This window comes from Mesoplodon densirostris, chromosome 15 (genome assembly GCF_025265405.1).
Source record: "Mesoplodon densirostris isolate mMesDen1 chromosome 15, mMesDen1 primary haplotype, whole genome shotgun sequence".
NCBI classification, from domain to species: Eukaryota; Metazoa; Chordata; class Mammalia; order Artiodactyla; family Ziphiidae; genus Mesoplodon; species Mesoplodon densirostris.
Window position 1 is genome coordinate 43,481,246 of NC_082675.1, and position 288,358 is coordinate 43,769,603.

General features: G+C 39.5%; 1 protein-coding gene across 1 annotated transcript; it reads right to left on the bottom strand.

The window, feature by feature from the left end:
- Positions 1 to 30,436: 30,436 nt before the first annotated feature.
- CHST9 (carbohydrate sulfotransferase 9) lies at positions 30,437 to 231,057 on the bottom strand. The gene is given in 5 exon segments (XM_060119363.1): positions 30,437 to 31,525; positions 53,930 to 53,967; positions 125,546 to 125,602; positions 154,727 to 154,765; positions 230,937 to 231,057. Coding segments are annotated over 5 exon segments (1,344 nt in total).
- Between the last annotated feature and the right edge of the window lie 57,301 nt (positions 231,058 to 288,358).

Genomic DNA, 288,358 nt, shown 5'->3' on the forward strand with positions numbered 1-288,358 from the left:
AGTTGCTAATAAAATAAGACTCTTGGTGCCTAGAGCACCAGAGACCAAATGATTTACACCAGATTATGCATGAAGTGATCTTCTACTTGTAAAATAAGTGATCTTCACATCTGTGTAATTGGCATGTGTTGTATTGAATAATGCTCTTAGAACACTCATAGGTGTTTCAAATATACTTGTGGTTTTCTAATTTATAGTAGTAATAGTCTTGTGTATCATTTATACTTTTTATTAATTTCTTTTGTCATTATGGTCCTGTTTTTTAATTTTGCATTAAATGTTCTAATAAATATAATCACTGAATATCATAAAAAATTACATAGTTGAGGACATGATCCAGTCCTATAATTTGGGTCCTGAAGATTTCACTTTAACCCTTGGAATTTGTTCACTTCTCCAAGAAAGCTAAGCTTTGATTTTTTTAGCTGCATCAGAGCCTCACTATGTAACACACTGAGTCAACAGGCCATATAATACCTTTTAAAAGAGAAAGTGAAAAATGAACCCATTTAACAATTTTTCCCCAGTAAAATTGCTGTTGTCTGTATAAAGCTAAAATAAGACAGCAAGATTGTCAACTGTCCAATCTTCTAGAGTTACATTTCAAAATCAACATTGGAAGCAGAATTTAAAAACTGTGTGTTTATAAAATCAGAATGTCAAGAGTGAACTAAGTAACTAATCAAATATTTTAGGACATTTTGAGGTATCTAGAAATAAGTTAGCTTAAACAGTCAGTCTACATTTCCTATGGCAAAACATTATAACTGTTAAAATGGTGGTGGTGGGCTTACAACGTTTTGAGATTCTGTTCTATTTCTGTATGGTTGTAATATTCAATTGATAAGAAATTAACTAACTACCATAAATCCAGCTGGCTGGTAGTATGTGACTGCCCTTGTGGAGTGGCTTTGGCAGGGTATTGAGCACAGAGTTTTCCCTGGTTCCGCAGTGCAAACCCACCCTGGGGCCCTGTGCTGCTCAGTCTTCCCTCCTCATGCTCTGGCCAGTGTTCTCTGGTGCCCCAGGGCTCTTCCATGGGTCCCTCGAACTCCTCCCCTTCCTGCTCTTTCCCCTCTCTTTCCAGGTATGACCTCAACCCTTGCATCACAGTGAAAACAAGCCTTCAGATGGGAAGTTCTTTGAATTCCCTTGACCAAACCTAAAAATGCCTTGCATCTGCTAATCCTCTCCTCCTTACCTGTTTCCTGTGGGAGAAGTATCCCTCCAGGGTCTTGGAGGGATTCCTTCAGTCCTGTTCTGCATCCCACCCATTTCTGCCTCCTAGTACCATTCTCTAATCCCATCTTGTCGATCAGACTTTACAGTTGAAAAATTACTGAACCCCCCAGTGAACATTTTGTTTATGTGAACTGTGGGTATTGACCCTTACTGTATGAGGAACTGAAACAGAATATTTAAAAATTGTTTTAATTTACTTAAAGATAACAATAATAAACCCAGCGTATGTCAACTAAATCAAATTTTCAAAGAAAAAGAAATATATTTATATTCTTCAAAGCAAAAAGATTAGTGAGAAGAGTAGCATTGTTTTATGTTTTTGCAATTCTCTTTGATGTCTGGTTTAATAGAAGACAGCTGATTTCCCTTTCTGCTTCTCTGTATGATCTGTTGTGAAATGATTGTCTGGTTGAAGTATGGGAAGAGAATCCTGCCACACACATATATGGAGCTGGAAAAGAGAGGTCTATTTTAATAACTTTTTCAGATAATTGTGGATATTTTTCTTTGATAGTACACCAAAACTCAATAAGCGGTTGTTTTTTTAAAGGTTAGTGTCAATGTAGATGCTGAAGGCATATTAATGAATTTTCATACCTTGTTACTTTAAAATCTATTCATCTATTTTTTACTTTGAACTAGTCTTCTAATAAGGCATCATTTTGAACATTATGTGTGGTCATTTGCAATCTGTTCATTCATTGACTTATGTGGATCTTCCAAATGTTGGCATATTTTATTTTATAATATCAAATATATCATATTCATCAGTGTCACCACCAATCACATCAGAAAAGTATTAAAGTTTTGAGAGCTGTCAACCTCACTGTGGCAGACACAAATTTTCCAAAATGATAATTTTTTTGAAAGCTCAAATATTATTATTGGCAACAAATATTGTCAGTTTTTCTGGAAATGATGGGCTCATTTGCTCATTTCCAAGAAAATGTCAGCCAATCATTCAATTTGAATAGTCGTAGTTTGTCAGCCATTCTTTAAAGGAAGAATGGTATTCCATGAACAAAGGGGCTGGTTCAGCTCACGAATCCATCAGTCCTGAAGATAGCCATCACACTCCATCTGTAGCAGAAGTACTTTATGTATACTGCTCATTTTGTCACAGAGAACATTACAAAGACCTCCACTCAGTGTCAAGATTTAATAAAATTAGTAATTTTTTGCTACATCAAAGACATTCTTAAGTGGAACTGACACTGACTGTACTGCATGTGATGGTGAGGACACCCCTGCTAAGACGGTCTTGATGCCTTGATTCCTGCCAAGGTGTCAGCAATTTTACCCACCATGGCTTTTGTGCTGACAATACAAATGTCATACAGTAAAAAAGGCAAGTAACAACAACAAGAAAAAACAACTAGGGGCTTCCCTGGTGGCGCAGTGGTTGAGAGTCCGCCTGCCAATGCAGGGGACACGGGTTCGTGCCCTGGTCCAGGAAGATCCCACATGCCGCGGAGCGGCTGGGCCCGTGAGCCATGGCCGCTGAGCCTGCGCGTCCGGAGTCTGTACTCCGCAACGGGAGAGGCCACAACAGTGAGAGACCCGCGTACCGCAAAAAAAAAAAAAAAAAAAAAAAAATCTCCATTTATTGTCTCTTTTCTCATGTTTTATCCTTTGGTACCGGTTATAGCCTAGTTTCTGTCCCTATCACTTCCTGTAAATGCTCTCTTCACGTACTCGGGCCTTCTCTGTTGTGTGATTCTAGAGGAAATGCCCCAGCCCTTACCTTCCTCTGTAGCACCTGACCCTGCTGACCACTCGTCCATCATCATATGTGCCAGGTTTTGTGCTAAGTGCTTGGCATGAAACAGCTCATTTAATCTGTGTGGCATCCCGATGATGAAGCTCTGATTATTATTCCATCTCACAATTTAAAAAAAAATAAGAAAAATGCCCAAGGTCATACAGCTCACAAGTAGAAGTGCAGAGTCTCAAACTCAGGTCTCCATGACCCCAAAGCCACAGGTCATGAGCACCACAATATACCCCCTTCTAGAAACACCCCTTCCCTTTCCCATGACATCATTCTCCAGGTTTGTTGTTATCAGTTTTTTGAACTTCTATCATTTCTGTTCCACCATCACCATTTTTTCCATATCTAAGCCAACTCTACAATTTTATAAATATAAATATATAAATATATATGTATATAGTTGACCCTTGAACAATGTGGGCTTGAACTGCACAGCTCCCCATACACGAACTTTTTTCAATAGTAAATACTATAACACTACATGATCCGAGGTTGCTTGAATCCACAGATGCAGAACCGTGGATCCTGAGGGTCAACTATAAGTTATATGTCCATTGATTTTCGACTACTCGGAGGGTGGTCACCCCTAATCCCCGAGTTGTTCAAGGGTCAACTGTATGTAAAGTCAACTCAGATTTTTACTCAGCGTCAATCTATGCAATAGTACCATCGGTCTGATACGCTGGTTAGATTTTTATAATGCATATTAAATTCAATGTATAATTTTCAGAAAAATCTATTCCATATACCACCTCAAGCCATCTTGCACACCATCAGTGTGTATATGCTGTTTCCATCATGAGGAATGACCCCCTTTTTGAGAAAGGAGGCAAGGAAGAGAGGACTTAAGGAGGAAATGCCTTCTGTCAAGATGAAATGAAAAGAGGAGGAAAATGAAGATTTGTGTGCATCTCAATTGATGGTGGTAAAAAATCGTTGGCCCTTCAGGCCACAGAGATTAAGGAATGCTTGATAGAGCAGCACAGAAATCATTACAGAATTAATTACTTCGCGATAAAGGATGGTGTTTTTCAAGTGAAAAGCTCGGGCTCTACTGTCCTTCGGAAACTGTTATGCAGATCAGAGAACGACTGAAGTGGCAGCAGTGCCGTCCTCAGACCCTGGCAGTGGGGCCCTGCCCTGGACCCCTGCTTTAGAAGGCTCTGCCTCAACTCTGAGTGCATCGTCCTCCTCCGGTACTTAGAGCCCCTGTAGACCATACGCCCCATGACTGGGACTCTGCACTTCTCTGTTCTCGGGGCCTGGACAGGCCTTTTCTTTGGCATCCCTCCCCCGCCCCCCTGATCCCACAGCTGATGTGCACAGCCTTGGTCCCAGCTGTGGCCAACGAACAGCTGTTACAGGTGCGTGAGTATGGAGCTTGGACTGGGGTGTCCACACTTGTGCATGTGACACTCCCCATGGGGTAGTGTGGCACTGTGACTGGGAAGAATAAGGGGGACCCAGTCATGCCACTATCAGGAGTGGACTTGATTACCCCCGAGTCAGAGAACTGAGCCAAGGAGAGAGAAGCGATCCCCAGGAAACAGGAGCATCAGTTCAAAGGGAATGTGTACTGCAAATTCCACCATCAAGTTGGGAACTTGTCAACTTAAGACCAAGACATGGAGCGTTATGTGCAATTAGCACCAAGACAAGAGTCATAGAAGTCACCACTGTGACCATTTTGATACAGATCCAGTTGGAACAGGGTAATGTAGGACACAGAACAACAGCAACAGTCATGGAAACAGGATGACAGAAAGGGGCCTGAATGGGATGAACACAGAAAATTGTCCCTTACCTGCATTTGGCTAAGATTTTCCCTAATTCTTTAGAAAAAAGGAAGTAGAAGTTTGTGAAGAAACTACACTAAATACTGTTTTTGGTTTCAATCAGATACATATATATTGAATAACCTCTATCTTTCAGGTGTTTTGCAAGGCGCTGGTGTACATAAAATAGCAGGAAAATCAATTCCTGAAGATCAATAGTAGGAAAATCAATCAATAGTAGGAAAATCAATCATGTGGGAGAAGAGACTTTAGGTGGAAAAGATTGAAGATAGCAAAGATTTGGATGTTTGTTTAGGAAGTGTGCTAGGGAAGGCCCATGAGATAAACAATAAGGTTTTGGTTAGCTAGGAGTGCAGTAGAAGTTAGCACGAATTTGTAGAAAGGTCAGTAAAGTTCTATAAATTTCTTTAGCAATGATCACAGTCCAGGGAAGGAACAGGAAAAGGGAATGGAGGGGGTTATATCAAGCTTTGCACAGTGACTGCTTAAAAACAAAATCCAGTGTTTGGTGAGAGCAGCACCACAGTGGCTGCCATGCCACCTGGGCTAACTGTCATCATCATAATCACTAACTTTTTTTTTTTTAGTTCTTACTATATAACATTTTCTGTTCTTAAGTCTAAATGCATCATTTCTGAACTTGGCAGGAGTCCTGTGACCACAAGAAGGTTAGCAAGCTGGGGAGAGTGGAAGGGCAAGGTGATTCCAGGGCTTGATGAAGATTCCAGAAATTTGTGTCCAATTGCTTCAACTTACACTGAAGATGAATGGAATTTCAGTATGAGGGATTTGATGATTTGACAATTCCAGAATGAACACCTGAAATAGAGTACAGTGATCTTCTCTGAAGGTCATTAAAAAATTGAATGTATCATTTTAGCTGTTTTGGAATATTTTAGATGTGGTCTTGTTTGGAAGTGGGTTATAATCAAGATGATCACCCCAAACCCTTCCTACCTTTAGGGAAGTGAAATTAAGCTTGGTATGTTTTTGTTTCGTTTGGATTTAGGCTCTGACTGATAGAAGAATAATGAGGATTTAATCTCATTATTTAGAATTGAGAAGATAGATTTTCAAACAAATAATTTGGCTACCTGTGCTGTGGTTGAGAGCTGTGGTTGTCTGTGATAAGGTGAAAAAAAAATCCAATCTGGATCGGGTTCATCTTTCATTTGGTTAAGATCTGGTAACGTGGCCGCATCAGGGAAGAAATTTGCTATCGTGTGTGGAAGATCTTAACTGACATTTGTCATAACTAACTTTTAGACTTATGTTTAGAGGCATGTAGGAAAAAAGACACAGATTTGAGCCCACCTGGCTTGTTTGCTTGTTTGTGGATATGGAACAATCTTAATTCAGATATCATGAAAGTCAGCAGGCTGTGTAGGCAGAATTGTCTGTGAAGCTGATTGTTCATGCACCGCAAAACTTGCTTTCAATTACTGAAATCAATTTTTTCCAACGCCTCAAAGCAGGGTCCATTCTGAGGCCTTTGAAAGCAATTTTTCATTTTATTTCTTTGCAAACTGACATATCATTCCATTTGCTTTGTAACAGAAGAGCCAGTTGAAAGCAGTTTGCTGCTATGGCTAGCTCTCGCTGCCTCTTCTACCCAGGATCCCCTGACCCTCTAGACTGTTCTGTGCCATATGGTAGAAACAACCCCAAGATGGCTTTCTAAATAGGAGATGTGTGGCAGATTAGAAATTGAGTGAATTTATGAGTTAACCAAGGAGATTCTTTCCCCAGTATTGGTACGTATGTGATTGCACTGATTCTTTGGTCAATTTTATTGCTTGGAAGATTGTAAGAATTCAGCAAATGGCTTTTAAAGAATTTTCATTGTTTACATATGTAGGTCACTGACTCAAAATCTTATTTCCCAGTTTAAATTGTTTTCTAACTAATGTGTTATATGTCCATGGATAATCTCACAACTGTAAGAAAAATGTTTTTCTCTCCTAGTGATAAATACTAAGTTCACTGCATTTCACAGAACACAACACTGATCATTGGTAGCCTCTGCTCATCTCTCTAGTCCTCCTGTCTGGTAAGATTAGCTTAATATGGAAAGCTGTATGTGTGTGTGTGTGTGTGTGTGTGTGTGTGTGTATGTGTGAGTGTGAGTGAAATAAAAGGGAAATCCACTGTGCTGTATGGTTAGTTTCCAGATAATAAGTTTTGTCTTGCAAGTGATAGTTTTAAAATACTTTGAACTCTTAAATTTACTACAATTTAAAATCTGTATACAGGAACATTGCTGTTAATACTGGAACTTTAGTTACAGCCTCAAGTTTGAACCCCTAGTAAAGCCATATCCTGGAGCCTATAAATGTATATGAAAGATGCTCTGAAAAATATTTCTTGGCCAGCATGGCATGGAATGGAGAGTTGGGGAGGATGGGATGGTAAGGAGGAAGGGTCCGGAAGGAGAGCTTTCCCTGAACACAGGCAAGGTCAACCAGGCTCATGTAGGTGATGCCACTTTCTCCTTGTTCACATAATATCCAGAAGATGTGCTAATTGGTCAGTAGTTTTCCAGAACTGCTACCTTGGCTTTCAGAGAGTGCTCTGGGGTATATTTACACAGTCATAGAGAAAAAATTTCTTGAACACATAGTTTGTGCCCAGTACTGTGACTGAGCCCTCAGTGTCTGAGTGTGAACTGTAGCCATAGTCTAAGGGCTAAAAGTTGTCTTGTATTTTGATCTTTTCTGCCATTTGGTTTTTAAAAAATGTTTGCATTTTCAAGAAAATCATTATTACCCATATACACCAATTTTGTTGTTAAGAATTAGTACAGTGCTGGTCTTTTCACTTTATTTTGGGTCACAGGCTTGCAAAGCTTTCTTTAGGACTGCAGTAATTAAAGGTCCATGGCTCAGATTTATAGAACCACTGGAATCTGGATATCTAGTCTAATTCCCTCACTTTTCAGAAGGTGAAATAGAGTCCCAGAGAGACTTGTTGATAAATGGAGAGAGTTGTGTTTTTAACTATATTTTATAACAGAATTGTTCTTCAACATTTTAATTAGGGTTTTGTTACGATGTTTAAGTATCTGATATTTGGTGAATATAGAGATTGAAGATGATTTACTAAATCAAAAGGTTGCAGGGCATCTAATAGAAGAGAGCTTATCCCTTCTTAGTTTTTTCTTGCTTTTCTTCCATATGCATTAGCCACTTTTAGCTCCACCCCAGGTGAGATCTTCTTATTTTCTACCTGAGCATGAATTGACCCTGTTTGTTTCCCCAACATGCTAGGAGCTGTTAGGTTAACTGTTTCTTAAGCGACAATCATTAAATAAGTATCCACTGGACTTAAACTATGATCCATGAGAGGAAAACCAGACATGATTCCTGCTCTTGAGTTAAGATAAATACATGCAGAACAGTGAATAACATCACCTTTCAAATTATTATTATATGATGGCATAAACAGAAGCAAGGTTGTATATTATAGACAGTAAATAAGGAGGACATATCTGCATTGATTCTATATCAGATCAGAGTCTGGTGATATGTTAATCGAATGCTTGGCAATCACTTTCTTGGTTTACCTATTCAGACTACTGCTATTGAGGAAATGAAGACAGAAAAGATGGGTGGCTTCATTTTACACTGATACTTTGGAATAGAGAGCATGGGCTGGTGGCATGCTGAAAATTATGGATGAAGAATTTTTAGGCAAGTTAGGATGGCTGCATTAGAGAATCCAAGAAATCCAAGGCAATATCTGTCATTATCTTTATAACATATGAGTGACTTGTTGGGGTGTGTGCCTAGTCATTGCAAACGCTGCCTACAAGGCAGTTCATGGACAGGATTAAGTAGAAGGTGCATGTGAGAAGCTAAGTTGCATTTGGAGAGAAGTGCCAAGGTAAGGTTGCGAGGTTTACTGGTCACAATCCCAAATTTGGAATGAAAAAGTTACCTTTTTGTTCAGTGTTCAAGTTGGGAGTTTGCCCTGCAAGAGACAATCTCAACTGCTGACTTTGCTTGAATGTACTTGGAAAGAGAAGGACTTAAACCAGCCATGAACAGGAGAAGAATGCCAGGTTTTCTGGAAACATGGCCAAAACCCAACAATTTCTCAGAACTTTCAGAGGCACCAGAGGAGTGTTTGCATTTCAATGGAAAAAGTTCTGAAAGCTCTGAAAACTATTCCCAGTTTTACTTTTTCATTGAAAGGCAAAAGCTATTGCTGTGAATAAGACACAGAAACATTTGCTAGGGCTTTGTTGAGAGTTAAAAAGGGGCCCTCTGGGAAATATTAATTGTTCAACCCTTCACCACAAAGCCAAGACAAAGAGGATTGAGTCATAATGACAAATAGAAAACAAAACTACTGTTAGCTTTATACAAAAGTACCCAATGTCTGGAGCCATTTTCCACTAGCCTGGCTTGGAAAGAAAGGCAGCACTTTCTAGGTTTAAAGAAATGTCCTAGCAACAACATTGCAATAACGTAATCATACTCCTCATAAGTACATACTCATCTTAAGTATTAATCTTTCACACACTACAGGTACCTGGTTAAGTAGCTTGGAGATTATAGCATTTAAAAGAGGCAACTTTTGAGAAAAAGAATAATATTTCCAGTTGAGATCCAGAAGGATTTTTAAATAGACCTATAGTAACAGTCAAAAGTAAACAAAATTATTTTATGTCTAATTATACCTCAACAAGCTTGAAGTTGGCACTGTCCAGTAGAAATATAATGTCAGCCATGTATAATTAAACATTTCTAGTAACTACAATAAAAAAAGTAAAAACCAACAGGTAAACTTAATTATAATACTGTATTTTATTTAATCCAATATATGTAACATACTATCACTGAAATAAGAAATCAATATAAAAAATTAGTAATGAAACACTTCACATTTTTTCTTACTAAGTGTTTAAATTTTGTAAGTATTGTACACTTACAGTCTCTTTCCATTTGGAAGCTAAATTTTCATTGGAAATACAGTTGACCCTTGAACAGCACAGGTTTGAACTGCCCAAGTCCACTTATGCATGAATGTTTTTCAATAAAAACATACAGTACTACACGATCCTGGGTTGATGAATTCCCAGATGTGAAACCATGGATATGGAGGTCTAGCTAGGGGACTTGGGCATCCATGGATTTTGGTGTCCACAGAGGGTCCTTGAACCAATCCCCAGCAGATACTGAGGGAAGACTGTACTTGACTGGTGTTCAGATATCATAATACTTACATTCGAAAGAGTAGATTCACGAACATACTTTAAAAATTTCCAATAACTAAATTAACAGTTTTTATTTTAAACTAATTAAAATGAAATAAAATTGAAAAATCAGTTTCTCAGTTTTACCAGCCCCATTTCAGGTACCCAGTAACCAACATGTGGCTAAGTGGCTGCTTATTAAATGATGCAGCTCTAAGAAGTTGCTAAATTTTTAAAAATTATTATGCTGTAATTTTATTGTTTTGATTAGCTAACCTCATGAATTTTGGAAAGTGACTACTGATATTCTTTTATGTAAAGATATTTGGGGCGGTAATACAAATGTTGTATGAGCTTTGACCTACCCTTTGCTATAGAGCTCTGTTTCTCCATTTAAGATTAAGTATGCATATATTGCTAGAAATTTTCAGAACCCTGAGCAAACTTGGCCAGTGGGGCCCAGGGGGTTGTTTGGCAATGAGGTGCAGTGGGTGGAGAGGAAGATGAGGAGGTAAAGCAGGGTAGAAGAAGGGTGTTTTTCCACCAGGTTCAGAAATGTGAACAATATCTTTCAGGTAATATGACATCACCTCCTATTTTCTGATTATTAAAAAATGATTCTTTATTATAAAAAACTAACAGCATTCAGATAAGCCTGAAAAGACAATAAAGCCATCCATAATACCACCACCCAGAGTTAACCCCTGGTAACAATGAACATACATTTTTTTTTTTTTTTTTTTTTTTTGCGGTACGCGGGCCTCTCACTGCTGTGGCCTCTCCCGTTGTGGAGCACAGACTCCGGACGCACAGGCTCAGCGGCCATGGCTCATGGGCCCAGCCACTCCGCAGCATGTGGGATCTTCCAAGACTGAGGCACGAACCCGTGTCCCCTGCATCGGCAGGCGGACTCTCAACCACTGCGCCACCAGGGAAGCTCTAGTTTTTTGATTTATTCAGACAATGACTGCTTTCTATAGGGGATTCTATGGTCCCTTTGGAGGTCCTATCCTGATGGCTAGTAGGGGGACTTTGCTCAATCATGAGTTATATCTCAGTCTTAGAAATACTTACTTTCTCTTTCAATATTCAATCTTTTCTGAGTTTCAGCCTCTTTCAAGGCTAGTTTAAATAGTTTTGTTTGGATGAGCTAGACTCTAGTTAAATGCTCAGTCTTCCAGATTTCTGCTCCTTTCCCCTCCCCTTTCCAAGGTCACAACTGAATGTATGAAGCAAGTCCTTGTACCCTTCTGGCAGTGACCCTGACCCCAGGGGCAGAAGGGCTGTTCTGATTTACTCCTTACCAGTGACTGCAAGATGCCCCTGATTCATCTGGTTTCTTTTCTTTCTTTCTTTCTTTCTTTCTTTCTTTTTTTTTTAATCTTACCTTAATTTACTCCTTTTTTTCTAAAAAAAATTTATTGAAGTATAGTTGATTTACAATGTTAATTTCTGCTGTACAGCGAAGTGACTCTTATTCATATATATATTCTTTTTCGTATTCTTTTCTATTGTGGTTTATCATAGGATATTGAATATAGTTCCTTGTGCTATACAGTATCCATCACACACACACACACACACACACACACACACACACAACCTCAAGAGACAAAGAAGAAATTAAAACAAAAGTAACCTGCTAACTTCACTCAGGCAAGTCCTTGGTAAAGCAATATATATATAAAATCTCAACTTTTGATTACACATCTTTTGAATTTTCTGTGTGGCTAACTAGGAAGTACAAATAAAGTTCTTCTAATTTATGTTGAAACACAATGGTATTTTGAGGAAATGCACTTATGTAATTATTTGAGTTGTGAGCTGAATTAGCAATTTTTTTTCATGGAACATCATTTTTACTTGAAAGAACAACTGATAGACAAACTCTGAGGAGTCAGACTTGCATTTTTGGTGGACATTTTCTCAAAAATGAATGAAGTGAGCCTGTCATTTCAAGGAAAACTGGAAGTATTTGTTGCCAAGAACATAATTTGAGCTTTCAAACCAAAAGTAGAAGTTTAGAAAATGTGTATCCACCACCATATGAAGTTAACAGCTTCCCAATACTTCAACATTTTTCTGATGAGATTTGTGATGATGGTGATTTTTGATATTGTATAATGAAGTATATAAAGATTAAGAAAATCTACATAACTCAGTGAACTAATATTCTCCAAATGATCAATGCATAATGTTTAAAATCATGCGTGGGTTAAAGATTCACTTGGAATTCAAGATAAATGAATGAACTCTAATGTAGCAGTATGAATGTTCACTGATATGGTTTCAGATTCCAAGTTGTAACTAACATTTAAGAAAGTATTAATTGTTGAGTTTTGGCATAGTATCAAAAAATATCCACAATTATCTGAAAAGGCTATTAAAATACTTCTTCTGCCAGATACATATCTGTGTGAGGCTGGATTTGTTTTCCTATATTTTAACCCAAACAATAATACCACAACAGATTGGAAACAGGAGAATCCAGCTGTCTTCCATTAAGACAAACATTAAATAGATTTGCCAAAATATAAATAATGCCACTCTTGTTACTCATTCTTTTGAAGTTGGAAAAGGTTTCTTTCATAAAACTATGTAGTTGACTTAATGTGGTGGAGTTATTTTTATCTTAGGTGTATTAATAAATATTTTAAAATTTTCTCAGTTTTAATTTCTAATACGGTACCTAAGCTTGGGTTACGATAACACATTATCAGAGGCTTAAACAATAGACATATATTTCCCACAGTTCTAGAGTCTGGAAGTCCAAGATCAAGGTGGCAGTGTCTGATGAGAACTCTCTTCCTGCTTTTCAGATGGCCATCTTCTTGCTGTATACTTACATGACAGAGAGAAAGTTCTCATGTCTTATTCCCTTTTTATAAGGACGTTAATCTCATCATGAGAGCTCTACCCTCATGACCTAACCTAACCCTAATTACACTCAATGACTTTATTCCAAATGCCATCACACTGGAAATTAGGTCTTAGCATATGCATTTGGGGGGAACACAAGCATTCAGTCTATGGCATATGGTAACTCTCAATAGATATAACCCACATAAACAAATATCTATCAGTAGTTAAAACAGAAATGATTAGGGTCCTCAATAATTTTAAAGAATTGTGAAAGGGTTCGAGTTCACAAAGTAGTTCGAGAACCACTGCTCTCTCTTTGACCCTGAGTTTTTGTTCATAGCGATGCAATTCTGTGATCTGGTCATCAGTATGGTTTCTTATATTTAGAGCTTGGTTGGGAGCTAAAAGAACTTCTAAAAGTCAATTCTTGTCTTGGTAAAGAGTAGATTTCAAGACTATTTCAAAAATTCTGCTTCAATAACCAAAAGCTGAATATTGCCTTTGTATTTCTCCTCCTCTTTGCATTTCTTCTTTCTACAAGAACAGGTCTTATCCTAGATGCCCAGCCCCAGCCCTTGAATGCGGAAGGGTCCCAGACACAGAAATGCAAGGAAAAAGGATCGGACTGTATTTCAAAAACATTACCCCAGAAATACACATTTGAAAACATACATACAGTATTTAACAAGTGAAACCCTACTGTACAGACTCATTTATGATTTGCTCCTCCCCTTTGTCATGAGCATATTTTCATTTCATGAATATTCCTCAAAAGTGTGACTTGTGGAGCTTGCATAGTATTTTACTATAAGCCCAGTTCATTTGTTGTGTCTCCTGCCATCAGCAAGGTTTAGACAAGAGAATGGTGTTTATGTTCTATGAAGGTAACTCTAATGACCATACTGAGAGACCCAGGGGAACCTGTCAGAAATCTATTGTCCTCACTTTCTCCCCAAGAGATGAGTTATAAATTTAATCACACAGAAGGTCTCCTACAAAACCAAAATTTCTAAGAGAATAAAAAAGAAGGCTCCCTTCTGGTACAGCTTTTCTCCAAAATCACAATAGATATTCATCACCTCCCTCCTCAATTCCCCATTCTAAATCCCCTGATCCTCAGCCAGCACTTTTCCTTGTTTGGGTTACTTGTCTGGTGTCATCACCCAGATTGGCATCCTTCAGGGATGTGAGACACTTAGTTGCTTTTTGCTCGGAGGACTGTGATTGCTGCCATTGCTTATTTTCTGTTCTCCCTGGGTGTGAAAGCACTAAGAGACCTTCCAAGTGTCCACTGGGTTCTAGACTTCCTTCTTCCTGTCCCTATTGGGCAGTAGCATCTCTAGTTTCTTATGGAATCAGAGTCAAATCCCCTTGACAGTAGAGTGACTCCTTTCTTTGCCTTCCCCCCGCGCCCCCCTCCTCCACCCCCAGTGGCAGAGGAGTCCAAGGTGTTCAGAAACTTAACGGGACTTTATAATTTCTCTTTGCTGAAAATTTCCTCTCTGGGAACCAGTAAATCAAACCCAGTGGTCTAAGTTTCCAGGAGTGGGAAGCACACATTCTGCAAGTCATTTGCTGCGAGTAATGAAGAGAGAAACAGCCTTGTATTCCAGTTATTGGGACACAGCTCTATCTTTCAGTATATATACTGTATTCTGAAGGACGAGGACCCAACGTAGATAGGTGTATTTCTCAAGCTGGTGCCTTAGCTGAGTCTCTAACAGGCCATTCCATCTTTTGTTGGCTATTTCTGGGGAAAGCAATACATGGTCAGTCTAGTGGATTCCATGGTTGTGTACCCACCGTCATACCTCATTTGCCAAAACCTGAATCTCTTGATTGGAGGCAGTGTTGGCTGGGACACCTGTTGGTAGATCAGTGTTTCTGAGTGTCCTGACATGAAGGGCAAACCTACATTTGGAACAGATATAAATTCCAGTAGGACAAACTACTGCTTCCTCCAGAGTGGAACAGGTCCAGTGGAATCAGTGGATGCCACGTAGCTGCCTAGTCTTTGCTGCAAGCAGAGAGGGCCTTCAGTAGTGGAAGGAGCTTGATCTGTGTTGGTGACAGGGAGTCACGCTGTGGGACCCATGCAATGCCTCCATCCCTGCTCTCACGGTCACTCTGCTCATGCACCCGCTGTACCAACACCGAGGAGGCAAAGCTGAGAGGCAAACTGATAGCCCTTCTGTGTACGTGACTGTTGAGAGATTCCCTTGGGATGGATGCTCCTGAGACACAAAGATCTTCATGCACTGTTTGTGCCATTCTCATATGTCCGCATATCTTCTCTGTAGATCTCATTTTCCTTATTCTTTCAACCTCATTTTTTTTCAGGCCTTTTCTTGAACAGAGCTGAGCTATTGATACTACTGGTCTCTACCTAGAGACCCTTGCATGTCTACTTCTCAGGCTCCTCCTTCCATGCAAAGCGGTTGATCAAATATATTTTCTTAGAGCTTTCTCATCTGCAGGAAATTACTTTTGCCACTGTCTTTAAGAACCACCCTGAGGGGCTATAATGGGACTGCTGTCTATTTTTGTGAAAACAACATATCACATTAAGCCAGCTGTGAACCAGGCCCAGGTTATTTCTTCCATCAGTTGGTCACCTTCAGACCATAGGTGTGAGTTGATGGAGGAACATCCATGCAATAGAGGCAGGTGGCATGGGAATATAAGCCGCTTATTTACCACCTATTTATGTGATTTGCTCACACCTTCTAGAACTGCCAGGCCTGATTATAAATAGACTATTTCTGCTGTATATTGGATTGCTGCTGCGCATATCTGACCTTATAACTTTGTGGATCTGATAACACTCCATTCTTTTTTTTTTTTTTTTTTTTGTGGTACGCGAGCCTCTCACTGTTGTGGCCTCTCCCGTTGCGAAGCACAGGCTCCGGACGCACAGGCTCAGCGGCCATGGCCCACGGGCCCAGCCGCTCCGCAGCACGTGGGATCCTCCTGGACCGGGGCACGAACCCGTGTCCCCTGCATTGGCAGGAGGACTCTCAACCACTGCGCCACCGGGCAAGCCCAACACTCCATTCTTAATAGGAAGCTCCAGTTACCGGAGTTCCATAGGTATCTCATGGTCAGGTATTTACTCTTAGGTGCCAACAACTATTTTCCAAAAGGAGAGTAGTCTTAAACTGCTGAAGGCATGGATTTGCTCCAGAACCCAAGAGGCATGTGTTGCAGCTCTTCTGTTGAGACTTGCCAGAAATTCTCTATAGCATCTTTATCCATCGTAGGCACATCTGGTACTATCAGACATGCTGGGTCATGTTGCCAAGTGACAGAGCAGCTTTCACCCTAGCCTGGGCTTGCTTCCGGGTCCTCTCTTGGTCTGAGCCGGCCCTGAACTGGCAGTCCTCTGAGTGTCTCCCAACATGGATCAGACCAGTATCCCCAAGTACAGTATTTGTTGCCTCTAAAATCCAAGGAGGTACACCATGAACTCAGCCTCCTTCTTAGTGGTGGGAGATGCAAGGTACGACAACTTGTCATTTCTATAGAGGCAATGCCCCACATCTCCCAGAGTGTTATACCTCCAAAACCTTTAATGATGTGGGAGACTCTTAAAATTTCAAGGGGTTTACCTCCCACTCTGTTGAACACGTGTATCTTTCTAGGACATCTGGGGAACTTGCCATTTCCTGTTCTGCAGGGCAAATTAACCTGACATTATCAGTAGAGTGAGCCAATGTGATTATTTGCAGAATGTCAAGGTAAAAAGGTCTCCGTGGAGCATACTCCAACAAAAGGCAACAGAATTAACATAGTCTTGGAGCAAGAAGGTGAATATTCTCTCTTCTGTGTGAAGGTGATCTGTGTTTGATCTTTTCAATTGAAAGAGAAGAATGCTTTCCCTAGATCAAAATCCACAAAGCAGATGTCAGAGGCGGTGTTGATCTGATGCAGCAAAGACACCATGTCTGGCCAGCTATCCTTTGGTTTAGATTACAGTAGCCCTTGAATAGGGAGGTGATGGAGAGTATCGTCCTTGCATCTTTTAAGTCTTCGAGGACTTAAAATCTGAAAGTACTCCTGGGATGTGGTGTTTCTGATTTAGCATCTTGGCCAGGGGTGGAAGCAGTTTTAGGGGATTCCACTCATCTTTTCCTATCATAATGGCCAGGACCACACAGCTAAGGGAACCAATGTGATAATTATGCCACTTCTAGAGTATATCTATCCCAATTACAAACTCAGAGACAGAGAAAACAAACACAGCGTAGGTCTGTGAACCCATTGGACTCACTGAAAAATAGTTACAGGTTGAAATTCCATTTATCACTAGGTCTCCATAAGCCTCAACACTAACTGGAGGATCGTGATGGTGTTTTGCATCCTTAGGTATCAATGTTATTTCAGACCCTATATCTTACAGACCTGGAAAAGTCTGGGTATCTTCCCAAAGCATAGTTATCATAACAAATGGTGGCAAGTCCCTTTTTAAAAAGACTGGGGGAATTTTTACCATGTCCTCTTGTCATAGTTTTTCAAGGTCCTTTCTCAGGGGATAAGATCTTCGTTTCAACCAAGGAGCTCTGTCTGTTGACCAGCATAGGTCTGGAAACTGCACGAACATCCATGCTTTTTCACTGAAGCAGAGGATTTCACCATCTGTTCTCTCAAGTGTTTTGATTACATAAATTGAGCAACATCGTGATCAGCTGGCATCTGTCTTGCCTCCAGATTCAAATGATCTAGTAACCATTGCCACAGATCGCTGCAGATCCAGCCCCCTGATTACCACCCCAGTCTTCTCACCCATTATGGGAACCACATCTACCTTGTCTCAGAAAGCCCAGTGTACACCTGGCTTCTACCATCCCAACACCATCATCCCCAGTCATGTTATAGTGTCCAGTTCTCTTACAGCATCTTCAACTGTCAATCCTGCCCTACAGAAAAATTTGTTGAGCTTCTCAAAAATGAGCTCGTACTCACTAGTGCATTCCGTATTGCCTTAGAGCAAGGAGTGTTTTGTGATCTGTCCTGGTTATCATGGTCCAGTGGTGAGTTCCACGGTTTTACACATTAAGTCCATTTTGACAATTTCCCATCCAGAGGCGTCTGATCCCTTCCTTGGTACTGTGCCCAAAGTTCTGGCATCTCCATTTATTTTCTGTAGGCCATAATCATACCCAACATTCAAGGAACCATACCAACCAACTATTAGGATTAGCTCCAGGAATCTTTGCAAGAACAACATGGGTAGTTCCACCATGCCCATAAATTGTGCCCTTTCCAACTTTGTATTTCATCTTGTCCCCACCTAACCAACACCCTCAAATTTCACTCTCACATGTGTTCCTCTGATTCCTGCTGATTGGTATTGGTGATGCTTTCGGCATGCAAACTATTTTATACCAGAATGTCCCCTGTTGGGCTGTGCCGATCTTAGTATCAGCCTGGAAGTAATGAGGGGGGTAATGGAAGATCTTGAGGAAGATAAGCATCGTCTTATTCCTGCCCTCGGTGTGTTTTTGTGTGACCTTCATGGAAGGTGAGGTTGTTTTCAGGCAAGGGGAAGGGGGTTGCTCCTGCTCGGCTGGATGTTCAAGACTCTTCTATCTAAAGAACTCCCATCCCAGATCTTAGTGTTCAACTCAGCCACCATCACAGTTTGGTCCTGGGCCTGATTTTGCAGCAGAATCTGCCCTAATGCTTCAGGAGTTGAAAGTCTTCTTCAAAGCTGTCATAGGCTCTCTGGCTTTGAAAGAATACCCTGAGTTGGCAGTAGTCCACCCTGAGCCTATATCATCCTTCTTCAAGGTTTCAAATGCTGTTAGAAGAAACCAGCCTACTCCAGAGCCCTTATAATTATCATGGTCCAGACACTGCATATTTCAATGACTCACCTTCCACCTTCCACTTGAACCTCATCTAACCACTCACTAACCACAGGTAAAAGCCTTAGTAACTGTGATGCCCCTGCTTGTTAGGGATAACCATCACGTCACTCTTGGCTCCCACTGTTGTAGCCCAGTACACTGGGCGAGCGTTCTGAATATTCATGTCCACTTGGAACCTTGGAATGTAACCATATTTGGAAATAGGGTCTTTGCAGATGAAATCATTTGTTAAGATGAAGTCATAGTGGATTGGGGTGAGCCCTAAATTCAGTGAATGGTGTCCTTACAAGAAGCCCACCTGAAGAGACCCACAAGCACCCTGGGAAGAATGCCATTTGATGATGGAGGCCAAGATTGGAGGGATGAAGCTGAGAAAAGCCAAGGTTTTCTGGCAAATCACCAGAAGCTAGGAGAAAGGCATGGGGCAAATTCTCCCTCCAAGTCTCCATAAGGAGCCAACCAAGCAGAAAGCTTGATTTCAGACCTCTGTCCTCCTGAACTGTGAGAAGCTAAATCTCTGTTGTTTTAAGGCACCCAGTTTTAGGTACTTTGTTATAGCAGCTGTAGGAAACTATGACACCCCAGTTCCCAAGAAGGCAGCATCTGAGGCAGAGGTCTTACATGCTCGTCCTGAATCAGTACAATTAGTACAACCCCAGGGAGCTGAAGTGAGGGTCAGTGGAGTGAATCAGGGATGGGAGGATGGCCACTGTGAGGATGCGATGTCTAGCTGGCTGCCAGTAGAACCACTGGGGGAAAAAAAAGTCTCTGTACTGTCTGTTGAGGAAATAAAGGGAGAGTAATATGTCCACTTGGTCCCACTTCCCATTGATCAAAAGCTCTCCCCATCAGGTATTAACTCTCCTCTACCTACAGGTTGCATGTGCATTGGCACCAGATGCTCAGAAAGGCCCTAAGATGGGGAGCAGTGTGCTTATCTGAGGAGATCGAGGCTCAGCCCAGTCAGGATGTAGAGGTAACGGAAAGAAAGGGGCTGAAGATGGCAGGTGTGACAGATTTTTCTTATTTGTTTCTACGTTGTGGTTAGAAAGCCCACTATTTTAAACGATTATCTTATTAAAAAGAATCAACACTTGAAAGTCTGAAATTCAATTACATGTACATTTATTGAGCGAGACATGGTTTCTGCCCTCAGGTAACTTAGAATCTAACAGAAAAGTTAAGACACATTTTCATATTGTCATAATACAAGTCATAATGCCATAAGGGAAGGACACAGTGCAATGCCAACATAGGGGTTGGTGTGCAAGATTCGTTCCTGCATTCATTTCTTCAACAAATATTTAGCGAGTGCCTTCTCTGGGGTTATAGGAACTCAGTGTACTGGGGGAGCCAGACATATACAGAAATAATTAGAATTCTATAAGTGCAAAGATAGAGATATGCAAGGGTCTAATGGGATAATAACAGTAGTTATAATTCATTGAGCACTTATTAAACACTACACAAGTTTCCCACTTATTTCTCACAATAACCTTACAAGGTAGGCATTGCTATCCTCATTTTTGATATGAGAAAACTAGCACTCAGAGAAGTTAAATAAATTGGAGAAGTCCCAAAGTTTGAAAGTTGAAGACATGGGATTCAAACCCAGTTCTTATGTATGACAAACCCCAGCTCTTAACCACCATAGGATTTTGCTTCCCAGTAACACAGGAGCAGGGCATCTCATGCGAGCCAAGGCAGCAGCAAGGGATGCCTGTCCGAGTTGAGGTTAGGGATTAGGAGGCCTCAGGAGGTGAATGGAGGGTAGATGATGCTCCAGCAGAGGGGATGGGATAAGCAAAGGCAGGGGGCAGGAAACCACCCACTGTCCAGGGATCACGGCCATTCTAGGTCATTGGAGAGGAAGCAGGGAGGTAGGAACTGGCAGAAAATGTGGCTGGAGAAGAATTATGATCATGGAGGACACTGCACATATGTTAGGAGACAAAATTGGATGACTGGCACTACTAAGGAGCTTTAAGTGGAGAAATGCCAGGCTTGGGTTTACATCTGAGAGTGAATATGGCAGTATGGAGGATGGCGTTGAGCACAAGGGTGGGAGGACGGTTAGAAAGTATTGCAGTGTTGCAGGGCAGACAGGGTGAGGGTTTGAACTAGGAAAGTAGCAGAATGGATGGGAGGAGAGGAGAAGCTTGAGGAAGATGTAGGTGGTGAAGTTAGGGGGCTTGCCTCTGGCTATGGGGGGTCAGCACAGGGAGAGGTCTGGCTTGACTCCTTGGCTCCTGTCATGGGAGACAGAGGAGATGAATGGTGATGGCATCAAATAAGGAAAAAACAGGTTTGGGGGTTAGGTGATGAGTTCAGCTTCCGTCATGTGGAGCTGGGAGTGCCCATGGGCCATCTAGGTGAAGAGGTCACGCAGGAAGTTAGAAATCTGAGTCAAGGTCCACTACAGACATGTGGGCTAGAGACAGGGGTTTGGGAGCCATCAGTCTATGGGTGGAGTTACAGCAAGGGGAACGGAAGAGATTCCCCAGGCAGAGTGGGTGAAGCAGCTGAGTGAGGGATGGTGAGGGCGGGGAGGGAGGGATGGGGTTCGAATGGGGGGATGGGAGGCAGCATCGTGCTGGAGGGGGCCTGTGAAGAAGCCATTTAAGAGAGAAGCATGGACACTACAGGCAGTGCAAATAGTAGGAACAAAATAGGGAGAAGAGCAAGGATATTTTCAGGGAATGTGATAGTTCAATTTGGCTGGATAATAATGGGTGTGATGCCATTATCAGGTAATACTGGATAAAAGTTATATTGCTGAGGGTCTTAAAGCCAGGCAATGAGAAGCTGGGAGCAGAATGATGCTGTAAGAAGTTTATTTTCGAAGTGTGCAGAGTGGATTAAAGAGAGAAGTTACATGTACAAGGGAACATTATTCAGTTTTAAAAGGAGGGCAATTCTGACATGTCTCCAGCATGGGTGAACCTTGAGGACATTTTGCTGAGTGAAAAAAACCAGTCACAAAAGGTCAGAAACTGTATGATTCCACTTATATGGTGTGCCTAGAGTAGTCACATTCATAGAGGTGCAAAGTAGAATGTGGTTACTGGGGCTGGAGGAAGGGGAGAGGGAGTTATTTAAATAATAATGGGTATGACACTTCAGTTTTGAGGATGAAAAGAATTCTGGAGACGGCTGGTGGTGATGGTTGCATAATGAATTAAAAATGGTTAAGATGGTAAATTTTAGGTTATGTGTATTTAACCGCAATCAAAAATGTAAAAAGGAAAAAAGAGAAAAAAGAGAAAAGAAAATGGAAGAGTGGTGAGGGGTAGGGCGTTTGCCAGAGGCGATTTCTAATAGTCCAGGTGAATGCTAGTGTAGCTAGAATTTGGTAGGGAGCAGCAGAACTCATAGTGGAAACATTAAAAATGCTGTGATTGTATGTCAGAAGTGCTCAGATGTTGACAATGTTATGTGATTCAACCTCACAGAAAGGAAAGGAGAGACAAATTCTTTAATGAAGCCCAAGAAATGTACATTCTTATGATTTAAGTTAATTGCAAAATATTTCCTGGGGCACTTGCTTTCAAACTAATAACCCAAATAGCAAATATTTTCCATTTTCAATCGTCTTAGCTCAATTTGAAAAAGGTTTTTTCTTTTTTATTGGAGAAACTCATCCTGTCTTCACTTGGTTTAGTGTGAAGTTGAGTTGCCAGAATTGCCCTCAGTACACATTTGTCTTTTGTATTTCAAAAGGGGAAAGTTTCCATCTCCCCACTTCATCCTGAAAGCTTTCAAAAAGCCTGGGCAGTGCCCAGCGCTGTCCCCATAACTCACTTCATTTCAGCTCTAGTTCTTGCAGTTGGCAGCCTCAGATGCCAAGTTTCTGCTCCAACACTGGTCAAAATCCCATGCCGGGCTTTGGTACCAACACCTGCTGACCCGTCTCTCAGTTGAGAGTTTTTAACTTTTCAACAGAGCAATGGAATGAAAGAAGCAGGCTTTATTATCGCTTACAATCAACCAGGATTTTTAAAAAATCACACACATATAAGTGGTGCTCAAACTTTGCTGTATGTAAGACTCAACCCAGCAGATTGTTAAAAAAAATTCCCAAGTGGGTTTCAAGAGATTCTGATTCAGTGCATCCTGGGTGGGCTACAGAAATCTGTTTCTAACAAAAATTTGGTCCAGGTGGCCCATACATTATTTTTTTGAAGAACTGATAAACTAAATCAGGATTTATGTTTTCCTAAGGATAATTACAGTCACCCTAGTAATATTGTCATTTTAATTCGGTAATTACTCTAGCGTGCCAAGTACATTTCAATTCAAAATATTTCCAAAGAACATTTTTCTAAGCCTTGGATATATTTTGAGGAAATGAATGGATAAAATGAAGTACTATATCGGTTACCACAGTTTTGGTTTGCTCTCTGGGGACAAAAGTTGTGGCTATTGATTTTCATGGCTGTGTTTCTGTTTTCTCCAGCTGTCCAAGAGTTGAAGTGGGAGAGAGGTTAGAGCACTGAGAAACAAAGCTGGTGGAAAGTCATCGGGAATGCTAATGTCACCCAGGATAATTGCAGGAAGGGGGTGGAGAAGAGTGTTATGAGCCAGATAGGGAAATCCTCAGAGAAATCTGGGAAACAGGCAATTTTCAGAGTTAAGGAAGAGTAGGTACACCTTCAAAACAGGAGGAGTTTTTGCAGGAAGGTTATCGAATAAGAGTCTGGATACATCAGTGTGAACCAGTTTTCGTCCCTAGATGCCAAGGTTCTGAGGACATGGGAGAATGACTCATCTCTGCTGAAGGGGACGGGAAGGACGGTTATTTCCAGGGGTACCCAGTGGCTAAGACAGAAGGATGCCAAAGAAAGGTACTGGATTTCTCCCAACATCTCTTTTGTTGGTCAAAAGAGATTTCTTTAAATGATGAAATATTGTTTGGCCATCACATTGGGTAGAAGACCAAAGGACAAGCAGCATTTCGAGTGAGGATAAGGAAACCCAAAACGTGATGACCTCATGGATTGCACAACACACATATAAGCAAAGAAAATATTCAGAAATCGCTTTTCCTTTGGAAGCTTGGTGGATGGAAGAACATACTCTTCGAGCAGGGGTTGAAAAGTGGGACACTTAGGAGTCAGCCAGGTAAGGTAAATGAGTGATGATGGCTAGGTGGAGAGCATGAACAAGAGAGATCTCTGGCCTCATCTGAAGGGGCTGACCTTGATTCTGCATGTTTTCAGGCAGACAGGTAGGATGCAGGGTAACAGAAATTCCCTATCACTGACCAAAGAGTCCCAATTTAAAATGTTGCCAACTAATCCAAATATTAAATAAAATGCATTGTAGGTCAAACCAAACATACCTGTGGCCAGATCTGGCCCATAGGCGGCTAGTGTGGTCTTAGCTTTGGAGCCAGAGAGACCTTGGTCGGAAGCTGGCTCTGGAGCTAGTCATTAAACCTCTCTGACCCTCAGTTTTCTCATTTATAGAATGATGGGTGGAATAATATGTAACTTTCATATTTTGGGGAATGTATGAAACATACTCTTCATGTCAAGTGAATGTATGTATTTTTCCAGTGTCTGCTACCCAGTAGGCGCTCAGTAAATGGCTCTTATATTGACCAGAATTATGCATTTTTTCACATTTCCTCTGAAAACTTCATAAACAAATATGTCACCTTAGAAATGTAGCAATACAAGATTGCTGTGTCCACAGCTATATTTTAGGTTAAAGTGTGACTGTTAGTATAGAAAAGGCATGTGGCTTGGTTCACTTCCCCCAGTTGCCCTGCTCTGGAGCCTCCTCTTTAGATCCACTGGGCCTATAGATGCCTGAAAGTCATAGGCAGAAATATACACATTATACACTAAGAGAAACAGTAGGGGAACCTTTACACAAAACATCACAAAAACATTTATTAAAGGAACTCTTTCCATGCAATGCTTTGCTAGAAACTGTGCAAAGTGAAATAAACAACACTTTTGGAAGACCTAAGACACATTCCAATGACAACAGAGATTTTGTATGCATATAAAGAGGGATATAGCAAATGAACAGATAAATTAATGAAGAAAAAAAAGTAAGGGAAGGAATGCCTACATTCATTGGCAGGAGAAGAAGAATCGGATGCATGTCGTATCAGGAGGAGATCATTCTGCCTTTTTCCATTGATGAGAGAGCTCATGAAGACATAAGATTTGAAAATTGACTAGTCTAAAAAGATTCCTTGGTGAGTTAACATGAAATGAATGTCCAGAGAGAAAGTATTTCAATAGAAGAGGCTTAGAGCAGAGGCTTAGAAATGAGAAAAAATGATCGCTTAAGTGGATTTGAAGAAATTCACCTGGAAGAATAAGATCCTGGTGAAAAACCAAGACGGGAGGGACTAGGCAATCCTGAGAATTAAATGATGCAGAGCAATATTCTTTTGTTGGACTCAGAGTTGGCCTTCCTCAGGTAGAGCGTCCACAGGCCTAGGAAAAGTCTGCCTTCTTCTAGCTGAGCACTTATTTAATCTGACTTTTTTCATGGTGGTTTTCAGTTGGTTTAAGTCAAGCTGCTCCTCTATTCTCTTCTACAGTCTTCCTGAGTTTAGGGTTATCTAACTACTAAACTAGTACTGGGGATGGGAACTCAGGAAAAAGATATGAGTACAATTGCTTAGTTTCTAACAGTAGTCATGGAGCTTTCCCTTTGGCTGACTTGCTGAGTCACGAGCATCTTCAATGTCCATCAAGTGCTGATGTGCAGAAAACTGGCCGAACTCCCTTCCTCTTGAACTATATCCCCCGTGACCTTGCCCACTGCTGTATCTGTCTGGACTTTTTGTCAAAATGACATTTTGTTTCTGTTAGACTAAATTTGTTCCAAGGACTTTTTTTCTCTTTTTGAAAACTTTGTGTCTCATGATCAACTAGGAAAACAAAAAAAGGAGGAGGGAGAGGAAGCCTAATTTTTTATAAAATCTTTGAATTTGTCAGTTTAACTCAACAGGAATAAAGAAATAAGCTGATTTGAAATGTCAAAAAAGTTTTCAGGTGCCAATATATATTTCTTGCCTTTGGCTGTTCTGAATATAGGTAAGAGAAACCAAAAGTAAGTAGTTAAGTTTATACTATTCTAAGAAGAGTGTTTGAGGCTTTCCTGGTGGTTCAGTGGTTAAGAAACAACCTGCCAGTGCAGGGGACACGGGTTCGAGCCCTGATCCGGGAAGATCCCACATGCCGCGGAGCAACTAAGCCCGTGCACCACAACTACTGAGCCCACATGCCACAACTACTGAAGCCTGCGTGCCTAGAGCCCGTGCTCCACAACAAGAGAAGCCATGACAATGAGAAGCCTGCGTTCTGCAATGAAGACTAACCCCCGCTCGCCACAACTAGAGAAAGCCCACGCACAGCAACGAAGACCCAACACAGCCAAAAATAAAAACAAATAAACAAATTAATTAAAAAAAAAAAAAAGAAGGGCTTCTCTGGTGGCGCAGTGGTTGAGAGTCCACCTGCCGATGCGGAGGACGCGGGTTTGTGCCCCGGTCCGGGAGGATCCCACGTGCCGCGGAGCGGCTGGGCCCGTGAGCCATGGCCGCTGGGCCTGCGCGTCCGGAGCCTGTGCTCCGCAACGGGAGAGGCCACGACAGTGAGAGGCCCGCGTACCACAAAAAAAAAAAAAAAGAAGAAGAAGAGTGTTTGGTAGTGGTATTTGCTGCTTGGGTTCATTCTGCCTCCCCACCTAATTACCAGCTATGCCTCTTTAGCTGGTAATTTAACTAAAGCACACCCTGCTTTAGTTTCCTTTATTACACATGGGAAATGGGGGTGCATATAATAACACCTAACTTAGATTGACTATGGAGATTAAATAAATTAATGCATGAAAAGCGCTTAAGTACTGAATAGCTGTTAGCTATGATTATGAATATTACTATAATGATTATGATTAAGATTGAGACGGTATGACCCTAATGGTAGAACTAAATTATGTTAGCCCTGGTCTAAGGTCCTCAGGTGGTTGAGCTACTATTAAACACCTTGGTCAACCATTCTTCAAATATCAGGACACACGGGGGATGTTAGCCAGGGGCAAGGTTTCTGCTTCACCATATTCTACAAAGGTCTAGAGTTTTAAAGATGCCCCAAGGGGCCAAATGAGAATTCAGAGTAGGGAGATGTTTATTGCAGCCCCAGCTTACTAATTCCAACTTATACGAATTCAGCAAGTGATGTTTTCAAAGAGAGCTTTAATATTCAAAAATTCTCTGTATCTGCTTATATATTCCCTTCAGCTAAGCACTAATATACAGTGCTTAGGAGATAACACCTTTTTGAAGAGTAATTATTCATGAAAAAAGTGTAATTAACAGTCTTTTTTCCTCTTTGTCATTATAAATGGTGCCCAAGTAGTTCTTGAATTGCTAGATAATATTTATAGACCTTGAAGTCAGAGAATTTAGCAAGTGGCCCCATGTTCCCATTGACAATGGATATTTCCAAATACATGTGAAAATCAGAAAGTTGGGTGTCCTGTGCAAAAACGTCTCCGTTGAAGTTTACAGCAGTTTCTGGATGCAATCACATCAATAATGCATATCCATGGGTAGTTTACCAGGTTAAATAACTGTGGTTTTGGGCTTAATTGCCAACTTGCTACCCTAATAGCAATTCCAGACAGGAGAATAACAGAGTGAAGGGGCCTGTGTTACTGCTGTCTATAAAAATAAATAAGATCCTTAGGGTTTAATTAGAGGACTAACATTTACACCTAAAGCATGCTAATGTTAAAATGGGAACACTGGACATCTGGAAGATGAGTCCAGATTTGGTCACTTGCCTTTAGGAAATTAAATCCAAGAAATAGTGAGTGTCCAATGGAACAGTGATGCTCACACTTGGCATTTATACTCAGGCAGAAATGACAAAGGTGAACGTGAGCTGGTCTAAGAAATAGAGTAATTCAGGGGAGATAAATGGGAAATGTATTTAAAATCCCAAGGAATCCAGGATGATGATGGCTTCTTTGGTCCTAATGTGAAAAGACATCATTTAAAAGGGAGAGCAGGTACATTAAAAATGTTCTTCCTACCTAAAGACACACATGGCCCCTGGAAATCAACCACACAGGATGCCAGCTGGCATCAGAGAGTCCACTGAGGAAAAGAATGATGGAAGGGCTAGCTATGGTTACATAGGGTCTGCGGAAAGGGTCAGGAAAGGAGCTTTTACAATGTAAGATACAGAACGGCTTTGATAGAGAGCACTGTGTATCGTTTACTTCCTCTCACCCTTCTTCTCTACCACCAATGCCAAACAATCATATACATACATATATATGATTGTTTATATATATATATATATATAAACTCCATCCTCTTAAGTGCATTAGAAATGTTAATAAGAGAGGATGCTCGTTTCCATTTTTTCCCCCAAAGTTATGAAAAGAAAGGTTTTTTGTTTGTTCTTTATAGGGTTTTAGGAATAACTTTGATAAAACTTCCCCTATCCTTTATAGCAGATCCCATCTAAAACTAGTTTTGTGTAGTTTAGGAATAAAATGTCAGGCTGCTTGGCATATTTTCTATTCTTTCTCTCTTTTTCTCCATGAAAAGATAAGTTTAATGTCTCTAACTGACTAGGAATCCACTCTACAGGGTATAGCAAAATTTAAATTATACAATTTAGATTACTCTAGAGTGAAACTACTTAAAAACGGAGAGCACAGCTTAAGTGTGTGGTTTAGAGGCAAGAGTGGATGGAGTGGAAAAGTAGTAAAAGTTTGGTTTAGAAGGTTTAATACTTATGATCTGGCGGCCTGCTGCAATTCCCCTCTCCTCGGGAGACAGATGGGATGCGGCAGACGGGTGTAAAGAATGAAGCAATTCATGAAAACTCAGCCATGAAATGGGAAGTCAAAATGAAATAAGCACAATTGTAACTATCTTGGTCTATTAATATTCATATATTAATACCTACTTTTCTTTGAGAGGCATTACTGAATATTTACTGAGAAGAAAAAATGATAGGACTTCCCTGGTGGCACAGTGGTTGAGAATCCAACTGCCAATGCAGGGGACATGGGTTTGATCCCTGGTCCAGGAAGATCCCACATGCCGTGGAGCAACTAAGACCGTGTGCCGCAGCTACTGAGCCCACGCACTCTAGTGCCTGCATGCCACAACTACTGAGCCCACGTGCTGCAACTGCTGAAGCCCGTGCGTCTAGAGCCCGTGCTCTGCAACAAGAGAAGCCACCGCAATGAGAAGCCCGCGCACCGCAACAGGAGAAAGCTCGTGCAGCAATGAAGACCCAACACAGCCAACAAAACAAAACAAAACACAAAAAACCATTTGAGAAGAGGAACATATTCAAGAAATGTGTTTAAACAGGGTTTGAATGTGTGGTTTGCTTAACTCAGAGTAACCGTCAACCAATTAAAATAAATTTCCCATCCAAACGCGTCTACAGATTTAGGGCTCCTTGGAAAAATTTTCCAAAATGCATTACAACTTTCCATAGGGGTGACACATGGTCCTATTTTCCAAAGGCTTTGATTGACTGCTTGAATACAATAGTATTTGATTCTGTTAGTATAGAATATTTAAACTTGAAAAGAAAATACCTTATTTTGTTTATGCATAAGCCTATTAAAAAAACGTTTCTAGGGGCTCTATGTTTATTCTCTAGAATGTAACCTATCTTTGAAGTGGTATATTAGTTTTTAAAAAGTCATTCCCAAGCTGAATAATTAGACAAAAGCTATTCTTAGAGTACATTCCACATATAAAGCTATGCATATGGTGCTTTGATTCAAATAATATTCTTATAAAACTTTGTTATTGTTTGAGGTCTATATTCAGAGTGGCAACTTTTGTTTTTGATGATTATTCCATCCTGAAACAATTTCCCCCCTGCCCAATTAAACCAGAATAAGGAGCACATTTATATCTGATGAGGCTTAAATTTCTCAGTCGCCTGCTTCAAAAGTGAAGACCTTTAGTGGTTACGTTCATATTTTGTCTCTGCAAAAAGGGCTCAAAAGGAAACAGAATCAATTCCCTTAAGTTTTTCTGGAAGAGGAAGGTTACTTTTGTTGCTTTGATCTTAGCATGTTGTGCATTTTTTATTGGCTGTTGAATATAAAAAGCCATAGCTTCATCTGGTTTTTCTGCTATCTTCTCATATTGTAAATCACCTAATGCCTTCCAATCTAAAGTAAAGTGTTCAGGTCCAAAACACCATTTCAAAATTGATTTATCATTACAGTTGATGGAAAGATTTCCAGGGATGTAAGAAGACTATGCAACATTTGATTCATATGCCACAGACTGCTAAAAATATCTCCATGCACTTTAGACAACAGATTCCAGGATGGAGACATACACTCATGCCATTTTAGATCGCTTTTCCTACCCTTGCAAGAGGCAGTTGTACCTAATGTAGCAGCTGGCTAGGTTATTGCTTCTATAATATAATCCATAATGCAAAAGCAGCTCTTTTCCAAACATTTTAGAGCAACTGAAGTTGTTTACATGTCTCTGTGGTAATTTTCCTATAACTTTGTGCCAATTGGTTTCATACTCTTTGGTAGAAATCTTCATTAAATCAAGACAACTGCATTTAGTTAAATTTTTCTCATAGACAGAATTATAGGAAAATTACAGCTAGCTGATTTGAGGCCATCATCATGAAGTACATCCAGGGTTTTAGAAAATGAATGCACACTACAAAAATGGAGTTGTATAATTAAACATCAAATAATCCAAGTAATAAAAGTCATAGATTAATTGTCTCTCAGTTCTAGTCAGATCCTTTAAATACTGTCTCACCACCTGAGCATTGGTTCTTTTATCAGAAGAGTGCCTATCCTTAAAGTTGGGAAATTTCAGCTTTTTTGGAGCTCCAATCAGCTGTAAAAAATAATTGGCATCTTCTTCCAAAGTTTCAAATTTTCCTACAAAATCATAGTGGATCAAACATGGATAGCAGAGTTTGCTGATCTTTTCCCAGTGAATGTCCATTCCTACTGGACGGTGGGAATCCAGCAAATAGTGGATGAACTCTTTGAATTTGACGCCAGATCCATTATTTAATTCTTCTTCACAGGCATTCGGCCGATATTTCTTTATAATTGCCTTTCCAAATACTGGATGGTAATAACTATTGGGGTGTTCAAATTTGTCCCTAAATGCAGACACTAATCTTTCCATGGGATCACGAACAAACACAGCTTTGGTGTAGGTATTTAAACGAGTATAAATCCCTTTTAAGTCAAAGCTGTCGAGCTTTTTCAAATGCTTCCCGTAGTGAACAGCATCATGGGAGATGTTGTACGCGGAGGGGGCCAATCCGTTGAGTACCATCAGAATTCTCTTCCAGTTGGAACAGCCAGCCTTTGGTACTTCGCAGTATAAAATTTTGTGTTTATCTTCTACATAGATCCTGGAGACCATGTGAAAAAGATGGGATTGAGGACGACTCAGCCCACCATACTTCTTGCAAAATTCCTGAAGCAAAGACCTGCGTTTTTCTTGAGTTGCATCAATTCTCTTCCATTTGCTATCTGTGACTAAGCTTTTGTTTAAAGGGCGAATGTCCACCGGCCAATTCATTTCGCTGAACTTCCTGAAAAGGGTCTTAGTCCCTTGATGTTTTTCAATCAACTGAATTGTTGGTGACCCTGTGATCCTACTCAAAACTTGAGCCTCTCCTTGGGAGTGGTTGTTATCTGTGAAGACCCTGGTAGGCCTCTCAGAGTTGAGTAGATTTTCCTCTTTATTCTTGGGATCCTTGGACATGTGGTACTTGGGGTTCTGTTAAAATAGAGAAGGGGAAATGTTGAAAGCACATTCACAAATGTGGGTATTTGATAAGGAACTTAAAATATTTATTTTAAAGTGCTATCAAGGGGCACACATTTCATGTAAGCTGCCAGAACAATTTAGCAAAGCATGTGGAATATACATTTTGTAATAAGCTTCTTCATAGAAAACGTAACGACGAAAATGGTATCCATGCATCACTTTGAACCAAAGCTTCACATTTTATAGTATATATATTTGGGCTACTATGATATTCATTTAATGTTCATGTGTTGCATTACATTAATACTCTCATACTAAATTATCTGAATATTATTGGGATAAAACTACTAGTTATTGATATGAATCTATGATCATAGTAAGTTTGTTATTGTTTTTGTACTGTCTTTGCATCTGTGGGTATCAATTATATAATCTTACAAAACGCAAAAAAAAAAAAAGAAAAAAGGTATACACAAGATAGAGAGGAAAAAGGCCCTGAATTTTCTATCTAAGCTTTGCCTGTAATGCAATAAAATATAACTCCATCATTTTGTAGGTCAACGATTCTTAAGCTATTAAGGAGTGTGTTACCTTCAAACATTGATTTAATGCATCTGAATGTAGATACAAAATGTAGCTGTATTTGGGTTGAAATTTTTGTTGTTTCGGGGGACATTCTGTAATGCGCAGAACAGTTCAAAGCAATAAATTACAACTTAAAATTGTAGCAAGGCCAATTATAAAATTCTGGTGACCACTTCAGTTTTCCAAGCACTTGCAAAAAGTGATATATATTATTTTCCCTTGGAAAATGTTTTATTTTTCTAAATTCATTTATCACAATAATCTCATAACTATTATCATGTTATCATACAATTTCATTCATGTATGAGCCCTTCCCTCTTTCCCAAGTGAAGAAAGATTAGGGAAACCGAAAAAGTCTACTTGATGTCCTGCTACATAAAATTGTATCAAAAGTGGAATGAGAATTTACTTCTCTTGTCAGTGGGATGAATCAACCCATTTACCGTCTGCTCTTCATCTGACTACATCCTTCTTACAACTCTCGGAAGTGACTGGATAAAGGAAGACATGGGAGATGGGGTTTATGAGGTGGCATCCTCTGATAGTGACAAAATTTGTAAGAACCTTGACTTTTACTCTGGATAAACTACAGAGGCTTTGGAGTGTTCTGAGCAGTGAAGTAATATGATCTCACTTAGACTAGAAAGAGATGGTTGAGAAGACTGGACTGAGGCTATACATGTAGGGTTGTCAGCATGGTATTGGAAAAATGAATGAATAAATGACATTCTGAGGGAGTAAAGCATAGGGCCACCAGCCTAGATGTGGAGGAAGTGCTGGGGAACGTTTCCTAGAGGAGATGTGTGTATATACATAGACAGAGGTAGATAGCTATAGATATAGATCTATTTACTATTATGTTCTCAGGGTCAAGAACAGTCTGTAATCTCTAGTTATTGCTCTCAAATATTTGTTACATGAAGGAATGAATGTATGAGTCAAATTAGGTCTTCAAGGATGATTAGGAATTTTCTAGCAAATTGAGCAAAAGAGCAGAGGAATGAAGCACTGTGTATGGAGCCACCTCCAGGCATCACAGTCCTTCCACTAGCTGAGCTTTAAGGAGAGATGCCTCTTTCTAGTGGAAGAATATTGACTAAGTAACCCCTGATCACCATACACCAACTTGCGTAGCCCCATAGAACAGCCACCAAGCTCCTCCACACCACTGAGCCAACTACTTGGGGTTTCAACTCTAAAAGCATTTGTCTGCGGTCTTCTCAGAGACTGCCAGGGTGACTTGAAAGCCTTGAATCCCTCTTTACCCTGATCAACAACTTGTAGTCCATAAAATTTCACATATAATGTAAAATTTGACTTGAGGTTTGAAAGATCATGGGGTTATTGGTAGACAGCATGGGAAGTGCTTAGCACAGCCCTGAAATCAAACTGCCACTACACTTCTGCTGCTACTTCTTCAACAACTCCAACTATAAATAATAATTGCTATTATGGTTTTAATAGCAGTCTTCATCATAATAGTATTTTATCCCAGTGACCTAGTGAATTTCAAGGTTCGCTGGTTGTCCATTATTATCCAGAATGTTATTTGTGTGTCTCTACATACGCCCCAGTTAATTCTCTCCCTGCCCCATTAACAAAAAGAAAAACGAAATCAGCCTTCCACTGTGCCTTCTGGATCTTCGGCTTGTGGTCATCAAATTCCTCTTTAATCTCCAGAGACTTCTGGAATGTTTGTTTTCCATGACTTTTTCTAACGAAACCTGGATGGCCCCCAAACCTCTGCTTCCCTTGCACTTTTTCAAGTAGATGAAACTTCAATTCTTTGGGCAGCTTGTCCCTCAGGCCAGAAGATAGGGAGCTATTTCCTTGTCCTTCCCTGTGGCTTCCAGGACACCCCCCAGCAAAACCCTCCTGCTTCTGTGAAGCACGTGTGTCCTGCTCAACCTCCCTTTTCCTCTCCCCATGCTGTCATCTGCTTTTCTCACTGACCTTTCATCTTCATGCACTGAAGAGCTTAGGTCCCGGCTCAGACTCTGCTTCTTCATCTCCACTATTGTCATCACGTGTAGTGACTCTGACACCCAATAAACTCTCTGCTTTCTTGACCACCTTGCCTTTCGTAGAAGTCTCTCCATTTCACATGGACCTTGCCACTGACAGAGGCTGCACCACCTCCATCACCTCTCTGACCCTCACTGTCTAACCTTCCAGTACATAATTGCTTCCAGTTTTGCAATTCTATGACCACTTGTCACTATGTTATTCAAGCTCTTAGCAGCCAGCATGCCTGGTGGTACTCAGAAGTCACCTCTGTAGGGATTTGTTCCCTGTCTACCTTGTCTAAATTATGTTCCCCTATGAGATTTTCTCCCACTGAACCCTGCTTATTTTGCTCATAGCATTTATCACAATATGAAATGATTGTTTTACTTCTAAGTTGTCTATTTTCACCCCATCCTCATCTCTTGCACTAGAATATGACTGCAGAAGTCTAACCTTTCTTGTTCTTTGTTGGATCTCTGGTACCTAGCACGTTGCCTGACACATAGAAGATGACCAATAAATAATTGTTGAATGAGTGAATGTGATTACAATTTAATGATGGGCCTCTAAGCAGTTGTTTTATGACCTTGTCGAAGAAAAACAGTGCTAATCAGAAGATCAAGGTTAACTTAGATAAATAATTGACCGATTCTTTTAAGGTGCCGAAAATCTGTATTCAAACAAATCTTTGGCAGAAGAGAAGACAAATACAACAGGCACAGGTAGAACTGCTCATGCTAAAGTAGGCATGTAGGTGGGAGCCTTACCTGCCTGCGAAGTCAGATTGGTTCAAAGTCACTCAGTGCGGCCTGGTAACTCCTGGAGGCTTGCCAGCCATCTGGACTCCTAGGCATCACTGTGGACACCCCAAAAAGAATCTGGGGATGGGGTCCTGACTCTAATTTAGACAAGCTCCCCAGGTACTCCACAGTCAATAACGGCATTTGGGGTCCACTGAACCGGAGCATAGCAAAGGAAAGTAAAAAGTAAGAGTCCATCTCATACCATCCAGGAGACAAAGACTCCAAATATGGTGGACATGAATATTTCAGTAAGCAGAGACAAATGCTCTATTGTAGGCAGGGTGTCATATCAGGCCTCACACGGACCAGATGAAATACCCTTCACCTTCATCCACTTCCCTTTGCTGGAGGTCCCTGTTCCCCAAGCTACTTTCCAATCACTGGTTTGACTGGGGAGATTACTACACAAGGGAAAAATTCATTGCTCATAAATTTGACTTCAGTCTCCTACTAGTTTATTAAGTACCAGTCTGTTTCCTCAGCTCTGACCAAATCAAGGTATGGACAAAGGCTTAATTCTAGGTAATGATACCCCATGAGCCTTCTTGTTGGATGGCCATGAGACCCTCTCCAAGCAACGCCTCACTTCACCATCACTCACCTTACAAAAACAATTACTAGAGAACATGGCTGTTACCTTGATGCATTCAGCCATATGGACTTCATGGTATATATTTTTTCCAATGCAGCTGAACCAAGTTAATCTCATTTCTGACTCATCTTAGACAAACCTCCCCTTTCCCCTAGCTTAATTGAGGTATAATTGACAAATAAAAATTGTATATATTTAAGGTGAAAAAAACCAGTTACTAGGATGTGGTAACATCCCTCCCCCTACCCAGCCCCCCATTGCACTTCCTTTTAATCACAGCAAAGACTGAGGGGTTTGGACTACTAATATCAAGGTTAATGGTATTTTAAATTGGAGGCTTATACCAATGAATTTCCATCATGATTGTTATAATAACAATAATGACAACAATAATAATAAGAGTAAACTCTTACATTCCCATTTTCCTTCAGGGTACTTCGTTCAGACTGTCCCTAAAGCAAATGCATATAAAGCCAAACTTATCCTGTTCCTTCCAAAACTGACTCTTCCTGCACTCTCTTCTGTTTCTGAAATGGTTCTATTACATTCTGGTCCCCACTGACAAAATCTGTGGGATGCTTTAACAATCAGAAAGTAAACTGGTTAGTTTACATCTCATAATGACTTTCAAAAAAACTTATTTTTTATTTATTATTTCTTAATTGGATATTCTTTAGTAGCTTCCTAATTAGGCTTCCTGAAAAGTACTGCCAAATTAGTCTTCCTAAAATACTTTATTTTTCAACCCTTAAAATTGGAACTGGCTCAACTACATATAAACTAAAGTCCTGACTCCTTAGCTTGGTATGGGCAGCCTGTCACCACCAGGCCTCTTGTCACTTTGTGTTCTGCTCCTTTCCTGATGTGTTCTCTGTCCTCTACTTGCTTCTATCAGTCTCTCAGGATCCCCCATCCATGTTCTCCCCCTTTCTTGGGACATCCCAAATCTACGAAGCTGATATAAAATCCCACTGTCCCCATGAAAACCACCCAGGTCTCCAGTGAGGGGTTCCACCTTCTTTGAAACAACTTCAGCACTTAGTCTCTACCACCTGTAAGGAAAATAACTTTACTCCAGCTTACGCTGCTATTTGATTTTCTCTCTGGAGAAACCCTTTTAGCCACAGCTAAACTGTAAACTCTGGCAGAAAGCTATAGTCTTCCATATATGCCTTTAAAGAGTGGATATTATTGCAAAATTAGCTGAAGACATGTAACCACAGATGAAAAAAATGAGTATTCAAAGAAGCCTAAAGAAGAAAAATTGTGGAATATTTATGAACTCTGCAGTAAATTTGAAAGCCTCACTCTTCTTAGTTTTTAAGGCCTAATGTACCTCCCCTGTGAAGTCTTCTCTGATCTTCAACAGTTAAATTAATTGCTCTTCCTCTCTCCCCCTCAAAGTCATGGAGCCATTACTACACATCAGGCACTGCGCTAGATGCCAGGGGTGGCTTTGTGGATAAGACAAATGTGGTCCTTGCCCCCTTGGAGCTCATATACATAGAGGAAAAAAATCAAATAATTACACAATTAATTAATCTATTACCATAGTGGCAAAGGCTCCAGCGGGAAGCTATTGGAGGCTGGGAGTGCAGAAATGAGACTGCAGGGTACAAAGACAAGTCTACTCAGTTTGGGTGTTAAGTCCACTGTTTAGCACTTTTCGTTTTACTCTAGTTAGTTGTTATAGTTGGCTGTTTAGGTGACTAGCTCTCCAATTAATTTTAAGTTTATTAAAGGTCAGTGTAAAGGCTTATAAATCTATATTGTCTCCACTAGCATCTAGAATAGTATTTTGCATAAATATATGTTTTGAATTTAATGGAAGCAAAAGCAATATCATTCCTGTACAGCCCCCTTTTCAGGCAACTAACGCACACAGGCTTTATGCTGTCGACAAGGGTTGTAATTCTGCAAAACTTGATCTGCTATTGTGGGGCTGATGGAAACTATGTAACTCAAGGTTGTTGATCATTCATTCATTCAACATACATGTATTGAACTACCACTAAATACTGTTTTTGGCCTTGTAGAAATGGATGAAGTAGATCAAATTTATGGCCCCTTGAGGAAGCCAAAGTTTAACTGGGTTGATTTAAAAAAAAGCAGTTTATGAAAAAGATGTGATAATTGTTATAATGGAAGAATGCATAGGGTATTTGGGGAATATAGAAAAGAGTACTTAATTTTTCTCAAGAGATTTTTTTTGGGGGCAAATTTCAGAGAGGAGGTAGATGCCTGAGAGGAGTCTGGGAGGATGACTGGGAAGCTGACAGGTGGACCAACCAGGATGGGAAGGTACCATCAAGGGGACACTTGAGGGACCAGATTCAGATGAGAGGGAGAGGCAAGCAGATTGGGATTCACTCCGGAGGGCCTTGTGCCCATATGAAAAGTCTAGACTTTGCCACATAGGTGACAGGGATTTTCAGTAAGGCAGGGACTTAGAATGAACATTCTAGTAGCATCAGGGAGGTGTGACTGGGGGTAGGGGGATCATGTAAAAGACAACTGTGACTGTCCATCAGGAATTCTTAGGAGAAGAACTAAGACAATGGGGTCAAAAGGGAATTATCTGAGGCAAATTTAGGAAATTGATCAGACTGGGAGAGTGGGAGTGAAGGGAGTAGAAAGAATGGATTCCCATCTCCCAGAGAGATGAAACAGGAGCAGTAGGTGTTATGAGAGGTTAGGGAGTGGGTGTGGGTACTCACTATCTTCAAGTTCAGAGCTCTGGAGTTTGAGGTACCTTGGGAAATCTGGAAGTCAATATCGAGACTTCAGAGCTGGGTATACAGATTTGGGAGGTGTTGGCTTGTGGAGGTGCTAGCTGAATTTATGGGCCTTGAAGGCATTTCCTAGACAGAGAGGCAGAGATCATCACAATGTCTGCTGTTTACTGAGTGCCTGCTATGTGCCGACCCGTAGCAGGCTCTCTTGCTGCCGTGATAATCTTTCACTTCCACTTTCCAGATGAAGAACTGGAGGCTCTTCATTTAACTTGTTTAAGGCACACAGGGCTTCAGCACAGGTGAGGACCCAGTCCCAGGAAGCAGCGTATACTCAGGGACCTGTTTCTTTGCCATCCATTACTTGAGCTACTTGAGCCCTGAGATAGCCATGCCAACTGGGAGAGCAGCAGTGACACTGGCAGGATACACTCCATTTGCCTTATTTGGTTAAGCATCTGCCAGTCCCAGATCAGATTCATCTGCGTCAGCACCTTTGAGTGACACACACACACCCCTCTGGCTTACGTCGCCTGCAATATTTGACAACTCAGCTTTACTCAGGGCTGCCTCTTCAGTGTCGGCCCAACCCTCTCAGTGTAGAGCAGGTGACTCACTCTTTGGTGCTACCATGGGCCTGCGTTAGGATAGGAAGGTGGCCTGGGGCACCAGATTGTGCCCTGGGGAACCTGGGGCCGTGCTGAGAGGGATTTCTTTTCAGGATTTCAGGCTGAGAAATAATGCAAAGGAAGAATGTATGACATAAACTCCCAGCAAAGCAAGACAGAGAGGCAAGGAGGAGTAGAGTGGGGGGTCGGGTCAGAGGGGGCCAGAGGGAATAGATGACTGACAAAACAAAGTGATGATCCAGCATATATTTGCAAAGTCTTATCTCTTCATGCATTAAGATAAATTTCATCACTTTCAGTTTAAGAATATTATTTTATTAATAATAAATTTTGAAGTTTTTTGAGGGTTTCCAAGATAGATACTTTCTCCTGAAGATGACAGTTTGTTTCAAGATGTCGTTGAAATGGCTACTGAGAAGTATCAATGGCCATAGCCAACTCCTTTTGGTCTCCCTTTCTTCTCAAGGCCAGGTATGAGTGCCACTGGTCCTTCTCCCTTAGCCTGAGGCTGGGAGCCTTCAGCGTCTGTACAACCTCATTCCCCAGAGCTGGTATAGAATGAGCCCATGCTGGACATGGGAAGATCACAGAGGGCCGCCTGCCCCCTGCAGCCCGGGCTCAGTAAGTGCAACTGTGCGAATGGAGAAGCGGGGGAAGAAGGGGGGAGGGAGGAGCCAGGGACAGTCCAATCCTTCCTGTTCTTTTCTTTAGGCAGAGCTCCAGTCCCAGGAAGCAGCATTTACCTGGGGAACTGTTTCTTCCCCACCCATTACTTATTTGTCCAGGGTTACTTGAGCCCTGGGAACACAACGCCAACTGGGAGAGTGGTAGTGACAGTGTCAGGGCTCATGTTGACCATCCACAATTCTCTTATATCGAGACACTGATGGACAGGATCCTGCCTAATCTATTTATAGAGACAGCTCTATTTATAGAGCTATCATCAGCAAGCAGGCAAGCATAATTCTCTAAAGGTCCTGCAGACACTGCGTGATCACCCCCCTTTCCTCACTATGAGTCTATAATCTGTTTCTTGTAAGGAGCAAACATATCTTGACATACCTTGCTCAGAAATACAATCACAGTCTATTAACTCCATCTACTTCCCACACAAGAGAAAACTGCCCACAGTAGGGGGAAGGAAGTCTCAGACTTCACACAGGGGATGTTCTTAGGTTCGCCAATAACTGCAGCCACTAGCAACTAGACTACAGCCTATACTGTAACAAGATGAAAGTGCATGGATTTGAGCACCATGCACTTGTGAAAACCAAAGAAAAGGTGTGCACTTCTGGATCAGTTCTCAGACCAGTGGGAAGACTCTTGCCTCACCTGCAACTCATGGCCCATATACTGAGATTCCCAGGTCCAGAGCACACTCTTCCTGGGCAAGGAAGGATGTATTTATACCATTTGGCAGGGAGGGTTGGTTTTCATGTCTTGGCCCCTGTCAGGGCTCCAGCCTCCTTTAGTTAAAGCACAGCTGCTGGACCAAGGCCGTAGGGAGAGGATGAGTGGTGAGGGTGGGTTTGGGATGAATATTGACAGAGCGCTTCACGTGTGCCAGGCACTGCTTCAACGAGTTCATCCTCACCCCACCTCTGTCAGGTGGTTACGATCACGTTTCCATTGAACTTACTTGGTGTCTTACGACTGGCAACTCCTAGAGCTGGGATTAAAATTCAGGTTTGTCTGGCTCCAAACCTTGTGTTTCTTACCATATGGCACATGTTTACTCCACAGGGCTCTCAGTGCCATCACATCTGTAATTAGAAGAGTGTTTCCTTGCCCTTTGGTCCACATGAATACTATCCTTTGTACCGAGCTACCTTGAGATGGCCACGTGTGCTGAAGTCAACACTAGAGTGTGCAGTGGACATTACCAAACCTTTGGTTGCTTCTCTTCTGCAATTTAAACTACATATGTTGGGTACCAAGAACAGATGCTCTATTGGACAGTCCTAAATAATCAGCATGGCCGAGGGGGTACTGGGCTCTTGTTTCTAGAAAACCATGATTTGAGCTAGGGCTGCCTGGACTTTGGGTTTCCCGTTATGCTGCATAAACCACACAGAAATTGTGATCATCAGCTCAGCTTTTATGCCTCAGAACAAAGCTCCTTATTGTCACGGTATCTTTATTTCCTCTCCTGATTCTACACTCCTGTTAGAAACATCTATCCAGACTTAGTGGTTATGGAGTGATGATGTCTTCACTCCATCCCCGGTGGCCTTTTCAAGAGAACTTATTTTATATCTTGGTATTTCGGTGGCTGCAAATCTGGGAAAACACATAATATGTGGGTACTTCTGAGCTGTGTGTCTGGATCAGGGATGAAAGGAGGGAAGTTGATGGTATCTTTTGATCCCTGATAAACTCCCAGTGACCAGTGAATCTGGTCCCCATGGCTTTTTATCAACAAGACACTAGTTCTATGACTCCGTCTCCATGAGGATTTATACGCTGAGGAAAAAATGTCCACTTCTTGCTGTGAGTAATAGGACCCCTGAGTGCTGAGTCACAGCATCTTCTACCACCCCAGATTCATCAGCAGGACCGTGTCTCCTCCAGACCCTAGTATAGAACTCATTTTCAGCAAAGTCTAGTTTCCATGTTTTAGGTTAGTAACTTATCAGATGGTTGGCCCAAAAGACAGAAACCAAAAAGTTTTGTGTATTGCATCCTGGTTAATTTCTCTGGGGTCCTATCACCCTCCAGGTGGTTGTCTCCAAGGTAACTGGTATCATTCTGTTCTACTGATCTCATCTCTTACCTCCATCCAGTCACTTTTCTGTTGGGTGTCTTCTTCAAGTTATATCCAGCCCCCAGCCCCGCATGGTTACAGAACGAGGAAGACAATCGTGGTGGTCTACAGGTGCTCAGACCAATTTGCAAAAGAACCCCTGAGTGCCAAGGTAGGTTGTGAGACACACATTTCACACCTATTTCAGCCCAACAACTTGTGAAATGGGAAGGAGACCAGACTTAGTAAGTTTTTACTCTTATTCATGCTTTACTTGCAACTTTCAACTGACCTTAAATTAGTACTTTCTACCAAATCAACCTCACTCACTGGAATAAGATATCTAACCAATCAGCTTGGGGTAGTTGACTCAGCCTCCCATGTATAAAAGAGAGATAATGATGCCGAATTCATGGAGTTGTGAAAAATAAATGGAACAAATACACAATGCCTGCCATGTAGCATATACTCATTAAGTGTGGCTTTTAACCACAATTTTCACATTTCTGCCAAGAGTATCACCTTCCTGCAGTAACCCTGGGGACCTTGCATTAATCTTTGTCTCAGATTGTTAATTCTCTTCTCATACTCAAACACCAAACTCTATTCATTTTTTCTCTAAACTGTTCATTCCCACTATCAATATATCACTTAGACACATTTTTTTTTCACACCCAGACTATTGTCATAGCCTGCTAGCAGGATCAAGTGATGCATTCATTTGATGGGTATTTACTATGAGCATCTAATATGTGCCCTGTTTAATGGCATTGGGGCCAGAGGGGCAAACGACTCTGACAAGGGTCCTGGTCTCATGGTACTTACATTCCTGTGGGTGAAGATAGATAACGAACAGATACATGAACAAAAATTTTGATGATGATACGTGTGATGCAAACACTAAAACACAGCGATGTGGCAGAGCGTGAGTGGCAGGTGGAGAGTGGGAAGACCACACGAACTCGGTGTCTAGGGAAGATCTATTTGGGAGAAGCTAGTTGAGCAGAGATCTAAATGACAAGAAGAAGCCCCTGTTCTGGGAGCAGAGTGTTGCAGGCTGGGACAACGAGGGCAAAGGGCCCTCAAAGGGGAATGAGCCGGGTCAAGTGGAGGGACAGAGGGCAGATGGTTGTCGTGTAAGTGCAAAGGGCCCAGGGACTCAAGATGAAATCAAAGAGGAGGGCAGGACCACGTGCTGTAGGAATACCAGGTCATGGAGAATTTAAGATTTAGGATTTAGGTCATGGGAAAATGTAGGGTTTTATCAGAGGTGTAATATGAGCCACTGGAAGTTTTATACGGCGGATAACATGATGTGAAGCACATTTTATAAAGCTCACTCTGCTGGCCAAGTGGAGAACGGACTGGGGGCTGTTAAGAGTGGAAACAGGGCCTCCCTGGTGGCGCAAGTGGTTGAGAGTCCGCCTGCCGATGCAGGGGATGCGGGTTCGTGCCCCGGTCTGGGAGGATCCCATATGCCGCAGAGCGGCTGGGCCCGTGAGCCATGGCCGCTGAGCCTGCGCGTCCGGAGCCTGCGCGTCCGGAGCCTGTGCTCCGCAACGGGGGAGGCCACAACAGTGAGAGGCCCGCATACTGCAAAAAAAAAAAAAAAAAGAGTGGAAACAGAGTAGCCTGGAGAGAGGCTGGTGGTTGGTATCAGTGGAGAAGCAGTAAAAAGGAAAAACACAGGGTATGTGTGGAAATTGCTTACTGATTGATGACAAACATGCATCCCGAGCATTCGTTTTTTCAGGATTTCTCTTGTATGAAGAAGGGTGATTATCTGTCAATATTCACTGCACCATTGAGCCAATATGCGATGCATGAATCATCTCCGAGATAAGCAGATGAGGCTTTCTTGTAATCTTTCTATTTTGCTGAGATAATTTCACTTGCTTTGGAGTTTATGAGGCCATAAGTGGCTCCCATCTGTTGATGAACATATTTCTAAGAGTCATTTAGTCTCAAGTATGAAATACTTGAGGGGAAGTTAAATTGTAACTTTTATATTCTGTGTCATCTCAGTAACAGAACCAAAATTGGAAGCATGTGTTCAATTTTGGTCTTTCATTTTCAAAGCTTTAGGTCAGGCAAAGAATTAATTTCATTTGTTTACAAAGCAGATTATGCCTAATAAAATCTATTTTGTTTATGGTCACATTTTAGTCAATCCATTGCCTTAGAAAATGAGAGAAATCTGATTGGCTAATTAGTCAACATAGTAAATTACATTATTCCGCATCCACAGAACATTGGCCTAATTGAATTATCCAGTAATAGTATGACAGAAATATTTCCTTTTAATACATTTTGAGCAAGGCACATACCAGTGATGAAACAGTGAATAATCTTGTTTATTCCACCCTTGTTTGATGATCGACCACAGAATATAACATAAGACTTCCATGGATAATAACTTTTTCCACATTAAGGAAAATAAAGCAAGGTAGCTTTCAGTGGGATCCTTATTGGTACTCTGAATTTTCACTACTTGTCTGTGCATCTTTTCCTTCCCAGAAATTTGTTCTCTGATAAGTGCTAAAAAACTTTTCAAAAGAAAGTTTCAATAAAATTGGTTTTAATTTATGCACAAAGAGATAGGTTTGATCACTTTCTTTCTCTAGTGAGAGGTAGAAAAACTCTCCAGGACACTTTCTTTCACTCTTGAAATTCTGATGAGGACTGTTTCCTTAGCCAAATTCAGATACACACCAAAGTCTACACACAATATCAGGGATGCCCATGGGATCTGCCCTGAGGGGTCAAAACCATTTATATAGCATGGATTCTACAGAATTGGCCTTGTATTAATGACCACTACTTGTTATTTTTTTTCTTTTGGGGCTTTTAGAAATATTTATTGTGGCCTAATGTTGGAAATAGTGAAATTCAAACTGATGAAAATGAAAAAGGATTACAATTTATAAATACAAAGGAAATAGCCATTTTAGCATCATTATAGGGAATAGAGCTCAACTTAAGCAATGATCTATATACACTATAAAAATATTTCTGATCCCTTGATCACTATTTCTTTTTTTCTTTTTAAAATCAACTTTATTAAGGTATAATTTATATACAATAAATTGAATTTAGAGTATACATTTTGATGAATTATGACAAATGTGCACACCTGTGAAACTACTGTCAAAATAAAGATACAGAAAATTTCCATCACAACAAACATTTTCCTTGTGGACCTTTGCAATCCATCCTTTCTTTTGCCCCCAGCCAGATAAGGCAACCACTTATGTTTTTTGTCACTATAGGTTGTTTACATTTTTTGGAATTTTATATAAACAAAACCATGTAGTATGTTCCATTTTGCTTGATCACTACTTCTCAAAACACATTTTTTTATGTCCACAAACAACTTTTATTCAAAATGATGACTACCCTTGTGCCTCTTTCACACAATTCCAGAAGAGATCAAGTTTTCACTTGAGTCCTTCATTCAGTTCTTTATCATGAGAAGAAAGAATAACACGGGTAAAATAGTTTAAAGGTAGATTTTAAAAAATACTGTATTTTAGAATGTATATTCAATCGTGATGACAAATGGGCTCTTTGTACCAGTTTGATCATAGCTTTAACCCAAGAAGTGAAAGAAATATTTTCTATAGGGAAGAGGTGTTTGAGTTACCGAATGTTGACAGGTCTCTACTAACTGGGTTCCTGGCTTGTAGAAAGTGGATACTGAGTTGCTATGTATTGAGGAGAAATCCCAAATGATGGTGCTGACCATTTTGCTCATAACATCTGTTGAGCTGAAAAACTGCAGTTATGCAGTTATACTCATCTTCAGGTACAGATGCTAGCAAGTAGGAAGGGGTGTGATTAGAAATCTCAAAAGAGAGGAGGAAAAAGAAGAGAAACAGACTGACTAGAAATCATCTGTGGAATAGATTTCCCTGGCCTGTTGGTGATAACATCTTAGGTGGTGCGATTCATTTACTTTAGATGGTAAATTCTTTATTTTTATTCTTTCTAATAGATGCTACATTTTCAATCGTTTTAGAATCCTATATTTTCTCACATGAGTACATATACAGTGACACCTTATTACTAATAGTGAAGAACTTATGAAAGAGTTTTTAGAAGTAAGTGCTTTTCTGGAAAACAAAAGAACAAGAGAAGATTTTATAGTGGGTGAGAATAAAGGTTTCTACTTCAATTTGTGTTTTATGTCCATAATAATTTGGTCTGGGCTCTGCTGAATTAACTTGCCAGTGGGCAAAAGAGATTATCCTAATGTTTACTTTTTTTTTTAGTTTTTAATCTCTTTTCAGGTGACAAATAGTTTTCCTCTTAGACCAGATTCATTTGATTTTTCACTTAATTAAAAAAGTAATTTAATGCTCATCAGGAACCCCAGAGTAAGTACATGCTATCATTTTTTTTGCAGTACGCGGGCCTCTCACTGTTGTGGCCTCTCCCATTGCGGAGCACAGGCTCCGGACGCACAGGCTCAGTGGCCATGGCTCACGGGCCCAGCCGCTCCGCGCCATGTGGGATCTTCCCGGACCGGGGCACGAACCCGTGTCCCCTGCATCGGCAGGTGAACTCTCAACCACTGCGCCACCAGGGAAGCCCAGTGCATGCTATCTTGATAGTTAAAATGTTTTTTAAAAAAGACCTACCACATCATAAATATCTGTTTTCTAGACTCTCACAACCAATTGCTTCAGTGCTGGTGTTAAGATTGGAGTGCTGGTTAGGGTGGTCATAAGTGGGATCATTTAATTAATAGAAACACTTCCAGAACAAGTAGTAGGACAGCATAATAGTGAAGAGAAAGGATTTCAGAATGAGATCCATCCACCTAGATTCAGATTCCACCTCTGCCACTCATCATCTGTGTGCCTTTAAATGAAGGTATTTAAAGCAGCAGGGAACAGTGGCTGGTGCTTACACGGTAGGGTTGGATTGCCTGCTTCCATCCTGGTGTGTGATCTGGGGCAAGGCATTTAACCTCATTAACATTGACTCCCTTGATTTGTAGTTGCCTCCCAAGGTTACTGCTGTGAGGTTTAAATGAGATAATTTTATGTAAAACTTATCATAATGCCTACACACAGAAAGTTTATTAAACAACAATAATGCTAACTATTATTATTATTAATTTAGTGCTAAGCATGGCAGGACCTGAAAAATTACTAAATCTTTCAAGCTTGAGTTTCCACCTGTATAGAAAGGAGGTTAAAATACGCATCCTCTTGGGGTTGCTGTGACCAATAAATGAGATGGCGCATTACATGACTAGCAAAACTCTTGGCCACAGTTATTCCGAAGCATTCTGAGTGGGAATGATCTTGAGTGGGAATGCTTAAGTGAGAATTATCTGCATATTTGATTGCTAACAGCTCTTGCAGTGAGGCTAATAAACCATTATTTTCCTCTTGGTGTTCACGCTTTTAAAACACCTGAGGGCTGTCTTCTCCTCCCTCCCTTTGTCATGACAATATATTTCCAGAGACTACTGTCGATTGTCTTTTTCCATAGAGATCCTTACACAACGTTTTAACTTTCTTGGCTTCCGAATAAAGAGGCGAGTGCCAGCCCTCTGACACTTAGACCTGAGTATCTTCTAGTTATGAAGCCTTCGGACCTTTAATAAAGCCCATCTTTTACAAATCCTTCTTTGTTAACCACCATTAGTGCCACCACTTCTGGATCATTTCAGTCTTGCTTTCAAGTATTTTAAAAAGACTCATAAATGGGGTAGCTTTTTTTTTTTTTTTTTTCGGTATGCGGGCCTCTCACTGTTGTGGCCTCCCCCGTTGCGGAGCACAGGCTCCGGACGCGCAGGCTCCGGACGCGCAGGCTCAGCGGCCATGGCCCACGGGCCCAGCCGCTCCGCGGCATATGGGATCCTCCCAGACCGGGGCACGAACCCGTATCCCCTGCATCGGCAGGCGGACTCTCAACCACTTGCGCCACCAGGGAGGCCCCTGGGGTAGCTTTTTAAAAGCACAACTCCCAATTCTAGAAGGTAATCTTAAAAGAGAATGAGGGGGATGGGATCTTTACTAGCTCTATTTATGCTGAACCTGCCAAGAGAAACTCTCTTTAGGTCAAAGTTGTCTTCCTGAGTGCATTGTCATTTTGATAAGAATAGTGCAAGGTAATGCAATCCCACTTTAAATTTAGAAGTTGTGAAGTTCACGCTACACTGAAAAGGCAGCAGTGAATGACATTTCCATGTTTACATTCAAGAAAAAAAAAATCAGGTGCCAAGTCTTGACCCAAGCAAATGGTTCAGCGCTCTACAGGCAGTTATGGTATGTGGACATAAGGGTGAAATAAAGGTGTGGGTCCCCCTGCCCTTTGATTCTTTCATTCCCCAGCTGTGTGACCATTATTCGTAGAGACCACGTGCAGCCTTAGCTGGGTCTTCTGTTTCTGGTTTAGACTCCTCACTTGGGAGGGCAAAGGACAACACCTAGTTCCTGCCTTATAAGAGTCAATGGCACACCAGGTGTGAGTGGTCCGGGGTACAGGGAGCAGCCTGCCTGCAACCAGCAGTTCATCTGCTTTCTAGGATAATAATTTAGTGAGTGGAAGAATTTACAAGGGACCAGGAATTGGTTGGATGCCTATGATGTGCAAGGTCTAACAGTGAAATCAGAAATGAGCCAAACGTGGTATCTTCCCTTTGGGACAATACTATCTAGTTACAAAATCACATAGGAATGTCAATAATTAGAATATAGAGTAGAAAATGCAAGGGTCTATAGCAAAGGGGCAGGAAAAATAATATAGGTGCACAGAAGAAGGAGAGATTACTCTTAGCTCTGTGATGAGGAAAGCTTCATGGAAGAGGTGATATTGGAGTGAGGTCTTAGAATATGAGTAAATTTTGTACCTGCAGAGAAAGGGGTGAGTATGTTGATAGAAGAGTTTTAAATAGGACACAATAGTTTTACATAAAGGAGCAGAATGGGAAATAAGTCTAGGGAGGCGGGGTGCATGCTCTCCAAAGGAGATCATAGGGCTTTGGATTTTGTACTCACAGGTTTGAATTTTATCCTATAGACAAGAGGTGAGTGGGTTCCATCTTGGCTTCTTATTGGAATCACATGTTAAGTTTTTAAGTTGTAGATGTCTGATCAGGATCATCCTCAACATTTACAGGGCCTAGAGCAGGAGGATGAATGGAAGCCCACACACTGTATGTCTAAATATTCAGAAGTTTTAAAGTAAGTGATACAAAGACCCAGTCCGTGTTTCCACCTCTGGTCTGCAGCCTGTCTCAAAGGACTGCTCTGGGCCTAGAAGCTAAAGAAGCCCTGCCTCCTGAGGGCCACCCTGCCACAGAGGCCTGAGTGGCCCAATGGACCTTCAGGAGGAGGACAGGCTAGAAACTAGACACAGCTGGGGACTCCTGGGCAGTGGCTGGACCTGCCCCTGTTAAGGATGGGATGATTCAGTAAAGCTCACAGGATTCCTGGGAAGGGCAGGTTCCCTCACCTCATGTCTCACTTTTCTGACCTGGGATTGCCAGGCAGCTCTAAGTACTGCCCAGAATTACACCTGCCCACTGCACCCATTTCCCAAGCACCCCAAAGGACCAGAGTGTCCAATTCAGCTGCTCTATCCCTCTCCAACATTTTGTGTGTGCTCAGTTGGTCATCAAACTTTATAACATGAGGCTGGAGAGGAAAAAAAAAGTGTTTGTCGGGCTTCCCTGGTGGCGCAGCGGTTGAGAATCTGTCTGCCAATGCAAGGGACACTGGTTCGAGCCCTGGCCTGGGAGGATCCCACATGCCGCCCGAGCAGCTAGGCCTCTGAGCCACAACTGCTGAGCCTGCGCGTCTGGAGCCCGTGCTTCGCAACAAGAGAGGCCGCGACAGTGAGAGGCCTACGTGCCGCGATGAAGAGTGGCCCCCGCTCGCCGGAACTAGAGAAAGCCCTCGCACAGAAACGAAGACCCAACACAGCCAAAAATAAATGAATTAAAAAAAAAAAAAAAGTGTTTGTCTCTCTGTGCCTGTGATGCTTGAGGCCTTCGAAAGCACATGAGCCCGCTTGGCTTGGTCTAATAGTGAGGCCCTGTCTGAACCCAACCCCTGGCCCAGAATTTCTTGGGGGTGCATGTGACATTGGGGGGGGCGGGTCTCAGGATCTGTGCTAACAAAGCTCCAGGGTGATTATAATGCACATGCAGCGTTAATAATCACTGTTAAAAATGCGGGAGGCATTTCTGTTTAGTTATTGTTTTTCAGCAGAGGAGAGATGCCAGGTGATTGGTATTTCAGAAAGTAAAGTGGAACAGAATGCAAGATGAATGGGATGGCGGTGAAGCAGTGGAAGAGCCGTGTGGAGCCACCATATAGAGCAAAGGAGATGAGGGACTGGGGGAACAGAGGCCAAGGGCTGGGTGGTGGCGGAGGAGCTGGATTGGACAGGGCTATGGGAGAGCACGTCAAGTGCTGGCTGGTCAGAGGGAGATATGGAGCGGAGGATGACTCTAAAGTTTCCAGTCTGGTATGAGATGAATTGTGTCTCCCACACAGATACGTTGAAGTCCTCATTCCTGGTCCCTGTGAGTGTGACCTTGTTTGGAAACAGGGTCTTTGCAGATGTAATCAAGACGAGGTCACGGGGGTGGGCCCTAAGCCAATATGGCTGGTGTCCTTATTAGAAGAGAAGAGGCACACAGGGAGGACAGCCACGCGATGAGAGAGGCAGAGACTGAAGAGACGCAGCTACAAGCCAAGGGACCCCAAGGATTGCCGGCGCCACCAGAAGCCAGCAAAGAGGCAAGGAAGGATCCGCCTCCATAGGTTTCAGGGAGAGCTTGGCACTGTCGACACCTTGGTTTTGAACTTCTAGCCTCCGGAACCAAGAGACAATACATTAGTGTGTTTGAGAGCATCCAGTTGGTGAGAGTTTGTTGCAGCAGTCTCAGGAAACAGATCCATAAGCCGTAACAGCCGCCAATGGCGTTGGCCCTCTCTGAACCGGCCAATCAGCGAAGGCGAGCCTTTCTCACGACCAGCACCAGAACTGGGGATGTCCCCCCGCAACATGCACATCCCTCCCACGAGGAACCGAGCCCCAGGTTCGGTATCCCTCTTCATCAACTAGCTGTTTAAAAACAAACTATTAATTCACTATGTTTTTTGTTTGTTTTTTTTTTTTGCAGTACGCGGGCCTCTCACTGTTGTGGCCTCTCCTGTTGCGAAGCACAGGCTCCGGATGCGCAGGCTCAGCGACCATGGCTCACGGGCCCAGCCGCTCCGTGGCACGTGGGGATCTTCCCGGACTGGGGCACGAACCCGTGTTCCCTGCACCGGCAGGCGGACTCTCAACCACTGCGCCACCAGGGAAGCCCCTATTAATTCGCTATGGGTTCCAGTGATCTACTATCCCAAAAGGCATAAACAGAGGTATTCATTTACTACAGGTTTCAGTTGCCTACTATGTAAGAAGGCAGTTTCCAGAACTGAAGTCAAAAGTTTTTATATTCAGTATTCCCATTCTCGTACTGACAATATGCTAATTTGATTTTGAAGGTATTTTTGGTAGTATTTTAAGGTATTATCTTTAATCTATCGTAGTCAAAATTATTCAGAAAAACCTACAGGAGACTTCATGTCTACAAGGCACATTTTTCGTAGAGGAAATCGTTGCAGCAATGAACTGCCAAAGGGACAGCTGAAAAAAATGGGTCATGCATTCATCTCATTCTGGGACATGAGCTGCCTAGCGGTTCACTGCTCATTTTCGTCCTCTTCCCGTAAACAAACTGCGTTAACAGGTTACTTTAAAATAGCATACTAATCTCCCCAGTGAATTACACAGGAAAGAATTCGGCGTTCCCTCCAGAGAACTCAAATAGTTGTTTGTTCTCAGAGCTCAGGTGTGGTAAAATAGCTGTGGGCTAAAAATGCACGCTGGATATTGGCCAGTAGGCTAGAACCCTCCCTCTGCTCCAGCTCTGATTTCTCACATTGGCGTGCAACTCCTAGCTTGCTTAATGGAAGAAAAAAAAAAAGGACTTGATTTTCAATTTCAATTTAATTACACAATCTATAGTGCCTAGTGGGAAGGATTTCGGGGCAAGATTAACGCTCACCAGTGCTCTATTTTACATGCCTTTCTGATAAAGAACACTATTGATTATCCAAAGTGAGTATACAGAAATGTTTTTCAAGAGCCAGATTCTTTGGGTGGCAGAAGGGGAGTGCAGATCAAGAGGTACAAACTTCCAGTGATAAAGCAAATAAGTCCTGGGGCTGTAATGGACACCGTGGTGACTATAGTCAATCTTAGCATATTGCATATTTGAAAGTTACTAAGAGAGTAAATCTTAAAAGTCCTCATCACGAGGAAAACAAATGTTTTGTAACTTTGGATGGTGACAGACGGTAACTAGACTTACTATGGAGATCATTTCACAGTGTACAGAAATATGGAATCATTATGTTGATTCTAATATAAGGTTATATGTCAATTACACCTTAATTTAAAAAAAATTAAAAAGGAAGGGACTTCATTTTGTGGCTCTTTGTCAGATTTCAGATAAATTAGAAGTGTAAGATGCCTTGTAGAGTTGTATTCCCGGCACATTTTTGAGAGTGGGGAATGCCTCCCTACATAGAAGAAGAAAAAATAGAAATTCTACTGTAGAATTAGAAATACAGCTGGCAGACACTGATTGAACAATACAACTATCTATTCTGAGAATGACTATATAACTAATATACTTAAGACCCCTACCTCTTAAGCTAAAGTCCAAAGGATTTCGCTGTCTTACTGGGACTGGAAACCATTATGATTTTATCTGGCACCAAATCAAGGTTTAAGATTATAAGTAAATATTTGGTGTTCTATTTTGGTGTCTACCTACTTTATTAGTTTAGCCAAGGATAAAAAGAAGGAAAATACAGGAAATGAAAATCTGCCCCAGAGAAGTGGTCTTTATTTCTTGACCAACTGCTTTACCTTGTTAAGTTAATAAAGAAAACAGTTGTCTTTATAAGGAAAGGTATTCCCTCTGTGACTTAAATAAATAAAAATTGTAGCAATAAACATTACTGGTTAACTGTTGCTCAGCCTTACCAAGCTACTTGAGTATATACAAATAGTTGAAATACAATGTTAAAGAGACTAAGTTCAAAAGGCAAATAAACTATTTGAAACGACTAATTGACTTCAACGTTGCACGGGGGTGGCATTTTCAAGTATTAAGATGGCTGCTACAAAGAGTCAATACAGTATTTACAATTTATTCAAAAGAAAAATGGTACCCGATAAGCCTTAAATTTTGCCTACTGAATTTGCAATATATTGTATTAGCCAAATGAAAGAACCATTTTTTAAGCTCGATGAATTACAGGGCATCTGGCACAGATTAGGTAGAGCTAGAACTTACTTCGGTTGGAATGACAATGAGGACCAGAATTGGAATTTATTTTGAAGCCCATTAGGAGAAGATGTTGAAAAATGTACCCTTGACTGGTATAAATGTAGATGCACCATTCTTCACCTTGGCAAGGGTGAGTTATAATTTATGCCAGAGGAGAACAACAACAACAACAAAAGACTTGGAGATTCTGGTCTGTGAATGAAAGCTGTGCATATTTTGCCATAGGCCAGTGTCTGAATTCCCTGGGTCTAGTGACACAGGCAGCACTGGGAGAAACTGCAGCTCAGCTGGCCCATGGGAAGAGGGTGGGATGGTGCAAGACAGGCCGAACTTGGTTTGGATGTGTGGCTACATGTCTCAAACCCCTTAAACCGTTGTACAGAATGACTCCATCTACTGGTAAATATGAAAAATTAATCAAAAAGGAATGGATAAGAAATAGTGAGGCAGGCAGGAAGACACTGGCTAAATGTGGGTAGAAATCAGAGACCAGAATGGAAAATCAACTTGTACGTTTCCACTGCTAAGGGTTTAGCTCTTAACTTGTCTGGGAGGGAGTGACTGGGCGAATTAGAACTTGGGAAAATCACAGAGGAGAGTCACCTTAGTTAAGGGAGAAGCAGATAAAAGTATCTATTTGCAGCCATGATAGAATCAAAGAGAGATCATGATACGCTCCGAGGGATGCTTATGTCAGAACTGGCAGAGCCCACTTCTCACTGTTTCCCACCCTTGGGGAGGATGTTGAGGAGGGAAGGAATGAGGTGAGGGAGACAAGGAAAGTGTATGATTGTTTACAGAGGATCAGTTTATTTGTTCTCAGAACCAATAACACGTGTATTGCTCATACCCAAGAACTAGCAATGCCCCCCTTCTAAATATTTACAAATAATTATTAATATTTAAAGCAAAATTCTACATTACAGTTTATGGGAAGTGAGGAAATACCTGGTTGGTGATATGGTCCTGGATTTTTTCTCTGGTCACTGAAAGAGAGAGCAAAAAAGAAATTCAACATTAAAGTATGAAAAGGAATAAAATACTGTACTGGTCTTGCTCTGTTCTCACTCAAAACTCCAAAAGAACTCTCCGAGCAAGAATGTGTATCACAATAGGGACATTTATAATCACTCCAATAATTGGGATAAAAAAAAAGTCAAAACCGAAATAAACCACATTAGGCAAAGATAACAGAAAATGGAGTGGAAATCCAGGAAGGGTGATACCAGAGAATGTATTAAACTTTGGCAGAGAAATGGTAAAGAGATGAAAGGACCAAAGAAAAATTTGAACCACAGCCAGTCAAGTCGAAGGTTTACAAACAATGACAACCTGTTCAAGCATAATATTAACACTGAACTCAAGGAACCTTGAGGACCAGGCCAGGAGATTTAAAGTGGTGGATGGCAGAGGTGCTACTTTTCTCTGACCTATGAAGATGATAAAGACGTCCTTATGTTTTGGTACTGGCAGAGACTAAAGTACAAACCAACAGTTCTATTAATGGTATCTTGGTCAGGACAGAAACAAATCAGAGTAACATAACATATGAAAAGCAACACAGGGGTATAAATAATAAAGACTCTAAAATAATAAACCTCAGTCATTGCGAAAATAGCCTAAAAGTGATCAATATCATGTGTCTTACATACAAGGAAAAAAATCCTTAGGAATAATCAATAACCAGCAAACCATCAGGAAGGAGAGGAAAGAAGACATTTTGTGGCCCTGCAGTTATTTCGTGCTTGGGAACATCTTGGTGTGATACGTACACTTTATTAAATGTGTCCTTTTAAAATTTTAATTAGGATGATTGTGTAGTGACATGCATTTATAAGAAATAACACAGACAGATCCACTGTACCCTTTACACAGGCAACATCTGGAAGATCTATAGTACAGTAATATCATAACCAGGATATTGACATTGACATAGTTGAGATACAGAACATTTCCATCACCACAAGGGTCCCTCACGTTGCTCTTTTATAGTCACAACAATTGCCCTCCCGCCTCCACCCTCTTCTTAACTCCTGGCAACCACTAATCTGTTCTCCATTGCTATCATTTTGTCATTTCAAGAATGTTGTGTAAATAGAATCATACATTTTATAACCTTTTGGGATAGGATTTTCTCACTCACCATAATTCTCTGGAGAGTCATCCAGGTTGCTATGTGCATTCCTGTGCATTTCTACCTTTTTATTGCTGAGTAGTATTCCATGGTAAGGATATACCAAAGTTTGTTCAGTCATTCACCTGCTGAAGGACATCTGGCTAGTTTCTAGCTATTGTGAATAAAGCTGTTATCAATATGTATGTACAGGTTTTTATGTGAACATAAGTCTTCATTTCACTGGGATAAATACCCAGGAGTGCAATTGCTGGGTTGTATGGTAGTTGCATGTTTAGTTGTTTAAGAAATTGTCAAAACTGTTTTCAAAAAAAGATTTGTAATGAATAAGTGATATTTACCAGTCAGTTGAGCAACTAATAATAAGTATATCTGGAAATTTTACTGAGTGTTCAGTACCAGGTTAAGTGTTACATGGGATGCAGTAGAAGAATAAGGAGTCCAGAGAATGGAATGGCTCTGTTGAGTGGGATCTTAAATCTAGTCACTGTCCCGAAATACCAGGGGCCAATCTTGGAGTTTCTAGATAATAAGAACCAATTTTCTTCATTTTTTTAAACGGTACTGCCCAATCGGACCTCTTGATACATTTTAATATTTAGATTTCCCTTGTCGGATAATATGCAGAGTGTTTAAAGAAGCCTGTTTAATCGTTTGTGGGGAAAAAAACTTGCCTTTTGAATTAAATCACCAGTATGGCCAAGAAGAGGGGGAAGAACATTCAGCAAGGAGAGAGCCAACGGGTCCAAAGCACAGAAAGGAAGCCAGCGTCGCCGGAGGAAAGTAAGGGGAGGCCAGTGTGGTGTGAAATGAGTCAAGAAACATACAGCCATGGTCATGTAGACCGTTTGGGGGAGATTTATGATCTTCCCCAAAGTAGAGGGAAGTCAATTATTACGGGGGTGTAGCCCAGGATGTGAGTAGGGGCACTGGAATGCCTTGGTCAGACGTGCATTTTCAGAGGACCACTCGGGGCTGGTTGCTACCTGGGGAATAGGCTGGAGGTGACGTCAGGGGCAGCAGCAGCACAAAATCTTAGTTCTGTTTCCTTAGGAACCAAGGGAAATCTGAAGGAATTCAACTGAAAAATAAGAGCCCAAACAATCAAATAATCATAACCTAATCATGCAGCAGCCCACTGGAGTCTAGAAAACGGAGTAGGTGACAACCTGGCATCTAATTTACAGCTCTGTCATTTACTAGATGCTTGATTCAGGGCCAGCTACTCAACGTTCTGGTCCTGTTTGGCCATCTATGACAAAGAGTTAACAGTATTTACCCCTCTCCAGGTTTGTGAAGATTAAATAAGTATGAATTTTGCAGGCAAAGGGTGAGAGAAGGGCGCTCCAGGGAGTTGGGACAGGAAGAGTAAAGTCTCAGAGGCAAGGAGAGGGTGTGTTTGGGTAAATTGTGAGACATTCTGAGTGGCTTATATAGTATAAGCATACGTAGCACAGCAGGTGGGAAGGAAGGGGTGTGGGAAGAAGGTGAGACACAAGCTTTGGGAAAGATGACTTGAGAGGTGGGGTGGAGGATGGATTGATGGGGAGGAAGAGGACCCAAGAGCAGCTATAAATCTGCTCCTCAGAAAAATGCCAACACACAGCAAAATGGGACAATGCAGGAAGCTAGGAGACCTCTGCAGCCATGCACAGATTTGCAAGAATCTGCAGTTTCAAGTCTATTTTATTTCAACACATGAAATAAAAATTTCTCAGATTCCAGCTCCTCTGGACCGTTTTTCGTCCCTCACAACTAGACTCATCAGCTGTTCAGGCATTTCCCTAACTTAATGAACTGAAAGTATGAGTTCAATGTCTAATATATTTATTCTAAAAAAATATGATCCCTTCAAGATGGCAGATACCTCCTGAATGCTGGGTGTGCAAAGACGCACACAGCAGGGCACCCACCCTCAAGGTCAAGGTCAAGTGGGAGAGAGAGGTAAGTAGAGATAAGTGGCAACACTGCATTTTAAGTGTTTTAACAGAGTTTTAGGAATGACACCGTGTGAGAACACAAATGAAGAGCAACCAGTGTGGCTGATCTTGGGGAACAAATAGGTTTCCGGGAGAAATATTGCCAACAACCACTCTTATCCCCCCTTTTGGCTTATGCAGAAATATCTCACGAACAACCAAGGACCACCCATTTTAAAACAATATTTATTGATTGATTGATTTGGCTGCTTTGGGTCTTAGTTGCAGTACGCAGGATCTTCTTTGTGGCATGTGGGATCTTTCATTGTGGCAGGCGGGCTCTTTGTTGTGGCACACGGGCTTCTCTAGTTGCAGCACGTGGGCTTCACTCTAGTTGTGGTGTGTGGGCTCTAGAGCATGTGGGCTCAGTAGTTGCGGCATGCGGGATCTTAGTTCCCCGACCAGGGATGGAACCTGCGTCCCCTGCATTGGAAGGTGGATGCTTAACCACTGGACCACCAGAGAAGTCCCAAGGACCACACTTCTTATTGATTTTTTATTGGCCTTTTACTTAATGGAGTTTAAGAATATCTTCTGGATATAGGCATGTTTGAACAAATTCTTAGAGAGAGGATGAATACAAGAGCTTAAAAAAAAAAAAGATGAGATAGGACCTATCCTTGGGATGCAGGAATCGGAATAATGAGCAGGTGGAACTTGAATCAGATCTTCAGAAATGGCTGGAATTTGGAAGGCATCATGAGAATGACAGCTCTGACTAGAGGAGAGGGTCTTGGGAGAAATACTGTTGCCCAGGGTGACCTGGAAACAAGTCAATTGCCTTATGTTTGCAACAGTAGACAATCTGTGGGCAATGATGGTTTCTTCAGCAGAGGTGGAATATGAAGGAAAATTAAACTGGTGAATACAGTGGACAGAGTAGGGAGAGCAATTGGAGAATACATGGGCGGCTTTGGTGGGTGGATAAACTAGGTGATGGATTGGGGCCTAGACCAGGGAGGTCAAAACGGGAAGGAAGAGAGAGAGAGAGAGAGAGAGAGAGAGAGAGAGAGAGAGAGAGAGAGAGGAAAATCAAAGGAGCGCATGGAAGAAATGTTTGAGAGAAATTGGTAACAAATGGATAAGGGGAATAAAGATTGGAAAGAGTCATATCTGGCTTATTTAGTCACTTAATCAACAAATATCTGATCAGCTACCATATGTCACATATGGATACAAAGCTCTGGGGATTCAACTGTGACCAACACAGGCCTGGTCCCTGGCTGCTCCCAAAGAGCTTGCTGGCTTGGTTCCCTGCTTTTCTGACATTGTATACTCCTGGACTATAGTCTGCTTTTAGCCTTATCCATTCTGTAGCGATGCTCAAGCTGTTTTGAAGGTACCAGATGTGAAATCTTAAGACAAGGAAAAGAAGGAGTGCAAATACACCCATTGTATTTCTGTGTATTTCATACAGTAATTTGATATTCTACAGCTGCCAGATTCTGGAATATCACATCCCCCCTCCTCTCCATTAAAGGGTATTTTAGGAAGGAGCACGACAATTTGGGAAAGAGGACCAATATGGTGATCTGTAACAGGGCAGATCTGGCAATTTGGTGAACTAGGGCCCTGTCTTTATCTTGCAAAAGAGCACAGAACTGTAAACACTGCTTATGCAAAGGCTCAGGGACCAGGAATAGTTCAAGGGAGCCAAAGATGGGAGCAGGGGAGAGGTTTCAGAGCAGTCCATGGGCAGGAGGGACTCAGTGTCTTCAGAATCTATCTACAAGACATGCCGTCTCTTTATAGCCCCTGCCTTGTTGCAGCCCATCAACAGCTCTCCCCTGGATGGTGACATCAGCCTTTTGCTGGTCCCTGCTTCCACACTTGCTCTCCCTAAACTCCTTACTACATCCTATTTGCCTTGCCCCATCTGCTTCTTGCCCATCTTTCCAACCTCGCCTTGATTTCCATTCCCTCTCCCTTTCCACCCTCCAATCACTTTGGTCTTATGTGAATTTCTGGTCCTTTTGACCTCTGGTTCTTTGTGCATGCTGCTGTCTTTCCAATTTGACAGGGCTAACTCTTTCAAATTTTCAGGTTTCAGTTTAATATTAAGACTGTAGGGGCTCTTCTCTGGTCACCCCATCTCCTCTTGTGATTCTTGATCTCAGCCCTTCGTTTATTTCTTTCCCAGCACTTACCACAACTTGCGATTGTTTTCTCGTTTGTATGTTCGCTTGCTTATTTGCTCATTTCTTCTTCTATAGTGTGAGCTCCCTGAGGTCAGGGACCCTGCCTATCTTGTTTTTGTTTTTTTTTTAATTTTGTCTTTTTAAAATTTTGCTATTTTCTGATTTGAGACTACAGTACATAATCCTTAAAGTTTTCAAGTAAAAATTCTGGCAATAACATTTTATTAACAAGACAAGATCTCTTATGAGGAAACTACGTTTAAAATTAGAACAAGAAAAAGTAATAACCATTTTTATGAGGCGGCTGATTTTATTGTAAGTGTAAGAGCACTAAAGAAAAGGTTTACTTTTCTAGATCTTATAGCAGTGGTTACTAACACTTAAAGAATGTGGTCCCTTTAAAATATCAATAAAAATTAAAATATCATGACAATTGCTTATACTTTTGTTATTTATTAAAGATGTTTTATAAAGTGTCTATAAATTCAACACTGCACAAAAAGGAATCTGTACCTTTTTTAAAAATCTATTTTCTTCTTCTATGTTTTATTTATTTTTTTAAATTGATTTTTTTAAACATCTTTATTGGAGTATAATTGCTTTACAATGTTGTGTTAGTTTCTGCTGTATAACAAAGTGAATCAGCTATATGTATATACGTATATCCCCATATCCCCTCCCTCTTGCGTCTCCCTCCCACCCTCCCTATCCCACCCCTCTAGGTGGTCACAAAGCACGGAACTGATCTCCCCGTGCAATGCAGCTGCTTCCCACTAGCTATCTATTTTACATTTGGTGGTGTATATATGTCCATGCCACTCTCTCACTTCGTCCCAGCTTACTCTTAGCCCTCCCTGTGTCCTCAAGTCCATTCTTTATGTCTGCGTCTTTATTCCTGTCCTGCCCCTAGAGTCTTCAGAATCTTTTTTTTTTCTTTAGATTCCATATATATGTGTTAGCATACGGTATTTGTTTTTCTCTTTCTGACTTACTTCACTCTGTATGACAGACTCTAGGTCCATCCACCTCACTACAAATAACTCAATTTTGTTTCTTTTTATGGCTGAGTAATATTCCATTGTATATATATGCCACATCTTCTTCATCCATTCATCTCTGTCAATGGACACTTAGGTTGCTTCCATGTCCTGGCTATTGTAAATAGAGCTGCAATGAACACTGTGGTACATGACGCTTTTTGAATTATGGTTTTCTCAGGGTATATGCCCAGTAGTGGGATTGCTGGGTCATATGGTAGTTCTATTAAATTGATTTTTGTTGGAGTATAGTTGATCCATCTTTTTTATTGTTGTATCCAGGGCCCAGTGCTGGCATACTCTAAGTGTTCAGCACAAATTTACAGAATGACTGACAGTATCGGTTGGGGGCAGCTTGTACCAGTTCCCATATTTGAAGGGTGGCTGCTTCTGGCTCTTGCTCCCTAGTGAAAGGAAAGGTTAAAACTCACTAGATGGATCACATGAAGGCCTGAAGTTGACTACTGATAAATTCTGGCCCATACCAAATACTTTGTTTTGTGATGGCAGCCATTTTTGTATTAGTTCCCAAAGGATTTTCAAGGATTTTAAAGTATCCAAGTAATAGTGATTATGTCTAATGTCCTCTTTCCCTCCTATTTTATACAACATCTGTAGTAGCCTAGTTCCATATTACAAACATAATAAGTGTTCAAAATTGTGGAAATTGAAGTGAAAGGCTGAGAATTAATTCTAGATAACTTACAAAACACCATTTTTATACTTTTCCTGAAGGTTAACAATATTTTAATTGTCCTTTTAGTTTGAATTTACTCAAATTTCCACCATTTTCTTTCATTAAACTGCTATTTACTAAAATAGGGCTTCTTAGCATAGTTACAGTGAAGATTCAAGCTTCTGTTTAATTGAATTGTGGAGTTTGCAGAATTAGGGGCCTTGGGTGGTGCAGCAGTACTGGGGTAGACTTGACCTGAGTGCCCCAGTTACAGGTAGGAACCCAACACACAAACTTGGGCTGTGTCTTGGAATGATAAGACAGACAGGTCGGATACAGTTTCCCTGGCCAAAGGTCACAGTGAGTCCAGGATTTGTGGTTTCTGTCCAAATAAGGAAGAGGTAGGTGATTTTAGGTGATGTAAGTGGCAGGGAACATATCCATGTTTTGAAGGGACTTAGGGACCAGTTCATGAACAACTCAGGTAACAAGGTAGAAGCCATGCTGGGGACTGAAGGGTAAGTCAAGGGCTGATTTAGAAGGTAACAGGGTTGGATTCCAGTTCCTAAGGTCAGAAAGTCTGTTGAGGATCATGGGCACTCGAGCCAGATGGACCACTTCTGTGAGATACAGCAATTTAAATATGAGAAAAATGATCTCTTCCCTTGAGCTATTAAAACCCTAATAAATTAAAATATATAATTATTTTGTGGCTCTAGTGGTTATGATTGCAGCTAATGATAATTTTTTCTCTTGCTCACGGATAGTCTTAGCCTGATGGAGATGTAAATGTTCCCTGGCTGAGACAAGAAAAAAGGAGGGAATCCCACTTAAGGAAAACCTAAGTCATTCCTCAATTTATTCAAATCATATTTGAGAAAGAGGAATGGAATTTAGGGGATAAATGGTAACTGCATAAGCCATTGCTAATAAAAGATTAAGAAGTATGTGGTTTAGCATCTTTTAATTATTTTTTCTAGCATCTTGAATATACAATGCTTGAAATCTCTGGTTGGATCAACATTATTTTGCTCAGAGGTTTGTGGACTTTGCATACTGATTCTTTCCTGTTTCCAAGTACATTTGCTTTTAGGCTATTTTTATTCACTTTAAAGGAATTTTAATAACTTTCTGTTGACAGCATGGACAGCTGGTCTTGAGAATTAAAGAAAATTCACTTGCTGACTGAGGAAGGAAGTGACATCAATGAGCTTCTAAAGTCAGCCCAGAGGGGGAAATTGGCTTGTGAGAGAGTAGCCTTTCATGGCACTGTCTTTATCAAGTGATGCCTTGAGATGCAAATTGATGTATCAATCAAACCTATGGTGCCTACCTTCAACCAACTGAGTGCAAAGTGAAGGAACAATGCCCTGCAACACTGAGGAGGAAAAGGATGAGGGGTGTAGGAACCTAGGGACCAAATGAATTATGGGAGCTCATGATCCCCTCTCTGGGCTGATGCTTCACTCTCTGTCAAGCCTCAGTTTCTTTGTCTAGAAAATGAGTTTGATGTAAACTGTTGGTTGAAGTCAGTCCATTTCTGTGACAGATGGCTAATAAGACCATGTACTAATAAATATAGTGGAGACATGTTATCTCACGACTTTGTCTCAAAGAGTGCTCTCAATAGTTTTTTATCTCCCGCTGAGAGTGAGTTAGAAAGAGGGACCTTTAAGTGTCATTTGTAGCTACTACCTTGATTCCTTGATATTTCTAAAATTGGCATTCATTGTTTATAACTCTACTGCAGAAAAAGTCAGGCACCAAACGTGGACTTTAAGTAATAATGACCATACTAATAGCAACTATCATTGTCATAATAACGAATGACTTAATTCTTCACCACTGTCAGAGACTTTGCCTCTGGAGCTGCAGTATCCATTTTTGAAAGGTAACTGCGGTGCAGGTGGAGCGTGTGCATATGTATGGGTTGCATCATGTGAGTGTACATGTATGTGTGTATACACACACACCTGGGCAAAAATAAGGCAGGAAAGTACCTGGATACATTTTATGGTTATGAGCTGAAAAATTAAAATTGCTGGTTTTTTATTTCTTAGCTCATTTTACAAAGTGTTTGAGGGGTGGCTCAATAACAGTTAAATAATCTGAGTTTGAGTTAATCTAGAGTCAAAAGGGGTTTTATTCAGCTCATTGATAGATGCATTAATGTTGACTTCTTTTCCTTGTCAATAAACATATTTGGGGATTCAATTAAATTTTCAAAGTTTATGAGCTTACATATGTAACTTGAACCACTCAAAAAATATTGGTTAAGTAAAGAAAAGAGCGATGAGCTCTCAACAGCCATAGTCTTCATGTTAAAGAATTTTCAGATTATCCCCAAGCAAAACTCACTCATCTAATCCTACAGCAATATTTTAATGAGCATCTATTCTGGACATTATGCTTGGTGTTCTAGAAGTACAGAAGTAAAGGAAGCAAGATGAGCACCCCCCAAAAATAACAACATGAAGTCATGGAGCTGTAAGAGATTTACTAGTAAACTGCATAGGTAGTCAGATCAAAAGGTGTTTAAATCTTGATATAGTAGAAATGGTGATGGGTTCACTTTCAGACTTTTCTCATCTTGGCTTTGCCACTATGAAGCTGTATGACATTTAGCAAATAACTTCACTCCTGTAGTCCTTGCTTTATGCTCACTACATAATGACAATGCTGCAAGTACAGATGGTCTCTAAGTTTGTTTATAGTTCTTTGGCCATGAAAAGATCAGGGAGATTGAAAATTTCCATAGAAGTGGCACAAATAAAAAAGAGGTCGTGTTTGGTGGGGGATCCCGAGGATGCTTCATGGAAGAGACAGCATTTGATCTGGGTAGTTATATTAATAAAAATAGATTGGAGAAAAGGTATTTCACCTGAAAGGAAAAGCATGAGCAAAAGCGCAGAACCAGGAAATGCATGGGGTGTGTACGAGGAGTAGTAAATAGTTTTGCTTGACTTCAGTGAAGTCTGTATATTAGCGAGTAATCAAAGGCAAGGCAAAATGTGTGTCATGGACCAGTATTGTGGAGAGTCCTAAATACTTTAGGAGAGATTTTGACATTTATTTGGTAAGGGAGCTCTAAAACATTTTTGAGCCAGAGAGTGATCGAAACTGTTTGAAGAAGATGAATCTAACAGCGCTTTGGCTTGAGCATGAGAGGTGCTGGTACGGAGATGGCATAAAGTGGGTGAATGAGAGATACACTGTGTGAGTAGAATGGGACTTCATTCAGATGGGGGCTGGGGTGGCAGGGCAGGTGGTGGAAAGAAGGGAACTAAAGATGATCAAGATCTTGAGCTTGGTTGCTTGGGAGAAGACGCTCTTAATGCAAAGATGGAAACAAGGAAATAGGGCCAGTTTAAAGAAGTAAATTTGGCGAGTAACGGTGGAGGTGGAATGATTAGCTCCTTTCAACATTTGTTAGGTTTAAAATACCAGAAAGACATCCTGGAGGAGGGCAGTAAGTGAGATCAGGAAAGAGGTCAGTATAAGGCAACCTTCTGCAGAGAGATGCCCGGGGAAGCTACAGAATGCAAGACTCTTTTTAAAGTCTATACAGAGAAATAATGACCAAATTAGAACTTTGGGAAATAGTTTTTTTAAATTTATATTCAATGATGCCTCTTTAGGTAATGGAATGCAGATTTTACATCATCTGTGGTGAACAGGAGATGCTGTCTCTAAGCTATTAACAGGATTTCCTATCAGGAACTAGCAAGTTAGAAGTTTGGTTTCAGAGCTCAAGTTCTCTCTGGTCCTGGATTTGAGTCAAAGGCTTTGATTCTGACACCAATTCCGTTGGTGTGTTTTTCCTTTAACACACTAAATAATTAACTGAATTCTTCACAGATACTGACTGGCTGTCCACAAATTTAACTCACTTCGGACACCTACCTCCCTTGAGATACAGTCAGATCCTACAGGCTAAGGCCTCAGTCCTAGATGCCTGCACACAAAGCCCTGCCCCTCGACACACACATGCATGTGCACACACACACACACCACACTTCAGATGCCAGCTGCAAGTCCAGCTTGTCCCCTGGGCTTCTGACCTACTGGCTATAGATCAGAGGTCCTCATGACCCTTTCCTTGCATTTGATTAATTTGCTAGAGTGGGGCTCACAACTCCAAGAAACATTTTACTTACTAGATCACCAGTTTGTTACAGAAGGATATAACTCAGGAACAGCCAATGGAAGAGATGCATAGGGCGAGGTATGGGGGAGGCACGTAGAGCTTCCATGCCCTCTCTGGGGGTGCCATTCTCCCTAAACCTCCACTCCTTCACCAAGCAGGAAGCTTTCTGAGCCCCAACCATTTGGGTTTTTCTGGAGGTTTCAGTACATAGGCATGGTTGATTAAATCATTGGTCATTGGTGACTGACATCAATCTCCAGCCCCTCTCCCCTCCCTGGAGGTCAGGGGTGGGATTGAAAGTTCCAATCCTCTAATCACAGGGTTGGTTCTCTTGGCAACCAGCCTCCACCCTTAGGTGGGGTCCAAAAGTCACCTTATTAAGATAACAAAGGACACCTTTATCACGCTCATCATTTAGGAAATTCCAAGGGTTTTGGTAGCTCTGTGCCAGAAACTGGGGACAAAGACCAAATATTATAGATCTATTTCTTATTGTAAATCACAATATCATCAAGGCAAATCGCAAGTTCTAGTAAAAGAAACTTAGGCCGATGTCCTTATTTATAAACTGAAGCTTATGAAAGTGTGGGACTTTCCTAAGGACACCAACCACACAGATTTTAGCAATGGTCAAGAGTGGAGGCTAAGCATTCAGAATGTCTGGGCTTGATTCTCAGTTTCTCTACTTTCTGTCTGGGTGGCCTTGGGCAAATAACAACCTCTGTGAGTTTTCTCATCTGTAAAATAAGGATAACAAGTATATTACAGCATCATTTTTGGTAATTCAACGAGTTAACATAAAGGGCTTACTAGCACAATATCTGGCATCTGTAATGACTCATATCACAGGAGGCTCCAGCTAAGGATAATAAAACCAGATTGTTTACAACCCAGATGGAAGTTGTTCTTCAACGTGGTTAAGAAGAGTAACAACAACTTTCAAGACAGCCAAGTATCCTATTCTGGAATAACCAGGGAGTGTGGGAGAAAACTAGGGATAATATGTATTTTCAGTGTCAAAAGAATGAAAAAAAATTTAGTCCAATTTAAATGATTATCAAGTAGTCAAACATTTAAGAACTTTAGCTTAGCCAATTAATAAAAATGAAAATGCTTGGAATCCTATTTTCACATTAAGGCATAAATGCACAGGCATATATCCAAGTCCTGCTCTTGGCTTCCAGTCCCCAGCCTGCCACATGGAGGCACAGGACAACGAAGCCTGCAGCTTTCCCTCCAGTGCAATAGGGGTAGAGGGACCAGCTGACACAAAGGACTTCCACGGAGAACTGGGGGAGTCAGTGCCTCTAGTGAACTGGCACCTGACAAAGACTCTCTCCTTGATCAGACTTTAGTCAGGTTCCTTTGACCTTGACTTTGACCCCTGTCCAGTCTTCTGCCAGCCTTGCCCAGTCTTAGCAAGAATCCTGCTAAGAGTAAGAGTCCCCTCCACACTTGATCTGTGATCAAGTTCCTCATCCCCCACCTTTGATGTGTCTTTGGTCAGCCTTTAGCAAGAATTCTGTTAGGTCAGTTTTGCAAGAATCCTCCTACCCTTTAAGGTCCCCTCTTAGTCATTTTCCATCCACTGACTCCACACTGCTCATTGGCTGTAAGTCCCCACTTGTCCTTGTATTTGAGCCCATCTCTCTCCTCTGTTACATACCCCTATTGCGACAGTCCTGAATAAAGTCTTCTTTACCATTTTAACAAGTGTTGGAATTTTTTTCTTCAACACACCTAACATCTTATTATTAAATTCATTTCTTTCTTTTATATCCATTATGCTGTGAAAAATGACTGAGTTTTATTAACTCTTTATTAAGGTTGCAGATCCCATGTACCCTCAACTTCTAATTATTCCTGGTGATGTCTTAAAGCCTTAGTATGCAATCAGGGAAACTGTAAATGACACAATCGCTCAATTCCAGACCCTGGACTTCACAATGTCATTTACAGTAGGGTCCACAGTCTTATTAAAAGTAAGGTCCTCTGCCCTGCCCACCTTTGGAAGTAGCAGGAAATACTAGCTTATTTTTGAAAAATCAAATTATTTTTGAAATGGATTCCCCTTTTCCTTTCAAATTCAAGCAAGATATTTTTAAAAAACACTGAATTGGGATAGCTCATTTTTTAAAGGTAATTTTTAGAGTATTAGAGACTACAGACAGTATATATGGATGCTTTTCAATTGCCTCATTTCCATACATCAAAGCTTACCCACTCAAGGCTAGAACTAGCTAAAAGGATTGCTAATGGGCTGTAATTGTTAGTCAGTCTCCCAGCTCTTTGTACATGATGTAAACATACCTCCAGAGAGGTTGTTTGGATTGAGTAGGTTACAGTTCTGTGGAGAGAAGTGAAGGCTGTGCCTTTGTCATTGGTCCCTCTGTATGACCAGTGGGTCACGCCATGGCATGGGGACAGCCTGTGGTTCAGGCGGCAGAGACCAAATGTAAACAGACAGCTCCTGGTAGCTCCATGTAACATCATTTTTCCCAGTATCAATGCACCAGACATTTTCCTGGACAATACCCACAGGAGAGGACAGACTCGTGATTTTTATCCTTTTATTTCATCTCCCTTACATTTTGGTATATTTTTCGGCATTTGGGGGAATTTTGCCATGTTTGCTTATACATTTCAGAGGTTCTAAGTATATTCTAATCACCCCTCCCTGCCCAAGGTAGGGGGCGAGGGGTGAAGGGGTGTGGGTAGGGTGGTAGAGTAGCATAGGGAGGTCTCATAAAATCAATTCTGTGGTGGGAAAAGGTAGAGATAAAGATGAACACGATCTATGGTTGTATCATATCAAATTCTTCTTTACTCACATACTTATTTATTTTACATCATTAAAATTAATTAGGAGGAAATCATCGAAGAGTCATTTGAATTATAATTGATTCCTAGCTTCTTACTTTTTGTGAAAAAAGATTTTGGGGTTTGTAAAGCTCACCATTTTTTCACTTAGCAGGCAAATGTGTTGCTTATTCTGTTTCACAGTGGTGACAGAATCATTTTCTTTTGTTTGTTTTGGTTTATTTTTTCCCTTCCATTTGGAAAATGTATATCTCTGATTAAATCTGGTAGTTCCCATAAAAGTAATAATTTAAGTAAGTAACTTAAACTCGTGAATCCCTAAACCATTTTATACACTAATTGTTATACAATTTTTTTTTATTTTAAAATCTCCCACTCTTCTTTTTTTCCTTGAAAGAATAGAGAGCATAAACCTTTAGAGTTTTATGGTAAAGGCAAATAATACTAATTCTACTAGAGTGCTATACTGAGTGCTAACATTACTATAATTCTTCTTACATTTAAGCACACCCAAGTGGCATAAATAAGAATTTAAGATGCTGATTTATCTCTCTTACTGTTTTGCGCATTCCATGCTTCTCAGCACATCCAAGTGGCATAAATAAGAATTTAAGATGCTGATTTATCTCTCTTACTGTTTTGCGCATTCCATGCTTCTCTGTTAATGAAGTTAAGGTCAATAATATTTTGGTAGTTTGAATCACCAATCACAATCTTATACAACTAGAAAATCCTTTCTCCTTGACTTTGATTAAATTCACTACTTATAGTAAATTTTTTTTCTTCCATTAGAAAATATTTGCATAATAACATGATGCTGGTTCTTGGCTCCAATAGCTGGATTAGGTTATGTTTCTTCTGTAACAACCCTGACTCTGGGAAGGGTCCATTTCATTATTTATCTTTATGGTTTACATTCCAAGAACAAAAAGCATCACAGAGTAATTATAAGCCTAACATCCAGCAGATTTATCATTAATAGTAATATTGGCATTATATTTTGAAACTTTTTAAAGTATATTGTAAGAAAAAGAAAATAAGTAAGTATATTAATAGTATTAGGAACTCAAGTTTTCAGTGTAAGAAAAAAGAGAAGGGACAAAGGCAGAGGAATTCTAAATTTCAATTGAAAACATATAAAGGCATCATTTAAGACCAATACCCAGGTCTTACTTTCTATGTACTATTCCTCATTAAAAGGAACCAGTGCTCCTTAGAGAAGCTGATTCCAGGGCTAGAGCAGAAAAAAATATATCTTTTTGCTAGCAGTCCAAAGAAGTACTCAAAACTAATGAGGTCATACCAAAGAGACTCAGGAACTGGCTTAAACAGTTTTTCGCTTCCACATTAGGAAAAATGCACACCAAAAAGAAGAATGATTAGAATTGATTGTAATAGATTTCATAGATAAAAATCAGTGAGTTCCTAGGAAAAGGGAGAGCCCAAGGAAAAGGGAGAGAAAGCGAAAAAAGGGAAAATTTCTTTACTAAATAATGTCATCTAATAAATGTAGAGGAAGTGACAGAATTAAGAAAAAATATTTAAAATCTCCAATAACTGATTCAGGCAGGAATTGTTAACAGATTCTCAAGCAGAATATTAATACCACGCAAAATATTATTCCATGGATCTCTCAGTAATTGAGAAGGAAAAATATACTTTTAATATAGAGAAATCTGTTGTCCACACTTTGAACAAAGTGATCAAACTTGGCATCACTACTAGTGGAAAAGTGACAACACAATATGAGGTATCAGTGCCAAAAATGTTCAACCTGGTTTCTGGACTAACTGTCAGTTTACTGAGGAAAGGAACAATTTAAACTAAGCTATGAGGAATGCTCAGAATGCAGGCCATCCTAGAGACAACTGACCTGGACTCCTAAACAATTTAATGTCATGGGGGAAAAAGGGCTAGGATACTATTCTAGAATACAAAAGAATAAAGAAACATAGAAACCAATGTTTGAACATCGATCAGATCCTTGTTCAGGAAGGAAGTAGTTGTAGAAGATATTCTTGGGATAATTGGAGACATTTGAATATGGACTTGATATCAGAAGACATTACAGAATTATTGTTAATTCTCTTAGGTATGAAGATGGTATTGTTATGTAGGAGGACGCCCTCATTCTTAGGCAATATGTGCTGAAGTATTTAGGGTGAGGTGTTATGATGTCTGTAACTTCCTCTTAAATGTGTATGTACATATACACAGAGTGGGGGACAGTAAATGAGGCAAAATGGCAAAACGTAGACAACGGGTGAATTTTGATGATGGCTATTTACGTGCTATTGTACTATACTTTCAGCTTTTCTGAAAGGTTTGAAAATTTTCATAATACATAGTTGAGGTAAAAAAGAAGAAGGCAGCAACTGAATTCAGTGCTAAGGATGGCAGAGATAAGATCTGAAAAGTTCATTTTTGACCAGCAGTGAGTAAGAATAGTTTCTAAAGAATGGTGGGAGCTGAGGCCAAATGTCAGTTACTTTGGAGGTGAGAAGATGGAAACAGGAAGCAAGGACTCCTCATATGAGAAATCTGAATGAAACTGAAAGGCAAAAGATTGAGTTAATGTAGAAATATTAATGGAACCAAAGGACTTAAAAATAGCTCTGGCCGAGACCAAGGAGCCAGATGACAAGAGGTTGAACATATTGGAGACAGACCTGGAAACTTTGAGCAACAGGTCCTGGTTGGGCAACTGGGCAATATATCCAAAGCAAAGGATTGGGTTTGACCTGGAGGAGGAATGCACATCCTCTGATACTGAAGGAAAGGGGTATGGAGGGTGTAGAGTGAGTTTGTAGGGAAAGTAAGAAGTTGAGGGAGTGCATGGCTGTGGCTTCCATTGCCTCAAAAAACCTGAAGCAAGGCAGCCTGCAAAAAGTGAGAAGAGTGTGGATTTAAAGATGATAGTGAAGGGTTAGAATCATCATCAATGGGAGTCAGAACATTAGAATACTGGGTGATGTAAGCACCTTCCTCATGTTGGAGAACATGATTTCTAAGTGGCATTCATCAGCATCGCTGTGGAATGTTCTCCATCTTTCTAGCAGGTGATGTGAAAATAGAGGGTACAAGGACTCCACGGTCCTGAAGAAGGGGAGATCTGAAGTTGGACATGAAGGCTTGGGATAGATTAAGAAAGAAGGGGGCTCAAAGAAGTGCAGAGAATGGCAGCTTAAATGGCAGAGATATCTATGAGGTCAAAGAACAGTTAGATGGGCAAGAAGTGCCCTGAGATAATAATAGCAAGATGCAGTCCAAGATCTTTAAGTTTCTAGTTTTTGAAGTAGAGCAGTCATAGGTCAAGGTCAAGTTGTGGCCATGGGAGCTTGTGGCTGAAGTTGAGCAGAGATTCAGCTCATGGTTGCAATGAAGTGTCCCCAGAACCACAGAGTGTGACAGTTAGATGAGCACAGCCTTTATTCCAACTTCCATCAGAAGAAGTTTGAAGGCACTTTTGTCAGTGAGGGGTCCAATTTTGGTTTCCTGCCATTTAAAAAAGTGTGCTTTACTCAAATTTTAATTGTTTTCCTTAATTTATTTTATCACACCTGTACAGGTGTCTGATAAAACGAGGAGAAAACTGGCAAGTGATAGATGGTACTGTGTTTGCGTCAGGTAGGACAAACTCTGAAAACTTTTAGAAATCATTATTGAGATGGGATGGAGCTGGAGAAACATAATTGGTCTTACGATGATAAGGCTTTTTGTTTGTCTGTTTGTTTTAAACTCAAGGGCTGATGTTTTTAGGGAAACACCCATCACTTAGATGAGGAAATCAAGGCTTCAATAAGTTGATTTACTCATTCATTCATTCAGCAAATACTGAGGGCATATTAAGTACCAGACACTTTGTTGAGGATAAAGAGTGAGCACAGTGAACCCAAACCCCTTCCGTGACGGAGCCAGGTGTGCTGGCTTGAACCCAGGCTGGCCTATTTTTTTTTTTTTTTTTTGCGGTACGCGGGCAGGCCTCTCACCGCTGTGGCCTCTCCCGTTGCGGAGCACAGGCTCCGGACGCGCAGGCTCAGCAGCCATGGCCCACGGACCTAGCCGCTCCGTGGCATGTGAGATCTTCCCGGACCGGGGCACGAACCCGTGTCCCCTGCATCGGCAGGCAGACTCTCAACCACTGCGCCACCAGGGAAGCCCGAGGCTGGGCTATCTTTATACACAGTGTGCCTGCCGTGGCCTGGGCTGCCTCCTTTTAAAGTATTTGACAAAGTCTCACTTCGCCAAAACATTACTTCAAAGACCCCCTCCTCTGCCACTTCCAGGGACACCACAGACCGAGGAGCTGCTTCTGCATCTTGTCTTCCTCTAGACGCGCACACTTTTAGTTAAGCCTCAAAGCTTCTAGAACCCTGCAGCCTGGTAAGTCGTTACTGGGACTAGACGTAAAAGCGGATGCTCCTGCCTATTACTGAGCCATTGGGTCTGTTTATAAGAACAGAGAGAATGAAAAGATTACCTGCCTACAAGCTCCCCCAGCTGTTCAAATGGAAAAACTTCACAGAGCCCTAGGGTGCCGGGCGGCACAGATTCAAGCTTGTAGCTTTAAAGAGGTTTAAAAAATAATCATAATAAGTGAAACAACTCTTTATGCGTCTCCTCATATGTAAGCACCTATTACAACTGAAGGAATATCCTGTAGCCCCAGAATGTAATGATTAGGGGCACAGACAGGGTGTCAGACAGACCTGGGGTTCAGTACCCATGCTTCTATTTACCAGCTGTGTGACCTAAGACAATTTACCTAGCATCTCTAAACCTTGATTTCTTCCTCTAAAATGGGGTTATCAGAATAATACCTCCGGGCCTCCCTGGTGGCGCAAGTGGTTGAGAGTCCGCCTGCCGATGCAGGGGATACGGGTTCGTGCCCCGGTCTGGGAGGATCCCATATGCCGCGGAGCGGCTGGGCCCGTGAGCCATGGCCGCTAAGCCTGCGCGTCCGGAGCCTGCGCGTCCGGAGCCTGTGCTCCGCAACGAGGGAGGCCACAACAGTGAGAGGCCCGCATACCGCAAAAAAAAAAAAAAAAAAAAAAAAAAAAAAAAAAAAAGAATAATACCTCCTTCGTGAGGTTTTCCTGAGGACTGAATGATATAACGCATGGTTCATAATTAGCACAGTGCCTGGCACAGAGTAATTCCTCAATAACTGTACTCACTATTACTATGTGCATTATCTCTTTGACTTACTGCAACATGAGGGAGGGAGGGGGAAATGCTTACAAGATCCAAGTACTTGTAGCCAGTGCAGCAAAGTCCTGGTTTTATAAGAAGAAAATTTTAGGTAAATTGAGAGAGAAACCACAAATTACATTAATATCAGAGAAGCAGAACTGAGATCTTGATGCAGCTAACACAAGTCTGACATTTACTAAAGTTGCAAAGCTCTATAAAAACTGGAGACCAAATCTAAATCCATATCATGTACTTTACTCCATCACTCACATTTAATTTAGCCACTCAGAAACTAGTGCAATAATTTATGGATATACTCAGAGGCAGCTCTTTTCTTATATGTTTCAGTTAACCCCCTAACAAGATATTGTTACATAAAGTGTCCATTCTTTCTCAACCGCCCATCTGGTTACTGGACTGGTACTTCAGGGACAGGCTATCTCTGCTTTGGTGTGTTTTGGTCTGTTTGCGCCAGTCCCAGGCAGGGGGTGGGGAGAAGGCACTTATTTTTTCCTCCAGAAACAAATATGATTATTTTAGATTTCAAATTTCTTTTTCCCACTTAGTGCACATTAATTATAGGTGTTTTATTTTTCTTGATGCATTTGCAGTAAGCAAGAAAATCAAAGCCAGGCCCAGAGTATAGTAATGGAAAATCTAGTGTGTCTGATGGCAGAGCTTCTCAGGCAGGGTGCCATGAAGAGGAAACATCTGTGCCAGGATGCTGACCCACTCCCACTCCCAGGTCTCAGGGCCCTTTGCCCACCCCCTCCAGTATCCCCATCTATCTGCTCACCACCCAAGTGCATGTGCATTCCACACCAGTACCACTGATAGCAGGTGTGTGGCGATAGGAAAAGGATGGAAAGCCCTGTCTTGGAGAAGGGGAAACTTTGAGCAGTGCCCTTTTAGGGCAAAGGAATTGTGCAGGGTTGATCCTGTATTTCACAGTGGTGCACAAGGTACCATCATGGGAAAGAAATGATGCAGCAAACAAATGTGCAAGAAGAGGCGTAATATAGGAAGTCTTTTTCCTTCATGGTCAGAGGTAAGGCCAGGTCAAGATGGCAGGCTCTTTGGTCTAGAAAATAAGAGACACATCTCCTTTTGTCTGTTCAGAAGAGTGATCTGTTGTCTCCCTTCATTACCTGTAATTGGCCAAAGTCAGCACCTTCTTGGGAAACTTTTTAAACAATGTAAAACTTAATACAAGGACTCACTCCCGGTTAACAGCACCGTCTAGGCATTACTTGGGTTTAGAATTTTCACTGTGGCTGGACTATGACCCTCAGGTAATGTCACGTGGTTGGTGGTTCACAGCCTGAAGCGGCACTGTGCAACTTGCCTTGGGTTTCACAAAAATCCTCATCTTAGGTAACATGTCCTTGTTCCCAGGGAGTGTTATTTCCACTTGCAAGAGCAGTCTGTTTTGGTGGGAGGGCCACCAACTTATAATTACATGAAGATTTGTGTTTGGAAACATGAGTGAACTGATGACACATTATCCGTTTACTTCAGTGACGTTCTGTGCATTTTATAAACCAGCATCGCCAGGCAGCGGGCCATCTGGCTTGGCCTTGGCCTGTGGCATGAGCTTTGGCATCCACAGACCTGAGTTCAAGTTCCAGCACTGCCATTGATTAGCTGTGCAACCTTGGGCAAGTTATTTAACATCTCTAAGCGAAGGACTGCAAATCAGAGAGATGTGGATAATAATAGAACTGATTTCAAGACATTGTTGTGAAGATTAAATGAATAAAGTGTATCAAGGGCCTGGGGGAGCTTAAAATAGGTTCACTCTTTAGTCCTGGTAACAAACTCTTCTATGAGTATCAGCAGATGATGAATAAATTCACAGGGATCCGAGGGTCTTGTGACCAAGTGGCTGGCCTATTGAGGGACCCAGGAAAGAAACACCTCTTAGTAGGAAACAAATGGCATTGAAGAAGTGGGCAAAGAACAAAAGCCCTCTGGAATCCTGATTCTACCACCCAGTGTAATGACGCTGGCAATGAAAACACAACAGACCTGTGGATGGTCTATCTTCGTCTGTATGCCTAATGCTACATGCTTAGCAAAAATATATTCTAGTATATTCAGAATGATGCTTTCATTCTTCTCAACGAATTGTCTTGTTTCTTTCTAAAGTCTCCAGCATTCCTAATTGATAATCCCAACTGATCATTTAGGGTGGGAAATGTAAGTTAAAAAAATTCAATGTTGTTAATCATTTTGAATAAGAATTTTGTTCTTGAGTTGAAAAGGTGAAATGCTTTATAAAAACTATTGCTACGGGCCTCCCTGGTGGCGCAGTGGTTGAGAGTCCGCCTGCCGATGCAGGGGATACGGGTTCGTGCCCCGGTCTGGGAGGATCCCATATGCCGCGGAGCGGCTGGGCCCGTGAGCCATGGCCGCTGGGCCTGCGCATCCGGAGCCTGCGCATCCGGAGCCTGTGCTCCGCAACGGGGGAGGCCACAACAGTGAGAGGCCCGCATACCACAAAAAAAAAAAAAAAAAAAAAAAAAAAAACTATTGCTACGACAGCTATTGCAAAAAAAATCAAAGAATAACTATAATTGATAGGATACTTTCATTTTTTCTAAAGAAATCTCTTTAAGTCCTTGGAAAAGATCAGGCACAGCAAAAGTGAGTCAAACCTTGAAAAAAGTATGTTCTTCTTGTGGTGCACTCTAAACCAGAAATATACATTCGTTTTAAATTGCAAGAACAGTGATCTAGTACTTTGAGGATTTAAAACAATTCATTTCCCCATGTCAAATTCTTTGAAACAACAAGGCAGGAATATAAATATTGCATACAGTACTTTTTTTTTTTTTTTTTTTTTTTCGGTACGCGGGCCTCTCACTGTTGTGGCCTCTCCCGTTGTGGAGCACAGGCTCCGGACGTGCAGGTTCAGCGGCCATGGCTCACGGGCCCAGCCACTCCGCAGCATGTGGGATTTTCCCGGACCGGGGCACGAACCCGCGACCCCTGAATTGGCAGGCGGACTCTCAACCACTGCGCCACCAGGGAAGCCCCACAAACAGTACTTTTTGATTGAAACCAAATCCTTGATAAAATGCTAATACTGGTTTAGAATCTCACTCTCTTGCACACAAATATGTTCACTTGCACACACATATACATGCATAGACACATACATTTATATAGTTGTTTATAACTGTTTGGCTTTCCAATGAATTAATCACAAATCTTCCTGTTGTTATGTCTTCTCAGCTGTCCCATCAGTTTCCTAGTTCCCTCGGCAATGCTGGAAATGATCCTGCCTAGGTATCAACTGGACAAGTGAAGGCCAGTTAGCTATTCTGAGCCATATTAATTATTTTAGTATTTTAGGTTTTCCCTGGCTGATTTTTGGTGATCGCCGGTGATATAAAAACAAGACTTTAATTTTTGCTCTCTAAAAAAGATTCACAGAAGTTATTGCGGAAGTTTAAAAGATTCTGGAAATCTACACAATCTTCTAATGTTCTAGTTGGCAGATGTCTTGGACTAGCCCAAGGATTCACATAATCTCAGGAATAATCAAGCAAACTCTACAGGTACACTTTTTCGAGGGATGGGTCATAAGAATAGTGTGACCTAAGTATTGAAGGTTTTACCCTTTCTCTTATGACATTCTAAAGGTAGGCTTATTCATCGTGAAAAAATTTCCAATATTGAGAAAAAAATAAAGTGAAAATTCAAAGCGTCACCTCACCCCCAGTATTACTCTCTCCCCAAAGCTATTAACTGGGCAGCCACAGTTAATAGCTTTTTGTATAGTATTCTGAAAGTTTCTGTTGTACATACAAGGATTTTTACATTTGTCTTTTTGCTTTTAACAAATGGGGCCATGCTATATGTGCGGTTAAGCGACTTCTTTTTTTTTCTTTTATTTAATAGTATATTGTAAAATCTCTCTGTCAATCCACACAGACATACCCCATTGTTTTTAGTAATTGTTTTGTATTCTACTGAATAGAAGTCCTGTCATTTTTTAGCAGGTAGCTATGGTATGTGTTTAGAAATTTCTTAATTACAAGCAATTTGTCAATGAACTTTCTTTTATCTTCATGTACTCATACAAGTATATTCTATAGGTTAAATTCTTAGAATGAGAATTGCTTGGACAAAGGGTATGTAAATTTAAAATTTTGGTTGCTATTGCCAAATGACCATAAAAAAGATTAACAAATTTACACTCCCACCAGCAATGTATGAGAGTGTGTCTTTCCCATATCCTTTAGTCTTGAGTGTTATCAAGCTTTGAAATCCTTGCCATTGCTATTTCATGGCTTTAATTGGCATTAAAAAAATTAGGAGTGAGGTTGATTTTTTAATGTATACTAATCATTTATGATTACTTTTCTGTGAATTTTCCACACATCTACTTTTCATTTATAATAGTTCATTGTGGGACTTCCCTGGCAGTCCAGTAGTTAAGCCTCCGTGCTTCCATTACAAGGGGCAAGGGTTTGACACCTGGTCGTAAGATCCCACATGTTCCACAGCACGGCCAAAAAAAAAAAAAAATCATATCCTATGATAGTTCATTGCACATTAAAGAAATCAGATATTTGTGTGCCAAATTCTGAAGGACTTGTAACTTTTTGCTGTCTTTTAACTTGGATCATGGGAAATACTTTTTTGTGTACACATTTTTACTATTTTTGAAGTCAATTTATTAAACGTTCTACTATGCTGCAGGCATTTCCTGCCATTCTTAGAAAGGCTTTTCCTAATTCATGGCTGTTTTGAAAAATCAGCTATTTTCTTCCAGTACTTTTATGATTTATTATTTTTTGATGATTCCTTATCTTATATTTACAATTTTGATATGCTTAACATTTATTTTGGTGCAATGCTTTAGGAAAAGACCCAAATGCATTTTTCCCTCTAGATGGCTAACCAGTTTTGCCCAAACTATTGTTAGAAGAATACATCTTTCCTCCACTGATTTGAAATGCCAGCTTTACGTACACAAAATATCCACATGAGTTCAGATCTCCTCTCAAATATGCTCTGTTGATTTCTTTGTCTATTCTTGTTTGAATTCCCACATCTTTACTTTTTAATGCTTTACTATTTAGCCTTCCTTCTTTATTTCCCTTTTTTTCTCCTGTTAATTCCTAAATAATATAAGGATGAAAGCCTCTACACAGGCTGAAGGTGACCTCTGGTTGTTAGTATATAATTGGCAGCTGGGCTCACAGATAAAAATGATTTTATTCCCCAAGATAGTTTCTGAAAGACTACAGGGCCAGGCACTGTCCTAGGCTCTGAGGATTGAGCAATGGAGAAGAATGAAAAGGTCCCTGTTCTTAGTGAGCTTACGTTATAGAAAGTGGAAGGAAACAAACAATAAGCAAATCAACAAATATGTAATGTAATATTGTGCCGTGAAGTGGAATGAAGAAAATAAATTAGGTGATAAGATAGACAGTGAGGGGAGGAGAGAGATATTTGAGATAGGCTATTTGGGGAAGGTTTTCGGAGTGACATTTGAGCATAGCCCCAAGTTAGCTAAGCTTCAGCTTATTGTATCCAATTCCTTCTAAATAGCTTGACCTTGATACTGCAGTGTTGAAAATAGAATTTGTCATCTTTCCCTTAAAATCTGCTCCCCTTTGCTCTTCATCATTTTGGCCAGTGTTATCATTATATCTTTAAGTCACCAGACCCTGAAACCTTTGGATCCTTTTTGCTTTTCTTCTCTTTCCTAGCCTGTCTGTTGGTGGAACAAGAGCATCTTCTCCAGAATGTCTTCAGCATTGGTCTCTTCTTTGCCACGGCCATGACTGGGGCATGTACTTCCAGTTTCCTGCAACGAGATGGTCGCATCTGCCTTCAACCCAGGCTCTCGGCCTCCGCTTTTCAGCTCCTATTCACTGGGCTATAATATTCACTGTCTATTGCTTTCTGATAAAAACCCTTGATCTGCTAGTGGAAAGTATTTCTGCCTACAGAATGAAACAAGAGACATCTTCACCTCAGACTCAAGATCCTGCAAAATCTGAGGTCTGCACAATTCTCAACTCTTCTTTCCAAACCAACACTCCCTCTCTGCAAGGGACTGTCCTAAACACTGCATGTATTGACTCATTTAATCCTCACAACAACCCTCTGAGGTAGGGACTAGTATGATTGTCATTTTACAAATGAGGAAGTCGAGGCACAGAGAAGTTAACAGACTTATCAGAGTCACAGAGCCACAGAGTCACAGAGTCACATTGACAGCCAGGATTTCAATTGAGGAAGTCTAGCCCTACAGTCTGGCCTCTAACCACGGTAGTATATGCTACCGTCTAATATTTCAAAACTGGTTCCTGCTTGTGTGTGATGGATACTGTTCCTCCAGGCAGGAGTACTCACTCCCTGCTTCTCTTTCTGCTTGTCCAAGTCCTCAAGGCCCAGCTCAGGTAGCCTCCCATCCCTTCGCTAACCAGTCTCCCTCTCAGTGGTTGCCCCCATCTCTGAATTCTCAGGATAATTTTAATCAAGATAATTCTAGGATGTATCACCTACTACTGCACATGACTTTGTATATGCGGATAAGGGTGCTGTTTCTGCCACTAGATTGCAGACTCATCAACTACATCAGATACAGTGGCTTACTCCTCTGGAGCCCTGAGAAAATCCTAGCTCACACAGTAGGTGCTTCATGTTGATTGTTGCCCAGGTCTGGAATAAAGCCTGTTTCCAGATATTATTGATACCTTTAGTATATTTAAATTGAAAACATGCCACATGAAAACTTATGAGTAGGGGCTTCCCTGGTGGCGCAGTGGTTGAGAGTCTGCCTGCCGATGCAGGGGACATGGGTTCGTGCCCCGGTCTGGGAGGATCCCACATGCCATGGAGCGGCTGGGCCCGTGAGCCATGGCCGCTGGGCCTGTGCGTCCGGAGCCTGTGCTCCACAACGGGAGAGGCCACAACAGTGAGAGGCCCGTGTACCACAAAAAAAACAAACAAACAAAAACTTACGAGTAAAGACAGAAATTCACTCTACAAACACGTACTGGGCACATGCCGTACACTAGGCTTTGTTCTAAGTCCCTGTGATGCATCACTGAACAAATTAGTAGGTCAGATTAGGCCAGGTGATGCTGCAATAACAAAGATCGTCAAGTCACAGTGGTTTCTAAAGAAAGGTTGATTTCTTGATCTCGCTGTATGTTCTTTAATGGCTGCCAAGGGGATTTTGCTCGACTTACTCACCCAGGGACTGAGCCTGATGGAGCAACCTCCACCTTGAAAGGTGTGGGATGCCGGGTCAGAGGGAGGAGGGGACGTGAAAGAGTGGTCTGCCATGAAGGGCTCTGCCAGACGTGGCACTCATCCTTTCTGCTCACCTTCTACTGGCCAAAGAAGTCACAGAGTCTCATCTAAATCCAAGGAGTCAGGAAAATAGTGACGCATACACTAGATCTGGAAGGAGACAGACCTGCACGGCAGCGGGTACCTCTCATGGCTCTGGGGCTTCTTCTAGACTCTAGAGGGGGAGGCGGACAATGAGTTACGGGGACAATAGGTAAGTAAACTGTAGAACATATTAGACAATGATAAGCATTACAGAAAAGGAGAAAGTAGAGTGGGGCCAGGGGGATGGAGTGTCGGGCTGTGGTGGAGATGGTGGCAGGGCTGCAGTGTAAACAGGGGTGTCCAGGAGTCCATGACACTGAACTAGGACTTGAAGGGGGTAAAGGAGTTAGTTGGGGCTACGCAAAAAAGAGGGTTCTAGGCAGAGGGACCAGCAGGAGCCCGAAACTGAGAGCATCTCTGGGTGTTTGAGGAGCAGCAAGGAAGCTAGTGTGGCCAGGGCAGGTGAGGACAGGCAGGAACCTTGGAACTGAGGCCAGGCCATGTAGCACCCTGGAGACCACTGTAAGCATTCTGGCTTTTACTCTGAATGACTCAGGGAGCCGTGGTGGGGTTTTGAGCAGAAAAATGACATGATTTCACTTAACCTTAAGAAGGATCTGTGTTAAGAACGAACTCTTGAGGGATGAGAGGGCTGCCATTGTCATCCAGGTGAGAGCCGATGGCAGCTCACATGGGCTGATGGCACTTTTTCTTTCCCTGGGCTCTGTTTTCAGATTTCCTTTCCAGTGTATGTGCTTTCAAATGCAGTTTTAGTTTCAAAGGTTGCACAGGTACTGAGAGTGAAATGTGGTCTCTTCCCACAGCCCCCGTGATGGCGTCTGCCTTGCTCCAGCTGCATCCTTTGCCACCTGCTCCTTGTTCATGAACTCCAGCTACACTGGCTTCCTTCTGCTCGCTTGATGACCCCAAGTTCTTCCCAGCCTCGCTGGACACCCCCTCCACCCAGAACAGTCTCTCCTTTTTCATGTCTCAGCTCAAATGTCTCATGTTAGAGAGGCCTTCCCTGACCAGGTAGCTTAAGGAGGCCTCTCCTAGTTTTTCCTGGTACCCCATCCCTCCATTTCCTTCATGGGCCTCATTACAATCCACAATTCTATTGCTTATTGAATTCCTTGTTCACTGTCTGTTGCTGACCACTGGAATGTAAGCTCCAAGACCAGACAGCTGGGAGGGGGTCTGTCCTGCTCTAAGCAGTGTCTACAATAGTATCTGGCAGAGTTAGCTACCGGATGAATGTGTGTATGAAGAGACGAATGAATGAAGAGTCCCAAAGAGTAAGCTGAAGTCAGTGAGGCAAGGATGCAGGTCAAAGGATAAATGGTCCCAGGGGAATTTAAAGAGATCTTTCAAGTAACTCGTAAAAACTTGAGGAGGTGATGCTTTAGATGGTGAATTGTTTTTGGAACCCCAGACTGGCTCTGAGCTTACTGGGCACTTAACATATTCTATTTAAATGATCTGTTTTTACATCTGTTTCCTCTACCAGGGGTTATGTACTATTCTTTCTTTTATCCCCGGTGCCTAAGTGCTCGACAAATACTTCTTGTACCAAACTGTACTGACTACTCATGTCTTCTAACTCTCTCATGCTGAGCTCTCTAATTAGATCCTTATTAAAATAAAATCTTATCATGAATCTCGTTGGGCCTTTGTGGAAAAAAATAACTTTGCACACATGCCATGATCTTTGGAATACATTGAGATCTTTCTAATCAAGCCACCATCTGGGCCATATGTTTTATTAACCCTGTTTTGTTGTGTTCCATCAATTCATGCCAACACCACCAAATCTGAAGTAGAGGATTGGAACTACGGTCTATGACCTGGATCTCCCTGAGATGTCTATTTCCTTTTTGAAGTTGTAAAGCCAATATATTTTGAAATGAAAGAAATAAGGAACTAATAAAATGAAAATCGGGGTTTAGGAATAGGTAGTGGACACTGGTAAGCATTAGTAGGCAGGGGAAATTCCTCCAACCAGTGGAGGCTGGTTAATAACTGAGACACAGTTAATTTCCACTTTCTCCAGTGACTTTCTGGACTGCTTAAACGAAGAGCGAACATTTAGATGAGAGAGGCAGGAAGAAGGTAGGGAGGACACCAAGGTGGGAAGCATGTTTTCTGATTCTTCAAACTGCTGTTGAGTTGCTTTCTTCTGAACACGTGTTAATGGTTTTAGTACTGGGTTGAATTTTTGTTTTAGCTTAAAAATTAATGTCCTTATGCTTGTACGGTGTCTGGCGGCTCTCCAACACTTCCACAATCCTCCATCTCATCGGATCCTCCCTATCAGTAGGCAGAGTGGGGATTATTATTTTCCTTTTACAAACGAGGAGAGAGGCTCTGAGCTTCAGACAACTTGCTCCAGGCCACAGAACTGTAAAGTGGCAGAGGTGCCAACATGGGTCTCCTGATAGCACACCTACTGTGTCCCGTCAGCCTGACTTTTCTGTTTAAATCCGCTGCTTTATTAGATCAGGTTCTCCTGAGCCACGGTTTCAGGTGCAAGTGAGGTAGTAAGGGTGGGCTTCCAGGAGAAGCCAGTAAGGGGTGGGGAAGCAAGATGGGGAAGGGTGATTCCAGAAGGGCCAGACTCAGGCTGATTTTTGAGGGAGGGGTGCCAAAGAGCATAAATTACATCTCCGAATTTATTTCACCTGGAGGCAAAGGAGCTGGCCTTTTGTATTCCCACACACTTCCATGTTGGCTGTAAGAAGTGGTTGCACCCACCGCCTTAGGTAAGCACCTGGTGCTTGGGAACAGCCCTCTGAAGGGGGCTGTTAGCAGTCAAGCATGCTAAAGGGACTCCAACATTGTACCCCAAACCTATGCTAATCAGGAGGGTTAAATGAGCTACTGTAAGTAGGATCAATGAAAGCAACTTAGAATTTAAAAAATGCTATACGGATATAAGAAATCATTTTATTCCGGTGCATTCCTAGGGCGGACTGAATAATCTGGGCACTTTCTTTGAAATCAGAATTAGAGCTGCAGTAATCCTACTTCTCCCTGAGGAGTCTGATACAAAGACACTCATTTAGAAAAGAGGGGTGTCAAGCCTGGATGTTGTTTCACCGAACGTACAGAAATTAATTTTATTAACTCATCCTGTTCAGACAGAAGATCAAGCATAGAGAACAAGTGATTTAGCCCCAAGTCATAAAACTGGTGAATGGCAGATCCTGAATGGGAACCCAGGTCTCCTGACACCGAGTCCAGAGTCCTTTCTGGGTCCCTACATGGCAAGCGATAAGAAGCAACTTTGCTTTCCAGCTGGGCAGTGCTGAGGCGAGGACCCAGGGGTTGGGGGGCAAGGGGTAGGGGGGTGTTCCCTCCCTGGACTCTGGCCACCAGCAGTCCTAGAGCCTGTCCAGACACAGGGAGGAGATTGACTCTCTTGCATGTTCTTTGAGGCCTCCACCACAGATGGAATCTCATAGGACAAGAAGAGAAGCACCTCTGTGACTCATCGGCAGAGGCTGCATGGCGTGACAGTCACAGGTACAGAATCCACATAGAGCTCAAATGGGAAACCACCAGAGCTGGTGAGAAAGGGAAGCTGTAGGCAGGAGGAGTGGGCATTGCTCCTGAGTTTAGAAGAGGAAAAAAATATCCATCTCCTTGCATTCTCCACCATACAGCCCTACAAAGGGTTACTGCACAGATGCCTGGGTTAGAGGCTTTATTGCATGCACCCCCTGCCCTCCTTATAAGGGAATAGTCTTATTTGAAGAGGCGAATGAGAGGGAGAGGAGAGATCTGGCGAGCCCTGTGCCTCGGAGTGTGTTCTCCGTGCCCTTCCAATCAATGTGTGCAGGGCTGGCCTAGACCACGAGTATCCCGTGTGAAGTCACAGAATCGTTTTAGGAGAAGTCCAACAAGAATACCCCGTTCTATTTTTGTAAATTTCTAAGGAAAATGTGCATCTCTAAAGAAAATATGTTACGTGCTAATATATAAAGCCACTTAATTTGTACTGAAGTTAAAAAAAGAAGTTTAAAAAAACCCAGCTGGAAACTGTCTAAATGCTTGGGTTAGAGAGAAGATTGGGTCAAATACGATAGCAGGTCCTAAAGCAATAGCCTATTGTAGGGAGTACAAATCTACCCACACTTAGTCTAAATGGAGAGTGACCTTTCACTACCAAGACATGAGTTTCAAGTCGGCTGCAGTTATTGGAAATCATTTCCAAAGGTCATTTGTAAAAAAAAAGTAATATAGATTTAAAGATGCGTCCCATATACATAGAAAACCAGGCCTGCTGGTCAAAAGTAATATAAGGGAAAGCATTGTTGCAGTGATGAATTTTGAAAACAATCTAAAAGGTCTAGGGCCACACAGACCGCAATTTAATTTTCTTATCCATCGGTAGAATTGTCCCTATGTGTATTGCTAAGCTATTTACCACTACTTTATGGATGGCAGAAAAAGAATATGCAGTATTATCTGGGAGGGAGTTACTGAGAACTATTTGCTTTCATCAGATCAGGGATAATCTTACACTGAAGCCAAGCAGAGAACATTCCAATGAGTAAAACTCTCACTCTCATTCCAAAGGGTGACATTTATATGCAAGGTGTCCAACACGTCATTAGAAATTTTTCAAAGGGCATACATAACTGAAGTCACTAGGGCATGATTACATGTGCTACCTTAATAAGTGTAAAGAAATTCTTCACTAGCTCAGCAGGAGCTCAGAAATACTCTCCTGTTCATCGGTGATGCTAAATGAGCCCCCTTTTCAAACGCAGCAGAAGGAGAGCAGGTATGTGCGTGCGTTAGAAATAAGACATACTTTGATGATTCTTAAAGACACTCTCTTCTCCCATGCTTTTTTTTCAAGAAAAAGTGATGCTTAGGGCTTCCCTGGTGACACAGTGGTTGAGAGTCCACGTGCCGATGCAGGGACCCGGACCGGGAGGATCCCACATGCCACGGAGCAGCTGGGCCCGTGAGCCATGGCTGCTGAGCCTGCGTGTCTGGAGCCTGTGCTCCACAACGGGAGAGGCCGCAACAGTGAGAGGCCCGCGTACCGAAAAAAAAAAAAAATTTTGATGTTTAATGAGGAATATCAATTTATTTTTCTCAGATTTAAAGCAGAAATTAATAATAAATTATTCTGCTTTATTTAATTAGGAATCTGTCTCAAATATTTCCTTTTCACTCTTTCTAACCAACCCCTCTTCCATTCCCCTTTTTCTGATTTTTTTGTGTTAATATAATTTTTTTTTCTTTTTTTTGCTTTCTTGCACTTCAGAGTAGATTCGTTAAGGACAATGACAATATCTATTCAGATGATTTATTTAGGACCTATATGTTTATTAAGTATTAAATCAGAGTATTAATAATCATTTTGTTCTTCGCCCCAACAAAAATGTATGGAACATCTATCGTGTGCTAGAACCCTTCTAGACACTAGCACACACATAAGTTAAAAATAAACCACCTTGTCTGCCCTCACAAATGTTGGTTTGCTTTTGTTAGTTGAAGAGAGAGTTGCCTACCATTTGGTATTTGTGACCCAGGAACAAACACAATGTTCAGAAAGAAATCTGGGTTCCAGTGTTGCTTCCAACAGTTACCAGCCTTGTAACCAGAGGCAAGAAACTTCATCTAAGTCTTACTTTCTTCAACTGTAAAATGAGAAAGATAATACCGGTCCTATATACCTCACAGGGCTGTGGAGAAATAAAAAGAAAAAACTATGAAAATGCCTCATAAATTTTACAGTGTTATGCAAATTTAAGGTACTAATGCATTTAGTAAATGGCAGATTCAGTTCCTGGCTCAGTGCTAAGCAATGTGGGCTCTCTATAAAAAGAAGGGAATTCAAGAGAGGGTAAGAATTTTCTTGGTGGCTTATGTAACACACCCTATGCTTATGTATTACTTTTGTATTTTGATTTTTTTAAGAATGGACTGGTACGTGAGGGAACAGAAGGGTCTTTTATCCTTGAGAATGTCATCCTGTGAAATTGTGTCCTGGACATGTGGCCATCCTGTTTTGTTATGAGAGTTTGACCATGAATACTTCTCCTGTAAAATATGAACACTTTGTGCCCTTTATCCTTCTGCTGACAACCTCTTGCATATTTTTCTTTCATTATAAAAGCAATATGTTCGTAATAGGATACTTGAGAAAAACAAAAAGGGGGAAGTGAGAAAAATATCACCCATAGTACCACTGTCCTTAGACAACCACGACTAACACTCTATTTCTTTGCTGTCTCTCTTGTTCTCTTTTCCTATGCATATAATCTTTTTGGTTGGTTGGTTTTATATAGTTGTGGTCAAACTGCACATCCAATTTTATAGTCTGCTTTTATTTCCCACCTAACATTATCAAAGAAGAAATTTTCTATGTTTCCATTTCCTTTCTCCCCTCTTGTCATTCAAAACTCAAGCCCTGCACCATCCCCTTTAGGCAGCTTAGCATGTCTGGCAAGTTTTTTTTTTTTTAATTTATTTTATTGAAGTATAGTTGATTTACAATGTTGTGTTAATTTCTGCTGTACAGCAAAGTGATTCAGTTATACATATATATACATTCTTTTTCATAATCTTTTCATTATGGTTTATCACTGGATATTGAATATAGTTCCCTGTGCTGTACTGTAGGACACTGTTGTTAACATGTCCAGCTAGTTTGATTTACGTGGGTCTCAGTTACATTCTAATAACATGTTTAAAGCCACCAATGGAGACCAGACCATTTCCTTCCCATAAGTTAATTCAGTCATCTGTATTCCCCAGTTTACCATGAGCTTCTTCAAGTAGAAAACATGTCTATTTGACTTTGTATACACAGAGCCTAGATCAGTGCCTGGCATAGGCTGTTCCATAAATATTTGTAGAATAAAGGGCCGAGTGTCGAGATAAATTCTTGGCAAAAATCATGAATGTCTGCTCTATAGTCCTTTAGTGGATAAACCATAATTTCCTTTAAAGTTCTTCTATTGCGGGTTTCAATACTGTTACTAAAAATAACTAAGTAATTGACATTCTTAAATATAATTGTTTTTCTATTTCAGATATTTTTAAAACTAAAGACTCACAGAATGTAAATTTTAGGTATAAACATTTTTTTGACTCGACATGTATCATCCAATTACTTTTGAAGAGGTTGCATCTATTTTCACATTTCCAGTCTCTATCCTAGCATCCTAAGGCTCCATTAAGACAGCACAGATGTTTCTTCCTCCAGGAAACCTCTGTTTCCCTACCGCTTTGACCTGTCAAGCTTAGGTATGCCTCCTCTGTACTTCTATATAACCCTCCACCATAGATTTATGATGCTTTATTGCAGTTATGTACGTACTCCTCTTTCTTCCAGACAAGACTATAAGCTTTTTGAGGGAAAAAGGCAAGTTTTACTAATTTTTATAATCCTCAGTTCTCAATACATTCTTGTTGACTGCAAGTAGCTAGTGTTTAATCCAACTATATAATAAAATCAATCCATGAATAAAGTTAATAATGGCAATGATTATTATGTACCAAGCATAAGGTGGAGGCCAGAGAGATATAGAATTAATGGAATTCTTCACTCGGGAAATCTTGACAGAACTAATGTTCAATACAGACTATAATGTCTGGTTATTCAACAGTTCACAAAGTGGAGTCAGGAAGTTTCACAATAGTGAATTTTCCCTTCTCCATCAACCTGCCTTTACTCCGTTTCATACATCAGACTTCCTTCCCTAAACATTCCGAGGGTTTACTACTTTAGCATGCAGATTCAGTTACTGGTACAACTGCTTAAGGCAGGCAAGCAGCCTTATCAGTTCCAAATCTGTTAAAAAAAAAGAAAGTCCACACTTTTCTTGAGAAGAAAAAAAGATCTTATAATTTATAACAGTTAATATTTTATTTTTTACCAAGGATATTTTACCAAGGGCAGAAAATGAGCAAAGTGGTATGAAAGAAGCTATAGCATTATCTCGTAGCGACCCATTGGCCCAAACAGAAGCCTGAATATTCTATGTCCTAAATCCCAGCGCCAGAATACATAAAATGAAGGGATCTTAAAGAATATAGAGAGTGCCTTTCACTTTTTTTGTCTTTCTTCAAAATGTTGATCAATCGTCATCTATATAAAAATCATCCTTAAATATGTAAGGAGAATTCTGTGCTGTTGATGGAAACAGATTAAGGCCAGGAGGCCCCTTTTTCCTTCATTTTTACACGTACTCTCAGAGCTGAGTTGGAATACTGCATTTTTTTCTAGTTTCCCAAATTAAGAAGTGGATTGGGAAATGAAAATTGGTTGCAGATTGAATTTTCTATGTTAAATAAAAGCTTTTGGTTTAGGGGGAGGGAAGGATTGGAGTGTGGGATTAGCAGATGCAAACTATGATATATAGGATGGATAAACAACAAGGTCCTACTGTATAGCACAGGGAACTATAGTCAATATCCTGTGATAAACCATATGAAAAAGAATATAAAAAAGAATTTATATATGTATAACAGTCACTTTGCTATACAGAAGAAATATATGATATTGTAAATCAACTATACTTCAATCAAATTAGAAAAAGAAAGAATAGTTTTCCTCAAGACCAAGCTGCAAAAATAAATAAATAAAAGGTTTTGGTTTTGAAAAAATAAGTATTGGTGAGAAGAAGCTAAATGCTCCTTTTGACAGGGCTAAAAACATAAATATGCAAAACCAGGCCAAGTCCTTCACATCTAAACGCTGACTTTTAAACAAAATCTTGCTCGTGACTCATGCAGATATGATGTATATTCTTCACGGTGAGGTACCCATCTTCACTCCATTCACAAAAAAATAGCCACTCATGTCTGGCATTAATCAGCATGTGAATTGCTGACTTACTGGGCTGTAGCCAAGTATTTGCTAAGTGGCATGTTTAGAGTAGAGCGACATCAATCTTTCAAGTGTTACTAATTTCCATTGTAATGAGCACTTGAGAATGAACAGTAAGCTCATTGTTCAGGAATACATGTACAATCCTGCTGGTGAGCCCCAGTAAACATGAACTCATGTTCAGACTCTCAGTGTTTGCCTGTGGCACATGGATTTGAAGGTATGATTTCTGTGGGTAATTATCCCACATTGTATGTGTTCAGTGCTTTGTAATTAACAAAGGCTTCCATGACATAACCTCGAAGATCCAGTAGAAGCGGAGGTCTGACAATTTAATTATTACTATTACACTGAAAGATAACTCTAGTAATTTTTGACAAGCCCCTTATCTTTGTCAGCAAATTCAGTGGGCTGAGCCAATGTTCTCAATATCTGTTGAAGCCAGTCCCTTTCCCCTCCATCCTGTCACAGCCCTAATGCAAGTTCTCATCAACTCTCTCTTGATTGGTTTCAACATTTCTTTTAACTGGTCTTCTGTACTGCAGTCTCCATCCTCCCCTTCCTGCTTCCCAATCAATCCTCCACACAGCAGTCAGAGTGACCTTTAGAAAAACAAATCTATTATGTTATTTTCCCTCCTTAACATCATTCAATGGCTTACAGCTGCCTTCAAGATAAAGTACACACTCCTACACAGAGTAAACAAGACCCACAAGACTTTTCATGGTCTGGCCTCTGCCCAGGGGCTAGATTCAGAGCCTCTAAGCATTGAAAAGATTATGGTGCCTCATTTCCTGGTTTCTTCATCCATATATAATTAAGGAAAAGAGAGGAAGAAGCCAAAAAACACCAAACACATATGGATGCTGTAGTTAAAATGCTTTCCTAAAACATTTCTGATTACAGAAAGTTGGATAAATTTATCAAAGCTAAATATCTGTCACTTTTTTCCCCCTGTGCTTTACTGGTGCTCCTAAAATTTTGCATACTTAGCCAACTGGATGATCTAGAACTATAGATGTCTCTCCAGCAAAAAACATTCAAGCATACAAAACAGTAGCGACAAGAAAACCCCACACATGCCATTAAGTAACTTGTTTGTTCATTCATTAATTCATTCATCCATTCATTCATTCATTCACTTATGGTGAATTCATTGTGTGCCAGGCACTGTACCAGCTCCTGCTGGGGACTGGGGATGGATAGGGGATGGGATGTTGTCATTGGCTTTAAGGAGCTCACAGTTTAGAAGGGCAAAGGGGAGAGGGGTTACAGAGTCCTTGAGATTTTCCAGTCTTTTCTTGAACACCTCTGTGACAGGTCCCTCAGTGCTCCTTGTCTCCTTGAAGTCTCTATTCCCTGTACCTTGTTTTATGATTCCTTTTCCACAAGAGAGTCCTTCAAATTTACCTTGATTTACTCAAAAATTACAGAATTCCCTTCCACATAATAGTCCTTCAAGAGTAAAATTAAATGCTATTAATTTACTCAAAAAATTATATTGAACTCCTACTATATGCCACACTCTGGAAATTCAAAGTTTCTGGCCTTAAGCTCTTCCCAGCCGAGTGGCAGATACAGGCAAGCAAACAGACAATGACAAAGCAGTGTGACAAGAAGAGTGACTGATAGACTGAATCTGGGCCCCTGCGTGTGTGTGTATGTGTAAGGAGAGAGGAGCTGAGTCTGGAGGAGGTATCAGCCAGGCTACCAATCATGATGGGCATCCAGGCAGAGGCACCCACCTGGAGGTACGGCCAAGCATGGCAGGTTAGAGGAAACTTCTGTAGTGGAGTGTGACTGGAGAAAGTATAGGCCCTAGGCTAGTGGTGTGCTTCAAATTTTGTGACCCGAAGAACCTGTTAACACACTGTTGTTTTCTGGGTTCCACCCTCAGAATTTCTGATTTAGTAGGTCTCACATGGGGCCCAAGAATTTGTATTTCTAACTAGTTCCCAGGTGATGCTGATGTTATTGAATTGGGGAAATCATACTTTGAAAACCACTGCCACAGAAAATTAAGGAACAAATCACAAAAAGTTTTGTATATAAAAACCATATGTGCCCTATATATAAAAAACTATATATATACATATGTATATATATAATACATATATAGACATGCATACCTATATACATACATGTATGCATACACATGCATCTACACACTTGTATACATGTATATACATACACACATGTATATATACATACATATATGCATAGAATTACAAAGCTTCATAGTTATGCCAAAGTGGATGTTTTTTGCAATGCAGTGAATAGTTACTAAGTCCTGCTATGTGCGAGGTGTTATTCAAGGGCCTGTTGTTTTCTAGGGTCAATGCTTCTTCTTTCACAGTGGTTCCCAATCCATTCACCGTTTTGGTTTTCACTAACAAAATATAATTATTCCTTCTGATGACAATGACTTAAGCAAGGCTTTGAAGTCAAAAGACCTGAGATCAAAACCCAGATTCATACCTTACTAGCCATGAACATTTGGGAAATTTATTTAATTCATCTAATTGCACATTTACTCATCTATAAAGTAAGGCAACATCTATCTTATAGGGATTTTGTGAGGATAAAATGAAGTATCAACTTGCATAGTGCCCACAGCATAATCAATGCTCAAAAGTGCCAGCCCAGAAAAAATGGTCCTTTCAATTAATTATGCTGCAGCAATTGGTTACTCCTATCTTGACCCCTGCTTCACATCAATAAAAAATTAATTCCAGACAGATCATGGAACTGACTAAGAATGGGAAACAATAAAGCTTTTAGAACAAAACATTGGGTAATATCTTCATGAACTTGGAGCAAGCAACAGTTTCTGAAACGGGGCACAAAAGAACCAACCATAAAAGAAAAATATGATAAACTCAGCTATATTAAAATTAAGAACTTCTGCTTATCCAATGACATCATTAATAAAGTAAAAAGAAAATCCACTAATAAGGAGACATTTGCAATACATGTATCTGACAAACAAATTTATATAGAACTCCTACAAATCAATACGATAAAAGTCAACCACTCAGAAAAATGGGAAAGGACTCGAAAAGGCACTTCATAAAAAAGGATTATCAAATGACCCAAAACACGAAAAGCTACTCAACTTCATCAGTCATCAGGAAATAAAAATTCTATATACATGCTCACTAGTATGGCTAAAATAAAAAAGCAGAAAATGTCTAGTGTTGATGAGGATATTGGACAAAAGGAATCTCATACACTAAGGGAGGAGTGTAATTTGTATAACCACCTTGGAAAACTCTATGGTAGTTAGTATTGAACAAAGCTGAGCATATGCCTTTCCCACTAAATAGAAAAATCATAGACATTAAAGAGAATGTAAACTTTAAATTTTATTCTCTTGGGAAAAGTCATAACTTTGAAGTCTAGAAATAAAGGTGGATAACGAATAGTGTTAGTATTCTTGTGCCAATGGCTGTCCAATAAAAAATAGCAAAAGGATCCAAAAAATGTTCATCATCTCTGAATTTTTATGCCATCACTACAGTGTCAAGATTCCTATCAAGCCATAAGTATTACTACCAAGCCACGATAGAGGCAGTTTAATATTGTCTTAGTAAAGATGAGGCAAAGACAAATGAGGAAACAATACGATAAATGAGTAAAAGGAGAAAAACTAAAGAAAGAGAAATAGAAAGATAAAGTTAATTTAACTGTGTTCTTTGGAAAATTTCCAACACTCCTAAAAATATAAGGGTTAGAACTATGTCTAGGGGAAACTGAAAGAAAATAAAATAGAATATTCACTTTGTTCACCTTGTTCATACAAGGCCAATAAGAAACTGTGAAATCCAGAGTACATGCAGGGATTCTGGTTGTAAAACAACTAGATGTTTTAATTTGTTAGGGCTGCCATGACAAAATGCCACAGACTGGGTGGCTTAAACAACAGAAATTTATTTCCTCATGGTTCTGGGGGCTACAAGTCTGAGATCAAGGTGTCACAGGGTTGATTTCATTTGAGGTATCTCTTATTGTCTTGTGGATGGTCGTCTTCTCTCTTTGTCTTCACGGAGTCTTTCTTCTATGTCCGGATCTATCTGGTGTCTCTCTGTGTCCAGATTTCCTCTTCTTATAAGGACACCAGTCACAGTGGGTTAAGGCCCGCCCTATGACTTCATTTCAACCCAATCACCTAACTTTAAAGACCCTATCTCCAAAGACAGTCACATTCTGAAGGACTGGATGTTAGGACTTCAGCATATGAATTTTGGGAGGCCACAATTCAGTCCACAGCCACTAGTCTTCAGAAAAAAAATTTATGTATTAATGCATAATTTAAAAAATAATGCTAGAAAAATTTTTTTCTCTTACAATTCTTCTGAGCATTAAAATATCCTAATTTATAACAGCTGTGATCAGTCAAATGCTTACTCTGTGTGTATGCCTGCGTGTGTGTGTGTGTGTGTGTGTGTGTGTGTGTGAGTGAGAGAGAGAGAGAGAGAGAGAGAGACAGTTGAGAGATATTTTCTCAATCCCTTTTCTTAATCTCCTTTTCTCAATCCCTTTTCTCTTCTAGTTTCTGATAAACAACTATACCAGGCAGTCTCCAAAATGGCTCTCCATGGTCCCTTCCTCTTGGTACTCATGCCCTTGTGTAATCTCACTCCCCTCAAATGTGGACTGGATTTATGGATTCCCTTCTTACGAATAGTATATGGCAGAAGTGTTGGGATACCACTTTAAATTTTAGGTTATAAAAAGGCTGTGGCTTGCATCCTGGGCACTCTCTCTTGGATTGCTCACTTCTGGGGGGAGTCAGTTGCCATGTCCTGAGGCAGTCCTGTGGAGAGGCCCTTGTGGCAGAGCTTGGAGGCAGATCTTGTATCTTGTGAGGCCTGTTCACATGAATGAATTTGGAAGTAGCAAGCCTTCGGATGACGTAGCCTTATGGGAAACCCCAAGCTAAAACTCTCTAGCTAAGCTCTGACTTGATTCCTGACCCACAGAAACTGTGAAACAATAAATGTCTGTTGTTATCAGCTGCTAAATGTTAGGGTAATTTGTTCATAATTATTAACAGCTAATTAATAATTTGGTAATTAGGAATAGATAACTAATACAAGTTCAGCCTACAAACATCAGACAAAAATTCCCTTCTGAAGCTGTAGCTCATAGATACATGAAAAATGAGCAAGTGTTTAAAAAAAATCTACTTCAGACCATTTTTATTAAAAACTTTAAATTGAGATTAAAAATCCAAGCTGGGTCTATGCTACAGTTTTTAACATAAGGAAGACCCTGCTTTGCTCTGTCTTCCTATTATTAAATGAAAACAGTCTAGTGTGTATCTTAACTGCATTTAATTTTAGTTCTATAATTATTTAGTTGAGGTTGTGTTTCCTTTATTTCAGTTGAAATTTCAGTTTCCTTTTAAAGAAAGAACTTAAAAACATCCAAGAATTATCAAAGACCTAGTTTTTAATAGTTTTAATAATAAGAAATTATATAGTTAATATGCAATGCCCATCTGGGGATAAAGCCAGATTCTCTGGGCTCTGCTTATGCATTTTGTCAGCAAGGACTTGGTCTGACCCAACTTGAGTCTCAGCATGCTTGGTGAAGCACCGCATCCTGTGATGCTCACAAGCCCTGTCCATGCAGGATGCTGTAGGCAGGCCTGGGTGGCAGCCCTAAGAGACAGTTCATGGTGCACAGTCCATACATCCTCGTGCTTTGTACTTATGCTCTCATCACTTATACGCTGTAAACGTGACTCTTAGCCAGCAACATCCTTTTATCGGAGGGCTCTGGACACAGGAAGTGAAAGAGAGGAAAGGTCTGTTCTTCATCAATGCTTTTATAATTATTGGTTAGAGTTATGGAAGCAATATTGGAAAAAGGACAGGACCTAAACTCCATGGGCTAGAGAAGCTGAAAGGGAGGAGGTTTAATTACTGCCCCCAAAGATGTTAGAGACTGGGCAGTCCAATAATGTCCTAGACAGACTCAAGGATATCAACTCAAGTCAAAGGACAGCCTTGAATTTCTGTCTAAGTGTCTCTTGTTCCTTTACAGTGTGCGTGTGTGTGCAGTGTGTGAGTACATACCTGTGTGCATACGTGTGTACAATCTAATGTCAGATGTTATATCTGTGTGTATATATAGGTGTATAAACTATATCTAATCTCTTAATTTGACTTTATGCTGCTTATTAGAGAAAAACAATAGAAAATCAGTTGATTCGGGCCATATTTTTCTGTTGTCAACAATAATCCTTTGTATCATTAAACAAATGTCCCCCAACTGTCAGAGAAGTATACAGTATTTTTTATAAGTATTTTAAACATCTTAGCAAAACGATGTCATTGCATGGATCTTGAACTCTGACCACCTGAGTTCCAATTTTGCTTTATCACTTGTTTGCTAAGTGGGCAAGTTGTTTAATTCTGTGAGCGTCATATTTTTTGTCTCTAAAAGGGAATAATAGCAGACTTTACTGGCAGCGTTGTAGGGTACTCAGGACCCAACCACACAGCCATTGCTCAATAAATGTTAGCAGTCCACAGAGGGGTCGAAGAAATTTTCCTAAAGTAAGTAGTTCTCCACAATATAACTACAAACAAAATTCTAAGTTGAGAAAGTCTAGTCTTCAGCTATAAAACCAAAATGTTCCAATGTCATCTATTACAAAGCACAGTAGTTATAATGCATTCCATCTTTCTAAACCATCTGTGAGGGTTTAGTTACTTATTATGACAATAATCTCATTTAAATTGATCCCATTGAACCACTATATAATAGAGATACATCTCTACACAAGGGAAGGTTTCCAGCTAAGCTACATGTAAGGGATTGTCCCATTGACTTGTACCATTAGAGTGTAGCTGTGATTCTATGGGAAACGGTTCCTGCAAACTGAGTTGGAAACTTTTGATGAGGAAAAGATTATGATGGCTGTCATCCTGTAGCCCGCAGGCCATTCCAGCAGTCAGCCATACAACAGCACTGAAAATTAATCTCCAACTGCTAATTATTTTTTTCCCCTTTATATTAGCACATTACCACTTTACTATGTTACTATCTATAAGACAAGGCCCAACATCATTCTTCTGACCTGATATGAATTTGTGCCACAGGCCTCTGGTCAAGGCCTGGAAAGGTCCAGTACACACACTTTCTGCCATTAATTTTCCCACAAAGCACGTGGGTACATACTATCGAATACAGTCTTGAATTATGGAATTAAAAAGGCATTATTTTTATTTTAAATTTCCATCCTAGGTGGTTGGTTATTTCATAACTATATGTTTAATTCTGTCATCATCAGAAGCAGCTGTATCACCAGCACTAGTAACCACGGCCAGAGCAGTTGTTGCTTCAGGGCCGAACCTGAGTCTTACATGAAGAGCAGCTTCTTATCTTTCAAGGTGCAGCATGAGGGTGACCTGCAGGAAGCTGGCCCAGATCTCCAAAGTGTGCCTTGCCTCTCCCTCCATCCTGCCCTCATGGCACCCTGCTCAGACCTTTATTGTGTCACCTGTACCACTGGGTCCCACTTACTGGTCTCCATATCTGTCTTCCTTCTGAGAGCATAGATTCTCTGTCTCTGCAACCTCAGGCTCTAACACTGAGCTAGTACAAAACAGATATTAAAAAAAAATGTTTGGATAACTAACCAACGGACAAGGGGAAAAAAGAAAATAAAAGATGAAAGTAAGGAACTGAGAGTACAAGCATACCTTGGAGATATTGTGGGTTCAGTTCCAGACCATGGTAATAAAGCAAATATCACAGTAAAATCAGTCACCCAAATTTTTTTGGTTTCCCAGTGCATATAAAAGTTCTATTGATACTATACTGTAGTCTACTAAGTGTAATATCATCATGTCTAACAAAACAATGTACAAACCTTAATTAAAAAAATTGTGTATTGCTAAAAAAAATGCCCACCATCATCTGAGCCTTCAGTGAGTTGTAATGTATTTGCTGGTGGAGGGTCTTGCCTGGATGCTGACTGGTCAGGTGGTGGTTGCTAAAGGCTGGGGTGGATGCTGTGATTTCTTAAGATAACAGTGAAGTTTGATGAATTGATTGGCTCTCCCTTTCACAAATGATTTCTCTGTAGCAGGCAGTGCTACTTGAAAGCGTTTTACCCACGTCAGAACTTCTATCAAAATTGGAGTCAACCCTCTCAAACTCTGCCACTGCTTTATCGGCTACATTTGTGTAATATTCTAAAGCTTTTGTTATCATTTCAACAGTATCTTCATCAGGACTAGACTCCATCTCAAGAAGCCACTTTCTTTGCTCATACCTAAGAAGTAACTCCTCATCCATTAAAGCTTTAGCCTGAGATTGCAGCAATTCAGTCACATCTTCAGGCTCCACTTCTAATTCTAGTTCTCTTGCTATTTCTACCATATCTGCAGTTACTTCCTCTGCTGAAGTCCTGAACCCCTCAAAGTCACCCATGAGAGGGAATCAACTTTTTCCAAATTCCCGTTAATGCTGCTATTTTGTCCTTTTCCCATGAATCACAAATGTTCTTCATGGCATCTAGAATGGTGAATCCTTTCCAGGACGTTTTCAATTGACTTTGCCCAGATCCATCAGAGGAATCACTATCTATGGCAGCTATACCCTTACAAAATGTATCTCTCTTTTTTTTTTTTTTTGCGGTACGTGGGCCTCTCACTGTTGTGGCCTCTCCCGTTGCGGAGCACAGGCTCCGGACGCACAGGCTCAGTGGCCATGGCTCACAGGCCCAGCCGCTCCACGGCATGTGGGATCTTCCTGGACCGGGGCACGAACCCGTGTCCCCTGCATCGGCAGGAGGACTCTCAACCACTGCGCCACCAGGGAAGCCCCAAAATGTATTTCTTAAATAATAAGACTTGAAAGTCAAAATGATTCCTTGAACTACTGGCTGCAGAATGGATATTGTGTTAGCAGGCATGAAAAGAACATTAATCTCATTCGTCTCTACCAGAGCTCTTGGGTGACCAAGTGCATTGTCAATGAGCAGTAAGGAATCTTTTTTTCTGAGTTATTAGGTCTCAACAGTGGCCTTAAAATATTCAGTAAACCATGTTGTAAACTAGGTAACTTGCTGCAGCTTCTACATCAGCATTTGCTGCTTTACCTTGCACTTTGATGTGATGGAGATGGCTATTTTCTTCTTAAATCTTATAAACTAACCTCTGCTAGCTTCAAACTTCTCTTTCAAACTTTTTCTGCAGCTTCCTCACCTCCCTCAGCCTTCACAGAATTGAAGAGAGTGGAGCCTTGCTCTGGATTAGGCTTTGGCTAAAGGGAATGTTGTGGCTGGTTTGATCTTCTAGCCAGACCACTCAAACTTTCTCCATATCAGCAATATGACTATTTTGATTTCTTATCATTTGTGAGTTCATGGGAGTAGTACTTTTAATTTCCTTCAAGAACTTCTCCTTTGCGTTAGCAACTTGGCTAACTGGTGCAAGAGGCCTAGTTTTCAGCCTGTCTCGGCATTTGAAATGCCTTCCTCGCTAAGCTTAATCATTTCTAGCTTTTGATTTAAAGGGAGAGATTTGATTTAAAGTGTGACTCTTCTGTTCACTTGAACACTTAGAGACCACTGTAGGTTTATTAATGGGCCTAATTTCAATATTGTTGTGTTTCAGAGAACAGAGAGGCCCAAGGGGAGGAAGAGAGACAGGGGAACGCCGGTCAGTGGAGCAATCATAACACACACATTTACCCATTAAGTTCACTGTCTTATATGGGTGCAGTTCACGGCGCCCCATAACAATTAAAATAGTAACATCAAAGATCACTGACCACGATCACCATAAGAAATTTAATAATAATGAAAAAGTTTGAAATATTGCTGGAATTCCAAAAACGTGAATCAGACACACGAAGTGAGCAACGTTGTTTGGAAAAATGATGCCCCACAGACTTGCTCGACCACAGGGTTGCCGCAAACCTTCAATGTGTAAGAAACAAAATATCTGTGAAGTGAAGCAAAGTGAAGCACAATAAAACAAGATAAGTCTGAATAAAGAAATCCAGAGAGACGATTAGGTATTAGTCTTCTTCTTCATTCATATCAAATGGGAAAGCATTTCCTGTAACTGCTGGAAATTCCTGATTATCATGTGGGAATGTACAGGGAGGACTTTTTAGGCCATGCTTTTTCCCTGAGGGGACGGGGTGCACTGCCCACAGCACCAGTGGGGTTTTCTCTGGGTAGCTGCAGGTTCTGGCTACTCCCCAGCTCCAGCCCCTCCATAAGTCAATCTGGCTGTCATTCCATTTGAAAAATTGGAACGACTTTTCACCTGGGAGAACATAATAAAAATCAGTTCTTCACTACTAAATTAGGATGGGCAACCCTTTTCTTGGGAAGAAAAGCAATAACTGAGATTGTGCAACAAGCTTTAAAAATGCTTAGATTTTGCAGAACAGGATTTGCTTACACTTCAGATATAGCCATCGGATTTATGGTTCAGAGACACAGAGTAGGTATTAAATATGAGTATCACACTTTATTGAAACCATGTTATTTGTTTTTTAAAAAGATAAAAATACTATTTGCTTGTTCACTTCATATGAAACTGTAGTATCCAAAATATTCCACTTTGGATTTTCAAAATCAATCCTGGCAGGATTTAGCCCATAATACAATAATTCATTTTCCAAAGGAAATACCACCAGTGATGCATTGCACTCTCAAAAATTGTGTTCCAAGCATGATATTAGATTTTTATTCCATATCATTGAAACTGAGTTTTCTGGGTCTCATAAAGTACATTTCCAAAAGTAATTAAATATTTTATAAGATCAAACTCAATATTTAATTTTAAATTTAAACAACAAAAATGTTAAGGGTTTATGTAAAGAAAACATTGGAAGTTAGAGAAAATGAAAGGATTTCATTATAGTATATCATTTTCTTTATCTTGAGAAAGCTGTATTTTTCTCTTTAACATCCTACATTTTAACCAAAGGGATAAAAATTACCTGCCTTTCAGGGTTTTTATAAGTATTATAATTTATAAAATATCACAGAGTTAGTAGTAGTAGAGTTATCATTATCTAAATATTTAGGGAAGTCTATTGATAAAATTAAAATAGAAATTCAAAATACATATAATTAATTGTATACTCAGATGTTAAGTAAGAACAGTGTGTAATGACGTAAAGCTAATTATTTAGTGGCAGGTTAAAAAATACATCAGTTAAAATAGGGGAGAAAAGAACCCCATGTATAAGAGAATAGCATAATGAAATGAGGGTGGACTCATGTAACTTGGTAATAATATGTTTGCAAATCACAGAGATCCAGGCTGTCTTTGTTGATTTTGGGAAGCAAATTCAGAATGACACCTTCCACCTCCCTCCTACCCTCCATGCTTGATGGATCACACTACCGACACCCCCTTTCCCATCTTCACCTCCCACCCCATTTCCAAAGTCATGTATCGATCTAACCGTACTCTCTAGATTCATCCAGACTTCTAAATTGTCTAACCACATCTGCTATGCTCTCAGTTTCTGCACATGGAAGTGTGGATTTGTCGGGCACTTTGGGGCTTTGGCAACTTCAGAAGAAAAAACTGTAGTCATGGGGGAGTCTTTTGAGAAAAACATGATGTGTTTGTGGCAGAGATGTTCATTTATGAAAGGACTTTTCAAAATTTTAGTCCAGGCATGTATTGCTTTCAGAGAACTCAAATGTAGAATATCCAAAATAATTCATCTATTCTTTCAAAGTTAATTTATTGAGCAATCGATATTTAACCTGAAGACACCAGGATGAAGAAACTCTATCATAGGAGTCCAAAGCCTAGAGAAGTGGTCTTAAAACCTTTTTCATTGTGTAGCACTAAACTTTCCCCATCATTTATTCATTTATTTGCTCTATCTATCTATCTCTATCATCATCATCTATCACCTATCTATCATCTACCACTGTGGTAGAATATTTTCATTTCATAAAATTTACTCCACCCCAAAACAGAGAATTTAAAAGATTTTAAAAAAAGTATAAATGGAAGTTCTAATATTTTCTTCCCTAATATATTATGGTGCATACCCCTTGAGGTACTAGCAACCTACTTTGGATATCACTGCCTGGAAAGGATACGAAGTCATGTGAAGAGATAATATAAGAAGACATTGAGACTGAAGTAACTAGCCCGCTGGGGGAACTGGCAAGACTTTACAGAGGAAGTAGATTTATCAATTGGCTTTTTCAAGAATGAGTAGGATACAGAACAGATAATACAGGAGGTGATGATGTGTGTGTGCACGTGACTAGTGGATTATTTTTGACACCTATGTTTTTCATATTTGTTTGATTATTTATTTAATGTCATTGAAGTTTTTATTCCATTAAGAGTCTATGCGGAAGCCCAGAACATAATATAAATAAAAGCAGAATTGCTCTGGTTGAAACAAGAGGTGGAGTCCAGAGAGAATGCCCGCTCAATGCTGAGAAGGCTCCGTGGAACTCAAGACTCCAAAGTACTGTGAAGAGCCACTATTTTAGACAAGAGAGTTCGTTAAATAATGAGTTTCTCTACTATATTTTTTAAAGTGTTGGCGAGTATAATTTTGATGTAAATTTTGGGGAAGTTAAATTTAATCAATTTATTTCCTTTGGCTGTATTTGCTTTTTTGTTTACTTACTTATGGCACACAAGATACCAGTCTAAATGCCAAGTTTCCAGTTTGTCTGTCACCTTCCATTAGAAGTTTCTAAATAGAGAAAAATATACTGAAAGTAGAGATTTATAATTTAGACATGCATCTGATTTGGTAAAATATTTTCCCTCTCTAGTTCAAAGGGATAAGAGTAAACAGAGTAGTAATTATATTTCATAAGAATCTATTCATTTAACAAACATTTATTGAATGCCTGCTTTCTTCCAGGTGCCTGTGTTGGTTCCTGTGAATACATTTGAAACTCACTTATGATCCAGTGAAAGGAAGTAGGCAGTTAAATATAGTAGAGTGACATACAAACATACACATATAAAAATTAATGTGTGATTGTCAAATAATAATACTACAAATCACTATGAAATTATACTTTACATATGTACTCCCTTGTATACTGTATATTGTTATATATTATACCTTTATACATACATTATTATTGAACATGTTTGCTGTGTTTTATATAAAACTGGGTATCAACATTTAATGTTACCCATCCCATAAACCAGTTCATTTTCAACTCTCATTGATTTAAAAAGCTCTTTATATTAAGATTATTAACCCCTTTCTGTTGAATGTTGTGTAAATCCTATTTTTACACAGACTATGTGTTAGTATTCCTGATGTCCAAATCAGCAGTTGGTGACAATTTTTCAGAGGAATAATTTTTAGTCAAGTTCTGAACAAAATAAAAGAGTTTTCCCTTGATTTATGAGGTACTGACTTCCCTGGAAAATTTAGTGTCTCTTAAGATAGCAATAATTTCTGGGCTTCCCTGGTGGCGCAGTGGTTGAGAGTCTGCCTGCCGATGCAGGGGACACGGGTTCGTGCCCCGGTCTGGGAGGATCCCGCGTGCCGCAGAGCGGCTGGGCCAGTGAGCCATGGCCGCTGGGCCTGTGCGTCCGGAGCCTGTGCTCCACAATGGGAGAGGCCACAACAGTGAGAGGCCCGCGTACTGCAAAAAAAAAAAAAAAAAGATAGCAATAATTTCTTTGTGTTTATATCTCAGAGACAGGAAGGGTCTAGGACCACCTAATGATAAACATGTTTTTTTGCTTTGATTTATTTTTGCGGTATGCGGGCCTCTCACTCTTGTGGCCTCTCCCGTTGCGGAGCACAGGCTCCGGACGCGCAGGCTCAGCGGCCATGGCTCACGGGCCCAGCCGCTCCGCGGCATGTGGGATCTTCCCGAACCGGGGCACGAACCCGTGTCCCCTGCATCGGCAGGCAGACTCTCAACCACGGCGCCACCAGGGAAGCCCGATAAACATGTTTTTTAACTGCAAGGATGTCCACTGGGATTTCAGAAAGCCATGCATAACTGGGGTCAGTTTCTTGCTGGGCAGAACTTACTTGGGCATAGAATGGGTGTCTAGCAGTACCGGTTCCTAGCGACTAAATGCCAGTGACCTCCAATTTCTGTGACAACAAAAAACTGTCCTCACAGACTTTCAAAAAATCTTCCATGGAGGTCATCTATCCCCTGAGGAAATCACCACTCCACTGAATACAGTGTTGGCTCCTGCTGTTGTATATATTATAGCACATTACAGTGTCCTGCACTAGGATAATCTGTTTATAGGCCCCTGCTACAAACACTGAGCTCTTTGAACTCATGGAACATCTTGGTCTTTTTAGAAGCCAGGAAGTGTATGCAATATAGAAATGCAACAGATTACAGTGATTAAGAAAAGCAAATGTTCTATCTTCCTAAGAAGAAGTGTTAAGGAATCGTACAACATTAACGACTGTGTAAATAAATATATAAAATGTGAAGTGAAGTCAGTGGAGTAGGGCTGTGTAGGAGAAGACAAATGGCAAAAATGTAGAAAAATAAAAATCTTTTCCTAAGTCAAAAACTGAAATTAAAATTAATTTATCTATTTATTATAACTCAACCATGGGAGTTGACTTAACTGGATGGATGTCTTATGATTTGATTTGGCTAGAAATATGTGAAAACATGAACGTATCTTAAAAGAATTTTGAAATAATAATCTTATGAATACTGGCATCTGAAGCAACAGTTTTTGTTGATCTGAATAAAAAGTTTATTTATAGGTTGAGGGCAGGGCTGGGTGCCACAAGTGGCTGATTGAAGTCAAAGCTCTAGAGTAATCTGCATAACAATTACACTAATCATTTTCCTACCAGAAAAATTGATGATGTGTAGACGTTCCTGTGACCACATGGTGAGTCAGGGGAGCAAGGAACCAAATTCATGATTCCCAGTCCCAGACCACCATTTCATTATTCAAGAAGAACCAGATCTACTGCTCATGGGAGGTTAGCCCAAAGCTCACAAACTAGGTCGGTGGGTGAAGTGTTTCAATTTACAGGATGAAATGATGGGCATGGACCTGGTAAACTGTACTTGCAATTATTTTCTTAATTATAACTGCAGGGTAATTTCCACAGATAGGGTGCATAAAATAGAAAGATTTTTCTTCCCTTCACATTAAGGGCAATTGAAGGTCTCCCATCTTTGCTCTAAGATGTTGCTGAGATATCCAAATCCTCTAAATACAGACTCCATGATTTAGTATAGTTTACAACTTCCTCACATGCCAAGCAAAAGAAATGGTGAGTTTGGAAAAGAAAATCAATTAAACTGGTTGTTCGGTGACATGTGGACCAAACCAAGCTTTTTTTTGGCCACCCTTTCATTCTTCCATCTGTGGTTTTAGCCTTGTACACACACCATGAAAAGGTTTTTCTGCTTGTTTTTGTCCTGTGAGAGACTAGCATGTAAGAATGTGTTTTTTCACTCTTAGGTTTCTCCCCATTTACTTGATCAGTTTGAGAAATGATTCTCCTTTGGCACCAGATAACATGTTCTCTATTACCATCACATTGAGGTAAAACAGATCCTGGAAACACATTTTATGGATTTCTTAAGAAAATAGGGATGTGAGTGTTTAAAAGGGAGAGAAAATAAAATAAGCCACATAACAGGAGCAAAACTAAAACTGGAACTCAGTCTAACAGCTAATGAAAACAAAGAGGAGCAATAAAGTGGAAGAACAAAGCCAGGTGTAATGGGAGGAAAAGTGAAATGAAAGAGGGCGGCCTGTAAAAATGAAGACCAAGTAACTCTGAGCCACAGAGGGAGGGGGACAAATGCCCTCAGGGGCAGGTTAAAGAAAGGGATGCAGACAGTGGGAAAGAGACCAAGAGGAAGCCATGAAAGGAGCTGAGGAAGACAAAGATTTTGTCCCCATTGGTTTTTCTTTCTTTCTTTCTTCTTCTTCTTATTTTTCCCTTTCACATCACATTCATACTTCCAGTGGTGAAACACAGAGGGAGAGAGAAGATTGGACTCCTGACTTCAAAACGGTGCCCACTTTAAAGGCTCCTTCTCTAACCAATGGGGTACCTGAAAATAGTCCATCAGAAGATGTCCTGAATTCTTACGTCTCTAATCAGGTATTTTTTTCCTCCCTTGAAAAGGCATATGTCAGTAATTGTTCTATTTCAGAAAGTACTTTTGGTGATGCTGATTTTATATCCCTAAGTGCCCCCTAGTGACAAGGTCCAATTTCAAAATTGCTTTCACTGTAATTCTGTTTTAAACAGTTCCTTTTCCCAGTACAAATGTGGCCGTCTCAGGGACAAAGCATGTGACTTATTATCAATTTATTTTAATTAGGCAGAGGGGAAAGTTTCTTGTGTAGCTGTAGGACACCATAAAAGTGAGTTACTGTTTTTATTTATAACTTAACTTATAATTGGAAAAAGTGATCGTCCCCTATTAGAAGAGCAGGTTTCCCTCAGTTATATTATTACAAAACAAACGATTTGGGAATGTGATCTGTCACATCCCGCTCCTCCTCTGTTAAGTTTTATTAAGACTCAGATTCCTGACATAGTTTCTTTCCATTCATCTTGTGAAACAATTAAAAAGCAGCACAGCTAAGAAGAATGACGTGCTTCTCTACAACTCTCTTCCAGTTGTGATTTCTCCTGATCACTTCTGATAGTCCCATAAACTTAGTGTCGTAGCTAAGAGGAAAAACGTTGCAATCATAAAAATTTAGGCTTAAATACTAATTTACTAACTTTTTGTGGAATATGGAGCATGCTATGTAATTTCTTTAAATGTCAGTCTTATCTCTGCAAAATGGGAATAATAATAAAAGACTGTTATGGGGGATTAAATAAGTTAAGCTCTTAGCAGCATACCTGCATATACTTAGGGCTTAATAAATGACACATTACGATGTGCAGCCCATTAATTGATATAGACCATTCCTGTGTCTTTGCTTCTCTCTTTAAAGATATTTGGCAGAGGGGCTTCCCTGGTGGCACAGTGGTTGAGAGTCTGCCTGCCGATGCAGGGGACATCCCGGTCCAGGAAGATCCCACATGCCGCCGAGTGGCTGGGCCTGTGAGCCATGCCCGCTGAGCCTGCGCGTCCGGAGCCTGTGCTCCGCAACGGGAGAGGCCACAGCAGTGAGAGGCCCACGTAATGAAAAAAAAAAAAAAAAAGAGTGGATATATGTTTATGTATAACTGATTCACTTTGCTGTACAGCAGAACCTAACACAACATTGTAAATCAACTATACTCCAATAAAAATTTTTAAAAATTCATCATGGATTATAATAAAAATAATGTAAAAAAAAGGAAAAAAGCAGAGAGCATACAGCCTCAAAGAGGATGGGTTAAGACTAGAATCAAAATAGAATCAAAAGTTTTTCTACATTTTATTCAGATTTTTCCTAACAAGACGGGAAACCTACCTAAGGTAAACTCTGAGTGGCTGGGAAGTAGATTTTAGAAGAGAGCAAGAAAAAGAGAAGGTACATCACTCATTCATTCAGCAAACATTTTTGAGACCTTCTATGTATTAGAATATATGCTAGCTGATGGAGGTTCAGGGATAAATACAGTCTGGTGGGGAAGATACGACACAAAATTGTCCAGATAATTACATAATTACAATTGTGGTAGCCGACATAATGGCGTAGAGGAAATAGGAAAGAGCAGGGAGAGCAAATCTAGTCAAGAGGACTTGGGGAGATGAGAGAACTTCCTGGAGGAAGTGGGATTTCATCTGAAGCCCAAGGCAAAGCGTGGAGGTGGGGAGGGATGGTTGGGTGGAGGTGGGGAGAGAATTTCAGGGATAAAGAACAGCACATGGCCAGGAAGGAGCTTTTGCGATGAAGCTGCTGAGAGAAGCTCAGTACAACAGAGGGATGGGTCAGAGGAGGGTAACAGGAAGTAGGGAGAAAGCGGTAGGAAGGGAAAGGGAGGATTGCATAAGATCTCGTAAAGGACTTTGCATTTTCTTCTAAGGACAGTGGGAAGCCTCTGAAGCATTTAACGCTATGGAGCAACACACTCAGATCTGCATTTGGTAAAATTCATTCCAGCTGTGATATGGACAATGGGATAGAGAGGAGCCCGAGTGGATGTGGTGGGGGGCAGTTAGGGGGCTGTTTCCATAGCCAGCAAGGTGGCCAGTGGAGAAGCACAGAAAGAGACAGTACAATATATATTCTGGAGGTAAAATTGATACAAATGATAATTGAATATGAGAGCTAAAGAAGAGGCAAAGTGTCAAGTCCCACGGTTCCAGCAGGAGCAGTTAGGTGACATTTACTGAGACTACTGAGATGGGGGATGCTGGAGGAGGGGCAGGCTTGAGATGGATACAACAATGGCACCTTGCTAGGCAGACGGTTAGATGGCTCTGAGATTCTGAAGACAAGTGGAGAAGAGAGCCTGGTTTACAGGAGTGGATGAAATCACGAGGGAAAGACTGTAGATTAAAAGGCCAAGTGGACCCAGGGCCAAGCTAAGAAGAATCTAGTGTGTGAAATTCATATGGAAGAAAATAGCCTCTCAAAGGGATGGAAGAGGAACAGAGAGGGAGGAGGAAAAGACATTTCTCAAGGAGGAAGTAATAAGATGAAGACAGGTCAAGTCTGATGGACTCCAGTGTCCTTTGAATTTCACAACTCGGAGATCATTAGCCAGAGCAAGCCAGTAGAGTGGCTAGGGCAAAAGCCAGACTGGTGTGGACAGCAGTGTGGGGAAAGATGCAGATCACTGTTTTGAGATGCAGAAAGAGCTGTAGCTGGAAGAGGATACAGGCTTCAGGAAAACCTTTCTTTTATTTTTCTTTTTTAAAGGAGAAACTAGAGCATCGTGAATACTGATACTGAGCAGCCACAGAGAGGAAGAGGCTGAAGACCCAGGAGAAAAAGGGAGTCACCCGTTCAGGGAGGTTTACAGGAGGAGAGAATAGAGGGAACCCACAGTACAGGTGGAGCTCACCTTGATGGCAGGTGGGTCCACTTCCTCCACTGTAACAGGAGAAGCGGATGGGAACTAAAGCAAACTGGCTGATGGATTTGGCGTAGGTATTTGAGACAGTTCTCAGTGGGTAGCTTCTGTGAACTTCTCTGAAACATAAAGCCAGGTCCTGCACTGACAAGGAGTGATGTGGAAGATGGGGCTTGGGGGATGAAATTTCAAAGCAGAGGAGGTTATTTCAGAGACTGACCTAACTAGAGAAAGAATTCGGAATGGTCACGCGGTCCTTTTAAGTAGTTGCAACAACAACCAATCAGTCGGAAATTGGAGGATAACAGGTAGAAATTCCAAAAGTATCATTCTCCCCACTTATACTTATCTCTCTTAAACATGCTATATTAAGACCAATCATTAGTTCTTTGCGCATTTGTGATTCACCACAACTTAATAAACACTTCGGCTTTGAAAAGGTGTGTTTTGATCAGAAGTTTCTTTAGATGGAAAACACTGAATTGCAAAAAGTGAAAATTAATTGCAAAAAAAGAATCTGTGAAACAAGCTCCTTGCTTGGTCAGGGGCCACGCCTTCATTCCACCGCCCCCCCTTCCCCACTCCGCCAGACCTGTTCTCCTATATCTATTTCTTTCCCTCCCTTCCTTCCTTGCTCTCTTACTTCTTTAGCACCCAGCATGGTGCTGAACTTGCAGCAAGGAATCCATAACATCAGTACTTCTAACCGTATCTCTTATGCCACCATGAAGAGTCAATCTTCAATGGCTCTTCAATCTCGAGACACAGGGTTATGGCAGGCTCTGGGCTTTTTTGTTTTGTTTTCTTTTTCCCTTTGTCAAAAATACTGAAACTCCAGATTGGAAACCCAGGGAATCACTTGCAAGCATTCTCCCCCTCTTTTTCTGTGCTTCTCTCTCACACGTAGAGAAACATACTCCTAAATTTGAGATAGGTTTTTGCTCTAAACATCAGGAGAAGAAAGAATGCTCTGTTGGGTTCTACATAACATTCTGCTGCAACTTGTGTGGGTGTGTAACTCTGATCCAGTCATGAAATCTTAAGACTTTAATGCTGAAAAGGATCTTAGAAACCATTTTATCTCCCCGCTGGCCTGGACCGCACTCCATGTTACGGATGAGAAACTTACAGTGGTTTAGCTTGTGGCCCCAGGAGGCCATTCCTTGAATTGATGGCCTCAGTCATCTGTGAACAGGGTATAGAACTTACTCCTAGGATGTTAGTTCATTTAAACCCTTCTGAGATGGGTTCATCTTTTTCTTTGCCCACAGACTCTAGCATGGCGCTTCTCATGCATTATTGCTTAATGAACGCTGGGTAATTTGAATTTGTTGTTCAGGATCCTTGAGTAACAAAAGGAGCACAGATCTTTGGATTAATGGAGGTTGCCAAGTCATCATCAGACTAAGATCTAGGTTTTAATGTAAGTTCCCTTCCTTCAGTTTAGAATGAAAATATTACAGAAAAATAGGTGAAATAACGTCACTGAGCATGGTAATAAATTTCTGACATGTGGCATGCAATCTGTGAGGGCATTCCTTCATTTGGTCCCGTACTTTGGGGAGTAATGAAGTAGAAAATTAAATTAAATAAGCTTTTATTATTCTGTGGCTCTGTTGAAAAGGGTACCATCAAATACTTTTAGAAACATTTCTTCCGAAAGCAACTTCTGAAGTTCTTTCACATTATTGAACTGTGAAAAAGTATTTTCTCATCTCTCTTATGTTTTCCTTTTCCTTTCTTTTTGCCTTTGGTAGAATCAAATCCATGGTAACTTACTTTGGGTTGTCTGAGAAATACACACGTAGCACCAGAGGGCTTCAAGGTGAAACCTGAAAGCTTAGGTCCTAAATTAAACCAGAAAAAGTAACAAGGTAATACTTTTATTGTTTTCATTTATATCACACTTTAACCTTAGATTTCTGTGCAGGCTTATATGTCTTAGATGTTGCAGATATTTCTATGGCTGCTAGATTCTTTACCTACACCTAATTATATCATACTCGGTAATTAATTTCATCTATAACATGTCTGAACATACATAACTTACTTTCTTTTCATATGACTCAGTAATTAATTTCATCTATAACATGTCTGAACATACCTTACTTACTTTCTTTTCATATGAAGTAAATTTATCTATGATCACAAAATGATACTTGACAGCTGAAAGCAGGACCTTGTATCCTTGGCTTTTAGCCCAGGGTTTTAAGTGATGTCATCTCTCATGGTCTATAATGTTTTTTCTCATTTCATCTGTCCTCTTTTAGACTACTATTGTTTTAGCAGCATATGGAGAAAGAAGTCCCTCTCTCCTTGTGCAGTTGACTAATGTCAGTTATTGAACATGTATGAATGGGACACGACTTGCAGTAATTTTAAGTGTCATTCAAGACAGATATTCTCTTATGTTCCGCAGGCACAGAGACAGGGCACGTGGAATGGGAGGAGTGTGGGGTTTGGGATCCCACAGCCTCAGATTTGTACCCCAAACCCACACTTATTACCTGAAAACAGGAAATGTAATTCCTCATCTAGAGCACATCATTCACTGAAATAGCTGTTCTCAATGTGGTGCCCAAGTAACACTCTTAGAAACATGTTTTACATATATATCTTTAAACACTTCCTTACAAGAATTTAGAATGGTCAAAACATCCATGAAACAAAACAAAACACTTCCCCTGCTCCAAAATAAACCACCTACAACTCTTAACACATCATTATTTTATAGAGAAACTGAGGCTTGGAGAGGTGAAACAACCTGCCCAAGGTCCTACAACAGGCTGGGGCTTGAATCCCATTCTATCAGACTCCAGAGGCCAAAGGCTTGTAACACCTGAGGGAGGGAACAGGAGCCAGAATCGATCTCAAAGCCAAAGGAGGAAGGTTGATGGTGGGAAAAATGAAATAGATCTAAACATTGTCCATCTTTCACCTACATGTATTCATCCATGGTCACCGATTAATCCAGAAACAGGTGGTTTTCAAGCATGATGTGGGAGGGGCAGGGAATGACACAACAGAAGTTCATGGTACATTCTTTTGACTCATCTAGGAAGACAGGAAGCTGAACAATTGTCGGGCAATTAAATTCCAAACCGTACATCATTTAATAACTAATGTGGGGGCTTCCCTGGTGGCACAGTGGTTGAGAGTCTGCCTGCTGATGCAGGGGACACGGGTTCGTGCCCTGGTCCAGAAAGATCCCACATGCCGCGGAGCGGCTGGGCCCGTGTGCTATGGCCGCTGAGCCTGCACGTCCGGAGCCTGTGCTCCACAAGGGGAGAGGCCACAACAGTGAGAGACCCGCGTACCTCAAAAAAAAAAAACAAATACAAACAAACAAAAAACTAATATGGCATGTGCATGGATAAATGAGAGACCAGTGTATACTGCAATTATCAGGAAAGCTGCATGGAAACCCACCACCAAAGTGGTAGAACTTGTGTCTTATCTCAGAGAACACACTGGGCAGAGAGTGCTTTACTGGTGTAGCACAGGCATGCTTAAAAGGTACAGAAGGTCAACAATGCGGGGTCATGAGAAGTCTGGTATGAGCAGAAGGGAGAGGATGGAACCCAGGTAGAATTGGAAAGCCAGCGCCGGATTGCAAAAACTCTCAGTGCCATTCTCAGGCAGAGAACTAATATGGCAAGGCAGCTCTGTGTGACACTCCATCTAGGAGGGAAGAGCCAGGGGTTAGCGGAGTGGAGGTGGCCAGAATTAGGAAATACAACCAGGGGAGAAGAGGAGAGACAGCACAGTGGAGGGTGCAAACCAACAAGGGAGAGCCTTTAAGCGGAAAGACAAAGAAGCAAGCTTGGGGTGCATTTGCACTTGAGTGACTGAAATCACTGTCTATTGATTCTATTTCTCTTATTTAAATGCTTCCAAACTTTCAGTCTTAGGGAGACAAACAGACTTGTCCAGTAAGGATCCAGAAGGTCTCTCTGTGTTGCCAGGTGACCAGCCAGACTCAAGATTTCTGCTCCCAACTCCCCCTCATCAGAAGAGGTAGCTCATGGATCCAAATTCCCACAAGGCTGGCGGGTATTAGCAGCTGGCATTTCCTGACAATTGACTGCACACTGACTTTTAGGTTTAGATTGCTTGCATTCTACTGGCAAGGCCACTCTTGCCTCTGCTCTTTAGAAGAAGAAAATTGTAAAAAGAAGAGGTGTTCCTCTCTCTTGGTGCACAGACCCACGTGTTTCTGGCTGTGTCTTGGCTCGTGCCTTTCTACAGGTTTCTGGTGGAAGCAGGCACACCTGCCCAGACTCTGATGCCTCTAGTAGGCACCCAAGCCCTCAAACCAACAAATATATTTATAAATTCATATTTGTAACTTACATAGTTTTTTACCCTTTTCAGAGCTCTTTCGCATGGAAATGGAAACAACAAGCAAACAAACAAAAAACAAAAGCTGGAAACTCAGAAAGGTAAAGCAAGTTTCCTCAGATCACACAGACAGGATGTAATAACAGACTTAGAACCCTAGTCCAGGGCATATATTTGCCAAGTTGAGAACCCAAAATAAAACAAAAAGGTGCAATGATATAGGTAAATTTTACCCTCAATAGTTTTGGATATGGGGCTGAAAACTGTAGCTCGTGACTATCTGTCAAAGAACTGCAACTTATGAACTGGATATTAAACTAGATCATGTGCCCATGGAAACTGCAGCATGCAAGATGTAGGTCACCCTTGTAATATGTAAGATGTTACCCCTGTAATACACCTCCATCAAGCTAGGACAGGGGAGTCCTGGCTTCTAGATCGAATTCTTTCATTTAGTGTACCAGCTTGGGCACGGACATTTAATCGCTGTTGTTAGTGAAATACAGCACTGTATGATTCAACTAGTAAGGACTTGTATGACACATATGAAGTATCTAATAACAACAAGTAAAATGGTGTTCATAATTTCTCATTTCATGAATCTGTGCAGCATATAATACTTGCCAAGTCTGTGCAATAGTTAATTTTCAGAGCATGTTACACATGTTGAATCCACTGTTCATCTCAAAGCATTTTAACACCCAACATTAGTACATTCATAAATTATTAAGTTGTTTACCCTTTTAATATTGAATGAACAGTTGTTGATTTAAATATATTTTTATAATTTGATTTCTTGTTTGGCATGAATAAATTAGCAAAGTATTCAAACAAGAAAACCATAGCTCGAGCTTGAAGCCCTGGATATATGACATGAAATTAAAATGCACTTATAAGTATCTGAGCATATTTTACTCTTCTAACAGCCACTAAAGATTTAACTCAAGTAAGGATTCCTAGGTTTAAAAAAAATTAGCAAAGACCCTTATTCAAGGAACTATGCAATTAACTTCATTATTCAAAATTTTCCTAGTTGTTCCTCTCTTTTGTATATATTAGCAGCAAGTGTTGTCTGATATTTAACTTATTATGTACATTTTGTTGATCACTAAAGACTAAAAATTTCATTTTTTAAATTTATTTTATTTTTAATTTATTTTATTAATTAATTTTTTTGGCCACGAGGCATGCAGGATCTTAGTTCCCAACAAGGGATCGAACCCGTGCCCCCTGTAGTAGAAGCGCAGAGTCCTAACCACTGGACCAATGGGGAAGTCCCTCATTTTAAAGTTTCAATTATTTAGGTGACTTGTTTATTCCTTGAAAATTAATCTCTTAGTACAGGGCCTTCAATAATCATGTAGTAAATGTTAGCTAATTTAAATTTAATAAATTGTTTGTCAATTATTAGCACACCCTTGGTAATTAAAAAAAAAAAAGGACACCCTTGGTAATATGAATCCCTTGGAAAAGTTGATGAAACAAAAATTTTAAGTTCAGTTGCGTTCATGAAAGTAAAAAGCTGTGATTGTGGTAAGTAGTATCATAAATAAAATATGTAAGTGCAGCAAATATTAAACACTAGGATTCGAGAACTGTGTTACCATGCCGTCATTCACAAGTCTGCAAGAACATGTACACTTCATTAAAGTCAATGGAGTGTACCCATTCATCTTAGCATTATTCATAATCGAAACATTTCAATTTTAGTTAACACACACACAAAACTAATTTAAAAGTCAAATGAGGAGATTAGTTCTACACTCCCATGTTCCTATTCCATAGTGATATCAACCAGCCAAATTTAGCCTTAGGAGGTATGAAAAAATATCTAATACAATGAATGGAAAACCTTTTAAAGAATCACAGATCTGTTGAAACGAATGTTTTTGCAACCAACTCGACAAAAATATATTTAGTGTTGTAAAAGAGCCCTCAGACAATTCTATTACAAAATGACTGAGATTATCTATAGATTTACTTCTAGATTTCAAAAGCAGTGAAACAAGAACTAGAGGATTTATGTAAGAAATACAGTTCATTTCCTAAAAAAACCCCCAAAACTAAACTGAACAGTGACTGATTGAAAACTATTTTCTGCATACACATTATAAAGACCATAGGGAATCTTCTCCTGTTTCAAATCTTTATTTCTGCCATACTCTTCTTATTTGCTTTTCCAGTTATTTTAAATAGTTTTTAAATTTTTTATTTATTTAATTTATTCATTTTTGGCTGCACTGAGTCTTTGTTGCTGTGCACGGGCTTTTTCTAGCTGCGGCAAGCAGAGCTATTCTCCACTGTGGCACATGGGCTTCTCATTGCGGTGGCTTCTCTTGTTGCGGAGCACGGGCTCTAGGTGCACGGGCTCAGTAGTTGTGGCACATGGGCTCAGTAGTTGTGGCTCGCAGGCCCTAGAGCGCAGGCTCACCAGTTGTGGCTCATGGGCTTAGCTGCTCCGCGGCACGTGGGATCTTCCCGGACCAGGGCTCGAACACGTCCGTGTCCCCTGCATTGGCAGGCAGATTCCCAACAACTGCGCCACCAGGGAAGCCCTGTTTTTCCAGTTGTCATCATTCTTTTGCTGTCTCTCTTTTTTCCATTTTTTGGTTTATTTCTTTATCAATCCCCACTATGCGTGTCACCAAGGACTGTTTCCTTCATCCCTTACTTGTTTATCTCTACATCAAGTCTTCACATCAAGTCTTTTGTCTCCAATCTATGAAGCTAATTGTTCCTGAATATCTATTTCCATCTGAGCTTCTCCCCCAAGCCTAGGTTTTATTTATTGTCGTTTGCAGATATCCAATTTGACCCTCAAGCTCAATAACAACAAAAGAGGTATTAAAATTCCTTACTTTCCTGCTAAAACACTTTTGTAACTGTTACATTCTGGCTCTTTTGTAAGCTCACCATCCTGGTACGGTCATCCCTCGGTACCCGAGGGGGGATTGGTTCCAAGGTCCCCAGGGATACCAAAATCCGAGGATGCTCAAGTCTTTTATATAAAAAGGCATAGTACAGTCGACCTTACACATCTGTCCCAAGTTTGGTCAATCTGACACCTTTCTTTCTAAGGGTTCCAGTCTCCTCAGTGTGAGGGAACATTACCTTTAATTTTTCCAAGTTTCAACCATCACCAGAGAAGGAGTTGTGTGTTTGCCTGTGCAGGCACTGTGCACCCTTGGGACAGGGTAAGGGGAATGCTTATCCGAGGAGAGGGTAATGCTGCCCAACTGGTGTTGGGGCACAGAGGCAGGGAGAGGATGCTGGCTTTGACCCTACACCCAGCTCATTCATCTGCCTGCCCAGAGCCGTGCTGGTAGCTTCCAGCCTCAGTCCTGTCTCTCTAGAAGACTCTGTGGGGAAGGATACATGTTGGCATATTTTGTCTATACTTCCTAGAGGCTGGAAATAACTTCAAGTCACAGAGAGAGTCCCACAGGGGCTCCGATACCCCATAGCAAACCTGACAATTGATAGAGGTCTCTGCACAAGAATTCTTGGTTTCATCTTCCTTCCCTTTACCACTCTGCGCAATTTACATGAATTCTTTGAAGCTCTTTTTAGTGGAATTTCCTGCTTCCAGTTTCTCTCTGTTCAATCCACATTTCCTGCTCGAGAATGATCTATAAATAGTTGGTGCATGTGAGATGTGCTGTCCCTCATATGGTCTCATCCTAACTTCTGGACATTATTTCAAGACTTTGCCTCAACCTAGTACTGGGACTGCTGGCCTTCTCCCTACTTGTTCACTGTGTCTGTGCACAGCACCCAGTGGCCCCGACGTGGGTTCTAAATCCAAATCCCCTAGGTCAGCATCCCCCTCTCTGCTCCACGTGTCCATGGATCTCTTGTCTTGAGAATTCTATTCAATGAACACCAGTGAGTGACTTGCTCATCCAGGCCGCACGTCATCTGCTTATATATATAAGCTACTCTTCAGGGACTCTAAACAAAAGTAGCATTAATTAATATCCCTTATTCTATCTATGAACACCCCGTGCTCATTTCGTGATGAATGTGGGCTCTGCATATAAGGTAGGATGGTCTTCATCAACTTAACACCTAATGATGGTCAGTGAGGCCCTTCGATGACCTCGCTGCCACCTTACCCTGTCTCTCTCCTCTGCTCACTGCCCCCTACTCTCACCTGGATCACACGGCTCTTACCTGCCTAAGCCTGTCACCTGTGCTGCTTCTCTTGCAAGACTGCTGTTCCCCCACTTGGCTGGGTCCCTGTCAACCCAAGTCTCTGGTTATTTGTCACCTGCTCAGGCAGGCCTTCCTACATGATGTCCTCCCTGTTACTGTCGTTCTTGATGTCCTGTAATATCCTGAAGAGCATCTAACAAAAACTGAAGAGTACCTTTGTTTACTTGGCTAACTCTCCTCATTTAGATAGGAAGCCCCTAGAGGTGGGAACCTGGTCTGTTTCTTCACCATAGCACATAGTATGGATCAATATATATTAATCACCACCACAGCACATAGTATGGGTCAATATATATTAATCAAAGGGATAAATATTATCAGAGCTTTCCTTAGCTCTAGATAATGTTAGAGCATCACCTTAGTAAAGGTGATGAGAATAATATATTTATATATTGCACATATATTTAAGATGTTACAAATTTGGTATATTTTAATCAATGTATGCAACAAATGATATTTTTAGGAAAGTCTGATAATTTGCAATCATACCCTTACTGCAGAGATGAGGATAAAGAAGAGAAATAGCCTGGTTGGGCTCCCTACAGCTGAAGTCATTGCTCAAGGACAGTGAATAATGCTATAAAATCACTTGTACTATAAAGATCATTATCTAAAGTCATTATCATACACAGGACATTCAAACCTCACACTGAGCTTTCTTTCCTCGTACTTCAATCCTGACAATTCTCAAAAAACCCAGACTTACTTTCTATTTCTCAGAGAAAAGGAGGCTAAATCAAGGAGACACTTGAAAATTAACAAATAATCACAAATTTATAAAAGTGCAGAGATAGCCCTGTGTTTCAGTCATTAGAAACACGCCTCCTTCTCTGCCTGCAAACTGTCCTTATTATTATTCTCAATTTTAAAAGTTGCTATCACTACTTTTTTGAGTAATAGCAGAATATTTTCACAACCTCAGGGTAAGCACAGATTTCTTAGGACACTAAAAAGCATTAACCATGAAGGAGAAAAGTAATTTATTGTTCTTTATTGAATTAAAAAATTTCAACTCATCAAAAGGCACTGTAAATAAAGTGAACGGACAAATCACAAACTGGGAAAATATTTACCATACGTGTACCAGACAAAGGGCTTCCCAGAATATAGGAAGAACTCCTACCATCAGCAATAGACAAGTGATCTGGTCAAACTGAGAAAAAACTTGAATATGCATCTCACCAAGGAAGATATACAAATGGGCAATAGTGCATAAAAAGATGGTGCAGATTAATAGCCATCAGAGATCTGCAAATGCAAGCCACGAGAGATACCATTTCCTACCCACTGTTGGTGAGGGTAAGGAGCAGCTGGAACTCTGAACATTGCTGGCGAAGTGTGGGGCAGTTTCTTACAAAGCTAAACATTTACCTTATGATCTAGCAATCCCATTTCTTGGTCTGTATCCAATGGGAATGAAAGAAGTTATTCACAGACTTGTACAGGAATTTTCAGAGCAGTCTTTTTCATAAGAGTCCCAAACTAGAAACAACTCAAATGTCAAAAATAGGATAAATAACTTGTAGTTTAGTCATACAAGGGAATATTACTCAACAATAAAAAAGGAATGAACTACGGATACATGCAACAATCTCAAAAATACCATGGTAAGTGAATGGAGCATTTACAATGTTTATTCTGTATAATTCCATTCATTTGAAGACCAAGAATAGACTGAACTAACCTATGGTGATAGAAATAACAAAGTTGTTGCTTGGGCAGTAGAGAGGAGATGGGTGGGAGGGAAATGGTGGGCTCTTGAACTGGAATTGACTGGAAAGGGCCATGAGGGAAATATTTAGGGTATGAGATTCAGTGTCGTATTTTGCGTGGCCATTATACAGGGCATATACAATTGTCAAAACTCATTGGATCGGGCCTCCCTGGTGGCGCAGTGGTTGAGAGTCCGCCTGCCGATGCAGGGGATACGGGTTCATGCCCCGGTCTGGGAGGATCCCATATGCCGCGGAGCGGCTGGGCCCGTGAGCCATGGCCGCTGGGCCTGCGCATCCGGAGCCTGTGCTCCGCAACGGGAGAGGCCACAACAGTGAGAGGCCCACATACCGCAAAAAGAAAAAAAAAAACTCATTGGATCAAACAATGTTTGGATTGAGTCAAAACTCATTGGATCAAACAAACAAATTATCTGTGTGCTTTATTGCATATAAATTGCACATTAATTTAAAAAATTAAAATATTATACTATTTAAGAAAACTTTAACACTAAACATCATTCAGAATATTTCTCTACTTTCTAGGGGAGCATTTAAAAAAATTCTTCTTCTATTGAATTCTACATGCCTGGTTTACAATATATGATGACTACAGTAATTTATCCGGTTTCACTAGGTTAAGCCTCAATTTACTGTGAAGTTCAAAACCATAAAGATAAAGAAGTACCAAAAAAGAAAAAAACAAAAAAACAAAAAAAACTCACCCTCCAAAACAAACAAAAAACCCCTGCTCTGAATCAGAATTAAGTTTTCAAAGATGAATGTCATTGCTACAGTACACCAGCAAGGGGAGCACTTACACTTTGAGAAGAATTTCATCCTCAACACGACTGAATTATTCTATAGGCACTTTAACGAGACCAAAAATTGACTTTTGGGTGTAGCCACATTGGAAATGACAGATCATTTTAATGCAAGAGAAAAAGATTGGAAACCTTGACCCTCTAGATTACTTTGCACCTCAGTGAGAAGGGAAAAAACAGATCAGTTTATTAAAAGAATATGTTCACGTAATTCAGATACCTGGAAAACAAAAGAACAACTAAATTAACTGTGGGATGCCACTTCTTCTTGATTAATTATTCCCATACAAGAATAATAATGTACGTACATCCCCTTCTCCCACAAAAAGAAGACCTCAACAACTCCACTATTTTGATGGATGCGGGAGTAACAGCATCCGTTTGTACAGAATTTGCAAGCTGTTTGAATATTGGAGTCTGTCTGAGCGTAGGTAAGACTGGCAAATGGTAATTTTTTAAAATCTTGAAGCATAAGGGCTTTTCAGTTGAGATGGCTAGGCTGCGAATCTGAAGGTTTATGTTGCATTTTTTATATATATCATCATGTTCATCAATTCTTGTAAGATTTGTAAGGCTTAATTCTCACATAAGCTCAGGAAGGCTGTAGAAAAATCTCTAACTATCCCTTCCTGCCAGGTTCAGTAATCCTGGATTTACAGAAAAGAATGTTCTGGCTGACAGTGGCAAGCATGTCCCCAGGCACATGCAAATGCAGGGCTCCCAGTAGGGACACTTAGAGTATGGGTAACTGCCCCCTTTACACGCTAACCTCGTAATAACACTAACCTTGATTCTAACACCATAGCACAGTCTCAATTCTCCTCATTCCCCAGAGAAGCTGAGCACAGAGGAACCAGCATTGTGTGCCCTGGAAAATGCCCTGAGCCATGCCCAGTGGGGGTGCTGGAATCCCCACTTGTAGGAAAGCCACATCTCTACATTCTGTAGTGCTCATGAATCTGAGATGTGCCTTCCTCCCTTGGAGCCAGCTGAGCCCGAGGACACTTGGTACACAGAAGCAAGAGTCCCTTCTGGAACCGTGTAGAACACACCTACAGAATGCAAAGCTTTAGAACATGAGCAAGTGTGTAGGCTAACTCAGCATGGGCACTTGCAGGGGCAGCCAGGAGCAACTCTTCCTTTAAAATCACACACCACTGCAGCCCTTCCACAAAGGCATCCCTCTACTCTGGGAGAGTGGATGCTAGTAACATGCAAAAAGGCATCACCCATGAATGTGGGTCCCTTTGCTGGGACATAAACCCTGCCAGAATATTCTCCTCGTGGAAATCCACAGAACACTTCTCAGTTTAAAGTCCCTAAGAAACGATTTGGAATTACTTCCACTCATGAAATAAAAGGAAATCAGGTTTTTTTTCAGTTTCTATACATGGATGTCCAAGGAAATATAGGATCCAGAGTAAGAAGATTCAAGTTTAGACTCTGCCTTGAACATTTTCTCCAGACCCCCAAGTCTGTGCTGTTACAATCTGGACTGTGTTTTTGCTGGCAAGGATTCACTGGGTTGTCCCACACTGAGCATCATTTCACTATGCAGCAAAGGATTTCTAAAGAAGAATGAGAAAAATATAGAAATGAAGTGCTGCAGCACACATGGTCCAAATTTTGAGTTTGCCACCTAATGGACATGAGTCTTGTGTTCTTCCAACTAAGCAGAAAATAAACCAAAATTAACTCCCAAAAGTTAACTAAAACCTGTGAGAGGTACAAAGGGTAGAGATGAAGTAGAAAGGAGAAAATATACATGGAACCCAGAAATGGGAAAAATACTGATTAGAGGAGGAAATAGAAGGAAGGTGTAGTTAGAGCTAAAGAAAGGAAAAAGATAGAGATGTTTGTGTATTTTTAAAAATTTAATTTTTAATTGATGTATAGTTGACTTAACAATATTAGTTTCAGGTGCACAACAGGGTGATACAATACTTTTATAGATTGTGCACCATATAAAATTATTATAATATTATTGACTGTATTCTCTGTGACTTACTTATCTTATAATTGGTAGCTGTTGTGTTTTTTTTTTCTTTCAATTGAGAAACATTTCTCCCTTTGAGGAGATCTGTTTAATGTGTAAGGCAGATGCACATTGCACATTAGGGAGGGAAGGAGGAAGCCCAGACAGACAGAGAGAAGAATCTTATGTTTAAATGTTCTTGTCCTGCCTTAAAATATACATTTTATTTCATTACCAGATATACGATTTGCAACTGTAAAACACCTAGAAGGAAACATAGGCAGTAAGCCATGTGACATTGGTCTTGGTGATAGTTTCTTGAAACTGACCCCAAAGGCAAAAGTAAAATAAACAAGTGAGATTACATCAAACTAAAAAGCCTCTGAACAGCAAAGGAAACCATCAACAAAATGGAAAGGCAACCTACCAACTGGGAAAAAAATATTTGCAAATCGTTGTGTTTGTTTTTAATGAGGGGTGAGTTGCTCACCATATTGGATCGACCGGCATACAAACCAGGTAGGAATGAATGGCAGTTGAAGAGGGAGTGCTCATCTGGCTGGCATGGCACCAGGTGATTAAAGCACATTCCAGAAAGGGCTGATGTACATTTATGGCATGTGGGAGAATCCCCAGCCTGAGACCCAATCGGGAGACATGGTGTTTCCTACCCTGGGGGAGGCAAAGATGGGCTGCACATCAGCATGGCTCCTGCCATGCAGGGAAGGACCACATGTGGGGAGTGAAGATGTTGTATGATCTGGAACAATCTATACATCCTCAGGTGACTGCAAATGACTGAACAGAATGTACAGGAAGCAAGGTGCTTAGAGGTGAATTCTGTGGGACCCCCTGTTGGCATTCACAGAAGAGTGGGTTTTGGGAACCAAGTCTGAGGAGAGAGAAGAAAGAGCTCTGGGGTTTCCCAACCCCTAATGAGTCTCTGCAGTTGTATTTTCACAGAAACCTAGAGTTTTGTCTGAATTTGACAACGTTTTCCTAAGGTGCTTATATTCATTATCTTCAAAGATCTTGGATAGTAGCTAGCACCTTGAATTAGTATATCCTTCATGAATAATTACTCACTGAATGAATCAACCCAGTTCCCAAAAGAGGAGTGTGTCTCCCATTAATTAAAATAGGAGTCAATAATGGGTAAAATATAGCCTATATTTTCTTTATTACTGCCAGTTGGCATATGAAGGATGCTCTCCAGCCTTTCAAATCTCCCTCTGAGGGAAGTTAAGCTGACTATCAAGATAGATCTTGGCAGCTCTCTTTTGGGGTCCCTAAGGCTCACTAAGCATTTAAGAGAACACTGGACATCATCCTAGTGGCTGGTGAGATAACCCATGTCCAGGTGTGGGAGCGGAAGCGTGGTCCTGCCTGCTGCACGCAGTGAAGTCTGTACTGAGGTCTAGAAAGGGTGCTGGTGACATGAGGGACCAGCAGCATGCCCTTGGGCTCCTTTTTATTTGGTTCATGTGCCAATTTTTTATCCCAGAGGAGGCAGAAACCTCTTTCACTGCCTTGTGTGCTAGGGAAGAACTAAAACTCGAGTGGAGGAAAGGCTGGGGTAGGTATTGTGAGCCAAGGGTGGTCAGTGAGAGGGGAGGAGGGGGCAAAGGGTCTGGCGGATCTCTAAGTAGCAGCCTGTGTCTGGAGCTCAGCTGGTAGGAGAGCAAACAACCTTGGGAACTTTGGCAACTCAACTCTCTTACTTGATAATGACAAGAGCCTTAGGATCACAGGCAGCTGACCCTGAAGAGAAAACACTGCCTTCTGCCAACCCAGTGTAGAGGCTGGAGTACAGGTCTTGGAGTACCAGCCACCAAGGTCCTGGGATCTGCACTGATCAACATTCTCAATTGTTCCCTTAATGACACAGTGCCTGCTTTGACCTTCCCCAACCCCAGGCCATCAGATCATCTCTACTGGCTGCTCTGGAGCTCTTAAGTGTGACTGTACATGCAAAGTCATGTTTTCACAAGGATTCTTAATGCTGCCTAAAAACATTTTCACATGTCCCCTTCCAATTTTCATTCCTCATTCCAATTTTTCTTTCTCTCTCCCTGGGGATAAGCTCCTATTCACAGATGATAATCATCTCACAGCTCTCATCTGTAGAGCACTTTCATGTGAATACAGTGTACATAGCTTGTCTTTAATAATATCAACAACCCATATAAGCTATGTATTGTTATCCTCATTTTATAGACAAGAGCACAGTGAGGTTAAGACAACACTGAAATGTACATGGGTTACATGACCTGCCCATGTTATATCACTCATGGGCACCTGAGCTGGGATTCAAACTTGTATCCTCCTAGTCTATATCCCATGCTCATCCAACAGTATAACGGAAAGAAAATTGAAGCTCTTAGATATAAACTCCCTCAAATTTCTTTATATGCAACTACAAATTTTAATTAATTAATTTCCCCTTCTCTCCTCCAGCAGGGAGAAGCTGATTCTGTCCTGTGTTCCTAAAAGTTCTCTCAATTATTCACAAATAGTCTTATCTATTCCCATTTCTTCACATTTCAGGTCTCTGCACATGACTCTCAAATCTTTCTGTGAGCTCCAACTGTTGTTTCCAATCACTAAGGAAGGGCATATTTTTTAGTAATATACCTTTTTATAGACCATATACTGTTCCTCCACCTCCTCAGCTCTCCACATCTAACACGTCTGCTCTGTGTTTCTTAAGCAATCCATGTATTCCCTATCTCCATATGTTTGCTCATACTGATTTGAAACGTTATCCTTCTCTCTACTTGTAGAAATTCTTTTTATTTTTTTTAAGAATGAGCTCCAATGTTATACCTGCTACGAATAGTTCCCCAACTTTTTAGTCAGATTTAATGGTATACTTTCTGTGTTGCCAAAGCACTTTGCTTACAAGGATGAATAACACATCACTTACCACATGAGAAAACTGTCTTCATCTCTGTTTCAACTTATGGGCTGCCGGCACAGTGTAGACAAGAAGACAGTTTTATTTATCTCTACACACCTTGAAGCAATAAGCACAGCCCTTGGCTAAGTGTTTGTTGAATGAATGAATGGTGATTTAGTTACTGCTCTGATTTTTCAACATGCCCCAAGGAGGGCATGATCTGATTTTGGGGTTATTTTTTTCTCACCTTAAATCTTCACTATCAACCTGGGAAGTTTTCTAGCCTGTTTTGTGAAAATATTGAGTTTTAAATTTAAAAAAATTACCTGCTGTATAAAAATCACAGAAAAGGAAAGGAAATGATACATCATTTTTCTTGTAAAAATAAACACACGACTGCCATCCAGGTGATCAATGTACCAGATAAGCATCCAAAGAATTAAAATTTATATTTGTAAATTAAAAAAATAAGATAATAAGAATTGATCCTCTTCTATTAACAAATGTTTATGTTCACATATAATACAATAGTACTTTTCATTAGATTGGAATAATGAGTTTGGGGAGATGGGAGGAACAGGGGGATGCTAGCCTGAATTATGGAAGTCAGAATTAGTGAAAGCAATACAGTTTTATTACTTTCAATACTATGATCTGCCAATAAAGTCTGTCTAATGACATGGATCCTTATTTTATAGCCAAATCTTTTTGCCTAAGGACCACCGTATATGCTAAAGCCATGAAAATAATTATTCTTCTAAAGTAAGTTACAGGTGTTCCCTCTATTTCTCTTAACAAATCCATTCCTTGCAGAGAATTCAAAGGTAAATTTTATCTTGGTCTTGGTCAAATTGTCAAAAATTGCATAACAGTAATATCTGAACTAATAAGGTTTTACTGAATTCTTAGAGGAAGACATTTCTGGAAAATAATGAATAGAGTCCAATGTCCCAGGGAAGTGTTAAATACTTTTAAAATAAAAATAGGTAAAATGTGAATTTTTTCAAATAAGATGAACGTTAATTATTCATTAAGCTAGATATAAGTGAAATCCATCTTCAGAGTCTTTGGCTTCCTTTGTAAATTTCTTGAGGGCAAGGATCATGGTTTGTTCGCTTCTCTCCCCCACCCTCCAAGACTTTATACACCCCAACAATGTCACCTAGGCTGTGCTTTCTGATGATGGTTATCAACATAAGAACAGGTGTATAAAAGCAACATTACGGGGTTTTCAGATACTGTGGGTTTTTGCTCTGCTTATCTAAAACTACCTGAGACCCAAACATCACGGAGAGTTTACTCTCTGTTTCTGGCTATAGGCTGCAAGTAATTTACAGGCCCCCATCCTGGAAAAGAAGAGAGAGGAAATTCATATATTACCATCACATGCAAAGATATTTAAGAAACAATCTACATTGATATACCTCAAGTCTCTGATATTTATTGCTAGCCAAGAAAATCATGGGAAGGGAGAGGATCGTGAAACAGAATACGTCATTCCTGTGTTTCTGGGCTACTCAAGTGGTGACAGGCTTCATGTCACTTATTAGGAAACCTGGCATTACCTTCAAATTTTGCCACAGAAAAGACAGCTTTGTGCCTATACCGTCTACATCAGAGAAAGAGATCTGGGGACTACTGGGGTAGGTGGAGCTGGAAAACATCCATCACAAGGAAGAAAATTTCCTTGGATTCTTTGCATTCTACTCCATAACCTTTCAAGGTGTTGATACACAATTATAGTTTCTGCTTAAAATTTTTGAGTACTTAGGATAGATCTCTTTAGGTAAAATTGATACTTGGGATAGATACATCTCCTAATGTGGTACATCCAGTGACCCACTGTTGGATAACTTGGTTTGTGAAGCTTGGAAGCTTGAAATCTAGGATAAAAGGACAAAAGCTCTTTGAGGGAAGCGATCCCATGGATATTTAAATCATCCAGAACTGCTGGTGGTTTACTTTACAGTGAAGAGCTCTAATGTTGGGGGGTTCCCTTGAGCCAACGATTTTCCATCCTGATAATCAAGAAAGACGACCTCTTTCTGCCAGATGAAATTACCAAATGTAACATAGAATATTTCTTCTGGTTTAGTCATCTCTTGGGAGAGGTGAGTCTCAGCTCATTCTGAGAACAATTCTAGGGAACCACAAGATGGCTATTCAGACTTTTGCTTTCTAGATTACACTGGTCCAATTCTTCTTTCAAAAAAACATATTATAACTATATAACTATATAATATATAATACATATTATATACAGTACACTATACAATATATTTTATATATTGTATAATTTTAATATATATTATATACTACATGTGAAACTATATATTAATATATATCTTATACATATGTATATGTAATGTTTTCCTCTTTGCGTATTGTCTTGTTTTTCAAAATATCCCTTTCAAAGTATGTTGATAAAAATTTGAACAATTACTTAAGAATGATGAGGCTTAAACAATGGTAGGATTAATTCTCTGTCCTGCTATTGTGTTCCATTTAAAAAACCCACTATCAGTGTGCTTCATATATAATATTGTTTTCCTAACCTTAATTGAAACAAAGATCCTATTGGCACTTGCCTTCTTAATTAATCTATCACTAAGTTTCATTTGTGCTAGAATATACCAGTTTATACTTATGTCAATTAAATGCTATTCTAGTAATAACTTATAAGGCAAAAGAATCTGAAAAAGAATATGTATATATATATATATAAACTGAATCACTTTGCTGTACACCTGAAACTAACACAACATTGTAAATCAGCTATACTTCAATAAAAAAATATAAAAAATAAATAAAACTAAAAAAAGCGTTTTTTAAAAAATGCTATTCTATCTTTAGAATGATTTAAAAAATATATCCAAGGGCATTTTGCATTGTATTGTCATGAGTTTCCTGGGATAAGGTATCAACAGCTCCACTTGATTTAGTAATTTCTGCATTTTGGATGAAGGTACTTGTAAGTCATTTGTACAGCTCATCAATAAGTTATAGGTCCTACAGTACAACTGACTCTCACGGGTTAGAACTTGATATTTAATCCACTGCTTCAACTCATTTTGATGTAATTGCAACTTTATATTTACTGGTCACCCATGTAACAATAGCATGATTAAGGTCACACCTTTGTGGCTTGGTGATAACAATATTGTTTAGGTTAGGACCCAGAATCTTTCTCTACACAAAACTGATTTTATCTGGCACATCTCATTGTTTATGTAATCTGTCACGTAACCATGGAAGGAAATTAAATCGATGTAGAAAAAGATGGCTATTCAAAGAGTCAAATGCAGCTGCTTCCTTATCTCTTATGATATTCTGCTAAATTGCTTGCAGATTGCATGAGAAATTGTTCTCATCAGGTGTTGCCTCTAAGCTCTCAGGTTTATAATGACCAAGTCATTTCCTTTAAAAACGTGGATATGACAGGCTTTTTCCCCATCTCCACGAAGGCTCAACTATAAAGGCTGTGCAAGGACTTCTGCCAATTTCTTCTTTTTTAAATTTATTGTAGTAAAAAAACATATTAGATGTATCTTCAACAAATTTTAAAATGTACAGGACGGTATGTGAACTGTAAGCACAATGTCGTACAGCAGATCTCTAGAATTTTTCATCCTGCATAACTGAAACTCTACCTATGGAACAGCAATTCTCCATGCTGCTCTCCCCATCCCCAGGAAACTACCATCTGTCAATTTCTCAAGGGTCTCAGGAAACCTGACACTGGGGCATAATAATAAGATTATACTCCCAGATTGGATACACTTTGATGGTCTAGTTTGGCTTTCCACTTGTCACAGACTGAAGTATGTAGTTAGATGAATGCGTGTCCTACACTATATGGTAAACTTGTTGAAAACAAGTTAGATGAAAACAAGTTAGTTAGATGATTCAGTCTTACTTCTCTTTATAATTTCCCCAAATCTAGTTTAGTGTTGTATATAAATAAGTAATGAATTAAACTGTAATATTTCTTTACAAAGGTTAATATTAATTAATGTTAATTTTAAGGATCTGATAAAAAGACAGGAAAGTAAATGCCATTTATTTTTGAATTTATGAACTGTCTCCTAAAAAAAAAGCCTCCTCTCTCACCTCCCAATAATAGTAATAGCATGCATAGCCCTTTAGAGGGTTTGACTATATCTTTTAAATCATTGCTGTTCCTATATTTTTTTTTAATGTAATGACTCACTAGGATGTTGAGCTCAGTCTCTATAATCAATATAGGCTGACTTTCTTGTTACATGATCATGTATTAAATAACGATAAATGTTTTCCCAAGGTCAGCTGTGGAAATGGTTTTAAATGTCAGCATACGGGCTTGCTTCACACAGCGGAAATTAACTGGGTTTGGCCAGAGCCACTAAAGTTAATAAGAATTCAAACCTCACATCCAGTGAACCTGTTCTTATATTGCACTTACAAGATTGATTACAATATTAAAGACTTAATTGAGTGGCATAGACAATCTAATGAAACAAGATCTTTCCCCATCATCATATTACTTTATTCTGAGTCATTTTTGTTTTCGGTGGGAAAGCACGTTTCACCTGTTGAAACTTGGTGTAAGCACCATACTAAGTAATAGGTCTAGAACTTTGATGGGAAATCAATTTTTTAAACATCTTTATTGTAGTATAATTGCTTTACAATGCTGTGTTAGTTGTTCTGTATAACAAAGTGAATCAGCTATATGTATACATATATCTCCATATCCCCTGCCTCTTGCATCTCCCTCCCACCCTCCCTATCCCATCTCTCTAGGTGGACACAAAGCACCCAGCTTATCTCCCTGTGCTGTGCAGCTCCTTCCGACTAGCTATCTATTTTACATTTGGTAGTGTATATATATGTCCATGGCACTCTCTCACTTCGTCCCAGCTTACCCTTCCCCCTCCCCATATCCTCAAGTCCATTCTCTGTGTCTGCATCTTTATCCCTGACCTGCCCCTAGGTTCTTCAGAACGATTTTTTAGATTCCATATATATGTGTTAGCATATGGTATTTGTTTTTCTCTTTCTGATTTACTTCACTCTGTATGACAGACTCTAGGTCCATCCACCTAACTACAAATAACTCAATTTCATTTCTTTTTATGGCTGAGTAATATTCCATTGTATATATGTACCACATCTTCTTTATCCATTCATCTGATGATGGACACTTAGGTTGCTTCCATGTCCTGGCTATTGTAAATAGAGCTGCAATGAACATTGTGGTACATGACTCTTTTTGAATTATGGTTTTCTCAGGGTATATGCCTAGTAGTGGGATTGCTGGGTCATATGATAGTTCTATTTTTAGTTTTTTAAGGAACCTCCATACTGTTCTGCATAGTGGCTGTATCAATTTACATTCCCACCAAGAGTGCAAGAGTGTTCCCTTTTCTCCACACCCTCTCCAGCATTTACTGTTTGTAGATTTTTTGATGATGGCCATTCTGACTGATGTGAGGTGATACCTCATTGTAGTTTTGATTTGCATTTCTCTAATGATTAGTGATGTTGAGCATCCTTTCATGTGTTTGTTGGCAATCTGTGTATCTTCTTTGGAGAAATGTCTATTTAGGTCTTCTGCCCATTTTTGGATTGGGTTGCTTGTGTTTTTGATATTGAGCTGCATGAGCTGCTTATATATTTTGGAGATTAATCCTTTGTCACTTGTTTCGTTGGTGAATATTTTCTCTCATTCTGAGGGTTGTCTTTTCATCTTGTTTATGGTTTCCTTTTCTGTGCAAAAGCTTTTAAGTTTCATTAGGTACCATTTGTTTATTTTTGTTTTTATTTCCATTTGTCTAGGAGGTGGGTCAAAAAGGATCTTGCTGTGATTTATGTCATAGGGTGTTCTGCCTATGTTTTCCTCTAAGAGTTTGATGGTGTCTGGCCTTATATTTAAGTCTTTAATCCATTTTGAGTTTATTTTTGTGTGTGGTGTTAGGGAGTGTTCTAATTTCATTCTTTTACATGTAGCTGTCGAATATTCCCAGCACCACTTATTGAAGAGGCAGTCTTTTCTCCACTGTATATTCTTGCCTCCTTTATCAAAGATAAGGTGCCAATACATGCATGGGTTTATCTCTGGGCTTTCTATCCTGTTCCATTGATCTATCTTTCTGTTTTTGTGCCAGTACCATACTGTCTTGATTACTGTAGCTTTGTAGTATAGACTGAAGTCTGGGAGCCTGATTCCTCCAGCTCCGTTTATCTTTCTCAAGATTGCTTTAGCTATTTGGGGTCTTTTGTGTTTCCATACAAATTGTGAAATTTTTTGTTCTAGTTCTAGAAAAATGCATTGGTAGTTTGATAGGGATTACACTGAATCTGTAGATTGCTTTCGGTATTATAGTAATTTTCACAATGTTGAAACGGTATATCTCTGCATTTGTTTGTATTATCTTTAATTTCTTCATCAGTGTCTAATAGTTTTCTGCATACAGGTCTTTTGTCTCCTTGGGTAGGCTTATTCCTAGGTATTTTGTTCATTTTGTTGTAGTGGTAAATGGGAGTGCTTCCTTAATTTCTCTTTCAGATTTTTCATCATTAGTGCATAGGAATGCAAGAGATTTCTGTGCATTAATTTTGTATCCTGCTACTCTACCAAATTCATTGATTAGCTCTAGTAGTTTTCTGGTAGCATCTTTAGGATTCTCTATGTATAGTATCACGTCATCTGCAAACAGTGACAGCTTTACTTCTTTTCTGATTTGGATTCCTTTTACTTATTTCCCATCTCTGATTGCTGTGGCTAAAACTTCCAAAACTATGTTGAATAATAGTGGTGAGAGTGGGCAACCTTGTCTTGTTCCTGATCTTAGTGGAAATGGCCTCAGTTTTTCACCATCGTGAACGATTTTGGCTGTGGGTTTGTCATTTATGGCCTTTATTATATTGAGGTAAGTTCCTTCTATGCCTACTTTCTGGAGGGCTTTTATCATAAATGGGTGTTGTATTTTGTCAAAAGCTTCTTCAGCATCTATTGAGACGATCATGTTTTTTTCCTTCAATTTGTTAATATGGTGTATCATATTGAATGATTTGCATATATTGAAGAATCCTTGCATTCCTGGGATAAACCCCACTTTATCATGGTGTATCATCCTTTTAATGTGCTGTTGGATTCTGTTTGCTAGTATTTTGTTGAGGATTTTTGCATCTATGTTCAGCAGTGATATTGGCCTGCAGTTTTCTTTCTTTGTGACATCTTTGTCTGGTTTTGGTATCAGGGTGATGGTGGCCTCGTAGAATGAGTTTGGGAGTGTTCCTCCCTCTGCTATAGGTTGGATGTCGGAAGAGTTTGAGAAGGATAGGTCTTAGCTCTTCTCTAAATGTTTGATGGAATTCTCCTGTGAAGCCATCTGGTCCTGGCCTTTTGTTTGTTGGAAGATTTTTAATCACAGTTTCAATTTCAGTGCTTGTGTTTAGTCTGTTTATATTTTCTATTTCTTCCTGGTTCAGACTTAGAAGGTTGTGCTTTTCTAAGAATTTGTCCGTTTCTTCCAGGTTGTCCATTTTATTGGCAGAGAGTTGCTTGTAGTAATCTCTCATGATCCTTTGTATTTCTGCAGTGTCAGTTTTACTTCTCCTTTTTCATTTCTAATTCTATTGATCTGAGTCTTCTCCCTTTTTTTCTTGATGAGTCTGGTTAATGGTTTATCAATTTTGTTTATCTTCTCAAAGAACCAGCTTTTAGTTTTATTGATCTTTGCTATCATTTCCTTCATTTCTTTTTCATTTATTTCTGATCTGATCTTTATGATTTCTTTACTTCTGTTAACTTTGGAAGTTTTTTTGTTCTTTCTCTAATTGCTTTAGGTGTAAGGTTAGGTTGTTTATTTGAGATGTTTCTTGTTTCTTAAGGTAGGATTGTATTGCTATAAATTTCCCTCTTAGAACTACTTTTGCTCCATCCCATAGGTTTTGGGTCATTGTGTTTTCATTGTCATTTGTTTCTTGGTATTTTTTGATTTCCTCTTTGATTTCTTCAGTGATGTCTTCGTTATTTAGTAGTGTATTATTTAGCTTCCATGTGTTTGTATTTTTTACAGATTTTTCCCCATAATTGGTATCTGGTCTCATAGCATTGTGGTCAGAAATGATACTTGATATGATCTCAATTTTCTTAAATTTACCAAGGCTTGATTTGTGATCCAAGATATTATCTATCCTGGAGAATGTTCCATGAGCACCTGAGAAGGAAGTGTATTCTGTTGTTTTTGGATGGAATATCCTATAAATATCAATTAAGTCCATCTTGTTTAATGTATCATTTAAAGCTTGTGTTTCCTTATATATTTTCATTTTGCATGATCTGTCCATTGGTGAAGGTGGGGTGTGAAAGTGCCCTACTATGATTTTGTTACTGTCAATTTCCCCTTTTATGACTGTTTGTATTTGCCTTATGTATTGAGGTGTTCCTATGTTGGGTGCATAAATATTTACAATTGTTATATCTTCTTCTTGGATTGATCCCTTGATCATTATGTAGTGTCCTTCTATGTCTCTTGTAATAGTCTTTGTTTCTAAGTCTATTTTGTCTGATATGAGAATTGCTACTCCAGCTTTCTTTCGATTTCCATTTGCATGGAATATCTTTTTCTATCCCCTCACCTTCAATCTGTATGTGTCCCTAGGTCTGAAGTGAGTCTCTTGTAGACAGCATATATATGGGTCTTGCTTTTGTATCCATTCAGCCAGTCTATGTCTTTTGGTGGGAGCATTTAATCCATTTACCTTTAAGGTAATTATCGATATGTATGTTCCTATTCCCATTTTAAAAATTGTTTTCAGTTTGTTATTTCAGGTCTTTTCCTTCTCCTGTGTTTCCTGCCTAGAGAAGTTCCTTTAGCATTTGTTGTCAAGCTGGTTTGGTGGTGCTGAATTCTCTTAGCTTTTGCTTCTCTGTAAAGGTTTTAATTTCTCCATCAAATCTGAATGAGATCCTTGCTGGGTAGAGTAATCTTGGTTGTAGGTTTTTCCCTTTCATCACTTTAAATATGTCCTGCCACTCCCTTCTGGCTTGCAGAGTTTCTACTGAAAGATCAGCTGTTAATCTTATAGGGATTCCTGTGTATGTTTTTTGTTGTTTTTCCCTTACTGCTTTTAATATTTTTTCTTTGTATTAATTTTTGATAGTTTGATTAATATGTGTCTTGGCATGTTTCCCCTTCGATTTATCCTGTATGGGACTCTCTGGGCTTCCTGGACTTGATTGACTATTTCCTTTCCCATATTAGGGAAGTTTTCAACTATAATCTCTTCAAATATTTTCTCAGTCCCTTTCTGTTTCTCTTTTTATTCTGGGACCCCTATAATTCAAATATTGGTGCATTTAATGTTTTCGCAGAGGTCTCCTAGACTGTCCTCAATTCTTTTCATTCTTCTTTTTTCTTTATTCTGCTCTGCAGTAGTTATTTCTACTCTTTTATCTTCCAGGTTACTTATCTGTTCTTCTGCCTCAGGTATTCTGCTATTTATCCCTTCTAGAGAGTTTTTAGTTTCATTTATTGTGTTGTTCATCACTGTTTGTTTGCTCTTTAGTTCTTCTACGTTCTTGTTAAACATTTCTTATATTTTCTCCATTCTATTTCCAAGATTTTGAGTCATCTTTAATATCATTATTTTGAATTCTTTTTCAGGTAGACTGCCTATTTCCTCTTCATTTGTTTGGCCTGGTGGGTTTTTACCTTGCTCCATCATCTGCTGTGTGTTTCTCTGTCTTCTTATTTTGCTTAACTTACTGTGTTTGGGGTCTCCTTTTTGCAGCCTGCAGGTTCATACTTCCCTTTATTTTTGGTGTCTTTCCCCAGTGGGTAAGGTTGGTTCAGTGGGTTGTGTAGGCTTCCTTGTGGAGGGGACTAGTGCCTGTGTTCTGGTGGATGAGGCTGGATCTTGTCTTTCTGGTGGGCAGGTCCAAGTCTGGTGGTGTGTTTTGGGGTGTCTGTGACCTTATTATAATTTTAGGCAGCCTCTCTGCTAATGGGTGGGGCTGTGTTCCTGTCTTGCTAGTTATTTGGCATAGGGTGTCCAGCACTGTAGCTTGCTGGTCGAGTGGAGCTGGGTCTTGGCATTGATGGAGATCTCTGGGAGATTTTTGCCATCTGATATTATGTGGAGCTGGGAGGTCTCTTGTGGACCAGTGTCCTGAACTTGGCTCTCCCACCTCAGAGACACAGCCCTGGCGCCTGGCTGGAGCACCAAGGCCCTGTCTGCCACACGGTGGCAAGTCAAGACTTTCCATTGTGATTTCAATGGAAAATCAGAACTTCCAGGTTCTGTGATGCAACAGGATTCCAAGAAAGCAAATGGAATGTACACAGGGAGGAAGATGAACTGCAGCAAAGCCTTTGTCCTATGATAGTGACCTTGCGGGCTTGCTGAGCATGAGGGAATGTGTGTGGCTCGCCCTCAGCAGGCAGTCAAGGGTTCTCTATGGGAAAGTGGAGAGGAGTTCATGGAGCCGCTCTCTCTCCGCTTCACCGTATACTGCTCCACATACAGTACATGCTGCCGGAAATCAATTTTTTAAAAAAGGCACTTCACTGATCCTTCTTCTGAGGGTTCGAGAGCTCTATGCAGCATGAGTAGCACAGGCAAGCAGAGCTCACATTCAAGTGACGAAACACAAATATGCCCATAATGTGCTTTTCTGAAAGTAATTCTTCTGGCAGCATGATAAATTTGTTCAGTTGGTTATCAACATCCTTGCCTAACAGAGAATAAAAGACAGGAAAATGTTGGGCAGTTTCCTAAGGCCATGCGGCAATTTGTTGTTAAAATTGAAACAGGGTTACATTTCATGAATGAATGTTTTTTTTCTCCAGCTATACCTATCATAAATGTGATTATCAATACACTCTTAGTTTAACATAAAGATATTTTGATACAAAAAAAGTTTTTCACAGTGAAGTTTAGGTCCTTTGTTGTATAACATTTGGTTGCTGAGTTTAGGTTTATCCTGATATTTCATTTGGTAATATTGGTTTGGTCTCACCTTACCTTCTTTCCTGTTTCCTTTTAATGTCACCTGGATATACAGTTATTAAATCAATAGTAACCACAATAACAGCTAACATGTACTGAATCCTTATTAAATATCAGACATGATGCTGAGCACTTTATGTGAACCTCATCTAATCTAATACCAGAAGAATCCCATGGGAATATGACCTGGATTTCTGCTTATGGAATATAGCTATGTGTTTCACTTTTTTACATAAATCACACCCATCACCATCATCTATATTTCCTAGTTTCTATTCCATTAAAGTGGATTGAGAACTTAAAGACACAAAGCGGAATCCTTTTAGATTTGAGTTTTTTCCTAATATTTTACCATTTTATTTTCACACCTAATTCTGTAGCTTTTACTTTTAGTAACTCAACTTTGAGTCTTTCCAAAACATTTTTATAGAAATTCTTTTATGCATTCATACGTCATTGGTTGTATATAATTTATAATTGAACAATTATATTAACAAGTACAATGGGAACAAACACAACTAATTCTTGGTCCATATTCATCCCCACAGGTGGGGTCAGAAGTTATAGGAGGGCTCAAGAGACAGCAGGTGAGGCCCTGGGTGTGAGCTGGCTGGGAGCATCAGTCAGCAGGTTATATCTAGGGAAGGGAGAGAGTTGCTTAGTCAGGGAAATCATTTAAGAGAAGGCTAGTTAAAAGAACTTTTGTTGTATTTGATACTTTAACTGCATAGGCATTACTTTGATAAAATTACTGTAAAAGATAATTTTTTTAAAAATGGAAGCAGAAGAAGAAGGAGAGTGAGTTTAGGTAGCTTGCCCAGGATCACAAAACTAGAGATCGAACTGGATTTGGCTCCAGAATTCAGCATCCAAGTCTAGCATTTCAGTGCTCTTTCCCTCCATCCCATGAGCCTCAGCACAGAGAGAACTCTGGAGGGTTGGGTGGGCTGCTGCCACCAAGGAAGGGGGCTTGAGACAGCTCAACAGTGGTCAGCAAGAGAACACAGTAACAGAAGAGAGAAGAAGCCAGAAAGTAATGAAATAGTCTTGGAAGTTTGCAAAAGAAGAACCCTGTTATTGTGTTAACCTTAAGTTAACCCAAGTATTTCTTGACCTTGGGCCTCACTGGTTCAAAACAAAAGGGTTTTCAGCAAATAAGTTTGGCCAACGGATACTGCCAACTATTTTCAGGACCAGTTTTTGCAACTCTGAAATTAAAGAAACCCTGAAAGGGCATCCCTCCCCTCCAGCAAACAAAAAACAACACAGAAGAACCTCTGACCCAAGGGTCCCATGGGAAGCCAGGTGTGGGAGCAAGCTTAGTAGAAATCTGTGATGACAAATAGCATTTTAAATGAGGTCATTTGAATCTCACCCCCACTTCCTTCTAATCCTTGGGTTTTATGGCTGTTATTTCCATCAAGTCTTTCTTTGAATAAGACTATTGAAGCACCAGTTTTGAAGAAACACCTAGCCTCTGTTAAAAAAGAAACAACAGGTCCAAAATGGAGTCACTTGTGCTAAGCCCATGTCACCAAACAGAAACTTAATACTTAACCTAACTGCAGTTTGAATCTCCCCCAGGAACGTAGTCTTAACTGGTCAGTTTGGAATTTTTTGGTCAGCATCGATGAGGTAATCTGCCACAGAGACCCTTTTTATCCACCAAAGGAAGATGCTGTAATCCGATCTTTCCTTATCCCTTCCTCTTTCTGCCTATAAAAGCCTTCCATCTTGTACAGCCTCCTCAGAGCTCCTCTCAACTTGCTAGATGGGATGCTGACCGATTCATGAAGCATTTATTCAGGCCAATTAGATCTTCAAATTTACTTGGATGAATTTTGTTTTTTAACACCTCCTAGAAGCAATGATTTTACGGAAGATGTTTTAAAATGCCTCGGAATGGATTATGCTTTTCCATTCAGTATTAATGATTTCAGTTTATGTTAAATGCTTCCTATGTTTTTGTCCTTGGCATTTTCCAAATTGTTTCCTTCAAGAAGAAAATTAGAAAGGCATTAAGATTTCTATGACTTCATAATAAATTCATAAAAAGGTTAAGATCTCAAATGGTTATTCCTTCAATAAAATTACGTTAAGTTGTACAAACGGTTTGGACATGGGACATCACTTTTATGCATTTTCAAAAGCAGCTATTTCGATTTCTAACTGATGTGGTTTAAAAAATAATTATTGCGATCATTGAGCTATAAACGCGGTTGAGATTTAGAGCCTCCTTCATATAAGAAACAGTTCAATATCTTTTGGGAAGCAATATTATAAGCAGTGGAATAATTATTTAATTAACATGCATGCAAAGGTAAGGAGTGTATGGGTAAACTGCTTATTTCATTTTCTAAAGATTGCAAAATTAGTTAATTAACTAAAGGAAGTACACATGAAAAAGAGAAATAGGGCGAGATCCAACATCAGTGTGTATACTGAACACGCCCTTTCATGGAATCCTGCTAAGCTGACGCAGCTTCTGTGGTCTGCCCTTGGCCAAGTGCACGCTGCCCACTCAGGGGGACCCAGGACTCTACAGTATGCTTTATGTAAAACAGAGTACAGATTGAACCATATGCAGCTGGGCACTGAGAGACAGGACGAGCCAGGCGGGAGCCTGTAAAGTGAGAACAGCACTGAAAAGGGACAGGTCCGATTCTGCAGCTATCTCAGGGGAAATCAATGAACTCAGCCTCCTTGAGCCCTAATTCCCTCATCTACAAAATGTCTTAATGTCCATTTTGGCTTTGAGATGCTAGGAAATGGGGTGGTCACCAAGTTTTTCCTATTTATGTTGTATTTCATCACCCCCACTCCCATACGTGCTGTCATATATGTCACCTCTTCTGATCCTCACTGCTATTACTTGCTGGCATGTTATCCTGCCTCACTCTCGCCCTACCATCTCCGCAGAAATTTCACCCTCTCTCCTGTCTCTCACTTTCACCTATACTTGATTCAGTCCCAAGTATATATAGACGTTTAGCTCTGACCTCTCCTGAACTTCAGTTCTGCTTCTCCAAATTCCAGCTTCCACATGGGTGTCCTATTGTTGGATCAAATGTGACTAGACTTGAAAGAAACTTGTAATCCTTTTCCACAAACCACCCATCCCTCTGAACTTGCACATGTGTGTCTATTACACAGACTTCTCTGCCAGTCAGGCTTGCGACTCTAACATTCCCCTCATCTCCTCCTCACACCTGTTTCCAGTCACCTTCTGATCTTTTCTTTCTATGTCTCATACTCATTCTTCTTTTTTATATTAACCTCCCATCAATCCCTCCAAGATCCTGAGCACATCAAAGTCTATACTACTGCAATGTTCTCCCAACTGATGTCCTGATTTCAATCTCCATCCTAATGTTAATATACCAAATTAATCATTAAAAAAACCACTTTGCCTGTGCTAATCTCCTCCTCAAGATCTCTATTTGCTTCTCACTGTTACCAGATCCTGTCTAACTCTGCATTCAGTGCTCATTAAAACATGATCATTGCTTACCTGAGCAACTCAGAACTTGCCTATACAAGGCCAAGTCCATTTCTATTCCCAAGCCTGAAATAGCCAACTCTCTTCCTTCTGTTTGACAAAGTCCATTCCTTCTTCAAGATCTAACCTTGATGACTTCATCTCTCCATGTTCAGGGTGGTCGCCTTCTGAACTTTAGTAGTTATCACTCATTTGAGAGGCAGGCAAAGCCCAGGAATAAACAGCATGCCAGGCTAGGCACTTACGTATAAAAACTCACTTGTTCCTTGACCTTATCTGGTAAGTACAGTGCCTATTCCTACTTTACAGGTCAGAGCATGGCTCAGAGAAGTTACTTAACTTGTCTAGGTCACAAAGTTGCCAAGTGCTGGATCCAAACCTGGGCAGTCCAGCCATATAGTGCAGGCTCCTAGCCCTCACACCACCATCTACAGAAGCATCTTTTGTTATAGAAATCATTATGTCAGGACTCTCCTGGTAGTCCAGTGGTTAAGAATCCGCCTTCCAATGCAGGGGACGCGGGTTCGATCCCTGGTGGGGGAACCAAGATCCCACATGCTGTGGGGCAACTAAGCCCGTGTGCTACAACTACTGAGCCCCATGCCACAACTAGAGAGAGCCTGCATGCCACAACGAAGAGCCCATGCACCACAATGAGAGATCCTGCATGCTGCAAGGAAGATCCTGTGTGCTGCAACTAAGACCTGATACAGCCAAATAAATAAATAAATATTTAAAAAAAGAAATCATCGTGTCAAGTGTCTGTCCCACATGGAAGCTCGTTAAGGGAAAGCACTTTGTCTCTGTTCTCTCTGAACTTCTGACCAGCGAACAGAGATGCTAAGAGATGCAGGAAGCTCGCTAAAACACATGGAGACACACACCTTCCTTCTTGAGCTTTCCTACGTTGTCTTAAAAGCATGGCTACATGTTGTGCTGATCAGAAAAGGGGTAATATTCATAATAAAAATACCTTGTACATTTCCACGTTTCAGAATGTGGGTCAGACAATGAAGAAAGGTCTTCTAATGTCATAGCCTCCCTCCCTCATTTTCTTTTTTCTTTTCTTCCTTCCTTTGTCACTCTCTCAACAAATATTTGTTTTATGCACACTACATGCCAGAAAAACAAATCTCTGTGGGTGTTATTAACATTTCCACCCCAGATGCTGAAAGATGGAGGTGAGTAATATAAAGTAATATCAAAAGCAATAAAATGACTGCTAAAATTTATTGTGAACATACCATGAGCTAGACATCAGGGCCTTGACAGGTATTTTCCCCCTTAATCCTCATAACAACTCTATAAGATAATACTATTATTATCTCCATTTTGCATATAAGGGGAATAAGTCAAGAGAGGTTAAGATCATATGACTCCCAAGGGACAGAGGTGGGATCCCAGCCCTGGTCATTTGAGACTAGAGCTTATACTCTTTTTTTTTAAATTAATTAATTAATTTTTGTCTGTGTTGGGTCTTTGTTGCTGTGCACAGGCTTTCTCTAGTTGCGGTGAGCGGGGGCTACTCTTCATTGCGGTGCACAGGCTACTCATTGCAGTGGCTTCTCTTGTTACGGAGCATGGGCTCTAGGTGCATGGGCTTCATAGTTGTTGTGGCTTGCTGGCTCAGTAGTTGTGGCTCACAGGCTCCAGAGCGCAGGCTCAGTAGTTGTGGCGCACGGGCTTAGTTGCTCTGCGGCATATGGGATCTTCCCCAACCAGGGCTCAAACTCATGTACCCTGCATTGGCAGGTGGATTCTTAACCACTGAGCCACCAGGGAAGCCGTAGAGCTTATACTGTTAACCTTAATCCTGGACTTCTTCCAGGAGTAGATTTAGCCACATGGCATGCAGAGGGCATATGCAAAATTGGTTTCATTTCCTTTGAAAAGAGTCCCACGAATAGTATCAGAGTCCAGTAGGGATGCTCCCAATGTCAGCACAGACTTCACCCAAAAGCAGGTGTGTGACTTTGAACAAGTTACTCTCTCAGGGTTTTATTTAATCCATTTGTAAAATAAAAAATTAGCACCAGATCATCTCCAGACTTCCTCCCAGACACAGATCGTCCATTATTCTAAAGAGGCAGCTGTGGGGCAGAGAGACTTCTCCGGTTTTGGAGCCAGAAGAAGCAGGTTTGTTTTATTAACTGGCACCCTCATCGCAGCCCCCGTCACAGGGCCCTGCATCCATCACTTCTGGCTTGTCTCCTGTTGACCTTAGCTGCCTGGAAGATAATCGGCCAGCCCAGATGTTCTCTGAAAATCTGCCCTCTTAGCAGATTTTTAAGTGCACAGTACGTTATTGTTGATTATAGGTACAATGTACTGCAGGACTGGAGAGCATCTTGCTTGACTGAAATTTTATGCCCGTAGATTAGTAACTTCCTATCTCCCCCTCTCCTCAGACCCTGGTGACCACCATTTCACTCTTTGATTCTATGACTTTGACTATCTCAGGTACCTCATATAAGTGGATATTTATAATATTTGTCTAGCTTATTTCACTTAGCATAATGTCCTCAAGCTTCATCCGTGTTGTTGTGTGTTGCAAAATATCCTTCTTTTCAAAGGCTGAATAGCATTCCATTGTATGTATATGTCACATTTTCTTTATCCATTCATCTGTCAATGGCTATTTAGGTTGTTTCCACATCTTGGCTATTGTGAATAATGCTGCCATGAACATGGGAGTGCAAATATCTTTTGAGATCCTGATTTCAATTCTTTTGGGTAAATACCCAGAAGAGGGATTGCTGGAGTACATAGTGGTTCCGTTTTTTGAGGAATCTCCATACTGCTTTTCCATAGTGATTGCACCATTTTGCATTCTCACCAACACCGTGTATGTAACTACCTAAGATTTCAAGATCAAAGTCTCCATTTCTGAATTCTTTATTGCCCTGTTCTATGGCTGTAGGTTTTGCTCTTTGACTGTGAGACTTGCACGCAGGTCCAATATTCCCTTGTTGTAAGTTCTAGCTGAAGAGGAGCTATGCCCATAAAATAACGCACCTGATTTGGAAGGGTGTTCACATCCTTCCTTCCCTTCTCTGCATTTTCGGGATTGTTTTGCTGAGCAGCATGATCCATGCCAAGCTTTTTCTTTTCATCTGAAATACAGTCTCTTTATGTTTTCACCCTACAGGCTTTTTTGGAGTACTCTCATCTACTTTGTTGGCATTGATGATGACTATGTTTACATCACTGACTCCCAAATTTCTAAACTGTGTCTCTCACCTGAGCTCCAGACTGAAACACGAACGTGTTCAGAGCACATGGCTGTAGATCTTCCCAAAGCACTAAAACCGCGCCTACTTCAGTATGAAGTCCTCCTCTTCTAACCATGCACCTGCCCCAGTGCTCGCTCTCAGGGACTGGCAGCCTCAGTCATCCAAATCAGGGGCCTTGGAATTCCTCTCAAATTCCCTCACGCTCACTTGCCATTAATAACCAAGTGCTGTTTATTCTTTCTTCAAACTTTTCTCAAATCCACCCACTTCCTCCAGCCCCACTGTCACTGCAATAGATGGTCAAGAAGTGTCTTAGCTGAGTAGGTAATAGTGATCTCGAACTTAAGGTATCCAAAATAGGGATCTTCTTTTAGCCTCAGTTCCTCACTTTATCATGACAGTCACTTTCCTGTGGTGGTCTGGAACCAAACACTTGATATCTCTGAGGTCTGCCTGTGTTGCGCTACTTATACAAGTTCTGAAGTCAAATGGTTAAAAAAAAATCGAAATGAGTCACATCTTAGCCTTGGTGTTTACATTTCTATCGGCAAATATGAACTAAAAGTTTAATCGTATCTGCCATCTTATATGCAAATCTTTTATTTTTCACCAACAAAGATATTCCTCTGACACTATCTCATGAGTGACAATGCTAAATCTGATAACTTACTAGTGGAAAAAAGAGTATGATCCCTAAATTACGCTGCACTAGATCCTACTGTGATGATCCTGGACACAACAGGGTGGTCTTTGGAGTGAAAAGATTAAAAATGCAAGCTGATCAGAGACATCTGTTTGCTTTATCTATTTCTGCCAACAATCACTGCATGTTACTTAAAAAGAGGAGATAACGAAATCCATCTTTCAGGCCTTTTGTTTGATCGATTTTTACAAGCTCAATGACTTTGACTACTGCCAAGTTTAAATGCTTCCTGAAAAATTCAGTGAAATTCAGACATTGTGACTATAATTAGAATACTAAGAATAGGACATTATTGGTTCCTCAGTGTGAAACCAGGATCTAATCCAGATGTGTTAGGAAGTTGTTATTTAAAGACTTCTGCTATGGAGTTAAAAAGTATTCATTTGATTATCTCTCTTGATTTTCTTCCTCATGTGGAGGAGGAAAATGATTTTTTCTTGTTTTCTTGATAAACACAATAAAGGTAAATTAAATTCTAGGAATGAATTTACATTTTACCTTAAAAAATTCTGTACATTTGTATCAGGTTAAATAAAGAAAGAGGATGCTAACTTTCTAATATATTCAACAATCAAAAACATCATCCTAAATGATATAGTCATAACACTTTATGTGTTGGGTATTTTAGGCCCAAAATTATTTTAGCTAAACCACTGTAATGATTTTTTAACATTGTTACTTAATATAAAAAAAAACATAGTTACATATGAATTAAGTATGAGTTACATATTTTGAATATGAGGCAGTTTTTTTTTTTAGTTCATAGTGATGATTCTATAAACACGTTGATTAAGGATATTTCGAATGCTATTGCTTGACTTTCCACAAATGCCCTTATAATTGCTAGGAAGTCAATGCACAGCTGTCCCCCTAGCACACAATGAGCACTACTGTTTGTCGCTGCTGAGAAGGCCTGGGTACAGCAGACACTGGGAAGGCAAGCACACACTTGTTCAACAAATGAATGAATAAATGAATGACTTCGCTTCCAAATGGAATTAGGTTGCAGAAATTTATATGCAGAATTAATAAATTTTGCCTTTTAATTTATGGATAAGGAAGTGCTCACGGCTCTGAGCTGGTTACAGATAATTCTCCTTACTTCAAATATACCATCTAGGATGCTCATACCCTTCTCCTGTGTGTTCCCATTTCTCTGGTTTTCTCTTGTCTTCCCCTTACAATTCCTTCCCAGCATTCTCAGGGACTTCTTTCCTCAGGAAACTCACAGGGCCATTTTCTGTGTGGGATGATTTCACAAGGCCACTTGTTCCTTCATTTGTTGAACCAATATTTAATTCTTTCAGGCCCTGCAGGAGGCCCCAGGAACAAAACAGAACCATACAAGCAACTTCTGTATTTGTTTTCAATACATTTTCCCATTTCATTCAAAATCTAGCTCAGAAACCAAGCAAACAGAACGTAGAACCTGCAAAGACCTCAATCTCTAGACAGACATTCCGGGATGGGACAGGTTGCTGATATAAACTCACTCAGTAAGGCCTCAGTGCCATGACAGTGCCTGGTAGATGGAGAGCATTCGATAATGCAGAGCTTGCTAAATACATTTAGTAGATCATCCAACAAATACATATTCAACACTTACTAGGCACCAGGTGATAAAGCTTTGCTGATAAAAAAGAGATCCAAGTTCCTGGCCCTCAGGGATATCAGAGAATAGAGCATCTCTGTCCAATAGAACTTCCAGTGATGATGAAAATGCTCAGGGGCTCCCCTGGTGGCACAGTGGTTGAGAGTCCGCCTGCCAATGCAGGGGACACAGGTTCGTGCCCTGGTCCGGGAAGATCCCACATGCCACGGAGCGGCTGGGCCCATGAGCCATGGCCGCTGAGCCTGCACGTCCAGAGCCTGTGCTCCGCAATGGGAGAGGCCACAGCAGTGAGAGGCCTGTGTACCGCAAAAAAAGAAAAAAAAAGAAAAAAAAGAAAATGCTCATCTCTGCACTGTCCACTGCAGTAGCCCCTGGCCACATGTGGCTATGTGGCTGCTGAACACCTGCTATGCAGCTAGGACAACTTAGGAACTGAATTTTAAATTTTAATTAATTTAAATTTTAATTTAAAACCAAACCAGTATAAAACATTTTTCTATTAAACACACCTTGTTGTTTTGGTGGGACTACAATTTTTCTTTAACTGTTGTACCACGTACTCTATTAATCTTCATTGCATGTCTGGCAAATGCATAATTTGTAGTATCTCATTTATCATCTTTTATACTGATTACAGGTTGAAATGATAATATTTTTAGTATACTGGGTTAAATAGCATATCATTAAATTAATCTCATCTATTTCTTTTTACTTTTTAAACTGTGGCTACTCAAAATTTTAAATATACATCTGGGGTTTGAATTGTATTTCTATGGGATATGGCTAATCTAGAAGAAAGCAAGAGAGAGGGAACAAAACAAAAGCAAGCAAACAACTATAAGCAAGCAAATAACTATAAAATCTAGAGAATCTTACAAATATAATCATTCTTTCTGCCTAAGTTTAAACCTTATAGGATACCATATGATCCAGCAATTTAACTTTTGGGTATATACTCAAAAGATTTGACAGCAGAGTCTCAAAGAGATATTTGTACCCCCATGTTCACAGCAGCATTATTATTCATAATAGCCAAAAGGTAGAAGCAACCCAAATGCCTACTGATGGATGAATGGAGAAACAAATTTCAGTATACATGTACAATTGAATATTATTCAGCCTTAAAAGGCAAGAAAATCCTGACACATGCTACAGCATAGATGAACCTTGAGGGCATTATACTGAGTGAAATAAACCAGTCACAAAAAGACAAATACTGCATAATTCCATTTATATGAGGTACCTAGAGTAGTCTAGTTCATACAGACAGAAAGCAGAAGGGTGGTTGCCAGAGGTTGGGGGAAGGGAAAAATGGGGAGTTGTTTAACAGGTACAGAGTTTGGGTTTTGCAGCATGGAAGGAGCTGTGTGGATAGATGGTGGTGATGCTGGCACAACAAGGTGAATGTTCTCAATGCCACTGAACTGCATACTTAAAAATGGTTAAGATGGTAACATTTGTTATGTGTATTTATTGCAATTAAAAAAAAATTTTAAAAACCTTATAGGGAAAGTAGCTATATTACTCTAGTAAGATTGAGTGTATTTCTAGGTATTGTGGGGTCAATGAAAAAGATCAAATTTAACATAGTCCATATTTGCTTATCTATATGTTCCCACATGAATATTTTAAAATGGCAGGGAAGTCAGCAGATTAGGTGCACAAATGGACAAAGAAAACAAGAGAAAAATGCATTAAATAAAGTCAGGTTTGAATGTGGCGTTTTGTCTCAAATTATCAATGAAATAGAAAACTGTGTTTTCAGAGAAGGCTTGGGTGGAATTGCATCTCAGGGATATTTTTGAGGAGGAAAGGACCACATTTGACAGAGAAATACAGATTGTTTCTGTGCAGTAACAAATGTGTTACAGATTTACAGTCACGCTAATAACTCCATGGTGAAGATGTATAAGCAAAGGCAGGTAAGCAAAGATAGATTCAAGAGACATTCTGTGAGGACTCAAACGAGGTAAAAATGTTCAAACAAAGGCATGGGCCGTGGTCAGGATCATCGTCTATAGGTGGTTCAAGAAGCCAAGACACTGATGGTCATGTGGAACACAGATTAAATATGCTTTCTCGAATCAGTAATGTAGTCACTCGTGTAGTAATCCCTCAGTATGAATGTGTGATCAGTTTACTCAGCTGTTTCTGAAGGCATCCCCTGGCTCTGGTCTTCCCCTTCCTGGTTGTCTCTACTTCAACCAAGGCTCTGCCCTGTTCAGAGTTGCTGCAACTGCCACTCAAGTCATGACCTCACTTCTGGGGTGAGCAGTCTGCAGGTGTTTCTTATTTCCTCCTAGTCTCCTGGCTTCTCTCCTGTCCTACAAATCATCTTATCGGGAATTTTCAGTGAGATAATAGGATCATTTATACAATTGATTACTGTATTGCTCAGCTCAAATGACTACATTCCCTTTAGAAGGTTTTCAGTGACACCGTGTACAAGTATATCATTTACAGTTGATTAAAATGTCTGTGATCATTTCTATGAAAAAAAAAAGTTGGGCGTCTGTTCCTTTGGTTAGAAGTACAAGTTCATTGTTTTCTCTGTGGGAAAATCAGGTATGACTTAAGACTCCTTTCACAAGAAAGCCACAGGATCACCTATATTCTATTTCTGTGGGCATCTTTAATCCTTTGTTAGTGTAAGTACAACTTTTAACTAATCAAAATATGCATTGACCTAGAATGCTCGGGATTGGAGCAAATCAGGTCAGACAAAAGTGTAGTTACTATTATATTGACTGATATACACACCTCGGATGCCCTTTGGTGTAACTTCCACAATAAATTCAAACTAGTGTGAGCCTAATTTTGTTGAGAACGCTTTGGCTTATACTTCCTTAATAAGCTCTATCATATACTTCCTGAAAGTCCATTTTTATTTGAGTTATTTTCCATTTTAATTGGGAATTCCTTGTGGCTTTCTTATAGAATATTTAAGATGAAAGACTGAAGTAATTTTTGGCTAACAAAATTACAAAACTTTTCTTTATTTTATCTTGTGGATAAAAGGAACACATATATGTTGTTCAAGAATCAACCCAGATAAAAGTTCTTCTTTTTCAGTTTTACAATAAGCCACGCTGCTTTAAGGTAAAGTCTATTGTGATGCAAATAAAAAGAATATTTCTCCTCTAACACCTAAAGGAAGTTTCAGGCCTCAATTTTGTGCAAATAAATCCTGTTCTGTGCACCATAACAGCAATCCAAATTAAACATGTGGAGGGAATTTCCCGGAGACGTTTTCATACCTGCACTTTGACCATGTGGGGTGACATGGCAATTTCTCCAACATTAGCTATTTATCATTTTAGATTTGTTTAGTTTGCATACACATACTGTTTTAAATGCAGTGTTATACAATGAAATTTAAGGGAGTTTTGAATAATGTGGCACAGCTGTGCTGCTATTCATTCTTTATCATAAATTCGACTAGCTGGAAAATGAAGTTTGTTTAAAAATAAACTCTTCAGGACTCCTTTTAATGAAACGCCCGTGTGTCTGTCTTCCATTTTGTGGATGGAAAAATGCATCTAAGATAACTTATTTCATTCACTGACAAATACTGTTCTGAAACCACAAGCCTGGAGAAGATTGGTTATTTTTTAATTTTATTTATTTATTTATTTATTTATTTGTGGTACGCGGGCCTCTCACTGTTGTGGCCTCTGCCGTTGTGGAGCACAGGCTCCAGACGCGCAGGCTCAGGGGCCATGGCTCACAGGCCCAGCCACTCCGCGGCATGTGGGATCTTCCCAGACCAGGGCACGAACCCGTGTCCCCTGCATCAGCAGGCAGACTCTCAACCACTGTGCCACGAGGGAAGCCCGGTTATTTTTTTAAATAGATTTCATTAACATAGTTCAGAGAGTCAATGCTTCAGGAAAGCTGTTTAAAAAAGCAAACACCCTAGAGACGGATTGCCTGGGAGGCCAAAGCAGAAGACTGGTAGTTTAGAACCAGAGCATGGATAAAGACGAGACATCGTTTATACCAACCTGGACCATTTGGGTATAGAATGTGAGGAATGAATATTTTACTTATTTTTTCATCAAATCCCTGGGGCCCGTGTAGGACTGGATGTGAATCACAGTTCTGGGTTCCAGTCTCAACTCTGTTGTTTTTAGCTAGCCAAGTGACCTTGGCCAAGTCACATATACTAGGCAGTGGGAAATGCTGAGGTTTTGCTGTCACTCAGACGGAGACCCAGTGCTGTGCTTGTCAGTGTTTAACAACTGGCTTTCCAGGAACAAGCAAACAAATCAACCAACTCTGGTTTGCAACGTTTGTCAATTTCCGTGGTGTAAATGCTCCCACCATGGCCAGTTGAAGTTACCTACATGACCTCACTGAGCACAGAGCTGGGACAAGAAAAGCACAAACAGTTCACTCCAGACATCTCCCCAGACAACACAGGCTCAATGCCACTGCCTCAGTGCCATTTCTGGCTCCACCAATTAACACATGGGGTCAAAGGCAAGTTATTTAACTTCTCTACATCTCGGTTTTCTAATTTTTAAAATGTTGACCATAAACAAAGTTTACAAGGCCATTTTGAGGGTAAAATGGAAGGCACTGAGCACAGAGCCTGAAATAGCAGGTCTCAGTACACATCGATTCCCTGACATAATGATTCTGTCTCTCTCCTTCCTCCTTTTCACAGGCAAACTCTTCAAAAGAACCAGTTCGTATTTGTTCTCTACTCCCTCACTCAACCCATCGCTATCTGGATTTCACTAATAGAACTCTTAAAAAGTAATTTCTTCGTGGTGACCAGCAGATTTTTCCCCCCAACTCCAATGGACATTTCTTAGGTGCTTATTTTATTTGATTGCTCTGTGGCATTTGACATACTTGACCAATTCCTTCTTCTTCTTTCTGTCTTTTTTCTTCTCTTGGATTCAGAGACAGAGAATCCTGTTGATTCTCACAAGACAACCTAGATCTTTCCTAGGCTGTAGCCTCTGGTTCTTCTTACTGTGTTCTTTGTTCACGTTAGGGATTTTCCAAGGACTCATCCCTGCCTCTTTTCTCACACCCCCCTGTCCCTTTGGGCAGCTCGTTCATAACCAGGGCTTCAACTCTTATCCAGGCACCAACTTGAAAAGCAAGCCTGCATCTCAGACCTCTCTCTGGAGCTCCAGGCTTGTAATGCCTGCTGCTTATTTAACATTCTTGACATTTCTGCCTTTATATCTCATAGGTCCCACTATAATCAACAAAGATACAATTCAATTTATCATTTTCTCCACCAGACCTGTCCCTCCTCCTGTGTTCCCTACACAGGATGACCTATTCATCTTATTTCTTAGGCTGGAAACCTAGGAGTCATCCTTCTCTACCTCCCATATCCATTCAAACAGGCCAATTCTACCTTGTAAATATATCTGCATTCATTTCCTTAGCTTCCTCGATAATGACACTGTCTTAGTAAAGACCCCTCAGACCTTCATCCTGTCATTCTTTGATATTAAAGTGATATACCACCTGATTTTCCTGCCTTCAGTCAATTCCCCTTCCAATCCACACTTCCTCTGGAGGATTTTTATAAAATGCAAATAGATCATGTAATTCCTTGCCCTTCATTAGCTCCCCACACCTACAGCATAAAGGTCAAACTCCACGGAAGGGCAAAATGGCCCTTGTTAATTCTGGCTCATGCTTATTTTTCTGGCCACATCTCTTGCCTCTTGCCTATCTATGACTATACTCCATCCAGTCTTACTTAACCACAAACCTTTCCCTCAATAGGCCATGCTTCTTGTCTTTACCTCTCTGGAAAGCCAGCCCTTCCCCTTTTCCATCTAGTGAATTCCAATTCTTTCTTCAAGGATCAGCTCAAGTCTCCCCTCTTCCATGAACCCTTCTTTGAAATCCTCAGGACACCTAGTACATGATTCTCTAGAAGGCACTCTTCACACTGGATTATAATCATCTGTATGCATTTGTTTTTCTCCCCCAGAAAGTGAATGAACATTAATGCCATATCTTATTCACCACTGCATCTCCGGTATCAAGCACAAAGCCTGGACTGCAAAAATGTTTAGCAAATTGAATGCATCAACTTCTAAATGCCTCCTCAGATTCCTTCTCTGCCCTCTTTGTGGTGCTAGATGAGATGGAATCAAGACAAGAGTTTTTTTTTTAATTGAGATATAATTGACATGTAACATTATATTAATTTTAAGTGTACATGATTCAATATTTGTATATATCAGAAAATGATCATCACAGTAAGTCTAGTTAACATTTGTCACTGCACATGGTTACAAACTTTCTTTTTTCTTGTGATGAGAACTTTTAAGATCTACTTTCTTAGCAACCTTCAAATATGTTATATAGTATTAAGTGACAAGAGCTTTTGTAAGCTATGAACAAGTTAGGATGGTATGCATTTTCAACCTTGATTCTAACTGGAATAATGATTTTCAAAGTGAGAATAAAACATGTAGAATATTAAAAAATATTAAAATCCAAGAAATGATAGACTTTTCAAGAATGATAGTTTACTTAAGCATATTTGTTGCAACACAACCTGCCCGCTAACTTCATGTTTACTGTTGGTCACCAGTAATGAAGACAATGACAAATTAGGTCTTCTCATGTTTATTTTTGAGGGTTTTTTTAGATATCAGAACTGTGGCAAAAAGCATTACAAAATAGTAATAGCACAGATGAAAATCACGCTAGATATGCATCCACTTGAAAATTTGCGTTCAATAAATGAGTAACATTTAAGAAAATGAACATGCTATTCCCGCACAGATGGAAGGATTTATTCAGTATCTAACTTTTTAAAAACCTGAATGACTGCATGTTCAATGTGTGTTTAAAAGTTTTAAAATGGAGGTGCTATTTCTGTTTTAGAACATTTCACAGAAGTGAAAAGCCCAGTCAAAGAGTAAGTAGCAAGATCTAAACTTGCAAAGCAGGTGTTCTACCATTTGCTGAATTTCCAATAATAAATTCCACCTTTTAAGTTGAGAAAAAAATAGCATTGTTCTTCTTTACCGGTTACTTTTTGCAAATTATGCAAATGAAAAAAACATCTTGAACTTTAGGGATGTTCTAATGTCATAAATGAAAAGAAGGCAAATTCATTTTGAAACACTCATTATCATCTATACTGATGACTCCATTCTCTGGTCCACTAGGGCTATTCTTTACTTAATACTTAACTGGATTTGAAAGTGTTCTCCTTTTTGGAAAAATTGGAACAATATATATTTAACAGATGGCGTCTGTATAGCCTACCCTAGTAAGCCTTCTAATTTATCTTTTTCTAAATAATAATTTATGGAGCACCTTTCTCTGCGAGAATTTTTTGTATTTTTTGCTGTGTTGTTTTTTAAAGAGCAAGAATTCCTTGACCTCAAAAGGGATTTTTCTCCTAATAAGATAAAAACACTTCAAACTCAATAAAGGTTTTAGGCAGAAATCTATGGAATATAGCTGTTTTTTTTTTTTCTTCTTTTTCTTTCTATTTTTCTGGTGAGGACATTGGGTCCTTAAAATAATCAAGGGTGAATAGGTAATTGATGACATCAGTAACACGACTCCTAATATTTGTCTGTTTACCATTACACCACTACATATTTTTAATATTCTTTACCAACCCAAATAGCCAAATTTAGCTTTGATATTGCTGGCCATGTTTTATGAATTTGACATGGGTTTCCAAATCCAATGTCAGGAGGCATATGCTTTGAATTATTTTTCAAAAATGACTAAGCTTACCATAGCTTTTCAAAAATGATATCAGGTTATACATATTCTCTTGTGACTCATTCCTGGATTATCAAAAACAGCATCACACTTGAAATGACAGCTGGGGTTGCAATCAGGGTGCAAACAACAACTTTTTCCCCCAAAGAAGCTAAATATCCTATAGAACAATTTTATTTCATAGTCTTAGCTCTATTAGTTATATGCTCTACTAAGCAACTCAGTCTAAACTGATTTAGCTAAGTTTTGGAGCATGATTCATTCAGTTATATAATGTGAGCCATTTAGAAGGCTTTATTTTGTGTCCATCCATACACACACAGTAGAACCATTTCAATAAATTAATAATGGTAAGTAGAATCATAGACATAAAATTGGAAAGAACTTCAGGAATGATCCAACCAAACTCTTCATGAATCTCTTATCAACATCCCTTGCAGGTGATGGCACAACCTTTGTACAGTTTTACTCACACAATCTCATTCTTTCCAGTCCTGGAGAGGTTTCCTTGTTAGAAAGTTATTTATTTTTCTGAGTAAAAACTTACCTCTGTAAGTTTCATCTTAGTGCCAGATTCTTTAAACGAAGAATTAACCAACTTTACCTATCCAAAAAGTGAGGGTCCTGGAAGTCCCTATTTTAATGGGGATTTTTTTTTTTTTGTCTACAATATTTTTCTTCTAAATTCTTTCTCCCATACTGGGAGATAGACCCAATGTAAGCAAAAGGGTGTGGAGTGTATTGTCTAATACAGCAGGTAAGACATAGAATCTGAGCAGGATGAACAACGAATGATATAAAGAAGTCCAGGCAGGAAGTGAGAAGCAGGGATGCCCATGATGCTCTTGGTATCTCAGGCACATGCTTTATAAAGAGGCAGACATTCATTCTAGCACCACAAATTGAACATGGTGATACTTAGGACCACACTGGCAAAGGTTACGTTTCAATTTTGAAAACTCAGACTATCTTTACAAATGTAGATTTCCCGAGGGCAGGATTTGTGTTCTTTGAAATGAGGAGTCAAAAAAAATTTTCCCAATAATTTGAGCTCTCTCCATTAGTTCTCCTTGACTTCACTTTCTCATAGAAAGTTTCTTTCACTTTCTCATAGAAATGGGACACATTGACAAGCTGTGAATCAGTTGGGGAAAATTAGCTCCATTAATAAAGGGAGTTTCCTCAGAACTCTGATGATTAGTGTTTCCTGTTGCCTTAAAAAGATTTTCCAACTGTTGAAAAATATTTTATTAAGCAAGAAACCTAATACAGTGTCAAATTGACTAGCACTTTGATTTAAAAAGAAAGCTTAGGAATGGGGGACACTGGGAAGAATAAGGAATGAAGAAATCTGAGTTCATTTCCTGCCTCTCTCTCTAGTCCTTTGTGTCACCTTGGTCACACAGCATATCAGAATCTATGAGCATGGAGGGAACTTAAAGAGGCATCTGGTTTAACACTTTGGCCAATTTAGCTTTCTTCCCAACTATAAAGTTTCTTTAAGCCCATACCTACAGGATCATAGCAATAGCATTTCAGAAACAGTATAAATAATTTTCCCCCAAGGAGCAATAATAGAGGTAAGCACATCTGTGAGGACACCAGATACTTGCTTGCCTTCACATTTTTTTTTTTGGTATTCATGATCAGGTTTTAAAAGAGCCACAAGGAGAATGCAAACAATAACATCTAAGAGGGAAATCAGGCAGGTAGTAAGTTGCCCAGTTGTCTGAGATGAATGCTAAGGTTGGGAAGGAGAAAAGAGACAGGGGCTTAGGCTGTTTATACATTTTTTGATTAACACAGATTTTGGTCTTCTGTTGACTTCACTGTTTGGAAACACACAAAATACATTGTTACCAGACTAAAAAAATGAAAAAAGATAGTGTTTGGGAGTAATGTGTCTTTATGTTGGGTGCTCTCACATATCATAAAATAGTGGGTTGGTGAAGACTTTGGAAGGGTGGTGGGCATAGATGTATATGCCAAATTAGAATTCTCTACAAATATTGACAATTTTAGGGCATTGGGAGCTGGAAGATTGCCCTTATGCAAAGATTTAATTGGTAAATTTATCTTACCTTACGACTTTAAGCCAAAAGCCAAGTGATGAAAATATGGAAATGTAAAGACTCATTTTTGTATTAGATAGCAAATATTGGCCCCTACTATGTGCAATGGCATTGTGCCAAAGCATCACTCACTTCTGAATATATATTAGGATTTAGAAATGGAATGTTTTTTAAAATTTCTCCAAAATGTAAAGATTCTTCTTGGTTAAGCAGTTGACACTGTCCTGAAAAGCATCAGCTACATAAATGGGCTTAAGAAAAATAATCGAGATTCATACGTATTTGGGAAGATGAAATAGTTGTCAACGATTACAACCTTCATATTTTGAAATCGGTGCTTGCAACACTTACCTTTTAAATGGATAATCATGGAAAAATTAAATAACAGGCCATCTCATTTTTGTTTGAATAGAAAGATAGGATGAAAAGGACATGACTGATGTGGAAGTGAAAAAGCTAAATGCATTCATTTATTTTAATTAATTTAAAATCAGTCAAGTCTAGGATTATAAACTATTACATTTTTAGGTGAGTTTTTGAATACTACATTGCAAATAGATTTTTTTTCAAGGTGGAAGTAAAAACACAACATAAAGCTGAGGCCAATTAGTCAACATCTTACCTGAAGCTGCTCTTTGTTCTCTTTTCTGCTCCACTCTCCCTGAAATAAGAAGTGGCAGATCAGTTGCAATGTGCAGCCATGAGAATATGATGTAACTAAGATGAAAGTCCAGTTTATGGTAACTTCCAGACATAGTCACTAGGTCAGCCATGTCCAACATTCCTCTAGAGATGACTGGGCACAGAGGAAAAGGGTGAAAAATATTCTCAAATCAATTTATGAAAGTCAAAAATTAATGAATATGCATTAAACATGCTTCTGGGTTTAAAAAATCTTGTTAGTAAGAGCCATTTACTCAACAATAAACCTACAAGGTGCAAATCCCCATAGAACAAACTGTTCTACATGGGGGTAAACACCTGACTAAGATAAGACCATGGTCTCTTACAACCTACTTGGGAGGGTAAAGGACAGACAATATAACATGAAATGAGATGTGCCCCCAAAGGGTATAAATGTTTAAAGATAGGAGAGGATGAAAGGATTATTTTAAGAAATAAAAGGGTGCCCATGAAGTTACAGAGAAAGTAGTATTTGATTTGGATACATGTGATTTGGGGAATTTGAAAAGGGGAAAGGATTGATTCTTGGCAAAGGAAACAGTAATGGGCTATGTAGGACAAAGCTATTTGAGCAAGAAGGGTCATGTTTAGGGCTTGCTTTAAAAACCTGAATGAGAGTAGCTTTCTATAGGAGGAGTATCCTAGAGCAGCAGTCCCCAACCTTTTTGGCACCAGGGACCGGTTTCGTGGAAACAATTTTTCCACGGACGCGGGAGGGAAGGGATGGTTCATGTGGTAATGCGAGCGATGGGGAGCGGTGGAGAGTGATGGGGAGTGATGGGGAGCGATGGGGAGTGGTGGAGAGCGATGGGGAGTGATGGGGAGCGATGGGGAGCGGTGGAGAGCAATGGGGAGTGATGGGGAGCGGTGGGGAGTGATGGGGAGCAGTGGGGAGCGGTGGGGAGTGGAGGGGAGCAATGGGGAGTGATGGGGAGCGATGGGGAGCAGTGGGGAGCAGTGGGGAGTGGAGGGGAGCAGTGGGGAGGGATGGGGAGTGATGGCGAGTGGCAGATGAAGCCTTGCTTGCTCACTCGCCGCTCACCTCCTGCAGCCCGGTTCCAAAGGTCTGCGGCCAGGGAGTTGGGGACCCCTGTCCCAGAGGTTGGGCAAGAGGTAATTGGTTGAGTATGACAGTGGGAGCAGAGAGGAGGGAAGTGAGGGGTGTAGGAGACAGTGGGAAGGCAGAACCTATAGGGCCCAGGAATTTACAGAATGTGAAGTGCACGGGAAAAGGAAAGGTCAAGATGAATGGCTGCTAGTTGACTTTGGGTGTGGTGATGCAATTTGGGGAAATGGTAAAATAGGGTGCGAGCATGGGAATGATGAGTTCAGTTTTAGACTTAATGAGTTTGAAGTGCTTCCAGGAGACGGAGTTTGGGAGAGAGATCAAAACTGAAATTATAGATGCAGAAAATGTCCATCTTGAGAAGATGGCTGGAGCTGAGGGGGGAAATGGAAACATAAAGACAGACAGAACAGAGGGCTGGGCTGAAGACAGTGACCAAGAGAACAAAAATTCTACTCTTGTTTTGTGATGAAGGACGATGAGAAGACAGAAGGAGAAGCAGACCTCCACGGAGATCAAAAGAACACAAAGTCATGTACTATAAATAAAGTTTTAAGAAGTATCAGGGGTGCCAACAGCCTCCGATACCACTGAGTTCACGCGGTTGTTGCTAGACTATGAATGAGAAGTTTTAGCAGAGAGGGGATAGTAAGAGGCTGTGAGTGTCTGAAGAGCAGTGGGCGATGAGGAAGATGAGGCCGAGGAGGAAATGACTTGTTCACGACATTTGCCAGCACAAACATGAATGAGATGAGGTAACAGTTTGGGCAGGAGTTCAGTCAGGGTTTCTGGGACACTTCAGCATGTTTACAGGCTTAGATCGGAAACGTTGCACCAGGGCAGTGGTGTGTGTAAACACCACAGTTGAGGTGAGAGCCTTGGTTTTGTGATGAGTAAGTGAGGGCCACCCTTCCAGCCATCACCTTCTTGTCATTTATCAACTTGTCACAGATGGAGCTAGTTACTGAGAGTTTATAGAAGCTGCAAGTAAACTTTAAGTTTTTCTACCAGCGCTTCGTGTCTTTTAAAATCCTAGACTGGGGCTTCCCTGGTGGCGCAGTGGTTGAGAATCTGCCCGCCAATGCAGGGGACACAGGTTTGAGCCCTGGTCTGGGAGGATCCCACATGCCGCGGAGCAACTAGGCCCGTGAGCCACAACTACTGAGCCTGTGCGTCTGGAGCCTGTGCTCTACAACAAGAGAGGCCGCGATAGCGAGAGGCCCGCGCACCGTGATGAAGAGTGGCCCCCGCTTGCCGCAACTAAAGAAAGCCCTCGCACAGAAACGAAGACCCAACACGGCCAAAAATGATAAATAAATAAATAAATTTAAAAATAAAAATAAAATAAAATAAAATCCTAGACTGTAAGGTGGAAAATGTATAATCCTTCCCTTGTGCAGCTGCCCAAAGTGTAGAATTCATTTAACTGGCATCTTGATTAATTTCACATTCTATTCATTTGGGTGATTTCCAGAGGACTTGTTTGATGCAATTTATTTCAATGATACAAACAGATAAATGGCATGAATGGTCCATTTAAAGGTTTCATTCATTACCAAGTATGATGGGGTACCTCCTCATTTAAGATTTTTATTGGGCAAGCCACTATGTACCTTTGATTATAAATTTTTATATACTAGGGGCCTCAAACACTTTCATGAATTTTAAAAAATGCTATTCAAGTCCTGAATTATTAAAAAAATATTAAAAAGATGTTTAAAAAACCCCATCTTTTTGGAGAGCCTTTAACTTGTCTAAGAATGCATCATAAATCCTTAAAGTTGACAATGAATGTATTGAAGATTAATAACAGGGTGTGGTAACCAGTCTCCAAGGTGACCCCAATGATCCTCATCTTCCCACCTCCTGGCATTTGTATCCTGTGTTGTCTGCTCCCACACTGAATTAGACTGACTTGTAACCAGTAGGATTTTGCAGAAATAATCAAGTGTGACTTCCAAGGTTGGGCCTCAAAAAACATTGTGGCTTCCATTTTGTTGTCTCTCAGAGTACTTCCTCTGAGGAAATCCAGATAATAGGTTACAAGGACACCCAAGCAGCCCAAAGGAGAGACCCATGTGGCAAGGAACTGAGGCCTCCTCTCAACAGCCAATGAGGAACTGAGGCCTCTAGTCAACAGCCAATGGGGAATTGAGGCCTCCGTCAACAGCCAAAGAGGAACTGAGACCTCCTGTTAATAGCCAGTGAGGAACCAAGGGCTCCAGTCAACAACCAATGAGGAACTGAGGCCTCCTGCCAGCAGTCAGCATCAACTTGCCCGCACACGAGCAGCCTATTCTCTAGCCTCTCTCAAACCTTCACATGGCCGCAGCTCTGGCTGTCTCCTTGACTGCAACTTCCTGCGAGACCGTGACCCAGAACAACCCAATCAGCCACTCCAGAGTTCCCCACAGAAACTGTGTGACGTAATAAATGTTTACTGTTGTTTTCAGCTGCTAAGTTTTGGGTAAATTATTATACAGTATTACATAACTAATACTTATGGGATAATTTTATTATGAAAGTTTGGGTTAATTTACCACTTAATAGGATATACCTACAGTGATGTTAGTTGTGGCAGATCAGTCAGTCACCCTGACTTTCTCATCTGTACGGTGGGGTCAGAGCCTGCTTTTCTCGAATGCTGTGAGGATTAAATAAGTCCATATGCAGAGCCAGCAAGAAATGGAGGAAACTAACACAAAATACTGGGGTTCGAGGTTTTAGAAGGGAGCCTGGACGGCATTGCTGATAATGTTTTTTCACTGAGATCTCAAACAGTTCTCTGCCCTTGTGTTGTATGAAAGGGCTCTGTAAACTGTGGAATGGTGTATAAATCTTCTGCATTCGTTTTATTATGCTATTAGTTCGGTTATAGGAATCACTTGGATTTCTATTCTTAGTTACGTATACAGTAAACTTCAAATGAGAAAAATAAAAACTGGATAAATAAGACAATCTTATATTGATCAAGAGACACAGAGATTGCACTGCTTAACTGGAGATAACCCTCTAGATTTCTTTTTTGGTCTCTTTATCTTGCTCTGTATGGGTGATCTTATCTCTCAGTGTTCACCTTCACAGAAAGATGATGTGAGACCTACATCTCCAGCTCCAAAATCTACCTAGGTGTTAGGTCTACTGGAAATCTCTATCTGTATTTTCTACTTCACAACACAAGTCCTTAATGTAAACCATTATATTCCCCTCCCAAACTGCTTATCTTTAGTGCTATCCTCCTATTGCTCAGGCACCCAAACATGAAACCTAAGAATCATCAGCTCCTCCCTTTCACTCAACCTCAGACCACTACATTCTCTCTCTACAGGGCCTTTCAGATCTAACCTCTCCTTTCTCGTTGCCATTGTCCTGTTTCATAAACTTGATATTTCTTCCTGGGGTTATTTTCTACAGGCTCCTAACTGATTTCTTTGGTTTTAGCGATCATTTTTCCATCCTTGCACTCTGATCTCTATTAAAGATTAAAATACACATTCCCTAATATGAAACTGATGACCCTGGAAGATTTGGCCATGGCCTACCTTCTGCTACCACCCCTGAAGCACCATACAGAACACTTACCAACTATGTCAGGAATTGTACCTCCCCCTCCAACTCCCTGTGCATGATGCTTCTGCTTCCTGGAATGTCCTGTCATGTCCTTTGGGCCTATCAAAACTCCATTCATCCTTCAGAGCTGAGCTCAGATGCTGGCCCTTCTGTGAAGCCTTCGGCTTTGTGTCACCTCCCGCAATGGTCCACTCCCTGCAGAATTAATCATCCTTCTTTCTATGCTCCTTTAGTCCTTTATTTGTACCTTTGCTACAACACTAACTTCAGTGTTTGGTTTATAATCAATTGTGTGTTTATTTCCCCAGCTGGACTGCGGCCTCCTTTAGGGCAAGGGGTGTATCCTATGCTTCTCTGTCTCCTCACGCCTCACAGTGCCTGGAACACAAATGCTTGCGATTGAGTGGGCACCGGGAGACTTATGTATCATCCCAACACTCCTTCAAATGCTAAAGAACATGAACGCTATTTTAGTGCTGCTAACATTGAGCGCAAGTACAACCAAGAACAGAGCTTTTACCAAGTATCTACATTACAACTGGCAACCTAGAAAGCTATTATATTAGAAAAGTGGGTGATAAAATAACAGAGGCTATCAGAATAATGAACATACATTTTGCTCTAGTTGTGCTTTATTGTAACACAGATTCTACTTTAAGAACAAAGCATTAAAGTATGGTTTGCATCTTACTTCTCTTTAAGCCTGGATGTAGCACTCCACCTGTGAGGAAACAAAATGAACTATAATTTCATAAAAATGGAATTTGCAGGGTCCAACTGTTCTTCTGAGAAAATGTATTTAGTTGAACAGTAAAATTCCACATCTCATGACTATTTATTTATATAAACTGAGTTCTGATATTTTTAAAAGCTATTTTAGACTTGGGGTTGATATGGTTTCATGGAGAAACATTAAATATATATCCACTTACAGCACATTTCAGTACTTCAGTACGGAAATAGTTCCTTAATCGAAGTGATTGTTTCTGATCTTTTAAAACCACAGGCACGTAAACGGCAATCCAAGATGTCTCACCAATAATGAGCAGGGTGTTTGTACCACAACTCAGTATCTTGTCACTTCTAATGAAAAGAAAATTTTGTGCACACATATATATGTATTTATGTGTATATGTATATACAAATAGTGGGTATACACATATGTGTGTGTACATATATGCATATATACATACATATAATGCATTACATATATGTACATGTGATATGTATCTTGTAATTTTACAATCTGACATAGTCTAATCTCCAAAATATACTCTCTCTTCTACCTGCTTCCATCATTGTGTAATAAAGTGTGTCATGGAATCTTATCAAGCTTCCCTCACTGCACTACCAATTTCTCAGTGCCAATTCTGAGGGTGCATTCAGTCACAGGCATTTTATCTGCCCTGCTCTGAGAGGTATTATTAATCACATCCTGTTGCTAGGATACCTGAGAATGTTCATTTATGTCTGATGTTTCTTTGGCAAAATGCACTATGAAGATGGCATAGAATCATGACAAGGAAAATTACTGTGCACATGCTACTTATTTTTAAAAAGGCAGCGGGGGAAAGAAACATAACTACCAGATAATATAATGTGAACTCCCATGAATTTTTTTTTTAATACCGTTTGTTTCACCTAGACTTTAATGGAAAAGTGCTGGCAATATTTCTGGATAATGAGAATCTGTAGTAGAGACTTCTGAGTTAACTAGGAAAAGTAGAAGGAGGTAGGGTTTTAATTCTGTTTCCTTTATAGGGACTTAGAGAGGGTGGGGTTTTAAGATTCACTCACTTGAAATGCGTCAGTTACAGACGGGGTTACTAGGTTACAGTGCTAGCTGATTTGTAGAGCCAGCCTAATACACAGGTCACCACTATTGCATGTTTAGCTATTTTAATGCAAGACCTAAGAGAAAAGTAACCTTCAGAATGCGCATTTGGGTAATGGGGGAAAAATGCCTTTATCAATATCTTAAAAAATTACTGTTGTTTTGGGTATTAGTATACCAAAGATTCCTGCTTATTGATTGTAATCAGAGAGAATATGAATTTTATATATTCACCTAAATGCAAATTAAATTCACCTACATGCAAGGTTTTTCTTAGTCAATCTCTTCCCACAGGAAACAGCATGATATAGTGAAATAAACATGGACTTTGGAGTTAGATGGAGTGACTTCCTGTCTTAACCACTGGTCCCTCGGAGCTATGTAATCCTGGGAACAAGGCATAGAGTATCTCCTCAATACATGTTCCTTTCTGTTGTCTCCTCTTCTCTCTCCAGTGCTTGTGTGTGTGTGTGTGTGTGTGTGTGTGTACACAAGACATACATATACATAGTATCTGTTTATCTATATTTATCTATTGTATCTATCTCTACCTAACTCTTGTATTTCAACTGAAAACATAAACAATTTGAGTTTTACTTCCAATATTGTTTCCAAGTGGTATTGGCAGAGTGCTGTTTTTATAATCATGCTAATAATAGTAGCTAATGTTTATTAAACAATATCTATGTGCTCATCACTGTAAATAACATATTATATGTGTTAATTCATTTTATCTTCACAGTATTATGAGACTTTACATTCTACCAATTTTCAGGTAAGAAAACTTGGTAGAAATTTGGTAAATAACTTTACCAAATCACTGAACTACTTAGTGGCAAATAAATAACCAGAGGATAAAAAATAGTTGCGGTGAAAGGTAGGGAGGAGTAACGATTTGGATATCTATCCATAAGCTGTATATAATCAGTCCTTAGGTTTGGAGGGTTACTTGAATAAATTATTTTGTTAAAATATTTCCATAGACTTTTAAATACTAGCTCTTCATTATTTATCAAATTATTTGTTTGAATAAATGAACTGCTTATTTTAGCTGCTAAATACCTAATAACAATGTTTCAGGAGTAGAATGCCAAAAAGACCTTCAGATTTTGAACTTTTTTAGTAGTTTCGTATTTATTTAGTACCTACTATGAGTCAGGCACCCTAATAACACTTAAAAATTATTTACTTTAATTTTCACAACTAACTGAGTCGACATTTTTAAAAGCTATTTTAGACTTGGGGTTGATATGGTTTCATGGAGAAACATTAAATATATATCCACTTATAGCACATTTCAGTACTGAAGTAGTCCCTTAATCGAAGTGATTTTTTCTGATCTTTTAAAACCACAGACACATACATGGCAATCCAACGATGTCTCACTAATAATGAGCAGGGTGTTTGTATCACAAGTCAGTATCTTATGCCACTTCTAATGAAAAGAAAATTTTGTGCACACATATATAAGTATTTATGTGTATACACATATACAAATAGTGGGTATACACGTATATATGTGTGTATATATATTTATATATCTACATATACATAATGCATTACATGTATGTACATGTGGTGTGTGTCCTGTGATTTTACAATCAGATATAGTCTAATCTCCAAAATATACACTCTTCTACCTGCTTCCGTCATTGTGTAATAAAGTCTGTCATGGAATCTTATCAAGCTTTCCTCACTGCACACCAATTTCTCAGTCGCCAATTCATGGAGTAGATGAAAATTACTTCCATTTTCCAGTGGAGAAAGGAGGCTCAGAAAATTCTCTGAAACGGCACAAGGTTCCAGTTAGTGATTAGCAGGATTAGACTTTGAAGCTGAGATCTGTACCCTTTCTGAGCTTACTGGCTGCGGTGATTACAGGCAGGTCTGTAGAGTGGTAAAGAGCTCTTCCACTTAATCAATGTGGGACACTGGAGCATCATTTAACCTCTCTAAATTGTATTTATCTGGAAACAGGTATAATACTAGTTCCTACTTCACAGGGTCATTGTGAGGGTTAAACAAAATAATGTGTTTAATAATAATCCTAAATATTTTGAGTGCATAATGCAATCACATTTATAATGTTCTCACTTCAGTGCCTGGAAAATAGCAACATAGCGTATTGCCAGGTGCTTCTCTTTATGAATGTTCCATGTCAGGTGGTCCATGGTAACATATGATACTTCTACATATTCTCAAGGTCAATGGCTTTGTTTACACTTCAGATTTTTACCATCACATCTCTTTCTTGCTTTCCCTTAGAATTTCTAATCGAGAAGTAGCTTTTCACTTTAGTGAATTCCTTTCCTCTCCTCGTAACTCTTTCCAAATACAAATTGGTTTGATAAAATACATTGATATGGCAAAACTCTCCCCAATTATGAATTCAGATGACATGATTTTAGAACCCAGCATGTGTGGTCCAAATCCCTATCCATATTTTGTACTGACCAGCAGCTATGGAACTGTCAACAGTGTGATACGGTCTAAATAGAAAGGGAGAGCTTTTCTAGAAACCAGAGGACCTCATTACCAGAACTTATTCCTTGAAACAAATGGTAAGACCTTGAACAAGTAACTTGACATTTCCAAGATTCACAGGTCTCTTTAGTTAGACAGGTAAATACTATCTTTCAATAATACCAAAAGAAGTTGTACAAACAGGGATGTGAGAAGATTTTAAGTACCGTACTATAGGGCAGGAACAGAGACACCTAACTAAGCCACTGTAAAGACCAGCTAGTCTAAAACCAAAAAGGACCTATTATATAGCACAAGGAACTCTGATCAATATTATATAACAACCTAAATGGGAGAAGAAGTTGAAAAAGAATAGATACATGTATATGTATAACCGAATCACTCTGTTGTGCACCTGAAACTAACACAACGTTGTTAATCAACTATACTCCAATATAAAATAAAAAGTTTAAAAAAATAGACTGGAGAAACTGCATAGTTTCTCTTTGGTCAGTTGTACAAAAAGGCAGAGGAGTTAATTTTATTATTGATATCTGGATTTATGCTGATGCTGAAATGGCACTGGCCTCAGCAGACACTGTGATGAGCCTCTATGGCTGTGGACCCTCACTGCCCTCCTGCACGTTTAGATAAACTCCACTTGCTCTTTTGTCCATTTCTATTTGCTGAGTTGATGTGTCACTATGATGCTTAGGCAGACGGAGCCATTATGAGCACACCTGCATGCTGTGAGCTCCAGACAGTGTATACTGAGCCACAGAAAAACACCCTTCAGAAACGTATCGATACCGATAGTTCTGGCCTCTGAGGTTGGCCATCTGCCCTGGCAGAGCTGATACTCCATCTGCGCCCCCTAGCCCTGGGGTCTGCCATCCGTCATCGCGTGTAAAAAGCCTGAGAAGAACTGAATGCTCAAAGAGTTTTCCTGGGCTGACCCCTCTACAGAGAAATAGGAAAATCAGTAGGAGAAACAACAGTTTTGTGTTCTCTTGGAAATTCTCAAGTATAGAATTTCTTCCGACTTAGATCCACCTGACAAGCACATAATTAATGTGACAAGCAACAGTTCCTTTCAGATTCCCAACATTGGCCTGGGTGAATTAAATCTTAAAGTAAACCTTTTGATATTCAGAACCTCATTCTGAAGCAGTCATTTGTTGGCAGAGAAGTTTTTTGGAAGACCTTTAGATGTTGAAGTCAGATTGGAAAAAATATCCAATCAACCCAAACCCAGGTCTTAAATATCTCTGTAAAATGGGAATGCTAGTTTTACTAATATATGTTTCAGCTACTGACCAAAGCAGGGATGTGTGCATTTGTACTTTCCTTTGTGCAATAACATGTTCCTTGTACGTTAGATGTGAATAATTATTCTTTTTTAAAATAAATTTATTTTATTTTATTTATTTACTTTTTGGCTGCGTTGGGTCTTCGTTGCTGCACACAAGCTTTTCTCTAGTTGCGGAGAGTGGGGGCTACTCTTCGTTGCGGTGCGCAGGCTTCTCGTTGTGGTGGCTTCTCTTGCTGTGGAGCACGGGCTTTAGGTGCATGGGCTTCAGTAGTTGTGGCACGTGGGCTCAGTAGTTGTGGCTCACGGGCTCTAGAGCACAGGCTCAGTAGTTGTAATGCATAAGCTTAGTTGCTCTGCGGCATGTGGGATCTTCCCTGACCAGGGCTTGAACCCGTGTTCCCTGCACTGGCAGGCAGATTCTTAACCACTGCGACACCAGGGAAGCCCCGTGAATAATTATTCTTTTTTTTTTTTTTCTTTTTTTTTGCGGTACGCGGGCCTCTCACTGTTGTGGCCTCTCCCATTGCAGAGCACAGGCTCCGGACGCGCAGGCTCAGCGGCCATGGCTCACGGGCCCAGCCGCTCCGCGGCATGTGGGATCCTCCTGGACCGGGGCACGAACCCATATCCCCTGCATCGGCAGGCGGATTCTCAACCACTGCGCCACCAGGGAAGCCCCCTAATAATTATTCTTAAGTGACATATTATTCTAGGTGCTCTTGGAATCTTCATTATATAAAAGAAATAGGAATGAATTATTTTGCAAAATAAAGAATCTTTTCATAATATAATCATTCAGTCCTGTGCTAGAATAACAATGACCATGTTTTAAGAGGTGGAGTCAGTTTCCTTCCTACTGAACTGTCCAGGCCTTTGTAAATTGCTTAATGAGTAGAATATGCGGGAAATGTCAGTTTCTAGGCCTTGAAAATCAGGCAGCTCCCACTTCCCGAGTCTTTTAATACTTGCTCTGAGAGAAGTCTGGCCATAATGTAAGAAAGACTACCCTGAGACCACCATGCTGTGAGGAAGCTCAAGCGAGCCACACCTGGAGGCCCTGTGGAAAGTGAGCTGCCTGAATCATACATGACTGACAACTAGCTGTTCCAGCCATCCCAACCCAGGCGCCAAACTTGTGTGGATGATGAGGCAATCCTGGAAGTGGATTTTCCAGCTCCAGTTGCTTCAGCAAACACCATATGGATTAGACAAATTGCCCAGATGAAACTTTTCAAAATTTCTAACCTACAAAACTGAAAGCTAAATAAATGTTTGTTTTATACCATTACATTTTGGCATACTTTGTTTTAATCAAAAGATAATAAAAAAATCTCCTGTTTCTGCTTTCACAGTAAGAATATTTATTGATAAACCTATCAATATATACCAGTATATATTGATTTTTTTTCCCTTAAAGCAGGGCTCACCTAGGTTCCTTCTTTCCTAAGATGGCTTGCTCAACTATACCTATAAATATGTTCTATTATCCAGCACTTTAGCATTTAAACTTATTCCTCTTCATGACACAGAATGAAACCTGTTATTATTGAGTATGGTTAATTTATGTACAATCTATATAGATTAATATGTACTTTGGTTTAATAAAAGTATTACAATATTAGCCTATGTCCAGGTTATCAATCAAAAGTAAAGTGGAGACTTGCCAATTATGTAGCATTTCAGAACTTGTCAACCATCAAATGAGGCACCCGTTTGAAACAACATTTAAATATTCATCCAGGCTTCAAAAACTTTATCGCTGATGGTTGGAAATTATACAGAAACCCTCTGAACTGAAACACTGAAAAGATTCAACAGGAATTTCTGTTAAATAATTTAAAATTATCTTACTTTCCCTGGGTAGATTTACTTTTAAAGGATAAATTAGTAGAATCTATATTGAATTAAGAGCTTTGATATTATTTAGGGTTCATTTTCTGTATGAAGGTGACAAGGGGAAACATTTCATTAAGAAAGGTAATGATTTGAGTCCAGTCAGACACTATGCTTGTGAAGTTGGAGTTTGTTCACTTTAAATACAATTTATTTGGCTCACAGACAGACAATCCAGCCCAGCTTTTCATCTGAAGGAAAAGAGCACATTTCTCTGCTCTCTCCTGTGTTCTTAATCATCTCCTCATTAGCCTGTGAAGAAAGCTGCTAGGGGCCAGAGGTGAGCTTCATTTACTCTTTGAGATGTCAGCACCATTTTCATTCCCACTAGCCCCAAGTTTTTCCTTTTTTATCTTTAAAAAATGCTCATCATACTTATCCTTTCCTTCACATTGACCTGCATCAAAGGTTTGGGCCTTAGACATGCAGGGAAGCTCTTATTTCATAGACTGAAGGAAGACGATGAAGAAAGTGTGCGTAGATTAGTGGCCATGGATTTACTGCTTTCAGACTTTGCAGTGTACTTTGTGATCTTGTAAAACTATCCTCTGTAAACCTGGTTGACTACCCGAGTTTACTAGAAAAGTTGTTAATGATCTAGTCCATTTTATGTATAGGGAAAGAGGCTCACCAACACTTGGGTCCTTCAGAGAAAGCAACAAGAGAGAAATGCTGCCAAGCCCCTATGACATGACTGGCAGAAAGCTCAGCATTTTATGTCTGCAACACTCTGTAAAGAGTAGACAAGAAACTCCTGGCCAAGGGAAGGGCTGTGGAAAGCAGAGTCTGTTGACTGGCTCAATAGATGCGGCCTCCAGCAGGGGCTGGAAGTGGGCCTTTACCTAATAATAGAGACAGAAGAGGAGACGCTCCAGGAGGGAAGAGAAATAAATATCATCTGAACACCTAAGGCAATAAGTTATTTTCTGGTGAAATCTTTTATTGGTGTTCGGTGTGAGATGCTGATTTCGGAAAAAGCCAGCCAGGGCTGACACAGTGCAGAGGGGAGGTCCTTCTGCTGCAGCTTACCCAGAAAGACAGGAAGTAGAGCACCCCCCACTCCCCCACCCCGGAGAGGGTGCAGGTGAGCACAGGAAGGGAGTGGGAGCATGGAGGAGAGTCTTCTCACCGACTTCAGCCACTGCAACCTTAGATTTGCACAAGATTGAGAATCTGGCATTCCCAGGGGAGGGGTGTGACTTTCTAGCTGTGTTTACTATGGCAGACACAGCTGAGTGCCTCCCCTCCAGTCACTGCTCCTCTTGTTCCATGCCGGTACCTGACCCTCCAATCACATGGATGACATGGATGAAACATGACTGACATAAACTCATCATCGTGGTCCCACTCCCCTTTCTTTAGATGGTCATTTGACATTTCTGGCCAATGATATGACATGTCAGATGAATTCTGTTGAAGAATTTCATTGAAAGGTTTCCCATGCCAATAAAAAACAACAGATTGGAGAAAACACCTTCTTTTCTTTTAATTTTTCTTTCTTTTTTAACACCTTTATTGGAGTATAATTGCTTTACAATGGTGTGTTAGTTTCTGCTTTATAACAAAGTGAATCAGCTATACATATACATATATCTCCATATCTCTTCCCTCTTGTGTCTCCCTCCCACCCTCCCTATCCCACCCCTCTAGGGGGTGGCAAAGCACCGCGCTGATCTCCCTGTGCTATGCGGCTGCTTCCCTCTAGCTATCTATTTTACGTTTGGTAGTGTATATATGTCCATGCCACTCTCTCACTTCATCCCAGCTTACACCTCCCCCTCCCTGTGTCCTCAAGTCCATTCTCTAGTAGGTCTGTGTCTTTGTTCCCATCTTGCCCCTATGTTCTTCATGACCATTTTTTTTCTTAGATTCCATATATATGTGTTAGCATACGGTATTTGTTTTTCTCTTTCTGACTTACTTCACTCTGTATGACGGACTCTAGGTCCATTCACCTCACTAGAAATAACTCAATTTCGTTTCTTTTTACGGCTGAGTAATATTCCATTGTATATATGTGCCACATCTTCTTTATCCATTCATTTGTTGATGGACACTTAGGTTGCTTCCATGTCCTGGCTATTGTAAATAGAGCTGCAATGAACATTGTGGTACATGACTCTTTTTGAATTATGGTTTTCTCAGGGTATATGCCCAGTAGTGGGATTGCTGAGTCGTATGGTAGTTCTATTTTTCATCATTTAAGGAACCTCCATACTGTTCTCCATAGTGGCTGTATCAATTTACATTCCCACCAACACTGCAAGAGGCTTCCCTTTTCTCCACACCCTCTCCAGCATTTATTGTTTCTAGATTTTTTGATGATGGCCATTCTGACTGGTGTGAGATATCTCATTGTAGTTTTGATTTGCATTTCTCTAATGATTAATGATGTTGAGTATTCTTTCATGTGTTTGTTGGCAATCTGTATATCTTCTTTGGAGAAATGTCTATTTAGGTCTTCTGCCCATTTTTGGATTGGGTCATTTGTTTTCTTCATATTGAGCTGCATGAGCTGCTTGCAAATTTTGGAGATTAATCCTTTGTCAGTTGCTTCTTTTGCAAATATTTTCTCCCATCCTGAGGGTTGTCTTTTCGTCTTGTTTATGGTTTCCTTTGCTGTGCAAAAGCTTTTAAGTTTCATTAGGTCCCATTTTTTAATTTTTGCTTTTATTTCCATTTCTCTAGGAGGTGGGACAAAAAGGATCTTGCCGTGATTTGTCATGGAGTGTTCTGCCTATGTTTTCCTCTAAGAGTTTGATAGTGTCTGGCCTTACATTTAGGTCTTTAATCCATTTTGAGTTTATGTACCTTCTTTTCTTTCAGCGGATGTTGTCACATCTAGGTATGATGCCTGCGACAGGAGAAGAACAGCACGCACTGCAAGGATGACTGAAGGGAACAGACCCCAGGAGGATGTCCCTAAGGCTCTGAATTCATGTGCCACAGAACCACCCAACCCTGAGATTTCTTGTTATGGATTATTTAACCTTTTAATGTTTAAGTGACAGTTTTTAGTTACTTGCAGCTGAAAGCATTGTGTATCTTGTACACAGGTCAACAGCAAAACAGTAGTATTCTATGCAAAATAAACTGGGAATGCAAAATAATTATTTTATTACATCTTCTATGTGAAAAGAATTAGAAATAAAACCCGAAGGAAAGGAAAGAGTACTGCCTTTCAGAGAGCCCCAGGAATTGTGGGGGTGAGACTACTCCCTGGCTATAGGGTCTACACTTTAGAGGGTCCGGTCTTGAGCTCTTCCAGACATGGCACTTCACAGAGGGTGAGAAGGACCAAAATGTTTGCCCATGGAGTCCATGCCTTACCTGGACCATGCACTGGGTACCTGGGATGCCAGACTTCCCTGGCCAAACATCCCCGAGGCCCTACAGGGTTGCATGGGATTTCTCTCCAGATCAGAACTCTAGAAGGGGGGACCATATTGCACCACTGGTACTAGGCTTGTAGAGGGGTGTTCAAAGGATGCCTGGGGCTTGGATGTGTGTGCAGACTGGTCCCAGTTCATGTGAGTGAGGCACCTCATGATGCTGGAAGGGCTGTGATGGAGGGCTGTGATGAAGGTAGAAAGAAAAGGGGGTTATATTGGTTCTCCTGCCCCAGACCCAGCAATTACAGGGCAGGTCTGTCATGACACAAACACTGAGGGTAGCTCCTGTAAGAATGCATGGAAATGATGGGGTCATAAACAGTGTCTCAGTGAATTCTCATAACACTCCAAGGGAAGGAAGGGGGAAGTATTTTATCCACAGATGATAAATGAGAAAACAACAAAGTCTCAGAGAGGTGAACTTGCTGAAGATTACCCAGTAAGTGTTAGAATCTGGATCTGAATCCAGGACCTTTGAAGATCATACTGGTTATGGCATATGCTCTCTCAGATTTTTCTGTGATGTTGGTTTAATTTCTATACAAAACTGAAAGACACAGATTGTTTTAAATTACCCTTTTTATTTGTCTCCAGTTTCCTATCTCAAAAATTCTTAGCAATGTTTACTCTAAGTGGGTAAAATACAAATAAATGAAATTCAATCAAATTTCTTTATAAATGAATCATTGTTAAATTTATCTATTAAAAAGTGAAAACATTATATTGGTATAAAGTAAATAAAGTGGGACAGGGTAAGCCTTTCCTTCTCACATGGTATTACAGGATAGAGATGATCCACTTTCATTTGTATAAAATGTTCTCTGAAGTTTTTTGGAAATGGGTCAAATCTATTCTTTTCCCTTTGTTGTGCGAAGTATGTAAGTTTTATTTTCCATAAAATTATCTGAACTGGTTGCTTACATAGCCCCAATCTGTCACTTTGATTTTAAATTCCCCAATTCACTATTTGCTACAGACTTTTGAAAAAAGTTACAAGGTGATTTGCATATTTTTTTGGTAAATTTCAGTTTTTTATCTTCCAGTTGAACCAACTGTATTTAAATCTGGCCGAGGGCAGTGGAGGGGAGGCCTGGAGGGTTGTAGACCTTTGTAATATTACTTTCATCCTTTCATCTTTCCTGGGGTAGCTCTGGAAGGGGAGATGTCATTTCCACATGTATACGACTCACTTATACTCTCAAACACATAAGAGATTTCTCTCAGAATACTGAATATCTATAGAAAACACTTTGATAATTTTTTTTAACTGTGTTGTGACACTGCCAAATATTTGGGGGAAAAAAATCAAGCCTGAGCATTAATAGGCAGGCTGACATCAGTTCTTGAGAAACTGGTAGGAAATCCTGGAAAAGTGATAATACATATACGTATAGAAAAGAATCATTTCAAAAAGATGAGGAAGATGTTACAAAATCCAGATCACACACTTGCAATAACTCAGCCTTAAAGTGAAAAAAAAAGCAGGTTGTGAACTCTGCCATCATTTCCATGGACTCAGCCTGATGTAGCCAGGTTGCTGTGTCTGGCTTCCAACAATATCTACCCATCTGGATGCCACCAAGATTATTAACACAGTCACCACACTCTGTTTCCTGAGATTCAGAGAGGGGACATTTTTGTGGTGGAAAGTACTATTTGGGCTTTAAGCAAAATGGCAAGGCTAGCTTCAACTCAATATCATTCAAAACCTAGATTTTGTTCTTGGTGTCCAAATGATGGCCCCATGGATGGGTGAACTATTCATCTAAAGAATGCGGTTGGTGCATATTTTTATTTTTTGCCTTTTCAGAAATAGTTCACAGAATTGCATATGACACCACAAACATTTGAAAGAAGCATGGAACATAGAGGCTTCTTCTGTTCAGCTGATTGTGCCTCTGGTGATCAAGTGCACTTTCATTCTCTGGCTGGTCTCCAGAGACGTTCACTTAATCCCATATTCAATAGGACACTGCTTGGGGTGAAGTTGGCACTCATGGATACATGTTCACCCAACAATGCACACACAATTTGAAATAGATTGCCAGCAGCGCAGGGCAGGAGGAGAAGGGGCCAGACCCGCTGGGCTATTTGTCATCTCAAACATTTCAAGCATCACACACCACCTCCTTAGCAGGACACATGGGGTATGTGTCCCCTGGCAAGATGTTTAGTTTTGGTGCACACAATAAGGGCTGTAATATATTAACCAAAGGGGAGAGAAAGGAGATCCACCACCTGGAGCTTTTCTTTCTGTGTTTAAGTGACAGAAAAGTCTTCAATAAGCATCTTAATATTTCAACCTTAAGGTTGAATAATTCCATGGAACAGAATTAAAATACATGCATTTTAAGGAAAGTTGCTGAGTGAAGTATACCTCACAGCCAGCTACATTTGGTCGGACTTTAGTCTGCTTTCAAAGGAATACAAGGGCCTTTGGGATATTTTCTCCCAATTCTGGAAAACCAAGAATTTTATTTTTGTCCTTCTGGTATCTTTCATAACCATTGTGTGAAAATAAATATGCATTGAATATACTAATCTAACAAGAAAGAGGGTTTGCTATTAAAAACAAAACAAATGGCAGCCACTTTTTGCCTTCTAGGGGAGTGGCAGAATGCCATAGCTAGGGAAACTGTTCTTCAGGAAAATTCCCTGGTGCCTTAAAAACCCATTTTGGTTATGAAAGTGAGATTCCTGGGATAGTTTAGTTGAGAGAGTGTGCAGAAAAGGAAGGGTGGATTTTTCTGTATAATAAAATAAGAGGAATTGTGGAGCTATTCATTAATTTTTTTGAGAGGTTAAATAACTCTGAAAAAAGTAAGGGGAAAAATGGTCTAAAAAGGGAGGGGCTGGGTTCAGGTTTATATATGAATATGGTAGTCAGTTAGAACCGAAGGAAAGATACAACCAATAAGAAATTCCCTTTTTAGGAAATGGCCAACAAACGTTTGCAACCACAATAACTACTTTCAATGTAAGTTGTTTCCAATTCTGTAATGTGCTGAACACTGTTCTCTGAACCTCCCAAATCAACGAAAGTTGGTTAGGCATGATAGTGTGGCAAAAGGTTTTGGACTGATATACTGCAGAGCATTTTGTTCTAGGAGATAAAACATGGAGAAGGAGCATAAGCAGAAAATGGAATAGCTGATGAGCAGAAGAAATGAAAAGCCCACTGGGGTGGACAGAGGACACTGGACTTTACAGGGGATGGGGGAAGAGTCTGTTTATTTGGTTATCAAAAGAATGGTCGACTCAGGAAGGGTAGAAGAATTTTGAATCTGGGCAAGAAAATCAAAAAGGTTAAAAACTACAAGAACCACCCCCCCCCAGCATATACAGAATGGATAACACTGTATAGCACAGGGAACCATATTCAATGTCCTGTGATAAACCATAAGGGAAAAGAATATGAAAAAGAATATATATATGTATAAATGAGTCACTTTGTTGTACAGCAGAAATTAATACAAATTGTAAATCAACTATACCTCAATAAAATTTAAAAATAAAGGAAAAGAGCACTGTGTAAGACTGCTTTTACTGATTTGCACGTTTTGAATATTAATTGTTAGGCATTAACAAGTAAAGGGAGGGCCTGCATTTGGATCCTCATTCTTCTACTTAAAAGTTACAAGATCTAGGCCAATTGCTTTCCCCTATGTATTTCCAGCTCCTCATGTTCAAGATAGAAGCAATAATACTAAACTACTGAATATTAGGGTTATTATAAAAATGAGAAGAAATACTGAATATCATGTTCTCAATAAATGAGGGCTCTAAATTAACAACTTTCAAACCACAGTAAAATAAAAATCAATATGATTCCGTAAACCTGGCAGGATCCCACTATCCCCAAAAAGCCTAAATTATTTACATAATTTACATATTTACATATCTCCTACATTCATTATTTAATGAAGTGTCTTAACTAGTTGGTGATATTTTACATACAATTTCATGCAAATCTAGTTGTCTTTTTTTCATTAATGATGTCTCATTATATATTCCAAATTATTTGAATTTCATATGTATATTTATTTGGTTATTAAAAACAATTAAAGTCATTTCTAAAAGGATTAACTAAATAGGTCTCATTAAACTTTGTAAATATCATGACTTTCAGGAAATCACCATGTTCAATAAATATCTTCAAGTCTTGCTAATGATTACTCCAATGAAGCCTTACATTTCTGTAGTGGTTTCTCTTTCATGTGTATGATCTCAAAAATCTCTGATTTTTGTTGTTATTGTCAAGGCCAAATTTTCTACGTTCCAAACTTTAAATTCAAGTAGTATGATCCAATTTTCTAATTGCCTCTTGAAGGTAAAGTGGTACCATTTATCACTGCACCACCCAATCAATATTTTCATTGTTCAACCAAAGTTACAAATTCATATACTCACCTACGGGAATGTTTCTAGTTGCTTATTTGGCTGGCAAACTGTACTGACATCTTACCACTACAGACTTTTTTTTTGAAATCCATTCAGTTCCTTTTTGTTTAGGAGATTAAGCATCTCTTTGGAGCGCAGAATACCTAGATCAAAACTGACACTGTGTTAAATTTACAGGGTGATGCTTTCTGGTTTGGTAGTTATGCTTTAATAATATTTTGTGGCAGTAACAACATACCACTACCTGACATTTTCCTTCTCTTTAGAAATTTAAAAAGGAAGAAAGAAAGAAAGAAAACTAAAAGAAAAATAAAAAGCCTTCTTGTAACAGGGTCAAGGAACTCAACTACTAAATTCTGTCAATTTCAAAGCAGGGCTAGTACCCAACATATTTCTTTTCCATTTATCTATTTTTTATGAAAAAGTGGACTGTTTTGAGTGTTTCTAGTCCTACACCCTACCTCCATTTTTCTATAGGCCCTATGCACCCCTCTGTAAAAGTAGAATTTAAAAAGGAGTAGTTACAGTGACCTTTAGAGTGTTAAATCTAATACATGTAGATTGACAGGCCACTTGATTATTTTGGGAATATCTATCCAGTTTTTAGTTTATTAAGCCCCGCTGCCCCTCACGCATTTTATTGCAGCAACACTAGGGCATGATCTGAAACTCAAAGCAGATTTTTTTTATAATCTGTGAGAAAACAAGCAAGTTATAACTATTGCATATTATATTAGTTTGGGCACTCTAAAAATGATCCATTTTCCCTCTCTTCCATGCAAAGAAGACTCTCATAAATGATTCCTTCTCCAACTTTTCCTGCCTGTTCCTCTCTCTCCCTCAACTTCAATCATGCCCCTGTAAGGAACAATAATCAAGTGATGATAAGATCCCATAGACAAAAAAAAAAAAAAAAGACAATACAAATATTTTGTGGAAATTAATCTGGAGAAAATAAGAGGAATAAAAAGAGGCAAGGATTATTTCTTTATGAAATACATTTTCAATCATTTACTCCTAAAAGTGGTTTTTGACCATTGAACAAACTTATGCCAGTCACACCATATGAAACATTATTTTCTCTTATTAGAAGTGGAAAATTGTTTAAAAACGTAGTCTAAAGATATTCTGCTCCTTTTAGATCTACAAATGAATACTGTGTGTAAATTAGTGCCACTTCCCTATAGTCTGTCACTTTAAACCCTTTCTTATCATTGCCTTAACACCTCTGTTCTCTTGCCTTTCTGTTTAACTATCTGGTAAAAACCACATTCTAGGATCAATCCAACTCTCTACCTTTTCATTTGACTGATAACTGAAAATGCATCAAATACTCAAATATGCACATTTCACAAGCAAGAAACCTACTTTCACAAGCACACAACCACAAATTCATGGTATCCAACCCAAATTGGCTGTCAGGGGGCCTGGAAATTCTTGGTTTCTTTAGTCAGTTCTTTTTCTTATCCTTCATTATGGGCATTTCATACCTGCTCCTTTATCCAAAGATAAAAAGCATCACCCTATTTCTTACTTTGCAGATTAAAATCGTCATCATTACATGGGTTTCCCAAAGTTCTGCAACGCACCTGCCACCATGCAATTCTCATTCTCTTTGTCAGGATGGACGAAGTAGCCCTTCCCTCTTCAAGGCTGTTCTTGATCCCATACCCTCCAGGGTCCCCAGATTATTTTCTTTCTCTCTTATTTGTCTCCCATTAGATCCTCGCTGTCCGTATTTTAATGCGATGAAGTCTCCACTTTACAACAAAACAAATCAAATTCCCTCTACCCTTCTTTTCATTCCAGCTCCTCCTCTCTCTCCCACCTCTTTCACAGTCAGGATTTGTGAGCTGCCCATGTTCACTGCCTTCACTTGCTCACTCCCCATTCGGTCCTCAACTCACTATAACTGTCTTCTGTTTCCACTACTTCAAAGACTCTTTTCTTGCCTAAATCATCAAAAATCTCCTTTTAGGTAAATCCAGTGGAAAGATTTTCAGTCTTGATTTTATTTCATCTCTGACATTTCTGACATCTCAACATTTATTACTGGTGTCCACTTCTGTTTCCTTTTGTTCACATGGTATCATTTTCTTTTGGTTTTCCTTTTCTCTGATAAATCCTTCTCAGTTTTTTGTCATGTTCTTATTTTGCTCATCCTCTAAATGATGGGTTCTTAGGGTTCTTACCTCTTTTATTCTCATTTTAAATTCTTTCCCTGGACAACCACATCCATTCCCATATCTTTTAAATGTCACTGAATCTCAAATCTATATCCTTAGCAAAATTGTCAGCTCCATTTATCTACTGAACGTCTCCATTTATATGTTCTAAAACCTCTAAAAGTCAACATACAGTTATTGTATTCTGTATCTCAGTAGATGGAAACAATATTCACCCAGCTGCCTAAGCCAGAAAAAGAGGAGTTATCTCAGTCTTCCACTGAAGGCCTTTGTGGAGTAAATTCTCTCAGTCTTTGTATGCCTGAAAATATATTTATTTTTAAAATTAATATTCATTTTTAATTTATTATATATTATTATTTTATATATATTTAAACTATCTAAAAGGATAGTTTAGCTGAGGATAGAGTTCTAGGATAAAAGTTATATTTTCACAACATTTTGAAGAGACTAATTCATTGTCTTCTAACACCCATTGTTGCTGGAGATGGATGCTATCAGTTTAAATAACATTCCTTTCACTTTTTTCATGACTAATTTTATTCTTGAGGCCCCTGGCTTATTTGCTAAGGCTGCAACTCTGGGGCAGTTTCCAGGTTCCTCTAGGTCCCTTTCACAAACGTGGCCGTAATTCCATATTTTTGTTTGCATGGGGCCTCGTAGCTTGGATTGTTCTTCAAATGTGGACATGAGAATGATATCAGCTTTAGCTCCTGTTCACATTTCTTACTTTTAATTACTCTTTGATTCTAGCATACAGAGGTTTTCCATTGTTTCATGCTAACCTTGAAAGCTTTTCTTGTATTTTATTTGATTTTTTTTGTGTTTGGAGTTGGAGAGAAATTTTTTTTTACATCAGGTCAGTTGCCAAATTGACTGGGAATCCTTGCTTACTTTTATTACTTAGTTTTATCCTCCAGTAGATTGTAAGCTCTTGATGTCAGGACAGCCTAACTGTACAGTTCTGTAAGGGCTAAGTGAATATTTGCCAAATGAGCAAATGAATGAATATGAGTTAACTAATTTGTGGAATTGGGACCTTTATTTATTGTGAACTCTTTCACCACCGGTCTTCTCATCATAATATAAGTGAGGGCTCATTTTTTTTTAATTTATTTTTTTACTTATTTATTTTTGGCTGCCTTGGGCCTTCGTTGCTGCGCATAGGCTTTCTCTAGTTGCGGCGAGCGGGGGCTACTCTTCGTTGCGGTGCATAGGCTTCTCATTGCAGTAGCTTCTCTTGTTGTATAGCATGGGCTCTAGGCGTGTGGGCTTCAGTAGCTGTGGCTCAAGGGCTCTAGAGCACAGGCTCAGTTATGCTCTCTAATATGCCTTGCAGTCCCCTAATATATCTTTATAGTTCGAAGAAGCAATGATTCCACAGAGTCTTGTCTCCATTTATCTGCTCGATATGTTTGTGAGACAATTGCAAGCACTTCTAAGCATTTCTTTTATAAGTCTTTCACATGGAAAAATAAGAAAATATGTAACTTTTTAAAGAGTTTGGGGTTAACATATATACACTACTATATATAAAATAGATAAACAATAAGGACCTACTGTATCACACAAGATACTCATTATCTTGTAATAACCAATAATGGAAAAGAATCTGAAAAAAAATATATATATATGTATAACTGAACCACTTTGCTGTACACTTGAAACTAACACAACATGTAAATTAACTATACTTCAGTAAAACAATTTTAAAAAAACAGAATGAAAGAAATTTTTTTCCAAAAGACCAATCTCCCCACTCTCATACTAAGTTCAAAATCAACATTCCTTCTTCACCGAGCATGAAGTCATGATAGATTATAGATGCCAACTATTATACAGATTGTAGGACAATAAATCTGCTGTAAGGTAGTGAATGTACTCTAGAACAGGGTGTCCTCAACCCCTGATACTGGTCTGTGGCCTGTTAGGAACCGGGCCGCACAGCAGGAGGTGAGTGGCAGGCGAGGAGCGAAGCTTCATCTGCCGCTCCCCATGGCTCACATTACCGCCTGAACCACGCCCCCTCCCCATCCGTGGAAAAATTATCTTCCAGGAAACCAGTTCCTGATGCCAAAAAGGTTGGGGACAGCTGCTCTAGAACATCTGTTGAGATCCTAGGAGCTATATGCAGTTAGACTCCGATTTCTAAATTCCTGCTGTATTAATTCATTGTGATCTTTTTGGTAGACCTGTCTTAGATTGTTACAATGCAAAACAAGTAGAAGTAAGACAGGAAATAAAGATTAAGCAGATACATGAAAAACCACTTCCGGGATTGAAGAGAGCACCGACAGACACAAATTGCGGCAAAATGAATACTATTCTAGCTCAGATATACCAAATAGCAGAGTATATTTCCTACTTCAGCCTAGGAAGAAGTTCGAAATAAATTATTTCAAGAATGATGAATTAAATAAAGCATGAAAACACAGTCTGGAACTTAAGCAACAGCGCCTTTCACATGTTAGTGACTTTAAAATCAATTATTTCATGGGAAGAAAATTTTTGTTTCAATACCCTGTCTGCCCTTGCTTGGCAAGGCAGAGTTGATACCAGAAAAGATAATGTCTCTTTGAGAATAAATCAAATAATGATAGTTATCTTAAATTATATTTAGAACTCTCTTATAGCTATGATCTACCAAAAATTTGACAATTAATATCGATCCCAGTAAATTTATTTCTCAGAAGCATCTGATATAATGCACTGGGCTCAGATCAGCCTTGAGGGATTCATACCCCCTGTTGTTGCTGTCTTAAAAGTTTTATATCTTTATTAAAAAGTCTTAATAATGTTTCAACAAGGGGTCTCACATTTTTTTGCACCGAGACCCATAAATTATGTAGCGAGTCCTGACTGGGTTAAATATGATAAGCCTATTTCTATATTTGTCCAGTAAGAGGCATAAAATTTTGATCATGTTTCCAGGCATAAAAGTCTTAAATGGCCTATTGCCTACCAGGTAAACATCAAACTCCTTAGCCTGTCATTCAATACTTTCCAAGAAGTGGTTCCAATATATGATTCCATATTTAATTTACCTGATCTCATCCATTCCTTCATTCATGTATTTGTTTAATGAAGATTCATTTCTAGTCCTCCGGTAACTGTGAAGAAGTATGAACTTGTTCTAACTCATTGTGTGTTACAGATAAATCGCATTACTTTTAAACTTGGAATTGCATTAAATTCCCAACTAGCCCTTGTTTTCTGCAATCCTTGCATTTGCCAGCTATGCCTGCTTGCTCTCAGATTCATTCCCCATCCTTATCCTGCTTTGTTCCCTGTTAACCAGAAACACAATTTCCCAGATTTTCTTGTACTCCTTGGTAGGCTGGGCCAGTGGTAGGTACTGATGAAAGTTTGTAGAATAAAAGAGCAGAGTAGGCAGGCTCTACACCACCGCCCTGCAGGCTCCTGTGCCAGCTCCATGGGGCCATTCCCATGCGCCCACACTTCCTCCCGCCCACAGTCCCAGACCCTGCTGGTCAGTATCTGCTGACTGGTCCTGGCTTCTGGGCTCCAGTAACATTATTGTCTTCTCAGCGCTGGTGGTGGCAGTGCCCTTCCGCTCTCGCTGATCTTGGAGCCCCACTATCCACTGCTGGGCTACCCGGCTCTTCCAGCACCTGTGTCACCATAGTAGTTTCTCTTTTTCTAATTGGATCCTGTTCTTTTTTTTCTAAAATTGTGCCTCCTTTCTACCTAGCTTTCCATTTACTGACACATGTCAGTATTTCATTCACCCTTCGGGGCACAAGTCCAATCCACGTTTTATAGTTCTTTTGTAATACTTAAAACATTTGAACTTATTTGATAAATGCTTATGCAGATGTGTTTACTGTCCTTGAGCACAGGAACACAGTCTAGGGTAAGTGAGGAATCACACTTGCAAAGTGAGATTTATCCTAAGACGATGCCGCTCCCATACCAGGTGCTCAAGAAATTCATTGTTGTAATTCTTTAAATATAGCGGTGAATTTTAGATACTGCATTTTTTTCAGTCCAAAAATTTAATTCATAGTTCTCTGTGTAGAAACCAATATTTCCGCGGAAATATCTGCATTTCTCATATGCATATAGTGCTGAGAAATCAACTGCCAGGACAAAATGGACTGTGTATTATTCAGATGAAAGTGACATCATAGCTTGAAGACATACAAATAATGGACAGCATTAATATAATAATAGAAGTACTGGGGGGGGTCGATATTTTCATGATTCTAAAACTCTACCAATTATAGACATCTTCACAATTAGTGGAAACAGTCTCTCAACTTGCCTTCTTCCTGCCGGACATACATTTATATATGGCATATTTGATTATCAATGGGGCATCTACATATTTGCATGGTAATAGAGCTCCTCTATTTGAAGATGATGCTTTTCCTGCATCATGCTTTTCATTCATCATGTATGAGCGTGGCTGTCAGGATACAGGGCGGCTCAGTAGTTATTTCCATATTGCCCAGTGTGAAGATTGTTCTTTGATTGGGCTACAGCTGGGCTTTTGAGAGGCTATTTGCAATTCTTGCTCCTAAACTAACAGCAAGCTTGTGAAGTCTCCGTTCAGAAGAAAAGCTCTTCCATTGTGGGTTGCAATGTGCCAGCCTCACCTCCCTGTCCCTGCCGCCTTCTGGCAATCGGCAGCGAAGCTTTGTTGTTTGAATCCTGGATGCAGAACATTCTTCAAGCCTTCCTTCTGGCATAACTGTCGGCAGTTCCCTCACTTTGGGGTGCTGTACGACCAGGGTTGTCAACAACAATTTCATGATCTGCTCGTTCCTGTTGGACTTAGGATAAGCACTGAAGGATGAGCACTGAAGGATAAGCACTGAAGGATAAGCACTGAACCTCTAAAATGCCAGAAGGCTTCTTCTTAGCAACTTCATCGCAATATTTACCATAGCTGATGAAATGGTTTAAGTCGGTAAGGGGACATCTGAGATGCACAGGCTGAAGCTGCAGATGTGGGTGTCCATATATCTGACCTGTAACTAAGATACAGCCTCGACACCCTGCCTCACAGATAAGCCAGTGCTGCCCGGCCCGACTTTCAGTCTCACTTGGACCCAAACCCACAGTGATGAGATTCAGGGAGTCAAGACAGCCCTTCCTGGCAGAGAGGGACAGCCCTTTTCTTAACAGGTACAACAGGCTGTGCTGTTCTAACCCGAGCCTTGGCAGAAGACTCTGGTCCAGTTTACAGCCTTAAAGCAATAGATGGCATGAGTGGCTGGCAACTTTCCATAAGAAGCATAATTACTGCTCCTGCAGGGGACTCCCTTTCTGTTTGAGAGGTTCAACCCAACTCTGCCTAGATTCTGGCAACTCAATCTAGGGGACAAGTTCATTGTCATTACCTGGGAACTCATTAGACGTGAAGCATCTCAGGCCACATCCAGGATCTAGTGAATCAGAAGCTACATTTTAGCAAGATTTAAGTAATCCATAAGCACAGTGAAGTCTGAGAAGCACTGCCTTGAATCACCAGGTGACTAGCTCAAAAAGAGCACCCGGCCTCCTCACTGGCAACGGGAACTTTGCATTTGTAGGTAAATACCTAGCTGGGTGAGGAAGCTGGAATTCACAATGATCTGCCTCACAATGTTCTGAGAATTCCCATCAGCAGGGGACACTCGAGGCCCCAGTATTGGAGGGACAGGGCTAGCCAGGTGGAGTGGAGACCAGGTTTACAGGTCTTCCACGATCTCCTCGGGAGATGAGCACACCCCGAGAACGATGTCCTTGCTGGGTTAACAAGTTAGGTGAGAACAAGGGGAGCACCCGGCCGAGGGGCAGGGCAGGTACAGGGTCTCAGTGGGGAAGCGGACCCCCCCCAGACTCAGTAGCCCAGAGTGTCTACAACTATACTATAGGTACACAGAGGTGACATCATTAGAGACAGGTAGTCAGGAAAACTAGCACTGGGACTAAAGGGAAGAAGGAGCCCAGACAGACAAGTTCTTAGGGGCGACTTAGAGGGGTGACTAGGGTTGATGCAGAGAGGGCGCTGCAGGAAGGAGAACAGGCAGCCACTGCTGGTCTGACCGGGATTCAGTTACCACTTCCGCTCCCTCTGTGGTCCTCCTCCCCAGGAAGCTATTTGTGGCTTCTGACCTTCGTATATCTTTCGACACTGTTTTACTTATTTTTCATGACTAAATCTATCTTTTTCCCCTGTATACAGGGCAGTCCATCATATTTTCTATTTCTCTGGGTTCGCATTTATGCTCTCATCTTGTCTTATTTTTTCTAATCTCAGTTGTGTCTACAGCTCTATGAGGAGGTGCAGGTATAATTCAGCCTTGATAAGTCGAAGCTGAGTTATAACTGTGACACAGAACCACTTGTCTCACCTAAGGTAGCATATTTGGTAACAAAGTTAAGAATAGAACACAGATATTCATATTTTATCCTAGCGCTTTTGAATATGACACCTAGCTGTTTACCATTCCCTTCAAATGAGTGAAATTTTATGAGACTAACATCCTTAAGTTATGAAGCATGGAAGCAACTTTCTCTCAAGAGGTATGTTATTTTGAAAACTGTGATTTATTTTGGTCAGCTTAGCTTGAAGGATCCTTTCTAAAATTCATCTCATTTTCTTCTTTATTATTTACCCCAAATATCTGAATCCACATGTATACTATCTATTCAGTAAACAATGGAGTCTTTAATGACTGGTACTAATTTTTAAACAAGACAAAACTATAAAAATGCTTTCAAGTTAATCCGACTGACTTGTAACAAATTGGCATTTTAAAAAAAGCCTGCGGGGTATGAGTTTTTGTGTGTTCTTTTGTAGAAACGAATAAAATGGAATCAACTAATGTTATCTTTTCTCCATCTGACAAATTGTGATTTTCTCTGGGATATGATGACTACAAGAGATTCCCACCTTCCTGACCTCCACCTCTACACCCGCAACCTTGACATTCACATAGTGCTATCAACCTTCCTCTGAGTAATAGGGTCATTTGTGTCCTGATGTTGGTACAAGTACAAAACACAGACGCTATTTTCTGTTCCTAGCTTTGCATAAGCAACAATTATTACACTCTGCTTTTTAACATATTGCTAAGGTTAGAAGACAGTATACCAATATATAAGACTTAGTAAATCCTAATATAAGATAAATAACATTAATGTATAATACATAATTTATATATAATTATATGCCTATATAATATAGTATATAGTATACATAGTATAATATGGTCGTATATAATATATATGTACTGTATATGGTCATATATAATACTATCTAATATCTAATATATATGTAAATCTTATATATTTATATACTGAGAGTACAGCAATACATGATTTGATAGCTATAACTTCGTCATTGAATATAAGTAATAAAAACAATGCTTTAAAGAAAATGTTCACCCACCATGTTTTTTTTTTAATTTTTAAAAGCCGGGAAGTATAGACTGTGGATCATTGATAAATAAAAATGAAGTGTCCCCAAATTGGTGCAGCAACTGCCTCTCTGACTAGCATATATTGCAGCTCTTGTGAGAGGTGCTTTCTTTCTTTCTTTCTTTTGCTGATACATTTTATTAGTTGCAAGAAGCTTCACTGGGTGACTCATATTTGTCATACTTATTTTACAAACTTGTCCAAATAGATAGCAAGCATACTAAATTTCCAAAACTTTACAAATGCAAAGAACACACACACACACACACACACACACACACACACACACACACACACACACAGAAATCCTTATTTCCAGAAGGATACCAAAGAAGAAAGGAGAAAACAAACTCCAGGCTGCCAATTGATCATATCTAATCATTCATTCTCAGCCTCTGATTCAATATTGAGAAAATACATCCTATCTGACCAAATGGTCTGACATTCTTACAAATTTACTTCACTTATCCTTTTTTAGGTAGAATTCATGAGAACATAGATTATTGGACCACGATAACATGTAAAATTAGACCATACCAGGGGTGATTTTTTTGTTTCTAACAAACCTGAAACATCTCATTTACTAGGCATCAATTACTAACGATGAAGTAGCTCTTCCACATACTTACCTACTCTCACAAGTACAAAACTTCTTTTGTGTCCTATCAGAGCTAGAAAACACTCTTTTCAAATGTACAGTGTGAGGATGACTAAAATTAATTACAAAACACCTAAATATTTAAAGATCTGTCATATTCAGGGATTTCTTATGGTACCTAAAAGATCGTCATGGATGTCTGAATCCAAGGAGCAAATTATAAAATTCCATGAGAGCAAACAATTTTAACACGTGTGCCAACACCATGCCCCTCTGACCCAGGTCTTGATAAAGATGTGAAGTCCACAGAGCTGAAACCCGAGTAGCTGCTGGAGGCTGTCCTGCCATGGTAACATAATTCACTGTGTCATTACCACTGTTACTGTGTCCTCAACTTCAATGCATGCGCTATCCAGGTGATAAATTATTGAATCTGACATTTCTCAATATTCATGAAGTACTCTGGTAAAAGGACTCAGGTCCCTTAACTAAATGTGCAATTTCAAGACAATAGGCTCTATTTGAAAAGGATTAAATTCCTGAGAGTTTAGTTAAATGACATATTAGACATTTTAGGCTCTTTCTGATATGGAACAATTCAGAAGCAGTAGCAGTAACTGCCCTATTTAATTTAAGGGGCCAGCTTGTTTTTAATGAATGCATGTGTGTGTAATACTGGTTCACTTTAGTAGGCTCAGCTTTCATAGGCCTCGAAGGTTCCATTTTAAAATTATTTTCAAAAGAAGAAGTCTCAAGGATGCTTGGAATGTTTTGGTACCTGACCAATAGGTGAACCTGGGGATAGGTGTGGGTCGGTCGGTGTGGCAACCAAGAGCCGAATGCCAAGGACATCAGAATGAACAGACGCTGTCTCCAGGCCTGCAGTCCTGTGCTGACTCCTGTTTAAAGCCAGTGAGGTTTTTGTCTGTGTTTAGGAGAGCAAACCCTGTATAGACATCCTGTCTGCAGTTAACACAAGGGACTCCATGCTTCCCTGGACATGACCTTAGGGTCTTGCGAATGTGATTCCGTTGAGGATGTGAATCCTATGTGTAAGCTTTGAGTCCTAGGCACCAATCGCTGTTTCACCCACAATCAGGCCAATAAGGTGTCTGACAGAAAATTTAGTACAGAGGTTGTTCCATATTTTCTGCACAGAATGGGAAAAGGAGACGAGAACTACATGCCAGTGAGGGGGAAGGAGGTGAACAGAAAGGGGAACCGATCATTTAGCCATACATTTAGCCCTTAGGAGCACTGATTCATCAAACGGACTCTAGTGGCCTTAATACAGAGCATAACTGCAGACATTGATCAAGGAGTTCTCACTGTACTGGAAGAGGCAGTCCCTCTATGTTTATACCATGTTCTTAGGAGGTGCATAAAATTCTGAACTTATAGCTTCACATGGTTCATTTAACCTACCAAGCTAGAGTTTACTGACTCATTTGTATGGAAATTTGGAAAAAATTTTTTAATAGTTGTTGGTGGCGCCAGTGGTGTTTTTTTTCTTCATCTTTACCAATGTTCAGAACCCATCACATTGACAGAAAAGAGAGGCGTTATGGTAATTTTAATTACAAAATGGATGAAAATAAGGAAAATTCCAAATGGCTAAAATTCTGATTGGCAGACTCTTGGAATGCTTTAAGTTAGAGACTAAACACATAGACTTCAATATAATTGTATTTATTTGATCATATAGTTTTCTTTTTCTTTTCTGTATGTTCACTGAATTTCCTCCCATATTTTAGTAAGAAGGAGAGACACCGTCCTTATCTGGATCTTCCACAGCACTCAGCGCAGTGCCTAATCAATCCTGTTGAGTGAGTCTTGGGAACAAAAATTCTGTTTCATAATAGAGAATGCTGTGGATAGGAGAGGAGGGAGCCTTGGTTTGGAGATTCTTATCGCAACAAAGAAATAAACTTCTTTGGGGAAAGTGGGGAGTGATAAAGTCATTACATCTCTATGAATTCTGTATATGTTTAAGTCCACGTGTTTAAAATGTAATACCGCAGAAAAATTTGTAACTTGCTAAAAACAAGTAAGTAAATAATGTATCTTGCTCATATAAAGACAGAAATCAGTACTACATGGTAGAAGGCATTCATTATTTTGTTCATTATTGTTGGTACAAGTGAGAAACAGGGTACTAGAGTGTGGTACACAGGCCAGCTGGACCAGAGTCTAGTCCTCTGGAGGTGTTCAGTGGCTTGCTTGAGGCCGCTCCAGAACAGGTGCCAAAGTGGGGATTCAGTCCTCATCCAACTGGCCCCAGAGCCAGAGCTTCCTGCACTGCAGTGCACCGCCCGCTACAGTCTCCATCCTCTGGTCACCTCTGTCGGAGAGCTGAAACAAGAAGGCAGAGTATGGCCTTCTTTGACCTCCGCTGAGAATGTATGCATTGCGTGATACAAAGTTTTGCCACTCTGTTCTCGTCTGCGTGTGACTGTCAAAGTGCCACAAGTATTGATTTGGGGATTGCAAATTAATTTTAGCAAGTAGGCAAATTTACATATTTAGAATCTCAAAATAATGAGGATGGACTGTATTTGTGAACCTCGTATCAGTACAGGTCATTTAACATTAGGACTAAATTCAGCGTAGCTCAGTTCTTAGACTGATGTCCTATATAGGCTTGAGTTTCCCCAAGTATTTGTTCCACCACCTGCTAGTGGCAAAGCCTCTGGGTGTGCTCTGGAGACCGTCCTGACCCCTGCCACCAATGTTTGCATTCGATAGCATGTTTACCTTCACTGCCTACCAAAACTTATCAAAATGGATTATGGACTCTCTTCTCAGAAAACATTAAGAGATTTTCAATGCACATGAAATATTATCTTCATACTCTAAATTACAGAGTTAGTTACAGATAAATGTAGGATGGTGTTTTGTGGGAACTTTAGTAAAAATTCACGTTTTCTGATAATTGCACCCAGAGAAATTTTTCTTGAAATTATCTTCCAAAGTAAAGGATATCATTAGTTGAAGAAAGTAGCTTTATCACAACATCTGGAACTTCTCATCAGTCTTCTTTTTCAATCTTCTTTGATGACTCAAATTTGTATGATGAAAATTTTGCATTTGCTTTACTTTTTCAAGCCAGCATGATCTAGTGGTTGTTACACTTAGAATTCCCTATACAAAAATTCTTTAAAATGCTTCTACAACTGTTGTGCTAATATAGAAAATACTAAAAATCATGTCACGATCTACACAACATGGACGAATATTAAACCTTGTATTAGTTTCCTATTGCTCCTGTAACAACCTATCACAAACTTGGTAGCTTAAAACAACAGAAATTTATTATCTTACAGTTCTGAGGTCTAAAATATGCAGGCAGAGTTGCATGGCTTCTAAAGGTTCTCAGGGAGAATCCTGGCCTTTTGAAGCTTCCAGTGCCTGCCTACATTCCTTGGCTTGTGGACCCTCCTTCATCTTCACAGTTAAAAGTCACATTGCTCTGACTTCTGCTTCTGTCTCTACATCTCCTCTGACTCTGACCCTCCTGCCTCCCTCTTATGAAGAGCTTTGTGATTATCAGGGTAATCACAAATTAACTGGATAATCCAGAATGATCTCCCCATCTCAAGGTCACATCTGTAAAGTCGTTTTTGTCATGTAAGGTAGCATATTCACTGGTTCTGGGGATTACTACATGGACATCTTTGGGGTCATTTTTTAGCCTACCACAAAAGTAACCTGGGTACAAGTGTTATAGTGAGTTCAAAGACAGTGAGGCATGGTCTCTACCCTTAAAACCTGTAATCTAGGCAGGAGCTGGTAAATACTACGATAGCCACACAACAAGGCAGAGCTGCTTTCCAATCCTATGGGAGTTCAGAGAAGGAAGAGATGGGTCACCAATCGACTGGAAAAAATCTCAACTTGCGTAGGTAATACCTTCCTTTCTCCTATTTGTTCCTCATCTGGAAATGCCATTTCCCCCTTTTATACTTAGTTGACTCCTGCTCATCCTTTAAAATTCAAGAGTCACTTCTTTTGGGATGCATCCTTTGATACCCTAAGCAGAGATGGTACTCATCACATTAATAGTTTAATTAATTGCCTCTCTCACTAGAAAGAGTTCTTGTCTTCTAAGAAACTCTTCCAGTTTCTTTTTTCATTTTTGTATCCTCAACGCATCATGATGATTTGCATATAATAGACACCCAGGAAATATTTCATAAATGAATTAGTTGGGGCGAGCACTGTGCACAGAGGGCATGATGACTGACTACATCCTTTAGGGCAGCGAGGATGTCACGTGCAGTGGGAAGGTCAGCTACATACTGGAGCTGGGTAAAGAGGGCCTTTTCAACTGACTGATGGAGAAGGGGGAGGGGAGGGAAGTTGGGAGAAAAAGTCTAGGATGAAGCTCCACTCGGAAGCCTGGATGAGCAGAAAGACAGTCATGGCCATAACAGAAATAATACACAAAGGTGGGGAGGTGGAGGTTCGGTGTGCAGTGATCATGACTTTTTTCTCAGCTCCATGAATCTGAAGAGTTTAAAGCAACAGCTGACTGAGATAACCAGGAAATGACGAGGTGGAATTTAGGAGAAAAATCGGGGTAGTGTTTGGAATTAGTCTCTTTAGGAGTTAAGTATGAGCCAGAAGGGTGGCTTGAAGAGAAAGACTGTCAAAAGGGAAGAGAAAGGAATCAGAGACAGACGGTGAGTATATTTTGAGGGATTCAGCTAAAAGGGCACTTTTTAAAGAAATCAACAACAGATGAAGGACGGAGCAATTTTTCTCAGAGGACTGGTCCTCTGATGGTAGGTGAGTGATTCCTTCCATCTCTGAGCCGCTAGATGGCACAAAGCAGCGTGTGTACTTTGCATCACTGTTCTGTGAGGAGGGTATTGGACGTGCCCACCCTCCTGGATGACACAATTTCGAGGTCGGGGGCTTTATCTTTGCATTTCTATGCCTCCCAGGTGCTGGATTCTGTTCTTCACACTTCGTATGTTGATCAAGAGAGTAATAAATGAATGAGATTCAGGCGTGGTGGTATTGCTTTTCTTAATATTTTATCTAGTTTCTCCTGTTTGCCTAAGGTCCTGGAATGAAAAAAAAAAAAATGCTACAAAGGAGTTTAAAGACACTATGCACAGGCCAGAGGCTAAATCACACCTTGTGTTAATTCTCTGTCTTCTTTGCAGAGTGGAACTGTGTGAAAAATACTCTGGACGGTGCTCAGCTGAAACTTCCTGCTACATGATACCTCTCAGGTTCATATAAAGGACAGAAGCCTGCACTTAATTAAAAATATAAACAGGAGCTTTCTGTCCCAGGATGAGATTTAATCCAAAAGTCACCTGCAAGGGGTTTATCAGCCAGTCCGAATGCTCCCTCCCGGGGGTAATCAGTTCTTAAGTTACTAGAAATGTAGCTCTAACAAAAGATCTACCAAGTTTCCCTTAAAAGTGGATCTCAGAAAATATGTTAAATACTAACACATCTCATAGACCAGGATTTCAAAAGACTTAAGACAAAGGACATTCACATGTTTGAATACGTAGATAATGAAAATTTGCTTTTTGGTATAGTCATAATAATAGATACTTGAAAAACTCATCAAAATGTTTATATTTTACAGTTAAGCATGAAAGAAGTGACGATTTATTAACTTCAGTAAGTTGTCCTACTAGCAGATAATTCTCAGATCTAGCATTGATTTACATTAAGGAAAATATTGGATGGAAAAACATACAATGCGCAGATTGTGTTTCTACCACACCCGGGTAAGTGCAATCTCCTTTCCAGCCATGCCTCTATCTTTCCAAGCATGTTCTGTGGCAGTAACCATCCAACTGGCCCATTAACCCTTTTAGCTGATTCCCCTGTCCTCAATGTGGCACTTACCCTGCCTCAATCCTGTGAATGACAATAAAACTGAAAAATACAATTAATGGGTGAATTACACTATTCAGGAACTGGGATTAATTTTCCAAAGCAAGCCAGGTTCTAAGAAAAACTTTTGGGCAAAAATTTCAAAAGCTTTTCACAGCTGGCTCCTACTGTCATTTACTTGAAGTTTTTAGCAATTTACAGAGAAAAGACAACCTCAGGAGTCTTTCTGCTTGAGGGAGCAAGATGACAGTGTAAGAGGAACACATTTAGGCTTTGATATGTCCAGTTGAAAGGGCACTCAAGCTCTAGAGAATTTTCTCTAAATGCTTATTTTGTGTGCTGTGTGCAATTTGTTGCTTAAATCCCTCTAGGAACCAGGAGATTTTCACATACCTTTTAGGGAATGGATATTTTTCAGGGTGAAACATATCATGCTTCTTTGGTAGGTATATTGGATCAAATGTTAGAAAGGTTGTCAAATCATATGGTATTGCTTATTTACAACCCAAATGGTGATGAAGGCTTCTGAGAGAAATGTAGAACCGGTATGAAGAGATAGCTTCAAGGAGAGGTGTTAAATTGAATCTGAAAAATGATAGCTCTATATACTCATCAGCTCCCGCTTAGGTCAGTGTTAAGCTTATTTAAATAGATACTGGAAAAGAAGTAATGCGGTATTCTTTCTATTTACCGCTCAACCTCACACGCAGAATTGTGATGAACTTGTGATGCATGATTAAAATTTGACATCAATTATAACTTATTTGTCATGAATTGTTCAAGGCACATTCTGAGAGAGACCGGGCACAGGCAAACTCCAGGTGGGGTGAAACATTTATTTTTATGTCACACAGTTGATATACATGCACTAACTTACGATTCCATTGTCTCTGGAGATGCATTTTTCTGAGATAAATTATTTTTTATTTCCAAGATAAATACATTTTTTAAAGACACATTAGACTGAAAATGTTCATTCCTCTCTATTTGTTAGAAAAATAGGCCTCAAAGAAAAGCAGGCCAATTTGCTAAATGACTAATTTACACAAAGCCAAGTCACCAAAAATCAATCTGTTGAATAACCAATTTGCCAGTTTTTTTCCAAGCGTTAATTTCATCATGTCTCTTTAACCTCTTTTCCCACTGGCTTATCAGCTGGGTTTAGCTACTATCCATTTGGCATGTTTCAAAATTCAGATGTCTAGAATTTCTGGAACTTCTGCCTCTGGTCTCATGTGTCCCCACCGCACCTGTGCTCTTTTATCAGCCCTTACATTTGCTTCAACTCCTGCCTCTGGCTGTACCAACCTGTCCCGGACCTGGTTTGAAATACCTGTATAACACTTTAAAGCAAATTTTTCTTGGACTGAAAATTTGGTAAACTGGCTTTTACCAATTAACTTGGGGGAAATGGTTTTTAGCAAATTGATTTGGAATTCCCTAAAACTACCCAAGAAAATCTAAAAATAATAGTATCCTTTATTGAGTCCTTTCTTTATGCCTGGCCCTTCATAAGTATCACCTCATTGAATTCTGACAGTAATTGAAAGAGTTTTCTAACACATAAGAAAACTGAGGTTTAAAATGATTACATAATTTGCCCAAGGTCACAGAGCTATTAAGCAGCAAAACTAGGATTTGAATCTAGCCTGTCAGACTCTAAAGCTAGTGTGCCTTATATTAAACTAAACCACATCCAGAAACACAGTGTTTTTAATACATGGGACAATTACTTAAAAAAAAAAGTAAAATAATTTCTGACTTGTTTCCTGATGGGAAGCTCTGAAGAAGCCTAAAATTGGATAAAGGGTGTATACTTTATACAATTTCAGAGATTCAAAGTCTTAATACTCAGGTAAGATAAAATTCTAATGAGTTTCTGCAACGATCTCTGCAAAGAAAGGGAAGGTGTCAGAATATGAGAGCTGGATAGTCTTGCTTAACCAGAATGTAAGGGCTCTTAAAATGAGCTGGTCAGTCTCTTAAAGTTTCTGTAAAGGTTTAAATGGAAAAGAAACAGACCCTTAAAAAGTGATTCATGGAGAGCATGTCTATTATATGAAGCAAGAATTGAAGTGTGTGTAACGCTGTCTTGAAAGTAAGTCTATAAAGAGGGTGGGAGCCCTCCACACTTTCTACTCCTGCCATAATAAAACTGCAGAACAGTTACTGGGATATCTGAAAGTCAGCTTTCTTGGATTGGCCTCTATTCTCTTCCCCAGAGGCTATTCTAAAAATTTATGTTCATTGACATCAGAAATGTCAGCATGGAGCTAGTAGGAAAAGGAGAAAAAAATACTTCAAGAAGGTGTCAGGAAGCTTTTTTCCATCTTATCATCCCCGCTATCAGAATCCGTCACTTTCACTTCTCATCTGGACCCAACGTTCGCAGAAACACTGGCAAAATCACCTTTCTAAATGAGCTTCTTTGTCTTTCTGTTGAGTGTCCTTGCCCTTTTGGTTGGTTTCTCCAATAGCAGACTGGGGCAAGTCACGCAATCATTCATTCTTAATATTTACCGAGTGCCTTCTTTTTCTAAGGAAAGTGTACTAGGCATATTTCACTTCAATATTCTTAATAGATGCTGCTTTGCAAATGTATAAGAATTTGAAATGGGCAGAACCATGACTTAGAGTGAATATATCCTCATGCGTGCCTGACCTCCCCCTCTCCCCTGCTCCCAAGACTCCACTAAATTGTTAGGGACATTATCCCACAATGACTTTGGGAAAAACCATGAGTATCTAACAATATTATTAGATAATAATCACTAGCCAGATAACTTTACTAGCAACTATTTTCCCAAGGAATCTAATGTACACAGCAGTCCCTAGGGAATGGCATTCGTGAAAAAAGACTCTGTTGGGGAGGGGATGGCAGCCTATCAACGCCTTGGTTGGTCCCAGATAGAGCCCAAAGCGATCTTTGTGTTACTGGGCAATCTCCTGACAATTTCAGGTATCACAGGACAATCATGTTAGAGATTCTTCAGCTCTTCAATTCCTCCCACTTGGTGACTCTTCAAAGGACAAATGCCCTTTTTCAAAGACTTGGGAAGCTTTTGGAAACTTACTTGTGTCCTTTAAGTAAAATATTACACTATAGGCTCCCACTTTATAATAGTGATGATTCCCCCATCATCTCAGAATATGTGATACCCAGGATCTTGCAGACTACTGTGTACAAAGTTTTGGACTCCACAGTAAATGAAAGCATGGAAGAATTTACCTATGGAAACAGGAGAACCATATTAGCAATGAAGAGGTTGAAAAGGAAGGTCTACTGGGCAAAGCTAAAGGACACGAGCTCCTGAGAAATGTCTTCTTTCCATCTGAGTTACATTTACCCATAATTTACACTTCTGTCCCTCACTCATTTGACTTCCCGTGTGGCTAATATACTGAGTTACGACCATCTGTACCCCATTTCCAGCTTTTATCACTTTTTTAAATGCCTATAGGCTGGGAAACGTCCATTAGGAATAGAAGGGGGCTACCTCTGCAAGTTGCTTCTAAATTGAATGCCATCTTTGAGATGTATAGGTTTCCAAAGCTGCTACAGGGAGGAACTGCCAGGCAGGGTCTCCCAGACCTGGCACTGTGGTTCAGGATCCTCCTGAATTCTAATGCCTAGGACAGTGGGCTGATGGCTGTACCAGTAAGCCCTTGAGAACCTCTGTACACGAAGATGAGAAGAGGCTACTCTTTAGTCACTGTTTGCAATAAAGTGTCATTATTTTACTTGATATTAAAATATATCAATTAATAGTCTGTTTCATTTTCCAGTTTCCAACTTCATGCTATTTGCAACACATCAATATTCCATATAATTGTTAAAGAAGACCTTCTTCCTCTTTTCTCTGTCTTTTCTCTCTTTTGTGTTTTTTTGATCAAAGAGATTGTGACATCATTAAATAATGCTCTTCAAACATGAAAAGACTAATGCCTTTACTCTTTCTCTTCATGCTAAGTCAGAATCAAAGGTAAAGAAGCTTATATGGAAGCATGTAGATTTTAGGTTAAGCACATAATGGAATTTATTTTCATACTGGGAGAATTAAGGGATGCTATGGAAAATACTTTCTTTCCCATTTTTATAGGGCACTATATATACATAGTGAAAAAGTCTTATTTGCTCTAGAAGATAGAATGAAGTGGTGGTGGGGACAGACACAATCATCAAAAACTGAGACCCCTTGACAGAGCTGGGCCATCTTGTCACATCCACTGTGGGGTGCGGAGCAGGGCACAAAATTCCTCAACACTCGGTAAAGAAAACAGAAAATCTTATTCAAAGAAAATCTTTACTCTCATTTGTTTTTAGTTTGTTTCATTTCCCATGTTGTTAATATACTGAGTTATAACCATCTGTACTCCATTTCCAGCTATTATCACTTTAATATATATATATGTCAAACAAGACCCTTCTTATATTCCAAGGTTCATAATAAATACTGACATGAGAAAAATTTAGAAGCCTCGTCTGCCAGGTGGTAACATTAAAGTGACAGCCCCAAAATGCCTATGACTGAGTTCTCAGTTTCCACTACGAAATTGTTAAGTAGATTTAGCAATCTCCTCTTATGGGTATGTTTATCTTGGTATCGATGTGTATTTATTTATTTATTTTTCACACACACACACACTGTATTTTATTTTTACAAGAGATAAACTGACACCAAGCATTGTAAATGGATGACCACAACAAAAGCAACAATGACTGCAATTACCAAACTCAATGTGTATTTATACAGAATGTAAGCAGTGGAAATTACAGATGACATTTCACTTTAAATATGCCAGATATGGATTTCAGGAAGTTAGAGATAAAGGAATAGGCAGAAGGGACCTACCAAGTCATACATCTATACTATGGGCCAGACACAATGCTTGAAATTTTGAAATTTCAGTTAACCTTCATGGCAACCCAATGAAATCCAAGCTACAACTGCAAATTTACAAATGAGTAAAATGAGGCTAAGAGAGGTTAGGTGGCTCACCAAAGGTCACACAGCTAGCAAGTATCTAAGACAGGACTCACACCTCTGTTTTCTGATATAAAGCCCATGATTGTCTCCATATACCATGGTGCCTGACAAGATAATTTCATCCTAGTAAGATGAGGTGATTTCTACAATTTTTACAGCACAACTAAAACCCAGGTTTTCTATTTCTAAGATCTGCAGTCTATCTATTACAGTAAGTATGGAGGTTAATTTACATTATAAAATAAAATTTGGGGGTGGATTTCCTTTAACATAAAGGTTACTAACTCACAACTTTAAGGGGCATATGAAATGTGCAAATCTTGGTTTTCCAGCACTGAATAAGCATTGGATAAATAGTGGGACCAGGAGCTTTCAAATGTGTACCACATATTTACACTTAAGAAACAAGAGCTACTCTGAAGGAAAAGCAATGCCTGTTATAATATTTTTCATGATTCTCAAGTCTGACATAAATGCCAATAGAACAATCTTTTAACTAAAATTAAGCTGAATAGAATTCATTCATGAGTGAAATTCCTGGTGTTTATATCCTACAGGCAATAAATGTGAAATCAAAACATGTTAAGGAAATCAATATGGCAGCCTCAAATATCTTTCCCACGATTTTAGATTTTAAATAATTTCAGCTAAAATGAACAGGAAGAAACCACAGTACATCATTCAGACCCAAGTTGTGGAGCTTTAACAGCAACAAATACACCCAATCCCTTGCCATAGTCCAGGATTCATCCTAATTGATTTCAGCATCTCCTGTTGGTTGGTACAAAGGAGACTGCTGCAGGTAACCTTTAGCAGCCAAGTCAGGTATATTTTTCTATCTGTGAGGCACACTGCTTACTTTAATTCACCTCTTTTAAGAATCGTTCGCACACTTGTCAAGAGAACTAGAGGAAAACTTGGTTCCCAGACACAGATAAACGCTTGTTCTACATGCCCTAATCTCTGGTGATTTATTAATGCAGGAACCCAAAACCCTGAAAAGACAAATATAATTGATTTTCCTTGCTTTCAAGTAACTAGAAAACACTAATCTCTAAATTATTGTTAAACCCCAAGTACATCACTGTGTAAGATGTAAAACATCCCACAAAGTTTGTGACTCAAAAAAAATTATTTCTAGTTACAGTATTTGGGAGATACAGCTAAAGCATAATTAAGTTTTTCAGAGAAATGGGGAAATGGTACTGAAAGTTCAAGAAATTATCTTATTTTACATGAATAATTATTTTTGAATACCATAGAGTGAAACTAACACTTCCACAGAGGTAAAAAAATAAATTATCTTTCTGGCTTTAAACACCCTCTTCTTAAATACCTGTGCTTTCATCGCACAGGTGATAACCATTATAAATGACATTTCTGCTATCAGAATTCCCAAGGTTTTTCACTGCCATTGCAAAGGCTTTGAATCACCTTTCTGAGAAACTCTATATTCCAGCATATTACTGCAAAATTATATTAGGTGTAGACATTCTTAGACTGAAGGTATAAAATGCTCTTAGTCTTCATGTCAAATCAAAATAGCTCTAAATTTCCAAATATTTAGTGAGGATATCACTGTATTTAGAAATCATACTACACAGTTGGTTCTTCATAGTTACTTATTGATTAAATTAGAATCTATTAGAAATCACAAATGGCTTCATGAGGGACATTTAAGAAAACTCTGCTGAAAGGTACAGATGTTGAGTTGTAACTGGGCTTGTGCATCATTCACATTAATTGAAAATTTTTTCCAACGTTACAGTTTGTGTCTGTGTCTGTATGTGGAGCCACAGGTCATGATCAGCGTTTCTTAAAGCCTGGTACTCAAGATAATGTTAGAAGATAGATGACCAAGTTTTATTTGCATAGATATGTACTATTTTTTAAAAAATTTTTATTGGAGTATAGTTGATTAACAGTGTTGTGTTAGTTTCAGGTGTACAGCAAAGTGAATCAGTTATACATGTACATATATCCACTCTTTTTTTTTTTTAGATTCTTTTCCCATATAGGCCATTACAGAGTATTGAGTAGAGGTCTCTATGCTACACAGCTGATTCTTATTAGTTATCTATTTTATATATAGTAGTGTGTCTCTGTCAATCCCAATCTCCCAATTTATCCCTCCCCTGATATGTACTCATTTTAAAAGTCAATTAAACAATCTAATTAGCATAGTAAAACTTCTGTACTAATTTACAGATATCTTTGTTTAGGATGACCCTAAGTAAGCATTTTATAAATGAATTTGAGGAAAAGTGTTAGTAATTTATAGTACAGATCATACATTTATTTGCTAGAGCAAGTTTGTGATGATTACTGCTTGAGAAACAATGGCTATGATTTTTCCCTCTTTGGGGATTCAGTCTACTTTTGTCCAATGGCATTAATTTTTGGAAACTGACTACCCTCAAGCATAAAAAAAGAATAAGATTATATTATTTTTACTCCATCCTGAACAGTGGATTTTTTCTGTAAGTATGTAGCATTCTTTGTTGATAAAATATAGAATATTGTTCAGATAATAATTAACAACTTCTTGGACAATCATACTATCACATCAATATTTGATGTTAAGCTTTAGATAAGTTTATTCACATTAAAGTACTCCTGTCCCTTTGGGTGAGATTAGATTCCCCTTGGATATACTCACATAGCACCCTGGACTGTTCCCTCACACAAGTGGTCTCAACTGTAATATTTGTTTGCGTGATTAGCTGTTTAATGTCTGCCATCCCACCCTCCCTCCACTCAAAGCTTCATTAAGGACAGGAACTGTGTCTGTTTTAGCCAAAGCTATGCCCCAGTGCTTAACACAATGCGTGATGCATAGCTTGGACTCCACGCTTTTTTTTTAACGTACTAGATTGTAAGGTACTGTTGGTGATTATCTTGAACGTGATGAGGTGAAGTATAGCAGTTATCAGCCTGTATAAAGGGTATTCGTCTCTCTTTGAAAAGCGGAACCATTAGTCCTGCTAATGTGATAGAAGGCAAACGTGTTCTGTTCTTGGCCAATTCTGTAGCTGAATGCATACACAGATAGTGGAAAAATAATTGGAAAATGGCCATATGAATGATGAAGAGAAGCTCGGAATTCTTTGTCTTGAATGCACCTTAGAGACACCTTCTCTTGCCCTTTCCCTTTATTGTAAAGATGAGTAAACTGAGGTATAGAAAAGAGTAGGTGATTCTCTCAAGTTCATATAACAAGACAGTGGAAACAGCCAGTGCCTAATTGTGGTCCCAGTATCTCACAGTGCTCGGTCCCTCTGCTCTGGGCTGCCTCTCGGCCATGATTCCCCTTGTTCACTGATCAGTCTCTGCTAAACTCCTTCTTTGGGGACAGGTGGCACCACTGGTTCAGCCTCACTGCTCCCTTCAAGATGCTGAAGCACAAGGTTAAGGGCTCAGTCAGGTCCCTCTTTACAAACTCTTACAACCTAACCGAGATCATTGGAAACCCACTGTCAGAAAAACATGGTGGTGGTAATCCATGTTGCAAATAATCTGCATGGGGCTGAGATGGTTTCCACAAAGGTGTAAGACCAAACAAAGAGCCCATTAAGTGGGGTTGACCAAATTCAAGTTCATCCTTTCACATGATCATTTACAATCAATAAGACTTGTTGAAAAATCTTGGACTCCTTACATGGGAGTATATAGATGCCTTTGGTGAATTAAGCCAGGTGGCCTTTTGTATTACAGATTTCTTTAAATCATCAACTGCCGGTCACTAACAGACTTCAAGGCAATAAATTACTGTAAATAATTAGGATTAGTGTTCTTCTTGCTCTCACATGGCTGTTTATAAGCACTCCTTTAACAAGTACAAAGAAGCCAGAGGCTCATTACCCTGAACTTTGACTATTACATGATTTCTAGGTTTTACTGATCCCTTGTCAACACTACCTGATGCAAGGGAATGAGAATAGAATTTATTTAAATAAACCTTGAGTGCATACTTTGTGAAATGCTCCTTGAACAATATAATGTGACATTTAAATTTTTCTTTCTATCAGACTTTGAATAACTATTATCATTTTAAAAGCTAATAACTACTGCCTCACCCCTACGTCCGCCATCACAACGACCGTGTACAGCGCACCTATTAAGAGCCAGGCACTGCGCTGAGTACCCAACAAAAATGCTTCATTCCATATACTGTAATTAAATTCCAAATCCCTCCAAGACGGTCTTTTAAATCACAGTAGCAGGACTGAATATACTGGAATATGTAGCCATGGCATTGCTGTGATGCTTCATGGTGTCTGAGAAAGGGGTTGTGTGTCTGATAGGTATACAGAGGCAAAACTTCCTGCCTTCTGCTAACCTCACTGGTACAGGCTCTTTGACCTCTTTTCATGGGTAGAAATTTATACCAGAAATTGTTACTTTAGTGTCCTGTGAGGTAACAAATCAGCTTTAATGAAGACCTTCTCCTTAGGCTATTGTTAAAGTCGAATTTCGTTCAGGCCAGAGATGCTACTGAGAAGCATTAACTCAGCATATAAAGGGTGATTCTTGGAATATGTCATTAAGCAAGTCTCAAAACTGTACTGGTTACTGACTTGGGTGGATTATCTCTACAGAATAAGCAGCTTCTTTGGCTAAGCTACTGATTTTGACTGTTTATTTAAACTGAAAAATGATTGATTGTGCTTTGAGACATGTACTTTCCATAATCTCTCAAATCTAATTTTGTCAACTAAGGTGAAGCAAGGGGCAGAGGAACCATATTAGGACAAATAATTATATCCATAGATTATCTAGAATATGTCATCCTTCTATTCTGTGCTTTCATCTTGCTTCCTTGAAGAAAAATGAAATTCGTCCAGCATTTGAATCTCAAGCAGCAGGATGCCTACTCTGTAGGCAGCCAAGAACTCAAGAAATAGTTAAGTGAATAAAAGAAGCAATTGCTAGTCATATTAGCAAAGGAACTGTCATGTTCCATCCAGTAACACATGGGAATGAGGTTTAACTACCTCAAGGTTCCTCTTCTCTTCACTTCCCTCCTTGCCCTTTCTTCTTTCTTTTTTTTTTCTTTTGCTAATAATATCTGAAATGGAGACATCATTTGGGGTCTTAGTAACATAAATGAATATTTTAAGGAAAAAAATTAATTATGACCATGAAAATAAACATGGACTTCCATTTCTCTTGAATCACAGAAGTTTGTAAAACAAAGACAGAGGGCCTCCCTGGTGGCGCAGTGGTTGAGAGTCCGCCTGCCGATGCAGGGGATACGGGTTCGTGCCCCGATCTGGGAGGATCCCATATGCCGCGGAGCGGCTGGGCCCGTGAGCCATGGCCGCTGGGCCTGCGCATCCGGAGCCTGTGCTCCGCAACGGGAGAGGCCACGACAGTGAGAGGCCCGCATACCACAAAAAGAAAAAAAAAAAAAACAAAGACAGAATTTTATTTATTTATTTATTTATTTATTTATTTATTTGGGTGCACCAGGTCTTCGCTGTGCATGTGGGATCTTTTAGCTGCAGCATGCAAACTCTTAGTTGCGGCTTGTGGGATCTAGTTTCCTGACCAGGGATCGAACCCGGGCCTCCCTGCATTGGGAGCACAGAGCCTTAGCCACTGGACCACCAGGAAAGTCTCAACAAAGATACACTTTATTAATTTTGAGTTTTTCAAGGTCCTTTTCCTCTTCCTCTCCTGAAATCACTCACTCTGTTTGCTTTAAAGAAAACAAAGAAAGGAAGAAAATCTTTCTTTGATCAGTTAGTTTCTTCCCCTTGCTTTCTCTCTCAGAAGAGTTCTGTCTTTGTCAGAACAATGTGAGCACTCTTTGTGATTTTGAATCTGGAGAAGAGATGGAGAGCCTCATTAAATAAAGAACCAAGAGAAAGGAAGGGACAGACAGAAGGATTATGTAGTGTTTATCAGGAGAAAGTTTTGGAGGTTTGGTGTATGAGAAACTCTCAAGCAGCCACAAGGTACAAGAGAAGAGAAGGGAGGAGAGAGAGGACAGAAACTTTTGAGAAGTACCACTATGTATAATGAATTAGCACCTCTTTCATGTAAGAGACTCAATTCAAGACTCATTTCAGTTCTATTTTAATTTCTTGTGCTACTCTTTTGAATATTATGTTATGCAAAACCTGGTCCATGTGTCATTACAAGTGCAGTTACAGTAACTTTTTTTTTCTTTTTCTTCCCTTTTTTTTTGTTTTTGCTGTACGCGGGCCTCTCACTGTTGTGGCCTCTCCTGTTGCGGAGCACAGGCTCAGCGGCCACGGCTCACGGGCCCAGCCGCTCTGCGGCATGTGGGATCCTCCCGGACCGGGGCACGAACCCACATCCCCTGCATCGGCAGGCGGACTCTCAACCACTGCACCACCAGAGAAGCCCCTACAGTAACTTTTAAAGTCTGATTATTTGGACGAGAAATGTTCTTTAGCCCTCTACCCTTATACATATAAAAATCTGCAATTCCAAATTCAATGCGCTACTCAGAGTAGACAACTAAAAGTTAGAATGAGATTTTAAGGTATAAGGATAAAACATTTTTCAAATGTAGGAAAATTTCAAAACATTAATGGATACAGGTTGTCAAAAATATATCTCCAAAGTTTAGCATTCCAACTCACTTTGTAAATTTTAGATTTTACTTCAATAGAAGCAGGCTATTTTGCTCATAAAACTAAAAAAAAAATTGAATGTCTAGAAGAAAAATCCAATTTATGTAGCTAGAAACTCAAATAAACTTTTGAAAGATTAATCAATGCACAAATATCCAGGAAACTCAGCCACACAATTGTTCTTAGTGACTGGTTGGTATCATCACCCAAAGTATTGATTGACTGAACTGTGTATTTTTCCAGCAGTTTTGTTTGTCTCTGAGGAAGCAGAGACAGTCCCACACTAAGTATAAAATTCGCTGAGCCTAAACTTTGAACAAAATCATTAACTAAGGATCATTCTTCTTAGTTTCCCCTCTTAATGATTAGCTCCATTTGAAAACTAGCCCTCTAATTTTGTTAATGCTATTATTGGAGTTGGATAAATTCACCTACCAGCTTAACCAATTTGTTCCCATTTGTTTGTAACTGCTGTCTTATAACAGCTTCTTATTCCCTGAGACTTTGCATATAACCTTAGGAAAACACACTGAAAACTTGTATAATAAAACTTCTCTTCTTCTACATTTTGCATATATGATCATATATTTTCAACTATGATGAACGAGACATTTAATATTTATAGTTTGGTTTCTGGCTAATGGTAAAAAATGTGGGAATATAGTTTAAATTAAAGCATTGCTTATTTACATAATGTAACACATCCTTTTGCTATGCAAATTCTATGTCAAAAAACTGAAAGAATATACTAAAATTTTTTCTTTTTAATTTTGATAAATTCCACGATTGACAATTTATCAACTATCTAAAGCAGTTGACAAATTTGTCTAATATTCAATACCCTATTTCCATTAAATAACCTTTTTACTTACGTAGGTCTTTCTCATAATTTGAAAGGAAAAAATAATCCTGGGACTTTGGTTACACTTAAATATCACAGTAGCTTATGTACATGCCTGAGTGGGTGGGTTTGTATTTGAAGATCAAGCGAAATAACTGGTGACTGGTATGGCTTAGAGCTGACATTAAAAGATGAAGAGGATTTCCATGAGTGACAAAAGCCTTTGATAAGGAAAGGTAGAAGGTCCCTGGGGGGATGAAGTGTGTGATGATTAGAATAGTGGACTGGTCTCCAAAGGTAGATAGTGGCTACACCTTGAATTGTATTAAAACTTGCCTACAGAGTTTCAGTTCTAGTCTATAAGTGATGGACAGTTACTGGAGTTTTGGGCAGAGGTATGACGGGGACTTATTTTAGGAAAATAACCTTTGCAACAGTATGAAAATTAGTCTAAGGAAGCAGATCTGCTCAGAGCCCCTCTGGCTATGGGTTGCCCAGTTTCAGCTCATCCTATAGCACTGCTGCATGGGTACCACCTTGTCCCCCAGTTTTTATTTATAAATAGCACAGAGACTAGTGTTGAGAATTTCCTAAGGTCTCATTGTTTATGAGTCAATTTTGTCAGTCAAATGTTCTCTAAAGTTACACAAGAAGGGAGCTACAACAAATGCTGTAAGTCTATAGTGGACATGCAGCTTTCAGGAACGAGCTGGAGCTGGGATAAAAAGGCTGAAAATTTCAGATTTATTGTGTGCTTCTTAACCAAGTGTCTGTTGCTGCTCTGGAGTGTAGACGGTCCTCAGCCCCCAGTCCTCATAGTACTGGTGAATAGGAAAAATGGAAATTCCACAGAGACAGTCATAGTTTCTCTGCTGTCATTTCAGTAGATACTTCTCTTGAATTGATAAATATCTCCAGGGCTCAATTCTAATGATATGTCTCTCCTTCCAAATGTGCTGCGTTTGAGGATAGGAGTCTGGATGAAGGGTGATTGTGGGCAAGAATGAAGCATACTGGTAGATTCCCTACCGCTTGCATTTCTGCTTTATGTTGTAGTACATTCAAATTTCATGTCCATGTCATCACTCGGGGCTTGTCTCTCTTGGTCCCCTGTCAACTTCTCCAGTTCCTTAGAGACTGAAGTCTTTCTCTCTTCTTGGAAGTTCTCTCTGAAATGTCCTGATGTCAACCATCCACCCACCAAACACTACCTATTGCCTCTTCCCAGAGTCCCCTGTTAATCTATTCTATGTTTCCTGGAAAACCCACTGATTATTTTTACTAGACCTGTATGATTCTCTTGTAATCATGTTCCACCTGTCTTTTGAGATTTCCCCTAATAGCTGTGGCTGGAGCTACTTCCAAATGCATGTTCCCACTTAGGGGATGTGTTGAGTGCTAAGACTCAAAACTCCCTGGTTTTGGCTTTTTATCATCAGTTAAATTATAGTTCTTTACAACTTTGAATATAAAGTGATAGAAAAAGGTGTATTATTTTATAGAAATAAGCAAATGAGCTTTTTCTAGTGTGGGTAAGTATTTAAATTATATGTGAATAATATTAAATGATGTTTCATTTTGATAGATAGTTTTGTATGATAAATACAGACAATCGCTTTAAAAGACTGAGAGTTTGGATTACATATTTACAGATACTGGAAGATAGATGAGGGAAACGAAAAATGAAAAGAAAAAATGGATCTAAATAGAAATATGAATTTTTCTGTTCCAAAGAACACTTTTCTTTTTCAAGATAATGCTATTTCATTTTTTTTTTAACCAAGAAATATCTGAATCACTTGGGAAAAGTTGAAAGGAGAGGAAGGAGTCACGGAAAGTGTGGAAAAAATTATCCCCTATTATCACCTCTTATCCTACCAAATAGAAAAATCACTATTAATTATATATATGATGTAACATAAAGGTATTATACTTATTAATGCATTCCATATTGGGATATATAAATCATTCTTCTTTTTCAATTCTGGTCTTTATCAGGTCCAAGTGGGCAGAAACTTTATTTTTCCCAGACATTTTAAAAATAAGTATCTTTATTTTATATCCTCACTGCATAGGACAATGTTGTTTTACATTCATAGATATGCCAAAATATCATATGATAATTCTCAAGGCAGTTATGGAATAATTACAGGATGAGGAGGTCAGAAGTGTTGAGTTGTATTCGTAATAAAATGCCAATAGTGTTTCTAGCAAATCCCACTACACAGCAAGATTTATGTAGCAAATAAACAGAGCATGTGAGAGCAGATAATATTACAGTATCATGAATTTGTGCCCACACCTGGGTTGGCCTCTGGTCACCTGAAAGCTGGATCTCATTAAGTCAGTCGTTAATCAAGGCACAACTACCTTTTTTTTTTTTCCTCTTACAAGCGCATGGGACAGAGCCTACTGGTTCCTGGGATTTGATGTCCCTATTTACCCTGGCAAGTGTCATTTGTTCATAGTGTGAAGGAGCTGGATTATTTTAAATTTTGCTGAGAAGTTGCTCATTTTTGCCTTGGATTTAGACAGCAAAATACTGAGTGATAGATCCCTGTCTTGGACCTAGGGAAGAAGGGGCATGTGGCCACAGTTGAAGACTATGCAAAGCCTTTGACTAATCCAACTGAGATCTGTATCTTATCTAATTGTTCGATCCCAATGTAGCCCTGACGGCTTGTTGATTCCCAGGGAGCACGTGGCCATGTGTGTGGCTGGCTGCTCCAGTGCCAGAGTCTAATCAGTGCTGAGGCCAGCTGCTTGACTTCCATCACTTATCTGAATCAGTTCATCATCACCACTTCATTTGTCTGACAGCGGCTCCTAGTAAATTTTAAAATCGATTCTGACAACTATTGTTTTTAACCTCAAGGCTGTGCCCTGGTTACCTAGGTGAGTTTGACAATTTGATGTTTCTCTTCATAATCAGGGAAGGTCCAGGACCATAGCCTCTGAGCCCTTGGCACATTTAAGAGAAGTTAGGTCTCCATGTCTTACCCATTATCGGGAGGGGAAGCTCCTGGCTGAGGAGAGAAATGGGGAAGTCTAATTTTCTTTATTAAGGTGGAAGCAGAGTTGAGTAATTTATTACCAGGCTGGTCTGGGAAGGCAGAGGGGGGAAGACAGAGCTTTTGCCTGAGGGTTTAAAACACATTAAAATAAATCGAATTGCAAAAGTGTAAACGTTCACTGTAGAGTTTTATGGTCTAGTTTTTGGTTTGGATTGTTTCATTTCTGCCACTTGAAAAAAGTTTTGTTTTTCTAATCTGCTACTGGCCTTTGCCTCCTTGCTTTCTCCCACTTAGTTAGATCTGGGCTCTACTATTTCCTCTTGCTTCATACAGCGTCTAACACGTCCTCTTGTTTGCAGGTGATGGGGTTTTTTTCTACCTAAAATCTTTCTGTTCCCTTTATAGGTTTCATGCCCTCTGGCATTTCTATATTAATTAGGATATTTGGGGCTATAATGAGCAGAAATGTCCAACTCAAACTGGCTAAAACAATGAAGATATTTATTTTCTCACATAACTGGAAGCTCAGGCCCCAGGCCAAGTACCATCTGGGCCATATGTCATCACAGACCCAAATTTCTTCCAGTTCCCTGCTTTAGCCATCTCAGCCTTGGTGTCCTGATGAGGTGTGTGCCCTCATGGTCACAGATGGTCACAGGATGGCCTCTGCTGTTTCTAGGCTGCATATCTAGAAACAGAATGCCTCTGGGGAAAAGGATGGTGGGGAGGCACTGTTCATTCTCCAGTGAGGTATGTCACGTCTTGCAGCACACATCCCTTCAGGTTTCCAGGGCTAAATTTAGAGCAGATGCCCATTCCATCACCCATGAACAACCAGGGCAATGGCGACCATAGACCAGTGGTTCTCAAAGTGTGGTTACAGGCCAGTAGCATCAGCATCATCTGGGGATTTGTTAGAAATGCCAGTTCTCAAGCCCCACCGGAAACATACAGGATCTGAAACTCTGGGGGGTGGGACCCGGCAATCTGTGCTTTAACAAACACCTCAGTGATTCTGATTCAAGTTCAAGTCTGATTTCCACCACTCACCTGGGGTAGAGTGGATTTAGGAGTCTACTGCTATGCCCTCTCCAATATCTTTCGTGGAAGAAGACTGTGTTCCTGAAGTCATTAGTTCTTTAAATACTGGTTTGTAGTTAGAGCAGAAATTTTGCATTTCTTCTGTTGTAACAGAAAAAATGCAAAATTTATCCCTAATTATTTATTCTATTCTTTTTTCCTCTTTTTATTAATTTTTATTGGAGTATAGTTGCTTTACAATGTTGTGTTAGTTGCTGTTGTACAGCAAAGTGAATTGTACGTATACATATATCCACTCTGTTTTGGATTTCCTTCCCATTTAGGTCACCACATGCTACTGGAAGTGGGATTCTTAATTTCACTTCGGATTGTTCACTGCACGTATGGAAATACAAATTATTTTTGTATATGATTGTATCCTTCAACCTTGCCAAACTCACTTAATTTTTTTGTGGCTTTCCATATTTAATATCATATCAACTGTAAATAGATACCTTTTCCAGTTTTAAATGTGGATACCAGACTTCACTTTCCACTTCCATACCCAGTTTTGAAGACTCTTTTCTTAAATGACCAAAGGATGAGGAACATACTCAAGTAATATGTGTAAAATGCATGCTATTTTAAAATTACTTGGATATTTAGGATAGGAAAAATTTTATCTACTCTACGTCAGGCCTTATGCTAAATGCTCCTACATTACTTAATACGACTACACCAGCCTTGTAAGCAAGTATTAATAATCCATTTGATGGATGAGAAAACAGAGGCTGGGAGAGCTCAACATCAGGGAATTTGAAATCTGCAGACAGAGTGGGGAATCTGAACCTGGGCTGTCTGACTTCAAGGCCAGCCTCAAAAACTCTTTCCAAGTAAGAGTACTAGCAAAATACCTTAGGAAGAGATTTAATAAACAGAAAACAAAATAATAGCAACACCTGTAGATCTAAAGTTGACTGTGGAGAAAGCAGCTCACAATGTACGCTAGAGCCCCTGTTCACCTATGCACTGCTGTCCCCAGTCACCACTGACTTGGACCACCTCCACCACTGGACTCCTTTCACTTAACCATGGAAGAGGCCCTTAGTTCTTCCCAAAGAGCCCTCAGTCTTGTCAGAATGGTCACTGTTCCTCTTGACCTCTCCTTCCCCCACCATCCCCCCTACCCACATCAAAATCTCCTGGCTAAACATTATATACTTTTCAAACTTAATGAAAATGTTAATGATTTCTGTTAGATAATTAATGAAGTTGATTAAGAGTTATGTTTTATGTGCATTTAGGTGAATGTGCATTGATTTTGATTTAGCAGTTTCCTTTCATTTTATTTTTTAATTTGGGAACCAAAAACTATGTCTGTCAATCACTCAAACATTTTCATGAGTTCTTGAAAAGATCATAGACTCTGGGTATGGGGCTGATGAGAGTTGCCTTTGGATAAAGTCATCAGACTCTATTATATCTCCTCTTGGACCCAGTATTTCTAAATGATTGACCCACCCAACCAACTACATCTACCTTCTTGTTTTAATTAACAAGGTACACCCATAACTTCATGGAGGTGATAAGCCTGGGAGCAAATGCAAAGGACTTTTGCTTTCTGTTAAGTCATTCAGCCACATTATAGAGAAAGATATGCCATTCACTGGACTGTCAGAAACTTTGAATATAGTTTAAGAGCTCCCAGTAATCTAAGATTCTGGAATATGGCGACCCCAGCTTGGGGAGTGCTGGGTAGGTGTTATTAAAAGTCTTTTTCAGTTGTAACATTTTGTGAAAAAAGAAACAACAACAAAATACTTCCAAGAACATTATATCCTCTTCCCTGTACTTAGCTCTTGTTTCTCTAGCTAATGGCCTGATTAGTGGTCCTTTTCCTGTGGCTCCCCAGCTATTTGCACAGCTTAAGGCTCTGTTTGCTTAAGTCTGTACTTAGATTGCAGGTGATAATTGCCTCCTTATCAGTTTTTTGCTACTTGCTCTCAAAGCGTTTTCTTAGTTTCTCCTAGCCTTTCTCTACTTCTTTCTCTTTTGAGAAATTCCACTTGGGGGAATGTCTCCTTAAGGACTTATTCCAGGCATCACTGGCTTTTTAAAGGAGACTATCTTTATTCTCATTCAACAGAGAATTATCAAATATTTAGTATGTGTCATCAGGCACAGTACAGCATGCTGAGAATACAGCAGTAAAAAATCAAATGCCGTCACTCATTTATAGTTTGGGGGGGGCGATGAGTACCAGACTATCAAACAGTCGCACTAGTAAATTAACAATTGCCAATTATGGTAACTGCTCTGAAGGAAAGGTACAAGGTGCTGATAGACAGTGTGTCCAGGGAACCTAGCAGAGATGGGTAGATCAGGGAAGGCCTCGTGGAGGTGGTGGTATTAAACCTGAGAACTGAAGTGTAAGTGGTATTGAAGGGAGGAGATGGGCAAGACTACTCCAAATGGAAGAAACAGCCTCTAGAATCACTGTGAGGTTTTAAGTTGTTCATTTCACACTAGTAAGAACGTTTGTTAGCCAAAGAAAAACCATGTTTTTCCACTAGAGCTGAAACAGATATAGAGGAAACAGATGCCTATATTAAGAGTAAATTCTGGAAATGAGTAGAGAAAGCAGTGGCTGAAGGAGAGATTAGAGAGACTACCACGCAGCCTCCTCCCAGATGCTCTTTTCCTGATATAACAGGACCAGAGTTTCATGACCAGGTTGCCACAAATGATTTCAAATACATTATTTATTTTTCCTGTGTTCTTTACTACTGCTTGTCTCATAACTAAAATCCTCCAGCCCTTTGCCATTCTGCTTGCTTCTTGCTCTCAGGATCAGTGGCTCTTGAGCCTGGTCACTCACCAGAATCACTTTGGCCATTATAAACTGTAAGGCTCACCACCCAATTCCAGAACTACTGAATTGGGATGTCCTAGGGTGAGACCCAGGTAATCCACATTAAAAAAAAGGCTTCTCAGGTGATTATGATTTTAAAAAGGATTGAGCAACTCTGTTACACTACTGGCTGTGTGTTACCTACCCTCTCTGTGACTGTTTCCTCAACTGCAAACTGAGAATCATAATGGTACCTATCTTATGGGGTTGTTGTGAGTATAAAAAGGGGTAGAGAATCCTGACTTCATGTAACGTATTTGGATAAGAAAGACAATCACTGAAGGAAATGCCAGTTCTATGGACTTTCACAACTCCAGATTGTCCCACAGACAGGAGGACTTCCACTGAGTCATCTCTAGAGGTCACTTTGTGAGCCCCTTTAGGAGCTGGGTAACTCCACCGCTGCAGAGTTGAATGTGGTAGCATGAATATAAGCTACAGTTTTAAAACCTGTCCTCATGCCTTCTTCTGCAGTATTACCTCCACCACCACACCCCCTTGACTGGCACAAAGCTGTCAATTGTTAGGCCACATGTTCTGTGAGACAGGGGAAGGTCAGGTTGGCTGTTCAGAATATTTATTTCCACGAAGACAGTAATTGTAGCAGAAGACCCCTGCAGGATGGATCAGGGTCCATTTTCAGTAACTGACATAAGCACCAGGGGAGGAAGGGGTCTCTTCTTTGTAATTGCTACCAATAAAGATGATAAAAGTCTGGAATTTCCCATGGGCATCTTTGCCATCAAATGCAGGCACCCGCTGAGGAAGCCACTGTCCAGAAGAAAGCAAAGCCAAGAGAGGAAGCCAGAGATGGAGGGAGTCCTCATGATGAAACTGCTGGAACTCTGGATCCTGCTTTAGTTCTGACACCACTGTGGACTTCCCAGGGCCTGGGCAGAGACTAAGGAAGTCTCCTGTGGAATATATCTACCTATTTATCTATTGATTTAACCTACATGGAGATGGATTTCTGTCACTTAAAACCCAGCGTTCTGCATAATACCTTTGGGTGTTTTTCTGCCATATTTGTAGTCAATATGGCTTATTCCAAAGTCCTGTGAAGTTGTGTCTGATGAGAAAAGCTAAGGTTATCTCCAGCTAACAACCCAGAGAAGTAAGAGCAGAAGCATAGATAGGAGATGAAGGCAGGATTGTCACTTTTCAAGCTTGCCAGGCTCTACAATTACTGAAGAGCAAACATACTTAAAATGAGTGATTCAGATAAATTTAAAAGTTTAAAACTGTTATCTACTACCCTGCACTGCTCAAAAATTTTGCTACTGCTGAGATATGATCCCAGATATGAGTGGGCTTGTCCCTTCCCTTAAACAAAACAACCTTAATAAAAATGCTGTTTCTACAGCTTCCGTAGCAGTCTGTGTCTTATGGTAAAGCTTAGCGACATTGTGTTCTATTGTGAGTAGAACTCTTCTATTCAAAGCTGCATCGAATACACTGGAATGGAGTTACAAACAGCATTAAAAGTTAATGAAAAATCATCCTTGTATATGCAGAACAATAAAAAAAAGTTGAAGAAAAAAAGTAATTATATTATGCTAGTTACAGTTAAGACTTAGGTAATTATTCTGATTTTGAAATTTAGATCATTCCCTCCCTCCTTTTTTTTTTTTTTTTTTTTTTTTTTTTTTTTCTTTTTTGCGGTATGTGGGCCTCTCACTGTTGTGGCCTCTCCCGTTGCGGAGCACAGGCTCCGGACGCGCAGGCCCAGCGGCCATGGCTCACGGGCCCAGCCGCTCCGCGGCACATGGGATCCTCCCAGACCGGGGCACGAACCCGTATCCCCTGCATCGGCAGGCGGACTCCCAACCACCGCGCCACCAGGGAGGCCCCATTCCCTCCCTCCTTGATGTAATTATCCATTAGGCTTTCTAATGCACATTTTTCATGTCAAACTAGCCAGAACTCCAAAATGAGGAGGAGGGGCTGCAAGAGTGAAGAGGAAGAAGGCAAATTTGATGCACGTGGAAGCAAAAGAATGTAGGAAAACATCAGCGTTTATGGCACGATCTATCATTAAAAATGTGCAGGAGTGCCAAGCTATCTTTATTTGGTCATAATACAAAAGAAATAGATATGAACCCAATACATCTCCAGTGTGACTACTCAAGGAAAAAATGCTGGAAGAAGTGAGTTGTAAGCAAATAAAAATATCAGCATTTTAGAGCTGAAAACGACTATTATCACTTCTTTGTGTTTTAGGTTAGGAGACATATTTGGGTGGGCTGAGGGCCTCAGTCAAGGCCACACAGCTACTCAGGGGGAGTTCCCTCAGTGCTAATCAGTGATTATTTCCTTCCCTAAAATATACATCTATTAGTAAATAACACACAGATCAGATAGTGTTCTTCCACTAGACATATTTCTCAGGATCTCTAATGCAATTCTGCCAGGTACTGAGTATGTCTATTCCACCTATGCCTCCTAGAATTCGGGAAATGACCACAGGATGGGTTTGGGGATGACCCACGCACTGTGAGATGCATCTGAGCTAAAAAAACCAATGATCACCACCCCCATAAGTCCCTAGTCTGACAGTGATGTTTTGGGTCTCCTGAAATTAGTGTCAATTCAGGGCCAGTGTCCAGTAATTCCCGAAAAGACTGATCATTTCCTTTTCCCTAATGCATAGTCACCTGGTAAAAGGCCACAGTATTCAGTGGCATCTTAATGAACCTTTTGGAATTATGTGGGTTTTTTTAATAGAAATTTACATTTGTAAAAAAAGATAGTCCTTCATGCCATAAAGATAGAGTATCATGTCCTTGGTTTAGTTAAATCCTACAGAATCAGAACGAAAGAGGTGAGAAGTCTGGGGAGGGCAACGGGGTAATGGGGAGAAATGTCAAAAACAAGGGAAGATTTACTCATTTCTCCAGGACACTCTATTAGTTCTCAGAATTGCTGGGGAGCAGCTTGCTCCAAAGCAGACATAAATATTGTGGCAAGAGAAGAGGCCATTTTTATGCACTGACATCAAGCATGTGGTCTGCTGGGATCTGACAAGATAGCCAAAGCCTTGCAACAAGGCTATTCTTTGCAAATCATCACCAACACCCCCAGGAAACCTTCGGTCTGTGCATTTCACACTGGACCAGGAAGCTGAAATCTTATCCTGTCATGTTTGCACAAACCCCCTCCCTCAGTAACCCTCCCTCCTCCCTGCAGTCCTTGGCCTTCAATGACTTTCATGAATATTCAGAGAATACAGACACAGACGGATGCCCTTATGAAGTTATATGAACCTTACAAGGGAGCCTTCTGGAAGGAACAGCAACACAATTGTTTGAAGTTGATATAATGATTCACGTAGTAGTGCTATTCACTGGACACACCAAAAATGTAACAACCCAAATCCCAAAGTCAAAACTGAATAAATGAATATTTAAGAATTCCAGATGCTAAAACTACACCTGAGATCTCATTTTCTTCTTAATCAGAAACTGCTTCGGGGAAGAAGGCTCTTTGCCTTCTGGAATCCAACATCAGCCAAGTTACTTGGCATCTTGGCAGAAATCGAGGATAACCCCTGACTCTTGCCAGCTGTAAACAGAGAGCATGGAATTTAAATGTAGGAGATACAGAGGAAGAAAAGCTGCCTACCTACTCCTGTGAAATAAACAAGACTTATGCTATTTAAATTTCACTGGGTATTGCCTTAGTAGAATTTGAATTTGTTCAGAGTTTTTCAGACGGACACCTGCCATTACAAGCTCAATCTAGTTGATGTAAAAAATATTTCAGAAGAATGAGAAACAGAATAAAAACCTATTAATTTTTTTCCATTACTACCAGTTTTCCATTTAAGGGCATTTTGTGATTTTTCCCATCTATTACTCATAACTCTTCACAGCACTACCAAAAACAGAGCATCTCACTTTTTGGATATGGGATTTCAGGTTGTAGTTATGTCTTTTTCCCTAGCTTTGGGTTATCGGACATACCTTTGATTCAAAGGAGACTGGGAGTCTCTACCTAATTTTCTGCCAGTGGTTCAGTGAATGGACTTCTGATTTCTGCTGATTATTCAATTGCTTCTGGGAATGGATCTAAAATGCAGGCACTGACCCTTAATGTCAATCATAAAATTCTGAGTCCAAATTTCGACGGCAATTACATTGTTTATAGTGTATTTCTGGCAACATGATCATAAGCGGCCTGACTGCTTTATGGATTTATCTCTCTCCTGAGCAAACTTAAAAGAAGGCTTAGTAAAACCTCCATTGGTTTATTGAGTGTGTGAGAGCTGGCTGCCCCTCTTCTTTTCTCCTTTTACTAGATATCCTTTGGCTTTATGCATCTGAAGAGACTTTTAAAACTGAATTTTGAAAGTTTAAAAGTAGAGTTTCTTAATATTAATAAATATACCTTTCTTAGCTAATTATTTTGTGATGGGTCATGTAGAAACCATGGAGACTATCTTATGATAAAAATCATTCGTACCTTAAAGCAGTATTTCATATTACAAGAAATGCAAAATTGTGTGAGCCTAGTTTACATGAGCTAATAATTCGTAATAAATTGGTTATAAAAGTAACTTGAAAGCTGTTCCAGGACCATGAAATAGATAAATATTCATGTCTAATTGCTTTTCACTTGCAAACAACTATTAATTGTTACCTTACCCATACAGCACACGGTAAGCATTCTGGAATTCTACATTTATCACTGTGATGTTTTTATTAAGCATATGTTAAGGCATTTCCACAAGTACTGTGTTCAGTGCTCGGCCACAGCACAGAAAGCTGGACATTTCACCTCTGTTATTGTTTCTACTCTGATTAGATCTGAACCATTTTTGATGTCAATTTCTGGCCTTCTCAGTTTTAAAAAAATTAATGAGGAAAATTCTCTCTCCATCAAGAATCTTTACTAAATATGTAGCCAGCTGCCACCCACATAACAGTTAAATGTCATCTGCAAAGAAGAAAATGGCATCTGGGCAGGATGTATTTTGTTTTTTCTCTGAGATGGGTCCAAACAAATGGGAAACTTCCCAAGATGATGGCTGTCAATGTCACTGGTGTCAACTCTGCCTCTGCATTCTTCTTTATTGGCTTTTAAAAATCACACTAACACTGGACAATAATTTTGCACTGAGGGCCATACACATATGGACTACCCAAGTGAGTTTATTTATTTATTTATTTATTTGATGTGGACCATTTTTAAAGTCTTTATTGAATTTGTTACAATATTGCTTCTGTTTTATGTTTTGGTTTCTTGGCCGCAAGGCATGTGGGATCTTAGATCCCCAATCAGGGATCGAACCCACACCCCCTGCATTGGAAGGTGAAGCCTTAACCACTGGACCACCAGGGAAGTCCCCCCCCAGGTGAGTTTAAAATGTTCTGGAAAACAAAGAAATTTCAGAAGGGTAAGACTGAGAAAATAAGAGAAGTCAGAGTTATGAGAAAAAGGATAGAAATTTAATAACTAACCTATAAAGTAAATTTTTTTATCATTGAGAAAAACCAAACAATTATAATACACTAAAAGTTAACTAGATTATCACTAAAATATTGCATGATAAAAAAGAAGTTTTACAAAAGTGTGTCTCCATGATACAGAACATTGTTCTTTCCATGCAGTCAGATGATGGATTCTCACAGAGAGAGAAAATATCATTTTCATGGTTATGCAAGTTGGGAGGCTGACATATATGTACCTAAGCAAGGAGGCATATACCTGTATTTTTTCCAAAGATTTCTAACTCAGTATTTGCAAAAAATATGGCAAAATCCTATCTGTCATGGCCAAGGGAAGCATGTGCCAGGTGCAGAGGACACGACTGTGAAATGGCCTGCTTAGTGCCACCCTCAGAAATGTGGTGGCCTGGTGGGTTGAAGGTGATGGGCATGATTTTAACAAACACTCCAAATTCACCATCATCGGTGCTTTCATAGGGAGTACAGGGAGCACACGATGGGGGGGTGGGCAACACAGGAAATGCTTCTAGAGGCACCTGCAGAGGCATAGGGTTGAGAGGCCCGATGACTGGTTCAAGGAACCAGGAGAAATTTAGCACAGCTGAAGGGTAAGTGCAACATGACCAATGTGGACAGAAACGAGCCTGGAGAGCTAAGTAGAGGTCTTATAATGAAGGGATTGACAGTCAAATTATGGAGTTTAGGTTTCTCCCAAGAGCCACTCGAGGCCAAGAAGAGATTTATGCAGGAGGGAAAAGGAAAATGGAGACATCACAGATGGCAACAAGGTCTTTAGGTGGGGCCATTGCCTCAACAGCGAAACGGGAAACAGGACAGATTTTGGAGAAAAACGATGAGGTTAGCTTTGTACTTCCTGAGTTGAAAGGATCTGTGGGGCATTCAAGTACAGATGCCCTGGAAGCAGATGGTGTGAGGCATCAGGGCTCTATGGATGGCATTACACTGGGAGAGCATGAAGATGAGAAGAAAAGAAACCCAAGGGTAGAACTCGGAAGAACACCAACATCTAAGGGATGGAAAAAGAAACACAGTAGTCTGAAGAAGGAACTGAGAATACAGCCAGAGAAGGGTAGGAAAAGTGGAAGAGTCTGTCGTCAGGGACACCAAGGGAAGGTGGCATTGAAGGGCCACTAGTATCTAAAACTGCACCGATCTAAGATGGGGGCTGGGAAGGACGTGCTAGATTTGAGGGCAGGCAGGATGCTGGGGGGAACAGGACTAGTGGTTGACGGCGGCAGACGGCACAATGTAAGGGCAGGGTGAGTAGAGAATAACAAAGTGGAGACAGTGATTACACAAAAGTCTTTTAAGAAGAGAAAGGGGAGGAAAGGGATAAATTGGGGGAGGAGGAAAAATGTGGTTGAAAGAACTGGATATGTGAGTTAGGTTATTTTTAGATCAGTGAGGTCTGTGAGGATCATGTATAGATACACGTATAGATCATGCATAGATACAGATACAAGGAAGTGATAGAGAAAAGATGAAAATATAGGAGAAGAGAAGAAATGGAAGATGGGCAAGATCACTGAGGAAGTAGACCCCTCGGGAGACAGAATATGAATGGGAGAAGAGGGGGAGGTGGAAGAAGCTGAGAGGAGAGCCGGAGACGGGGTGGAAGTTGATCAGTCTGTATGTTGTTAGAAGGAAGTTCCGAGAGTTTTCTCTGATGTTCATCTCTTTTCTGTGAAGTAGGAGGAGAGGGGATCTGCAGAGAGACACGGGGGGAGCACATGTGCCCGGAGTGCTGAGGAGAAAGTAACATGTCAGAAACTGCTTCTCTGGAAAACAGGAGAGAAACAGCTCACTAGGGAACACGGGATTGCCAGGCAACATGAAGAGCCGTCAGTTTATCCTCTACCAATCTGTCTCCTCGAATTTTCTATAACAGTCTACAGTTGCCAGATATAAAAACAGACAGCCAGGCTGATCTTGAAGGGATGACATCATAAAATGTAATATTTTGTTAAACAGTTAGTTTATGAGGCTTCCTGACTTGAACAAAACATCCCCACAAGAATATTCCAAATTGATTAAACAACCCCAAGAAGAGTACAGTTTTTTCCCAGCACCTTGAGCCTAGGAAAGTGGGGGAGACTGGCCAGTGCCTATAGTCACTCTAACTATTGGGAAGATACAGCTCCATTAATATGATAATCATTAATTAAACCATTTCTGGGTTATACATATATACCAGTGTGACTGTGTAACAAAAGTTAGACAACAGTTGTTTAATTCTTCACAAGAGGCCCAATGGAGTATCTAGAGCTACCAAGCTCACAAACACACCTAGAAGGTTGTGACCACACTGAAGATTGGCTGATACATTGTGAGCCCTGCAGAAATGATGAACTGCTCTCTGTCTCCAGAATCTCTTTCCCATTTCTTCCCATCGAGCTCTTTACTGGGGGTTCTCCTGTGTTCCAGGCAAGGTGGTCCTGACCCTCAGTGGGTTGCCAGCTGAGGAGACAGGCATGAAAGCCAATGTTTACAACCCAGGCTGAGTCACACCACGGGAGATGGAGATAAAAGCCTCAGAATAGTAAGGGGGGACTAGTGGTGAATTCTGTCTGTTGGATTAGCACAAAAACATTTACTTTCAATCCTCTACATAAAACTCAATATAACTTTTGGCAATCTGTGACTCAGGGAAACATAACAGAGAGAACACTTAGTGAAAAATAAGGTTCTTCTTTTATTTGAAAACAATCCATGTTTTCTTTTCATATTTTACTCCCCTTTAATCTGTAATGACCTGGATACCATGAAATTTCCCACCAACCCTCTTAGTTGCTTGATTTCTTCTTGAAAGGTATGTTCCCAAAGACATTGGCTCTGTACTGTTGAACTTTCTTTTGAAGTCTGGGGCTGTTACAACAGTAAGCTCTCCTTTGTGCAGATTTTTCAACTGGAGAACAGAAACTATATCCTTGCCTCTGGTGATGCATCTGGTTGCTAGACTTCTAGACCGGGTTTGAGAATGGCTATGTTCAAACCACTTTAGGAAACAAACCAAAAATGCAAAGTGTCTTGAATCCTCTTGTACCTCAAGGGGCAGGAGAAGAGTATTGCAGGGGGAAGTAAGCAGTTATCAGGAATCATGTTTTAGTGCCAGTTTTGTTACTTCCTGGCTATGCAAATTTAAGCCTTTTGGTTGCTTCTCTGTAAAAGAAGGAGGCTGGGACTAAATGATGCTTTGGTATTTGAAGTTTATTTTTATGAGGAAAATCAGAGAGTTTGGACTAGGTGGTATTACATTCTGAACCAACACTCCCTAACAGGAGCTATAACTTTCCTGTCACCATGAATTATTTAGTGAGTGAGATCTTTGCACTCATACTCCAAGTCCACACTAATGACCGGTAGTTATTTTCATTGATTCTTAATGAACTGTTAACCACCCCGATGGCATACCAATAAAGCAGGTAGCACTGTGAGTGCCTGTTCTGTGCCTCATATTTGTATCCTTCCATTCATAATTCTGAATGGAAACGTGTGTCCAAATAAATATTTCTGTATGCATTTTATAAGGATTATCATTAAACATTTGTAGTGTTTTAAGAAGTCCTAATTTTGATGTGTGAAAGCAGAAGATAAGATATAATATAAAATCATAGAATCTTGAAGATGATGTTATTTTGGAAAACATGAAATTTGACCTTATAGAAATTCTCAAATATGTGAACAATGGTATTGTTATTGTTGAGAACAGGAATGTTCTCAACAGGATTGTGAGTGATAGCAAAAAATTAGAGGCACCTTTAATGTACATCAATTGAAGAATGGACAAATGAATTGCAGCAGATTCACATAATGAAACATTACACGGCACTTAGGTGAATGAAATCAAGCTATATATAGCAATATAAATAAATCTCAAAAACCTAATGTTAAGTGAAAAAGTAAGTTTGCAAAAGGGTATATACAGATAGACACCTTTTATGTAAGGCTTAAAATATGAAAAAGGAATATACATAAGTGTTAAAAAATTATAGAGATATGCACAGGAATGTGGTGATAAAGATCAAATTTAGGATGGTGGTTACCTGAGGAGAACAAGGAAGAAGGTATGGAGGTTGATCAGAGGAGAAAAGATACCAGAATCTGGAGAGATTAATCAACTTGCTCAAGGACACAAAACAGGCTAGAAACTAGAGTCCAGTGCTTTCCAATACAGAATACCACCTCCAAAAGGGAGCACTTCTGAGCCCAAGTTTATTTGTTAATACCTCTTTCAGACACAAAATGATAGTCACAGGGAATTTAACATTATAAGGGACCTTAAAAAGACATCCTATACAACTCCTCCCTCAATTTTTGACTTTTCCTAACAACATGTCTGTTAAAGGATGATCCAGCCTTTATTAGAAACAAAACACAGCAAAAGGAAAAAATAAGCCTCTCCAGGTAACACATCCCTAACCTCAAGGAAGACATTTCAGGATATTCTTGGAGAAAATGCCCTGCAAACCAAACACTGTAACCTCTGGAAAACCCAGCGTTGAGCACCAGCCTCATGTGCCTTCTTTAGCTTAGTTGAGTCTAGTTTTTCATGTGGATTGACTCATTCAGCAAAGATCTAGTGAGTGTCTACTGCTTGCCAGGCACCGTGCTAGGGGCACAGCAGTGAGCAAGGCAGCACCCTGTGGTCCACGGTGTAAGATAAATCAGTGAAGGAGGATTGGTCTGTGCCCTTTGCCCCTTACCCTACCCTAAGAGATGAATAAAGCTAATGGGGCTCTTTATGAGGCCCCTCTAAGCTCCAATAACCCCACTTTGAGAAAGAGGGCTGCTTACAGAGGGTGGGAAGGAAGGTATGAGAGCTGGTGTGGATTTATTAGGACTCTTTGGGCTGCAGGTGACAGAAGCCCAAGTTGAGCCTGTAGGGGTTCAGAATATGTCACCCCAAAATATGTCACTTTGGCATGTTGATTATTTTGAATTAAAGGTACTTGAGAAACAGCTGGTACAAGAAGGACCCTCTGACCCTCCTCTGTCCCCCTGAAGCAGGAAATAAATCTCCCCTGTGAAAGGTACCTTCCCTGTCCCAGGAGGGCAGAAGGCATCCTTATCACCAGAGACAGGGAATTCAGTGCAGAGAGGCAGTATACACAAACCTTGTTACTTCTTTACCAGTCTACTACCCCAACCCCAAAGACTTCTGTCATGTCAATTCTTCATGTTCAATTCATGTCAATTCTAAATGTATTGTTACTTGTCTAAAAGGTGTAAAAGCTTCCTGCTTTGGCCACTTCTTTTAGAGTCTCATATTTTTATGGGGCTCCAATATGTATGAAATTACCTTCATTTTTCTCCTATTAATCCATCTCATGTCAATTTATTGGAACAGCCAAAGAAACAAGAAAGGCAGAGGGGAAATTTTTCCACCCCTACAAGCCACCTTAAATACCCCAGGCAGGAACAGTCCTGAATCTTGGGAGAAGCTGATACAGGAACCCAAACGCTCTCTGAGGCTCTCCCCTCAGCTCGGCTCCTCTCCTCCCAACTGCCCTTCTGCTCTCTCTCCAGCCTGGTCTCTTCAGCTGCTCTGGCCCATGTAGTAGGAAACAGCCACTTGAGCTTCTGAGTTTTGCATCTTATCGTCCAGGCACTCAGAGCCATCCTCCCAAAGTTTCAAGAGAGGGAATCATCAGCTAAGCTTGAATCAGCTACCCATTCCCTAGACTAGTAATTCATGGTGACCAGTGATGTGTGGTGTCCTATGGATGATGGGCCCAGCATTGGCCAGGTGCCAACGGACCAAATGAAGGGCCCCATTGTCAAATGGCAGTTTCTGCTACCCTCTGTAGATGGTGTGGGAGAGGAGGAACAAAAGAAACAGAGGCAGGGGTGGCACCCAGAAGAAGGGTGAGTGCTGGGCTGAAGCAACAGCACTATTGTTTACCTGTACTCAGAACATATTTGGAGAACAAATGCATTCAGTTGATTACTAGATTTTTAAAAAATCTACATTGATTGGATCACCTCTGTAGCAAAGCTTGGCCACTGAACGTTATTCAAATTCAGAAGATTTTAAGCAACTTTGACCATTACTCCTTCATTGCTAGTAGTATGGCTTCTGGGGTGCGGGGCATACACAGTGGGCAGCTCTCAGGAAGACAGGAGACTTAGAAGGCAGGGTAGAGAGTTAAAACAGAGTCCACTGGGAGGGACAAGTTATAAGTAGTTGAGTGGATAAGAACACACATGGAATTTGGAGGGCACTGGGAGTACGTAATGAAGTGAGAATTGACATCAGGATCTGAAAGTGGGTGATGGGTGTCTGAATGGACACTGGTGACCAACATACAAGTTCCCTGTCCTTGGGAACTTGCATTGTGAGAGGTAGAGCATATATAAATAAATGAAAAGAATGATTACAGATAGAATAAGTGCCATGAAATAAATTTTAAGAAGTAATAAATAGAAGGTGCTGGGAGATAAACCATCAGAGGATATCAACTTTACATAAGAAGTTGAGAGAAGGTGATATTTAAGCTATACCCTGAAGGATAAGGAAAAGCCAGCAATGGAAACAGTGAAGGAAAACATGTTCCAGGAGGAGAGAACAGCTAAGTCAACTGAGATGGGAAAAATCATGTAAAAGGAAGATGGGAGATGGCGGTGTCCAGAGGTAGACAGAGGGAGTAGGTATTTATTTGATTAAAAAATGGTTGCAACCTTCATCAAAACCAGAGGAAGTAACTCAAACAAGTGACTTTTAAAAGAAAAGCAATTTTATTTTCCTGAGGATATGATTGACAGCAAGCATAAAGTTCTTCCATGTTATAAGTGCCTTTGCTCCAGGTCACGTATACAAAGATCCCCTGAGGGAAAATAGAATTTCAATACAGCAACATCAAAATCAGGAAAAACAGCCTGATTTCAGAGGAAAAGAACACACTTTCTCATCAGAGAGGCTCAAGAGAAAAGAATTATGCCAAACCAGTCTAAAAGCAAAACTTATTTATAGGCCACAAAATATATTTAGTTTGGAAAAAAGCAAGATGGAATCTTGTTAGAAATATTATACCAAAGCATGGAGGCCAGTTTGTCTATGAGGTCCTGAATCAATTAACTGTCCAAGAGAACAATAAGGTGGCTTTACTTTGCCTAAAATCAGAAGCTTGTAGCTACTACTTATCATTTTCATACAAACACAAGAAGGTTAAAATATAACCTGAGCCTATTGATGTTTATTGAACTTTTGCAAAAGAAAAAAATTAAAAGTAGCCATCTGTTTTGGCAATCTTGCCATTGATAACAGCATTGAATATCTGAATAAAGCCCTGGCTTACAGAAAGTTCACATCATTGACCAAAATGAACATACTTCTCAGGCCAACTATTTTTAGGATCAGAGTCCTATAGAGCCTGGATTGGTGACAATGAGTTTTGAAAAGGTGGGATTATAGCTATGTGATTCTTTCATATGCTAGGTATGATAATTTATAGCTAAACAATTGACTTTAGATGCTAATGTTGAATTCTAAACTAAATTCAGATATCAGTACTTATTTAGTGTAAATCAGAAATAAACTAGTAGGAATCAAAAAAAATGTCATTAGAGGTATGAAAGAAAAGTCAAATAAGTTTCTGCTTAAGGTAAACATGTAAAAATACTATCAATATCTAAAACATTATTAGTCCTGCCAAAGCATTCTTGAAAAAAGAAAAAAGCTGGAACAAAGCTATATTACAAACTATAGTGACTAAAACAGTATGGTATTGGCATTAAAAACAGACACATAAATCAATAGAATAGAATAGAGAGACCAGAAATAAACCCCTACATATTAATTTACAACAAAGGATCCAAGAATATATAATGGGGACGAGACAGTCTCTTCAATAAATGGTGTTGCAGAAACTGGACAGCCACACGCAAGAAAATGAAACTGGACCACTATTTTACATCATACACAAAAATTAACTCAAAATGGATTAAAGACTTGAACGTAACACCTGAAACCATAAAACTCTTAGAAGAAAACATAGGCTGTAAGCTCCCTGATATAGATCTTGGAGATAATTTTTTGCATCTGACTCCAAGAGCAAAAACAACAAAAGCAAAACTAAACAGGTGGGACTACATCAAACTAAAAAGCTTCTGCATGACAAAGGACACTGTCAACAAAATGAAAAAGGCAACCTACTGAATGCAAGAAAACATTTGCAAATCATATATCTGATAAGGGGCTAATATCCAAAATATATAAGGAACTCATACAACTCAATAGCAAAGACCAAACAATCTGATTAAAAAATGGGCAGAAGATCTGAATAGATGTTTTTCCAAAGAAGACATACAGATGACCAAAGGTACATGAAAAGATGCTCTACATCATTCATCATCAGAGAAATGCAAATCAACACCACAATGAGCTATCACTTCACCCTTGTTAGAATGGTTACCATCAAAAAGACTAGAAATAAGCGTTGGTGAGGATGTGGTGAAAAGGGAACCCTCATGCACTGTTGGTGGGAATGTAAATTGGTGCAGCCACTATGGAAAACAGTATGAAGGTTCCTCAAAAACTTAAAAAGAGGGCTTCCCTGGTGGCACAGTGGTTGAGAGTCCGCCTGCTGATGCAGGGGACACGGGGTCATGCCCCGGTCCGGGAGGATCCCATACGCCGCAGAGCAGCTGGGCCCATGAGCCATGGCCGCTGAGCCTGCGCGTCCAGAGCCTGTGCTCCGCAATGGGAGAGGCCACAACAGTGAGAGGCCCGCGTACTGCAAAAAAACAAACAAACAAACAAACAAAAACAAACCTTAAAAAGAGAACTACCATATGATCTCACAATTCTACTTCTGGGTTTTTATCTGAAGAAAATGAAAACACTAACTCGAAAAAGATATAGGAACTCGTAAGTTCACTGCAGCTTTATTTACAATACCCAAGATATGGAAACAACTTAAGCGTTTACTGACAGATGAATGGATAAAGAAGATTTGTATACATATACAATGGAATATTATTCAGAGATAAAAAAATGAAATCTTGTCATTTGTGACAATGTGGATGGACCTTGAAGGCATTATATAAAGTGAAATAAGTAAGACAGAGAAGGACAAATACTGTATTATTTCTCTTATACATGGAATCTAAAAACAATAAACAAAAAACAGAATAAGCTCACAGAGACAGAGAACAGATTGGTGGTTGCCAGAGGTGGGGGGTGCAACAGTGGGAGAAATGGGTGAACTGTATTTTAGTTTTTGTTTAAATAAATTTGTTTCCTTTTAAAAAATTTAAAAACTAAAAAATACTGGCCCTGAATAATAATGTTCAGAAGTTGTCAGATAGAGTTTTACAATGTATATAAATCCAGGCAACAATTTTAGTTTGGAATAGTTAAGACTAAACTTTTTTTTTTTTCAGTAGAAAGAAGGATTTATTATTACTTGCAGCAAGTAAGGAGGATACTGGGGATCTTTCCCAAAGCAGTGTCTCTGAGACAAAACTTGATTCTGGCATATCTCAAAAAAAGAAATAAGCTATTCAGTGGGATGTTTAATTTTCACTACTTTATATATTTGAAAATATGTGTAAATAACTTTTCACTACTTGACAGGGGATTTTATTAGATATATGTATTTCTAACACAGGTTTCATACGATAATAGAATACATCTTTTTTTTTTTTTTTTTGTGGTACGCAGGTCTCTCACCGCTGTGGCCTCTCCCGTTGTGGAGCACAGGCTCCGGACGCGCAGGCTCAGCGGCCATGGCTCACGGGCCCAGCCATTCCACGGCATGTGGGATCTTCCCGGATCGGGGCACGAACCCGTGTCCCCTGCATCAGCAGGGGGACTCTCAACCACTGCGCCACCAGGGAAGCCCCGGAGGCATTCTTTATGCACCTGTCCGACAATACTATTGAGCACCTACCAAATACATGTTCCATGCTGTGGAACGAGGACACTTCGATAAGTGAAACAGACAAGATCTCTGTCCTCGTGGAGGTTGCAAAACAGTTAACGGATACAGACAATTAATAAGTAAATCAACAGATAATTAAACAAGGCAATTGCTAATTATGACCATTTCTCCAACAGAAATAAATAAGATGGTGGGAGAGGGTGACGGATGGATCGTGGGGTGATCAAAGTAGGTGACATTTGAGCTAAGCCCTGACAGGTGACAGCTGGAAGAGCATCCCACCTTCTGAGACTGTGAGAGCGCTGAGTTAGCCCAGGGCTTAGTTTGGTAGAAAAATCGAGGTAAAGCTGGGAACACTGGCAAGGGAATGAAGGGGAGGCTCTGGGGCAGGAGGCGGCTCCACCCACAGCTTCGTGGGCCCAGGGAGAAGATTTTGCTAAAGGGAATGAGCTATCACGGAAAAGTTTTAAACAGGGGAGTGATGTCATTGGATTTATATATTTTTAAAAAAGGTGGTGTACAAGATAATCTTTAAATTTTTTTCTAAAGCTGAGATTCTAACTCTGTTGTGACAGGGTCTTCACCCTGTCTTATTGCATATACAGAACAATTATGTACCACACCTTCTGGTATTTGTTCTGTTTAGCAGTAGCAGTCTACCTAGAGAAAGAGCACCGAATTGCAAATTTCAACAGGAGCTGGGGAAAAAAATGAGCCAGTGCTGTGATTTATCCTGAGATGGCCCTCCTCATTACTGCATCTTCCCCAGACAGGTACCTGTTCTGCTTGGATCTGGTCCTCTGCATCTGCTGCCCCTGCCCCCACCCCTATGCCGCTCCTTTTAACACTTTTATCTGGTCAGCAGTCCCATTACTGACAACTGATTGGGCTCTTTCTCCTGGTCTTGATTCATTACTTTACCTCATAAAGAAGGGCTTATTTCCTTCCTGTCACAATGGACTGTCCTTTTGTACCAAAGCCTTGGCCTGGACTCAAGACCATTTTCTCCCTTACAATCCATGAGACTATAGTCTCCTTGAGAACAGGGGTTATATCTGGTTCTCTGTTGGCACCTCCGATTGTTAGGTCTTCAATAAACGCTGTTGAATGAATGAGTACCCTGACCTTGGGCAGCCTGTACAGACCTGAGAGCGTCCTGGGCCCGAATTCTCCTCTCTGCCACTCAATCCCATCTCTCCCTGTCCAGTGTCTACATTGTGAAACACGATGGCTCTGTGCCAGTTAGAGTCTCCCAACTATTTTAACCAGAGCTGGAACTGAGCCTTCTTTTTTTCTTTTTTCCTCTTAATCAGTCAAGGCACAAGCTTGGGGTTGTTTTCCTGAATTGTGGCTGAGTCTTAACTGGGATAACTCAGAAAAAGCAAGTCTGCAGATGCTCTGCATCATTTCCAGGATCATAATAACAGCTCACATTTATTGGGCACTACTGCTTGCCAGGCACCATGCTAAGTGCTTTGCAGGCATTGTCTCCTTTGATCCTCACTGCAACCCTATATGGAAAACATTATTATCCCCATTTTACAGATGAGAAAATCGAGGCTTAGAGAGGCTAAGTGATTTGTCCAGAGTTAACAAGGAGATCTGAGATTTTCAAGTTTCCTCTGAATGTAAAACTTGCACTCCTAACAACTAGGGAAAATAAATGTACAAAATAAAGTTCATAATAATACAACCACATACTGAAAATTAGCAGAGAAAGGCATAATTTAATTGATGATGGTATTGAAATGGATGCTCATATGAAACTGTTTTATAATTGGATAGAATTTCATTTCTCTGTGACACATTATTCCTCTTTGCCTCCAAAAAGGTCTTGTCTATTCATAATCTTTTACTAGCACATCGGAGCATATTTAAGACTTTTTTTTGTAATCCTAAAGCATTTTATTTTAATAAGAAGAAGCCCAGGAAAACTAGGGAAGTATAGAAAACAATCTGTATCTTACTGAATTTTAAAACCTCCAAAGAAAAAAGGTATGAAAAGAACCTAAGAGTTCTTACGTACAACTGAAATGTATATGAGATCAAACCATCCAAAGCTTTAAAATCTGCTCCACTTACAGAGGATCTCTGGAACCAAAACATCTTTCAGAGTTCTGTGAGTGACAGTTTTAAAGTGTCCAAAACTCAGATTTTCCAATTTTTAACTTAACATCAAAGCATACATTCAGATATTTTCTGATTTAAAGAGACCGCCTTTAAAAATGCCTGATGTTGGGCTTCCCTGGTGGCGCAGTGGTTGAGAATCTGCCTGCCAATGCAGGGGACACAGGTTCGAGCCCTGGTCTGGGAAGGTCCCACATGCCGCGTAGCAACTGGGCCTGTGAGCCACGGCTACTGAGCCTGCGTGTCTGGAGCCTGTGCTCCGCAGCAAGAGAGGCTGCGGCAGTGAGAGGCCCGCGCACAGTGATGAAGAGTGGCCCCCACTCGACGCAACTAGAGAAAGCCCTCGCACAGAAATGAAGACCCAACGCAGCCAAAAGAATAAATAAATAACTAAATAAATAAATTTATTTTTAAAATGCCTGATGTTATGTGAAACACATATAAAATACATAGGGACCTGTCTACCTAGAAAACTACAGAATTACAACCTAGGACACCAGCCTAGTATAAGGCAAAACTCCAGATGAAGTCTTATTGAAGAATAATAAAATGTTTCTTCAGTAAAATAGTTATCTAAAGGAATCCTGGTTCTAACGTTTATACTCACTGTCGTGAGTAGATTGTGAAATATTACATAATTCATTTAGGACATATTGAGAATCAGAGAAAGTACTTCTAGCAAATCACAAAAATTAAGAGAATAAATGGTAAATGTTTTACCAGCCCATATTCACTGAGGAAAATAATTTCCCAACTTGGAAAACCTATGAACTCAATTAAGAAAAATAAAAATTAGAAAAAAAAGAATCCAACTTGCAGAAGAGATTATACATTTATGAACTTGTAAACATAGCTTAGGTTTACCAAGTCAGTGATTTTAAAATGTCTGTACTGATGCTACAGCATGTATCATATATGTTTATCTTATCTGCCTTTTTTGGTTAGGAGGCTCTCTCAGGGCTCACGAGGCATAGGAGAACCTGGGCATGGATCATACTTTGAAAATGCTTAGCTTTGTATCTTTTGGCAAGTCACTTAAAGTTTCAGTTTAATCAGTTGCTTCATGTGTGCTCTAGGGGGTAATAATATCCACCTTTTCCCCCTCATAGAAGCAATACATAGGGTAGAGGCATGAACTTCAGAGACATACAACCTGGGTTTGAATCCTAGCTTTCCCTCCGTACCTCAGCCCACTCATGTGGGGCCTTGTCTAACTTCCTCATCCACCTGAGCCTTGGTTTCCTCATCTACAAACTTAGAATAGCACATCCAGTGAGATGTCTACAGGGTAAGAGAAAATACATGTAAACATTTGGCACTTAGTAAGCTTTCGATCAATTGTAGCTACTGATGTTTGTGGACACATTTTGTAAATTGTATTGTATATGTCAGGTTATCATATGACTTGGCTGTTTCCTCAGAAGTCATGTAGTTTCTTACTGGCAGACTAAATCACATTTCTCCATTAGTCTGTATATAGGAATATATTTTCTTTTATGTATTGGAGCTTTGTTGTGATACTTTTCTTGGGAAATCTATTATGAGACTATGATGTTAACAAACCTCCCAATAATGAGATCTCTTTGATTCTTCATTCTTTGCCGCGTTCCAGTCTATAGTCTACAGTGAGTTTTTCATCTATTCACTCATTCAACAAACACCTACTGAAGGCTATGTGACAAGATCTATGCTAGGAATTATATTGCAAAAGGAATCAGCCTATTTATTTTATCACAGATGGTCTCATTCAATATTATCAGTTAGTATGATAAAATATTGCAGTAATATAGAAAACAGAAAATATTATAGTTTCTATAAACTGTAATGGGAATTAAGAATAAGTTTGGACAATATGTTACATACTCTCTAGAAAATAATTATATGCAAATTCTTTTCACAAGAGTTACCATATAAATTAAATAATTCCAAAGTGTCTATGAGGCTAAACCAAGGATAGGAATTTAAAAATGGAAACAACTTTTTAAATCATCATTATTTAAGACTTAGTATGGAATTATCTCTCAGGGTAGATTCTTTTTTTTTTTTTTTTAAACATCTTTATTGGAGTATAATTGCTTCACAATGGTGTGCTAGTTTCTGCTTTATAACAAAGTGAATCAACTATACATACACATATATCCCCATATCTCCTCCCTCTTGCGTCTCCCTCCCACCCTCCCTATTCCACCCCTCTAGGTGGTCACAAAGCACCGAGATGATCTCCCTGTGCTATGCAGTTACTTCCCACTAGCTATCTATTTTACATTTGGTAGTGTATATATGTCCATGCCACTCTCTCACTTCGTCCCAGCTTACCCTTCCCCCTCCCTGTGTCCTCAAGTCCATTCAGTGTAGATTCTTAAGCGCTTTATATCTAGAATAATTTTAAAATGGGCCACAGTTGAAAACAATTAAGGAATAGTTCTATTTTTATTTTATTTTTCTTAACAGTCATAAGCCATAGGCTATTTCTACTAACAGAAAACAACCAAATTTCACAACACCTATGTGTATATGTTTCTATGATGCTCTAAAACATTTCCTTGCATCATGATAAACATAATCCATTTTAACAGTAATTGAGTGCCTCCAACAGACAGCAATTACGAACTGAATGATGAGTATACAAGATAAGTAGAGTAGGCAGCAACCAGTGGACCAAAGCTGGCCTACCAGCTGTTTTTGTAAATAACACTTTTATTGGAACACACCCTGATTCATTTGTTTACATAATAATCTTTGGCTGCTTCTCTGATCCGTTGGCAGAGTTGAATAGCTGTGATAGAGACGACATGGCCTGCAAAGGCTAACATATTTTCTATTTTTTTACTGAAAAGGTTTGCTAACTCTTGCTTTATATTAAAGGTATGAAAGAATTTCTACACCAACTGGAGTATCAACACAAAAATTAAAAAGGAATTAAAAGAGAGAGTTTGCTGTATATTCAGCTCTCTTTAGACTTGTGCTCAATGCTTAGTAGACACATCAAAGGTCGGATAAATGAGTAGACAAATTCTCTACAAGCAGTCTTTGCTGAGCCAAAAGGCTAATGAGCCACTTGGCCACGGTAACAAAAATTCCAAGAGTGGTCCCAAGGGACCAAGCAAATGCTCCCCAGAAATGTATAACCATCTTTTCTCTGGGGAGCTGGAGGTTTTATTTTGTGTCTAATGCTCTGTGTTGTTGGAAATATTGTGACTTTGTATATATCTATAAACACCATAGCTCATTTAAGTGAAAATGACCATTATAATTAAAAATAGGAAAAACAAGTTGAGGTGTTACCTGTGTGTTGTTCTTCAATCCAGACTTGCAAATACATCAAGAGGAGTAGCCCTGCTACTCCAAATATCAGCACTGAGAGGAAGACTTGTTTGGGGTTCATGACCATTTCAGATGGCTGCATCTCTCATTTCTGAAGACCACATAGTTTGGTTTTCCACAGAGTTTCAATCCTTTCTTTTCTTCTTAAGTGCTCGTTCGGTGAAGTAACCTAGAATTTTTTAAAAATCCACATTGTACCTTGCTGATAACATTTCTTCCCAAATATGGTACAGATATACAGTCTATCAACAATACTGAGGATTTACATGAACTTTAACACTGAAGACAGAAGAGATTGCAGTTGATGGCCCTAGAATGGCAATTTTCTATTGTTACCTTTATCTTACCTAAGGAATGTGCTATCCTACAGTTAATAAGTAACAGTCTAACATTTAATTAGGGGAAGCATCCCAGACTTCAGCTCTCCTATATCGTAAAGTCAGGTTCAAGTTATCTTAGAATGGTTTTGAGGGGAAAGAAGACTCTCAGAATAGACTGTTAAGGAAGGGATTTTGAAAAACATGTTTGTAGATAAAGGGGGGAAACACCACTTCATGTCTTAAAAATATACAAAAATTCAAAAATGAAGGGTTCAATCTCTCATTTCCCTCTCCTTGAAAAGTGGTAGGTTTCTCCAACTTAAAGAGTACACTTAAATTCCCTCAAAGGCACAAAAGGATAAATAATGAAAAGGTCAGAGTTCAAGGGCCTCTCCCACAATAACATGGAGTAGAGAAATCTACGTTGGATTACAGAAATCTACCTCAGTAATAAAAGGTTACTTTACTTAAAGAAATATTGAAATGACATTGTTTTAGAATGATCTCATTTAGTGGAATCCTAACCTTACATTTTTTTTAAGCTCTATCCACTTTTGAGAATTTGATGAAAATATAAACCCTCTCCTTAGAAAAATATAAACACACAGAAAATCTAGCGTCAAAAATTAGTATGTTGGGCTTCCCTGGTGGCGCAGTGGTTGAGAGTCTGCCTGCCGATGCAGGGGACACGGGTTCGTGCCCTGATCCGGGAAGATCTCACATGCCACGGAGCGGCTGGGCCCGTGAGCCATGGCCGCTGAGCCTGCACGTCCGGAGTCTGTGTTCCGCAACGGGAGAGGCCACAACAGTGAGAGGCCCGTGTAACGCAAAAAAAAAAAAAAAAAAAAAAAAAAAAAAAAAATCAGTATGTTTACGGACACTTACTGCAACCCAAATTAAGAAACCCTGCTCCCTATGAACAGCCGTGCAAATATGCAGTAGGTTGCATGGTGAGCTCACATAGTTAGCAGCCCAGCTAATGAGGCCAAGGTCATGGCTTTGTGTCTAAGGCTGGTCAAAGACCTTAGCTCTGTTCCTTGGCCACGGACCACACCCCCCGCCTTGGGATGAGCTGAATAAATGGTTTCTCACTGCGAGGACATTACATACACTGCTGTGTCTAAAAATTCTCTCTCCTTTCTCTTCAAAGATGCCTCAAAAACTTCTGAAAGAATATGGATTTAGCCTTTTTAAGAGGTGTTTGGTGAGGTGCCAGGTAAAAGTTTAAAAATGCTGTGGGAGATTGCTAGGCTGGTGAAAGGATAATATTTAGCTATACTTGGCAAAATCAATGTTCACGCAGATGTCGGGCTTCAAAGGTAACCTATGAGGTCAGAATTAGATGTGGATGTGGCAGCATGATCTCGTGATTAGAAAAAAGAAATCCACCAAATGGGTAAAAGTATTTATGCAAAACAACAGTGAAAAGACCTATTATAAATACATTTTTTCCTTCATATTTTAATTATACACGGAAGGTCCCAGAGTAAGAGCAGTGGTTGTCAGCACTACCTGAGGAGCTTTCTCGAATTCACTTCTCTGAGTCCCTTGATGAAGAGACAACAGTTAATGTTTTCACAAGTGCTTTTGAGGATTTCAAGCACTTTCTTGATTTGGGTAGTAGAGGAAGTTTTTAAATAAGTAGAAGAACTGAGAGTATTATCATACTGCTTACTGGGTGGGTGATACTCTGCTCTTATATTGATTCAAAACTGAAATATTATGGGCTTTCCAAACATATGCAACAAAGAACAGTTCCCGAGGGAGATTTGCAATTTGAGGTGTTCCAAGATTGAATCCCTCACGGAAAACTCCGAAGGGAAGCCAGCTTTCTCTTCTGTTGATGCTGCAGTTAAACAATGAACAGACACAATTCCTGAGTCCACAAGAAGATTCAGATAGGAGAAAACCAGTTAAACAAAATCTACTACTAACAAAGAAATAGTTGTTTACAAGAAAAAAGAGACTTTGACAATCTGTCTACATAATTAAAACTTAACCCAGATGAAAGAGGATAGAAGGAAACTCGTAAATCAGAACAGAGCCAAAGACCTGTGGGAATGGTGGGTGTGAAAGCCAAAAGAAGTACTCCTTGGGGGTTTGCAGAGGAAAATTATCACCTACGATGCTGGAAAAAGATTAAGAATCTGCCCTTCCTTTCTTCAGGAGATGTTGCTGTACTCTGATATACCCTCCTGGGTAAGAAGTCGGTAGAAAACCCGTAATTGTTATTATGGCAGATGTGAGTAGAACTGAGCGATTAAAGCCACAAGGCAGAAAGGCAATCTGGTGTAAAACAGAGAGATAGGTTTGATTTTCTCCCATCTCAGTCCATTAACCCAACGTTGGCATTCGGAAATGGCTCTCATTAAACAGAGGTGAGGCGCTAGGAGAGGCAGTATTGCTTTAAGCAAACCTGAAGGTCAGCTGTGATGGGAAAACACACCTATTTGGAGATCATACATCTACCTCCATGCCTGCGGAAAAAGTGCAGACTACTGGAGATGGAAATTACTTGGAATAATGCTATTTTAGGTACCAGCATTATACAATTTCCATGGTCAAAGTCTTCCTGTTTTGTACAGTCCTTCCTCTGCCTGCTCATACGCACAATACCTTGTACCTAGCAGGTACCCAACAATGGGTTGCACTGAATTGAATTTGGAGCTCCAATAACAAAATACAGGTAATGAATTTTCTAGTTGTATTTGTAAATCCCTAGTCCTAAATTTTGAATGGAGAAATACAGACTATTAAAATACTGAAAGGGTCTATATGACTTTTTTAAAAAGTACGTATTTCTTTTTCTTTGCATATCCTATGGATTTGTCCCTAATAAATACAAAAATATAAAAATAATTATTTCGCTCCGTTATCTCTTTTCCAACACTTTAAAAATTATTCTTTCAAATAACCATGGTTACCAACAGAAGCATTTTGGGACTTCAGTCTAGCGAAAGATTACAAGATGGAGGCAAGTTATTTAAGAGGAAATTGTGAGCTGTCCAGTTTGGCAGCAGCCTACGATCTTAAGGAAGGAGTTATGGAATTTTAGAAAGGCCAGCTTGGACCTCATTCTGCAGTTTGGTGTTGAAAAAGCCCAGAGTCAAGGGACCACCTGTCTCTGCCCTCAGCCTCCGCAGGACCTCACAGTCCTTGCCTCCTGCCTCTCCCATAGCAGCCGCCCGGTTCTCCATCGCTTTCCCAAGCACAGACCATTGGGGACAAACTCCCTCAATTACTACCTGCCCCTCGCCAAGTTCACTATCACTGGCCCCGTCCACATCCCTGTGCCTCTACCTCTGATGAATAAGAGTCCTCACTCTTGTCTCCCTCTCTTCTGTGCTGCTGTGAAACGCAGCTGCATCACCCTCTGGAGCCTGGGTCTTATCCTGAACCTCTTTACGCAATGACTTCTCCCTCTGTAACCCCTCCAGTCGTTGCCCCATTGCTGTCACTCCCAGGCAAGCTTGAAGACAGAGGACTCTGCCCTGACAGCCTCAGGTGCCTATTTCCCAGCCTTTTCTCAAACCCCAGCTGCCCAGGAGGCTGGAGAAGATGCGATGAAGCTCCAAAGTTGTGTAGGGATGGAAAATTAAAATACCCTGAGTTTTTGTTTTGCTTTGTCTTTTTGCTAATCTATCGGTTGGCCAAAAAGTTCATTCAGTTTTAAGTAATAATAAAAGACACATTTTTCATTTTCACGAAGAACTTGATTGAACAACGTATTCACTAACTGAACGAACCTTTTGGCCAACCCAATAGTTCCCTCTTCTATGAATTTCCTGTTTATAGCCCTTTCCATTTTTCTTGTTTCTTTTCTCATTGGATGGAAATTCTTCATCAGTTATGTGTTGCAAAAATCTTCCTGTCTGCAACTTCTCTCCTTCCTCCCTCCCTCCCTCCTTTGCTGGTGCTGTGATTATTATGCAGAAGTTTAAAATCAATTTTTATCATTCTTTTCCTTGTTGATTTATCATCTAGAGTCTTGAAAGAAAACACATGATGTATTCAAAATCATGAAGTTGTGGAGAGTCTAATAAGGGACAATTTACAAAGATGTGTTCGGGGTTTGGGGAAACCAACAAGGGGTAGAGCAGTCCTCAAGGGCAAGGAACAGCAACCACTCCTAGAAGTGAAGACAGGAAGTAGAGCTATTATTCCTGAGCCTCGAGAGGGGGCTGGAGGTGGGGGAGGGCTGAGGGGGAGCTGTGGCCTATTGTACAAGGACACGGACAATACACTGTAGCCAGGTGTTATGGGAACCAGAAGAATAACTACACCATCCTCAATTTCCTCCTGTCCTGAGACTTCCTGCCCGTGATCCATTTGGCAAACCAGACTGACAGCCTGAGGACCAGAGAGCTTTTTTATGTAGCACATTCCCGTGAGCTTCCTCAACCACAGCACAGGGAGGGGACGGTGGAGATGGACAACATCAAGCTCAGTTTGTGATCTTGAGGAGTTTTCTAAGATAATATTCCTTACCTTCAAATAACACAATTATTCTTTCATATCTCCTTCCAAAGGTTTTCAAGTTCTACTCTTCATAATTAGAATTTGAATTCACCTGGAGTGTACTTTTGTGTATGTTGTAAGCAATTCATTTCACATGATAATAACAGCTTATTATTTTACTATTGATTTTTAATGCTGATTTTGTTATATAGCAACTTCCTATATATGTTTGTACAAACATATGGGCCTATCTTTGAGGAACAGAAAATGAATCTGATTACTGATTTGATTTTGTTAATTGTTGTTTATTCATTTTACTTTGAGTCACCTTTAGACAATTATATTGCCTAGACAACTATCATTTCCTTTTAATGTCCAAATTTATAAGCACAGAGTTATTCAGAGGATTTTCTTATGATTTTAAAGATATCTTTCATAGCTGTAAATATAGCCCCCTTTTCATTCTCAATACATGTATTTGTGCCTTTTCTCTTACTTTCTTTGAACATTCTTGTTAGAGAGTTGTCTGTTTTATTTAAAAGTATATTGTAATTCCTCTCTATTGTTTCTTGTTCTCTATTTCTTCTTTTACCTTCATTTCTTTCTTCATTCTACTTTTTTTCTTTAGGGATATCTGTTGTTTTTGTTCCCAAAGTTTTTGAATTGAAAATTAATTCACGTATATTAGATCTTTTTTATAACACACATTTACGTAAGCCCAAATTTCCTCCAAAACTACTTTTGTGGCATATCACATATTTTCACATTAGTATTTTCATTGTCATCCAGTTCTAAATATTTTGTAATTTAAATTATCATAAATTTATGTCTCTTGTTTGTTTTTAAAATGGGTTTTCTCCTTCTTCTTTAGTTTCCCTAAAATTTTTGAATCCTCTCTGCTCCTCTTTCTGCTTTCTTTGAATCTACAAATTTTATTTCTGTTAGCTAAGAAGCACTTTAAATTTTTTTAAAAAACTACCTTCTTAACAATAAATTTTTCTAGTAAAGTTTACAGTTTTCACAAGAACTTTAGCATGCTTTAAATACTCATTGAACAGGGTTTCCTCACCTTGGTCATGTTTGAGATTTTCTATTTAATTTCAATCATTTAAAATATATATTTATTATTAATTATTAAATAATTAATTAAACTTATTGGTATTTTATCAATTTCTGTGTTCAGTATTAATTAGCCTGTGTCAGACTTTCCACCCACAGAACTGTAAGACAATGCATTTGTGCTATTTAAGCCACTAAATTTGCTATGATTTGTTACAGCAGCAAAGAAAACTAATATAGTACATTACTATTACAAAGTAATTTTAAAGGAAGACAGTTTGCAAAATTACTATGAATGGGTACAATAATACTGATCTTTTCAAATAGTTTTCACATGGTTTCTCAGGCCCAGTGTTTCACGGTCTATTCCTGTAATAGCTCCATTGTTCAACGTGTTTTGTCATACAGAACATAGAAACATATTCCTTCACTAGACACTAATTTGTAGGTGCTTCCTTATGAATTTTGCTGCTTTGATTTCGTGTGTAATTTGTTTAACAGGTACCTTCTACTTTTAGCTGTTGTAATTAAACTTTAATTATAATTAAGGTTTTTAACAAGACAAGGCTTTGCCCTTATATTCTTTGTTTTAGAAGAAAAAGTTTTAAACTCATATTTTACATTCTAGTGTTCAGTGTAGAGTTTTTTGTTTTAGTTTGGTTTTTGCAACAATAGTCTGTCTTTAAAGACTGCACAAGACTAAAACCAAAGGCCCTTGCCTTGTCTGTATTAAAAAGGGGAAAGATAAAAATACCCATACAGGACTTCCGGGTAAGATGGCGGAAGAGTAAGACGCGGAGATCACCTTCCTCCCCACAGATACACCAGAAATACAGCTACGCGTGCAACAACTCCTACAGAACACCTACTGAACGCTGGCAGAAGACCCCAGTCCTCCCAAAAGGCAAGAAACTCCCCACATACCTGGGTAGGGCAAAGCAGAGAGATTCCCGCAGAGAGGAGCGGTGCCGAGCGGCACTCACCAGCCCGAGAGGCTTGTCTGCTCCCCCGCCAGGGCGGGCGGCGCTGGAGCTGAGGCTCGGGCTTCGGTCAGAGCGCAGGGAGAGGACTGGGACTGGCGGCGAGAACTCAGCCTGAAGGGGGCTAATGTGCCACAGCTGGCCGGGAGGGAGTCCGGGAAAACTCTGGAGCTGCCGAAGAGGCAGGAGACTTTTTCTTCCCTCTTGGTTTCCTGGTGCGCGAGGAGAGGGGATTAAGAGCGCCGCGTAAAGGAGCTCCAGAGACGGGCGCGAGTCGCGGCTGAAAGCGCGGAGCCCAGAGACGGGCGTGGGACGCTGGGGCTGCTGCTGCTGCCGCCGCCAAGAAGCCTGTGTGCGAGCGCAGGACACTGTCCACACCGCCCTTCCGGGAGCCTGTGCAGCCTGCCACTGCCGGGGTCCCGGGATCCAGGGGCGGCTTCCCTGGGAGAACGCACGGCGCGCCTCGGGCTGGTGCAACGTCACGCCGACCTCTGCCGCTGCAGGCTCGCCCCGCACTCCGTGCCCCTCCCTCCCGCCCGGCCTGAGTGAGCCAGAGTCCCCGAAGAGGCTGCTCCTTTAACCCTGTCCTGTCTGAGCGAAGAACAGACGCCCTCCGGCGACCTACACGCAGAGGCGGGGCCAAATCCAAAGCTGAGGCCCAGGAGCTGTGAGAACAAAGAAGAGAAAGGGAAACCTCTCCCAGCAGCCTCAGAAGCAGCGGATTAAAGCTCCACAATCAACTTCATGTACCCTGCATCTGTGGAATACATAAATAGACAACAAATCATCCCAAAGTGAGGAGCCAGGAGTCAGTGCTGTGCCTCTGAGGTGGGAGAGCGAACTTCAGGACACTGGTCCACAAGAGACCTCCCAGCTCCACATAATATCAAACGGCGAAAATCTTCCAGAGATCTCCATCTCAACACCAGCACCCAGCTTCACTCAACGACCAGCAAGCTACAGTGCTGGACACCCTATGCCAAACAACTAGCAAGACAGGAACACAACACCACCCATTAGCAGAGAGGCTGCTTCAAATCATAAAAAGTCCGCAAACACCCCAAAACACACCACCAGACGGGGACCTGCCCACCAGAAAGACAAGATCCAGCCTCATCCACCAGAACACAGGCAGTAGTCCCCTCCACCAAGAAGCCTACACAACCCACTAAACCAACCTTAGCCACTGGGGACAGACACCAAAAACAACGGGAACTACGAACCTGCAGCCTGCAAAGAGGAGACCCCAAACACAGTAACATAAGCAAAATGAGAAGACAGAAAAACACACAGCAGGAGAAGGAGCAAGATAAAAACCCACCAGACCTAACAAATGAAGAGGTAATAGGCAGTCTATCTGAAAAAGAATTCAGAATTATGATGGTAAAGATGATCCAAAATCTTGGAAATAGAATAGACAAAATGCAAGAAACAGTTAACAAGGACCTAGAAGAACTAAAGACGAATCAAGCATCGATTAAAAACACAATAAATGAAATAAAAAATACTCTAGATGGGATCAATAGCAGAATAACTGAGGCAGAAGAACGGATAAGTGAGGTGGAAGATAAAATAGTGGAAATAACTGCTGCACAGCAAAATAAAGAAAAAAGAATGAAAAGAACAGAGGACAGTCTCAGAGACCTCTGGGACAACATTAAACGCACCAACATTCGAATTATAGGGGTTCCAGAAGAAGAAGAGAAAAAGAAAGGGACTGAGAAAATATTTGAAGAGATTATAGTTGAAAACTTCCCTAATATGGGAAAGGAAATAGTTAATCAAGTCCAGGAGGCACAGAGAGTCCCATACAGAATAAATCCAAGGAGAAATACACCAAGACACATATTAATCAAACTGTCAAAAATTAAACACAAAGAAATCATATTAAAAGCAGCAAGGCAAAAACAACAAATAACACACAAGGGAATCCCCATCAGGATAACAGCTGATCTCTCAGCAGAAACTCTACAAGCCAGAAGGGAGTGGCAGGACATACTTAAAGTGATGAAGGAGAAAAACCTGCAACCAAGATTACTCTACCCAGCAAGGATCTCATTCAGATTTGATGGAGAAATTAAAACCTTTACAGACAAGCAAAAGCTGAGAGAGTTCAGCACCACCAAACCAGCTTTACAACAAATGCTAAAGGAACTTCTCTAGGCAAGAAACACAACAGAAGGAAAAGAACTACAATAACGAACCCAAAACAATTAAGAAAATGGGAATAGGAACATACATATCAATAATTACCTTAAATGTAAATGGACTAAATGCTCCCACCAAAAGACACAGACTGGCTGAATGGATACAAAAACAAGACCCATATATATGCTGTCTACAAGAGACCCACTTCAGACCTAGAGATACATACAGACTGAAAGTAAGGGGATGGAAAAAGATATTCCATGCAAATGGAAACCAAAAGAAAGCTGGAGTAGCAATTCTCATATCAGACAAAATAGACTTTAAAATAAAGACTACTAGAAGAGACAAAGAAGGACACTACATAATGATCAAGGGATCAATCCAAGAAGAAGATATAACAATTGTAAATATTTATGCACCAAACATAGGAGCACCTCAATACATAAGGGAAATATTAACAGCCATAAAAGGAGAAATCGACAGTAACACAATCATAGTAGGGGACTTTAACACCCCACTTTCACCAATGGACAGGTCATCCAAAATGAAAATAAATAAGGAAACACAAGCTTTAAATGATACATTAAACAAGATGGACTTAATTGATATTTATAGGACATTCCATCCAAAAACAACAGAATACACATTTTTCTCAAGTGCTCATGGAACATTCTCCAGGATAGATCATATCTTGGGTCACAAATCAAGCCTTGGTAAATTTAAGAAAATTGAAATTGTATCAAGTATCTTTTCCGACCACAATGCTATGAGACTAGATATCAATTACAGGAAAAGAGCTGTAAAACATACAAACACATGGAGGCTAAACAATACACTACTTAATAACGAAGTGATCACTGAAGAAATCAAAGAGGAAATTAAAAAATACCTAGAAACAAATGACAATGGAGACACGACGACCCAAAACCTATGGGATGCAGCAAAAGCAGTTCTAAGAGGGAAGTTTATGGCAATACAATCCCACCTTAAGAAACAGGAAATATCTCGAATAAACAACCTAACCTTGCACCTAAAGCAATTAGAGAAAGAAGAACAAAAACATCCCAAAGTTAGCAGAAGGAAAGAAATCATAAAAATCAGATCAGAAATAAATGAAAAAGAAATGAAGGAAACGATAGCAAAGATCAATAAAACTAAAAGCTGGTTCTTTGAGAAGATAAACAAAATTGATAAACCATTAGCCAGACTCATCAAGAAAAAAAGGGAGAAGACTCAAATCAATAGAATTAGAAATGAAAAAGGAGAAGTAACAACTGACACTGCAGAAATACAAAAGATCATGAGAGATTACTATAAGCAACTCTATGCCAATAAAATGGACAACCTGGAAGAAATGGACAAATTCTTAGAAATGCACAACCTGCCAAGACTGAATCAGGAAGAAATAGAAAATATGAACAGACCAATCACAAGCACTGAAATTGAAACTGTGATTAAAAATCTTCCAACAAACAAAAGCCCAGGACCAGATGGCTTCACAGGCGAATTCTATCAAGCATTTAGAGAAGAGCTAACACCTATCCTTCTCAAACTCTTCCAAAATATAGCAGAGGGAGGAACACTCCCAAACTCATTCTACGAGGCCACCATCACCTTGATACCAAAACCAGACAAGGATGTCACAAAGAAAGAAAACTACAGGCCAATATCACTGATGAACATAGATGCAAAAATCCTCAACAAAATACTAGCAAACAGAATCCAACAGCACATTAAAAGGATCATACACCATGATCAAGTGGGGTTTATTCCAGGAATGCAAGGATTCTTCAATATACGCAAATCAATCAATGTGATACACCACATTAACAAGTTGAAGGAGAAAAACCATATGATCATCTCAATAGATGCAGAGAAAGCTTTTGACAAAATTCAACACCCATTTATGATAAAAACCCTGCAGAAAGTAGGCATAGAGGGAACTTTCCTCAACATAATAAAGGCCATATATGACAAACCCACAGCCAGCATCGTCCTCAATGGTGAAAAACTGAAACCATTTCCACTAAGATCAGGAACAAGACAAGGTTGCCCACTCTCACCACTCTTATTCAACATAGTTTTGGAAGTTTTAGCCACAGCAATCAGAGAAGAAAAGGAAATAAAAGGAATCCAAATCGGAAAAGAAGAAGTAAAGCTGTCACTGTTTGCAGATGACATGATACTATACATAGAGAATCCTAAAGATGCCACCAGAAAACTACTAGAGCTAATCAATGAATTTGGTAAAGTTGCAGGATACAAAATTAATGCACAGAAATCTCTGGCATTCCTATATACTAATGATGAAAAATCTGAAAGTGAAATCAAGGAAACACTCCCATTTACCATTGCAACAAAAAGAATAAAATATCTAGGAATAAACCTACCTAAGGAGACAAAAGACCTGTATGCAGAAAATTATAAGACACTGATGAAAGAAATTAAAGATGATACAAATAGATGGAGAGATGTACCATGTTCTTGGATTGGAAGAATCAACATTGTGAAAATGACTCTACTACCCAAAGCAATCTACAGATTCAATGCAATACCTATCAAACTACCAATGGCATTTTTCACAGAACTAGAACAAAAAATTTCACAATTTGTATGGAAACACAAAAGACCCCGAATAGCCAAAGCAATCTTGAGAACGAAAAATGGAGCTGGAGGAATCAGGCTCCCTGACTTCAGACTGTACTACAAAGCTACAGTAATCAAGACAGTATGGTACTGGCACAAAAACAGAAAGATAGATCAATGGAACAGGATAGAAAGCCCAGAGATAAACCCACGGACATATGGTCACCTTATCTTTGATAAAGGAGGCAGGAATGTACAGTGGAGAAAGGACAGTCTCTTCAATAAGTGGTGCTGGGAAAACTGGACAGGGACATGTAAAAGTATGAGATTAGATCACTCCCTAACACCATACACAAAAATTAGCTCAAAATGGATTAAAGACCTAAATGTAAGGCCAGACACTATCAAACTCCTAGAGGAAAACATAGGCAGAACACTCTATGACATAAATCACAGCAAGATCCTTTTGGACCCACCTCCTAGAGAAATGGAAATAAAGACAAAAATAAACACATGGGACCTAATGAAACTGAAAAGCTTTTGCACAGCAAAGGAAACCATAAACAAGACCAAAAGACAACCCTCAGAATGGGAGAAAATATTTGCAAATGAAGCAACTGACAAAGGATTAATCTCCAAAATTTATAAGCAGCTCATGCAGCTCAATAGCAAAAAAACAAACAACACAATCCAAAAATGGGCAGAAGACCTAAATAGACATTTCTCCACAGAAGATATACAGACTGCTAACAAACACATGAAAGGATGCTCAACATCTTTACTCATTAGAGAAATGCAAATCAAAACTACAATGAGATATCATCTCACACCAGTCAGAATGGCCATCATCAAAAAATCTAGAAACAATAAATGCTGGAGAGGGTGTGGAAAAAAAGGAACACTCTTGCACTGCTGGTGGGAATGTGAATTGGTACAGCCACTATGGAGAACAGTATGGAGGTTCCTTAAAAAACTACAAATAGAACTACCATATGACCCAGCAATCCCACTACTGGGCATATACCCTGAGAAAACCATAATTCAAAAAGAGACATGTACCAAAATGTTCATAGCAGCCCTATTTACAATAGCCCGGAGATGGAAACAACCTAAGTGTCCATCATCGGATGAATGGGTAAAGAAGATGTGGCACATATATACAATGGAATATTACTCAGCCATAAAAAGAAATGAAATTGAGCTATTTGTAATGAGGTGGATGGACCTAGAGTCTGTCATACAGAGTGAAGTAAGTCAGAAAGAGAAAGACAAATACTGTATGCTGACACATATATATGGAATTTAAGAAAAAAATGTCATCAAGAACATAGGGGTAAGACAGGAATAAAGACACAGACCTACTAGAGCATGGACTTGAGGATATGGGGAGGGGGAAGGGTAAGCTGTGACAAAGTGAAAGAGCGGCATGGACATATATACACTACCAAATGTAAGGTAGATAGCTAGTGGGAAGCAGCCGCATAGCACAGGGAGATCAGCTCGGTTCTTTGTGACCGCCTGGAGGGGTGGGATAGGGAGGGTGGGAGGGAGACGCAAAAGGGAGGGGATATGGGAACATATGTATATGTATAACTGATTAAATTTGTAAAATAAAAAAAAAAAAAAAAAAAAAAAAAATACCCATACAGATTATTGTTGAATGGATTGTTCATCTCATTTCTCATTTTTACTTGTTCCCCACTCTAAAGATGTCAAAGTGTTAAATATGCATGATACAGAAATAGTGCTATTTTTACATTTGTTTAAGCACAGTCACAAGCATTTGTAGCATGTATTTATATGTCAGTCAGGAATCACCAGGATCACATTCAGGAAAACATAAGGTAAATACAGCATCCAATTCTATTTCATTAAAGGGTCCTATGAAGATAGAGGGAGTCCTTAAAAAGTTTTCTGGAGTCCTGAAACAAGGAAATGGCAATTTGAGTGATCATTTCTAAGATGACTTGAAGGAGTTATCAGTGAGGGATTATGTCAAATGAGATAAGTGATAACTACAGATTGGATAAGGGGGAGGGCGGTCAGCAAGTCAAATGAAATGACTGAGTTTTAGTTACCATAATAGTTAATAATATAACCCAAGACATGTTAAATAAAAGATGGCTTCCACAACCTAAGAGTCCATCAACAGATAAACAGATAAAGAAGATGCGGGGTGTGTGTGTGTGTGTGTGTGTGTGTGTGTGTGTGTACACATACACACAATGGAATACTACTCAGCCATTAAAAAAATGAAATATTTTTGCAGCAACATGGATGGACTTGGAGGCTATTATGTTAAGTGAAATAAGTCAGACAGAGAAAGACAAGTACTATATAATATCACTTATATGTGGAGTCTAAAAAATAGAACAAACTAGTGAATATAACAAAAAAGAAGCAGGCTCACAGATACAGAGAACAAACTAGTGGTTACCAGTGGGGAGGGGGGAGGGGCAATACAGGGGTGAGGGTGGGGGGCACAAACTAATGGGGTCACCATTCAACCCACTGAACCAGGCTTTGTGTGGAGACGGTGACTGTTTTGGAGGCCATTTAATCAGAACCAAGCTTAGCGCTCTGGATGGATGGTCATGAGATGTGATATTTTCTTTCTCAGTGACTGTGAATAAGGAAGCACACAGTTCCTGCTGTTGCTGGAAGTCTTCTGGCAGCCCTGATGGAAGCCAGCCTAAAAAACAAGGCAGCACAGAGGAAGGCAAAGCTGAGAAACCTGCAGAGAAACAGAGGAACAGCTCTGACTAGGCCCTGAAGGTACTCACTCTGCCTCTGAATTTGCGAATTAGAAGTTCCTAATAAAGTTCCTTTATTTTTCAGTGTATTACAAAGCAGTTGTAAGTACAGTGAGAGAACTTAGAAATAAGCTATATTTTGGATGAAGCAATTTCAGCAAGATAATCAGAAATAAATGAAAAGAACAGTGCTAACATTTATTGAGCAGTTATACATTGTAGGCTCTGTTCTGAGCATTTTATATTGATTATTTAATTTAATTCTCACAATAACTCTGTTATCTCCCCAGTCAAGAAATCTGCAGGACTGGCTCACATAACCACATGGTCTGATGCAGAGTTCAGTGGGAGGTGAGGCGAGAGGTGGAGGTGGACACAGACCACAGAGGGCCTCAGCGTCAACCTAGGGTGACTACATTTGTCCTGTGGACACCAGGGGACCGACGGCAGGTTTGAAGGAAGTGGAAGGATCAGGTTTGCACTATGGGAGGATCACTCAGAGGCAGTGTGGAGATGGGACGGAAGGTAAAGAAGACCACAGGCATTTGGGAAGAGGACGGCTGCTGGCCAGGAATCCCCAGGGCAGGGATTGGACTGGATTCTATTCCAATCCAAAAATCCTTCTGTCCTTCCATTCACGCACATCCTCTTGTCTTTCATTACTGGAGGCAGTTTATCATAGTGGTTAAGAATGAAGATTCTGGAGCCTGATTGCCAGGTTCAAATCACAGCTTGATGACTTACTACTTTAGTCACATGGCTTATTATGTAACCCCTATGTACCTCGGTTTCCTCACATCTAAATTGGGGAGAATAAAAGTGTTTACCATGTGAGGTCAACGTTGTGAAATGTTGATACATAAAAGATATTTAGAAGAATACCTGGCCTATAGAGGTTGTCTATAATATTAAAATGTTAATATCTTTACATTCCAGATGTCCAGCACAGGGGCAGCTACACTGTAGTTAATCAATAAATATTTGTTGAAAGATAGGGTATTTTTACTTCAAAAGGCAGTCTGTTTTTCCTGTTAGAAGGTTTATTCTTTCAATTCAAGCCAATTCAACCCAATCAATAAACATCCATTAGGCTGGAATATGACTAAGGCTCAGTGCCAGACACTGTAAGCAAAGCCAAAGGGAGTAAGGTTTAATCTCTGATCCTCATCAGGGAACAGCTGAACCTAGCTCTTCACAACTTGCACAAGTTGGTTTTAGTAGAGTCTTCTAGAACAACTCATAACAAATCTGTTCTCTCCTTCACATGACAGACTTTCCAATTATTGAAAACAATTATCCTGTCTATCCTTAATCTTTTTACTCCCAGATAAACAATAAATATGCACAATTCCTTCAGCCATTCCTTATGGGACATGGTTTAGGAGTATTCAATCAATTTAACCATCCTCCTCCAGACATATTTGTGTTTGCTAATGCTTTTCTTTAAATGCAGGGCTCAGAAGTAGAGCGTGATTGAACGGATGGGTAATGTTATAAGCATCAGCACCATAAAAATAATAGCTAAACGTGAGGGCATTCACAGATAAAGTGGGAGAATAAAACAGGTTACAGGTTAGAGCCTGAGGGATTTCCTTCAGTCCAAACAGCAGGGTAATACAAATATCTTCTTTATAAAAATTTGAAAGAAAGGATTATGAAGTAGGAAACTTGTCATAAAGAACATGCAATTAAGAAACTAAGACAGGATCTTATTACATGGCAGACTGTAAATGAACAGTTAGTTTAATAAGTAAACATAGGGCAAGGATTTAAGAAATAGCAGGCATGAAGGTTAACTATGAAATATGGTCCCCACAAAAGTGGAAAAAGAAGAAACCAGAAAAGATGACTACACCAAAGTGAAATTATTGAGAGAAGATCAAAAAGGACTAAAGGATTTTGGGGAGAGGAACCGGAAGATGAAAATTTTTTTATTCCAAACATGAGTTTGAAGTGTCAAAAGAGAAAAAGGATATGTGTCTTACTGTAGTGCACAGTAGGTCAAAATAGTTCTAACATATACAAATGTCATTCACACACCCTTGAATCTTAAATAATAATCAAGTACTTTGAGTACTATGTAAACAAGCAATATATGCTAATTTAAATTTTTGTTTTCGGTTTCAGTGATAGCAGGATATGAGTTTTTCATATCAAGTAAAGGAAGAAGTTGTTTTTCAGGGAGATAGACCAATATATAAAGGAATTACAAAATCTAGTGAGTTTGGTGGGGCATTATAGCTGAAAAAAGTGACATGATTCAAAAATAGGATAATGTAGGAGTGAGTGAGTAACAGAGACAGACAGAGAGAAAGCCAGAGAATGTTAAAAGCTTCATAGCAATATGTTTACTTCCAAAAGACCTCAGAAAATAAACAAAATCCAGCATGTAATGAACTATTATGTAGATATAACATTGACATTGAAGATGAATCATTAAAATCACAGAAAAATATCACGATACCTTCTTTTGTGTGTGTGTGTGTGTTAAGCAATTTTTTTTTTTGCTTTATAACAAATTAAATCAGTTATACATATACATATGTTCCCGTATCCCCTCCCTTTTGCGTCTCCCTCCCACCCTCCCTATCCCACCCCTCCAGGCGGTCACAAAGCACCGAGCTGATTTCCCTGTGCTATGCGGCTGCTTCCCACTAGCTATCTACCTTACGTTTGGTAGTGTATATATGTCCATGCCGCTCTTTCACTTTGTCACAACTTACCCTTCCCCCTCCCCATATCCTCAAGTCCATTCTCTAGTAGGTCTGTGTCTTTATTCCTGTCTTACCCCTATGTTCTTCATGACATTTTTTTTTCTTAAATTCCATATATATGTGTCAGCATACAGTATTTGTCTTTCTCTTTCTGACTTACTTCACTCTGTATGACAGACTCTAGGTCCATCCACCTCATTACAAATAGCTCAATTTCATTTCTTTTTATGGCTGAGTAATATTCCATTGTATATATGTGCCACATCTTCTTTACCCATTCATCCGATGATGGACACTTAGGTTGTTTCCATCTCCGGGCTATTGTAAATAGGGCTGCTATGAACATTTTGGTACATGTCTCTTTTTGAATTATGGTTTTCTCAGGGTATATGCCCAGTAGTGGGATTGCTGGGTTATATGGTAGTTCTATTTGTAGTTTTTTAAGGAACCTCCATACCGTTCTCCATAGTGGCTGTACCAATTCACATTCCCACCAGCAGTGCAAGAGTGTTCCCTTTTTTCCACATCCTCTCCAGCATTTATTGTTTCTAGATTTTTTGATGATGGCCATTCTGACTGGTGTGAGATGATATCTCATTGTAGTTTTGATTTGCATTTCTCTAATGAGTAAAGATGTTGAGCATCCTTTCATGTGTTTGTTGGCAGTCTGTATATCTTCTGTGGAGAAATGTCTATTTAGGTCTTCTGCCCATTTTTGGATTGGGTTGTTTGTTTTTTTGTTATTGAGCTGCATGAGCTGCTTATAAATTTTGGAGATTAATCCTTTGTCAGTTGCTTCATTTGCAAATATTTTCTCCCATTCTGAGGGTTGTCTTTTCGTCTTGTTTATGGTTTCCTTTGCTGTGCAAAAGCTTTTAAGTTTCATTAGGGCCCATGTGTTTATTTTTGTCTTTATTTCCATTTCTCTAGGAGGTGGGTCAAAAAGGATCTTGCTGTGATTTATGTCATAGAGTGTTCTGCCTATGTTTTCCTCTAAGAGTTTGATAGTTTCTGGCCTTACATTTAGGTCTTTAATCCATTTTGAGCTTATTTTTGTGTATGGTGTTAGGGAGTGATCTAATCTCATACTTTTACATGTCCCTATCCAGTTTTCCCAGCACCACTTATTGAAGAGACTGTCCTTTCTCCACTGTACATTCCTGCCTCCTTTATCAAAGATAAGGTGACCATATGTCCGTGGGTTTATCTCTGGGCTTTCTATCCTGTTCCATTCATCTATCTTTCTGTTTTTGTGCCAGTACCATACTGTCTTGATTACTGTAGCTTTGTAGTATAGTCTGAAGTCAGGGAGCCTGATTCCTCCAGCTCCATTTTTCGTTCTCAAGATTGCTTTGGCTATTCGGGGTCTTTTGTGTTTCCATACAAATTGTGAAATTTTTTGCTCTAGTTCTGTGAAAAATGCCAGTGGTAGTTTGATAGGGATTGCATTGAATCTGTAGATTGCTTTGGGTAGTAGAGTCATTTTCACAATGTTGATTCTTCCAATCCAAGAACATGGTACATCTCTCCATCTATTTGTATCATCTTTAATTTCTTTCATCAGTGTCTTATAATTTTCTGCATACAGGTCTTTTGTCTCCTTAGGTAGGTTTATTCCTAGATATTTTATTCTTTTTGTTGCAATGGTAAATGGGAGTGTTTCCTTGATTTCACTTTCAGATTTTTCATCATTAGTATATAGGAATGCCAGAGATTTCTGTGCATTAATTTTGTATCCTGAAACTTTACCAAATTCATTGATTAGCTCTAGTAGTTTTCTGGTAGCATCTTTAGGATTCTCTATGTATAGTACCATGTCATCTGCAAACAGTGACAGCTTTACTTCTTCTTTTCCAATTTGGATTCCTTTTATTTCCTTTTCTTCTCTGATTGCTGTGGCTAAAACTTCCAAAACTATGTTGAATAGGAGTGGTGAGAGTGGGCAACCTTGTCTTGTTCCTGATCTTAGTGGAAATGGTTTCAGTTTTTCACCATTGAGGATGATGCTGGCTGTGGGTTTGTCATATATGGCCTTTATTATGCTGAGGAAAGTTCCCTCTATGCCTACTTTCTGCAGGGTTTTTATCATAAATGGGTGTTGAATTTTGTCGAAAGCTTTCTCTCCATCTGTTGAGATGATCATATGGTTTTTCTCCTTCAATTTGTTAATATGGTGTATCATGTTGATTGATTTGCGTATATTGAAGAATCCTTGCATTCCTGGGATAAACCCAACTTGATCATGGTGTATGATCCTTTTAATGTGCTGTTGGATTCTGTTTGCTAGTATTTTGTTGAGGATTTTTGCATCTATGTTCATCAGTGATATTGGCCTGTAGTTTTCTTTCTTTGTGACATCCTTGTGTGGTTTTGGTATCAAGGTGATGGTGGTCTCGTAGAATGAGTTTGGGAGTGTTCCCCCCTCTGCTATATTTTGGAAGAGTTTGAGAAGGATAGGTGTTAGCTCTTCTCTAAATGCTTGATAGAATTCACCTGTGAAGCCATCTGGTCCTGGGCTTTTGTTTGTTGGAAGATTTTTTATCACAGTTTCAATTTCAGTGCTTGTGATTGGTCTGTTCATATTTTCTATTTCTTCCTGATTCAGTCTTGGCAGGTTGTGCATTTCTAAGAATTTGTCCATTTCTTCCAGGTTGTCCATTTTATTGGCATAGAGTTGCTTGTAGTAATCTCTCATGATCTTTTGTATTTCTGCAGTGTCAGTTGTTACTTCTCCTTTTTCATTTCTAATTCTATTGATTTGAGTCTTCTCCCTTTTTTTTCTTGATGAGTCTGGCTAATGGTTTATCAATTTTGTTTATCTTCTCCGATACCTTCTTAAGTGAAGAGGGCAAGCTATAAAACTGCTGGAACATGCAGTTTGCTAAACATTGCAGTTCACCCCCCCCTCCCCAGTCATGGGTAGAATTGTGTTCTGGCCCTCCTTATGATTGGTGGAGGTTGTGTCACTAGTAAAAAAAACCAAAACAAACCAACAACAAACAAGAACAAATTGGCAGCACTGAAGAGGCAACAGGCAAGGACGTCCCTGGCGGTCCAGTGGTTAGGACTCCACGCTCTTACTGTCTGGGGCCTGGGTTCGATCCCTGGTCAAGGAACTAAGATCCTACAAGCCGTGCGGGGCAGCCGCCCCCCACCCCCCAAAAAAAAGAGGCAACAGAATGTTAGGAAGTCATTTTGATCTTTGCAGTTCTTCTGAGTAAGCAGTAGTTCAAATTAGAATGTTAGCTACAACATAAAACAGAATGGATCAAATTGGTTTTGCAATGTTACTTTTTACAATAAAATAGCAGTATCTGTACTTTATTAATGTCCAATAGTTAAGACGACTTCTAGAATGACAAATTCCTGTGACAAATAACTTAGACAAAAAGTTTGGCATTGCTTTATATTCAACAAACTGTCCTGATATATTTTCAAATTAGTATTTTTATGATGAGACAATAAAACATAGATTGTTTTATTATTACTATGTTACTTGCTGTTACCTGGATAAAATATCTTTTCTATGTTGTTACCTATATATTACATTATTTCTATATTCCCTTTTCTGCTCATCACAGTAACAATAAAACCCTTGTAAGGGTGTAATATTTATAGAGTATCTTGCTTTCTTATGCCAGATATGTTGGTTAGTTATTTCTATTAATGATTAGCTAGACAGTCAATAACTATTTAGAAGATTGATTTTTCCCCTTCATTATATATTATCTAGACATCTGGTATGCTGCCATTGTATAATGTCTCTTGTAGAAAGGATAACATTACTTTCCATAAAATAGCAAAATTCTAAGGCTAACCTAAACCTCTATAAAACACTAGAAATATGTGTATATTTTAAAATAAATATGATTTGTTTCTTAGGGATAGCAAAGTTTGTGAGCCAAGCACTCAAAGCTGGCTTCAAGCAATCTCATGCAAATATTTATTAAATTTTACTACATGCCCCATCTCTTTGTTCTTGTTTCACATGCTAGTCCATCTGTGCTTCGCCTGTAACCATTTAGTAGAGAAACAACATGAAGTAAAACAGAAAAGGTGCTAATCTACAAATCTTGGTTTAAAAACGAAAAATAAATTAAACTTGCAAAAATATCTACTGACAAAAATCAAAGAGTAAGCTCTTAAGGCATTTTCAAAGAACATACTGCAAAACAGTGCTCATATTAAAACATCAAAGTAACTGCCAGAAGGTAGTCATTGAAATAAGTATAGCTATATTGAGAAGGCTGAAATGATGCCAACAAAGCAAAGTAGGAATAATATATAACTCTGAAGATTAACATCCCATAAAAATGTCAGAAAATACAACAAAATATATAAAAAAAGAATTGTGAGCCTGAAGGATACTACAAAATTATGAATAATTAGTGATGCTTTTAATGTTATTATTGTACTGGTTAATCTAAATTAATTTAGTTAACTAATCAATGAAGAGTATGTCTAGTTAAATCTAGTAAAGGGACAGACTGAACTCATGAACTCATGTAAGTCCCCTACATACAAACCTTCAAGGTGCGAACTTTGAAAAATGCAAACGTGCATTTGCATGTCCAATCATGTAAGTTAGTTCACGCGTCTGGTGTACATTGTCACATGCGTCCATCCTCTACAAGTGGTTGTGCTTTTGTGTGCTTTACTGTACAGTACTGTTGCTGTGCAACACGAGGAGCTTACTAATGAAAATCTGATGGAATTGGAGGCCCAGAGAAAGGACAGAAAGAGACAATAGGAAGAAGTAACTGAAAAACCAAAGAGATTCACAACGCAGGAAATGGCAACGGGATTTTCTTTATTTGAGGAAGCACTGTTAGTTTCTGAGGATAGGACCCAAACGTAGAATGATACACAAAGGTTGCAGCAGCCACTCAGAATGCAATCCAGTGCTACCATGTCATCTATGATGAGAAAAAAAGTGCTACTACCCAGACATCACCAGATCGTTTTTTCAAGAGGGTAGATAGAATTGAATCCAGCAAGGAACCAGAACCTGTGCCATCAACATCAGGCATGAGTGAAACTGCATCTTGCCTTCCATCTCGTATTGCTAACGATCCTTCAGCTCTACCATCTCCCACCTCCTCTCCCTCTTCCACTCAGTAACTCTTCTTGCCTGTTCACTCAATGCTAGCCCCTGTATGCCAGCTGTTGTGCTGTACTACTGTACTTTTCAAGGTACTGTACTGTAAGATTAAAAATGTTTTCTTTATTTTTTGTTTGTTTTTTATGTATTATTTGTGTGAAAAGTATTATAAACCTATTACAGTACAGTACTATATAGCCAATTGTGTTAGTTGGGTACCTAGGTACTTTGTTGGACTTATGAACAAATTGGACTTATGAACGCGTTCTTGGAATGGAACTTGTTCGTATGTAGGGGACTTATTGTATTCCTTCCTCAATCTCCTTTAAAACAAAAGCAAAGACACTAGAGGAAAAAAAAAAACTTGCAAAGATATAAGAGATGATTACTAGAGAGAGAGAGAGAAAGAATAAAAAGTTTTAGAAGATAAATGCAGGCAGAGGAGTGATAACCAACTTAAAAGATCAAGAATGCTGAAATCAAAGAGTTTCCATAGATACTAACAAGAAGCAAGATACTCTGTGTTATAAAACCCAGGAAAGGTACACTAGGTTCCCCAGAAGAGGGAAGGCAAGAGAGAAAGCAATAGATAACCTGAAGAGAAGCAGAGCAAAGAATAGGAAAATAACTAACTAAACTAAACAAACAAAAATTTCAAAAGAACTATAATTTACATCTTTAGAGAGACAAAAAAATTGATTCCATCAAATGGCACAGGACCCTATATTTAATTTTTAAAAAAGGAAATCAGAGAGCAAAAAAAAAAAAAAAAAAAAAAAAAAAGAAAGCTCTTGCAAATGAAAAACATAACCAAACTGAAAACTCAACATACAGGTCAGAAGATACATTAAGATGACTTCTCAGAAGGTAAAGCAGAAGAACAAAAAGATGGAAAACTGGACAAGAAAAAAAAAGCCAGGAAATTGGATTAATCTAAGAGATTCAAAATCTGAATAACAGAGGAATTCCAGGCAGCAAGAACTGAGAAGAGAAAAGGAAGGAGATCATTGGTGATATAATTCAAGAAAATCTCAGGGAACTGAAGGACATGAGTTTCCAGATATAAAGGGATTACTGAGTACTTAGCACAATGGGTATGAAATAAACACACCAAGGGACATTGTATAGACATTTCAGGACACTAGGAATAAATAAAAGATTCTATGTGTTGCCAGAGAGAAACAAATGGATCACAACCAGATCACATCCAGAGGATCAAGAATCAGAATAACATCAGACTTGTCAGTAGCAACAGTGGAATCTAGAATAAGGCAATGGAGCTAGAATGACTTCAAAATTCTCAAGGAAAATTATTTTCACTTAAAATATTATTAAATGCTACCAAATTCTATCAAAGTCTCAATCAAAGGTGTGGGTAAAAAAAAATTTCAGATAAATTTTCAAAAAATTCACCTCCCCAAAAGCACAAACCAAGGTAATAAAATAAGAGGAAGAAATAGGATACAGGAAACAATAGGCCCAGAAAAGGAGAGGGATGACATAAGAGAAATTTCTGGTCAGTAATGAAAAGATGAAAGCTGTGTACAGGTTTAGAGGGTGAGCAGCTCAAACTGGAGTAGGACAGAGGCATGGGAGAAACTTTTCAGAAAGCTGGTCTAGCTGATCTGTCTGAACATCCTGACAGAATATTTACACAATGATGAAGAGTTTGCCTGAATCAGTGACAAAAATTTAGAACATGAGAAAAATGAAAGAGCAAGATACTATTAACTTCAGAAAAACAGAAAATGTAGGAAAGGAAAAAAAAAACAGATTAAACTGCATGGCTAAGCTGTGGCTAACATTTACAGAGTCCTGACGACAAAAACACTGAATATGTGTCTAAACAAAATACTATCACTATTGGGAGGACAGAAGGGTTGGGAAGGACAAATATGAATATGTGTGGTAAGATGAAGGAAAAAGGACTAAATTCTCTTCTATCATGGTGGAAAGTCAACAGGTAAAGCCTAACACTAAAATATCAAGCTCTAAAATGTGGATGCTGTCTAGAGACAATTTAGGGAAGTAAACACCAAAATATGAAAGTTCACGTGACTCATAACAGGTAGAGTCATTATCCAAACTCAGGTTTATCTGTCTTTAAATTGCATGATTTCCACTAAACTTAAGTGTACACTTCAAATAACACTTACATAGAGTGATGCCAAAATTATGAAATTTATTAAAATTTGCTCAAAATAAGCTAATTTACTTTTTTATTAGTTAGTTACCAAAAGTCGGAGCTGAGTAAATAAACTGAAAACCTAAGTAAGCTATAAGGGACTACTTGTCTTAAGAAAACATTCCATTTTCCAGCACTAACAAATACTTTTACATTATTTACCCACATATCTTAGGAACTCACAAAAGTGTACATCGACACTGAAATATTCTGATTAGCTGTTAACTGGGCATTCAAGCAACCACAGAGAAAATGCCTTTTTTAGGGTTACAAGTTATTTCCTTCTTGCCGCTGCAAAATATATCCTCTGAGTTCCTGACCTCTTCATGCCATGATCTGTTGACCATTCTGAAACGTCTCACATCTCTGGCCCTTACTGTGATCTTTTTTCAAGCTTTAATGATCTCACCCACTTCTCTTTTTCTTTCCTGGAGTTCTACTCTCTTTTCTCTGCTCCATCCCCCATGAAATGATCTGATTTCTGCAAAGATGAAAGCTTAATCCATGCTTCCAGTTCTAATAACTCACCTGTTCTGGTCCCTTTTTTCTAAATGCTGACTGCGTATTCTACCACTCCTCACACTTTTTAACAGGCTCAAGTTTCTTATACAATTGACCCTTGAACAACAAAGGTTTGAACTGCACAGGTCCATTTACAAGCAGATTTTTGTCAATAAATGTAGTACCTGTATTTTCATTTTATAGATCTTAATTAACAAAGTGTGGGGGAAAGTGTGTTTGATTAGAGATCCCAATATGTGGAATCAAAAGAAGTAGAGTTTCAGTCCTGATTTTATCCAAATGATTTCAGCTTCCTGCCGTTGGGTGAATCATTCATCAATTCCTTTACTTTTGAGTCAGCGATAGCAGTATGCAGATTTTTGACTGTGCGGGGTTTGGCACCCCTAACCCTCCTATTGTTCAAGGGTCAAGTGTAATGACTAAAAAGGCCCATCCTTATCTAGCTCTACACCACTTTTTTAGTTTTATCACTCATACCTCTACTCAAACTCTACTCCCAAGGCAGGCTGAACTATATAAATTCCTAAGAACTAACTGCATTCTCTTTTGTCCCTGGGCACATGAATATTTTCTTCTTTTTTTCAGACCCTCCACCAACCTCAAGCTGGTCTTTGTTTTTTAGGACTCAACTTTGAAGTGATACTCATGGTACCCTCACGCCAAACACACTGTCTTAGACATAGCGAATGGGATATCAATATGTGCTGCGTAAATGAACAAAAATACTTCTGGATAAACAACTTATCTCCAGATAATCTCTTCAATTCAATACAAATAATGCTGCCTCACTAATCTTTCTTAAATATTGCTTATTCAATGTTTTTCCTTTCCTTAAAATATGCACATTAGTATACATAAAATAGATGACCAACAAGGACCTACTATATAGCACAGGAAACTATATTCAATATCATGATACTGGAAGGTCTGTCTACTAGGCTCTTCATAAGGTGGTAACTATACCTTTGCAACCTAATTTCCTGCTGTTCCCCAATGTGAAACCTTCTCTCTGTCTACTGATTCCTGAGCATTCCATGCTAATCTCTACATCCATCAATTTGTTTTTGCTCTTTACTCCATCTGTCTGGGACTTTCTTCCTTTCTGACTCTCCATCCTACTTCTTTGGTGGTGCAGTGGTTAAGAATCCATCTGCCAATGCAGGGGACAAGGGTTTGATCCCTGGCCGGGAAGATCCTACATACCATGGAGCAACTAAGCCCTTGCACAACTGCTGAGCCTGTGCTCTAGAGCCCACGAACCACAACTACTGAAGCCAAAGTGCCTGGAGTCCAGCCGGAGTGCCTAGAGCCCATGATCCGCAACAAGAGAAGCCACCACAATGAGAAGCCTGCAGATGGCAACAAAGAGAAGCCCCTGCTCGTTGCAACTAGAGAAAGCCCACGTGGAGCAACGAAGCCAAAAATAATAAATAAAAATGTTTTTAAAAAGTTATACACCCATGTATAAAAAAGAGCCCAGCTTCTCCCATAAAGGCTTCTTTGAATCACTCTAGCCCCTTTTTTTGATAATAGCAACACTTCAGTCATTCATGAAATATGTTTTGATGATCTGTTATTTGACAGGCACTGTTTAAATACTAGGACACAAAAGTGAGCCAAGAAAAAGCAAGAAAAACAAACATGATTAAGAAGTGTGACAAATACTAAAAGCAAGGGTCAACATATTGAATATTGGTATAAGGACCAGCAGAACTTCTTTAGACGTGTTGGTCAGAGAATGCATCTTTGAGGAGGTGATGTTTAAGCAGATCTGAATGACAGGAAGGATCTAGTCTCATGCAAAATTGTGCTGGTAAAGGGAGAGAGTTCCCCATAGAGTGAATCACATGTGAAAATACTCTGAAAGAGAAAAGAACTTAACATGTTCTAGGCACTGAAAGAAGACAGTATGGCTGGAACTCAATGAATAAAAGAAAGTGGCCTAAGGTGATCTTGGAAAGATAGGCAAGGTCCTATCAGGTCCATAAGGGCAATTCTAAAAGGCAACAGATAACTATAGAGTGTTTATAATCAGAGGAGAGAAAGGATTAGATCTATGTATTAAGATCACTTTTCCTAGGGGTAAGACAGGAATAAAGACACAGACCTACTAGAGAATGGACTTGAGGATATGGGGAGGGGGAAGGGTAAGCTGTGACAAAGTGAGAGAGTGGCATGGACATATATACACTACCAAATGTAAAACAGATAGCTAGTGGGAAGCAGCCGCATAGCACAGGGAGATCAGCTTGGTGCTTTGTGACCACCTAGAGGGGTGGGATAAGGAGAGTGGGAGGGAGGGAGACGCAAGAGGGAAGAGATATGGGAACATATGAATATGTATAACTGATTCACTTTGTTATAAAAAAATCACTTTTGCTGCCATGTGAGTCATGATCTGAGAAATAAAGAAATCAACCAGGAAGGGGGCTGTTGTAGTCTACAAATATGGATAATGATGATGACTTGGATCAAACAGTAACAGAAGTAGAGATGGAAAGAAGTGAAAAAACTTGAAATTAACTTTTGAAATGATACTCAAGATAGGGGACGTCTTCAAAGAAGAAGATCAAGAGCTCAGTTTTGATCATATTGAATTTTAGGTATTTATGACAACACCAAGTCAAGGCACCAGACAAGAAATTAAATATGCAAGTCAATATGCAAGATTTCTGTGGCAGATAGAATTCTAAGGTGAACCCTAATAGGCCTGGCCCTACATGATCCCCTCCTCTTGAGAGTGGAGAAGACCTGTAATTTGATTTTAATGAATAGTATATGAAAAAGGTAAAAAAAAAAACCTTCAGAATTAATTAATGCCCTTCATCAACTGTGTTTGAGTTAATTAAACAAGAGATTACTTCAGCCATGAGAAAGAAGGAAATCCTGCCATTTGCTATAGCATAGATGAACTTGGAGGATACCATGCTAAGTGAAATAAGCCAGACAGAGGGAGTCAAATACTGTATGATCTCACTTATATGTGGAAGTTAAGAGAGAATGAGAATAGAATGGTGGTTACAAAGGGCTAGGGAGTTGAGGAAATGAGGAGTTGCTGGCCAAAGGGTAAAAGCCTTCAATTATAAGATAAATAAGTTCTAGAGACCTAACATAGAGCACGGTGACTATAATTAATAATATTGTATTATTTACTTGAAATTTGCAAAGAGAGTATGTCTTAGTATTCTCACCACATACATCAGGTAACTATGCGAGATCATGGATATGCTAATTAATGTGATTGTGGTAATCATCTCACAATGTATATGTACATCAAATCATCATGTTGTACACAAAGAAAAAGATAACCAAAATAAAATAAAATAAAATAAAAGCATCCTGGGTGGGCCTGACTTAAAAGAGGGTCCAGGACTTCCCTGAAGTTAGAGATGCTCTCCTACTGGCCTTGAAGAGGCAAAAAGCTAGCTGTGAACTTCCTTTGGAGAGGGATGGTCTCTAGGAGTTGAGGCTCTCAGACCTATTGCTGTAAGGAACAGAATTCTGCCTATAAACTCAACGGGCCTGAAAGAAGACCCTGGGCTTCAGATGAAAAATGGGGCCCAGCCAACTACTTGATTGCAGCCTTGTGGAACCTTAAGCAGAGGATTCAATTAGGTTGTTTTTGACTATACAGCAAGGAAAGTTATCAGAGATAGACAGGAACATTACATAATGATAAAGGGGTTAGTTCTCTAAGAAGACATAAATCTTAATGTGTATGTGTCTAACAAGAGAGTGTCAAACTATGGGAGGCAAAAATTGATAGAACTGTAACAAAAACAGATGAATCCGCTATTATAGTTGGAGATCTCAACACCCCTCTATCAGAAATGGACAAATCCAGCAGGCAGAAAATTAGTAAAGACATAGTTGAACTCAACAATACCATCCATCAACTGGATATAATGGACCTCTATACTACTTTATCCAACAACAGCAAAAATACACACTCTTCTCAAACTCACACAAACATTCACCAAGATAGAAAATATTCCAGGCCATAAAACAGGCATTAAAAAGTTTAAAAGACTAGAAATCATAAAATGTCTGCTCTCAGATCATAATGAAATCAAATCAGAAATCAACAACAGCAAGATATCTGGAAAATCCCGAAATACTTGGAAACTAAACAACACACCTGTAAATAACACATGTGTCAAAGAAGAAATCAAGTAATTTTAAAATATTTTGAACTAAATGAAAATGAAATCATAACTTATCAATATTTGTGAGATGAGGGGAATTTATAACATTGAATGCATATTTTATCTAAAATCAATTGTCTAAGCTCCTACCTTAAGAAACTAGAAAAAGAAGAACAAATAAATTCCAGGGTAAGCAGAAGAAGAGAGATAATAAAAATTAGATTTGAAATTGAAAACAAGAAATCAAGATAGAAAATCAACAAAACCACAGCTGGTTCTTTGAAAAAACCAAAAAAAGCAATAAGTCCCTAGCCAGACTAATCAAGAAAAAAAGAGAGGACACATATTGCTATTACTGGAAATAAAAGAGGGGACAACAGTACCCATTCCATGGAAATTCAAAGGATAATAAAGAAATCTTATGAACAGTTATATGCCTACAAATTTGATAACTTAGAGGAAAGGGACCAATTCTTTGAAAGACAGAATCTGTCAAAATTCACACAAGAAGAAATAGACATATGAATAGGTCTATATCCACGAAAGAAATTGCATCAATAATTAATAACCTTACAAAACAGAAAGTACCAGGTTCAGATGGGTTCACTGGTGAATTCTACGAAACATTAAAGGAAAAAACTATACCAGTTCTCTACATTATCTTTCAGAAGATAAAAGTAGAGGAAATAATCTCTTCCTCAGTCTTTGAGGTCAGTACTAACCTAATACCAAAACTAAACAAAGACATTACAAAAAAATTACAGACCAATATCTCTCATGAACATAGATGTAAAAATATTCAACAAAATATTAGCAAATCAAATCCAACAATGTATAAAAAGAATTATATTCCATGACAAGTGGATGCATCCCATGTATGCAAGGCTGATTCAACATTCAAAAATCAATTAATGCAACCTATCATATAAACAGACAGAAAAAGAAATATCACAAGAGCATACCAACAGATGCAGAAAAAGCATTTGGCAAACTCCAACACTCATTCATGACGAAAAATTCTCAGTAAACTAGGAATAAAGAACTTCCTCAACTTGATAAAGAAATATACACAAGACCTATGGCTAACATAAGTTAGAAACTTGAAGCTTTCCCAGTAAGATCAGGGACAAGGCAAGGATGTCTCCTTTCACCACTGCTTTTCAACATCATACTGGAAGTCCTGGTTAACGCAGTAAGACAAGGAAAGGAAATAAAAGGTATACAGATTAGGAAGGAAGAAGTAAAATCATCATTATTCACAGATGACATGATTGTGTATGTAGAAAATCTGAAAGAACTGCCAAAAAAACTCTCCTGGAATTAATAAGTGATTATAGTAAGGTCGTTGGAGACAAGGTTAATATACAAAAGTCAATTGCTGTACTATATATCAGCAATGAAAAAGTAGACTTTGAAATTAAAAACAGAATACAATTTACATTAGCACCCCCCAATTAAATACTTAGGTAACAAAACATGTGCAAGATTCATATGAAGAAAACTGCAAAATTCTGATGAAAGAATATAAAGAACTAAATAAACGGAGAGATAGTCCCTGTCCATGGATAGGAAGACTCAACACTGCCAAGATGTCAGTTCTTCCCAACTTGCCTATGGATTAATGCAATTCCAATTAAAATCCCAGCAAGTTATTTTGTTGCGGATATCAACAAACTCATTCTAAAGTTTATATGGAAAGGCAAAAGACCCAGAATAATTAACACAATATTGAAGAACAAAGTTGGAGAACTGTGACATTACCCAACTTCAAGACATAATATAATATAAAGATACAGTAATCAAGACATTGTGGTATTGGTGAAAAACAATTTTTTTAAATTGGTGAATGGAATAAAATAGAAAGCCCAGAAGTAGACCCCCATAAATACAGTCAACTGTTCTTTGACAAAGAAGCAGAGGAAATATAATGAAGCAAAGACAGTCTCTTCAACAAATGGTGCTGGAATAAACTGAACATCGACATGCAAAAAAATGAATCTAGACACAGAAATTACTCCCCTCACAAAAGTTAACTCAAAATGGATCACAGACTTAAATGTAAAATGTAAAACTATAAAACTCCTAGAAGACAACTTGAGAAAATCTAGGTGACCTTCGGTTTGGTGATGGCTTTTAGATCCAACACAAAATGTATGATTCATGAAAGAAAGAATCAATAAGTTGGATTTCATTAAAATTAAAAAAATTTTCCTCTGCAAATGACACTGTCATGAGACTGAAAAGACAAGTCACAGACTGGGATAAAATATTTTCAAAAAATATATATCTGATAAAAGACTTTTATCTAAAATATACAAAGAATTCTTAAAACTCAACAATAAGAGAACAAACAATTAAAAAATGGGCCAAAGACATGGAGCAGCTGGGCCCGTGAGCCATGGCCACTGAGCCTGTGCATCCGGAGCCTGTGCTCTGCAACTGGAGAGGCCACAACAGCGAGAGGCCTGCGTACCGCAAAAAAAAAAAAAAAAAAAAAAAAAAAAGGGCCAAAGATCTTAACAGGCACCTCAACAAAGAAGACATACAGATGGCAAATAAGCATATGAAAAGATGCTCCACATCATATGTCATCAGGGAAATGCAGATTAAAACAATGAGTTACCACTATACACCTATCAGAATGGCTAAAGTGCAGAACATTGACAACACCAAAGGCTGGTGAGAATGTGGAGCAACAGGTATTCTCATTCACTGCTGGCAGGAATGCAAAATGATACCATCACTTCAGAATGCAGTTTGATAGTTTCTTACAAAACTAAATATACCCTTACATACAATCTAGCAATCATGCTCCTTGGCATTTACCCAAAGGAACTGAAAACTTAACGTCTACATAAAAATGTGCCCATGGATGTTTAAAGCAGGTTTATTCACAGCTGCCAAAATTTGGAAGCAACCAAGATGTTCTTCACCAGGTGAATGGATAAATAAACTGTAGTACACTCAGACACTGGAACACTATTCAGGGCTGAAAAGACATGAACTATCAAGCCATGAAAAGACATGGAGGAAACTTAAATGCATGCTACTAAGTGGAAGAAGCTAATGTGAAACAGCTACATTCTGTAATATTTCAATTTTGTGACATTGTTGAAAGATAAAAGTATCGAGACAAGTAAAAAGATCTATGGTCGATAGGGGTTGGAGGAGAGGGAGGTATGTCCTTCACCAGTGCAGTGAAATCACTCTGTATGATACTATAATGGTGGATACATGTCATTTAAAATCTGTCCAAACCCACAGAATATACAGGACAAGAGTAAACCATAATGTAAACTATGGACTTTAGGTGATGTTGATGTGTCAAAGTAGGTTCATCAGTTGTAACAAGTGTACCACTCTGGTGGAGGAAGTTGATAACGAGGAAGGCTGGGGGGTGGGAGGGCGGAGGGTATATGAGAAACCTCTGTATCTTCTACTCAATATTTCTGTGAACCTAAAACTGCTCTAAAAAATAAAGTCTATTAAAAATTAGTGAAAAAGTACTCCATCTTCAATTAAACAAGGAAAGAACCACAACTTCAAACCACTAACTGCATGGCATATCTGCTAAATTCTGTAAATCTAGAGAGAAACGAGAGGATGAGAATTCACATATGCTCTCAAACCTTGAGGTGGATATAAACTTTCCTAAAAATAATATCATAGTCCCAACAGGCTGTCCCCAACCTTAGATTGGCACAGTGACACTGAGGGTACAAGAAGGTTCTAGGGAGTGTGAAACTTCCCTACTCAAAGTCAGAATGACTGGGGATGGTAGGCTAGAGAAAATAACACACCCACCTTCTACTTTTACTAGCTATGGACTGGTCTCCCAGCTGAGTGTACCATTGGAGACAATGGGAGGAAAGCCATGATTGCTAAATCACAACATTGAGTTAGGGGCTTGACTGTTTAAACTCGAGGGTAAGTAGAACAAGCATGGTGAGGGAGGGTATTCTAGACAAGACCCATACTGGAGCTGCAGACTGCCCACTACACCAGCTCCTGCCATTCCACATTGCCAGCCCCCTTGAAAAATGAAAAGCAAATCAGAAAATGGCTTATGGATGAAAGACACCCGTGCTGGGCAAGGGAAAAGGGGGTGGGGAATGAGGATCAGGCAAGTAAAAATTCAGGAAGAATAGTGCACACGAGCCCTCCTAGAATAAACTCCTTAATAGTGAAATCTGGCAATCCACGAAATAAATCAAGGTAGCTCAGAAAAGGAAACAGGCATGAAAGGACTGATTCTGAGCACTGATTTCATTTATATATGGAAATAGGTAATAGGGCATAATAATAAAAATGTAACAAAAAATCTTAATGAGGGAAGGGAACTGGAAGGATACTTCATTTTATTTTTGTTAGCATACAGTAAAACTGTTGGGGGAGTGTACAGTTCCATGAAGTGTTATAAATGTACAAGGTTCATAAAAAGAACTCAGCTCTTCTATATTTTATTTTACTGCTAAAGTACTTTTTCTAAGCAGGTGAGTAGATCCCACAAAAGCAAACAATCAGGGATTCCAATACACAATGACAGGGGAGACTTCTCAGGTAATGATTAGGTATTTATTTGTTTCTGATAACTGTAATTTTGAGCATAGTTTAGCTCACTACTGGTGACAGGATACAGGGCTCCACTTTGCTATTTCTTCTGTGATTGCTGTTTGGGATATATGTATAAATAGAACACCATTTTCCATTGTTTGTTACACTGATCCTTTCTGAGAGTTTAGGTAAAATGACCTATTTTTCATGAATGAAAAAATAGTTACATACTTGGTCTAGGGTTCTGCATTCTGTGTGCAAGGAATTCCATATACTTATAATATCTAGAATTATTCCCCACGGCACAATCTTTCACGTGTATTTATTATCAAAAGATTCTATTTGTGCAAAGTCTTATTAGCATATGTGTATATTCAATAAACTTAGAGTACAAACAGCTTCCAGCTAATAATTACCTACACAAATTGTTCACATAGCTGTTCACTTTTAAACCCAAATTCTATATGAAAGTTCACTTCTCCTATTGCTATAAATTCAAACTTTTAACTTACGTTGTTCATGGTCTTAGAAATTTTTTTAAAAATATGAAGTAAAAATATATTAACAATATATTAAAATATATTAATGAGATCACAAAATTCAATTTTACCCAGTTCTCACGTCTTAAAATTCTGTCCCCCTTACAGTAGTATGGGTATCCATTGTATAAGTACTGACATGTATATGAGTAGCTTGGGGCAGAGGTGTGTGTAGTGGGACAATGGGTATAAGAACTAAAGCTATTATTAACTTTATCTGAAGATAATCAAGACTTTTTTAAGAACCACTCTCTCCCCATAATAATTTACTATTTTTCCCTTATTAAAAACAATTCCAAGTTTAAACTACTCGTCTGTCTCAATATAAGCTGAAGATGAAGTTTAACTTCCTAACATAGCAAAATTTAGCCTCAAGACAGTATAACCTGGCAGTATCAAGAAACTGGTTCTTTCAGATTTTTCAAAAACTCAAACCTCTTCTCTTATTATAGTTTATAATAATTTATGAACTAACATATGAAATATAAGGGGAAAGAGTTCTATTAATAATCTTACCTTTGGTTTATTGTATCTTAAGATACAAGAAGATCTAGAAGTTCTTTTTTTATCATATATCGAGAAGCACTGCTCCACTTGTTCTGGATAAGTGAAAGGTACATATCGAAGCAGCCCTAAATGTTATCAGAAAAGTATTCATGCAAAGTATTCTTACAGGGACCTGACTGCAAATACTACATCATACACTTAAATGGTAGGAGGAGTATTTTAAATACTTATTTTGAAGTTGAAATTTTTCCAAAGAGATAATTTTTTATTACAAATTTTGTAACTTTTTAAAAATTTAATCTCTTTCACTTTGTGCTTCATATAGAATCGACTCTCACTTTTGACCTAACAGAGAGCTCTGTTTTCTGATATTTGTAAATCCATGGTATTGGGCTTTTAAGTACTTGTTTCTAATATACAAGTACTGATAGTGCTTGCCTGCCTTCTAGACGATGTACAATTGAGAATCACACTGGATCCTAAATCTCATTGGAGCCTTGGCCAGATCTATTCTACACTGCACACTGCATTCTGCTATGTTGTCGATCTTTCCATGAAAATCATCAGTAATCTTACACTTTGTTTTATAGGCAAGCACCAAATGTTAAGCAAAGACATGGAAGAAGAAAAAACGTATTACCAAGTTGCCTAATTTCCCTATAAAATTTCACATGTTAAAAAGTTCTCATATATAACTGAACAACGGGAAAAATATTACTTCATCTAATATTTACTAATAGTATCCTATTAGGTATTGTCTCCTATACTGCCTGCAACATAATTTTTAAGGATAGCTTTTTCTTAAGTGTTTAAATATAAATTAGTGAGTATTATGGAATGCTGGATGAAGATATTTAGACACTCTGGAGAGGACACTTTACTAATTGACCAATGAAACCACTTTCAAGCACAAAAGCTCACTTCAATACAACGTGACAATGATTGCAACTGTTGGATAGTTGGTTTAAAATCACAGAATATTTTACCCAATTTTTATTTTGAAAAACACCTACAGAAAATTAGCAGTAATATTATACAATCTTTATCTAGATTAAACAATTGTTAACATTTTGCCACATTTTTTTTCTCTTTCCCATATTAAAAAAAAATTTTTTTTGCCAAACCACGTGAAAGAAAATGGCAGAGATTCTGAGACATCATCTCTAAATACTTTTAAGTATATCATCTCTCCCAAAACACGTTCTCCTACATGACTCCAATATGATTAGAAAATTTAACATGGGTGTAATACTGTATATGATCTATAGCCCATATCCAGATTCCTTCCAATTGTCCCAATATTATCCTTTATAGTTTTTTTTCTCATCCAGAATCTAATCAGGAAGGATATCTTTCAGTTAGTTGCCATTTCTTCTAGTCTTTTAATACTGAACAGTTTTCCAGGATTATTTTTAGTGACATTGACATTTTTGAAGTGTCCAGGTGAGTTATATTGAAGAATATCTACCAATCTGGATCTGTCTGATTGTTTCCTCAAGATTAGATTCAGGAGAATCATTTCTAGCAAAATAACTTCAGAGGGGATTATCCTACTTCACGTGTGTATCAGGAGGTACACGATGTCAGTTTGTCCACTATCGGTGATGGCAAGTGTGGTCACTTGGTTATCCCTGTAAAGGGACTTCCCCTCTTTGTAACTAATAGGCAATCTGTGGGCTGACATGTAGAGTTAGTGTGACTATCCTGTCCCCATCAACCATTCACCCAGTGGTGGATTATCCTTTGTAATAGTAGTCACAAAAAGTGACTTTATAATTCTATCCTTTCTTTTATTCATTTGCTTGTACTCTTCAGTGAAACAGAGCTTTTCCTTCTACCTGCCCCCGTCTGCATACTACACACACTAGGGGCTCATGGATGCTCTTCTTATTAATGTGCTGTAACCCATAACATACATTATTACTTTTTATGTTCAAATGATCCCAAGTTGGGCCAGTGGATATCCCTGAAATCTGGCTCTTATGTCTTTCTGATGTGTCTCCACCACCTTTTGAACAATTCCTTGTTTTCTGGCACAAAATGTGCCAGGCTTAGCAGATTCTCCCCTACACTAGTTCAACCAAGAAGGCTTTAAATAAAAAGGAGACTAACTCAATTTTAACGCAGTAATTTGAATTCAGGAACAAATAATTAGAATAGTGCCTAGAACATAGTAAGTGCCAGTCAGTATGATAGGTCGCTTCCTTAACTTTTTTAGCCATAGTTTGAAGCCTTTGTGCAATTCTTAAAAATATAGACTTTTAATTTATAACATAGATTTTTATGTTACTCTTTCAAATTCATCTATTTTCTTACTTTAATTTATTCTCCTTCATTTCTTTTATCTCTATATGGAAATCATACGAATAGAAAACTTCTAAAGGATTTTCTTTTTTTTTCTCTAACGTGGTATAATCTTAGATCACTAACTAATGCCAAAATATGCACAAACAGTACAGCATAAATCCCTGATATAGTAAAGCCTTTTAAGATTCATGAATTTATCAAGTGATTTCACATGTCAGAGGAAATAATGTAAAGAAATTCCTGGACTTTTTTTTTTTTTTTTTTGGTAAAAAATTCAATAGACCAACCTCACTCTCTAAGCAAAGGTAGCACTGCTGAAGTCACCTCTGAAAGAATCACTGATAGGGAAGAGAAACTGAAGAAAGAGGAGTGTGATATTTGGAGAGGTCACAAAGAAAGTAAAAAATGGGGCCTTGTAACTTCCAAGTAATTTATTTATTTATTTATTTATTTATCTATCTTAGAATGTGTGGGTGGATGTGTGTGTTTGTGTGTAGTATATGTGTATGCATGTGCACATTTGGGGTTAAAGACAGGATGACCAAATCAACATTTATTCAACAAATACTTATTACACTCCCACTCTGAGTGGGAACTATGGTATCTTCCAGGAATATAAGGACCAAGAAAACTAGAAAGGTCCCTCCCTTAGGATTAATTAAACAGTTACACAAATAAATGTGAATCTGCAACTAGTTGTGATGAGGGATATGGATACCCAAGTACAGACACATGTATGCATACAAAGATGTGTGTGTGTGTGTGTGTGTGTGTGTGTGTGTGTGTGTGTGTATCATAAGGGAATTTGGCTCAGTCTAGGGGGACAACATGGCTCATTTGAGGAAGTGACATTTGGGTTGATATCTGAGGTTTAACTAAGAGTTCACTAGGCAATGTTTGGGTACCTGTGTTTACAGGTGTGAGGATGGGAGAGAGCAGGGAGAGTCAGAGAAACTGGAAGAAAGGTAGCTGAAGTAGAAGGAAGGACTGGAGCTACCAAAAGAGATAAGACTGGAGGAGCCTCGCTGGGTTTCAAAAAATCAGGTGCACAGTTTTGGTCTTTATCTTAAAGCAGTGGTAATCCATTTAAGTGGCATGTGTAGCTGAAGGGGTGATAGTTGTCATATTTGCATTTTGAAAAGGCTCCTCTCACCTTATTGGAGGATGGATTTGGAGGGGGAGCAACATCAGATGCCAGGGGATGAGTTATAAAAGCCCTGTAGTAGCCCTCATACAATGGATGGTGAAAGCTGAGACTTAGGTGATGCCCTAAGGTAGACGCGTAACATCAGTGACAGGGTGAGGGCTTTGATATGCGGTGGAAGGAGAGGGAATGTCAAAGATAAAATCTGGATTGGGAGCTGGGGAATCCTGGAGGTTGAGGTGAGATGGGCAGAGATCACAAGTTTGATTTTGACATGTTTCATTTGATGTTTAAGACTGACAAGAAGAAATACCAAGCACAGAGCTGGATCTACAAGTGGAGAATTTAGAGAGACTTTCTGAGCCATAATCATGCTTTGTAGAGTGCTCTGAATAAAACATACACCAGTAATTTCAAGGAATCTTATTGGACAGTATGTGGTGTAAGTATGTTGGGAAAAGTCAAAGTGAACCAAAGTTCTAAGGTACTAGAACAACCTCTGCTAATTGAGAGTTCAGTAATTTGCAAATCCATTTCTATTCTAAATGCTGTTATAATTTCCTGATCTGCAAAATCTGAAAATATGATTTTGCTAGACATTTTAGCAAGTGAGATATACATATATATATATACACACACACACATTTAGCAAGTGACAGCTATGCATGTATCCATATTGTAGTCACAAAAGTGATCATGTAAGTACAGAATTAATATTAAAGTATTTAATAATCTGTACAACTTGGGCTCCAGCCACAAATAACCAGTAAGACCACATCAGTGCACCCAGCTGAATGCCAACCCTGTCACAGTAATAGAATCTCATCCTCTGATGGTAAAAATTCCTAATTGAAAATAAAGTGCAAATACTAGAAGGTAAAAGAGTGTTGGTAGTTACTACTTTTAGTCCAATAATGTCACTAACACCTAAGCATATCTTAATACGTTGAGAAAATTGATTTTGGGGGGGAGGGAGGAAACTACCCTCATTCTAATCTACTGTCCAAGGGTGCTGTGGAAAAATCAAATTTATTGAGAGATATGTTTCTAAAAATTTGTGTCCACATTTTAATTTTGAAACTTCTTTTTTAAAGTATACGATCAACATCATCATTTTATCTAAATCTTCACAGGCTGTATGTGCATAAAGTAACTTTGGATCACAGCTCTAACCCCCTTGGTGACAAAAAAGACAACAGAAATGATCACAAAGCTAAGTGAGCTTTGAGCTTCTCGCTCCTGAAACTAATGCAGTAGTAAGAGTTGTGTTCTTCATTTGAATTGACAAAGTTGTCTTATTCCGTTCTCCATTTTCATGTGTATCCAATAGAGGCTTCTGACATTTCTTTTACTACATTACTACACTAACTGGGTGCATTTTTCCCTTTCATACCTACATTCTTTAGTGTTTCAGATTTCAGTTTAGGGGAGTATTGAGGTCCTATGGAAAAAGGAGGCACTATGACTGGAATGTGTCATATCTGTTTATTCTGACAAAGAAGGTTTTCTCTTGTGTGGCATTGTTAACGGTACAAAGAGGAAGAAGGGCTTTGCTTTCACAATCTTTGCCTCCATTCCATGCAAGAGTAAAAAGCGTAACAAGAAAAGGCAGATATTCCAATAAAATTTCACTGCCTATATAGATCTTTGTGCTGCTCAAATGAAAGAAGTTCCTTATTTTCCTTATCACCTCCACAATCCAACCCCCTCAATTTTATCTTCCCTCAATTCCCATTGCCCCACTAGACTCTTATTAGAAATTGTAACAAAAGTGGACCAAATCAAGTTTGGGATCAGTCTGAGGTTGAATGCTGGGCCATTCAATTGACCAAGAAGCTTCCAGTAAGAATGAACAATATACAGCAAAACAATCATAGATCAAATTGTGTTCTATACAATTGCTGCATCCTTTTTGTATGAAAATCTGCCTCTCTTGATTGAGTAAAACATGTTCTTCTATGTCAAAAAGCTTATGATTATGTCAAAGCAACTGGTTATTCCCATACGCGCACACAAACACACACACACACAGACATACTGTGACTTCAATCTTAATTGCAAACCACAACTACTGAAGTCCATAAGCCTAGAGCCCGTGTTCCACAACAAGAGAAGCCGCTGCAATGAGAAGCCCACGCACCGCAAGGAAGGGCAGCCCCCGCTCGCTGCAACTAGAGAAAGTCCACACGCAGCAACGAAGACCCGACGCAGTCAAAAATAAATAAATAAATAAATAAAATTTAAAAAAGATTTTACATTAAAAAGCTTCTTTCTTTAAAAAGAATAAGAAAAAAGAGGAAGTCATATGATGTTATAAAAGACATCTTAGGTGGACCCACTGTGGAAAGTAATGTAAGAAAAAAAGTCTTCCTTACAATTTGGTAAATTCAAGATGCTTGCTGTAGCTAATACTGAAATGACATTTTATAATAACTCAGTTCCCAAGAGCAGGTCTTACATTATGGTCTAGTAAACAAACCATTATAAGTAAGAAAATTTGAGTTTCGCTCTCAATTTCTTCCTTGCTTCTGGGATCCTATACTCTATATACTCTCTTACCCATATATAGGTTGTGTATATGGGCAATCTTCAAAACCCTCTAATCCCTCTGCAAAGACTATATATTATGCAAAGAGAAGAGATGTTGGTGTGTTTTTAGTGTGGCAACAGTGCACAGACTATATACATCTGAGACAGACAATAGAGTTGTCTATACCTCTCCCCCTCCAACTCCCATATGCCAGCACAGGACACACTTAATTCAAGTAACACAAAAACATTCTAATACAACAGTTTATTTGCATTCGTAACAGATTTTGGCCTCTGCTATGAACATACTTCACAACATTATGTTTCATGGTGCAACTTCCAGTATTGGACCCGTGCAGTTCTTTGCATAAGCCTATTTCAAGGGCATTGATGATATAATCTCAATTGATGCCTCCTTTTCCTGTTTTTTCAGTGCCTGAAATTATGTATGTATATATGGACGTAGACACAGAAAACATGTACATCTATACATATACATGCATATACATACATATGTGTGCATGTATACATTGTCTCTATACATAAAAGCCTTCAATGCTTTCTGGAGATATGCACAAGGTTAAGGCCTGCGAGAAGTAAAATATTATCCAGCTTGCACATTAGTTTGTCAACACTCATAGTCATCCATGAAAGATAGATTCCTAGGAGAAATAAGGAAGAAGTAGTAAATTTTTATAAAGGTGAGAAAGAGAAAAAGATCAGAACATGAGCTTGAGTTTGATGGGCAGTGAAATTTGTAATCATGGTCCACTGAAGGCAGAGACAAATGGACAAGTGGGATGGTCCCGCTTAAAAGAAGTAAGGATTGCATAGGGGCATGAAAAATAACCCACATCAACATGAAAATCTTGTCTATCTATATCTATTCTTTTTCAGATTCTTTTCCCTTATAGGTTATTACTAACACAACATAGTAAATCATCTATATTTTAATAAAAGATAAATAAATAAGAATTTTTAAAAAAATCTTGCTTATCTAGCCCTGACTCTCATCAGGGCCAGACAGCCCCTAGAGAATATTTTGCAAAGGACTGGGGAGGCTCAGGTTTGTCACAATCATTAAGGGAGGGGAGTTCTATTGGTTTTTAGTGGCTTTTTTGGTGAAGAATTTCCCCAAATATCCCAAACAACATGCAGTGTCCCCTGAACTAAACCTATAATGAATATCAACCTGTAGAATCTGGTATATAATCATAACTAAGCATTTTCTAAGAATTTGCACCAAAAAGTCCAGTGGTTTACAACAAGGTTGCTGTGGGGAATAATTCAACGATTTTGTATAGTCTTTCTCTTAAATCTAGACTTAACAGACTACAACATTAATAGAAAATAAACTGAAAAAGGCAGTATCAGCACTGTCAATAAGTTCCATCACGGAAGTATTTTATTTGTTATTATTGATGATATGGTGGGTAGCCTGCAGAGTCCCTTGAAGTTGAGTTTACATTAGTAACAACAGGAAAATGCTGCATAAAGCAGTTTGGGGATTTTAGTGAGACTATATTAATAGTATTTACTCTCTCATTTGCAAAATATCATATTTCCACGTTTTCTCCACTCGGCCTTTCTATAACTTGACTTTGGCATAGTTTCCCTACAATGATGACCATCATTTTCTTCTTTCCAAATACACATGTCTGGTCTGTAATTATCCTAATACTACTTTTAGTCTATTCTCCATTCATTTTCCTGTACTTACTATATGGAATGTCTTCTGACATTCCTGTCTTAAATCCAAATTTATTTGTTATAGAGTATGTACACACAAGCAAGCTTCTGACTTCTTTACTATGTGTTCCAGTGAAGTCACCCCCAAACATTAGCATACTGAAATGCACATTGTACTAAAAATTACTTTTACTGTATTGTTCCTTTTCATGACAAATATATTCAGTGATTATATTATTGATGAATTACATTTCAAGATTCTAAGAGGGTAACACAAAATATTTGTTATTAAGAAGAGGACAGAGTCTAAGAGGGTTGAGAACCACAGTTTGGTCCACAGCAAATGACAGTGAATGACAGAAGACAGAAAAATCACAAGCCTCCTGCGTGTACTTCTGTACCACTTCACTTCATGACTATCGTGTACAGTTGATACCATCATGGCTAGGAAGAGTTAACTCCCCCATCGAGCTACCCAACTTAAGTCAAGGGAGCTGCATAAGGAGTCGCACAGATCAGGTTTCTAGTATCTACTCTGCCACTAACCACCGGTGTGACCTTTAGCAGCTCACTGGGATCACTGTGGGCCCCCATTTCCTTAACTGTAAAATAAGGGCATTGGAATAAATTACTTTTAAGGTCCTTTCTAGCTTTATCACAAAATGCATAATTTTGATTCTAAGACAGGCGCTGATCAGAAGAAACTGATTCCTTTAATAAATGTATATAAAATATATCCTGTGGGTAGCAATTATATTTCCAACCACAATATATTTTTTAAGTACTCAGTCTAGTCAAGTCTTTTAAAAATGCCATGTCTTATAAAAAAATTAAAATGTTTCCTCAAAAAAGAAGTCCCCCTACACTTTATGGAGTGAGCACATTTATTATGAGAACAGTCACCAATCTGAAGGGGACATCTACTTTTCTAGTACCATCCTGCTCCCTGTTGTAAAAGTCACAGTTTTCTTTTTTGCTTTGAATTCTTGAAATAAAAATGATTTTATCTCTCTGCCTTTCCAATCATATATTTTTGGTAGCTCTAACCTTCTCCACAGAGGTCTTCTAAATTCTAATAGTCCACAGCAATAACAATTCAACAAAATCTATACACAACTGAACACTGACCACAGACAAGGTGTTCAAGAGAAAGTGCTATGCTGTGAATCAACTTCTTGTCCAAGTAACTATTTCATCGACAATGAATTTTGCCCTGGAGCTTTTGAAAAACACAATAGAAATCTGTTAAATTGGCAGCCCTACTGAACTTCAGCTACTTTATCTAATCAGGTCCTTGGTAACAATAGATACTTGAGAGCTTCTTTTTGATAAAACTTGATTTGGAGCCTAGGTGCAGAAAGCAAATGGACCAAACCCCTTATTCTGATGGCAACTTGCTATTTTTGCTTTTAGAACATACATATATAAATAAGGCTTAGGAGTATCACCTTAACACATACACATGTGTATGCTTTAGGAAAACCTCATGCTTAAAAACTTCCACTTAATAAGACAAAAACAAACAAACAAACAAAGACTTAAAAGTTAGAATATTCCTATTTGGTTTTCAGAAGCACCCCGTACTATCATCTTTTAAAAAACATATTAATCACCTCTGTCATATGCAAAGTGGGACTGAATTTCTCAAATTTTGATTGAAGGACTTTTATTTTTCCAGGAACACATCTAATCCTTAACACAAATTCATTAAGTAGATATAGAATCCAGTCTTGATTACCTCTCTGGGAGTTATATATAATTTACCTCAAAGTTTTCATACCAGGTTTGCCATTTCTGTCACCCAGCTCGTTTCTGGGCAGGCTGCCCACATGCCCCACCTCCCCATAAATCAGTTTTGGTGTTTGAGATATGCAAGCTCATTTAAAAATTAACCTAAACAAAACAAAATAATTAGAAAGGCAACTTGCCCACAATTAACAATGAAAATCGTTTTCAAATCAAACGTGTAATACATTCCAAAGACAAACACAAATGACTTCGTAAATAACCATGATTTTGGATTATCTTTGCCTCTATTCCTCTCATTAACATGGATAATTCAGAGTGCTTCCTACACGTGATGAAACTGTCTCCCCTCAATAATTCATTTTTAGTACACAGAAAAATCGCATCCTTATGTTTTTCCAAAGGTTTAAATTAGACCATATTTTAAAATGCAACTTTACTTTCAAAATTATCTATAGCTTAGGTTCATTCTTTTCAATGCTATCCTGGCAGCAAGTAAGGAGAATCTTGTGCCTTCAAGGCAAGGGCAGTATAGAGCAGTGTAACAGGTAAGAAGACAGAAGCCCCACCTTTCTTTGGTTCTTGATAGTCTTCAAGTACATAACCATTATTTGCAAAGTGTGAGCAAGATTGCCAATATCTTTTTCCTTAAAAATACGGAAGTGCTTTGGGACACCCAGATTTGAGTAAAAAGAATTTCCCAATGCTCTGGCCACACTGAAGGAACAATATTTTTATTATGTGACTTAATTTTAAGAGATAAAAATATCCTAACATTGCAGTTCCAGATAAAGCAGACATTCCCAAATGGGAAAGCATTCTGGATGGGGGGAGGACTCAAAACCTCAAATCTTGCTTTAATGACAACATGAACAAAATGAAGGGTGTGTATCTATCTGCCGATTATATACAAATTCATCTAGATTCCCAAACACAAATATAAAGATACTATGTAGATAGACATTTTATTCGTATCCTATATAATACCCTATATTACGCATGCCCAATACTTGTGCGGGAAAGAATGTGTATGTCTTAGGTCTACTTAATTTGGGGTTTGGAATATTAGGTTAGTCTCCCATTTTGTCAATTCTTCCTGGGAAGATGTTACATTCTTCTGGAAACCACACTAATTTTCTGGAGTCATAGGGCTGTTTCATGCACTGCTTCAGAGCACCAAACACTACCCTTATGACCAGGAAGAAAGGGAAAGAATGCCATCAGGAGGAGCCTGCAGCTGCACTAACTCTCAGCTTTTCTCTGGTAATAAAAAGATGGGGGGAAAAAAGAGCAATCAGATTTCACTGGAGTATACACCAGCCTTGGCCAAAGGCTTTAAAACTTTTTTGATTTCTTCTTCCATTGAAAATAAAAGGAGAGGAGCTTATAGTGTAATAAGCCAAACACAACAGTTGCTGAACTTGGGTCAAGATCAGATACCATTACAGCTTTTGGGATGTTCATGGAAATGTTTAAAGTGAGGATGTATGTCTTGATACCTGTGAAAATAAAACATTACGTTTTGAGTGGGAGAGAACAGATGGTTGGTGGTTTAAAACATTTATGGTTTTGGACTGTCACCAAGCCTCTGTATTAAAAAATATGGTGTTGTAGTCACCACAGACCAACAACTACCTGCAAGGCTCACTTGCTGGAGGATGCTACTGTAATAAAAGAGATAAAACCCAAATGAGGCCAGAGGAAAATTCTTCTTGTTTTCTCAAGTCATTCAATGTGTGCTATTTCTTATTGACTATATTCAATCAAAATGTTTTCTGTGTGATGAGAGGCCTTAAATTTTTCCTCAATAATGAGTCAACTACCAGGGCCCGGGTATTGTATCCTTTTTTGGATACATGGGGAAGAACTGTAATTTTGTTCTGTGTATCTGATTCATGCTGATTGAAGCCCTTAAAAACCCTCTGAGCAATCATAAAATCTGGTAGTCCAGGGTACTCTCGCCCATGAAAAGCAATAACAATCGCCTTATTCTCAATTTGGTAGACAGGCATATTGTACTATAATTATGTACTGGAATTGGCAGGTGCCAGACCACCGAACTAGGAAGACAGATAAATATTAACTACAGTCACACTGTATTTTGGTGTGTATATATATATATGTCAGTCTAAAATAAGTCCATGTCCTTTAAACCCAATGGAATAGTGACAAACACAGATAAAACTGTATACAGAGAGATTAACGCAATGTTTGGGGTTAAACTAAAGAAAAATAAATACTGGTAAATAATACTCTTAATTACTATAAAAACTGTTAAAGGAGAGTCCTACTAAACATCCACAGTGTTTTGATTTGCTCGTGATAACATAATGGGGGAAAAGTCACACAAGCACACACTCTGTATGATTTACTTCCTGTCTCTTTGAAAACCCTGGGAACTGTTCAGGACGGGTTTGCTGATGGGAGGGAGTTGGGGGTGGACCAGCAGGAAGAGAAGGGAGGACCAGCGGCCGCTCCAGCATCGCTCCTGTGAACTTAGTTGGAAATAACTCCTGACAGACATCAAACATAACACCTTTTAGCCTCCTAACAGAAACACGTTGATAGGCAGGATGTTGAAACGGGGCAGAAGCGGGGAGCCGGTAACCGTGTGAAAGTAACAGCTGCGGCCACAAAGCAACCACGCAGTTCCTACTCTCTCCCACCCACCTCGGGCCCCCTCCCCAGGGCACCCCCAACCCCTCTGCCCGGCCCGGATGGAACCTGGGCTCCGAGTCTCCGCACTTCCCTCCCACGTGGTCCGCAGCCTCAGCAAGAGCCTCTGAGAGGTCTCGGAGTTTGGGACCGATGCAAAAAGGGGCATCACAGCGGAGATGCTCATCTTTCTGCCCAACGCGCTGGAGGGCCGGATAAACCGCCATCAGAAACTCAAGACCGTTCCTCCTGGCGTCTTCTTTCCAACCTCGGCTGGCTTGCCCCGAGTGGGGGCTGGCACCCGAATCCTGGGGTGCAGGGTGCCCCTCCCCGCCGGGGCTCAGGAATCCAGCACAGGTAGCTCCCGAGTTCAGGCACCCGTCCTCCTCCGCCGCCCCTCTCCAAGTCTTCGCACCCCCTCCATCTCCCGGACCCCCTTTCCCCTCAGCACAATCAATAAAGTGAACGGGAGTGGGTTCAAATGGGGGGGGAGGGGATTAGGGTAGAAAGAGAAGAAAGATGCCTTCTGCAGTCAGTCATCAGAGGTGAAGTACCTGGAAAGGTGAGGACGCTCTTCCCCGCCCACCCAGACCCCTCTCTTACCGAGGGTGCAAGCGGCGCCCCCGCAATCTCGGCCCCTCCAATCCCGGACCCCCTCCCCCACGTCCCGACCCCCGGCGGTTACCTGGCGAGCGGCTAGGGGAGCGGAGGGTGCCGGCAGGGGCTGCTTTCACAGGAGCGGAGCTTCGGCGGGAAACTTCCACGAGCTCCGGGGCAAACTCTCGCGGACTCCGCCCGCCGCGGGCCGCGCGGTGGGCAGGAGCGCGGTGCCGGAGCTGGAGCGGCGCTGAGCGCGGCGCTCGCCCTCGCCCGTCCGCCCGACTGGGGCTGCGTCGCCGCCTGGGCTCCCGGCCGCTCCCGCTCCCGCCGCCGCCCCGCCCCGCGGCTCCGCCCCCCGGTTCCCCCACCAACCCCTCACTCCCCCCAGCCGCGCGCCCGCCCGCCGGCCTCCCCGTCTCCGCCTTTGTCGCTCTCTGGCTGTCACTCTCTGGCCTTACCTCTGCTGGCCACTCGCCCTCCCTCCCAGCCCTAGGGCTCTGGTGCCACCCACTCCTGGTCCAGGGAGTGGTGATCTCCGGCGTTTGTCTCCTAAGTCACCTTCTCTTCTTCACCTCTGCCCTGTCTCAGATTCTTTCCCAAGTGTTCTAGAAACACCTGAAGGACAAATCTATAGGTAAGTAGGTTGTGACAAGCAAACATTGACTCCAAAGTCTTAGAATTTTTTTTGCTTTACAGACAAATTTATCTATTATTTATATATATTATTATATAGATAGATCTATATCTATACCTATATCTCTATCTGTATATGAAATAATAGGTCAGTAAATTCCAGTAAGGATATATGCGCCACAGGCTAGTTTGGTAGCAGGTTTGTGTAAGGCAAAGACTTCCTTAAAAAGCCCTGTACAATAATCCAAGACCTTGTAGCTCTCTCAGGCCACACATTTCAAAATCCAGCAAGCTGAAGTTGGCAGACCAAGGTCAGGACAGATTTTTTTTCTTATCGTTAAAGGAAACTTCGTTGAAATCTAAACGTTAGTTCCAAATATTATACTAGCAACAATTTGAACAGATTAGGGCAAACAAAATTAGCATAACCCTTGATCACTTACTTTGCATTCAGGTAGTTTCTATGCGTTAACAAAGAAAAACTAATTTTTTAAAAAGTAGTAAGTGTCGGGTTTCCCTGGTGGCGCAGTGGTTGGGAGTCCGCCTGCCGATGCAGGGGACGCGGGTTCGTGCCCCGGTCCGAGAAGATCTCACATGCCGCGGAGCGGCTAGGCCCGTGAGCTATGGCCGCTGAGCCTGCGCGTCCGGAGCCTGTGCTCCGCAACTGGAGAGGCCACAACAGTGAGAGGCCCGCGTACCGCAAAAAAAAAAAAAAAAAAAAAAAAAGTAGTAAGTGTCTAAACCTACCTCATTGCTATATTAGAGTATATATTTTTTCAAACGGAGATGTTATCAACCTTTTACGTTTTCAGTAGGTCTTATTCTTACAAGTGGGTTAGGAAGAACACATCTGGTGGTAATAAACTCTGGTTCCGTGAAGAAATACTATTATAGGACTTGTTTGCCTGATTCTGGTTTCTTTTAAACACAGCCTGATTTTTGTTACAAGTTTTATCTTAATTTGTATGTCTGCTGGTTTGTTATTAACGGCTAACTTGGATACTGCACTGAAGGCCTTATTCACCACTAGAATGAACCTCTTTTTCTGCTGTTGGAGTTTTAAAGAAACAAGGTAGTGTCCCTGAGCTATATTTAACTGGAAATTGATGAGTGCTTATTGAATGAATTAACCGATTTAACTTAGTCATTCTTGGTTTGGTCCCATGGGTGTCATTCCATATTCTATGAGCTCTTGGGGTTGTAACCATCTATTACACTTGAGCAGTGAATAAATCCCAGCCGGGGTCAGGAGACCTGGACTCTACTTCTTGGCTACTTCAAGTCATACAATTTTTCTATGGCCTCTACCTTCTCATTTGTAAAATAAAGGAGTCAAGCAAGAATATCATTATAACCCTGTTGTTTCGAAATTCTTAAAGTTTTTGTAGCTCATGGGGGAAACTGGGCATAGTCAGGCCAGTTCTCATGGAATTTGTGTGATTGATGTGCTTCTAGACATTGCCGTCCATTGTGGAATTTTCCAGTCTTTAGAATCTATTTCATTTGTCTATTATAGCAAATCAAACACTTCGAAATGTGAACTGTCTTCCATTTCTAAATCTCTGTCCAAACCCATTAAAAATATTTTAATGACTAAGGAAATTGAATTTTCAACACTGATGAATAAAGGATCAAAGAATCACCTTAAAAAGCATACAAAGCATCGGTATAAGATGTATCTTCCCATGGCATTTGATTACATGGTTATGGCATGGTAAGAGAGTTACATGGATAAGTGAAAATAGCACCTTCTTAAATTTTGTAATTAAACTAGTTTAATTTTTACGTAGTGCATTATTCCTAAAACATTGGTTCACAGCATGTTTCTAAACTCTCCAGTCTATTAATTTTGTTTAGTTCTTTGAATTTCTTAAAGTGCTTAACTATCGATTGTTTCTGGGCAAGTGTGAAGCTTACAGATCACTGATCCTTTAATGTGTAGGTTGGTAACAATTATAGTCATAGAAGAAGTTTCTGCATCAAATCCCAAGGTACGTTCGTTGACAAGAGTGCCTTTGTAGAAAGAGGACTTCATCATTCATAAGTTTATTTGTGAAACACACACAGTGTAGATATCATTGGATTAAGTATAAGAAATGCAAACTTCGCTTTGAGAATAGTGTAACTAGTAATATAAAGAATGAGCCAAGTGAGGGGCTCATAGTTTATGAAAGCTGTGTGTGAGGAGGATCAGGTAGAGGAGTAGGAAAAGAGTCGGGAAGGATATTTTTCCGGTGTCTCTATGCACAAAAAAAAGCTACTTTAAGGTACAAGTACAACACTATTACGGGATAGTTCTTGCTATTTTTTTTTTGAGTTTCCATCTTTTTTTAATAAAGCAAATGATATGATAACTTCATTGTAAGCCAATACGTACAGTCCAAGTTATTCAAACCCAAGGATTTTTTTTTCAGTTTAGATCTCATTATATATGTTGGAGATCTTAGCTATTAGACTTTATGGTATTTCAGGTTCCTGGTTAACTTTCTTTTTTTAAATTTTATTTTATTTTATTTTATTTTATTAGTTTCTGCTTTATAACAAAGTGAATCAGTCATACATATACATCTGTTCCCACATCCCTTCCCTCATGCATCTCCCTCCCTCCCACCCTCCCCATCCCACCCCTCCAGGTGGTCACAAAGCACCGAGCTGATCTCCCTGTGCTCTGCGGCTGCTTCCCACTAGCTATCTACCTTACATTTGGTAGTGTATATATGTCCATGCCTCTCTTTCGCTTTGTCACAGCTTACCCTTCCCCCTCCCCATATCTTCAAGTCCATTCTCAAGTAGGTCTGTGTCTTTATTCCCGTTTTACCCCTAGGTTCTTCATGATATATATTTTTTTAATTCCATATATATGTGTTAGCATACAGTATTTGTCTTTCTCTTTCTGACTTACTTCACTCTGTATGACAGACTCTAGGTCTATCCACCTCATTACAAATAGCTCAGTTTCGTTTCTTTTTATGGCTGAGTAATATTCCATTGTATATATGTGCCACATCTTCTTTATCCATTCATCTGATGATGGACACTTAGGTTGTTTCCAGCTCCGGGCTATTGTGAATAGAGCTGAGTTCTTGCTATTTTTGAGTTTGTGCTTGTCTTTAGCCATGCAGTTTCAAGTGATGACTTGGCTTAATAAATAGCCAAAATAATAATTCAGCTGAAATGTATTAAGCACAATGTACAAGGCCATATGGGGGTTACAAATACCTCTGAATCATCTTATTTATAGCTCCAGCTGTTTTGTTGAGGGAAAGCAGAGATATATTTACCTGGAAAGAAGTATTTTTACATGAGTCAACAGAGGATAGGCCAGGAGCTATTGTAATTTCCCTTTAACTTTTCTTGCTCTTATTCTGCAGAGCAAGAGTAAAACAAGAAAAATAATCAAAGAACATCATTTATGTTGATTCACGATCAAGAGAACACAAGCTACCCCACTGAACCAGAGGAGAGAATGGCAGGACTCTTGTAATAGATGACAGAAACCACTTTATCCAGACTTTTCGGGTTGGGGGAGGGGAATAAAAATAATTCTTAAGGAAAAAGAGGTTGGAAACCATTTTTAAAAAGCTTAGTCTAGTGAGATAAAATGGCAAGAGTACTGGAGAACTGGATTTGCTTCCACGAAGTTGGGCAAGTCTTTTCTCTCTGGGCTCAGTTTTATCACCTGTAGTGCATGAGGTCATGGGAATGGATGGTCCCTGATGATCCTTCCAAATTCAAAACTTCCCTGATGTCTGATCAAGATCACTTATTTTGATCAAGCTATTCCGATGATTATTCAACTTCACATATCAATGGATCTGCATAGTGACATCCAAAGTGAACTCTAATCAGAAAATAAAAGCCTGGGGTTGGCTTTTCTTCAGTAGAAGAAATTCAAAACAAAAATGAGAGCACACTAGAGGACTGTGGTACTGGTTATCCAACGTTGATCTACAGGATGCAGGATGTGGTATGGTACAAAGTAGCACTTCCTCTCTGAAGTTTCAGAGGAAAACATCTTATCATTTTAATATTAGGGATAAATAGGACAAAGACAAAGCATTAAAACTTTACAGACTAGGAGGGGTCTGGAAGCATAATGATTTATTTACTTCCCGCTATACCCAGCACTGTAAAGCAAAGTCTGCTATTTGAGGTTGCCCAAAATTATTGAGAGATGGGGAAATAAAAAAAGATTTGGCTCTGTGAGCTCTGTCTTTAACACTTTTTAGGGAAGAAATTATTTTCTTTGAAAATTAAGAAAAATTATCAAGAACCAGATATATATAACTAAAGCACAAATTAAGTGTCCAGAAGAATACTGAAAAAGAAAAAGGAAAAAAATGCATGATGGGACAAAACACAGGATTAATGGTAAATGAGGAAGGACTACAATCCCTAAAGAATTAAAAACTTTAAAATAGAGAACAAGATAGTATTGGTCAAACAGAAAAACTAAAAGATAATTATAAACAAAAATGAAACAAGATGTGTTACCATTTTATTATTTTTCTGCTGCCCAAGTAAAGCAATGATTCAAGGTCAAATAGAATAGTTAGAACCTAATAGTCTTGGTAAATAGAACAAGTCAATAAATATATATTGATTGGTTGAACAAGAACAGCTTGCAGTTATTTTAGGAAAATCAAAGTCACTAGGGAAGTTATGTCTATAATTTTTTAAACTAAGAGAGTATGAATTTCCTTTAAAAAATAACAAAAACAAAACCTTTTCAAATAGTCACTTTTAAGTCTTAAGCAATGAAATTTTATAAAAATCTTATAAGCCAGTGTTTATATGGAGAAAAACCTAAATTAGAAACATACAACATGTGGAACTATAAATGTGCCTCTGTATAAAGAAATTCTATTTAACAGCTTTGATGGTTTTTGATAGGTGGTTGGAATAGGGAAAATTCTATGTGAACAACTTACTGGGAAAATGCAGTGCTTTCCTCTAAACCAATATTTGGACACATACATTTTTATTTCCTGAAATGGGTTCAGTTTTTGATATGGTCGGTTAAGATATGAAGTGATCTTGAAGATGACTTCAAGACCCTAAGTCAAAATAAAAAATCATTTGCAGTGGCCTGAATTGATGAGGGGCCTTCTGTACTGTAAGTTTCAACAGTGTCTAGAAGTGGGTTAGTGATGGAGCCTTCTTTGACAAATATTTTGCTAATTAATTCACAAAGCATGGCTGTCTAGTCAGTGTGGGTACTCTGTGTTGGTGCCTTGGATACAAAAAATAACGAGATATGATCCCTTTTAATAAGGTGAAAACTAATGAATTCAAATCACATATCATTAAATTTAGAAATGCTAAGCCTATAGGAAAAAAAAAGAAAGATTCGCTGAGAGTTTAAAAAAAGGCAAAATTGAAATCGCTTTGAATGATATTTATTCAATGATGTGTATGCATATGTGTGTGTGAGTTTGTATTTGAAGGAAGAAAGCAAGCTCTTAAGAGATTTGATGAAATCAAGAGAGTATGTCAATGATGTATCCTAAGATAAAATATGGCATTTGAGGGCAGAGAGTAATTCTAAATCCACCCCTCCCATGCAATGAAATATTTCATTTTCCAGTGCTGGGAGTATTTGTGATATACGGTTCACCTCACCAAATCTAATATCATTTCAGCCCTGAGGGACACAGGCTGTGGTGACTGTCCTAGCTTTTTTTGAGAACTTCTTGTCGACTGTTCATTCAAAATGAATACTGTTAACAAGAGAATTTTTGTAAAAATGAAGGTAAATAGTGATTTTTGAAACTAACATATATAATGAAAAATTAGTGTAAAATTCAAGAAATCTTATATCTGGTAGCCTCATAAAATGTAGCATATGTATTGCAAATATTATTTTCTGAGGTTGATACTCAAAATAGCTGAAAACAGAACCAGCTCAGCTTAGTATCATTAAACTCATGTGATTTAATTAGTTATTTACATCTCACCTTATGTCAGCACATATTTATTGTTAACACTATTTGGGTATTTGGTATATTTAAAAGTCTTTTTTTCACTTGTGTTAAAAAAGGAATTAAATTTTTTTCTCATAGTACTTAGAAGAGAGGAGAAGACAGAAGTTAATATTGATTAGATATGTATTTTCTTGCTTTTGTCTTTGTGAGAGCTAATGACAGTGGGATTTAAAACTTGAAAGACTGCCTTTTCTAGTGGTAAAAAGGACACTATTTCTGGCTTATAATTTTGAAAGTAACTTGAACCTTAGTACTAAGGTAAAAGTAAACAAGTTCTGGATATGGTCTCTTGCTTAAATTCATCTTTCAACATATTTCTTAACACATGGGAACATCCAAGAATAAACTTTCCAAGAAAGAATGTGACTTTTTGCAACTCCCTCAAAAAGTTGTCAAATTTAAGTTCATGGGGAATTATAGATTTAAGCACTGATGAGTTAATTGTTAGAATATTAAAAATACCTGAGTGATATGATATCACTCTTACCTCAGAATCTCTTACCTTCATCATCTTTTCTCTCTCCTCTTGGCCCACATTCTGTGTTCTAGCCACTGTGCTAAGCACTTTAATTCTTAATTTCAAAACACCGATAATATTTTGAAAAATTCTCCATGCACAGAGTAAGTCTGTAGTATACTTATTGATTCCATGTAGTTTTTCAGTGTCGAGTGACACCTTTTAGAAACTTTCACAACATCATATCTGATACATCTTTATGGTTTATTTTTCATTTTGATCGGAAGGACTATTTAACAAATCTGCACAGAGATGTTCAATCTGCATTTTTCAGACATATTTGACTGCAGTTCAGGAAGTACTAAATCACTTATACATGATACACATGTCCAGAAACTATAAAACTCTCCTATTATTTGTTTTTCAACCACCACTGACAGCAAAGGAGTAAAATACCAGTATACTATCTTTGGAACGCTGTCTCTACCTCTGGGTTAGATGTGCCAATATCTTCTTCCCCAGTGTAGGCGTTCGCCCATATCTGTTTTTCATACTCACCAGAGTCTTTCATGGGAGAGAAAAGTGAAATGTGTTTCAAGGTGACAAAAAAGCAGGAAGGAGGGGAAAGACTTTACAGGAAGATATAGAAACAAATATGGCTCAATTTGATGACTTTATTGTAAATGTGGTAAAGACCAGGAATTGATGTGTAAAAATAATGTTTGACAGGCACTCCCTTGCTATGAATAAATTTTTAAATCACCCTTTGGATTAAATGCAATAAAAAGGTATTACTTTTAGTTGAAATGACTTATCATAGATGGTGAACACAGAATAGCTAGAGCCTGTGGGATGAGCAGAGAGCAGCCAAGAAATGATCTTATACGCAATGAAAAAGCATCATTAGGGAGGAAAGGAGAAGCCCAGTGTTTGTCATTCCTTCCTACTTTTCTTGAATATTTAGAAAACATGTCTGTTGATGGAAATAACTAGTAAATATTTATAGGTACCATTACCTACCTTAGGTAGCCTGTCTCTTCAGCAGATTAAACTGGACTCTTTTAAACATTCATTTTAAAATTTAAATTGTACCTGCATGAGAAAAAATGCTTTTCCTCAAACCATCTCTTTCCTGCTGTGTATTTCTTGTCGGCAGGAAAATAAAAGAGAGGAGTAAATAGGATGTGGCATCATCATTGATGACTTTTATCCACTGTATAAATACAAAGAGGTGCTAGGAGCATAAGTTAGTGAAAATAGAACTACAATACCAATAGAATTAGAGGTGTGGAGGCTTGGTATTGACTATCTCTAATTTAAAGGCAAAAGTACTGAGGGTCAGCAAATTTTGGGAAGATTCTTATAAGTTGTTCTGATAATTCATAATCTCTGATAGCTTCATAATCTCTGAAAATTCTGAAAAATGGAAAGAGAATTGGAAGGAACACTACATGGTCATATTAAGTGCCAAGTATAGTGCCTGGCATACTATAGGCAAACATGATTTATTTATTGACAGAATCAAGTTAAACTTAAAATAAGATTTATGGAAAAGACCAAGTAATCTAGCATTATTTAAGCTGTCTTCAAAATTTTAAACACTGAAAAATATTTTAAAGAAAATGGGCTGAGGGGCTTCCCTGGTGGCGCAGTGGTTGAGAATCTTATTGCTAATGCAGGGGACACGATTTCGAGCCCTGGTCTGGGAGGATCCCGCGTGCCGCGGAGCAACTAGGCCTGTGAGTCACAACTACTGAGCCTGCGCGTCTGGAGCCTGTGCTCCGCAACAGGAGAGGCCGCGATAGTGAGAGGCCCACGCAACGCGATGAAGAGTGGCCCCTGCTTGCCACAACTAGAGAAAGCCCTCGCACAGAAATGAAGACCCAACACAGCAAAAATAAATTAATTAATTAATAAACTCTTACCCCCAACATCTTAAAAAAAAGAAAAAGAAAAAGAAAAAAATGGGCTGAGATTGACAGCATCAAGGATCATATAATATTACACACATGTATATTTGGAAACCATATCTTTTGTCTGTTTATTTATCAGATATTTATTGAGCAACTCCCGTGTCCACAGCTGCCTCTTTGGATAAGTATGTAAACAAGAAAAATAAGATCTCTGCCTTTATGCCAGTTACACTCTAGTAAGAAGAGGATACTAAGTAAGTACACAAAATAAATAAACATGATATGTAAGACTGAAAGTTTCTATGAAGGAAATAACAAGGGTTATATGATAGTTAATAGGGGGAAAAGGGCACTGAGGTAGAAGTTCAAGAAAGAAGGTGATGTGTGAGCTGAGTCCTCAAAGATGAGAAGGAGTAAATTAAGTCAAAACCCTTGGGAACAGTTTTCTGGGCAGAAGGATCAGAATGTGCAAATGCTCTGAGATGGGAAAGAGTTTGGTGTATTTAGGGAACAGAAAGAAAGCCAAATGGACTGTGGGTGGCAGGATGAGTCCTCATAAGCTAAGGCTAAAAATCAAAGGGCTCAGTTCATAGAGAGCTCGTGGACATGATAAGGCACTCACACTTTCTTTCTTTCTTTTTTTTTTTTTTTTACAACTTTATTGGAGTATAATTGCTTCACAATGTTGTATTAGTTTCTGCTTTATAACAAAGTGAATCAGTTATACATATACATCTGTTCCCATATCGATTCCCTCTTGCGTCTCCCTGCCTCCCACCCTCCCTATCCCACCCCTCCAGTCGGTCACAAAGCACCGAGCTGATCTCCCTGTGCTATGCGGCTGCTTCCCACTAGCTATCTACCTTACGTTTGGTAGTGTATATATGTCCATGCCTCTCTCGCTTTGTCACAGCTTACCCTTCCCCCTCCCCATATCGTCAAGTCCATTCTCAAGTAGGTCTGTGTCTTTATTCCTGTTTTACCCCTAGGTTCTTCACACTTTCTTTATGTGTGGTGGGAAGCTGCCAAATGGTTTTAAGAATAGTCAGATTTGTATTTCTTAATAGTGGATGTAAGTAAACAATAGTTCGAATTAACACAGAGGTTGTATTGTTTCAAGGACTGAAACATCTTTTAAAATAGAATAATTTCTCC